General features: G+C 33.5%; 18 protein-coding genes across 42 annotated transcripts; 8 read left to right on the forward strand and 10 right to left on the reverse strand.

The window, feature by feature from the left end:
• Positions 1 to 5,850: 5,850 nt before the first annotated feature.
• Positions 5,851 to 48,333, reverse strand: LOC125050392 (band 4.1-like protein 4). Of its 9 annotated transcripts, none has more exons than XM_047650272.1 (23): positions 47,985 to 48,333; positions 37,978 to 38,087; positions 34,861 to 34,965; positions 33,929 to 34,050; positions 29,403 to 29,500; positions 21,773 to 21,893; positions 20,853 to 20,940; positions 20,464 to 20,616; positions 19,430 to 19,584; positions 18,623 to 18,720; positions 18,279 to 18,293; positions 17,787 to 17,865; positions 17,650 to 17,670; positions 15,986 to 16,174; positions 15,212 to 15,361; positions 13,385 to 13,457; positions 12,828 to 12,913; positions 11,711 to 11,893; positions 10,182 to 10,310; positions 9,028 to 9,261; positions 8,493 to 8,538; positions 7,166 to 7,338; positions 5,851 to 6,840 (listed from the first exon to the last, which is right to left on the reverse strand). In XM_047650272.1, the coding sequence occupies exons 1-23, from the start codon at positions 48,055 to 48,057 to the stop codon at positions 6,825 to 6,827; spliced, it is 2,517 nt and encodes an 838-aa protein (XP_047506228.1). In that variant the 5' UTR covers positions 48,058 to 48,333; the 3' UTR covers positions 5,851 to 6,824. The 9 variants fall into 9 exon arrangements, with proteins under 9 accessions (XP_047506228.1, XP_047506205.1, XP_047506213.1 ...); XM_047650249.1 differs by having other exon boundaries at positions 8,493 to 8,559; XM_047650257.1 differs by lacking the exon at positions 18,279 to 18,293 and having other exon boundaries at positions 8,493 to 8,559.
• Positions 48,334 to 56,983: 8,650 nt separating this feature from the next.
• LOC125053527 (regulating synaptic membrane exocytosis protein 1-like) lies at positions 56,984 to 72,786 on the forward strand. Of its 2 annotated transcripts, none has more exons than XM_047654909.1 (5): positions 56,984 to 57,220; positions 69,238 to 69,394; positions 69,561 to 70,372; positions 70,655 to 70,799; positions 71,835 to 72,786. In XM_047654909.1, exons 2-5 carry the CDS (start codon positions 69,241 to 69,243, stop codon positions 71,963 to 71,965), a joined length of 1,242 nt encoding a protein of 413 aa, XP_047510865.1. In that variant the 5' UTR covers positions 56,984 to 57,220; positions 69,238 to 69,240; the 3' UTR covers positions 71,966 to 72,786. The 2 variants fall into 2 exon arrangements, with proteins under 2 accessions (XP_047510865.1, XP_047510872.1); XM_047654916.1 differs by having other exon boundaries at positions 56,984 to 57,169.
• A 1,591-nt stretch (positions 72,787 to 74,377) lies between these two features.
• LOC125062644 lies at positions 74,378 to 104,283 on the reverse strand. Its single transcript, XM_047668731.1, has 8 exons — positions 104,100 to 104,283; positions 98,211 to 99,949; positions 84,913 to 84,977; positions 76,681 to 78,989; positions 76,260 to 76,385; positions 76,059 to 76,134; positions 75,610 to 75,780; positions 74,378 to 75,453 (listed from the first exon to the last, which is right to left on the reverse strand). Exons 2-8 carry the CDS (start codon positions 99,893 to 99,895, stop codon positions 75,284 to 75,286), a joined length of 4,602 nt encoding a protein of 1,533 aa, XP_047524687.1. The 5' UTR covers positions 99,896 to 99,949; positions 104,100 to 104,283; the 3' UTR covers positions 74,378 to 75,283.
• A 2,695-nt stretch (positions 104,284 to 106,978) lies between these two features.
• LOC125062781 (neuronal acetylcholine receptor subunit alpha-7) lies at positions 106,979 to 113,866 on the forward strand. Of its 2 annotated transcripts, none has more exons than XM_047668975.1 (11): positions 106,979 to 107,356; positions 108,164 to 108,303; positions 108,884 to 108,928; positions 109,162 to 109,271; positions 109,686 to 109,866; positions 109,939 to 110,014; positions 110,408 to 110,602; positions 110,958 to 111,154; positions 111,400 to 111,644; positions 111,884 to 111,986; positions 112,058 to 113,866. In XM_047668975.1, the coding sequence occupies exons 1-11, from the start codon at positions 107,278 to 107,280 to the stop codon at positions 112,208 to 112,210; spliced, it is 1,524 nt and encodes a 507-aa protein (XP_047524931.1). In that variant the 5' UTR covers positions 106,979 to 107,277; the 3' UTR covers positions 112,211 to 113,866. The 2 variants fall into 2 exon arrangements, with proteins under 2 accessions (XP_047524931.1, XP_047525012.1); XM_047669056.1 differs by having other exon boundaries at positions 111,400 to 111,611.
• Positions 113,867 to 115,141: 1,275 nt separating this feature from the next.
• Positions 115,142 to 121,106, forward strand: LOC125062721 (acetylcholine receptor subunit beta-like 1). Its single transcript, XM_047668850.1, has 9 exons — positions 115,142 to 115,270; positions 117,066 to 117,202; positions 117,656 to 117,810; positions 117,954 to 118,044; positions 118,139 to 118,486; positions 119,171 to 119,364; positions 119,788 to 119,946; positions 120,349 to 120,610; positions 120,849 to 121,106. Exons 1-9 carry the CDS (start codon positions 115,210 to 115,212, stop codon positions 121,011 to 121,013), a joined length of 1,572 nt encoding a protein of 523 aa, XP_047524806.1. The 5' UTR covers positions 115,142 to 115,209; the 3' UTR covers positions 121,014 to 121,106.
• Positions 121,107 to 122,662: 1,556 nt separating this feature from the next.
• Positions 122,663 to 130,361, reverse strand: LOC125062562 (DNA-directed RNA polymerase II subunit RPB1). The gene is made up of 7 exons (XM_047668604.1): positions 130,248 to 130,361; positions 129,757 to 130,026; positions 129,258 to 129,564; positions 128,526 to 128,817; positions 124,787 to 128,214; positions 124,359 to 124,550; positions 122,663 to 124,191 (listed from the first exon to the last, which is right to left on the reverse strand). The coding sequence occupies exons 1-7, from the start codon at positions 130,326 to 130,328 to the stop codon at positions 123,053 to 123,055; spliced, it is 5,709 nt and encodes a 1,902-aa protein (XP_047524560.1). The 5' UTR covers positions 130,329 to 130,361; the 3' UTR covers positions 122,663 to 123,052.
• A 1,145-nt stretch (positions 130,362 to 131,506) lies between these two features.
• LOC125063352 (cytochrome b-c1 complex subunit Rieske, mitochondrial-like) lies at positions 131,507 to 132,549 on the reverse strand. The gene has a single exon (XM_047669766.1). The coding sequence runs from the start codon at positions 132,472 to 132,474 to the stop codon at positions 131,674 to 131,676; it is 801 nt and encodes a 266-aa protein (XP_047525722.1). The 5' UTR covers positions 132,475 to 132,549; the 3' UTR covers positions 131,507 to 131,673.
• A 1,486-nt stretch (positions 132,550 to 134,035) lies between these two features.
• On the reverse strand, positions 134,036 to 137,844 carry LOC125063342 (potential E3 ubiquitin-protein ligase ariadne-2). The gene is made up of 8 exons (XM_047669755.1): positions 137,402 to 137,844; positions 137,038 to 137,284; positions 136,551 to 136,726; positions 136,172 to 136,357; positions 135,698 to 135,883; positions 135,488 to 135,604; positions 134,802 to 134,954; positions 134,036 to 134,332 (listed from the first exon to the last, which is right to left on the reverse strand). Exons 1-8 carry the CDS (start codon positions 137,621 to 137,623, stop codon positions 134,162 to 134,164), a joined length of 1,458 nt encoding a protein of 485 aa, XP_047525711.1. The 5' UTR covers positions 137,624 to 137,844; the 3' UTR covers positions 134,036 to 134,161.
• A 131-nt stretch (positions 137,845 to 137,975) lies between these two features.
• LOC125063322 (ATP-dependent 6-phosphofructokinase) lies at positions 137,976 to 149,465 on the forward strand. Of its 3 annotated transcripts, none has more exons than XM_047669728.1 (15): positions 137,976 to 138,087; positions 138,227 to 138,537; positions 138,645 to 138,849; positions 139,026 to 139,180; positions 139,429 to 139,537; positions 140,406 to 140,594; positions 141,873 to 142,016; positions 142,385 to 142,519; positions 142,784 to 142,947; positions 144,478 to 144,619; positions 144,899 to 145,081; positions 145,754 to 145,823; positions 146,612 to 146,836; positions 147,639 to 147,840; positions 148,403 to 149,465. In XM_047669728.1, the coding sequence occupies exons 2-15, from the start codon at positions 138,254 to 138,256 to the stop codon at positions 148,542 to 148,544; spliced, it is 2,349 nt and encodes a 782-aa protein (XP_047525684.1). In that variant the 5' UTR covers positions 137,976 to 138,087; positions 138,227 to 138,253; the 3' UTR covers positions 148,545 to 149,465. The 3 variants fall into 3 exon arrangements, with proteins under 3 accessions (XP_047525684.1, XP_047525698.1, XP_047525691.1); XM_047669742.1 differs by lacking the exon at positions 139,429 to 139,537 and adding an exon at positions 139,642 to 139,750; XM_047669735.1 differs by lacking the exon at positions 139,429 to 139,537 and adding an exon at positions 139,932 to 140,040.
• Positions 149,466 to 150,852: 1,387 nt separating this feature from the next.
• On the forward strand, positions 150,853 to 156,172 carry LOC125049588 (translocating chain-associated membrane protein 1). Its single transcript, XM_047648976.1, has 9 exons — positions 150,853 to 151,006; positions 151,104 to 151,256; positions 151,430 to 151,618; positions 151,737 to 151,890; positions 152,171 to 152,348; positions 153,723 to 153,838; positions 154,223 to 154,368; positions 154,649 to 154,763; positions 155,017 to 156,172. Exons 2-9 carry the CDS (start codon positions 151,125 to 151,127, stop codon positions 155,109 to 155,111), a joined length of 1,125 nt encoding a protein of 374 aa, XP_047504932.1. The 5' UTR covers positions 150,853 to 151,006; positions 151,104 to 151,124; the 3' UTR covers positions 155,112 to 156,172.
• Positions 156,173 to 158,288: 2,116 nt separating this feature from the next.
• Positions 158,289 to 163,421, forward strand: LOC125053266. 2 transcript variants are annotated; one of them, XM_047654548.1, is made up of 4 exons: positions 158,289 to 158,444; positions 159,767 to 159,922; positions 161,772 to 161,886; positions 163,153 to 163,421. In XM_047654548.1, exons 1-4 carry the CDS (start codon positions 158,390 to 158,392, stop codon positions 163,277 to 163,279), a joined length of 453 nt encoding a protein of 150 aa, XP_047510504.1. In that variant the 5' UTR covers positions 158,289 to 158,389; the 3' UTR covers positions 163,280 to 163,421. The 2 variants fall into 2 exon arrangements, with proteins under 2 accessions (XP_047510504.1, XP_047510513.1); XM_047654557.1 differs by lacking the exon at positions 163,153 to 163,421 and adding an exon at positions 162,344 to 162,532.
• Positions 163,422 to 169,842: 6,421 nt separating this feature from the next.
• On the reverse strand, positions 169,843 to 172,674 carry LOC125051129. The gene is made up of 2 exons (XM_047651292.1): positions 170,111 to 172,674; positions 169,843 to 170,036 (listed from the first exon to the last, which is right to left on the reverse strand). The coding sequence occupies exon 1, from the start codon at positions 171,921 to 171,923 to the stop codon at positions 170,277 to 170,279; it is 1,647 nt and encodes a 548-aa protein (XP_047507248.1). The 5' UTR covers positions 171,924 to 172,674; the 3' UTR covers positions 169,843 to 170,036; positions 170,111 to 170,276.
• A 4,203-nt stretch (positions 172,675 to 176,877) lies between these two features.
• Positions 176,878 to 180,869, reverse strand: LOC125063215. The gene is made up of 3 exons (XM_047669524.1): positions 180,727 to 180,869; positions 177,417 to 180,164; positions 176,878 to 177,058 (listed from the first exon to the last, which is right to left on the reverse strand). The coding sequence occupies exons 1-3, from the start codon at positions 180,821 to 180,823 to the stop codon at positions 177,045 to 177,047; spliced, it is 2,859 nt and encodes a 952-aa protein (XP_047525480.1). The 5' UTR covers positions 180,824 to 180,869; the 3' UTR covers positions 176,878 to 177,044.
• Positions 180,870 to 184,377: 3,508 nt separating this feature from the next.
• LOC125049702 (serrate RNA effector molecule homolog) lies at positions 184,378 to 195,302 on the reverse strand. Of its 5 annotated transcripts, none has more exons than XM_047649150.1 (16): positions 194,995 to 195,302; positions 194,530 to 194,781; positions 194,145 to 194,345; positions 193,447 to 193,513; positions 193,090 to 193,282; positions 192,727 to 192,821; positions 192,074 to 192,152; positions 191,501 to 191,820; positions 190,435 to 190,575; positions 189,839 to 190,033; positions 189,253 to 189,537; positions 188,648 to 188,761; positions 188,034 to 188,177; positions 187,608 to 187,747; positions 187,277 to 187,375; positions 184,378 to 184,568 (listed from the first exon to the last, which is right to left on the reverse strand). In XM_047649150.1, the coding sequence occupies exons 1-16, from the start codon at positions 195,132 to 195,134 to the stop codon at positions 184,490 to 184,492; spliced, it is 2,544 nt and encodes an 847-aa protein (XP_047505106.1). In that variant the 5' UTR covers positions 195,135 to 195,302; the 3' UTR covers positions 184,378 to 184,489. The 5 variants fall into 5 exon arrangements, with proteins under 5 accessions (XP_047505106.1, XP_047505083.1, XP_047505095.1 ...); XM_047649127.1 differs by having other exon boundaries at positions 192,074 to 192,233; positions 194,995 to 195,301; XM_047649139.1 differs by having other exon boundaries at positions 192,074 to 192,233; positions 194,145 to 194,330; positions 194,995 to 195,300.
• Positions 195,303 to 197,000: 1,698 nt separating this feature from the next.
• LOC125049449 lies at positions 197,001 to 203,722 on the reverse strand. 4 transcript variants are annotated; one of them, XM_047648878.1, is made up of 6 exons: positions 203,435 to 203,722; positions 199,786 to 199,946; positions 198,499 to 199,514; positions 198,147 to 198,347; positions 197,482 to 197,601; positions 197,001 to 197,396 (listed from the first exon to the last, which is right to left on the reverse strand). In XM_047648878.1, exons 3-6 carry the CDS (start codon positions 199,463 to 199,465, stop codon positions 197,167 to 197,169), a joined length of 1,518 nt encoding a protein of 505 aa, XP_047504834.1. In that variant the 5' UTR covers positions 199,466 to 199,514; positions 199,786 to 199,946; positions 203,435 to 203,722; the 3' UTR covers positions 197,001 to 197,166. The 4 variants fall into 4 exon arrangements, with proteins under 4 accessions (XP_047504834.1, XP_047504754.1, XP_047504986.1 ...); XM_047648798.1 differs by lacking the exon at positions 203,435 to 203,722 and adding an exon at positions 200,482 to 200,676; XM_047649030.1 differs by lacking the exons at positions 199,786 to 199,946; positions 203,435 to 203,722 and adding an exon at positions 200,482 to 200,676.
• On the forward strand, positions 200,767 to 221,762 carry LOC125049179 (sphingomyelin phosphodiesterase). Of its 5 annotated transcripts, none has more exons than XM_047648584.1 (13): positions 200,767 to 200,966; positions 210,336 to 210,423; positions 210,764 to 211,242; positions 211,464 to 211,695; positions 213,229 to 213,389; positions 215,275 to 215,447; positions 216,633 to 216,827; positions 217,932 to 218,185; positions 218,626 to 218,735; positions 219,194 to 219,378; positions 219,818 to 220,009; positions 221,007 to 221,058; positions 221,448 to 221,762. In XM_047648584.1, the coding sequence occupies exons 2-12, from the start codon at positions 210,357 to 210,359 to the stop codon at positions 221,026 to 221,028; spliced, it is 2,070 nt and encodes a 689-aa protein (XP_047504540.1). In that variant the 5' UTR covers positions 200,767 to 200,966; positions 210,336 to 210,356; the 3' UTR covers positions 221,029 to 221,058; positions 221,448 to 221,762. The 5 variants fall into 5 exon arrangements, with proteins under 5 accessions (XP_047504540.1, XP_047504626.1, XP_047504313.1 ...); XM_047648670.1 differs by having other exon boundaries at positions 219,818 to 220,000; XM_047648357.1 differs by lacking the exon at positions 221,007 to 221,058.
• A 372-nt stretch (positions 221,763 to 222,134) lies between these two features.
• LOC125049689 lies at positions 222,135 to 226,171 on the reverse strand. Its single transcript, XM_047649145.1, has 2 exons — positions 224,875 to 226,171; positions 222,135 to 224,493 (listed from the first exon to the last, which is right to left on the reverse strand). Exons 1-2 carry the CDS (start codon positions 225,907 to 225,909, stop codon positions 224,224 to 224,226), a joined length of 1,305 nt encoding a protein of 434 aa, XP_047505101.1. The 5' UTR covers positions 225,910 to 226,171; the 3' UTR covers positions 222,135 to 224,223.
• A 219-nt stretch (positions 226,172 to 226,390) lies between these two features.
• LOC125053249 (zinc finger protein 729-like) lies at positions 226,391 to 233,383 on the forward strand. Its single transcript, XM_047654512.1, has 11 exons — positions 226,391 to 226,661; positions 226,789 to 226,983; positions 227,143 to 227,170; positions 227,704 to 227,938; positions 228,554 to 228,778; positions 229,426 to 229,599; positions 229,909 to 230,112; positions 231,105 to 231,275; positions 231,626 to 231,815; positions 232,273 to 232,434; positions 233,234 to 233,383. Exons 1-11 carry the CDS (start codon positions 226,539 to 226,541, stop codon positions 233,288 to 233,290), a joined length of 1,764 nt encoding a protein of 587 aa, XP_047510468.1. The 5' UTR covers positions 226,391 to 226,538; the 3' UTR covers positions 233,291 to 233,383.
• The last annotated feature ends 2,144 nt before the right edge of the window (positions 233,384 to 235,527 follow it).

The raw sequence follows: 235,527 nt of genomic DNA on the forward strand, positions 1-235,527 counted from the left end.
AAACATCTAAATGGAAGTAGGACTTCGGTGAAAAATTTAAGCCGAAATGGATATATTGCTGACAAGCAAATGCTTCATTACGACATTTTCAGACCTAGTGTCTGCAGTACAACCTGCGAATAAATTGTTGCTGAGTCGGTCGATTATTCTCCACGTTTGGAATAAATATTCTATAGAATATGCTTTACATTTTTTATAATAATAAAAGTATTCGTTATACTGTTGGTTAACTTACAAGACACAAATATGAGCCAATTTTAAATTAAGCAGGCTGGTTAAGAGTGCGTTTAACAAAATCAAGATAAAATATATTTTAAATCGCCGCGTTTTCTTGTTTTACGAAATGTTTGTATGAACATAGTTGCAACCATGTCCTGCAAAATAATTTGCAATACTCATCACATCTTGAGATATTCCTAATAAAAACAGTCGCGCTACAACCCTTGTTCTTGGCTTCAGCTTTTTGAATCTGTTTCGTGATCATATTTTTTTGCCTGACACACCCGTTGACTTTTTGTACGAGCGTTAGTTGCGCACATAAACAGAAAGGACATAGGGTGTACAAGCGAGGTTCGAACGTACGACCTCAGGAATCGCTGCTACTAGAACAACACTGCTCACTGTTAATTAATGATAAAACGGACATTAAGCATAGTGAAATATCATCATTGATTGAGCAAGTAGGTATCAATCAACCTTGATGATGCAATAAATTATTATTTCAAAAGAAAACATAGCCACGATTTCCGCACTACGATAATCAACTTTACTAAATATAAATGCAAAATAATAATGTCTGTGGTTACGAGACTTCATACAAATACTCGTATATCAACTCCGTAGTAAACTACTTGTATCTTTCAAAATTTTGTACAAATAAACTAGGTAGACGGTTTTATATCAAAAGTCGCCACACATAAAATATATTGTGCAACATACAACGTTCAGGCGTGGCAAAGCGAGGGTTTCCCGTTTATTGAATCACGAGGGGTGTTCTGTTACGAGATAATTGGAGAACCGTATAAAGACATTAATAACAAAACAGTTATTACGAAGGATCGAGACATCCGCTTGTTATTTCTAAAACAAGAAAAAGTCGAACGGATGTATTAAGGAAAATCACTCTTGGATAGGTTTTAATCTATTTGTCCAATGCTCATGTCCAAAAATAGGTGTATTTCCGAACGATAAAGGAAAATTTTACTTCATTTTTCAGGCATTATCACTTGTCAAAAGAATCGCACTATATTTTTAATACATATATTTCAAACAAACATATATTTATAAAAATTTATGCACACTTTTCAGTGAAATTTTTAATATGCTTTCAAACAAAAAAAATTACCGTTCCCAGAAATGAAATCAAGCAACAGATGGCCCTATGCAAAGAAAATAAACTCTCATAAATTATATTTATAGTTTGTACCAGTTTTATTTAAACAATGTCCAATTATTCACGAAATACGAAGAATAGAAAATCGAAAACTGTCTTCACTTCTCTGATATAAAAAAACGGAACATCATTTATAAAGAATATTATTAATGTAGAAAGTTCTATTCGTAGCGTCGTAAGTCGAGCTCGAAGTCACCGGCTTACTTGAACTTCTCGAGTTATATGACAGGTTATCATGTAGAGTACTGAAACATTCGTAGACGTTCGTATGTAGTGTAACATTTCCTGAATGTTGGTACAAAGCTAAATCAGACGTTATTTCTGAAGACGAAGCCCTTAATCAACTAACGCCCTTTGATAACCGAGCTCCTTACAAGGTGACTTTATTCAATATTGTAGTGTGACATACATTTACGAGCGGCGTAATGTACCACGACATCGCCATAACATGTAATAGTAACTTACTTATTTTTCTTCAATATAATGGTATTCGAGAATTGGCACTAAGTATCCTCCCGCATATTTAAATCTGTTATTGACATATATCTACAGCTGTAGACAATTAGGTATGGTGCGATTAGTCATGTATAAAAGTTATATACTTACTACACTCTTCAAAATAAATACTTAAGCAAAAAATATTTACTACCCAGTTGATGCGAATTGTATTTAATATTCAAGTCAAAGAAAAGATTAATTGAATAAACTTTTTACAAAGAACTTTTAAAGTTTGTTAAAAAATTAAATAAGACCAAATAGGAAATTCAAATTTAAAATCGAAAGCAATTACATTGTGTAGGCAAAGGGTGTTAATTTGTTTGTTAAATTAATTTTGGCGTTGAAATATTTTATAAGGAAATCGCGTTCTAATTGGATTATAATTTTAGCAACCGTGCAATTTGGCATTAATTTTTTTTTTTATTTAAAAGGGCCTACTTTTGAAATGAGAGACTTAAATGAAAATAGACAAAATGGTTTTAAAGTCTATCAATTATCGTTTGTATTTATTGAATTGATTACTAAATATTATTAACTAGAAAGCCAACATTAATATTTACCATTTTGGATATTTTTTAATGTTTATTGGCCTCGATTGCTTATTGTTGACGCATAGTCTCTACAACCTGGGTAAGGTTTGATTTCCGGCGAAAATTAAATTGTATACGTTAATCACAGTTTTCTAACAAATCAAACTAAGAAAATTATCTATAATCTTTTTCATACTAATAATATTATATTTAAACCTTTCATTTACAACTATTGGAGTATTGCCATTCAAAGGCTCACATTGAAAGCGACATACATGTCGATCTTTTGTAATGAACAGTATGCATTGGACCGAATAGTTTCCGCATTCTATTAGCACTTTTGAATGTCATTGTCACTGTGCTAATTGCGACTATATTACGAGCTGTATTCAACGTTACAATTTGCATATATTGCGAATAATTGTGATTAATAAATTTGTGTTTTTAATAATAATTTGTTATAAATTACTACTTACTTAGTTTAGGCTTCATATAATTTAATCATATGTTTAATAATATTTATGTATGACACAGGTATTTCTTTATTTAAAAGGGTTCCCGAATCTTACACATTATAATGCATTGTTGTCAAATGAATAAACACATTTTTATTTTTATTTTATCTAATATCTGATATATTATCAAACGGGATGTTTGAAGTCGAAATTAATCAATAAGCAATATTAGTAGGAAAACCTGTTTCTGCTCTTGCTAATAAAAAAGACAATTTAAATATATAATTTATATTTATGAGCATAAAATTAAAAAGGAGTTAATGTTTCCGCCCTAACCATTTACCTATATGGGAATCGTTGAGTAACGAAAAGTGAACACGTGTAACAAGCAGTACAATAATTGTTCCACTTGTCGCGGGAGCAATATTTAAAATCTGCTAAGCACGAGAGCGATCTTGAAAAGGCAAGGTTGAGGCAAGTTGTAGAGGACCGGCCCTACGTCTCTGCCGCAGCGTCGAATTAATTTTTCCAGGCAGTTGACTTCGAATGTGTTTCCGGCTTGCCTCAACTCGAAAGCAAACTTTTCGTGTTTACATTACTTTAAATTCTTTCAACTCCAAGCTTTGCTCACGATACTTAGCATAGTATCATTTACAGAGTATATTTATTTCTTGTTTCGAAACGTTTTGCCTTTTCACTTAAGGAAAATTGCACTTCAAACACTTGTTAAAATTTTCCCCTTGTACATATTTGCGCTGTTAAAAAGATAGCAACGTTAACGTTCAGCCTAGCGATTTTTATTGCTGTTATTAGGCATAAGTTTGTACTTGCTAATATAAGTTTAAAAATCATTTTACGTGGAATTGCTTCACGCTTGCTGCTAAAGAGATTTTGCAGAATAGGCATCTTAAAGATTAGAGGCATACTTCTTCTCCTTGACACTAGAACATTTATACAACCTCCAAACGAGAACCTGATATTGTTTTTAATTAATAAAAACGAAGTTAAGTTATTTAAATTACAAAACATTTCTATTAGAAATTCCATTTTATTTTTAGTATTTAGTTCGAATTCGAGAATATCAAAACAAGGAAAATAAAATAAATATACGTTTTAATACGGACGACGTTTCGCTGTAGCAATAAATGCTAAATACCGGGGGCCATAAGCTCCCGCTTAAACATTATATATGATGTGCACTCAGCGAGATTACAGCTAAGGTGTCTTCTCTATAATGTTTAGAAATGTATTTTGAATAAATTATTTTTTACTGTTTCTCGTAATTAAATTACTTTTTCTCCTGAATCTCCAATGAGAATTCACCTGTATGTATGTATGTTACCGACTCCTTCGGACTAGATTTTGACCCACTTTTAACGGACAGATTTAATTCAAACTTTGCGCACCTGTTAAAGATCGATGACAATGCAATAATCTGAAAAAAATTAACTAAAAAAATAAATATAGTTTAAAAAACTAAAAAAGACTGGTACAAAAAATACTGGTATTATTGTGAAAAAGCGTGGGGCGCTCTGTGCCATATTTTTCGTCTATCGAGCAACCCACGCTTTTTCACAATAATACCAGTATTTTTGTTCATTACCATTTTCAGCCTAAATTAGGAATTATTTTTCACTTTTTAGTTTGATGTGCTTTAAGTGCGTGTTTTTTAGTTTTTTTAACCTATTTTTATTTTTACCGTTATTTCATAAGCTTATGTAGTAGACATATGTAGTAGTTTTTGTGCTTTCAAAAGAAAACAAATATTTTTAAGCTGTGAAACAAACCGAGACAATAATTTAAAAACACAATATTCAACCTTTCAAAAAATCCTGAATAGCAAATGTACATCTGACAAGACCAATTTTACTTAGTCTAGTTTGAATCTAATTTATGCTAAAATGATAACATGTACGTCTACGCCAACACGCAATTTCACTTTCCAATTTACGGGATTGCCTTGTCTGCACTCTGATTTTACGCCTTTCAATTAACCAGTAATCATACACGCCCCGGGAACCCTTTCATTAAACACTGGTAATGAGTTTTCACCCTTCGTCGAATAGTGGACATCGGAGCAGACGGGATGGCACCTTTTTCGACTTTTTCTCATGTCAGCCAATTGAGCTCGAACGGGAACATACAAGCTTTTTCAATACATGCATTCAGGACAGGCTAACTGGATTAAATCTCTCATCTTTTTATCTTTTATAACAAAATTTGTCTAGTTATTTGAATTTCACTGACAAGTCATATGATCCTAATGCAGTTTTATGTTTGGGAGCGTCGTGCATGTGATCTCACAAAAAAAATAATTTAATAGTACATATATATCAATTAATAATAATTCTTAGGGTACGATGAATATATTTTGATTTATAACTCACCTATATATTTTCTAAATAGGAAGGACGTGATTACAAAAAAAATATGCTTTTGTTTCATTTATTTTTATGAATTAAAACGTATTGCTATTTTTTAGTTTTTAGTGAAAACATCTTTGCCATAATTATTGATTGACATGTTCATACTATTATGTTTACAGCATAATAATAACTATCGTAAGTACTGAAGATAAAATGGGTCAATGTGTACTAACATAAACAAGGCATGAACTAATGTAGAATACATAACTGTCAAAGAATAAAACTTCAGTTCATGAAATCCTCATTAGTAGTAATAGTCCATCCGATATCTGCGACAGTTTAATTAATACGCTATACCTTTGTTGAATCGATAATCGCCTTCGATATTAACATTAATTAACAAGGAACTCTGATGAGGATTTATGTAGTTATTATACAATGCTAGTATATTAAATTCGCATTGTGACATTTATGATACCTTTGTAGGATAATGTGAAATTTTATTATGTAATTGAATTGATTTAGATTATTGCATATATAGGTTATTTATTGGAAAAATACCTTACTAAATTTCATTTTTCAAAGGATATGAAACAAAAAGTCGATGGTTTGTAAATAAGAATTTTAATATTGAACATCATGAATGTACATAAATTACGAACTGGAATTCAGGGATTGTAGAAATTTATAAATCAACTTCAGTCTTGTACAGTTCTAATTGACTGTTAATTAACATTTCGAAACAACAGCACGTGAATTCTTATAATGAGGCCGCATCGGGTACATAGCTGTATTATCGCGTGAAGTCAGACGCAAATAAATTAGGAGCAGTGGCCGATTACGATTTTCTCTCACGACTTTTTTAATTCTAAAACAGTATTTTCAATATTCGTGAAGTATGTTATTCTTAATTTAAAAATTAACACTGGCAGTGGAATATGAAATTATCTTGAATACTGGAGACATCGACTACGAGAAAAAATCGTTTTATAGCAGCCATTGATAACGACTGATAACCTACGCCTATACGTAACCTTTAAATCTACATAACAAATGTACACAATTACTTATACCATACTTAGTATATAAGTAGATGCTAGTAATACGTCTATACCCGTTATGGAATAAATAAGTTAGAAAAATATTACACGGAGTACATACAATACAGTTTTCTAAAACATTCATTGAAGCCATTGAATATATTATTTAGACCACCCACTTCTCTGATAAAAAATAACCGAGGATCGAACCCGGGATTCCGGTGTCCTGCGTACCAGTGCTAAGAGCATAAATACTTATAAAAACGAATAGTTCATAAAAATCTATACAGACTTAATTATTTTATTTACGAATATTATACTCAAATCCGCATACGTCTAGCGATTCTTTGGCACAAAAATATTTTATATCGTCCTACAAGTGGACAAATCCTTTTCCAGATAAAAGATTTTCAAAAGACATTGCTTTTTATTTTACAAATATAATTACATAGAAAACAACAACTGCGCTTTCGCTAGCGTAGTTTATAACTCTGTGCTCATTTCAGTTCCTTTGCCATCCGACGTCTCCCCCATCGCCAGATTCAGTTGCTCTGAAGCCTGTTAAGAAAGAAAAAATACACCTTCTTCTAAAAATCCTAGACAATTAGTGACACAAATTAACACAAACACAAATGGGTACAGTTAGTGGTTAGTTAATTGTTAGTTAAACCTTCACCGGCATGCGAATACCTGCAATCGGGGTGGGGCGAACGTGCAATCATTCCGCTACGATGCAACACAAAGATTTTGATGCGACTACGACTCTTAAGAATTTTAATGAAACGGCGAAAATTTTGGTAACAGATAGAACTAAGTAATATGATTTTTATTAAAAATATCAATAAGGTCGTAAGTCGCATCACCTGTACACAATTATACTTACTGTGTGCTTTCAATAAGGGGTTTAAGTATTATGTCGAGGGTGTTGTCGTGTCGTATATGCCTGGCGTGGGTCCGGGGCAAATTCGCGTTGCAGTCGCGAGATTCGCGCGAAGGCCGCATATAACGTCTCGCCAAGGAAGCGCTGTCGCCTATGTTGTTGTTGCTAGCGTGTTTCTGCCCAATCATACGACAAACTACCGATGCGTGCAATTTACACGCAGTGAAACGGAACACTTCATACGTACGTAATTATTGACGGAATGTTGTATATATCTTGAGTATAACTAACTTATTATTGGTCAAGCTATCGCAAACAAACCAATTCACAAATTTATGTTCCGTTTCACTGTCAAATTAGAAATATATATCAACTTACTTGTCAATGTGAAGTTGATTTTAAATATATATATGAAGAACCCAAAATTTTACCCAAAGGCATAGTGTTTCATCAATATTGCTTTCTTACAGAAATAAGATTAATATACCATAGACTTATTAAGCCCCATTTAAAGCAAGTTCAGCGGAGCGTGATTAAATTTAAAATTAAAATGATCAAGAGTGATGAAATAGAATTTACATTTTAAAATTCTTCTGATTGTTCATTACTGGAAATCTCCGATATTAAAAAGAAGTAATGAAATGGCCTTTATAACATAGCAGCAGCCTGTACAAAATTAACGTTTTAGTGGCCCAGAAACAGGAGCTGCGGTCACGGCAGCCCTCGTAATGTGTTTGAACTTATTATCTGATATATCTAAAAGTCAGTCACTTTTTTGTTCAAATTATTAACTTTTGACTATATGACATTTCTCACGTTGTTGTTATCGTTACAGAATTTTTATTTTACATCATAAATTATAATATTGAATTACTAAAGTGATCATATCCGGCTCGAAGGACCGTTTAGCATCAATAAATTATCAGCAAATATAAAGTAAGCTTAGACAGCTGGATAATGCATTCTAGGAAATCAGAAGTGTAGGATACACTGGGCAATGTACTACACTATTCAGCTGTCCATGAACAATGGCTTTTATTCGTTCTTTATTGATAATTTGCCTTCCATCTTATAAAACTAAAACATTTCTGACAGTTTATGGCATAATCGATATTATTGTACTTATTACGAGGGCCACCAATCGGTTAGAAAGCAAAGCACTCACGAAGAGAGAGAAGCCAGGGTGGGGGTGTACAGGCGTATGTCTCCTAGTGGCTGCGCTATCACTCGCCACGGAGACAAGTGAGCGCTGGGAGCCTGAAACCCTTCGGGGCGCAGCCGGTGGACGCCGCCACACCCCCACCCCCTCGCCAACCCACGCCCTACTCACAGGAGCCAGGGAAGCGCCCGCGCCGCATTTCGCGCTGTCTGAAGACCTAAGGGGAATAAAGCAAAGCCTGATCATAATGATCAGCAAATCTCGTCTTAAATAACTGGTAATAAGGGTCTTACCGAGAATCTAAATTAATGTTTTTGTCAAGGATGTGAATTTCTATGTCCCAAACCATTTTTATTATAAGCAAGAAGACAGATTTTTCATTTTCCAGAACGATCCAATTATTTATCGTTAAGTGACCAAGTCATCCTGGTCTATACTCAGAGGGCGATACAAACTAAGCAACTAAAAAATCTAAATAATTTCAGGGGATTATATTTATCCTCACACAAACATTACAAATCCATATAATGCATATATTATCCATTATATGGCACTAAAAATCGGCATAGACACGGGATGAGCGTGTAACAATCACCATTGGTTTTATAAATTTTCGCTACATTACACTTTAAACAGTATATTATGACTAGTTATTTATATATGATAGCTATCGTTTGATGCTTTTTGGGCTTATGAGTAATCTCACCTTTCGGAAGAATATGCGTAGTCCTGATCAGCTCCCAATCCGGAATCCGTGTGCTCGTGCGAGACTCGCGCGCTCCCAATCAATTCACCGCTCGAACTATTGCTATTACTGTTTGTGACTGGACTATAAGGGTTGTTATTTACTGGAGTAGTCACTGAGCCCTTGTACCCATTGTTTGAGAGGAAATCGTTGCCTGAACGAAGCGCTGGGTCATCGTAGCAAGGATAAATCCGCCTGGAACAATTTTTTATGGGTTTTCTAAAGAGTTGAGAATTCTGACATAAATGATTGCGGATTTCTTTTATATGTGCAATAAAATTAACCACTTAGTAGTCAGTTAGTTTAAATGTTTGGTCTAGACAAATAATCATCAAAAGATTATATAATCCATAACATTTCTACCGCAGCTAACAAAAAGAAACGTTTCTGAACAGAAATGAACGTACGTAGGTTCGATAGCAGTTTGTGATAAATTCTCTCTGAGTATCTGTCATGTCTCATTAAATTTACGAGACTGTCTACAATGTTACCTTTTATAAAGTTTATTTTATATAAAAATATTTGTTGGCTAAGACAAAGCCTTATCTTTGCTCATATTTAGAACTCTCGAGAGAACTTCATAACCTCGTACTGAAAATTTTCCATAAGACGGAAACTTTAAGGGTACGAGATGTTTGTTAATTATTGTTTACGGTTATTCGCACGATATCGCCAACGCAGAATAAAGTTAAAAAAGAAATTCGTTATTTATAGTGAATTTATTTTGTGTCGGCTAGCTATATTTAGTTACGACAGCAGACAGTAATAAATAACTTGATATTATTTAAAACAATCGTAGTCGCTATAAGTCGTAGATTTGTCTATGAAAAGAACATTTGACGTCTCTTTTTAAAACATAAAACCTTGTTTCGTATTTTTATAGCGCTCCCTAAATTCAGTGTTGTACACTCAATCCAAAGAAATAGATCTTACTATCAGATATAACAGTATACACACTCATTTGGTGTGTTTAAACGAAGGCACAGAACCGTAAGTCGTTCCAAGTTATCTTACAAGTTACAACAACGATAAAGTTGTATGTCATTAATGTCGTCAAAGATGAGTATCGTTTCAGAGGACAAAGCAATAAGAAGGGATAATAGGCAAAGTCGAACCTTCCATGTTTCTCGTTAGTCCTATGCGCGCTGAGAGTGCTTGAGACCGATCTGAGTGAGCCTTGATTGTGATTGTCGTGATCACTTTTGTGACCCTTCTCTCGCCTTGACAGAGATCCGTGCTCATTCCTGCGTAATAATAAATAAAAATAAATAATACAATTACTTTACTCTGATAGGTGATCGAGGGGCTGGTGCCGCAAGATTCAATATTGAAGAATGTTTGAAATTTTTAACACTGGTTTGATAATAGTACTACAATGACAACTCTGGAAAAGTAAAACAAATTGGAGAGCAATTAGTCTAACCGCGAACAAGTTGCTCGTCACGAACTGGATAAATATTTTGCAGGCACGTAGGTAGGTAAAATGCTGAAAATTGTGTGCCCAAAGCTCTTAATTCTTTTTAAACGATAAGTGTATGTATATGTCTCAAAAGTTCATAATTAGTTGATCGATTTTAAAAAAAGTAAGTCGTGTATCAAAAAAGTGTTTATTCATTATTAAAGTACACATTTTGGGAAATCATTTCTTAAAAATAATACCGTCCAAATGTAGACCTTCGCGTTCGCGGCACTCATTTAATCGAACAATAAAATTACTTATGACGGCTCGGCACGTGGACTCAGTGATGGCTGCCATTTCGTGACGGATATTTTCTTTCAATTGCGCCAGAGAAGTCGGCTTATTGGCGTAGACTTTAGATTTCAGATAATCCCATAAGAAAAAATCCATAGGGGTTAAATCAGGACTGAGCCAATTTATGTCACCTCTCCTGGAGATCAATTTGCCTGAGAAAATTTCACGATCTCGTGGCAGAGACGTATTGGATGTGTGTGACGTTGTTCCGTCCTGCTGGAACCATGTTCTTTGGTTATAGCCAGAAAAGTTTTAAAGGTTAGGCACCAAGAAGTCGTCTAACATTTTCACATAACGCTAAATAAATAAATGTAAATTTTCTTTTGAGACACCTTTTATATATACTTTTCGTGAGAAATCCAACTTACATTACAAATGCTAAAGTTTGGTGGAAGTTTGTTATTGATCTCGCCGCCTCACATTTAATGTGGATGAAATTTTACACAGATTAATATAGTGTGAACTAGTTATAATTGTTATATAGTAAATAGTTAATACGTGAGTTGTATAGTTAAGCGTAATATGTAACATTTTCGTGCATAATTTAGTACTTCGGGTATGTTCTTGAAATATCTTGAAAAATATTCTAAAATCTAATATAAATAACTGTAGAGTTTATATCTCGCGTAATTTCCTTCGTAGATATTAGTAACGAATAAATTGGTCAAAAATTTTAAAGGGTTAGTAAAGTACCATTCTAATCGTTCGTTCCATAAAAATCGATCCAATAGTTTTTGAGATTGTTTGTTACAAATTGTTGTTTTGTATAGTTAGTAGTAATAAGAGTAAATACTTGCCACATTGAGTTGATTTGCCGTAATGGCTAATTAAACAAATAAATAAGTTCTATTTTACAGTTTTTAATTAAATAAGTAAATACGGAAGACTTACGGCTTATGCTTAGAGGTAGTCCGGAGTTTAGTGTGACGAGCGTGGCTGGTTTGAACAACTGTGTACGGTATCTCTTTTAACTGCTCTTCAGTCATACCCGTAGTATCCACAAGGGAAAACTCTAAGTGCTGTTTCAACTCAGTCGGCAGCCATTTTTTTTCGTTTGGCGAACCGGACCGTGATCTACAGGGACATTAATACAATTAAGAGACGATTTTTTTTATAATTGAAGCATTTTGTATAAAATTAGGTGGCTGAGGATGATGGCCATACTTAACTGGTCTTTGAAGGACCCGTGATTTAACCTATTTTAATTATTTAAAAGAAATATTAGAGTTTTGAGTATTTATTTGATCTCCTGTTTATATAAAGTAATAAAATAAGCCATAAGCCAACTAAGTATTAGTTGATATTATTAAAAACAAAACGAAAATACATCGATTGTAAAACTATTTTAGTTTTAACCTTAAGTATGAATTTCTTATAATTAACAAAACCTAGTCCGAATTTTTCAAATAAAAAGCGCTAAAGTATTTTTAAAATGGCTCTGTTAAACTCTAGGTTTACTGCTAACGGTTTGTGGCAAAGCTATCAAAGAGGTTAGGACGCGTGCCAAGTTGGTTCGGGTTAAAAGTTAAAATGATACCAGTTTGAACAAACTTCCCGAGCTAGATATAGAGGGCCATTTTTTATAAAATAAATTTTTATTAAAGCTTCTTTATTGTAAGTAGTTCTTACTCTATTTCAGTTGACAGATGAAATATTATAATATATCTATAGTCTATATTAAATGAATTAGATTATAATATTTTAATAAATGCCGATGTTCGAGAATTTAATAAAAATAAAAATATCCACGTTTCTGCTATTAATTCAGAAGGTTAATAACTCACGAAACCAAGTCCTCCATATAGCCGACGCGTATTCTTTATAGCTTTTGCCTTATTGCTATTTTTAATTATCAAGGCGGTTATTATAAAATGGGATTGAATCATCATACTTAAAATTTAATCTTTATCTTTCCTTCACTATAAAGTTACCCAAACATAATAAAGAATAATATAATTGCATTGCATTTAACCATTTGAGACTTGTGTATGAGAATGTTAATATTTACCGATGTTTCCTGTGTCTTCGTGGTCTGTGCGATGATCGATGCGTTCCGATTTCCGGCTCCATTTGTGAACGACGAACGTTCGCAACCTGTGCAAATAAGTCTATGAATAAAAGTCAACTATGACTGTTGGCTTTTAAATTTCGGTAGCATATTCTGTGACAAATAGAAAAAATAGGGTATATTTGAATTTTGTTCGAATATCTATATGAAACAAACTTTTCGTGTAAATGTATGAATGTATACCTAGCAACATTATCCAAACAAAAGTGCAATAGATAGGATAAAAATAACGATACCAAAGTCTTTGCGTGTCTTATTTGTAATTATATTATTACAGACAAGAAAATCATTATAATTATCGAATATCTCCTCTACACACAATCCTAAAGAAAATATACTACGAAGCTTACGACTTATAAACAAATTAAATGACTAAACAGTCTCAAATAATTACCCATTTAATCCGACAATAACACTTAAAGCTGAGCACGAAATAAATAATAAAGATAATCTGCATCATAAAGTTAATTAAAAGGGCAATCAAGCAGTGCACTTACTTGCACTCCAGCGCCCGCCGTCTGTCTTAATACTTCCTTCCATTGTGATTCCGAGTCGACTAGCTCGTACCCTCTGAAAGAAATTAAGCCATTAATAACCCGCAATGACCAGTTCTTTAAGATATAGATTGAAGTGCTTTAACAAATGAAGCGAAAGGTACTTTAGTAGCCATTTTTTATTCAAGATATGGCTTCCACGAATTTTCCAGTGTATTTTAGACGCGTTTTGCTTGTCAAAGGTTCTGATTTCATGAAAAATAATATCCATTGGACAGTTCTTAAAGATATAAATTGAAGTGTTTCAACGAATGAAGCGAACGGTTCTAGTAGCCGTTTTTATTTAGGAATTGACGACGTTTTATATTTTATACGAGTTTCCTTATGCAAAGTATTTATGGAGAATAGTATTCACAAAGCGAGGAGTTGAAATTCACTTTTGAAAAACGAAGCGACGGTCAGGACTATTTTGATTTTGGATTCTCAGGGAACTCTGTCGACAATTTTCTATTCTAATTTTAAAAACATATTTGTAGTCTTATCAGTGTAATATTTCAATTATCTAATATTATAGTTGGTTAACGCTTCTAAAATATTTATAAAAAAACGAAATTTCACACTGAATAGAAAAATTTTAATTTTTTAAAATCATTTTTCGTTAACGGCAGCATATTAAACTCGAAAGTTTTAGCGTTTGATTCCGGGTGAGACGAATTGTTTTGAAAACAAAATCTGATTACGTAGTACTAAAGATTAGTGGGATGTTTTTTCTCCATATCTAATTCGGCTGTTAAAGGACTTCTCTTAATATTGATTGCCTCATACTTTCAGAGATCTCTTATAAAAACTTTAGATATTGACTTCAAATTACACACATGAATAAGAAATAGAAAATCATATTACGCAACCATCTTATGGTTAAAATTACAAAAAGATTCGCAATTTTATAATAATTTAAAAGAAAGATATTGCTTGGAAAGGTTTTTAACGAGTTTATTATTTATAGAGATTAGTGGATTTGACACTTCAACCGTTGTCGACCCGCGAAGAATGAAAATATTTTTCATATATTCTATTTACACCATTCATACATTTTTTTAATTAAATTATTAGACAGCTAAAACACGGTATAAACTACGCATATACTACCTATTCATAACTTTCGGACACTCATGTGATTATTCTATTATTTGTACTGAATAAAATTGATTTTTAAATAGGAACCTTATGCCCGCTGTCCCCACTATAATATAATCTATACTAATATTATAAAGAGGAAAGGTTTGATTTTTTGTTTGTTTGAAATGAATAGGCTCCGAAACTACTGGACCGATTTTAAAAATTCTTTCACCGTTGGCAAGGTACACTATTCCCGAGTGACAAAGGCTCATTTTCAAAAAAAATAGGGATGCTTACTAAAACTTGAATAAACTAACCCAAGGTGTAAAAAAATAAACAAAAAACTTCCTTCAATCGTGTGCGCTGCGAAAACTATTAATGATAGAACAAAATGATGTATTACTTTTTTTAGGACACATCACTACCTATAAAAATTGTCTTGACCTTTTTTTTTTTTATTAAAACGCCACCGCTAGAAAAGACTCTTTATTCGTACCTAGGTATTGATCCTTATCAAAATAATTACCAACGTTTCACATAAGCTAATTAATGGCATAACCACCAAAAAAGCATGGTGGATTGGTGTTCTCTTGCCTTTTCTCTTGAATAGTTTACTACTAGGTAATATAACAAAAATCTTAGCCACAGCAACGCTTGGCCGAGTCTACTAGTTATTTTGTATATAATTAAAGAACTTTGTGAAATACTCACTTGGATTCAGGCTGTGGTTCATCCCGCTCTGAAGCTGAGTCGTGCTTATGACGTGACCGGTGACGTCGATGTTTTCGCCCGGACCGGCCGGAGCCGCGCGACAATTCACTTTCCGCGTCTGATTGCTGACGCCGCGATCTATGTCTGTGTCTAGAGGTTTTTTTTATTTATCAATATTCGACGTCTCTATTGCATATTAATTCACGTTTATATCCGCTTAAAAAGTTTTTTGCAATAGTTAATGACAATATTATTAATCAATATACATAATATAATTCCACATGCCTACAATCTTCTAAGAATTTTGGTTCTTGAAACGACTTTGGTTTGGAAATGAAATAAAAATATCGAGATTATTTTCTAAAAATAATTGTATAAATTGTTATGGCAGTAAAATTCCGAAATTAATCTTACTAAAATATTGCGCTGTTAACATTTTCTTTATTATTCAATGTTAACAGCGCAAGAGATTGAATATAAAAAGCTTTACGTTGGTTGAGTAAGGGATGTCTTCCAATAAATAAATTCTAGTAAAGTTGTTTTGTTATAGTCTTAAGTATCTAACAGAGGGATTATTTAGCGATATAGAAAACCTAAAGCCTCTATAAGGGCAAAGGATAACATCGTAGCACTGGCATGACTTAGACCCAAATACCCACAGAAGCAGGCTTAGTACTGATCACCTACTCAATAATATAAGGAAAGAAATCAAATTTATCTGAAAGCGAAGTTTTAAAACTTGATTTTTTTTAAAACTTTTAAGAAGAAACGTACTTCCGATTAGACCTCGAATCATTTGAGCTCTGTGAATCAACGGACGCAGATCTGTGTCTGGGTGCAGGCGGTGGTCTGTGGGCTGTTGGTGAAGCGGAATATAAACCACGACGCGCCGGTGCTGACCGCGTTGATCGCGGCGATCCACCCGTTGTATGTATGGGTTCACAGTTTGCTTCGCCGTTGATGCTATAAAATATACTACGCTAAGATCTTATTTAATGAATTAGTAGATCTATTCCTAACAGGAATACTATAAGCTTGATGATTGATCCTGCATATGGGTAATTAAAAATGCTTCACAACTCCACGTTTGCAACGAAAATAGTATTTTGAAAAGCCGAAATGGTAAACATAAATTGATTTTATTATTAAAAGAGAGAAAAATAAAAGTGAATAAGTGAAGACAAAGGATGTAAATGGGCGGTATTAATGCTAAAAGCAGTTTTTTTTTTCAGACAACCCAAACATAAATAATGTAAAATTTAAAAAAATTGTATGGATACTTCTCACTAATACTAAGCAAAAGTGTGTAATAAATGGTTGTTTGATACTTTTTCACAAAAATTACTGAACAGTTTTTAATGACACTTTACAATAAGCTCATACATCAGAATAAGTGGTAAAATTTCCTCTTTGCGAACCATTCTTGCAAATACTGCAAGCGTTACACGATGGTGATATATATCTCATAAATCTAACAAATATAGTTATAGTTAAATATTACGATTGTAAATAACTAAAAAAAATATTATTTGTAAGTGTAACACTATGAATGTATAAGAGAAATATACAAGTGCATTTACAGTCTCTACCGTGGTTTTGACGCCAAATAAAATATGTATCAAAAATGTGTATAAAAATGTTAGTTTTTCTCGCCAGTGTTTTTTAGTATTATCGATTTAGTAATGTTATCAATAAAATATATGTATTTTTACACACTTGACATACTACCATGAAAATGCAGTCGACGTCTGTAAAAGGCTTTAGTTTTATACAGTATCCAGGTGCTCGTATGTTCCGAATGAATGCGAGTTCGCTTCAAATGAAAAGTGCCACTTAACTAACGTAGAAGGCAATTTTTAAACCCAATATTTGATGTCCGGTGGTTTGTTGCCTACTCTATCAGACTGACAAAAACAAAAATGTTGATTTCCTTCAGTTTCCCTATTCCTCACTAGTTATTCTGCTGTTACGTTTTTAAACAACAAAAGATTTTTATAGAAATAAAATTAGTTATCAACACAAATTTATTTGTGATTATATTATAAAATATTTCAACATCTTGAAATTCGAGCGGCTTCCATGAATCTAGGAGTCTAGCTATTTTATTTTTTCATCACAAGGATAGCGACTTGAACTTAAATATAACTTAAATATGTATGTAATTTCAGATTCAGTTATTATTAGTCTTTATCTAATTATTAGGTTAGTTTAACCTTGATCGTCTATGTGTTTTTGTTTTGTCGCAATGCTTACTGATTACTTAGCATTTCTTATTGATAGAATATGTCGTATAGTGTAATGGTTCTTTATAAACAGAAAACTTGGATTAAAAAGAGTGGCGAAAAGTATCTTGCTAGTTAACCTAGCCCGTACGCCCTTAATTTGGGAACTGGTAGTAAATGTAAATTTACTATATGAATAAATGAAATATGATTTACCTTGAGCACTTAATGATAATCCTGTAGTAGCATACAATTCAAGAAAATTATAGTAAATTAAAGACGCAGCAAAAATAGCATGATCAAAGATGTAAGGAAATTAAAAAAATATTAGCTTAATTAATTTGAATACTTACGAGTTGGGACGATGCACTGAGGTAGGTTGTTTCATTTCAGGGGGGCAATCTTTTATTCTTAAGTCTTCTAACTTTGGAACTGAAAAGGTTTAGGTACCAATTAATATACAATTTCATATATGAAATATTGAATGTGTTTTTGCGTTGACCCTTACACTATAGAGATTTATTCGTTGTCAAGATTTATTAACTTGTTTTTGTGTTTAAGACGCTTGATAAATGTTTCATACTAGATTCTAAATGTTAAATAGCGTGAAAGAACAAACAAATGTTTATTTTTCTAGAAAATTATATTTTCTCGTGTAAGAATGTCACTAGAAGTGCTGCTGTTAGCTTAGAAGACTTATCAATACAACGAACAATTTTATTGCGTATTCTGTTAAGCTTTTTATCGTTTTATTAGTATTTTTTGTAATATATATTTTATTTAAAGTATCGTTTCTTACAAGTCGGTATTATTGACGTAATTCTTATAATTATATTAATACATACCTATAACCATGCAAGCTGAATAAAAAAATGATACATTATTTTCGTAGCACAATTATTATATATCTTAGAATAAGTTTAGTATGTTTTATTAATAATCCTACTAGGATTAAGAATAGGAGCAAGCCGTCTTATCCTTTCTGTTACTAATTCATTTATAACAAAGGCTGAAATTTAGATAACTCGCAAAACACGTTCGACGATCACTAGAAATGATTTGTATTGTTATATTTGTAACAAATAAACTCAAAAACTACCGGACCAATTCCAAATTAAATTAATTTATTCCATTTATAGTATTTATGTATGACTTATTTTATTCATATTTTTAATGGAATTATTCTTACTGTCATGCAGAGATGTATATGAAGCATGCCGGATGTATCGCCTGGAGGGAGTCCGCGTGAAGTTAGGCGGTGGTCGGGGCCGAGCTCCGCGCCCGCTACTACAAAGATAAGCTTGTTGAAAGCCAGTAAACATCGTTTGCCTTATAATTCGGTTTTGTTCCTCTAGCCTATTTATAACAGGATATTTAAAAGAGGCCATAGCTATTTTCCTGTATGAAAAGTATTACGTAAAGTAGATTGGAAAACTGTGGAATACATATTAAGCGATACTGAATAAGCGTTTTCGTCGAACTTGTATACTTGCATTTATACATTTTGTTAACACTTGCTTGACGAAATCTGCACGTCTTTGGTACAAAGAACGCGTCACACAGAAAAGTCTGACCACCGACTTGTCAAAAGATTATTATTAATGTCACAGGCGCAGAAATGTCTCCTTCATCGACGTTTCATACAACTTGCCTCGAGTTTAGAAAACGTGAGTAAAACAAACCCCTTCAGTCATAAATAAAAGTTGATATATACAGAAGATTCTATAAGATTTACCATCTCAATTTTTAGTATTAAAATACGAACAACTTTTATGAATAAAAAAATAGTTTAAGTAGAAATCTTCAAACAATAAATGTTTGTGAAATATAATCAGTCTGCGTTATGTCTGAAAAATAAAGTGTGCTATTGCATAATATAACAAAGCTTCTAATTTTATCAAAATACATTAAACCATTTTAACACGACTACAATTTTTTATTTACATTTTAATGTTTATGATTTTTGAAAAAGTGATGTATTTGAATAATATTATACCTATTTCTCAATCTGGATCCCAATGTGAATATATCCGCGGAAGCCGGCGACGATTGTTGAAGGCGGAAGAAGTTATGGTGATCAGAACAACAACGCCATAAGTGCCTGCATGCTGCTCTCGTGGGAGATTCGAAACCGTAGGTAGATGTGTCATTCTAGAACCAAAACGATTTAAAACGATTCTGTTACACCACGGTATTCGTTAATTCTAATACTAGAAAAAAGTAGGAAACGCAGACAAATGCCATAATGCTATGTAAGGTCATTGTCATTTCGACGATGTCATTTCAGTTTGATCATACGTTTATTTTTTCGGCTTATAGTCATCGTCTAATCCAAATTTCAGGCATTTAGAATTTATTTCAGAATTTAAATAGCTAAAAGAAAATACAACGCCCATAAAAAGTCACGTATCATTACAATTTTAATAGATAAATTTAAAGAGCGACGACAATTTTATAAATAAAATTCTCCGGCTTTGATCAATGTTCTGTCAGAGAATAAATTTAAAAGCAATTTCAAGTTCATTCCCCTATTTTTATACACTTCAAAGGCGTATACAAATAAGGGTGGGTTATCACTTCACTCGACAGTGCGGTAAATGGCACGCTTAGTTCTCTGACTTATCTGTAATTGCCTGCTACGAATGTCTTAAGAAAACGTAGGCCACGTCTTTTGACTGACGTCTTATCAGATAGAGAAACGGGTCAAGCTTTCAATTCACACAATGTTTATTTTACCAAATCTACTATTGACATGTTACACCTGATTTAAGTACTTTCTAACATTAATCACATAAAAAATCGCGGAGAAATTTCTTTATGTTTTAATAATAAAAAAGTCTATATTTCTTAAGGAAAATCGCAGCAAAGCTTGCTCATTGATTAGTGCAGAAGTCGGCATAGTTATAAACTGTTCTGTACCTATGTATCATGGAACAAAGTTATGTTTCTGGACAGCTTAATTAGACTATAGGACCCTGAAGTTTGATAGCAGATAATATATACTTGTAATTAATGCAATATCTCACTCACGTTTTTGTCAGCGACGCGTATCATAAAGTATCGTCCTTTGTAGTAAAGTTTGGAAACTCGCGGCCAATAATAAGTGGCAACTGTATGCTTTCCTCGTAGAAGCAACAGGCCACTTGGCGCCAGTCCCAAAAAGTACTCCACGCTGTCTTCGCCCTGCATTAAATAGATCGTTAAAAGAATAACAGTGTTGAAATATGGTGGCAGAAAGCCATTTTTGTGTACTCATATTACGAGTCATTAAATACCCCATTCCTTATTTAAACAGACATTGATGTTTTTAATTTTAATTACATAAATTCGATTTTCAAATTAAAATCGATGGAGCCAAAGACTCCGGGAACAGACAATTTACCTTCATCGTAATTAAGGAGAATACGAAATATATTTACCAAGACAGGGTGGAGATCAACACCGTACATATCTAGCCATTTCACTTTGTCCAAATAGCTTAGCTCAGCCTGCGCGGGGGAAATACCACTGTAAAAATCGCATATATTTTCATTGTTGCTTTAGTATCATTATGACAACTAACTTAATATTTATAAAAAAAAAATATTATAATAATTTTACACATCCAGACTAAGCACTGTTTTATTAATTGGCAAGCACAAACCTATTTCTCTTTAAAAAAAAATACTTGGATATATTGCACTACGGACTTTGCTTGTTGTATATGCTTTAACAGAATCATTATTACTACAATATTTTTTCGTAGCTCTCTATAAGGGTGGGTTATAATTAACTTAGTCGAGTTTACTTAGACCTCACCTTCTCTATAGGAGTTACATATTAATATCTCTCAATTTTTACCAAGTCGAACCAGTTATAAACTACATATGGCGTGCAACGTAAATTCAGAACACATTTGTGTCGTAATTTAAAATAACAAACCATTTATCAAGAAATGCATTGGGTGGCGCATTTAAACGATAGATAAACGCAATTTGCATGTAATTGTGGCTTTGCGATGCCAAATGCTTGCCGCGAGGCGGCATGGCGGATGCAGCTATGCTGGTCTTTTTTACTAATAAATCTATCTATAATATGATAAATTAGAATCTATCGATACTCTTTTATTATGTTTGCAATTGACGTTATGAACTGTTATTCCATTTACATTTATAGAACAAACAATAATTTTAAACTCTTTTTTATTTATTTATAAGTAATCTAAAATCTACACATATACACATTATAAACGAAAACACTTAGACAATATACAACACAGTTACATTGTTAATCGAATTATACGAAATATAGAAGAGATTTTGTATCGCAGACGTCTAATTTTCAATATTTATAAACTTACTTCAGTGTCCTATGTATGTCGGCAGCTCGTCCTTCAAGTTCAGGGGTTTGATGCGCTAAGAATCGGAACTCGGAAACATACCCTGGACCATGTCTTCTTGGCTCATAATCTCCTAGTTCAGCTGTAATAAAAATAATAATCGTTTAAATATGCTGAAAAATTACAACGTCTTAGCGTAAGGGGATCCCTTATGATATCATAAAGTTCCCAAAGGATTTAGATATATTTAAAAAATCTTGGTTTATCTTTTAGAGAACAAAACACTGACCACATCAATAGATCGCTATATTAATGCATTTTTCTGATTCAGAATAGCAAATCCATTATGAAATAGGTATCTCTTATAGTAGTAGGTACCGTCATTATTCTAAGAGCTGGCTTGACGTATCTGTATTTAGGCCATGTGGAATAAGCCTCATCTCTAATGTGGACAATGCGAAGGTTATATGGTAGGTTCATACATTCGTGTGTACAATGACAACTTTAATCCCCTATAGTAAAACCGTTTAAAGCTCAAGTTGTAAATATATTTAATGCATGTGATTTTATTCTAATGGAGTAATTAAATGATGATTCGTGGGTAATAAAACCAGGAATAATAAAAAAACTTAATTAATAAGTAATACACGACGTAACGAATTCAGCTCTAAATTGTACTATTAATTTATCTTTGTGCTATAATTTGTTGTTACGGCAGAGGTTAAATTAGTAAAGAAAGAATCATTTTTAAAGTTTCAACACTCAGAAACGTTTGTAAAGGATAAGGATTTACGAATGTTCTTCGTAACCTGAATCAAAACTAAGTCGTACGTTTGATTATACGAGTATCACTATAACGAACCGTACTAAATCGTAATTAATTTACTTAAGTAGGGAGAATTGCCGTCCTAAATAAATACACACAATGTAATCTTATCCCAGACGATATAAGAAGCTTAATAGTGAAAGCTAACGTGTTGTATTTTCTCGATACTATAGGGAAGTGGATCACTAAGCTACTTGTGAGGGAAAACGGCGGATGTAAAGAGAAAAGAACTGCCATGTTTGGGAGACTAGAAAAAACTAAGGGCGTGAGTGATGCTGACACTTATTTCCCGTCGTTTATCTTTTTTTTCAGCTTCGGAAGTCGCATCTGGTGAATTTGTGAAAAAGATTCTTCCGTAACTTATGACGTTACAAATTATTTTTGATACGATACGTTTCCACATTCGTGGCGAATTTGTACCTACATAAAAAGTGTGTTTATATATTTTTCTTAATCATTACGGCGATTTCATTAATAAGACTTAAATTCACCCATATACGAACTTAGACTTGAATATTAAGTTGCTATTATTTACAATAAACAACACGACTTTCTAAATTAATTATCCCAAAAAAACCTTTGACATTTTAAGAATGTGAGAATAAAGTAGGTTATTTTTATCGCAATATTTAAGATGTAACTTGTTTTATTACGGGGTGGACGGGGAGCATAAATTTAAAGCGACTATATTTAAACACTCGTGCAACCGCTTACACTCTTAAGCCGCGTATCGACTACGCGCTCCAAGAGGGCGAACATTGGCGCGCGCTCAAGCCGCGCGCAATGGATACCACTTTGGAACGCGCGCCAATGTGTTCGTTGGAGCGCCCGAACGCGGAGCGGTCCGTTCCGACGGGTGTCGGTTTTTTACCACGCATCAATCGTGGCGCGCGCGCCAGTTGGGACGGAAATATCGTATTTTTTTGTGTTTGTTGCGCTCCCAATTATGGATAACCAAAGTTGCCGTAAATTAATACAACTGTATGGTACAAAAGAACTACTGTAGCAAAAGTTCTTCGTATCATAATAAATCGCTTAGAAAAGATGCTTGGAGAAAAATCAGTAGTGAAATGGGAGTCCCTATGCCGGAATTAAAAAAAAAATGACTGTGCTCCTATTATCGTACAGAAGAGAAAAATTTAGAGTATCTAAAAGCCAAGCTGACTGGCTTCCATGATGAAGGGTCGAACACTGGAACAGTTGCCACGCGCGCCAGGCGCGCTTAGTTGATATACTTCAAATATTTGGAACGCGTTTCACGGAAGGCACTCTCGGAGCGGTCATTCATGGCGCGCGCGCCAGGAGCGCGTAATCGATACCCAGCTTTAAGGTAGAACAATACAAATTCGACATTTCATTTTATTCACTCATTCTCACTTCATTTATTAAATTTGAAAGACTGTAATTGTGTGAGCTTAAATCCTATAACTACGATTCCACATCGTTCCCGTAACGTAAATATAAGAATGTTACAAAAATGCCGTTTACCGTGGCCATTAACTAACAGCTAGTTTTTATACATGTATACTTCTTTACCGTCAAATTAACGGCGTTTCTTGTTACTTATACAATAATTATGTGTCCTTAACATTTATTTAAATACCATCCTAAGAACATATGTTATTTTGTATATTTTATACTCGTAGTAATTCAAAACTTTTAACGCTCGATTGAATGCTCTTTCAACGACCATCGCGTGGTGTCATTTACTTAAATATCTGCGCAATTGCGCGTGATGTTGATTAATTTGAACTGTTACGAAAGGGCCATTGTCTACAATAATTACCAAACTGAGAACAACGTCTGGAACAGGTCCCCTAGATCGATGTTCCCTGACAAATAGCACTTTGTTGTTTTATATTATGGTGTAATGCTTGTGGAAAAATCGATACGGCTTAAGCTACATAGGGTAGAACTTCGACCGAATAATACTTAGTAAATTTGCAATGACGTCATCCTGAAACCTAATTACAAAGTTATTCCGACTCGTAAAGGCCGATTTACATTATCTTAGTGTTTAGGAGAGTGCTTTAGGATAGGACTTTAGTTGAAACATGTAAACGCTACTTGCTTTAGTAAACGCTACGCTAAAGAACTTGCCTTTCAAGTTGTACTAAAGCACTCTCCTAAACACTAAGATAATGTAAATCGGCCTTTAGGTTATATAAAACTTCTTGACCTTAGCTACTAGGCTAGCTAAAGTTATTGAGTTGTATGTGCGAACGAGAACATGAGCGAATCACGTGTTGGGTGCAAGAAATTGCAACCCTACTGTTTGTAAGGCGATGTCAATGTTATGGAAGATGGTTGCTGTAGAAGGCTGTCACGTCTCTTGGTAGAATGCTTACGCGACCCCAAGTTGACGTGATTGATGGCAGGGGTATAGTGGGTAGTGTTTTTAGAGCGAGTCACACACTTTGTGCTGAAACGCATTCCCCTCAATATAAAAAAAGGCTAGCTAAAGTAGCCTTCGAGCCGGTCAGTCAGTGGTTTTACTGGTTGAGGATTCTGCCCTCGGAGGAAGAGGAGCACCTACCTTTCTCCATATTGGTACATTGGTGACCCCAACGTGATTTATCAGCCTTCATAATTATTCGTTCTCATTTTGAATATAAAGAGTAGCAAAACCACTTAGGGTTATATTAAAATTTAAGGCGCATTTAATATCAACGTTGCTTTAACTAATAAGGTTTTTTCAATGAGATAGTTATTTGTTTTTTTAACTATACCCTAGATACAACAAACAAAGTTTATAAAAAATTCAGTCATAATTTTATTCATCACATTACCACTATAAATCTATTATAAAAAGAGTATAATAATGATAATGGGTAGTAAAAATAATTAAAATAGTATAATTATTGCAGTAACATAGAACGTTGCACTTACAAAGTAGTTTAGGGTGGGGTCGTATCTCTTGGGAGCTGAAGCTGGGACATTTGCTGATGCGAATGAGATTAGATGCAAACGATGTACGCTGAGGGCTCGTTTACCTTTTGAATAACCCATTCCTATTACGCTGTCGCTTGGCTTAATAGCAACATATAGACAACGTTATAAAACTTAATCTAAAAAGTCTATTTGAATTTTAGAAATGTAATACGAAATGAAATTGAAAAAGAAATCAAAATGTACCAAAAATTGCTATTTTCTTTGACATTAATATTATTAATTAATTCGACAAAGATCAAGAAAAGCTAAAAATTCTCTTACATAACAATATAGGGAGAGATTTAATTATGCTCCCGTATAATTCATACATAAATATTAATGGAAATATTCGAGTCAAGACGTAATTAACTGTCTTCTGGTACCATCAAAGGTCTTTGTTAATAAACAGAGCAAGTAAAAAGTAAGTTAGCATTGCTTATGTTAAGATGAAATAAATAAATTATTAATATTTTGAAAATATGGATAAGTGATCCTCATTGTTATTTTATACTACCTCTACGCCCTTATTATATAGAACCTGGATTAAAGTTAGTACGGTATTTGTTGCCATGGTTACCATTCGTTATTAGGAAAAAACATCGTAACCATGGTAACAAAGAGGGTACTAACTTTAATCCACGTTTTATAATAAGGGCGTTGGGGCAGCAACGTTTTCTTCAAACCGAGAGTTTTTTTATATTTTGTTGCGTTTAATAAACGTAATTTAAGCATCTAAAATATGTACATAAAAGTAACAGCTATACTAACTATAGGTCGATGAAGGATTTTTAAAAATTATATATATCATAATAAAACATAAACCAATAAACGTGGTACAAACTACAAACTTAATTCCCATTTCCCGCGCATTCCACATTTTTGTTATTTGTCGTACCGCATTTGACAACTGAACACTGGTGTGGTCGTGATACCTATTTTCAGCCAGTTATTTTACTTTTTGATTTTGTTATATTAATTATAAATTATTTTATAGACATATAATAATGATACTTACTATAGTAACCATTGTCTATGGTAAAATACAGGCTATATATATATATATATATAAGAAAGTGACTGAGAATGACTAAAGAACAGATAGTTAATGAGTTTATGTTTAGCCATTTTAATTATTTCAAGGCACTACCGCGGCCGGCGCAATGAATTACGTAGAAATAAGCATTCTGTCTTATCGCAATATGCAGCGAGGGAAAACATTTCTAACGAACAGCGTCCGTCAGAAGCATCGAACGAGTTTCAATAGTATTCGCCTAACAAAAGGTTTCATTGAACTCGTAATGAGACAATTTTATAGAGAAAATCAATATTTTTGTTAATTCAAATTCCGGTAATTTTACTATTGATGGCTAATTTAATACTGTGTGGTTTTAAATAGCGTATATTTGTGGTCTTTCATAAATTCTGCGATATTTAAAACTAGTTTGTTTAGTTAATATACTTTCTTGTCATGTACTTGTATGGAAATTGTATTTCTTAATTTAATTTAGTACACTTATACTGTTGAAGTTGACAAATGAGAATTATACAGAATTCAATTGATTTGAATATGTAAAATAAAATTGAAAATGGAATAAATAAGGGAATTGAATGTTCGATAATTTTATTCCAAATTAAATTAAATTTTCTGATTTCAGACATAATGTTTTAATTAATTGTATTTATTTGTTGTAAATAGTTAGCCTAACCCAATCAAATAAAATTCTGTTTTTAGCAACGCATTTCCTTATACGACAATTTCCCATTTATTACAATATAAATTGTCTTATACTGTTTTGTACGAATAAGCTAACAAATTTAACAGAGCCAAAACCATAACGCAAAATGTTTGTGAACAAAGTTTAGTTGGTTGAGCCTAGTTCTCAGAGCGTGGTTTGTAAAAACATTCGGGGTTTGACAGGAATAGCTTACACAAGAGACTGTCGTCTGCCAGTCACGATATTTTTGCGGACTTTGTTGATTTTAAATATGCCAATCGAATAACAACCAAAACAAATTTTACGTTCAGTACAGGCCTTAACAGATGTGTGTTAAAAAATGCCGCTTTAGCATTTAACCTTTAATTATGATTACTTTAAGGCCTCCTGTACTCCTTCGTCACTTCTAGGCCGTGACCAAGGTCCTCGTTACTTATAGGTATTCTCATTAGTCAAATATACGACGTATTACTATGTAATTTGAATAAAGCATTTAAGCCTATGCTTAGAGTAAGTACACACTAACAGTAACATATCTCGGATATTTTCCTTTTTTAAATATTAAGTAACCTCTAATCGTGCTCTGTTAAAAGTTATGCTTTGTTAGGTGACGACATTGCTGCTTTCGCTAAATAATTTATAGCATAATATGCCAGTTAATTCAATGCCCTAAAATTAGCTAAGACATCTATTAGCAATATTATTTATTACTAATATAGTAGCGACATGTTATGGCGTCTTACATACACTATTTTGTACAACAATTTTACGTTACCAGTATCATTTTAACTTTTTGATGTTCGATTTATTATCACCTGCCTGTGTTGAGAATAAGTGTGCCCACGGGAAATCAAGGGCATTACTTTTTATTGTGTACTGGATTGTCAAAACAATTTCCCTTTTTTAAATTCTCCTTACCCCATTACCTGTTATTTGTTACATACGCTTGGCGTTAGGCCAACTGAACAATGCTTTCATCCACAGCCTATTTACAATAGGAACTGCTTAATATGCTCCTCAAGTTATCACCACCGTAAAATATCTGTACTTATACCTGACAGATTGTTATCGGAGTGACTACGTGGGACCCATGTAGGGACTATGAATAAAGGGCCATAAATAGAATATCGATATAAAATTATGAGTTTGTACTTCAGGTGATTTTAAATTTGAATAACATAATTATAATTGAAGTGCTCATAGCTGTGATAGCGTAAATGAGCGAGATCATCAGTTTGTTTTTTCGTGAGTTGATCACTGTTGTTTGTACGGTGAAATAAAACATCGTGAGGAAATCGGCTTAAGCCCAAAAATCGTCACGAGTCAGTTACTGGCTACTACTCGCTTATGAAAAAAAATTATCAATAAAGCCAACTCATAAGTATCTCATCATATCTGCCTCATAGCTCGTCGAATCACACATTAACGTATTAAATTAAGTGAAAAAATGTTAAGTGATTCGTTTTTCAGTCAAAGTTACGAGTATATGTTATCAGTCGTTAAGTATCCACGCGTAAAGTCTCCAAAAAAGTCATACCTAACTGGTTAGCGTATATTCGACCTACTAGCCTCCAAGTCCTGTTGATTCACATATGAATTAAATAAAAATATAATAGACTTATAGCCCAAAGGTACTTTTCAATAGATCAGTCCGAAAATATATTTAATAGTCGGTTTGAAAGTATTTCATACATATTAATAGTTTAAGTTTTGCATTAATTTACATTAATTATGGTTATTTGAAAGTTTATATATTATGATTCAATCAAGTTTTGATGTTTTATGTAAATTTGTTCGTGATTATCAAATAGATTAATATTATTGAGACATTCAATATATTTTATCTTCTACGTTTACATATCGAAATGTGACTGTTATGTTTGATAAAAATATTAGGTATATTTATTTTGACTAAAATAAATATGAACATGTATCATTTCCATTAACTCTCCTTTAACATTATTAAAATATTTTTTTGTATGTTTAATTAAAATATCTAATTGTCTGTTTAACAATCTGCTCAGACTAAAAAAATTAAGAATATTTAATTTTTCTATAACAAAGGATTATATTGTTAGACAAGTTTCCATTGCACTTTATCACAAATATATTTGTTAAACAAGTTATTTTTACGCAGTATAATTTTCGAGACTTGAAATGAAAATAGTAAGCTACTTACATTGCAAGACATAGGCTGCAAGCTCAGCCGCGAGGTCAAAATTGACAGGCAGCCGACCACGCAGAACATCTTGCTTTAGTTGCAGAAACAACTGGTACCTGGAAACAATGAATTCCTTTTTCATCTATTTATAAAATTTCCCTTCCCATGCTTCAATGACCAGCGTAACCAGCTTGACATCACGGAGACACAAAAGAACAAAGCCTTTGAGCTAGTGTAATCTTGCCATAAGTATAGTGTTAAGTGGATGCTGGGGATAAGTGCCAGTGAACATTGTGACATTGTAGATAATAGTTTAAGAATTCTAATGTTAAGAGTATTAAAATTTAATAGAAAAACCAGTGGCACTGCAGCCTTTTAGGTCCTGAACAAAAAATCTCAGATAGAAACCAATCTCAGATTTTTTATTTCGTGATTATTCGTGTTTTCACAGGCGTATTCATATTTAATAGGCAAGTAAGTGACAAAGTGCCAATTTGAGCTTTATAGTAATAATAATTAAATATGAAAAGAAAAGAAAGAAGAAGAAATTGATTAAGCAGTGTAGCTTTGCTGCTGGCAGTATTTTCTCGCTGTATTGCAATACTTATTCGTTGAGCGAGGAAAGCACTGGCTCTGGTCACCGGTATTACCAGGCGCTTAAATATTTAATAGAGCACTAGGTTTGGCAAGATATAGTTTTAAATTAGTTGAGATGTAATAATAAATACTAAAGCGGCGCAAAAAGTAAAAGTATTTACATTTATAACATTTCAAATATGCCTCATTAAGGCAGTCGTGTTCTTTATGGTAAATTACATGTTTCAGCTTGCAAATTAGTGTATACAATGTTTACACTAATTTGCAAGCTACAGTAGTTACAATAAAGGCTAATTAAATTAATATCAATGGTACCAGAATATGCTCTGAGTAAAGACTGAGCTAAAACGTCTAAAATAGTCCAGAAATTAATATGAAAAACTACGGTTTTACTTTGTAATAAATAAAAATCTAAAAGTTAAGTACAATATATAATATAGACGTGTTAATGTATTATAAGTCAAACAACATAAATTACTCTCACGGAATCGGGTTCTATATTATAAATCAATTTACATCTTCAATAGTAAATAATAATAGAACTATTATTCGTATATTCTATATAGAATGATTTGTAGATACTTATAAGAAAGATAACGACAATATTTTTTGACAGAGTTTTCAATCTGACAGAATATTTTAAGAGATACGAAACCATTAATATTTCTTCAGCCAAAGTAGTCTTAATGAAAGCGTCGTTGAGCGCCCTTAGAAGGAAATTAAATATTAAAAGACCATCAAGTTAAGATTTTCAAAGATATTAAATTGCGGCTTTATTTAACTTAAGGGTAGACAGTTTTTGTGGAGGCCTGACATGGCTTAGCGCATGTCAGCGAAATAATAAAACAACTACATCGGTATTTTAAAAATTCCCCTTGAATTTCTTTAACTCTTATAACAAAGTAAATGGAGACATAATTTGCATATATAAGGAAGCCCCCATCCAATTAAAATTGTTTATGAAAGACGTAGGACTATTATATTGAATGTAGCTAAGTTCCAAGTACTCTAATGCTGGCCTGCTCTATTCAACTATTCATTTTATCATAGTAACGTGTTTACGACCTCACCGGGCTTACTGAGAGCGCTCTTAGGATTTATTTGTTACTTCCCCCTATTTTAACTTCATGCTATATAATATATTTTCTTATTTATTAAGTAAGTAAACACCAAAACCCACTAAGGGGTATAACCTTGGTGCCTGAAGGGCTATACCACAGTACACATTAAAATTCATAATAAACTAAAGAGTTAAAAGAAATACAATAAAAAATAATAATAACGAATTTTTAACCGTATTAAACCGTGACATTAAATTGTGTTTATAACTTATAACTATACTGGGACAGATTTTAATAGGACGCTTAAAAATGCAATAGTAAAAACAATTTTTTAAACGGATACATAAATAATACGGCGGAAGAAAATAGATATTAGTATTTTGATAAGTCGTACTAGTTTCAATTTGACTAAACTTTTAAAATGTGTATACAGCAATTATTACACGTGTTTAATCTATTGAGAGGTTATTTTCTTAATAGAGCTATTTTTAAAGCTACGATGCTCTCAAATTGAAGTTTATATAATATGTTTATGCAATTAAAGCACTTCTTTATTAACATATAATTTAAGTCAATCCAGTTCTCACAATAAACCTTCGAATTAAAAACTTTAATAAAGGGGCTGTAACTTAAAAATTTACTTCGACCTGACAAAGGGAGAAAGTGCTTTGTAAACGCGAATAGGATTTTACTAACTTTCAAGACATCTTCTGTGAGGGGTTGATAGTCTTTCACAAACTTTGTTTATTTCTTATTATTTTAATTAACGATGTCTGCGACGACGCTGAAATTAGATGTACAAAATCAATAGATAATTTGTGAGGTAGACAATTTTAATTAATAATCATAATTCACGCATTTAGTTTAGCTCCGTTAGCTCCGCATTGAACAATAAATATACAGGTATCTTTTTAAACCAAAAATTATTTTTATTTGTGTGTGTTATAATATAATGTTTAGCAAAACCTGTACGGAAAAATACATGCTTATGCATATTTATGTAATTAAAATATTGAATAGTAAATCGAAGTTCATCGTGACAACTGATATGTATGTTTAAAATTATGTCAAATAGTTGTAAATTTATAATAATACATAACTTTAATCCGGTAAAAAGCATTTTTCTTTTAACTGATATGTGTTAAGAATTGTTTAAGTTGTTATTAACCGAGAAGTTGACAGTTCTCAAGCTGAAAGGCTAATACAAAATCTGTGTTTAAGAGTTTTCTTAGGCTTTAGTTCGTCAAATATTTTTTATATATAAAAATGCGACCTTTATTAGCATTGAATTTTGTAATACAATATCGAATAAAAGCCTCTGGCGAGCCTTACAACTCGGTAAAAACGCGAGTCGTTCGTTTAAAAATACAAAAAAACTTTTGTGTATTTTATATGTAACACGGAGGGTTTTTATTACACATGTCTCGGACAGTAACGGACAGAGCGAGCACTTCCTAGCCATAACTGTTACAGTTTCAAGGGTAGTTACTGCTGAGTGGACAGTTACACGTACAGGGCACATGTGGTTTATTATCACTTATAGCCGCAACCCATGCTTTTCGTGTTGGCAAAATAACATTGATAAAGTTTTCTTTATTATGACATTTTTAAAACAAAAATATCATCAAGATACTTTAGTCCTTCAAGAAAAGACGGTACCAATTCTTAAAAGGCCGGCATCGCACTCGCGAGCCCTCTTAACATCAGATGAGCCTCCTGCCCGTTTGCCCCCCGTTCTATAAAAAAAAGATCCTTGAAGAAAATATACATGTTACGGAAGTTACCGCCTTAACCACGATTTCGGGTTGTGCATTATTTATTTAGCATTTATTCCGATAGAAGTATATATTTTAAGGTGGATGACAACAATATACATATAATTTATAACTCGATTGCATTTTTTAATAATTATGTTTCATAATTTTACCTTGTAACGAAGATTGTAAAGTTGTATAAAGTTTTTACATTTTAATGAAAAATTTAAAACATTGAAAAACTTCGACTCTTAAACCTTTTACAGTACTTAATCTGAAGTCCTTCATAAGTCACAACCGTGGAAATGTCGTTAGGTAAGATGTTTCATATAAAAGTAAATATTAATTAACTCCGTAAAATTACGAGAGACACTTAAGACGACGAATAAACGTAGATTTTTTATATCTTGCTCATACATACTAGTATTATTTAGTAGTTATGTTCTGTGTTTGTCTTCTATTTAAATTTTTACGTCTTAGTTGTCGAGAAGAAACTGCTTTTAGCAGTAAGACCGCCATTCTCATCCATTGACATTATTATAATTATTGTATTCTGATATCATTTTCCACATACATATTGGCAATTAAAATTGGCAGGGTATTTTGTCAGTTCTTCTCGTCCGTCCAACTCCCTTAACATCAATGGGCGGTTATGGTCTCTTCTATTACTAACAATTAGATACAAAGATAGATTATTCAGTTGAATTTATATAGGTACGCTGTCGCAAATGACAATAGGCATTAAAAAAATATCACATACATCTAATTATTTTTTTTTTTTTTTTTGACCACAAAATTAGGACAAACACATGATATACATTGACATACATACAAAAATATCAAAAGCGGTGCTGTCCCTATAACATGTGGACACGACCAGCGAAATCAAGTAGATACAAAAAACAGTGTTAAATACAAAAAAGCATAAAAATTAAAAATGCAAACTATAAAAAAAATTAAACTATTTGAACCAAGAAAATTCATTATCGGTACTCTGTCCTAATTCTACTCTTAGCTGAGGCCAGAGAACCGTGAAAATGTCTGAATGTATTTATATTAATGTATAAATATTATTATATGCATGGTCATGGCGCATGACCTTTGCATAGATATGTATAAGTTCGATATATACCTCGTTATCTCCTCTAAGAGTTTGCATGGATCCGTTGCATAGAACTTGACTCCGAAGTAGAAGGTGTGAGTATCCGACCCACGCAGTTGACGCCGTAGTCGTTTTCCGGCATCCAGCCAGTGCTAAAAAAATAACTAATTAACTAATATAATGCACCCAACACTTAAAATGTTTATAACGTACGAGAATCGATATTAATAATTCGTAATACAAAAATAATATATAGTTGATCAGTGCATCGTACCCACAAGTCACGAGGGTCGAATTACAATAAATTACTTAAGTATTTTGTAGTCAATACAAAAAAATACTTTTAGAGAATGGACAACTAACTTAAAATTTTCAAGTACATCTATCTTAATACATATCATAAAAATGAAAGAATCATGACGTGTTTGTAACGGTTGAACTAAAAAAAATCTGGATTGATTGCGAAAGTTATTTTACCATGCTTTATTAGTCGTACTAACATAGGCTATTTATTTCCAAAATATTTTAAATTTTACTAGCCGGCTTTGCACGGCTGGATATTTATGTAATAATTAGACATATGGTATCGCCGATTTTTTTTGTAGATAGTGATGTATTCTATTTTCATATCTGACATAAATATCTACAATATAAAGTGATGTCCATACATCAGTTTGGTCTATTCTCAATATTTTCCGCAGCGTACGCGATGCGATATATAGGTATTTTCAATGGTATTTATTGAAAAAAAAAATGTTTTCATACTGATATCGATATTTTTTAAGTGTTCTATGACCTATATTCATTAGGGATAATGTAGGATCCTAATGGTGAAATAATTTTTTAAATCAGTCAGATTTGTAGCTAATTCAATGCAAACAAAAAAACAAATAAACAATCAAATGTCTGGTAGTATTATACTGGTAGTAAAATTATAAACAAGATGTTTAAAACAAGCTTACCGTTTGGTTATCTTGGTCAACGTAGCGAAGTCCGAAATAAGCCGTCTCCAAAAGGTCGAGATGTCTAAAGACAACATCCAACAACGCTTGGCCCGTACTATTGTCCTGAAAACAAAACCAGTATTAGTATCATTTTATAGAAACTGTTTGCCGAGCTCAAACAATCGCTTTGAAGAAACTTTTGAAGGAAAAAGATGTGTTATTTACTCATTCATTTTGTTTAGAAATCCGTTAACATTTCTATTATTTATCTCTGTATATAACAATACAATGTTCATCATTCGTTTTGATACCTAATCAAAACAAATGAAAAAATATACACATTTAAATTAATAGTGTTTCTTGAAACGTATTCAAACTAATTAAATGTATAACGGTTGACTAGCAATAATATATAAAGATATTACAGTACACGGCTGTTGACTAATACATATTTGTTTTATAATTAAATATAAATATAATTAATAATAATGAAAACACCACTTAAATAAAACTTTAAACGTACAAAAGAGTAGTAGCGAATAAATTAGTTTAACCGTGGAAAGGCACGCAATAAGAAAAAATCAGTTCGAAATCGATCTCCCACGGTTCAGCTATCTCCAATTATCATTTCTCGATACCGAGCTTTCCACAATTAAGCTAATTCGCACGCGATCCCAGGACCTGTAAGACCAGTAGTGATGCGATGTTGAATATAATGATGGGGCACAATCAACTCTCACGCGCTTCAACACGGGATGATGGCTTATTATATTATAATACTTAAGAAATCGACCTCTTAATTTCCTGTGACAACGTATCATCTTAATCTCAGACTTCCTGTAACTTATCTCTTTAGATAATATTACGCAGAGCACGAACGATATGGTGTTTAAAATTGTATGGCACTAAAACGAACGCAGCTTTATCACTCAAAATTCAATTACAAATGTCATGGTGTTTATTTTATTATTCTGTCCACAAAAGTAAAATATTTGCCGTAACAAATTAAATCAAATACGACTAAGCGGTTAGTTTCGATATAACACAAACGGCATATATCAACATTCGGTTATTCTGCGTCAGTTTGTGGGATAATTGCGAAACAGTTCGTAGAGTTGAATAATAAATGATTTAATAACAGAGCGCGTTTGCTCCGAGCGGGTATGTTCAGTTAAAAAAACAAGTAACGATTTGAAAATCTGACGGTAGACATGGTAGGTTCTGTATTGTGCACGCGATGTGCCTCGGGCCACGCGCACTATCTACACAAAACGACACTGTTTGTCGACAGCAACATTTAATTTTAAACTCTGCCAATATATAGCAACTCTACTATGTCCATGTAGCATTTTAAACTACGAGTACATTTCCAAAATACGCAATCGATTAAATAGCATCGATACAATGACCCTATAAATTACTCATATCGCCCCCAAGCCACCCAAATACTTTCCTAAACTCCCTTTCATCCCCACAAAATTACGGTTTTTGAAGTAATCATAATTGTACTTTAATCAACCTTTGTACAACTAAACGGAAATGATTTACTCTTGAAAATTCATAAAAACGTGGAGAATTAAGTAATTACCCATCAATTAGACTCCGGGGAAATATTTTCCAAGTCATTGTTTAAAGAAATTACCAGGGTAATTGTCTTCGTCGCTGTGAACGCCTTCAATATAACAGGCACATCTAGATTCTAGGCAGTAGACCGTGAAATGTTGTCGTCTCAATTTGCTCCCGTGACAATACACTCCGCAGTGACCCCGCAATTTCTACGCTTAGCTTTGCTCGTAAATTACTGTGCGCACTAAGATTTATTTGAACGAGAGTTTTCAGTTTAGTAATAGGAAGAGTAAACAGCAATCAATAAGTTTTGTTATATAGAAACTATCATTTATATGAATCGTTTGTAAGAGAAAACTTGTCGTGTTTGTGATAAACGCTCCTTTTTAGATAAGGAAACTGAGAAAAGGACGGTGATTTATCTAAAATAACCATACAATTTAACGGAAACGTCGAACTCGTCGTCGGCACTTCGTCCAAATTGGACGATTTTAGCGCAATATATTATCGGCTTCTGTATTTGTTTCGCGAACAACTTACAAGTTTTTACCATTACGCGAAAAGATTTTCCTCTATGATAACATTAAAAAAATTGCTGAATTATTCGTTTGTTTTCAGAACTGTTAACTATTTCAACTGGATTACAATAAACTTGTTAATTTTTTGGGAAACTATATACTATACTATACAGGAGTAATTACGCTAACAATATCCAGTTTAATTCTATACTAATAATAAATATTTTTGCATTAAAAAATATTTTATTAAGGAAGCTTAGTTTAACCTTATGCAATCAAGTTGTATGCGTTTGTATATTTCCTTAGTATTAATTTACAGTGCAATAACAGTTCAAAATCAACCATGTTTATGCAAGGAGTATGTTTTAAGTAGAATGTAAATGTTGCCACGTGGGGAGGACAAGCAGTCCGTACTCGACACCCGCGATCCACTCTCACATTCACCACGCGACGACAATGCGAGCCAAATAGAATTTAATATTCATAGAGACGTACGATTCAGTGAATTCATCGCTCGCACCTTGGACCCTGGCCCCGCATATAAAAGACCTTTCCTGAGCTCCCGGGTGTACTTCAAATAATTCGCCTCAGAATAGCTGCACTTCAAAAGTGATGGAATAGAAATGGAGAAAAAATCTATGCGTTGTTTCATGATACGGCGAAATTGAAAATACCGCCGGCGTCCCAAAGGGCGACCGTGAGCTTCAAATAATCTTTTCTTTTTATGGAACACGTATTAGCCTTAAGAAAATATTAATACATATTTCAACTTTAATTTTACGAATTTCACCTTGCTGTATCATATTTGTGAAATAAATGAATCATAGGTAGGTACATAGCATACATGCACATGACAGAAGGCTAAATGGGTGATTTATTTGTATTAAAAATGGAATAGTAGTGGAAACGTGACTGCCCCATCTGTACTAAGGACGTTTGGAACTTATTAAACCATTGTAGACAGTCTACATTGAAATAGTTAAAACAAATGACGATCAGTATACCTTTATAGCAAACACTTAAAAATATATTTATCATTATGTAATTTTACCTGCATTTCATGAAGTAATTCTCTTTCGTCGAGAAAAACAACGCGACAAGCCAGAGTTCGCGGCGCAGGGCACAGACAATCCATCATTTTTCTAGCTTGGGCCGCCTCAACTGAAACAAAGAAAAGCCAAATTAAAGTTAAATTTTAAAGACAATAGATTATTCTGCTTTATACAAGACAATGACTCTTATAAACGAAGCTTCAAGCAATTATTATGTTTAATTAGTATCTAATAATTATGTTTTTAAACAAATAGCTCTAAGCTGCAGCATAATAATTACCTACTATTATTTTTATATTAAAATAGGTTTGCATATTTTGGCACAAATTTCCCTGCTTAACACAGAAATTCCTTGTTAATGTTGTTTATCTTGTATTACAGGTATTCTAAAATATGAACGTATACATTTTCTCTCTCAAAGCTAAAGTTGTTTGAAGGCAATTACGGAGTTATTTGCAGCGAGACTCAATAGTAAAATCACCAAAGGGTTGGTCGAAACCAAATATATCCTCGTTAAAAGTTAGTCCAGGGAAACGCGAGTGCCGCTTTCTGTTTTAACAGTTTTATTTTAATTAGTAGCAGCACCCTCTCTAATAGGCGGATTTGATTTTTCAAGCTCATGTTAGCATACAATTTTATTAGTGAGTATTGATGGACGCATATTGTGACTACCGAACGCCAGACTTTCCGCCGCTTAATTGAACTTTCCCTTTCATCCTGCACGTTAATAAAAAGTACCTGGTTCTATCGGATTATGCTTTTAAATCTCGTTTTGTGTACAGAGGAAAAAGTATCTAATTATTCAATCCCGGAGTGTAATGAGTTATGAACTACACGTACAAACAAATAACATTAAAACACGGTGAAAACTATATTATAGTGCAAGACGAAACTTCTAACAACGGAGCAAACTGAGAAGTTGGAAACAAACAACAAAGACGGCAATAGGAGCTATTAATCCGAGCGATCTTGCGAGAGATTAAAGCCTCAATTGCCCAACATAACTTGAACCTGCACGTTCCAAAATATTTTCAAACAAAACTACGGTAAGAATTAGTACGAGTAGCGTTCATTGATATAAATTACAACTAATTTTACTAACACTATGATGATCCCATGACAATAATTTAATCGGTGCGTTATTGCTACCAAAAGATTGAGGTGTTTTTTTTAATTTCTTTTTAATTATAATAATACGCTGCCTCCTGCCGGTGTGCAGAAAAAGTTCCTTTTTCAATCTCTTAAATTTTTACTGAAAACGATACAATATATTAATTAGAATAAACTAGTTCACGAATGTTACGCGTCTCGCGAGATACCCCGGCTCCTAATATTTTTATTTACAATATGCATGGGCGAGCCGGGGCGCATTTCCTTGCGAGACCCGTTCTTTGATTTAAGATTGAGGTGTTTAACAGATAGTTTAAAAATTATAAATACCTACTATGAATTTGCCTTTCATTCGCTTAAAGGCATAATAGGCTTTATTCTTTATAATAAATTTGTACTCGTATTGTCGAATTTAAAGCTTAATGATTCAATTGCAACGTTCCAATTCTTAAATCCCTCTATTTGGCAGATAACTTAGCTATCAAAGTTGCAAGCCAACTGCAATATTTAGTTCATAAATTTTATTTAAACTAATAAAATCTACATTCGAATTCTTTAGCAGACACTGTTTATCTTAAATCTTGCAATATGTGTGTATACTAAAAAACAATGTATAAAACTACTTCAGAACTTTACCCTAATGTAAGTTTTGCTTGGATATATTTTATATTTTATATAATTAAGTCATAAAGTTCATGCCAAAAGCTAGTACACAACTATGTGAATGCACTTTTAGCGAAAGAACAATTGTGTTGGGACCACATCAGAACACATCGCTACAATTTTCTTTGTTTAATAATTCCTCCATTTAATGGTACTGTTGGGAACTCCATTGTATGTAACAATAAAAGTAATTTCCTTGCGTTATAACAGGTATCATAACACTTATATGGCTTATGTATTCAAGCAAAAGGCATTTTTTTAGAGTAGGTATTTACAATTCTTGGAATTTGGTTGTTTTTAAAAATAAAACTTTGCATTCAAATAAAATGTTAATAAAACGTTAAAATTCGTGGCGCGTTCCTTCTTGTTATTTGGCAGGCTGAGTGGGTGGCATAAATACATTTAACTTTAATAAAATACTCTAGATAAAATAATGTAATGGATTCATGCTTCGTGTTGAATGTATTCTTGTATGAAACTTTTATTAACTTTTATTTCACACGACGGGATATTTATTTTTAAATATTTTAGAATTAAATAAAGTATATGCTACTCGCGAAAACAATTTTTTAAAATCGGTGTATATGTTTTATATGTCATCCGCTTCTTAAAGCACTTTGCCGCGCATCACGTTTTTGTCTAACCAGCGGCCAGAGGTATTTCCGATACAGATACGACGTAGCTAACAAGTGGCTTTCAAGGAAAGAGCGTACACCCTTTGTGGGCCCTAGAAGGCCGGCAATACACTCACCCGCAAGCGTCTTGGCGTATTTTTTTCTAAGCCAGCTCCTTTTCAGAAAAAAATATTCGCCACTAAAATTCTATAAGCGACAAATCCAAATACAAACAAAGGTGCTTTAAAATAAATTAACGAAACACCAATCCAGAGTATCCTAATCCCAAAATGTACAAAAAAAAGATCAAATTTCCGAGTGATTTAATTAAAATCTTTTAAAATGTTGGATCCATAATGCGTGCCAAATTTATAAATCAATACTTTAATTAAGAAAATCCGAAACTGCCTGTGTAATTTCAAATCAATTATCTGCTCTGATTTCTCAGGAAATAGGTTGTAACATTTCCAAGGCAAACAGTATGAATATGATCCTGTGTACTCATATAACAATATATAACTTCATATCGACATATGTTAACGGTATACATGTGTCCATTTTATCTTAGGTTAAGATTGGTCTTTGATGATGATAGTAAATTATTTTAATCTCCTCTATTAAGCTCTAATCAATTTACACTGCAAACTGGTGTTAGGTAATGGCATTGGTGTATGTCTCCTTTATATTTTTAAATTTGGATATAGTTTTAAACAGTACCGTACAAGGAACACTACCAAGGGACCAAGTATGTACACACTTTTGACAATGTTAGTATGTCACAAAACTTACGAATAGCGGCCTCTACGTACACACCGAATATAATAGAAGATTCAAAATAGTAATATGATGTTAGCAAAGTTAGGTGCGACGGGCGAAGCGGACGCCACTGCATGCCGTCACGCGTCTGCCTTGTGCATATTGATGTCCAGAGACACACAGTTTTATACCATACCCAAAGGAGTAATAGTTCATAGTGTATGCAAATGTACAACACGGCATCATTGCATCTTTGTGAATTTGTGTGGGTGATATTTCAGGACTTATCAATTCTACTCTAGTTCATCTAGGCGTGATCCCATAGCTTAGCGATCTGTAGTCAAATGTATAAATACAGACTATTATTATATAATAAATCAGTATAAATTAAGAAAATTTTATCACATACTCTCAAATGAGACTTAAACCTAAAATAAGCTCATAGTGAAATTCTAAATTATTGTTAGAGAAAGCACATCCGAATGCTATTGAATATGTGTTTATGTGATAGAATGATCAATGGACGAGCTGGTATATACAATATACATATAGCTATTATACCAATTCAAATGTAGATTGTAGATATCTATGAGGGGATAGAGTCAATGTCCAATGACATACGTTTGAATAACAGATCGTGAATTCATTTATTCTACCGTCAATTTGTTGATAAAACGGTATGATGAATTGAAAACATTTTCACTACTAAAACTAAATACAGATAAGTCCAATCTCTATAAAAGCTTTTCATACGAGTTCCATATTTCCAACACTTTTACTAAATTAGTTATATATTCCAAAAACAAAAGATACACAAAACGCTTGGCTACGCAGTTTCAAAGACAAAGCTTAGGAGCGAGTCATAATTGAGCAACTTAATAAAGAGTTGTGCGGAATGAATAATTTATCTAAAAAGTAATTTTGCGCACGAAATTTTCTGTTAAAACAGAAATTGAACTGCCTACATATTAAGTCAAATGACCTGACTCGAATTTTATGTGGCAATAAGTTACACGCAATGTGTGCAGGGACATAGGTGGTGATGTTTCACGTTAGGGAATAAATTGATCTGAGAGGCCATATCTCGGCGGACGTCGCTCGTAAACCTCCACTCGACCTAGCACTTTTCGCGCTTCCAATAAACTTGCTTTACCGTCAAACCTGAGTCAATTAGGTTTTCAGGTGTTTTATAGGCTATAAAGCAAATTAATTAATGCAGCTTCAACGTTTTATTTCAATAGTGCTATTCAAGAAACAATAGCTATATTCAAATAAATAGTGAACTATTATTACTATACTAAAATAAGCAGATGCCCGCGACTAAAACTAAATTAAAATAGAATATAATATTTTCAATATTCCGTAAATAGCGATCACCAGTACATTTTCGTTAGGTATTATTTGATAAAGTTGCCTCAAAGAAGCCCGAACTACAAGACAATGTCACCGCCTGTTAGTTGGACAAACGCGTGGTGGTACGTGGTCCACGGCTCTAGGATTGATATATTTTGGTCAGAATAATCTAAGGTAAACAGATGGAGTAATATTTCGGCCATGTACATATTTCAACAAGATTCTTTTCATCATTATGAGAACTGAAAATTGGCAATGGCCATACCAAATTTAACTTCATCTTATCTTATTGGGTAAATATTAGGAGGCTCGTAATATTTCTCGAACTATTGTATTAAGATAAAGAAACAAATGGAACAACAAATATCGAAGGTATCCTTGAAATAAAGTTAACAAATGACTTGAACTCAAGTGCTTGCTTGGAAAGGAGCCAGAAGCACGAATTGCTTACGAATGATATAACGACATACGTTGCTAGAGCAAATTGTTCACAGTTCTTGGGAATTTTAAAAACTAGCAAATACATATGTATTTTCTTTTCTGTTTAATGTGTATGTATGAATTCGATAAATATTTACAATACCTATTAAATGTTACAAATATGTAGCAATTGTTTTTTTATAGTGACCTATATAGTATATATTGCTAATCAATAGAAGCAGAATGACCAGCGCTGTGGAACATTCTGCTCCTCAGCATAATGCTGAGCCAGGGCCAATTACAGCCACAGCACACACGCATTACATTCTTGAAACGAACCGTATGGGAGAAGGAAAAAAAAGTTATATATATATCTCTCATAATATCTTTTTATTTAATTATTTATCTTTGATTATTGTTATTTTGTGTGTTTATGTGTGTGTGTTTTTGTTTGTAATAAATTATATGTCTAATGATCTTCAATTTTATTTAATTTAAATACAATTTATTTTTAACTCTACATAAAGTTGTGGCTATCGATATCATTTTATGATAATTTGTCAAAAATATGACTCACAAAATGCGGCCAGAGTCGCCAGCGTGCTCGGGCATATAATAAACGAATCGTGTGAATCAGAACCTAACTACTATTTTGACTTTGACTGGAGTCGTTTTTTGCCGCTGACTTACATTATTACAAGTAATTACTTGACTCACAAATTACGGCAGGTAGCCCGCGGCGATCCCGCTCTCGAAACAATCGGTGAGCCGAGTGAAGGCCCATACACTGTCCACGCCCACAGTTTAAAATTCTTAAAACTGGCATGGGAATTAACTAGTTCGCCGCACTGATTATTACAGTGTCTACACTAATAAGCGGACCAAGATGAAAATAGATTACCCTATAATGACTGTGCTCTGTGATTTCACAATTTGAGGTGAATATACAGGTAGTTAACAAAACTTAAACCACATTTGCTTGCCAACAAACAAAATACAATCCGAGTATTCAGCGGTCTCCCCTCACAGCTTTGTAAAGTACCTAGTAACGAAGAACCCTACAGATTACAGAGCCCCAGCGCTCATGCACTCACTTTGTGTAATAAGGCCCTTCGCTCTAAATGTTTCAAATTAAACGCGATCGTCGCAAATTCTAACTTTCAACAATGAAACATCTTCGTTTTGTAGCTTGGCGTTTCGGGAACCCGCATATCGAGAGGCTAAATGAAATATCAACGGAACTTTGAGGATCTCACCGTCTGAAGTGGTGTACCTACCGTGAAGCAGATGGAACGATATTAGTTCGATTTCTATTGAAAGTTGTGACCGCAATGTTCCTGACGGCCTCTCAGCGGCAAGTAGAACGCGCTTATGCGTGCTCGTTCACAATAATTACTCTTTATTTCCTTTTATGTATACTGAAAGCATTTGTTTTGGTGTATAGGCCTTTTCATAACTACTTATTTCAGAAACAGAAATGAAAGTTTTCATAAACTTCTATTGTTTCTTGTAAAGGGTTTTTAAATAGGTCACAACCTGGATTTACAACAGAAAAATATTACTTTTAATTTTAAGTACAAATAGCACGTTCAACAATGTGTTACATATAATATATGTTACCAGTATTTTCAGTTAATATATTAATATTATTTTACACATTTTTGTTACAGCGTATTTTTGAACTTAAAGTAACTCTAAATAATAGACGACAAGAAATGTTTAAGGACTCTTTTTTGCTGTTATAATAACGCATTAAAATCGTATGAGTTTTATTTTGATGGGTGCAAAATGTTTGCATATAAATTACCAATAAACAAATAGTAGTAATATAGATTAAAGACAATTCACAAAAATACCAAAAAAAATATTTTATTTTCTAACAAAGTTTATGCCAAATTAGATACTTACGTTATTTTTAGTCAAATAAAGAAAGAATACTTGTAAAGACCGCCCACTTTATTCCTATCAAACAGATAGCTTATTACAACTAGTACAGTAATATATTCTGAAAGTTATTTTCAATATACGTAAGCTCTAGTCTAGTCTTTGTAGCTATACCTCGTTATAAATTTGGAGCGAAGCGGACACAATTGAATCTGCTAATCGGAAATGGGCATTGTCCAACGTTAGATGGTACCTTTGTAGTAAATGCATGACAATCACGTCGCGCCCACGTTCAGCTTCGATTCACAACATATATGTAACTGAAGTTATGTTTATATTTTGAGGCTAGGATATGTTAACGTAAAATTGTAAACACCGTTAGATTGTAATCTATCTCGCGAGATTATAAACTGTCGAAAGATTGTGAACCTCAGCGTACAGCTTACAATTTAACGTATTATTATTCGGTAGATTGTACTACACTAACTTAGTTATCATTCAAACTTCTTTGGTCAATTACAGATTAATTTTAGTTCCCAACAATTTTATATAACTACCGAATAATAATACGTTAATTTGTAAGCAGTTCGTTAAGGTTCACAATCTTTCGACAGTTTACAATCTCGCGAGATAGATTACAATCTAACGGTTTTTACAATTTTACGGTGACAGATACATAGCTTCAAAATATAAAAATAGACACAGCGTACATATTATAAAAAGGTCATTTAAACTAAAAACCGTGTCCGTATTGAAGATAACGCAGTAATTATAAATTAGAAAATACTCCTTAACATAAAGATATTTCTTATTGGATAGGTATATAAATATAATTTATTAGTGTTACTCGCTATGAGACGTTTCTGATTATGTCTAATATACAAATGAAGTGCTTTATGCAGGAATAGATGTAATTGAAATGTCCACCTTACATCACTACAATTTAAAGAACTAACAACTCTGTACTACCTTTAATTAAGATTTCATTTTCTGTGCACCATTCAACCGAATCCGCGCAACAAGTTTATTTTCCTTTATTTCTAGTATAAAAATAAACCTTTATAGACCCTAGACGAGAACACAAGACGATATTGAATTATGCAAATATTAACAGGTTTATTTATTTCCCCTAATTTATTCAAGACACCATCAAAGCGTCAATAAGACGCTAAAATATGCGCATTTTTTCTTCCTTTTAATTTGTCCTATAAAGCCGTATTTCATAGATGAAATCTGGATAAGGGAGTCGAAGTGGAATCTCGAGTACGTGGTTCCTTTAGTGGAATGCGATTAACAAATCGCAACGAGGACAAGAGGACTCTTGACCTGGCAAACCTCCAAAGTCGCGGTCCTCTAAAAGTAATTCATACTGTTATTAAATGGTCCCAATGTAATTACTTACGCTGTAAAAACTTAAATAACCATATTAATGAAACAGCCATAAGTTCAATTAAAAATTTACCAACAGTACCGTGATACGTGGATATAAAATAAGAAATGTGAAACAATTCTCATTTCCCCTCTGTAATTGAGTTTCTTTGATTGAATTTAAATATTTTTCCGAGACGTTTGAATGGTAATGGAAAACGCATAGTAATAAACGGACTCGACAGTATTTTTATACTTTTCTGTGTATTAAGAAATTAATTTTATACGAAACACATAATTGAATTATGAAATCCTCCTGAAATAAGTTTAGCCAAGAAAATAATCACAATTTGTAACGTAGAGAAATTCTAGGGAGTCATTTCTATTTTATATTTATATTCTTACTTAAATAATCCATACAAATACAACACTGTTATTTTGGCTGATTTTGATTAATTTAAGCTGTCAGGCTAAAATAAAGTCTTCAACATACTCGATGTTGTCATCCCTATAAACATATGACTTATTACAGAGACGCTATTCTATTAAGTCAGCCTTCTAACATGTAACAACGTATAAAAAGGTTTATTGCATATAGGCATACAATATAGCTTCTAAAAAGTACCAGATAAATAGCTATAAGGAAAAACTCGGTGATAACTAGTTGCTAGGGCTATAATTGCTTAGAAACGCTATTATTTAAAAATTCGATAGACAGTAACTGATTCATTTTGGTACATGTCAATCTCGTTTTGATCGTGAAATTGATCACAAAGTGACCATATTTTGTTAAAATTGTTATATTTCACGGTATGGCCAGATATATATTGTTATGTGATCTTTTAATAAATTTTCGAGTAGAACCTTGCTGGAGTATTTATGACATGTAAGTAAATAAGCAGTGCAGGGATAAAAATACATATACGTATTTAATAAATAAAATCCTACAACAGCTGCAATATATATTTTAGGAGATTACAAGTTAGAACATATATTAGTTAAGTTATCATTTATTTTATTTTTTATTCGTTATTATTTTCATTAAATTATCCGGGCGTTTGCCTGTATTCCAGTTAATGAAAACTGTTAAATTCCCCTTTTTAATTGAAGTTGACTTCAAACTTTTTTTTTGTTTCTCAATGACGCCTGGACCGAATAGGAAAATTCTTTTTTGTTTGCAAGTGCTTTTTTTCCAGATAGGTCCAGTATTCTGGAGTAATCGAGGAACTTGTTATTAATTGACAAAGCCTGGCTGGCCTTTTCATGATATTCCGTAATAATGTAGATATTAATTAGACCAAAATAGGCCGTTTTTTGTTAAATGATACATATGTATTTATTTAAGTTAAAACTCTAGTGAGGCGGGAGGCCCAACAAAATAGATTAATTAGAATTGAAATCACGATTACCGATTGATACTTGAATACACTTGAACTTTGATAACTAAGCACACAACCAAACTACTTAGGTATTCCTAATGGATACTTCACTAAAGGTCATCAAACTAGGAACATTATTTGTCTAAAAAGTCTAAGTGGAGTTCATGGATAATTTACAGTGGGTCAATTGAAGAATTAGATAATTGTCAAAGTGAGAAATTAATGCAAGAACTTCGTGACCGGCCTGCCATACCGGCCATTCAACTCTAAGGCCTCGTGCGATGACCAGGCTCTGCTGCTCACAACAATTGTCAGAACAAACATTTGATGAAACTAAGCCCTCCTCATAATTCCCCCGCGCTCTGATTCACACACAAATTACCCGTTACAATATAAAAAAAGCTTAGCCCCAGCTATGCTATTGTTAAGTATTCTCTATCCCAACAAACATAGAAGTACTTACAAATTCCAAAGGTCTATCCAGTCTCCACACTAATATCCATACGCGGGCCCGTTTATGACAATTTCGCATTCAAATCGTACTTGTGGACATGACTCGCGGAGCCGGTATTTTCTGTGCACTTTCACGGTACTTTCAAGAAACTTTTTAACATGAAGATTTTAGTAAAGTCACTTATCAACCGGTTTGTCCATGTTTACTAGTTTCTCGATGAATACCAAGTTTATAAACAAAAGGTGGAATCGCGTATACGACTAACGATGAGGGTGTGACGTGCCACCTGTCACCACGACGTACAAATATTCACTGCCGCCGGCCGCGGCCGCCTCGCTCGAGCAATGAGCGGATGGCGGGACTTTATGATGGCGGGGCCGGTCACCGGAGGCAAGCCGATCCTGCATTTACTCCGGCCTCCCGCGTTCATATCTCGATACGTTGCTTTATTTTCAAAAATGTACATCGCTATCTTATTTATTTTTCTTGTTATCTCTTATAAAAAATTTCGCGACATAATGTATTCAAAATGCAAATAAAAAAAGTATTGTAGTAGTAACTACCAATTACAGTTTTAAGAATTTAATAATTTTTAAAGCGCCATCTACAGTTCATTTAAAAACAAAAACCTAACGAATAGTGCCACCTATTTTCAAACAACAGAACTACGTTGAAAAAGTGCAGGGAGGCAAAACAATCGTAGGCTCTACATCCTAATGTTAGAAAATCTTTGTCTACAACTTTTTAAATAGTCTCACTAGAGTGCGCTAAACCACTTTACGGTATTTTGCATTAATTACGTAGTTTGATGTAGAACTTGGCAAATTCTGACGTCCGGAGAGTGCTTAATCAAATGCTACTTCGCAATACATTCTTCAAAAAATTTAATTTTGTAAAATGAACATAAGTATGTCCTTCTCTAGGCTATATAGAGCTCTGATTGTAGGAATTAGAATTGTTCTTTTATTTTTTTAGGTACTAGCAAACTCGGCGAACTCCGTTTCGCCACCAGATAGCTTCGTTTTATGTAACATTTCGTTTGGTGATCCCGCTTTTCTGTTGAGACCTTTCCAACGAATGCAAAATCGTGGAAATCGGTTCGTGCGTTCTGGAGTTATAGCGTCAGGAAGGAAAACCCGACTTATTTTTATATAGTAGATAATGAAAATCTTGTCTTTCAGTCCGCTTCCTTTTTATAGTTCCTTCAACTTTTTTGCTCTTAATCTATGAGCATGATAGCAACATAAATATATAAACAAGAGTTTAGAACGGTGGGACTTCTTTCGCGTTCTTAATACCTAGTTTTTTACATTTTCCCTTGGATAAGTAGTTTTTGATCAACGCGAGCGCTGCCTGCCGTGCTTACCTTTATATGCAACAATAGGCGCTACATGGGCTTAGTGATTACTTGATTATTCACTAGTAATAAAATATATATAGAGGTACAAAATAAGAAACATTAAAGGTGTAGTGATGTAGATTACGAGATAATTGAGATTATAATATCTTATACAAATAGATTTAAAAATTTCAATAAACGCGTAAGTTGCCAGTTTTAACTAGGTATGTTCATTTATGATTATAATATTACGATATTATCAATTACTTATGTTTTATTGTGGTTCGCTTCGTCATCAATTGATCATTGTTATTCTATTGAGAGTCCTTAGGGCAACTCACTTTATGAGTCATACTCAGACGTGATGACATGTCAAGTACATTTTAGGATTCACCATTTGTAACTGCAACTTATGTGAATTTAGGCCACATTTGTCATATGTATGTAATTAAAATGAATGAACATATTTTTTTTATGTATATAAAACTATTTACCTATAATAATATTATAAAAAGGGAAGACTTGTATTTTTCCATGTTCGTAACGTAAATGTCCGTGACGACATAACGTAACGTAACGTCAAGTTACTGCATCGATTTAAAAAAAAATCATCGAACATTAGATTGGTACAATCTATTTTTTTTTACAATTGGAATTGGAATCGCTAATGGAGTGCGGTCAGCATTGCCTGTGCACCAGAGTAAGCAAAAGCCCGGCCATTCCGAGTCATCTACATCCTAGTCGTCCGCCCTGGGACCTGCTGCAGCCACGCTCTCGCATGCCCACTACATAGAGCTGCAGCTAAGCTGTGGATGCAGGAAAAGAGGCGAATATTCCCTTCATCCACAGCTTAGCCTTTCTGTCTTACAACAGAATCTACTAAGTAAGTCGAAGTCTTCGTCAACCGCTGTCTTCGCCATATTCTGGGTATCTACTGGCCGAGATCTCCAACGATAAATTTTGGGAGCGTTGCCTAAAAATCCCGATTAACTCAACCAAGTGATAAAGTGCATAGGCCATACACTCCGAAGGGATTCCAATCATATCGCTTTATTGGAACCAGCTGGGAAGGCAGAACTTGGGCGGCGGCATAATCTACCTTACCGTACCTTAATCTACCTCCTACCTTGTATCGTGTAATTTAAAAACTATAATGTGAGTTTGGCGTGAGTAATTAAATTTTAATGTTATGTTTAGTTAGTCCATCCATCTACTGTTAAATACCGTTTTACGAGTCTATATAATCTGTATAAAAGAAGTAGGTAGTAGGTTCGTCCGATACTAAGTGAATCCGGCAGAAAACCTGATATTAAAAAAATTATATGTTCTTTTCCTACGTTTCAGAGAACTTACATGAAAATTAAGGTGAAGCCATCAACTAAATAACGTAAATGTTTTTAAGGCATACTTTCATATATGAAATGTCAAGCTATTTCCACCGGTAATTTATTATTCTCATCTTAACGTTTGGCAAGAAGCTTACGCAACATTTAATGCATGTTTGTTCATAAAAGAAACAATGGAAGGTACAATCGTTTCTGGTCCAAAAACTTTTGCTCTAGATGTATTTTACGACAAACGAGCTGTTACATTGTTTATTTATGAAACGTTTATACGCATTTTACTGTAACTACACACTAAAGAATTTTTAGTCATATTCCTACGCATATTTTATCACATCATCCTGAGGCTAGAATGTGGAATCTGCTGCAGGGTTCGAACGATCTGAAAGATTGTCTATTATCAATTGACTCTTAGGTTATATTTAAATTTTTTATCTATGTTAACTTATGAATTATATCGTAAGCATTATTGAGGTGATACATTGGTTCTATTTTTTGTAATTTGTTTAATTTTTTATGCGTGGCCTTATTGGTGCGGCTGAAAATAGATATTTTCAAAGAGGCACGAGTATTACTGAACAGAACATTAAAACCGAAACGTTCATTTTAAAATTTCTTGTAATCTTGTTGAGATATCAAGAGTATCAAGTCTACAAATTTTCACATGAGGCTATCAGCTATCGGATGCGGGCTCTCGAGCGTATTATAACGGCTATATGACACTTGATGTAAAATTAGTCATTCACGTAGAAACTGGCTGATTCCCATGTAATTTTATATTGTTGAAGATGCCGCTCCTAATGTTAGAATTCCTCACGCATGCTAATCAAAATATTTATTTGAAGCCAAACCTATAACGAGCAACCTGCCTGCTTCCTGAGCAACAATAATAAATGTAGGCGTAACAACTAAGTATTGGCATTTGAAAATATCGTAGTGTTGGTTCAAAGAAAATACAACACGTACGAAGTAAAAATATAGCTACAAAAAGCTTTTCGGCTGTGACACATTGTAGAGATCATGATTTTTTTTACAAAATTTATACACACTTATTTATACATATTCGCGTTTATAAAGGAATATAAAGCATATAGATACTATATAGCCCTCATTTTGCTGTACATTTCTTTTAATTATGCATGGAATGAGGTAGGTACCTTCTTCCCACTTCCCACGTTCCGTGGCATGTTACCATACTTACTGATAATGGAAAACAGTTGTTACTTTTTCACTACGCATAAATAGTTTTATTTTACATAACGTAATAATGGTCTTTGTTCAAGGTACTGCCTTAGTTTTATTGTTAGTCGTCATTATTTTTTATTCTAATAGACCTATATGATTTTGTTGAATGTATTTATTCCCTTTGTACATTAAAGCTTGGTAAACTTTTTTTTAAATACATATAAGCAATTATGTAATTTTCTTCATAAAATAAAATCTTGATGAATTGTAATAAATCATTATTGCTTGAAAACGTATGTATTTTCTTTGCGAATTGTGGGCTTAAACCAGGGGTTATATTTATTGTAAGAAAAGTAAGTATACTAAGGTCAATGAACAGCTCTCTGGTAATTAGCGACATCCAAAGATGACCTGAATTAAGAGCGATATCATTCAGATCTAAGAGATAATGTGGTGCTATAGGGCGTGGGAATGTCTTTTAAGCATTGCATTTTTTCAAGTATTTTAATTATTCAAGCTGTTTTTAATTCCTACTCTAGTTAATGATAACACCTGTATTAATTAGTTCGATTAGATATTCATTAATATTCTACTAACGTAAAACGTAGGCACGTATTTTAACTGTCATTGCTATACAATTACATTAAGTAGTTGTATGAATATCGAGAAGGTTTATAAGTATGTATACAATTAAATGTACATTTGAAGTTTCAATCAGCATAAACTGTTTAATCATTGTAGCAAATAGAAAATAACAAAAGTCAGGCAGCATGAAGGTCTTGCGGTGACCTTGAATTGGAGGCGCTCCTTAGTAATAATGTTTACAATAAGCATTATATAATAGTATTACATACTCCAATCGGCATATTGTTCTGTTCATTGAAACTAAGTAAGAGCTATAATAAGCATTTTTCTTGTTCCTTTTTTAGGGTTACTAATTTGACAGATTGTGTTGTACTTATACATAGGCCTATATTAATACCTATTCCTAAGGCAAGGGATAATTCCGGCTATACTTCAATGGATTTATTGTATGTGTACATGCAGATACATGCAGAATTTATTGTATGTGTACATGAATTTCGCGAAGGAAATTATTATCAATCCCTAGATTTTGAGCTCCAAATTATTAAGATGCTTCAATAATACGTGTGCAGTATCAGTAGTAATTTAATTGTGAATTCATAATACAGTAAGAATCCACACTCAAAACTGTACAAATAATGTCTCAAATGTCATTTGTGTAACATTCCTTGAGAGGCGATGGGCTTGTCATGATTCTAAGAACGGCTTGAACTAAGAAATGTTTGTGCATCCTTTGTTACAATACGAGTGCAGGAATAATGAGCCCTTTGACAACAAATGAAAAGTCGGAAGAGCAAGGAGCAAATGACACGGTATATTGAACCAACCTCTAACTCCGTAGAAAAAAAAACCACTCAGGGAAATTAATATGATCATAACTTCTATTACACAATGATAATCGTGAAAAATTATCTAAACTTCTTAATTATTGGAATAAAAATACGGTACATTTATACTAATATTATAAAGCTAAAGAGTTTTGTTTGGTTAAACACGCTATTCTCAGGAACTACTAATCATAATAACCTTAGTTTTGTTGGATACAAATTAACGGTATGTAATTTATGTATAAGGAATTTTTTACGCCAACTACAATACACTAACGGACCAACTTACACTGCAACTTTAACAGTAAACTTAATCTTTTAAATTAGTTAAGATAAAATTAACCTTTATTCACTGAAAATTTACAAGGAAAAAGATAATTAATAAAACCTAATATAAGGGATGTATTTCAAAGATATTTATTTGTTTTTAAAATATATATATTGTTATTTTTAACTAAAAACTTATATATTGTTAATAATTAATTGAAGATTTTTTAATTTTATTAATTTCAATAAAAATTACCAACTTTTAATAATACATAGCGTTATTAGGTAGGTATAGTCCTAATAACGCTATGTAGGATAAATGAAAAAAAATACATATGCCGAATTCGTGACTTATCTTTTACATAATTTAGGTTTGATAAATAAATAATACCTAATGCTTTACTAAACATATCATGCGTTCACGCTTGGTCGTGATCTAAAACCACTACCAATTTCAAAATACAGCCTGTTTTAAAAGGATCTACAAAGTACTCTACGTCCGCGTCGTTATATTAAAAGTACCAGAAGCAAAGTGCAAAAAGATGTTTCTTATAAATATAAGACCACTAATCACTTGTTATTAAGGTATTTGATGCAATTGTTAATTTTTCCTAAAAATGGTAACCATGCCAACGTAACTTACTTGTAACTTTCGTACACGTTTTATTTTTTGTGTTTTGTTTATTTACTCAGCTAAAACGAGCTCGGGACTATGCGATATTGAGGAATCTACATACTAACTAATAATACTACTTACTTATTTAACCTTCCAACTATCAACATCATTCGGTCGGTGAAGCAAACATAATCAAGCAGAAAAAGGTAATAATCTAATTACAATTTCTTTTAAAAACTTTACTTCTTAGAACGCTGATACGAACCATTGTATTCTTATCAATTTGCAAAAAGGCACGGTAAAATGAATACGATAACACAATATTTTTCACATAAATTAAATAAGTTATTGGAATTTCTATTCAATGCCAGTATGATCCCATTTAATAAACTGGTCTGGACAGCAATTAAGAACTGTTTAACTCAGTGTCTGTTTTCTCTTTTTACAACTTGAAGGAAAAACATTTTGTGTATTGGGTATTTTGATGATAAGTTTGACATTCGTGGTGCGTTATCTTCTAACTTAGCAATTATTTTGTGCTGTTAATCGTAGTCATTCTAGAATTATATTCATGTTTAGTATTATTGAGTGACAGTTAAGCCATTGACATAAATAACTATAGCAATTAAGTTATATATTTAGAAATAAAAATATAAAATATTCATACGTATACATGTGGTCACATACATGACAAGTATATACATTGCGTGTACAAAATGCAAACAGAAACATAAAATAAAGCTATAGACAAACAATAAATCCTCATAAACTATCTCGAGGGATCTCCTAACATCCTGTATAGTAGGTGTAGCTTGTTTAATAATTTGGAGTCGTGCACGTGCCCTCCCCGCACGCAGGAAGCACGCGCCGCTAGTGACCGCCGCTATCCCCTCCATAAAACCACAGACAACCTAAATAAACTTTGTTTTATGCACTGGAAGGATAACTAAAACCTATACATATGTTGATTTAAATTAAGGTGTTAAATATATTTAATGCTAAACTTTTGCATAAGTATTATATCTTTGATCTATAAATATTACAGCTAAAATAGTCGTAGTAGAAAATTTTATTCGGTGTCTGTGGTGTATTATATTTTACTGGATACTTTGTTTGTACATTGTATTTTTCTAAGTGAACAGTCCACATCCGAACGACATTACGACTTAACGAGCAATCTGCTCGTCATAAATTTATGTATATTTAGCAAATTAAGTAAGTTACTGCATACATTTTGTATGTATACAATGTACCCGATGTAAATTATAATATATTTTTTAGCATATCTTATAAGATATGCTATATTTCTGTGCCAAATTTATCTAATGAAATAAAAGCTTAGGTAGCTGTGGAATGGACTCACTAAATATCCTAAAACGCAATAATTTACGTCAAAATGTTAATGACAGCCTTGTCGACGACGCATTCCCGGCGCCAGACTGCGGTATATTCCTCTATATTGTATAGGACCTTGAGGGCTTTCGTCTGACTTATTGTGCACAAAATCAATACCTCATTTACATAGGAACAAAGAAAGAAATATCTCTTTACCAGACCACTTAACCACGTTTCCTTGATAGATTACAGTCGTTACTGGAATTATTAAACTGAATTATGACTTGGTTGTTTTATCTCCCATAACAGTATGTGCCAGGTGCCTATTACTAAACTATAAACCGTTTACAAAGAAACGTTAAAAGTATTATTCTATAGTACTTGTTTGGAATATACTGATAAAATAAAATTGTATTGTAGATAATAAAGGATCTAAATAAGATAAGATGTCGTCTGACAATTACAAGTTAAAGATATATTTGAAACTAAATACATATTCAAATTTTCGAAGTTTCTATTTTTATTTAAATACTTCTTCGAAACATGCCTTGTATTAGACCGCCCGCGGATTAATTAGTAACAGTGCGTATAACCTGAATTTCCCGTTCGATTACCGGCGAAACAATAATTACTATTGATCACCTAATTCCACATGATCACATGAACAATGTTCGATACAAAAATGGTATTTAGCCTAGTAACTGTCGTCGCCGCTAAGACTAATTTCGCAAATTGATTTATAATTCCACATAATGTTTAAATTGAAATAACGAATCTATAATTTTTGGTTCAAACAAGTATACTTTCCACTTGACCGAAGAAACCCGCCTATGTCAAGTGTTTATACTTAAATCAGGTTTTTATGAATGTGTTACGGCTGTTAAGAATCATTCATTGGATATGGTTGAATGGTTTCGGTTGAAAGGACCCCTGGGTGTCGTGCAGGTAGATAATGCCGCGGTACATTTCTTCACCCTCTCAAGGCATAGACAAGGCGTGTACCTGTTTTGCTAGCTATAAAAAGATTTTGATGCTTGTGAATATGCCAATAGGAAACAATTGTTTTTTTATGAAAACGTTATCCCAGCTTCTATAAATTCCAGGCGACAGGTATATTGCGAATTGCCCAACTTTATATTTAACCACGACTTAAATAACTCGTGAAAAGTATTTACTAAATAATACTTTAAATGTAGGACAATAAATTATTTTCTATAAGTGTTAATTGTATAACGGGGGTGTCGAACCCTTCTAATAGAAAGACGAACGACTTTCTTTATTACCAATAAACATATTAGAACTGCTAATTTACATTCATTTAATTTATTTTCTATTGTACCACTATAGTCTTAAACTACTTATAAACCATCAGCACACATTTTCTAGCTCTATAATAGACAACAGTATAGAAATAAATACAATAATTACTGTTTGACTAGACCTTTATTCGTAATCCACAGATAAACTCAACGTCAGACAGCGCGGGCTTATTGTAGTTTGAGGTTACGACTGAAGTTTCATGTTTGATGTTAGTGTTATTTCAACGGTCGTGTATAACGAACGTGTTGACGTCACGGCCGTTATATTTTAATTTTATATTATTTCGTTACTGAGATCAATTTTAAGTGCAACAGTGAATTTATACAACAAATTTTAAATGAATTATGAGTGTATTTAAACCTTTTTAAATGTGGTCAGTACGTTAAAACCTTTTAATTGTCTTTGGACTTAATATTTTTAGTGGGTAAGTTTGAATCATTTTAATGAAATTTTTCGAATTAGAAAATTAGTGCCAGGAAATATTTGAGTATTTCAAAATATATTTACAAATTTTCGTTAACACTAGTAATATTTTGAAATTATAAATATTGAGTTTTATTTTACGCAACTCAATTTTTTTTCACGCAGATCGTGAATATAGAGCACTTAAATACGTCTTACTTCACCAAGCTATTTACATGTTACATATATATAGCTTTGTCTGCTTTTACATATAAATAAAAATTGTATACATTTATAGTGTAACTCAATGATAAATGATTCATTTCTAAGGTTATATATTCCATCATCAAATCATTAACTTTAATTAATTATTAAATATGGGTTTTTTTAAAGAAATATCAAAACATATTCTGCATATTTTGACGCTTAACGAAAAAGTAATTTCCTGTATTAAATCAGCTGGAATACTGATAAGTAAATGTTTTAAAAAACCTCGTTTGAACGTTCAACAAGCGCTAGGGCCCAGTCCCCTTGCAATCTGCCCTAACTACACTCCGCTACACAATTATCAAATTTATGTAATAAAACTCCTAAATCTATGACTTGAAGGATCAAATTTCCACGAATGTCTCGATCGAAGTATCGTAGGACCACCATCGCAGTGCATTGAAGTTACACCCTCGTTTTATTGCCTATACGGTATGCATATTGTGGATAGCGCCTTACCAATCCATTAGAAGATTAATCCAACGTATTGTTATTAATTCATTGTTGTGTAAATTAAGCATGTTATAAAACCACTTTTTATAACGCTATCTGTCGCTCTATTGAGATTTATTTCAGTTTTATAATGAACAGCTGTGCGAGTAGTGTTGGGACAGCTGTTATGTAAGAACTAGTAATTGTAAAGTAATGAAACATTCTAAGAATCAAATAAGGGAATTAAATCCTATAAACTGACAATGGTATAAATAACTTTTTAGTTACTTTTTTAAATTCTATTTGGTTTTTATAGAGGTTGTAATTTACTCCAATCAAAACAAGAATTTTATATACAATTTTTAGCAGAAGCAGAAATGGAAGTTTAAGGTCATTAGCGCGGATCCAAACACGATTTTCCTTTTATAGGAAACGAGTGTGGGATACGAATTAATAAACGGTCTCCATTACTCCGTCAGACATTTTATATATTAAAGCTGATTATTTTTATATTACAAGGACTTGGCCTAAACTGGTAATCGATAGTTATTGATTTTTATATCATACATTTATTATGTTCTCTGTAATTCAAATGTTATTTAGGAGTTTACTATTACTTTTTCATTATAATACTGTGGGGTTCAATAAAGGTGAACAATTTTTTTACTGATAGTGCATCTTTAAAATCACAAATTTTTAAATTAAATTACCTCGCTTGAACCAAGTTAAAGCGAGTCCTTTAAATATAACTACTATTGACTTATTCTTTAACAAACAAGTTTTAAATTATCCTCGTAATTTTTCAAGAATGCTAACAATATGATTAAACGACTTGGCAACATGTAAAACAATTACTAACAATAAAATCATGTTAAATGCAAAGCCTAAGAAATGCAAGTTTCATTTAAGAAACTCTCTATTAGTCTTGAAATGTTATTAAGTAGCACTTTTAAGTATTTAGTCGTATATAACACATTAAAGCCGTGTATATCTTTGTATAGTTATATTCTCCTTGATCTATAACAAATGCCAATTCTACTTTTGGCAGGATACCTTTCACCTTTAACAAGTCACGACAATTATTCGAAAACATAGTTCATAGCTATTGGTAAAATTTTGATTAAAATAATGTTGATAATCGGATGATTCCAGAAGGGATTCCCTAATGTCCCCCTCCAAAAATTGTCACTAAGGTTATATTCCTTAAGACCACGTTGAATTATAACGTCCAACTAAGCTTCATATCTCGATCAAAATAAACTTTAAAAGGCTTAGCTAAGTCGTAACAAAACACGATAAACGAATCATGACATGCTTGTCGCTATAGTTATAGGTACGTGTACGTAGGGAGTTCAATTTACAAATTACAATGCTGACGTGTACGAACAATACCATCGTTATGTAACGGTTTAGTATATTACTGCGCACTAGCAGCTATTTATAAACAGAATAGAAAGATAAGTTCAGTTCTATTATCTTTGACTTCAAATATCTGACGACAAAGCATTTTGTATGCTTCATATATTTCAGTTTTTAATTAACAAAGAATATAAAGGATAAAAATATGAAGGATATATTTATTCCATTATTTCCATAAATAATATAGTTGAGCCCGAAGTACGTTTTAAGTTTCTGAGGTGAAAGGAAGTAACTTAACCTAGCAACCCTAGTAGGAAATTATTATGGCGTAGCAAAGATATTAGGTTCGGTAGTAATTAAGTATTTGACTAAGAGAGAAAAATAATAATTTCTATCCTAAAATAAACTATATTAACACATAGATAACTATTGACAATGTTGGCCTTGTGGTTTCTGCGTGCGACTCTTATCCCTGAGGTCATAGGTTCGATCACTGGACTTTCTATGTGGGCATTCAACAATTCCTCGTACGGTAAAAATCATTCTGAGGAAACTAGTATACCTTAGACCCAAAACGGTCGACGGAATGTGTAAGGCACAAGAGACTTATCACCTACGTGCCTATTAGAAAAGAGAAATGATCTTGAAAAAGGTGACCAGTCCTAAGAAGCTTGTACCGCCACTGGATTTTTTAAATATCTTATAGATAAAATATGATCTTTTAAATATTCGTTCCGTCACTTATTTTGAATAGTCTTTGCTCCTAATTATATATTTGTGACAGGTTCTTAAGGATATTGATTAGCGAATTTTAACTTTTGCGTCACATTCATTGAGTAATTAAGTGTTTATTCGTTATTAGATCTTTATTTAATTAATAGTATTGTTATTTTGTATTTCTGAGACGTAATAAAGGATAAACAATATTTTCCTGCTGATATTAATTATGCGTCACGAAAATGTTGAATGAGTTAATACATTACGTTTAATTACTCATTTACACCGTTACTACCTTCACTAAACCTCATTTTCAGAGAGGATCAAATAAGTTCTAATACAATAAGTTTTTACACTACGTCTCTACTCTAAATCATACCCTTACACACTATTGTCTTGGTTAAAAGTGCAACTCTCAACCCAAAGTCCCTCCGTTTGAATTCAGGCTATGCACCAATGGATATATCCTTTTGTGTGTGCCAGTTAGCTCATTACATAGAAGAAAAACTTCGCCAGGAAACTGTCATAGACGCAAAAATCTATGAGGTGTGAACAGGCACAGAAGCTACATATCTATACTTTACAAAACATTATTAATGAAACAAAATCAGTAAGGTATGTAGTTCATGCCCTATTAGGGTATGGGAGTTGTACTAGAACATAAAACTCACTATAGTAATTTATATTCACTCAAACTTGAAAGTGCTTAAGATCCTCAATAAATATTTATAGGAAAAAAAATTACGATCTTGTAGATACTCTGTTTAACCAATTAACATGAAATCAATTCGAAACGTTATACTATCAACCTAGATTTTATGTCACGATTTAGCTTGCAATAAAAACAAGGCTATGTTAAAAATATTAATTTTCCTTTTTTCTTCTGTCCTCAATTACATATTATTGTATATATTTATAAGGGAGTTAAACTGAAATGTGTTGCAAACATATTTATTTTTAAGAAACAATATTTAGAGTTTGCTATTTCAGTTGTACTTTTATCCTATTTCTTTTATAATCAATTAAAAATGACACATACATAGACAAACAAAACTAGTGTATTTTCCACAGACTAACAAGCAATACTAGTGAACATTTATAAAAACAAAATAGACAATGAATAATCTAATTTAAGAAATATAATTATTTCTTTACATATTTACGCGATTATTAATATATTCAAAAATATTTTTCAGGCACTGCGGATTTCCTTACTTTAAAAATCTTGAATAAATATGTCATTGTATCTTGAAACATTAAACGGGGTTAATGATTACTAGCATTAACCCCGTTTAAGCAGGTTTTAATACGGAGGTTTTTTTTTCAAGCTTTACTGGCTTTAGGTAAGCAATATATTCAAAAATTATCTGCTGTTTTCAATTAATAGAATTTTCAAACTCCAAGACACTGCAATCATTTTATCAAATTTTATCATTAAACTTAGCAGTTATTTATTGTAAATTTATATTACACGGTACTATAACTGTTTAATAAGAAAATAACGGCCATCACTTGCCATCAATCACAAATCCAGCGCACGCAGTTTTCACTTCAGAAATACAAAGACGAAACTGAATAACAAAGAGTGGGAAGCAATTTCCCAGATTTCTTTCTATCTTAGATCTAGGTCATTCATTATGGGAAGACTAGAGCTGATTGAACACTATTGTAAAGAACGTTGTACCGTGGTAATAAACCGTATGGCCTACTAAACATTACTTGCGATAAGTTTATCTAAGACCGGTTTTTTAAATACACATATTTCGCTTCTTATCGCCATTAAAAGAAACAATTGTTCTTGGTTTGTAGAATATTAAAACGATTAAAATACGATAACCCTAAAGACAGTTATCTAATTCACGAAATGGTAAACCTTGGCTTGTAGATAAATAGCTTCTTACAACAAAATGATATAATAGACAAAGAAATACTCAACACTATAAAAGCCTATATCCTGTCATCCCAGCGTAAACAAAATAATCGGCAAAACGATGACTAAAAATAGTACCATGTTTGATGCCATAATAAAGACGTTTTGTCCATCATTTATATTAAGACCTAATTTATAAGGCCAATACAAAAACTTGAGTGAAAACACAGACTGATTATAAAACGTGTGAAGACCGTTCGTATAGGACAATTACACCGGTATCAAACATGGTAACAACATTAATTCACGTTTTTGTGAAAGGATAGCACTGTATTTTTTATTACAAGCTATCGAGTAACGTTACTGTCTTCAAAAGTATAGTTATAGTTCGAGTAAAATGAGAAAAACAGATATTATTTATTTATCCCTATTACTTTTGTCAACAACAACAGAATAAAGTAGTATTATAACGAAACTCACAACATACAAACTTGGACTCTTGAATATAGCGCATGACTTCCACATACTGTGTAAAGCCCCGAATAAATGACAGATTAAAGTTAATGAAGGAATTATGAAGTGAGTAGTTGGTCCAAGGTCTCAGTGAGGTAACAATACAAATACGAGTAACATTCCCAAGGGCCCAGTACCACTATTGCTGTCACTATGCATAAATCTCAGTTACATTAATAAACGTGGGCGCAGCAAAACACGAACTCATACGATATTATGACAAATACCTAAGTTATACTTTTGTTTTGAAAACAATACACCCGGTTCTGGAAGCTTCTATGTTCCATAATATAGTTTATTCGATAATTCAGACTCGTGATTGATTTATAAATTTGTATTGAAGTCATGATTTTGTTGATGAATGATTTTCGAATGTGCTGATCAATGAAAATCAAGATTAATTTTGAGATAGATATTAATGTAAAATATTATTTTGAAATGTAAAAATTAAAAAATACAACGGCTGTTGTTTCAATTATGGACTTTGCGAAGTTTTGAAACTTACAAAGTTTGAGTATTACTCATGCCCTTACGTTAGTTATAATTGAAACACTAACGAAGGAAACACGAGCACTTAAATAATTTCACACGTTTCAATGCAGAGGCAATGAACTTTTATACCGGAATCTTTAATTTGCATTCAATTCAGAATATAGAAAGAAAATAAATTTTTGTTTTGTAAAAATGTATGAAATAATATATTAAAACGTTAATATTATCAAAAGTCTTCCAATAGTAATGGAGCAAACTAGTCTATTGCAATGACTGTGAGCCTCGGTTGATCAACACTTTAATCGTGGCAGGTATAATTATTTCGGGAATTAAAAATAAAATACAATATAACTACATAATATTCATTAAAAACATACAAGTATAGGAATGTTTAAGAAAGTAACAATATATTTTAGCAAGTTCACAGAATCGTGTTAATATCGTGGGTGGGTGTGATGAAATCATTATGTAGGTGTTTATTTAAAAATCCAAGTCAAAAATCACATTTGTGAAAATAAATATCGGTAACCCTAGGTTAGATGAGGCAGATCCAAATTTCATTTTATACAACTATCTTAAACGCATCTAGTACAAGGATATTTAACATAAAAACTAAGACTCATAAATAAAAGCATAGATGTATTTGTATACTATTTGTTATGGCCAGCGGTTTACCGGATAACCTTAATTACTTATAGGAGAATAAGAAGAATCAATAATAGGAATAAGAATGAATAACTAGTCATTTCAAATTTAGAATACGGTCACAGACTTGCAATCGACTTTGCAAATGTACGTCTGTTGCATAGACCATAAACAAACCGGAAGAGCAGTGACCAGCATCATCCGAATTCGGCACACAACGGGACGCGACGGCAAATTAACTTCACTTTCCCACCTGACCGCTAACTGGACTCTTCTTTAAACGATCGTAATTCATTTTGCATATTTATTTGGATATTTTTTAGATTAACAGTGTTTTTGTGCCAATTTAATTATCACTAAGCAATGTTACAGCACACAACAACAATTTTAACAAAAGTTAAAACTTTTATTATATAACCTAATAACACGATCAGATCAATAAAACATATTATACAAGTGGTAGCAATCAAAATAACGGTACAAGTTTAAAACATCTTCTAAACCTTTTCTGACCTAGCTTTATATAACTTTAAACCTTATCCAAGATTCTACCAACATACATCAGTCTCATAATGTATTACGAAAGATTACCGTTTGAAAAGGTTAGAACGTTGTAATGAAGCCGCGCTCTTATAACCTACAGGTAATTTGTCTGAACTTTATAATTTGGTCGTACCTTGATATTATATTATAGCCTTTCTTATGGCTACTCAGCACAAACACAATTTTTTCTAAAGAAAATAAAAAAAAGGATATAATTTTTCCACATTCTAATGATACTTCGCCTCGCAATGTTACGATTTACATTGGTAAAAGAGTTTTTGTAAATCGGAGCCATAATTGTTTATAGTTTATACGAGTATATTGGAAACAAAAGTCTTATTTCTTTATATGGTTGTGGATTGTTTTCATTTATTAATAATTTTGTATGGTGTAATTTCACGATCCTGTCAGCGCTCGTGGCTTATGGGTATCCTTGTAACTCGGCTTGTACTTTGGTGAACCTATAATTTATCATCTGTCCCCCTTTGTTATTGGACCCCAGAGAGGACTATCAGTAACAGAGATCACCCCGGATATATTATTGCCCTATGGCGACTGGAATTTAATTATGTCTGGATAAATAAATTGCCATAACATTTTTTATATTTAGACTACAGTATAGATAGATACTTTAATATTTATTGAAAGTCTTGGAGGGTTGGCGATCATCATGACTACTTTGAATTTGGATGCCACAATTCTGAACAATGTCCTTCCAATTACCAATTCTGAGCTTTGGCCGTACCGTTCTCGAAGAATCTTACCATGGCGTCTGCGGCCAAGTTGTCACCTATCTGCCACTGCCTTGTATGATTAGTTGAAGAAGCTAGTATTTTTGGTGTTAGGTAGATAAAACGTGATTAATATGTCCAACAAATCTTGTCTATACTGTTAAAAGTTATCTTAGAAATCCTAGATTTCATCTTTAGGTGTATCCAAAACTATTATATATATATATATATATATATATATATATATATATATGTATAATTAATACCTACACGATGAATTGCTTGTAAATTAGCATAACAACTCTAGTCAATTCAAGTAACTTTTGCCAATTATGGAAAACATGTGAAGCTATGAATATATAAAACAATGGTACAGTATTTTTTATAAGTGTCTTGCGAAGCGTTGTATTATCGTAATTATATCTCTTTTTTTAATAATTGTATGTTTTGCCAGTATGAGTTTCACTAGACACTCTTCTGTTTTATATGCGAACTAACCAGCGAGACACTTTCTTGTCATAAATTGAGAATATTAACAGCATAACATTGAATAGCTATTGAAAGCGTTGTTTAAAGCCTGAAATATTTATAAGAAATATTCGTCTTTATCACTTTCTTGCGCTTTACAAATAAATAACGTGATCAAACATTTATTAACTATTGTTCTTATTTTATGGATTTAACTCTACCTGTAATATTACTAAAAAGAAATACTATTTATCTTCCTTACATAAATCTAATTTTATATTTGTATGAGTGGACGACCGCGGCGACCGGATATCCGCGACTGGTCGGTACATTCGGGTGCACATGTCTGTTCACTATATAGTCGTAAAAGTAGCTATTAAAATGTATGTTATCTATTTTATGCTGTATTAAGTTAAGTATTTAATAACGGTCCTACATTATTGAGGCCACGGATAGATTAGAACTATATTAGCCTAGTTTTTTAATCATTCAAAATTTGGCGTACGAACGCCGCGAAGTCTATTTCATAATAATTACGGCTACAAGGCTTTATGGAGAAAGTCCTGGGTTCGATCCGAAACAATGTATTTTTTGTCGGTTTCAAACTACGTGACATGAAAAGGATATTAAAAAAGGAGTCTGTGTTAGTGCCCCATTCACGATTTATACACATTATTTTATACTATTTATATGAGCACATATCCAAAACTTCGGAATGAATACAATAATTACAGTTAAAAGCTGTACTGCACTGAACTACAATTATATTTTATTATTAACCTTGTGTTTTTCATAGTTATATATTGGTCTAATAGGTTTTACCAATAATTAAGTACTTACAATTCATTGATTCAAGCTCTTCGTCGATCAATATATTAGGGTTTGTGGCTACAAATAGCAACATTCTATTTTTATTATTGGTGTCTAAATAGGCCTGATTTTTATTCATACAATTTGAACCGTTACCAACGCGGCATAGCCTAAACAATTATTACTTTCTTTACACAGTAGGATGGTAATCTCGCTCCATAGGTAATTAGGTAGCTATTTCAACGCTTTCACAGATTCGCTTAGAAATGGTATAAATTCATATTTAAGGGTCAAGTGAGAAATAATAAATTCCCATATGTAATCTAAAAAAATGGTTGCTACTTAACACTTGTTGTTGTTGTTTACTTTAAAGTAACATTCTATCAACATTTTTAAATTCTCTCTCAAGTCTCAAGTTGATATTTTTTTTTTTACCAACTGACTCAATGTAAAGTAATTTTGATAAAGAAGAATCTTTAAATCCATTTCTTTGTTGATAAAGAGTAGTGAGAGAAAGAGCGAACGAACGAAGGGAACGACCTGGGCGCAAAGAATGAATACGCGTTAAAAATTTTAATAAACCTGAACATCGATGTTTTTGCTTTCAACATCGATGATCATCGAGCATCCCTAGCCGTGGGGCTAGGGATGCTCGGTCTAAAGATAGTTGGTTTTCCTCACGATGGATCACTTTACGATGATCTCTTTTTTGAGCTTTTCTGTATATGTATGCTTAGTAGGGGTTCAAATTTTGGAATTTCTCAATTTTAGAAAATCTTGTCAGGACATCTTTTAACTGTTTTTTATGGCCCTTAGTAGGAACGTAAAATGTAAGACGAAACAATGGTCGGTTCCGATAGATTGTAATTGGTCAACACCATCTAGTCTTATAACAAACACCACGAAACGTTTGTACAATCAAACTAGAATTTATTCATATAGGTAACACAAAGTACTGTTATAAAAGTCTGGAAAAAATTAATGCTTATAAATTTACATTTATTTTCGCCCTTCGGACGAGTAGACGCGCGCTAACTCGCTTTAAATGCCGATTTACATTATCTTAGTGTTTAGGAGAGTGCTTTAGTACAACTTGAAAGGCAAGTTCTTTAGCGTAGCGTTTACATGTTTCAACTAAAGTACTATCCTAAAGCACTCTCCTAAACACTAAGATAATGTAAATCGGCCTTTACACAACCAACTAGGAGCTACGGCCTCGCCATGGACCACTAATGTAGATGGATAGGCCCTACACACGCCATGTTAATTGGACACACACAGCACTGGTCATCTGTAACTGCTAATAGCAATCATCGTTGCGAGTCCGACTTCAATGTTGCGATCCTAAAGTTGAGACCTCAGCAACACGAATATCGAAAGTCGACACACACAGCACTGGTCATCTGTAACTGCTAATAGCAATCATCGTTGCGAGTCCGACTTCAATGTTGCGATCCTAAAGTTGAGACATCAGCAACACGAATATAATGAGAACTAAATAACGTCGGGATTGCTGTCGTATACTTAGATAACATTTGCGGACAATTTCCTTACTATAAAAAGTTTTCTCGAGACCTGATTGAAGCTGCAAAGCAGTCGCGCGTATCTTGCCACTACTAATATTTATAATCCTTTCGAGACACTAGCATAATATAGTACTTAACTGTAGTTTTTAGGTCAATCCCAATAAGGCTGGCATTAAGACTTACCGGACGTAGATATTTACGCGACCTAAACCCACTCTATGTGGGTGTTATATGGTGGTCAGTTTTTATGCAACTTTATTTCTACAGCACACCAAACAAATCTTTATACTTTTAGTCGCAAGACACATTATTGTTTTTACGATAGACGGCTTTTCCAGTTTCAAACGTGTTGTTTTGACACTAAAACGCATTTAAACAAACAAAGCTTTGGTGTTGTCTATGAGATGAACATAACCTCTATTTATACGTTCCTTATATGTTCAAACGGTTATATTTAGCGATGCGTAGCTCCGACTATTAAATCATTAAACTCGGGCAATGCTCACATAATTAATGCGTAAGAGAAATGGCCTTATATGATGTTATAAGTTTGTATAATTGTCGGTGAGTATATTAGCCACTATTGTTAGATACGCAGTAGTTGTTTTTAGGAATTAATATATTAAAACTACATGCGTTCCTCCGGATCTAGTTATGTTTAACAAACAAACAAACAAAGTAAAACAGTACAATTAAAATAATTAAATAATAAGAAGGGAAACGAGGCTTTTGAGCGATCTGTTCCAGGCAACCACTGTAAATTACGTAAATATATTGAAACTTACCAATTTAGTGACAACAATTGTTGATATAGTCTGTTCGGAAAGAGAACCGTCGTGAGATTTGAGGTCGCAGCAGTGGTTAATTACTTTTTTGTATGCACAGTTACGCCATTATAGTTCTATAGCTATCATATTGATACTTTATATGAAAACAATAAAAGTGTATATTTTGGTGAATAAATGAAAGGACGCGTAGCAAATTAGTATTGTATTAGTTCTACGCCACGCCAATTCTCTGTCCGCATAGACTCAAGCATACTTTAAAATATAATAAAACATTATTGTTTATATGTTTACCTCATTGAACTCTTTAATTTACATTTACCTAATGTTTCCATTAATTAATCTCGTGGGATTTATATATACATGTACTTCATGATATAAGCCTTGTAACAGTTATTATAACAACCCACGTCAGTGATTATTTACGATACCTTCAAAGAATTAATAATAAACCTTAGGATTAAATTTTATATTAAGTAATAATAAGTCTCTCTTATGAGCTTCATGTTCGAAGTCACCATCGAAATTTATTGGGATTTAATCAAAAATAATATAGAGCAATGTTGGCCTAATAGCATCAACGTGCGACTCTCATCCCTGGGGTCGTAGGTTCTATACTCGGCCGTGTACCCATGAACTTTCTGTCTATGTGCGAATTTAACACTCGCTCGTATGGGGAATGAAAACATCGTGAGGAAACCGGCATGTCTAAGACCTAAAAAGTCGACGTTGTGTCGGGCACAGCAGTTTGATCACCTACTTGCCTATTAGAAATGATCACGGAACAGATACAGATTTCTGAGGCCCAGACCTAAGAGGTGGTAGGGTTATTGGTATATATATAAAATATTGGTTCTAAATTGTCATAAATGGCTTTTCAGAAAATGGGCGCACCAGCTTGGGGTACTCGCGGAGGCGGTGATAGGCCTCGCCTGCTGCGTATGACCCCACTAAGACATAGCTTCGCAGCACCCGCTACGCCGCCTGCGCAACCACCTCGTACTCACGACTATGCGTCTGATGCTGATACCAAAAAAGGTATAGTTCAAGGTTCTAGTAAGGCGGAAGTTTGAAACAAAATATCTGTCTGCCAGTTTAATAATAATATCTACGATCTATGTACCTATGTACCTATATTTAACTATTGTAATTTTTATATAAAATTCGGGCCTTTTGATAATTTAAGTACTTTCAAATGTTTCAGAAGAAAGCTGGAATGCTAATTTATCACAGCGATGGCGGAAGCTAAGACGAAGATGCTCACGGCTGCGACCTGGTTCAGGAACCCGTGAACCCAGCCCCGTTCGTCGTTCCCCATCGCCACCCTGTCCTCCACCACACTGTTCGCCTGCTCCAGCATCAAAACTTTCCTTCAGGCATCGAGGCAAAGTTTACACTACAGCTTCTCTTCGCGTCACTAGTGGAGCACCAGATATTCTCAGAGCACTTGGAAAATTAGGCGGAGGGTTGAGAAGAAGGGCTCTATCAGCACACGATGTCTTAACACCGCCACAACAACAACCTTCAACTTTCTATGTTCCTAGTCCTACAGCTATTCGAAATCCCCCTTCACCATCACCAACCAGACAAACCTCTAGCGTTCGAAGACGATGCAGCTCTCCCAATATATATAGAACAAAGAATGGCAGAGACCGAGCTCCTATAAATCAAGAAGATGAAAGCAGAGATGTGGTAGACTATTCATATGGTTTAGAACGTAGAAATAATAGTAGAAATGGGCGAAGTAGACCGTACAGTGAAAACGTTGAGATACCTATTTATAAAAATGGATACGACCGATTGGCTAGTGATACTGAAAGGTTATGGGAAGAACCGTACAGATTGCCCAGAGTGCAAATGCGACAGGATCCAATCCAGCAATTAAGGAATGGTGTTTCCGAGTTGCGTGTCAGTTCAACGCCTCGGTCTGCAAAACCTCCTGTGGCGTCACCTACCTCTCAGAAAACCTCTAAACGACCCCCAATTCCTGAACCTCGAGACACACACACTTTTGAGGTATTTATTTGTTTTTCAATTGATATTACAAGTAATCTTTGTTAAATATACCATACGTATTCATTAATAGACCAACAAAACAACATCGGTGTAAATTAGTAATTTAGTCGTATAGTAAAATTAGTTTAATTTCTTATCATTCAGTTTCCCTAATTATAATAATTTAAAATAAGATAAACTCCCATCTTAAATTACCTGTCAGAAGTATCCTTCTATAAGACTGAGTGTAGATTAATTATTTACAGTAAATCAACATAAAAGGATATTATTGTACATTTCCAGGTGCGTTTCACAAAGTCTGCTGGTGGCAAGGGGCTTGGTTTTAGTATCGTGGGAGGAAAGGATTCACCTCGAGGAGACATGGGCATTTTTGTGAAAACAATATTCAACAACGGCCAAGCCGCGGAGTCCGGTTTACTTCGAGAAGGTAACGAAATTTCACTTAAAATTATTCATATCCGAAAGTGTCAAACCAGTTGTCAGAACTGGATTCTACAATTTTCACACTCGAAATTTTACACAAGAAAATTATTTTGTATTGATCACTTATTAAGGGCCATCTCGCTAAATAAATCTTGTAGCTTATGTTTATTGAGAATTTATATTCATATATTTCAATAAAGGGTAAAGAGTAATTTAGATGATATATGCCTCGTATACGTGCAGACAAAGAGTTCATAGTCTCCTTACATAATGCAAAAGCTATTATGGGTTATTGTGTAACGTGCACATTCCTCACTGTCGGTTAATAACAGCTGCATTTCACTGCCCTCTGAATTCACTTTAAACCACCTGCCTACATAATTTTTTAACTTTATATAAAGGAATAATTCGACATTTTGAACTATACGTTACCATATACGGAGTATTACGAAGTTGTTCATGTCGTGGCTATTATGAAATTAGTTGTTGATTGTTAATACACTATTTAAAAATACGTACATACATATCGTACGTACCTATTTTGTATTACGGTACGGTTTGAGTACGGTAATGGTTGTCGAATATATAGAAATCGAAACCTTATATTTGAAGCTTCAAAATATCAACGACATAAGAGAGACTTATTTTGGTGTTTTTTTACGAGCCATTGATTTCTCAAATAATTACACACACTAGAAATCTTTCACTGAACTAATTAATTATATATCTGCTGTACAAGTGTCTTTGTAATAGTTGAGCAGAGAGGTTTTTAATTAAAATAATAATTTTATCATATAATGTTGATTAATTACTCTCAAAAAAAAGTTTTTGATAATAAACATATCTATAAATGAGTACAAATGTGTAAATAAAAAAATACGATAAGAAAAGAGTAATGGAATCTGTACGTCTGTTGGTATTTTCATCTATAGATTTAGCTTAGTTCTGAACAATTCATTCAATAAATATCCAAAATCTCGATTATCCTACCCCTAACTCTTTCCACTAAGATAAACAATCGACTTTCTCCATATTCCAGGTGACGAAATCCTGTCCGTAAACGGCCGAGGGACTGCTGGTTTGACGCACGGCGAGGCCATACGGTTATTTAAGGATGTCAGAGCAGGCCCGGTCCTCCTTCGCGTAGTAAGAAGAGCTCCGGCCCGCTGACTGCCCTGCGCCTGCTGTGGCGAAGAGCCACTCCAGGCGCCTCACTATGTCCCTGATTATTCTACTATTTAGATGTTATAATGCTATTATTTTTAATACGACACGGTGTTAATTGGACACTTGTTGTGAAGTGATGACGCCGACCATGGACAATTTCACTGCCAGTAGGTGAATGCTATCGCGAATGCGTTCCGGCTTTTTAATAATCATGATTGAATTGAAGCTACATTCAGTCAACTAAAGTTTTGTCTTAGAAAGTAAATAGCTGCAAAGTATTTGAAGTTTTATGAAGAGTGGAGTGTATATTATCAGAATAAAAGTGATTTATTTTTTAAACTCTTTAACCTTTCATTGTAACATCTACAAGTCTGATATAACGCGGCCCAATTCATACAAATAACTCCGATATTTTAATTTAATATAAAGACATCTATTTCCATTATCCATATTTCAGTTTTTAAGTAACTTTACTTTATAAGTAAATGATCTTTTTAAATTAGTGCTATAAATAAATTTTAAATAACTGATGGGTTCGACACATTTATTGCTAATAATAACTGAAAGGCGTACGAGAGTAAATAATTATATATATATAACTTGAATGAACTCATACAATATATAATATTTTAATCGAGTCGATTGTTAAGGTGTAAAATAAATAGTGTATATAAATAAAATACTTACAGATTAAATTATTAGAATAGCGAAACTTATGAAATATTTGTATAAAATAAAAGTACAAAACCTAATATAAAAAATATATGTAAAAGTTTTTATATTGTGTCATTGGTACATACGCATTCTATTTAATTGAATACCTACATATTTATTATATAAAATTATTTAAAATTTAATTTCTTTTGTAATTCAGTCCCTATTTTGTTGTCTGTATGATAAACATGAATAATGATAATTATTTGGGTTAACTCACTAAATAATAACTAAGTTGTTCCATTGATACAGCGTTTGCATTATACAATAAATACCACGAAAGTAAATAGAAAATTCTTATATATTATTATCTAATAAAAATGTATAAAGGGATTCGTTTCCTGACTTAAATGCTTTTGTTTTGCTATTTGAGTCTGTGATAATTATTATAAAGCCAAATTTAAATATTAGGTATAAACTGCTAATTACAATTGTAATTTTAAATAACTAATTCAGATTTGGGGACAGCATTGCTACCGTAGCTGTACCATAAATTTGACAAGTATTAAACGAGTGACCACTGAAGTCACATTTTTATAAAAAAAAAAATTATGAAAACTATTTTTGGTTTCGAAGGTTAAAAATGTACTTGTATACGTATATGCTTGAATTATTTTGTAGCATACAGATAAGGCTTTTACTAAAACAATTATAGTCTGCAGACCAAATTGTAATATATAAGTGAAGCTTTGTACACTTGTGAACAGCGCCTGATTAACTTTTATATATCATATGTATTTTTGATAACATTATGGTATAAAATATATTTTTCCTTTGATGAAATACGGACAAATGTGAAAGTGTTTTTTTTATGTTAAATCTAAACTTTTTTCATGTTATTTTTACTTAAATATTTCAAAATTAAACACGGAATAAAATTTCAATAAAAAAATGGAATGTCAATAATAATAACACATGCACGATTTCACGGCAATGTTTAGTGGGATGACTGAACAAGAAGAATTGGAACGTAAGGATTTACGTTCCGATTCTTCTAAAAGTTATATATTGCCAAGATCATAATACCTATTTGAATTGTTAACTTGTATAAACTATTTATTTTTCAGTACATTACTCGCTCAATACTTCCTAACTAATATCACAATATATCTTCATGTGAGGAGTAACTGACCTCGAGTGTACAAAGTTTTGTCACCTAGTGAGCAAAGATTATAGATATAGCTATTTATTATTACTAAGAAATAATTTATAATAAATGCCTTTATTAAATTGCACAACTAACATATTTTTGCATTTTGTATACCTAATATAAAAATAAGTATCGTAATATATGACAACGAATAAAGAGAAATATATAAAATTAAGTGTTTTACTGGGAACTAAATGATGATAATTGAATAGTATATTAATCTACATATTAAGCTAGTTTATAAAGGTTCTAATATTTTGAATATACTATAGGTATTCTTTCAACAAGTATATGAAAAATGTATTAACTATCCATAAACATTAATGCCGCGCCTACTGAAAAAACATCCTGACTTAAGATGTTGCTTCAATTATTGGCACCACTATAATATTGAATAGGTAGAGTATATAAATATGATATATGAATAGCCAATGACAAAGAAGCGAATGTGTCCTCCAATATAACATTCTGGGCCTACATTTACTTTATTATCCTAAAATTAAGATCTGTGTAGAAATCTTTATCAACCAAAAATGTTAATGAAAACAAAATGATTTTTAAGAAAAATTTATTATAAAAATAGCACTAATTTCAAGGTATAATTTAGGGACTATAAATATTATGCGGTTACACTTTCAGTGTTTTAACGACATTAGTAAAATATACAAGTTAGAAAAATAGGAAATGTAACATCTATTTACATGATTTCATAAAGTATTAGAAAAATAACTAACAAGATAACATTATTATTCAAAGTTAGGAATGGCAAGGCATATGTTAACTGGTATTCAAAAATTAATAAAAAAAGCAAAGTTACTATTGCTAATTAATAATGTAACATTCGTAAACATAAAAAATAATGTGTTCTACATTAATAAGGAGTGAAAAGTTGTTTATAATCAATTAATGCAAATTTTAATATCTGGCAATAGGAATTTTGATTCCAATGGCACGCCCTTAATACAAATACATATCGTATAATTCCTAGATCATACTTACAGCTACTTTACTTCAAGACTAGTATTTTAAATAATAAATAAACGTTTGAATAATTCAATTCAATTACAGTCTTCGGGTTTAACTAGGATACGTTTAAAACGCAATCTGCTTCCACGGAATAGACAATCTTTCACAGACCATAGAGATTAATAAGGTTTCAGCACAAACCAAATTCTACAGAAATTTTCATCTGAACTAATTAACCAGTGGCCAAAATCTAACAACAACAGTATAATTCTTTTAAAAGGTCCGATTGCTATAAGAATAGCAATGCTAAACTTGCATGTTAAAAAAATAAAAATCTTTTATGATATGTTCTTATTTTCTTACCGCAAAATTCAAGCATTCAATATGAGACCACGCCATAGTATAGAGATTTATACCCCTGACTGTGATTGATGCAATATTAAGTTAAGAGCCACTGGACTTAAGAGAGTCCTTGTTTATCTGGATTCCAGCTAGTTATTGGAATTTATGGGGTTTTTCAATACTAAAGCAACTTGTCCAGCAGGAAGAGCTTTTAACGCCGCCCACGCTTGCGTACGTGTGAATCCTTCGAACGATTGTCCTCCCGCCGAGAGAAGTTCAGCACCAACCAATACACGACCGCTTTGAGCTGCAGCGCCACCTGTGATTCAGATATAAAGTAAATAAAAGACAGCATGATTTAATTTCTGGGGGCTACTGTAGACTAATATATGTTGCCTATTGAACAATGTTAATAATAATTTCAATGATAATCTTACTTAGATCAAATCGATTGAAATGCAATAACGATGTTTACCTGCAAATAGTTTCTTAACAGTAAGTGGTTTGTCTCCATTAGGCGAGTCCCTCCCACCATCAAGTCCAAATCCTAAACCAGCGCCACCACCGGCTTTTTCTAAAAGGACAGTAACTACTGATGCATTGGTTTTCTTGTCTTCCTTGACACTGGTTTTGCCTTTCGACTCCGCTGTAAAAAAGTAATACGTTTCCTTTATATTTAATAATATTTAAAAATTTGATGATTGTAATGCTATCAGATTGGGAGAAATTAAAGGCTATTAGCATGGAAGAGTAAAAAAGAACTTCCAACCGGTCTTTCGACCCCATCAATCTGTCTTGCGAAGTAAAGTAGTCTTCTCTTCTATATACCTAAAATGGTTATGCCAAGCGACTTAGCCCGCCATTTTAGAACTCGGACGAAATAAAAAGTAAGCATCTTCTTCAAAAATGAATGTATAAACATACCTTTGTCAGAGCCGCAATTCTTAGAGATTCCGTTTATTTCATTTTCAATTTCGATTATGACCTCAGAGCGTTGCTCCTGTAAATAAACGATAAACCCTCAAAAATCATAAATGGTTACATACAGGTGCATATACTATATATATATAAGAGTAGTTCCAAATTTCACTGAAAAACGTATTTAGTATTAAACTAATATTTTACCTTTAAAATCGACACCGACTGCGCATGTGTAAGGCCTGTCATTGGGCAGCCGTTAATACTTTTAATTTTTGTTCCCTTTTTAATTCCTGCCTTGGCTGCAATACTGTCTGATAAGACACGATGGACCTACAAAAGATATCATATTATCATCAATATTACTTCTTTTTAGCTCAGTTAAGTTGCCATCCACTTTTTAAATACGAAAATGAGGGTATTACTGCAACTATAAAAGAAATTATACGATATATAATTACTGGAAGGTCTCAATCACCCTTCAACCTTTCGTAGTCAGTCAGTATGATCTTTAGAAATCATAGAAGATAAAATGTTTTGAAGTTCAACGTTAGGAGTTTATTATGTAATAATATTTACTTTATTTAAAAAAAATGTGTTAAATTGAATTAAGGTAATAACTACTCACCGTAACATCTTTTGCCTCACAATCTGTACCTCCAGCTAATATAAGACCTACGCCTGCACCATTTTCTTTTATGAGATGAATTATCTGAGTTTCAATTTTACCAATATCTTTACATTCGTGTTGTTGCGTATCATTCTTAGTCAACTGAGGTGATGTAATTTTAAGATTTAATGGTGTTGTAGATTTTACATTGATTCTACTTTTTAAATCTTTCTGACCTTGTATACTAGTATTAATATTTTCTTCATTTTTCACGAATCTATAATTATGATTATTTACTGTTGTCCCTTGATAAACCTTGCTGTTTTCGGAAGTCGTCTTCTTACTTATCCTACTATAATCATCCAGTCCAGCTTTATTAATCTCCGTCATTATTTTGTCTTTAATGACTTGTGGAACTTCATCATTTCTATCAGTTTCAACAGGTACACCATTTTGTTTTGTTTTATTATTTGCTGACAAATTTCGTTTTAATCTAGAGTTCTTAAAATCAGATTTTCTTTGCCGAATAGTTATTTCACTTTCAGAGTCGGAGTCACTTTCAACAACAATTTTGTTCCGTCGCCTGCTGTCGCCTTTATTCGTTATGGCACTCACATTGGATGGGAGCGTAGAAAGGCGTTCAGGCGGTCTAGAAATTGGGCTAGGAGATCTGTCATGAGACTCATGCGAGAATTTAGTTTCAATTACCGGCGAGTTAAGCTTTGCATCTCTTCCACTCCTACATTTTGCAGAAGCGAGGATATTCCTTCTATTTATTGTATCGACATTATAAGTTTTTGAAACTCTTCTCTTGTCTGAGTCTGCCACAGAACTTTCTAAAGAACTACAACTCGCCTGCGATCCGGATGTTGCACCAGATCCAGCTGAAGAACTGAGAGATACATTTGTTTCTGATGATACTGAACGGCAGACCTTCCGTTTAATGTATTCGTCGGCATTTTTATCAATGTGGATTGGTTTTGCTAAAAAGTCGGACTTAACGTAAGTAGCATAGTGTAAAATTTTTGGTGACATGCGAGAGCTGTCAGATTCCACATGGTCTAAGTGCTGCATAGGCGATGAAGCTGAAGATCGATAGCTGGATTGAGTGGAACTCATCGCTGAATCATTATCACTGTCAATCACCTCAGTTGTAGTACAAATTTTAACTTCAACGTTTTTAAAGTTGTGTATATTATTAAAATTATGTTTATCATATTGCTTATATACAAGTGGAGAATTAATGTAATGGGTTCTGGACATCTCTGAAGAAGCCCTTAAGGGCTTGTGCAAACTTTGAACAGCGTTAATTTTATTTATAGTTTCCACTTTTTCAGCAAATTTCCGTTCTGGCGTTGATTCTTTAGATAAGCACGATGTCGGTGTATAGACTTGCAATGACTTCCTTTTAAAAGCAGGCGAATACTTGGGGAGATTATTAGGCAAGAAATTTGTTTTCCATTTACTATTATTGAAAGTTAATGCTCTAACATTGCTGACCTTATTTTCAGTCTTAACTTCTGGTTTTATAGATTTTTGTAGGAATATTTTTGATAAGTTGTCTTTGACTTTTATTTCAGGTAAATCTATAATGGGTGCTTGCATTTCAGGTATAACTAAACCTCGTAACTTCGACATAGATTTTTTCCGTTGTTCTATTAAATACTCTAAGTTTGACTTGTGCGATCCCGAATGTTTGGAACTATTATCTTCACTAATACTGCGCCCATGGAAAACAGGTCTTGTGAATGTGGCCTCTGAAGCTAAAGTATTGGTACTGCCATAGAATAATGGTTTCTGTAATACTTCTTTTTGAATAAATTTTATAGGTTTAGTTTCTATTATTGTATTTTCACCACCACCTAAAACCTCAGGTCGCTCCGTGTGTCTTTTATACGTCCGTGGTGTATCATCAAGGTTATCCTGTGATTTCGTCAGTCGCCTATCTAACGACGATATTTCTGTATAGTTTTTGACACAAGGTGTAACACTTTTTCTTATAGTAGACTGAGATCTAACCGGCAAAGTGCCACATTTGTCTATGCGATCGGAGGATATTGCAAGATCTGATGAAAACATCGCTATTTTATCCTTTACACTGGCTTCGCTTCTCGCATCTTGAGTTCTAGATGTATATGAGAACCGTGGGCGAGTGGTCGGCCAGTTTGAGGGCAAGCGTGGGGGTAATCTAGTGGGTAAATCTGGTATCTTCTCAATCGCATCAGAAGGCGTTTCCACACCATCAGGAGGCTGTCGAGGACACATCGGTAACGGTGCCTCGTCATTTGAAAGGCTTTTGTCTTCAGCATCGCTGCGATTTAGGCGCTCTGAAACATGCATTTTACATAATTAAAAAAAAATATATATAAAAGGTTATTTGTAACATAAGGATATAAAAAAAACATCTTTATGATTAAAATATATTCATAAAATTTAGTTTATGTTCATATTAAAATAAAAAAATATTATAATTTTGAAGGACGGATAAAAATATTGACAAGTTACTCTACCGCTCTTCATGACGACGACGAAGTCTGCCGCATTTACAAAAAATACTAAACAATTGCTGCACTGCTTACAGTAATACTAAATTTTATTTTTTATGTTAGACAGTTTTATTTGATGATTTAAAGCCAAATCATCAATTGTCCTTGGCTTGATATGTTTACGCAAAAGTCAATATCAGAAATGTTGAGAAAACATGATTCACTATCCTATTACAGTTGACCATTGACCAATATCGTGCCTACTGTCTTTGCACTAAGTGATGCGTCATTTATTTACCTAACCATTACAAAATATATAGATGATGCACCTATAAATGATCAAATAATAGACGTAATGACCATCAAATCAACCATCAAATTATACATGCGTTCAAAATCATTGTTTGATGTAAATTACGTTAGCATAGTTAACGATACCTTCCTTTTCTTCCTTAATTGGGTTAAGTTTCAGATGCCGAATATTAACAACAGTGTAGGTCTTCGTATGAAATATTAATATCTTTTTAGTATACATTTATCACACTGACTTGATATAGCAATACTTTAACGCAAACTGAGCGTAGGTTTTGACTATATGGCACACTTTAAACTATTTGCACAACTGTTTTAAATGTTTTACTAATATTAATATAATTACAATAATTTTCGTTTAACTTAATAAAGGCATTGAATTCATTTGCACAGTTGCAATTTCAAAATACTTTCGATTACGCCTTACAAATTATATTCACGTGTAAAGTAGAGAAATTAAATAAATTGAATATAAATAAAATATCAAAAAAATCAATCTAGGAACGGAAACATAAATAAGTTTTATCGAGATGCTTATAAAGCATTTGTTTTGTTGTCGGGTGAATGTTGCTTTTAACCAACTTTCAACAAAGGATGGTCGTACGTTAGCTTTTTACCATAGGAGTATAATTTATAGTCTATAAACTGACTAAAAAAAGATAAATTTTACGATAAATTTTCCATTTTTCAGTTTAAAAGACAGATTTTTTTTTCTATTTAGCATAAAGCATATCAAAATATGTCACGGTAAAATCTTGTTCCCACTTCATATTATTTTAACATTAATTGGTCCATAACATACTCTTTGTAACTTTTTAACTAACAAGCCTAAAACCGGTTAAGTGGTGAATTTTTTTTTGTAATCAGCTAAATGTTTTGAAAAGACTAAAAACTATCTTTTTATTTATATTATTAAAATAAAATAAAAATAAAAATAATATAAACTATGTCTTTATTTATATTTTATTTAAATAATATAAATAAAAAGATAGTTTTTAGTTTTCTAGAGTATCATTATTATCATTAAGAGTTACGACATAGAAGGAAGAATTCCGATTGTACAATTTAGAATAATATTGAAAGATAGCGTACAAAGCCTTCCCCAAAACTTTTGTTTTATTGTTCTCTTTAGCAAGGCAGTTCTACTTGTAAGCTATATGTACAAAGAAATCTGGATTTTAGAGAAGGTCAGTGTCAGCCAAATCTTTAAAATTTTTTGGTATCCACCAATACAGAGAATTGGATCACCATGATATACTTAGATATTTCTTTTATCTGTTACTAATCGTATTCTCTTTAAGCCAGAAATTAATTAATTGTAATAAAATTGTAAATTATTGAATATGATTACTTTTCTTATATTCTATATTATTATGTACCATTTTTGCTAATTTATTACGTAATTGGCTTAGATTTAATTCATTAATAAATACTAAATTTATTTTAGATACAATTTTTAAAAAAAAATGTTAATATTTATACGAAAACCGATTTCGAATAAAGTACCCTACAAATAATTATTCTTTAATCTCTAACTAGTTATGAATTATTTCTATAATGAGTTGATACATTTCCAATAAGTATTTTGCTTGAATCTTTAAAGATATACCAACCAAGTAAAGACATGGAGCGCCTCGGAAGCCTCCTTGTGTCCAACATTGTGTAACTTTAATGTCCTGAATTAAAATCAAATTACATCAATTCATAACACTGCACTTTCGTTTATAAAACCAGTTTTCTGTTCACGTTCATTCACAAACTTACTTTCATCGCTTTGGGAAAAAAAATCCGAAAACAATGTGTGAAAAACAAAGGATCGAAAAGCGAGACTCAGCCGAGGAAGATCGAATATGGAATGCGGAACACTTCCATTTCAGTCCGAAATAACAGTTATTTAACATAGGGCTGCGTGTGCGCTTGCGGCTTGCGCGTATGAAGGCTAAATCGGCGTACGCGGTACCGCCGCGGCGGAACGCGATGCACTAAGTCGCCAGTTTGCCACGGACTTGCAGAATTTTGCAGCGTCGCCGCCCTTGACGGGGGCGTTGCTCCGAACCAGGGACGGACACGTCTCCCCGCACCCTCCGCAACACTAGTCACCACTTACAGGACCTCACTGCTAACTCTCCATAGTCTAATCCACTTCACCCATAATACAAACTCTACTGTAGCAATAACCGAAGAATCCGGAAAAAAAATTCAACTTCTTTTTAAGTTCGTTTCTATACGTTAACGTGGAGCTGTGAGCTATTTTCATAATTAAATGCGAAGGAACGTGTAGCTTAGCAAGTGGTCAAGCCGGCTTTGTTCTAGTATCGATTTAAGTGGACCTAAGCATCGATCACTAAATCTTTCTATATTTAGAGGAAGGCGGAGGGCGGCGACCGAGCGTAGACGGCGCCCGCGCACTACAGATGTCAGGGTCGCGACGCCCTGCGCCATGCTCTACTTCCGTTTATACGTTTTTATTCTTAAGCATTAAAAAGAAGCTAAAATAGGTTTGAAACCTATTCAACTCTTACAAAGCTGATTATCTTCTTAAGTCTCTTTTAAAATACTAGCTATGAGCAATTAAGGTTAACTTTATTATAATTTCATCCTTCGTTACGTTTTATTCGTCTACAGTAATTTAGTTGCTAAAGTTAAGCTCATCGTAAGGAATGACGTAGCTTTACACGGAATGCGGAAGTTAACTTATTACAAAATCTTTGTAATTTGTTTAGGACCAATTTGCAACAGCAATACAATTATACAATCAAAGATTGACCCAAGTTAATCAGCTCCGAGTATTGCATAAAAATGCAATAAAAGCTTCGTTTTTATGTTGGCACGAAGCCTATAGCAGGTAAGTTGTTTATCCATTAAAATGAATTTGGCAAGCTTTCATTTAATTCCCTCACGGTCCGCTGCATACAAGTTAAGCGGAGGCAACTGAGAGAATGCGCAAAGATGACGTCGTCCGGAGGCTGGAATGCCGCTGGACCCTCTCCTCCCTCGCGACTCGCAATCTGAACCGCTCCGACGTGTTTGCTAACTTGTTTGCACATTTTTTTACATTCCCCTCTTGCCATTAAATACTTTTTAATATGTATTTATAATATCATAAAGTGCGTGCAGCCTGTACGCGTGGGAATTCGTTCTTAATACTCAATGGAAGTGAAAGATGCAATAAAAAGATTGCCGGCCCAAAAGCTATCATCTCATCTGATCGCGTGGTTGATTGATACTTGAATCAATTAATTAATGACCTTTAGCAAGATCAGCGCTTGAAAGATCTAATAGATGATCCGGGCATCTTGAATATTGAATAATCATCAGTTTCATCGATTATTTAAATAATAGACTAAGATTGAGACTATGAGAGTAAAAGAAAGTTCAATCGATTTCACTTTCAAACTAAATTAACTTTCTCCAATGACATGTCTTACATAATATTTCTAAGATAAAACAAGCCATAATCGCAACATTTGTAACTAAAGGTCGTTAAGTTAAAATATAAATCACTTTCATTGTACTTTAAATAATGCCGACATATACTTTATATTTTAAGAAAGAATTCAAGTAGTATGACTTTAGATTTTAGGGGAAAAAATTTGTGGTTATTCGACGTTCACAATTTTGAAATCTTAAGGTGGGAACTGACCAACGTTACGAGGTGTAATGTAACATGTAATGTAATGTTACACAGCGAGCATTCGTGCAGTCAGTACGTCGTGTTACGTCGTGTTTCCCCGTAACACGACGTACTGAATGGACGAATGTTCGCTGTGTAACATTACATTACATGTTACATTACATGTTACATTACACCTCGTAACGTTGGTCAGTTCCCACCTTTACAGTTTCTGTTAAATATTGAACGGAATGCGTAACATTATGGTTTCTTAATAGTCCGAGTAACACCGAGGCGTCGTTCTGAAGTAAACAGCTCAATATATTAAAATAACCAAACAGATAGACAGCCTCCTTGTACAGTGAAAGAACAGCCAATCACTTTCAATCATAAAATGTCAATCTGAAATTGCATTTTGCGGCATGCAAAATGTTGAACAATGAATTCTGAGGCAGGTCGCGGTCGTAACATTATTGGTCGTGCAGCGGACAGCAGGAATTCAGTTCGCCTTACTTTCCACAAGATTCTTTGTGTTGAAGGAAGTTTAAAATATTTTATTAACAAAAACATCGAATTCCTCAACGATTACGTAATCGTTTCGTGAAGGCAAGCAAATTACTTAAATATTTTAAATGTAGTTTTATATACAAATTATTAGGCTATACTACTTTATAATAAAAATATGCTTCATTAATAGATAAAAGTCAATAATTAATGATTTAATTTGCTCAGTGTAAGTTCTGAAGTAGGTAATTTTCTTACAATTTACTTATTTAGCTATAAATGTAAGATGCTTTTACTTTAGTAATTTTTATTAACAAAACCAATTAAAAAAAGCATCAATTCATTGCAACGGAAGGAAATTAAAGGAATTGCCAAGCTTTATTCAAAGGAAGTTAAGTAAAGGTCACACCATGTGTTGGCAATGAACAGGTGCCTCGAAACAAACGTTGCAAGGTGCCCTTTTGAAAAAAGATAGCGATAAAACATTTCTAACGAACGTTTTTAAAATTTCTGAATACCTGAATTTAGATATTAAATATATTTTAACTATTAAACTTGAATACTACTTAAATAATGTACATATTTATTATTATTATACATAGTATAATAATTTGGTAGATATTGGTATATTATACACAAGTATAAAATAAAACATTAGTTTAATTGTTAAAACATGACGGTATACAACCGTTTATTGATATAATGATTATTATGTACCATTTATCACCAACATTTGATAAGAAATTTATTATTATTTAATAAAGCTTGTTATTATCAAGCGTACCTAAAGTATTGTTTCCAATTTCAATGTAGGTAATCATCCTTCATTAAAAAACCGTTTGCATAAATTATTTAAAATGATAAGTCTTGAAATCATCTTAAAAACTAAATCTTTAAACTCTTAAAAATGTACTTTTTCGTCTCTTTCGCTCTCAGCGCAAACACAATGTGTCAGAAAGAGACAAACGAGTACTTTAGGTGAACTAAACTAAACTAGGTATAACTATATTATTTTTATGAGTAAAAGAGGTTAGATAGCACTATATTAAGTATTTAGTCGAACATACGGTAAAACAAGTAACATTAAATACAATATTTTTATTGTTTACATAAAAACCACGCACGTATTCAAAAACGTAATTCAAGTTAATCTTCTATACAAGTGCTTTATAAAGCACTGCCGAAGTTAAAGAATTATATTTACAAGTGTGATTAAAGGTTATGTGAAAGGTTAGATCGCGAAACTAGTTTTACGTTTAACATTCTGGAATATTAGAACCGCGATTCGAAATACGAATACATGCGCAAGATAATTAATATAGAACCTTTACTCACCATTCCAATAATTTTTGTCGAATGATGACTTTCGTTTAGGTGAATCGTTGTCAGGTCGTTGTTTCCTGAAAAAATAAGAAACAAATTAGTCATAAAAGTTATCGTTGCATGTTTACAATTCGATTTCCCATAACGACATTTATTTTACAAACTACGAGTTAACAAGATAATGTTCGAGTACAACCATTATTTTATTGACCTAATTTTTTACCGAGAAAAATGTCCTGAAGATCATTTGTTTCAACGACGTTTCTTACTAACTAACTAGGTAATCGAGCTTCTATGGACTTACCAACATTTTGTATTCTGAGTGAAAACTTTGGAGTAAATGCAATAAATAAACCAAGTATGGTTAAATAAGCGAAAGGGGAGGTTATGTCCCAATAAATAACCGTTTTATTTGATAGGATATATATGATAGTAAGATTTTAAAACAGGGATTTGTTTATAATATTATTATTAACAACTTAGCACGTGCCTTTTAATAACATGTTATCGTCACGTTCTTACCCAGAAGCTGGCTTCATCGAATTAATTATGGGAATGTATAATCCTCCTTTTACGGTATTAACCAATATATAATATATATATATACATACTTCTTTCTATCCGAAAAGATACATAATGGCTAATTGGTTAATATCTAGTATGTAAATCAATAAACGTAATTAAAAAATCAAGTTTACATTATTAATTTAAAATGTAAATAAAAAGAATGAGCGCAATTTAAAATGTCAGGGTCCATCGCTGTCAGGGACTACCTGAATGCCAAAAGACTGCAGTCACCGAAGCACTAAACCAAAAGTTTGAAATGGCTTTTATAATAACTCATATGAGATGGTATAAAAAATGATGCCTGAATTTGTCGGGCTATGGGATCGTCCATTAATCACGTGAGGCTTAAAGGAAGGGGGTTGGGGAAAATATTATGTACAGTGAGATATATCAACCCAGAACCTTAATGTCTGTCTGATAGCGGCAGTTTTTTTTGCTTTAGATTGATCTGTTTTCTTGAGTTAATTTAACACAAAGTAAAAAATCCATAGAGGCACAGCTGTAAGTCGAACACACAAATTCACAACCCTCATTTGTTATGTTTAACTAAGATTTTTAAGGGATTCACCAAAATTACAACCGATAATCTTATTTTTTTTTACTTTAAATAAAAATATAACCATATGCGTTGAATTGTAAAACTTCTCCTTAGTTTTCTGAAAAAAAAAAATCAAATGAAATTGAAAGTGCTATTTAACAATATGCATCATCATTGAACGACCCCTACATTCTATTCTTACATAATATACCGAAGGTTGTTTATATTTTTCTCCGAAAGCTAACAGCTAACTATCATTTAAATCTATATACAAGCTCAGAAGTAATACAACTTCAAAAACGAAACTTAGCGCTAAGTGTGGTCAAAAACGTATTGGATTTTGACAAACGGAAGACATAGTTCGTACTAAGTCTCGTTTCTGAATCTCACCCTAAGATATAGCGTAGAAAATGTTCCTTAAGTAAAAGCAATTGAACCTTTTAGCTATTAATACTATAGCTTAACGCTAGATGGCACTATAATCAAACAGTTTTTAATAGAAGCTTATTGATTCTATTAAATATACATTTTGATATTTACTATCTATAACTATTTAAGCAATCGCAATATTATAGGATACAAAACCTTTTTGACCAATTTTACAAAAAGCCCAAAGAACGTAGCTTAAATATAATTTAATGTGTAGGTGAGTTTTTTTATGAACTACATATTAATTTGTAGAATCATTTATATAAAAACTCCCTGACGATATTTAAAAAAAGAGTCGTATATTTAAAATCATCAGCCTTTCACTTTTGTGATCTGGTGGCCACCAACAGTATAAAACATAAAAAACAAAATCCAGGAAGTTCGATTTATTTTCATTTGCTACGTGTTTTGAGTTATGTTACTGTCAAACGTGGCCTTAGCCACGTCACCAGACGAAAAACAATGGCAGTAAAAAAACAAAATGACCTGTACTAGAACTAGACTGAACTAATAAAAAATGTGACCAACTTCCTGGTAAAACTAACCTTAACTATACTACCAATTTATACGTATTTTCGTCTAAAAAGTATTTTCTCGATACAAGTGAATGTAAGTAATAATAAAGTATAAATATACAATAATATAGTCTATATAAAATTATCAAGTGTTAAACACTTTCCGAAAGTAAGCTAAGTGTGTCCTAGGTTAACCACATCGTGATACCTCCCCTCTCCTCTTCACCACAGTGGTGCTGCACCTCTCAAGCGCATACTCTGCGTTCACCGGAAAACCTTCACGCTACAATATTTCGTCGCAAACAGACGAATCAAACCAACTTAATAAAAAGAAATTAATTTATAGGCGGCTTATTTAATTTTATATAATTTTTACTCTTTATGCCAGTGGTTAAGTTGCAGTTTTTCTGTCTTAGGATTGATTCCTGGCGTTAAACATTAATAATTCCGGCTTGAAAAGAAATTGGCTACAAAATAGTAAGTATAAGTAGTAGTAAGTAAATATTTCTTCCCATTGCCCCATATTCGAATTTCAGGACTTCACAGCTATCCTAATTGTAAGCAAATAATATCGGAAGTATTAAGTAACTTTCTATAAATCCTATTTCCTTCATTTTCCTACTCCTTATACACTGTATACTCGTAGTATATAATTACCACTAAATAGATTACACCAGACAAAGTCGTGGGCAGTAGGCAGTCATTCATATATTATTAATAAAAATAATTGCACTTGTTGAGCGTTACAAATACATTTTGAATTCTCTGTATAACATTTTAATACGGTGGAATGCGAGTAGTTCGCCATGAACCCAGAGCTTTAAATATCTATGCTCTTAATCGAAAGCAAGTTACGTCTTACATTGCGTTTCAAATGATAATCAAGCCTCTCGACCATATCGAATATCTTAAAGTAATAAAATTAATCTTGCGCAGCGCTCATGCTAAGCATGCGCAAGCATTTTGAAGTCCTCGATGCAAAAAGGTGGAAATGTCTTTATCTAGAGAATAATCTATTCTGCTTTATATAAATGAATCTTCTAGTAATTATATGAATCCCCACCGTTACAAGTATTCATAAACAAATCTACACACTCGGCGAAAACTTGTCTTCTATAGTTTTATATGAGAAAAATCTTTTAATCTGTAAAAAATAGCAAAGGCAAAGGAAAATACAATTAATCATCACCTTTTTAATAATATCTAAAAATGTATATTATACATAAAGTGTTACTTGAAAATGATTTTAAGTCTATTTGGTTAAATGTTAGATAGAATGAAAATAAATCAAATCTTAATCAAAATAATTTTAATCGTGTTCCACGAGGTGTCAAACCAATCTACGGCCGTAGCCGTATAAGTAAAAACCAATCCGTAGGGACCGTGTAAAGTAACCCATTGCAAATTGCATGATCATAATTTTAATAAGATTTAAGTTGACATTTATCCACAGGCCTTTTTCTTTGTTTGGTCAATAAGGAAACATATCAATAATAATTTATCAAGATTAAACTTTAATACGGCAACATATTATCCTCGCAGTTTCTTTTTTATTGTTGTTGCAATTGTATCACAATTAATAACAAAACTGAAATATACTATTTTTATTTGGCCAATGTTTGCCTAGACAACCTGAGATTGTTCGCAAAATTCCGGCTGTACACCAATAGGTTTTCTTTCTACGAGCGTTTCTTTAACTTGCTCGTATGGAGATTATTATCGTGAGGATTACCTCATTAAAGGCAGTACATTGTGAGTAAGTAAGGAATACATTGGTACTCAGATCCAAAAATCTAAAAAATTATCTAACACTGTTCGACTAATAGTTTACAACTGCGAATTATCAAAGAAACACATGAACTCTATAGCTAATATAAAAATCAAATACATATTATAAATATCATGTTATTCATAAGTGAAACAATACTTATGTGAAACAATACTTATAACACATAATTAAGAAAACTATAGTTTATACTTGCTTATGATATTTACTTTTTACTTATTTCAATTTACTTACATAACAAAAATAATAAAATCTTCCGCTGTAAATTTTACACCAATAAGATCAAGAGACAACATGTATAGCGGATTTTTCCCCTAAAAATGTTAGCTAAGAATCCATGATTTTATACCAAAATGACAAAACATATTGTCGAACACTTCGTTCATATTTCGCACGATTATACACGATTTAATAGACTGATTATATCTGTAAATTGCCTTCTTGGGACAAACCGGAATCCACAGTCCAGTCCATGTAGATAACATTGAGCTTTGCAACCTTCCCTTTTAGTCCATGATATAAATAAACTTGGCTTGTTTTTTCAATTTATGTTTTAATTAAGCCAAGCTTATTATCCTAAGCACATCGATAATAACTTGATGCGTTTAAATTGAACTCGATATTCGATATTAAGTTTTAAACTCACGTTTTAAAATAATTAACCGAACTTATGTCGTATTTGAATTACGTAAAACCCTTATTTAGATAATAAATACCTATTATACAATGTAAAAGTTACCAAAAATTTACGCATTTGATTGATCTTTAATTGAGCAATAAACCAATAAACAATTTCATTCATTGTTAAAAAATAGTTCAGTCTAAGATTAGCCACGGATTTAGCGGAGGGTAACCCACAATAGAGACATTAATAATAAACTAATATATACTTCTAAATCCGGCATTAGGTTAAGAAATAGTAAAATAAAATAAAAAATAATAAAATATGTTTATTTTGGAATATAAAATACAGGTATCACCTATTCCACGTCATTTGTATAGGTAGTCATCCCTACTCATCGGCAAAGAAGACAGAGGGTGTAGGCGAACTTATAAGCTTAACTATGTATAACATAATAACTTGTATTTAATATTGTGCAAGAACAACACATTTTAATAGAACTGTATTAAAGTATATTTAATGATTACTTGTACATTTTCCTAACTTTTTATTCCTATCCTGGTAGGTAGGTATTCTGTTATCAATAACAATTATTACAGCCAGCGCTCCTATTTTCTCACAAGCGCTCATCAATTATTGAATAGATTTGTCATTAGTATGTTACATGATATTTTTTCCAACTATAAATGTATAATTTACAGCTTCATGAGAGGCCGGGAATAAGGTACAAACTGCATAGACCAGTGCAGTACCGTTAGAACATTTCTCAGAAGCTTCATTACCTATAAGACTTATCTGAAGGACCGCCGCAAAAAATATATTCGCTCCCACACTGCACTTCGCCAATGTACGGTAAAGGTCAACTTATCTTGAATATACCTTTATACTGAAAATACACTTTCACATGCTTATAAGAAATAGTTATACTTATTTAACTATTAGTTAATAATGTGTTTGTTTGATTGAATGCTTTATGCTGATAAAGCATTCAATCAAACAAACACAAACAGCTTTATGAAGATAATATCGTTCGTTCGTTATAAAGTTTCCTAGTCCTCTAATTATTTCCCTAATATTTTTATTTGTCTCAGTTTAGAGACAATAATAATAATAATTTATTGCAAGAATATGGTACAAAAATGTGTCAGGTGGTACAATCATAAGTTCGCATATTCTGCCACACACAATGGCGGGCAAATTTGTATTTAAAGGAATTTTACATTTACATTATTAGTCATATGAATTGGTCAGTTTTTATATTATTTGTATCATTATATTATTGTACATATCATATCATACGTTATTAAATTTATGTTCTAAACTTATGTTCCTTGTGGTCTTAAACGCACCTTACCTTAGGCTGTAAACAATATTTATTACTACAACTACTTTTTAGGTCTGGGCCTCACATTTCTGTATCTGTTTTATGATCATTTGTCATTAGACAAAATTAAGGCAAGTAGGTGATCAGCCTTCTGTGCCTGATACGCCGTCGACGTTTTCTGTCTAAGGCGAGCCGGTTTCCTCACGATGTTTTCCTTGACCGTTCAACCGAACTTTAAATGCGCTCATAGAAAGAAAGTCAATTGGTCCACAGCCGGAGATCGAACCTAAGACCTCAGGGACGAGAGTCGTACGCTGAAGCCACTAGGCCAACTCTGCTACCTCTTTAATATTAAACTCCAGTCTTAAATAATTAAAACTTTGCACATACAAGGCTTAACTAGCCCATAAAAGAATTTGTTAAATAAAAAGTAACCTGATACCTAATTTTGGTCAGTATGCAGTTTAACATCGGTATTTGCTATTTAGTGCAAATTGCAAGTGTCTTACGCAAACGGATGACCTTATATAGCAACGATTGAAATTCAAAACACTTTGGTAATTCACTGCTTATACTCTGCATTTATTTTAATAAGACACTAAATATCCGTTCGCTGCCAAATGCCTATTATTAAATAAAATTTCAGAATTTTTAAATTTTGCAGCTTCTGTGGAATTCCTGTTTAATATAGTCAATAACGAATTTTTGGGTTGATTAGGTATTGTTTAATCGCCCGTTATAGTGAACTGAAGCCAACCAAACAGGTCCCTGTTCTAATTAGTTGATACACACTAACGTGTAAATTAGAAAACTATTTGTCTTCACTTAGTTTAAAAGTATGCAAATAGAATAGTTGACTTTCATAAGCGTCACATCAAATGCGTTAATAAGTTAATGGAACACGCCTGTGAAGTGGGCCGAATGTCGTGTGCGAATGTCATCGATCATCAATCAGCTTGGGCTATGCGAACAAGGTAATTAACATGTTAATATATAATTTACTTATGTCGCAATAGGTTAATGCTGTTATTCGAAAGGTCAATGTTTGTAAAATAGTTTTAGGTACTCCAGAGACGAGAGCGCTCACCGCTTCCGCCTCTTACTCAAGGAATTCACCGAGATCAAGCTGGATTGCGGATATGTAGCCGCATTACTGCAATTTCGCAAGCTTTCCCAGCATATTGTATTTAATTGCTCTGCATTAAAAAAATCTTTCATCTTGTATTCGATCTCCGATTGTATCGTAGGTGCCGAAATGTTAGTGGAACATTGATTGTATCGTGATCGATGCGCATAAATTTTAACATAGGAGAAAGTATGCACGTTAATAACAGTATTAGATGTATTGGATGTCGGAGACAAGGTCCGCGATGCAGGGCCAATCGGCGCTGGCGCAACGTACCGTTAGCGGTCAACTCCACATACCGCCGCCGCGATCGAATCATTTAACCGGAGATAATCTTCAAATCATGTCGTATTTATTATCAGTATTATATGACACTACATTATAAACCTTGTCATCATTAGTTTAAAACTATTCGTTTTTAAGAATCTACTTGGAAAATAAATTTGAGTTTGAATACTTCTTCTTTAAAATTAAAATAAACTGAGCAAATGAAGTGATTCACAGCAAAATAAATGCAAATGATGCCGCATATTATCTTTGTAGTTTGTACAAACATTTCTTATCAGACGCCGTAAGTAGCATGCAACTAGTTCAATGACCGACGGTATTTAGAATTTACAATTGATCACAACCTGCCCATTGTCCTAGAAATACATACTTGTGTAAGCAAATTCTTGGCAAACTGTCGCGATCCCAAACGCTTTCCATACGTTGACAGAATATTCCGATAATAATGTTGGGATCTCCTGAGCGAGAGTAGAATGAGGTATATAAGCTATTAACCTCGAATAACATCGATGCGTCTTACGACTCGCGCTGAGAAACAAAAAGCTACACAATTATTATTATAATTTATGCCGTGTATAGGTTAATTCTGGGACAACACCATTCTCTAACGATCAATTACATTGAGACTTTAAAACTGATATCGTAATGCCCCATATTCATCACGTTTTCTCTTACAAATTTGAGAATGTGGGACGCAATCATGATGCGGACGTTACTTGATTATCTCGAACATTAAGTACTTGAAGACCACAATACAGCCAATTTACATAGCAAGTTGTTGCAAAATATTGTGGTTCATCTTTATAAATAAGTGAATGTGAGAAGATATTTTGTGTTACTCAATTATTAGTATGGATTTATTAATTTACGCAACTTGACTTAACCTACATTTTATTAGGCCAACATATTAGGTGGCGAGTATATTAGAGGAGTCCAAAACAGTCCTTATTTAATTTTACGGAGGGAAAATAGTGTCTCCTCGTTTTCGACGGTTCTCCTATTTCGACAGCATTTCAAAATTCACGGTTACATTCAAAGAATATTTTAATGGAACTTCGATTCGTTTTAGTCTCGACTCTTGATATTTGAATCGAATATTGAATATGAAATATCTTACAGATTTGAAGACCTTCGGGTTTTTATTGAGTTCAATATAATATTTGACTGCCAAGTTGTATATTAGTGACGACTGAAATGTGAATTTTGCGGAAATATAATATTTGCTTTAATAGGGCTAAAACAAGCTTAGAAATTTTACTTCGTCGAATATTAGAAAATAGACTTTTACCTAATAAAGGACTTCGAGACAATTAACAGCTAATTCATATTTCATTTCTTGAATACTTAATGCATTAATTACACGGTATATTACTTATATGAAAACGCCTATTTTGTGTGTATATTTTGTTATACTCAATTTACAAAATTAATTATTGTAATATGATATATAATCCCATTTTTAATGTTTCAAAAACATAAAATGACAAACTAAAAATGGAACTACATATATGAATTTGCAATAATATCGTATACTGCTATTGAGTGAGCTGGGTCACTTGGGTAACATAGTGGCAATTAGAAATGGTGAATATTGGCTGCTCGAGCGTTCGGCGTTCTACAAAGCGTTCTTTTAAAAAACTTAGATATATTGTAGTTTATGAAATTGTGTTTTAAACCAAATTGTGAAATTATTTACTTTACGCTGACAATAAAAGTTCTTGCCTTTTTAGATGCTTTGGTAAAAATGGTTAACAGTAAAATATATGTTAAATATGTTTTTAACTATCGCTAACTAACTTTAAACATGTTAGCGCAAATGATTGATGGGATTACATATAATGCAGTACATACAATACACGAAAAAGGAATAAAAAATACAGATTATTATTTCATTAGTTTAATGGCGAGTCTGAGTTTTCAAAGCTATGCAGTCTTTTATTTTTTTTAATTACACTCACTCTCACACAAGATTCTCATATTACTCGTTTGTAATTTCAAAATTTCACAAACAAATTCTTTTTGAGTTGGACTTTCTAGGAATGCTATGTCTATCTATAGAACTTAAAACATCACATAACGCAGGTGAAAACTCGGAACACAGGTAGTCGTAAAAAACCAAATCTCCAATTGATCAGCAAATAGATTTGATACTGTCAAAACAAGAAACACGTCATTAAACATATCAACTCATATTTCAATTGCGTGCGACCTGATTAAAGCCTGTCTATACATTTCATTAGAATAATTAGTTACACGACATTTAATGATTGGCAAAATTTGCAATACCAACGGACTGATGTTATCAATATAAAGTAGAATAGATACTACGTCAAAGGATTTAAGTTGTTACTTTGTTGGAAAAATCGAAGTGCGTTGATAGTTTATTCGCCTTTTCATATAAGTATTTATTATGATGCATGGGCAGAAGATTTGTGCTTTTACGACTAAAACTTTTGGTAATATTAATTTTTATTTTGAAAATGTTTTGATTTACTAATTTTAATAGAGGACTGAAGTTATTGTGACTTAAACATAATAAAAAGTAACTGACTCTGAAATCAATATACCTATGAAATTGGTTTTTGTTTCGTCAATAATCTTTTATTGCGCAAAATTTTAAGTCAATTTTCTTGTTATTACTTCTATTTTATATAGATTAACTTAGTGTAATCATTTAGTTTATTTCTCTAGCAAATTTGTTAAAAAAGAAGAATAATAAAATCAAATTCCTAATATTGTACCAAATTGGTACCTACATATATACTATCAAAGAAGATTTCACAAGATAGGGGTCAAAGCTAGCTCATCGGCGAAACGAGCTTTTTAAATCAGATAAATGTGAAAATTTCTGATAGGAAAAGTACACAGTGTAAAACGAATTGGATTTTATACGGGTAGGTACCTATATAAGTATTCACTCGTAATTTTCACATCAGATTAATCTCATGTCTTTAAAGCTAAATCATCATCAATTCTGTGTAGTTTTCGTTATGAAATATTTAACATCTTCAATATTAACGTAGTAAACTTTTACATAACTACTCAATTGTACCTGCTACTAACAGATCTTGTCATAATTGGTGTATACTTTAGTAAAATATAACTTTTATAAGACACATATTAAAGACGTGTATCTTCATGACAGAAAATAGCTTGTTTTTGTAAATAAAAACATTTATGGAATTTAATAAAATCTACATTATAAAAGACGCCAGTTTGCAAGTGGTTAAGTATCTTTGTTTTGTATTTATACAATTTTATAGTTATTTACTAATATAAATAATAGATTAAAAAATACTAGGATAACGTTATTTTTAACTTACGACACATATATCCCTAAAATATTGCTTGCATTCCTCAGCATGTTAAGGTCGTTGCGGTCATGATGTCAATCATCTTACGAACTACGAAGATTCACAATAGTAAATCAAAACAAACCAGTTAACCTACCTTCTAACGGTTCTCAATCGAGATGCTATCAATACATTTTTATTTTAATGGTTTCTCTTTCTTGTTTAGATTAACATTTGTTTCTATTTTTGTTCGAACAACATTCATTTCTTTAGTTTTAACTACGCTCACTTTTTCTTGATTAGGTTGCAGTACTTGCTTTTTAGTCTAAAAAAATATCGATAAGTGTGTTTGCTGTTTCCTGTTAATAAAACTTTTACAAAATATAACAAGAAAAACATATTTTCGTATTAGATATTAAAAGAGAAAAGCTTAACAAAGTAGATAGTTACAAAGCAGATCTTAAGTAACGGAATAGCAAAACATCCCAGACCTAGGAAATTCGCAATATTGTAAGTACATTGATGCTATTATCTTTTCAAAGGGGTTCTATTCACGAGTTTAAAGCTCGTGATATCGGCATAGTGCTATGTAGTGCCTATACATGTCGGCGGGCACACAATGGCTGGGTGCACAAGGCTGCATTTTCAGGGTGAGCGGTGCCGGAGTGCAGTTGCCCGTTACCCCCCTCCCTCGCCATTGTACTAGTTTGTATGAAAATACAGAAAAAACTTTTCATGTGTGTCACCACTCCGAATAAAATTTTCTTTTCTTTCTTTACAATCTGTTCATAGCAACTAGTGTCATTGTTACCAATTCCATAAACGATCTAACTTCTATCTACAGCAAAAGAGCTATTCTGTACATGTAAACAATTCCCGCTTAATAAATTCCATTACAATATTTATTTTATACATAAGGTTTTCGGGTTAGGATACTACTAACTGTGGTCATTTTCTCATGTTTAAAAACAAGGCATCTATAAGATACAAGGTACAACGAGTAAAAAAGTAAGTTATTAAATAGATCACTATTTATAAAAATAAAGAAGAGTATACACAAGCTTCATCAGAAGTACCATAGAATTTAATAGAACTGATGATTAACAAATTTGATACAGCCGACAGAAGGAGTAGCTATATTTCTTGCAATAAAAAGCGAATACCAAAACTTTGTCTGTAGTCATATCTGGAAGTAAGTCGAAATAAATCTAAGCTCGAATTAAACGAAAGAGCAATGATAATTTAACTTTTAAGAATATATATATCAATGCTATATTTATAACACATCCGACCATGGACCTTATAAAGTTAGACTTACTCTACTTAATATGCATACCAACAATGATAAAATGATTACGGTCCTCAATGACGTGCACAAACGATAACAATATTATATACATACATAAGTTTAGATCGTAACCGCCCACAATATCAAATACCGACAAATCAGTTCATAATTAGCATTTAAACGAGTCCCCCTGTCAAGCTGATGTAAAATTAATCTAGGCGCAGTCTGAATCTACACCCTTATTTGCATTCTCTATAAAAGTTAAGCTATTTGCATATATGTATTTCCATTAAAAACATATGTGTAAGTCTAGTTTACCGTAACGATAACTAGGTGGTTTTGGTTACAAAATCTGAGTTCAAGACCCATGGAATCAAATGTAAAACATGTGTTTAAAAGAAAACTGAATTGCAATTTTTTATTTCAACCATGATTTTTTTTCATTTCAAGCTTTATTAAATATTCTTATATTTTTTTCGTATATTAAATAGGAAATTTGTTTGTTTCAACCGCGGTAAAGCTTATCTACTGATTTTTATTTCACAAATAAATATAAAACCAGTAAATAACGGACGTTTAAATTACTGAGAGATAATTGCTAAAGTGAAAATATACTTTCTTTTGCATTGACTAGTAAACTGGTTGAAAATTTCCCCTTAAGAAATGCAATGCAATATATAATATTGTAAAGTATGTATTCGCTCTCAAATCAGTCGTGAAGCAGTTATTTTATGATTTGGCTTTCTGATAAACAATAAACTACAACCCTACCACCTTTCCAGAATGCCAAATCATAAAATGAGTGCTTCACGACTGATTTGAGAGCCACCGCCGATGCGAAAACCGCTGTGTGAGTTCGAAAAGTGAGTTACAGAATCGCAGGGCTGTTCTTCTTCGATTTGTCACAAAACATAACGTAACACTGAGGAATCGAATTGAGGACCTGCGCCCGTACTCCTACTGTAGCTGTCTGTAACGCTTTAGTAATTAACAGAGTACTACCTACTGGCAAAACTAAAACCAAGCCGCGATCGCCGTACACTAGTACTGAGTATCCAAATCAGTGAAGTTGGTAAACGACCGAATTGCAGTTACTTGACATATTATGAATGGGTCAAGCCAGTCACAATCACCATATTTTACGACTAACGAGGAAGCGAAACTAATAACGGATACGTATAACAAATCTCTTGACCGCATACCAATGCAATGGAATGCTATTGTTTAGTAAAAGAGCAAATGTATTAAGCATTTACCTCACATGCTCAGTAATTATTAATAATCGATAATTAAAGTAACCTTACATCAAAATTTAAACGTGTGATGTTTATGATGTTAATGAACTATGCATAATTTTATATGGCGTAATATACTATTATTAGAATAGTAGTTAGTTATTTAAATAATTGAAATGCATACATACTTAAACAACAAAAATTTCTGTTAAAATAAAATTAGATTAAATTATGTGATTCTACGACATTATGATATTATTACTCTATATTAATCACGAATTAATACAATAAGTACTTACGCATTGTCAGTGACATCGGAAGATTCATCCAGTTCCCCTATAGTGTCGAGGGAAGCACCGGAACCATCTTCTCGTGGGTCAACGGGTGGCGGGGGCGGCGCCGTAGTGGGTCTTATACAGGTTTGAGTTTCATTTGAACTCTCTACGAATTGGTTTTTTGGCACGAAATCAATTAAACGAGGTAGTATTTCAGGAACTGCAGGTACCTCCACTTTATCCGCAGTTTTATTATTCATTTCAGCCTCCGAGCGTTGAAGCCATGTTTCAATGCAATTTTTCTTTGTAGGTGTTAAAAGCTGATCGACTATTGGATTTGGAGGCGGTTCTGGAATCGGAATTGGTTTACGTTTCCTTTCGCTTGCAGACCGTTCCACTTTTGTATTACGAGGCATGGGCTTGGGCTTTTCTTGAACACTGTCTTGTTTATTTGAGACCGTTTCCTTCTTTTCGGCTTTAGGCATAATATTTTCATCTACAGTGTTATTATTATTTTTGTCACTTTGCAGTTTTTTATTACTGATTAAATTATTATCTTCGGAAACTTGTAAATTAGTAGATGCCACTGTTTTAATTTTTAAGTTATTGGAAACTAAAGATTTATCTAATATCATACAATTCTCATTTATATCTGTTTTCTGTTCTTTTAACTTTTTAATTGACATATCTTTTAAAATATTATCATCGATATTCTCAATGCTATTTAAAACTTTCTGTATATCAATTGATTTTGGTTGCATAATAGGTGTTGACGGGATACTATTTTCAACAGAATTTGCCATTGACCCTAATCTATCAATAACTGTTGATATTGAACTTCCCGTATCGTCTGATTCTGCATCAGCTAAAGCTAAGCAACGCTCCCATTCGTTGGATAACAAATCAATATAAACTTCAGCTTCTGGGGGAAATGCTTTGCCATCTGATAGGCGACGAGCCAGGCGTCGCACCTCTTCGGGAGATCCTTTCTTTAAACAGGCAAGGCTTTCTTTGTTTTGTCTAAAAAGATGACTATCGAATGAAGATTTACGAGATAATTTTGTAACATTCGTATTTTGGCTGCTTGTTAAATTTTCAGTTTTAGTCGGTTGCTCTACATTAATAAGAGCGTTTTGCTCACCAACAGTGGGTAAAGTAGTTTTGTCTTTAAAAGAATTTTTCTTGCCTAATTTCCGTGGAGGAACAGGTGGAGGTAAAGATGTTGGCCTTGTTATTTCATTTACCAGAGCTGTCGTAATTGGAGCTTCTTTTTCGTTTAACATTTTAATATCCATTTTATCACTTGATTCAAAATGACGAACGAGCAAAGTCAACTTTTCATCTGAATCTTTAAGCCGACGTACACAATCAATTCTGGTAAGTTCGGAAACTGAAACGCCATCTATAGCCAGTATTTCATCGCCAGGTAAGAGTTTACCCCATGGGGTGGTCGCGTTCGCTGCCGGGCTGTCATCAGCACATGATTGAACGAGTAACCGCCTTACATTCTCAGCAGCAGCTGATCCACCTTCAAATTTAAGACCCAGGCCAAGCCGAGCGCCTCTTGGTCTCTGGACAGTTATTTCTGCAGCGCCACCCGCCGCCCCAACTGTGAGAACAGTAACAAAACTTGGATCCAGTACTGGAGGCTTAATTTCGCCTACTGGTACTATTGTAATAAATTCCTCTTCCGCTGCACTTGTCTCCATACCGCGTCCGACGCGCCGTAACCTTTTAATATAGGCCCAGCTTTAAGTCCCAATCTGAAAAAAATAACATTCTTACAATTCATATAATTTATTTTGGCAAACCACGGATAAATAAACTGATTTTATTTATTATACTAGGAAGTACATTAAACGTCAATTTATAGCACATTATTTAAATATCTTACAATATTAACTTCTATGTAACTCTAGGGCTGGGTAAAATTATATTAGTCTTTATTGTTATGGTCTCACTCACTCACGATAAAAGAAAACTTTCGATTGACTTGAAAGTATTACAAGCGTCAATGAACCAACAGCCACATCATTGGTGACGGAGATGTGGGTCAGTAGTATCGAAGCCAATTGCAGATGTGGTTAGCCAGGTTTGCGGAGATCGGCCACGTAGGTTAGAGCCAGACCAAGGGCTATCACCACTCTTTGTTATTATACACACTAGAATTCATAATTTTACAAAGTCATATGGTTACGATTAACTACTCAAGTTTCCGTTAGATAATTAGTTATTTTATCTTGAAATTTAAGTCACGCTACATACACATGTTAATGTGCGTTACAGAAATTAATTAGGTATAATTTTGACTACAAAATAAAGGAAGTTTTATTTCTACATACAGGATAGAGTGTGTTAAACTTCTGTCGATAAACGACTTCCCATATAGTTCAAGTTAAGATTGAAAATAATTCTAAAGCTATTTATACGGTTCAACAATCATTTAAAACCAATTCACGCAAAGGAGTATTGCACTTCACAAACGACCTCGGCATGTATTCGCCAAAATGAGAATGTTGAATCAGTGCATACATATGATTTTACCGAATAAACAAAGAAAATATGCGCGTACCAAAAATTACATGAAACAGCTGACTACAACCAATTACAACGAAATATGTCATAACATCATCAACATTAAATTAATCAAGAAACGTTATTCGATAGAACTCGACGCCATCAAACCGTTACGTGTTAATGTCACGACTTTTATACATAATTTTGACTTCATTGATGATAATGTTAACATTTATGAATATTTATGCATTGCTAGACTATTGTTCTACTGAGAAATATGATAGTTTCACAGTTAGTAAACAACTGGGCTAAAACAGTTCAAATCTTAATTTGAAGGTTGGACAATATGTATTCAAACACATGCAGAACTTCAGGCACGATACTTTTTATCAAGTGTTTATGTGTATTTAGTGTGAAATGATGTAATTTTCTCTTGGCCTTAGATTAAATGAGAGTAGGTGCATTGCAGTACAGCATTTAAATAAAAACATATTATAAGAGATAGAATATTATACTATCGTTTTAACACCATCATTACTTTAGTGAATATTTTTGTATGTTTTGGTTTTAAAAAATTTATTTACTATATCTAGTATCTACTGATTGATTTATATTTATATATATTATGTTAACATAGATACCTACTTGAGATAAGCCATTATCGTTCATTACATATTTATTCAGTTAAACAATGCTACCTTAACATACACGAATGCACACGCGTGTTTATATAACACTTTTTATACTCTTTAATAGAAAGTTTATTTTTTAAGATTGCCAATTACGTTTCGTTTAAAATCTGTAAGACCAGGAAATAAATATTTTTAAATGTAATAAAAATTCATGTATTATATAACAACCAAGCATTTATACAATTTCTTCGATACTACGAGCATATGTAAAAAATCTCATTTAGTACTCAAAATGCGAGAATTTACTAAAAACAAAAACAAAAGTACAAGGTTAATCTCCTTTCACATCTTCAAGTGTTTTCCTGTGCCATTCAGATGCGACCCGCGAAAACATTACAACATCCGTTATTATGTAAAATATTATAAATGTTTTCTAAACATTTTGCAATTTAATATTGGCTTTCGAACCTGTGACTCCAATGGCACGCGACATTTACATAGTAGCTCGGCGGGTTTAGTGCCACACCAATCCAATTATAATGTTCAATTTATAAATATAGCATTTTATGTAAAACTACTAACCGTCTGGAACCGATTAAAATAAATTTATTAATTTAATCATAAAAATACGCCTAAAGTTTTTGTCGAGAGGTGGAAAAACTATTATTATAAATAAACGTATTTTTTATATAAAACCACTAAAATAGGGAAAAAATACGTTCATTTATGTATAGATAAGGTTTCTTAGAAAGGCCTACAACCTTGGAATTACAAAGATTTTCACTAATTAAAATTATCTAGAAACTAGAACTTTTTCTGTCGTTTGTGTGACATGTTTATCAGTTATACAGTCTTTACGTGAAAAGGTAAAAACTAAAATGAAAGGTAAAACATAAAAATAATTCATTGGGAAGATTGAACTGCACGATTTATAAAGGTTTTAAGGCAACGATTGCCTAGTAATAAAAATCACATCGGAACTATACCAGAGTACGTAAATTGTTTCCTAACACATGTAGTTCAAATGAAGCGATATAAAAAAATGATTTCAACAATGCAAAGTGCGTTGCTACTATTATTTTATTAGGTCTTATTAAGATTTTATTTGTATTTTTTGAGACATTCTAAAACAGATCTTAAAATCCTGACATGTTAGATATGTTTGACTTGAAGTTACAATAATTTTCACCTCCAAATTATGCGGTGTTGATTACAAGTCGCAAAAAATATAGCAAATGAGTCTTTTGCCCTGAATATCATTATACATACATACATGAAAGATCTCCGTTAAAAACGGGTTGTTAGTTTTTGCCAATTTATTTGCATATTAAATACTTTTATTAACTGTTACCAAATTGGTTCCCACACTAATATTATAAATGTTAGCATTATAAGTATGAGTTTTGATTTTATAGATCAATTTATATACATAGCATGACTTATTCATTCAATATAATCTACTATTATGAGACACAATATGAGTAATATCAATCACGACTGTCGCTATATTTTATAAAATTGTAATTATCTAGTGACGCAGTTTATAAATGTTAATAATATTAATACTTCGGCTAGTCAGTCAACAATTATTTAAACTTAAGTTAGATTGTTTTCGTTGGACTATCGAAAAGATTTTTGTTTGTTGATAATTTTACTCATCTATGATATTAATTCGAAGGGTTTATCCCGTTTGCTTAGCTAAATAGAAGTGTTTAGTTTATATATAATTTTAAATTCGTTTACTTAAACGCCTTTTGATCTTATACAAATCAATTATATACACCTTGCAATAAGTTCAAGATTCCTAGTATTTAAGTTTGGTAGATTAAACCACGAATGACCAGCCGATGGGCGTCATTCGCATGACATCAGACATTTGTTACGGTCACGTTGCAAAGCTGAGTTGAGGTGAACATCCTACTGTCTCAGACTGAGATCTATTTCCAAATTCAATAACAGAAACTCGTTTTCATCTACAATAGAGACTCGTTATTGATTTACAGTTATGCAGAAATAATGTCTCTGTTTTGTGATTTGCCTATTACTATTTGTTTTTAGTATTCCATATTTTATACGTAATGGTATGGGTTGTTAGTAAATAACGATTATATTTTACTAGCAATAATTTTTACTTATAGGTAATACTTTGTTTATTTCTACAGTAAAATAAAATCAACGATACTGTGAATTTAAGATAAAAGAAAAAAATACTTAACAAAAATAACTGATTGTCGTGGTTGAAACGTCACGAAATATAGAGAATATTGTAGCTAATAGCTAATTAGACAGTCATAAAAAAAATAAAAACGGAAAATTTGCGTAATATAACTAATAAAACTAAACAAACTGAATATTAATCAGAGATGATTTCATCGCAAGATTTATACAAGGGAAACAGCAATTATGACCGCAAAATTCAACTAAATAATGTTACTTAATATTTACAGTATTTTGTTACTAATATCATAGAGTTCTCTAAATTATATCCCGACTAATCTATATAAAACGTTGTTTTTAAAAAGAAGTTGTTCATAATTTCAAACAATATATTGGGCGGGCGGAAAAGAAAATTCAAGCAATACGAGCGGGCACAGAGGGCGCGTAGAACGCGTGAAAAACCTGGACCCGGGATCGTAGCAACCCGCGTAGCTTACCGCCCTTCCCCCCCTTAGCCTATTAAACGCACGCGGTGCTCATTTCGATCCCACCCGCTTCCCGCGCGGACTTGTCCCATATATCTAACACTCATTTTCCTTCTACTCACCACAACGGTATTCGTGTTAATTTATCTTCAAACAAATCACGCTTTCATTCACGTTAGTCACTTATAGTGAGTTCACAACTCAAACATTTTAGCGTCGCGTTACGAAAATGGAAATAAAAGATGAATGGTGTAGCGCGGCGCGGCGGTGCGGCTCGGTTCGCACACGGGACAGCGAACAAGCGCGCGAGTGCGTGCGCGCCGGCGGAGGCAGCGGTGGGGTCGACCGGTCGACCAAGCTCTCACCGACCGCCCTGCAACGTTTGCTATAATCGCACTTGACACGGTCTCGTGTTCTTAAAGAAAGTTTCGCATTTCTATGTCACCCGTTCGCGGAACACGCGGAAAGCAGGACTTAGATCGGTCTCCTATTCAAACAGATATTTCGTTTCGACTGACGACTGTTAGCTCGGAGAAGCCAGCTCAGATTCTAATTAGATTAGATTATTCCATAATTCTTACCTACTTGGCTTCGTAGATCAACGCTGCCTTTCTGAGTGGTGTAAGAATACACATCTTAATAATATTAACTCTCAGGTCGTTAAGGATTTCTTTATTTCGCAATAAAATTTACGTTCTGGTACTAATTTGACAATTTTACCACATCGGCTTGAATCTAACCATAAAGTAATTTTCCCTTATACGAGTAGTACGTAAGTAAATAGATGGTACCCGTATATGATTCACTAATTTTTTATCAAAATCTTATACATCCATAGCAGTATCTACATTGGCTAGAATATCTTATATGAATTTGCTTTTTACCAAAGTATATAATTCATCAAAGAAGTAAAATGAATTAGCAAGTCAATTTAGGTCAAAATTTTCAGACCAGTGGCAATGGAAAGTCATTAATATGTAATTTACGAACGGCTCTTATAATACTTTATTCCCATTTTACCATTTCATTTTTATTTTAGTTTTATTCTTTGACTCACCTCAGCTTATACAAAATAAACGTTTTATTTTGTGACCCGTGTTTTAATAATACACTGATAAAGCTGGAGTACCATTTCACAAATTAAATTTCGTCCTTTGATAAATTTTCTCGGTTTATGGAAGACCTCCTGTAATAAGTTAAACTTGAGTTATTTTACGTTATAATGTAAGTACTGTGCATTATTAGAAGATAATAAATATATAATAATAATCAAACACGTAATAGATAATAAATATCAAACACGTTCCCATTCTTGAATCTTCAATTTCCTCCTAGAACTTGTTACTATGGTTATTGCGTTATGGAGTAATCTACTGGCATGCATTGATGTTCAGTTGCAATTCAGCGTGTAATGTGCAATTTGTCGCTGGTCATTCCACGGTCACGCGATTATATGATTCGTTGACTTCTTAACTTATACTCTATCGAATTCAAAGAATTCTTCGATTCAAGATTTTTTTTGAAATTATAAATTGGACACTCTTTTCATTCAGCTGATAACAGCTTTAATTCTATTCATCTGCTAAGAGCACATACTTTTATTTGAAAAATAAAGATGCGGGCTGAGCTATTCAAAATATAGTTGTAATATACCAAAATACATTTTAATTACTGTTCTTTGATCAGCCCACGTCTTCTCTCAAAGCCGCTCTATATTCATTGTCTCTGCCAACGCTACGTGGAGGCATCCAACGCATCCCATAGTCTCCAATACTCAGCTTACCCGTAATTTAACTTTTAACCTTTACATTGCTGCCATTTTATCTATGAAAGAAATATTCTCTGATTTAAGCTAAACGTTTCTACTCTGAATAAAGTTAACTTAATACTTTTAAAAAGTTTAGAAAAATATTATTCATAACAAAATATCATATCCATTCCGATGAAATACATAATATTGAAGGTGTATGCCAAATACGTATAAGGTATGTCCTAGGGCCTAGGTCATCTGATTGTGTAGTAATGTGACATTATATTATATTTTAATTTTATTATTTATACAATTAATAGAAATATTTCATTTAGACCTATTAAATAAAAAAACCTTCTAAGGGTGTTCTATTTTGGCTTTTGGGAGACTCCTATTCCTCATTCAGATGTTATTAAAAATCCATTATTGTTCGTTCCATTCTTAACATATAATGCAGTTACGCCAGTCAAGTTAACTAGAGCCAAGTCGCTATAAAGGGCTTCTTTATTCTTTTATGTAAAACGACATCGCCTTATGACACTTACTCGGAGACTTATTAAATTATAGATAAAACATACATTACCGTATTTATTTGTACTAATTTAAAATTATACTTCCCCTATTCGGGATTGCAGAAATTCAAAATCTGACGAGAAATGTAAAATTTTCTGAAGTCAACGTAGTGATGCTGGCTAGGATGCAGTATAGGGTGAGGCTTGCGGGGTGTGGGAAGAAGAGGGCAGGGGGTGACGGCAGTGCGGGTGGGAGACGGCCAGGCCGCGGCCCTCATTGATCGGGAGCCGCGCAGCATCCCCGCAGCCCGCATCCTCGACTCGACACAACCACAAATTCCTACACTCTAAATTTGAATTGTTAGAACTCCAAGTTTAAGCACCCGATCGTTTCATATGCATACGGGTAAGTAAGCGCAGGGTAAACTTCGAAGACTACTCTGGATATATTTTTTGGGTACTTCCTTAAATTATGAAAGGAGCATACTATCACGGAAATTATTTGGAATTTACATGAAACACAAAGTATTTTAAATTTCGCATTAAACTCCGCTGCATCCAAAGCTCAAAAGCCTGGGACATAAAAATTACAAAGGCTCTAAAATTAGCATAATTAAAATGTTTGGAGAAGCGGTGTCGGTCGTTGCGTCGTGTCGCTGGCTGGTCGGGGCGGGCGGGCGGAGGGGCGGGCGGAGCGACGCTCTTGAATGGGCGGCGGTGCGGCGGCGCAGCGCGGCCTTTCGAGCGCCAGTCCGCACACCGGCGGCTCCGCTGCCCCACGGTCGGCCGCCTGCTCCACACAACAATGCTCAAAATCACAACATAACTGAACAGACCCAGCAGTGACGTAGCCGGCGATGCTCGAGAATCGGACGGCACGCGTGGCCGTCGGCGAGCGGTGCTAGATAGAGTTTGATTTATGAAAGCCGTAGGAGAATTAACTTTAAGGTGATCGTACTAGCATCGGTATAAAGGCGTGTGTGCGGATGGCGCGACGAGGCGGCGCGGCAGCGCGGAGCGCGGGCTCGCGGCGCTGACATGACCGGCGGGGCGCGCCGCGCGCTGCCGGCGGCGCCCGGCGCCCTGCTGCTGCTGCTGGCGCTGCTCTGGCCGCTAGGTGAGCTTGACATCACACCTTTTACCATACACCCCGTGAACAGTATACTACCTCGGCATACTTTTATTACTATTCTGAACAGTCCTAATTAGATATATGTCATTGATTGCGATAAGAAGAGGAGATGTGTTAAAAACTAACTTTTACAAAGATTAAAAACACTCATCCGCTTAAAATTATACAAATAAGACGAATTTACTTTCACAAGGCACATATAAAAATACTTACATTAAAAACCATGAAATCCGTTCATGCCATCTTCTTTTCTGTTCAATATTATATTTTCTTATCAGTTTTAATGTATACACGCTACTCAGAAACCTTTACTCAAGACCAAAAATTTACAAATTTTTTTGCAATATGTTTCAATATATTGGGCATCTACATAAATCTTCAATATTTAATAAAACCTCCTTCAGCGTTAGATTCAACGGATACCTCGTTATGTGAACCAAATGACATAATTGATTACAAGCGTAACATCTGCAATGCATTGCTGCAATTATTTTAATACTAACCATACGTTATATAATGATGTAACAAAAAATAATTAACGTCGTCGTCTTGATACATTTATTCTTGGAAAATATTATCCAGTGTCATAGTCATTCCTCATCATTCTTCGAATGAAAAATAATGGTCTCTATGTTTAGGTCTTAGCCGCATTCCTTCGTCAGTCACTACTAATAAGTCCCAAAGACTTATTTAATTTCGCCATCGCGACCGTTATATCCCTTACATGGAATAATACTCGTCTCCTGTCTCCTAGACTCTTGTATAAAATATAATAACTGAATGATATTTTAGGGGTGTTCGGTGGATACCACGAAAAGCGGCTACTGCATCATCTCCTGGACCACTATAACGTGTTGGAGCGACCTGTGGTCAATGAAAGCGATCCTCTCCAACTGTCTTTTGGCCTTACACTCATGCAGATCATTGACGTGGTATGTATTTTAATTAATTCATTTTTACACTGAAAAATATTGATAAATTACAAAATACATTAATACATTAATGTTTCTATAAGCTATATTTTCCAATATGATTTATTGGTGATGTATTGGATGACTGATAAAAACGAAGGCTGTCCTGAAGTAACCCTTAACTTGACTACAAGTAACAACATCGTCCAGGGTTCAAGAAGAGGAAAAATAAAAAACATATACACGTAATATTATGGTATATTTTAGGCAGTTCTAGATTTTGTAAAATATTTATTCTTTATGTTAAATAGGATTATTTTACGGGGTTAAGGTAATAAATTAATTATTCTCAACCACAGTGCTTCACCTGTATTAAGACTTGCCAGAAGTTATTATAATGGACAAATGATTGCGCATTATCAAATCAATCTATTGTCTTTAATAATAATTATACGAAAACGTAATTTTCGGTAACTTCATTTATGGTCAGAACAAACGTTAGTTTATTGCGTTAAAAACCTCGTAGTCAGTCAACCGTCACAAGGTGCAACTGCCATTAAAGAATATTCTGCTAAGTTTTGCAATAACATTTTGTTTGCAGGATGAAAAAAACCAATTATTAATCACCAACATTTGGCTAAAACTCGTAAGTATTTTTTTAAATAAAACCCATTTAAATAAACTGAATTAGATTAAAACGCATACGATTATCAAAGTAAATACATATTTATAAGACGATCACATTAAATCATTATTACACTTGTATAAATGTATAATGAATATTGGTTCTCGTTTTAATCTACATAAATCTAATAGAATATAAATCATTTATTAAATTATTCGATAATATAGACTATAACATATAGGATTTTTCAATAGGAATGGAATGATATGAACGTGAGGTGGAATACTTCTGATTTTGGAGGTGTCAAAGATTTAAGAGTTCCGCCACACAGATTATGGAAACCAGACGTCCTTATGTACAATAGGTATGGACCCTGTGCTAAATAAATATTTTTTTAAATTATTAGTAATTCCTTACATATCATAATTTTGGATGAAATAAAACATATTCAATAATTCCTTAGTTTCTAATGATTAAACCTCGTTCCTCTTGTTAATGATTAAACAAATAATTGTTATGTTACTCTATGATTACCACCTTCATATAACGACTGCTAACATACAAACAAAGTTCAAGCTGATATATGCTTGATAATACAAAGTCGAAATTAGTGCCACTTATCATAGCAAACGTATACGAAGTGAGAGAACACACATCCAAGGAATAACAGCCTACTATTTATAAGGATAAATCAATACCGTGTATAACTCATACTTTACATTACCTGCTAGAATCAATGCATTTTCTAAGTATTTACGCAAACCTTGTTTCAAAACAGTGCCGATGAAGGTTTCGACAGCACATATCCGACCAATGTTGTAGTACGAAACAATGGATCATGCCTCTACGTTCCGCCGGGTATTTTTAAGAGTACGTGTAAGATTGACATCACCTGGTTTCCTTTTGATGATCAGCGTTGCGAAATGAAGTTCGGGAGCTGGACGTACGATGGTTATCAAGTATGTACATTAAGAAGCAAATTACATATTATGTTAAATATAAATCAGAAGTAAAACAATTATTTATTTTAGTTGGATCTGCAGCTACAAGACGAAGCGGGGGGTGATATCAGCAGTTTTGTTACAAACGGAGAGTGGGAACTTATAGGTGGGTTAAAACTGAAATTATTATTAATAGGCCAATAAATACAATTATTACACGAAATTTGACTGTCTTTCTTTTGTTCTCTTAATCACAACAGACACAGACCATTACTAACATTATAACATTAGCTTGTGTGAATTCTCACTCCTTTCATAGAACCTTAATAAGTATTTTTAGACTATTTTAAGCACTAATTTACCTTTTTCATCATAATATTACCGTAATATGACAAAAAGAGACAAATGCATACTTTAGTTAAAACAGCGTAATAAAACTGATTTATTATTTAATAAATAAGGGGCTATCTTTGACCACTACTACAATTACAGTATGCAGGTACCACAAGCTTGAATAAATCTTAAAATTGTGTAATCATTCGATTAATATTTCTGACAGGGGTACCAGGTAAAAGAAATGAGATCTATTACAACTGCTGTCCGGAACCATACATCGATATAACCTTCGCTGTAGTTATACGGCGGAAAACGCTTTACTACTTTTTCAACTTAATCGTTCCGTGCGTACTAATCGCCTCTATGGCTTTACTGGGTTTCACCTTACCACCTGACTCCGGGGAAAAGCTGTCATTAGGTATGTATAGTGTCCGGCAAATTAGTTAACTAGTATCATTAGATACGCCAATGTCGTTTTGATATATTTTTTCCACTGAAGAGGTCAAGTAACTAATCCCAGTACGCAAAATCACGGCACGTAATCGACACATATAATTATAATTAACAATTACATCTACCGTTCCATTGTTTTATTTATTTAGATTTGAGGTTTAAAGGACCTTACGATTATCCAGATTAAAAAAACCAATATACTTTGTTAAGATTTAATACCGTAACCCGTAAATATTCTTTGTTATTATAATTAACTTTTAATTATTTTTTATATTTTATCCGTACTGAGAAATAGTGAATTCACATACTTATCTACACAGGTGTGACAATTCTGTTGTCTCTTACCGTGTTCCTGAACATGGTAGCAGAGACAATGCCAGCCACGTCGGACGCAGTCCCACTTTTGGGCACCTACTTTAACTGCATCATGTTCATGGTGGCTTCTTCTGTGGTCTCTACTATACTTATATTGAACTACCATCACCGGCATGCCGACACGCATGAAATGAGCGATTGGGTTCGTTTATTTAATTTTGTAAATATGCTAGTGTAAAATGTCTCCAAAATTGTTTCTAACGATTCTTTCTTTAATCTACTATTTATATGCATAGTAAAGTGATACAGATTTTAGTAAAAATATATATCTATATATATATATCGACTTATTACTTGTCCCTTTAACCATATTATTGTAGGGTTATAAATTTCACAAAATTTGAATAACTTACACAGCAACGGTAAGGAAGTAATTTTTATAACCAGATTCGCTGCGTGTTCCTATACTGGCTGCCGTGGATCTTGCGCATGTCTCGGCCCGGATCGGCAACCACGCCGCCACCGGCCCGCGCTCCACCTCCGCCGGACCTGGAACTACGAGAGCGATCCTCTAAATCGCTCCTTGCTAACGTCCTCGACATCGATGACGACTTCCGGCACGCGCATGCGCAGCAGCCGCCCTGCTGCCGATACTACAGGTCCCTCGACGATCTACACGAACACTACTCGCCGTAAATAGCACGGTTTTTAAAACCCCAGCCTCGAACGTTCCGCAGTCACCCGGCCCTAACAGCTAAATTACATCAGAGATCATTAGAAATATCGTCTTCATTTCTTCTGCTCGGGTCTTGGGTCTTTTCTGTATCATTATCAGCATAAGTCCCGTAGTGCCCTACGTTCCTTGGACCAGTAGTTTTTTTTACTCTACATTCGTAACGAGTATCTGTTTTAAAAAGATTGCATCTTTCAGGAGCGGAGAAGAAAACGGGGCAGGTCTTGCTGCACATAGCTGCTTTGGTGTCGACTATGAGCTCTCCCTTATACTTAAGGAGCTTCGAGTCATCACAGACCAGGTACGTCTAATCTCATATTATTAGGAAGCGGTCACAATTGACACAATAATAACCTGAACAATTTGTTTAAGATGCGCAAAGACGACGAGGACGCGGACATTTCGCGCGACTGGAAATTTGCCGCCATGGTCGTGGACAGACTGTGCCTTATTATCTTTACCCTGTTCACAATCATCGCCACGCTAGCCGTGCTGCTGTCCGCACCGCACATCATGGTGTCGTAGCGACCCGCCCGCCTGCGTCTGCGCATGCGTAACGTTCTGTGATACCGCGAATATATGTTAAGTTGTGATGTGCGAATCGGTGCGGGCGCCGATGCCGCGGCGTGGAAGTTGCCGCCGCCTGCCTTGCCGCCCGCGCCTCTCTAGTCTTAAGTAACCGCTGACTGCCATCCCTACGCATTAATACTGAAACTGCCTGTTCATTCTCTTCTTCTTTTATCTTCTTCGACGCCTGTTCCTTACCCTTTTCATAAATACGGACATCTTGTAACGCATCAACTTATTACATATGTTCTTCCGATAAATCAGCGTAAAAACGTTATTTCCCCAATCCAAAATTATGAGTGGTTTTCTGACCAATCGACTGATTCGATTACGTGGCAGTTATTATCATATCTGGCGCGAAGCAGCGACCAGGCTTTTAGGATTCCACGCTAGAATAGTCGCCATTACAGGAGATCACAATTTGTGACTGTGATCGTAACGGAAAATTGTAGCACAAAAATGTCTTCCTTCATACCTTTTACGATCTGTCACGTTAATGTATTACATTGTTAGAGATCCTTCTTGAAACTATGTACAGTTTAGTGGTCGGGCAGACGATATCGGCCCAATTGTTTCTTTCTCGTTCGATTCCGTGAATCGTGGTTATGGTCCCTAACTTTATTTTCGGACATATTTGTGTCAGTAGCTAGTATAGAACTTTACAAACAATGTTGTTTCAATTGGTACAGGTTGTGATACGCCTCGTTGTGAACGGGATGATAATATTGTTATAAATAATAAAATATCCAAAGCTATAGCTTATTAAAACGCTCGTTAAAATTGTGTAGTTAATGAAATCATTATTTTATTAAAATCGTACTCGGTCTTTCGAAACAATGTTATACAATTACAATACATGATATCACGTTTGTACCTATGTAAAGTAATTTTTTCGATACAATCGTAAGTAATGTTAACTTTTTGAAGTTTCGGTCAAAATATTATTATGTAAAGTTATAGCCATTGTTTCCACGACGTCGAATCAAACTCCATTTAAAATCATTCATTATCCAGACGTTGAAATGCAATAATTAAACTTAATTATAACTTGGGATCATCTTGTGACGGTGCCTGATAATGGTGATAGACGTTTAGATGACTTCAATAATCGTTATTACGTGCATATGTTATCCGTTTTCATATACTCATTCCCTATCCATTTACCTGCCGTCATTCCCTTAAATGATTTGATTCATAAACGTGGAAAACATACGCCCTTTCTGAAAAGGAAAACGTAACGTGTTGACAGGAGCTGCTCGGATACATAATCGTGCGATGTTGTACCCTCGCAGAGCTCCTCCTATGTTTTCCTGGTCTGAAACAAATGCTGCACAATTCATAGCCGTTCCTTTGGAAGTTGCGGAGCGAATATGAATAAATGCAGATGTTTTCCATCGTTCCCTTGTTATTTTTGTTAACCAATGCGATCATCACAGTTGTGTATCAAACTGTTCGGATCCGCGCATTATTTTGTTTACAAGAAAGCTGTCTTTGAAAAAATGTAATGTGCGGTTTCTCGGCGGTATTGGGGCGACGTTCGTCTCCATAAATTGTTCAATTGTTAGGGTTAATACTCTGAATTGCACTTTGTTTATTAAATATAAACGAAATAAATTTAGTTTGTTTTATTTAGAATTTTTCTACGCAAAGTTCTTCTCTTTTCAACTTATTATATTTTTGTAATAGCGGATATAATAGAGGAATTGTAATATAATAAAGAATGCCGAAATGAATAGCCATGACCTATATTCCTTAATCGCCTGGGAGCAGGCTCTGTAGCTGAAGACAATCGATGCGTTCCCTAGGGACAACAGCACATGCGCAGAGGTCCTCTTGGAAACACCAACACAATACTGCAGATACTTTTCCCATAAAAAATAAAAAAGCATTTTATAAGAGGCTAGGAAAAATGATTTACTCTTGCTTGAACGTTTAAGTAGAAAAATATCTGCATTGCTCACGATTATTATAAATTAATATTTTGTTGTTTTACAATAACAGCAATAATAATATTATTATACGTATACTCACACTATTAAACATTAGAAAAAAGCTTCACGGTTCAACTCATACTGAGTTAAGCTTAAGGAATATTATGAACAGTATACATGTATATTCTTTTTAAGAAAACATCATATAACTGTAAACCAAAATTAGTTGTGGCTGTTTAATGGAAATTTAAAGATATCTACTTACCCTGTGCCTGGTATTAAGAAAGATGTAAGTATAAAATGGTCCTAAGTATACGTAGCGTTTACGCAATAATTTAGAAAATCCCAGAAGTTATTAAACAGTACAAAAAGTATAAAATATTATTTCATTCCACGGAATTCATTTAAATATAACTTTAAAATTATAACTATACTCTACTTATGTACACAGAAATAATTTTGAATTACCCAATAAAAACACTAAAGTCACGATGATATATTTTTTTAGTGAATACATTTCATTTTGTTATCATAAAATACCATATAATATATATCTATTATGGAAGTTCACCTTCCTCTCCAATATTTGATTGAAATGAATTAAGACGTGGAAACCAAACGTGAAGGAACTAAGTTAAGATAAGCTAACAGTCAACTAAAGAAAGTAAGGTGACGAGGAGAAATGATTATAAGCATTAATACGTGAAGGTTTTGGACTACTACTAAACTATAATATATAACTAATGGAATATGTTTGTGATTTGTATTAACTAGCTTCATTAGCTAGGTATATAAAATTAACATTAGTGGAAATTTAAATGCAAAAATCAGCGTATAAGAAATCATCAGTTGATATTTGTTAAGTTATATTTCCGTCTACTGGTCATCGGATATATTTTAACAAGCAGCCTCTTTAGGTTAGGAGATAAAGTAAGGTTGTTATACGGCGCAGGGCGTGCGAAGTGCGTGTCGGTAAAGGCGGCGATTCGCGATTCCGGCGTACGGCAGTGGCCGCCGCCCGCCGACATGACGGCTGCCTCGCGCGCCCCGCTACTCGTTTTAGCGTTGCTTACCGCACTATATACAGGTAAATACATATATTTATATCTATACTCATAAGGCAATACTTATTAAATATCCAAAAGCCATTAACGCGTCGAGAATGACGACGAAACCCTACAATTAAATCACCGTGATTTTTTATTAATTTGTCAAATTAATGACAATAAATATATTGGTAAATAGCATATGTAATTATAGGTTATAATAAATATGTAATTGATATATTTAATCTAAATAAAAAAGGTGAAAAAAGAGAAAGAGGTTATGATGCTTTCAATTTAAAAATAGTAAGAATATGTGACAACATAATTAACTATTTCTTCCGATTGCTAAATCTCATAATTACATCATAAGCGGAATAGAAATGATAAATGGAATTTTATACCTATATAAAAGCTTACATGTTGAGTTCATAGAGTTTATCTTGCGTTTTGCTCATTATTGATCTGCTCCCGTTGCAGCATCAAGAGGAACGAATGTTATGAAATTTTAATACGTATTTACTTCATATAGAACTTTAGTACGTTTCTGTTTTATACACATCATTCTAAAGAAGTTACCTGACAAAAACATGATCTAACCAAAACGCAATCAATAAACAGCTGTCTAGGTAATAAATTAATACAGACATATGTACATTAATATGTTAATTTTGTTAGGTAAAGCTAAATAAGCAGTGCATAGACAATAACGAACAGGTTATTACACTTAAAAAACATGTGATTCCATATGTCCTGACTTAAGTTATAGGCACAAACTTTATTAACCTATGTAGTCTACATACATTGCGTTCCGTTTTATATTATAATTACTTAAATAAGTGACTATAGGTACACTAAAGAGGACATCATGATAATAATCCAACTGCCCTCTTAGTATTACGGAAATATTTAAATAAAGAATTACACGAAGGCTTCTTTGAATGAGGACAAGATCGACTGTTTGGACTCATTATTAATATTTCTTTCGACACCTTTACTGTTTATGGAGGATTCAACTGGTGTTGTAGAGCCACGTATGGAAATCTAAAGTGATACCCAGACTTATCCTTGTTTAGACTTAATTGGATTCAATATAATATACAATGACTAGGTAACCACTAAGTAGGTGCTTAGAATAACTTGACTTAACGTTTTATAAGTATATACATTTACACAGATTGAATAAAAGGACGGCATTTAATTTCTACTACATTTTCTAGTCATACAGTAAATAATTGTAATTGTCTTAAAATGTGCAAAAATCGTATTCTGACTTCTGATATATATGTATAGTATTAATAAATTTTGCAAACAGTATCACTTTTTGCATTATCTTACCGGCATTTCACGTATTTTATGAGAATAAGAACTTGAGATAATTTTATGAATATAGAATGTTGATAGATTTTTGAAAACTGAAAACTGTATATTATATTTTATCCTTTTTACATAAAATTTATGTAACATTTTATTTGCGTTATGCTTTCGAAATTACAAGGATTTTAAGAAACATGTCGGGCAAAATTTTTTTTCAATAAATAATTCTTGTACGACCGTTTAAACTATGTATTTTTTAAATTTAATATGTACTTTTTACAACTCTACGTGGAATTGTAATCTCTAATTTATTGCACATTTCCGGTTTATATATTTATTTTAAATGTAGTTACTACAGTAATTTCAATAAAAAAAAGGGTTAAATATCATGGCATCAAAGTCACCTCAATTAACACAGATGTGTTTGGAAATCTAAAACAATCCAAAAATTATTTCGTTGTTTAAGAGTAAAGGGTACATATTGCTATGATAATTGTTTATACATTCGATAATTTTTTACAGGATGGTGTTCGGAAGACGAGGAGAGGTTAGTCCGGGATCTATTCCGTGGCTACAACAAACTGATCCGACCAGTCCAGAACATGACACAAAAAGTAGACGTTCGGTTTGGCCTTGCCTTTGTTCAACTCATCAATGTTGTGAGTAAAAAATAAAAGCTTCCCACGTTGATCCCACGTTATTCAAGTTTTGATGTTTATGCAATTATGACGGAGCTTTAAGCACCAGGTTGTTGAAGTAAACAACTTTTTAGTACATCTACTTGTATGTACCACCTGTGTGGAATTAAATGGGTCATTTAAAATGTTTCTTTATAACTATTAAAAAGTATAACATACAGTTTCTGAGAATAAATTAATTTTATTTGTTAAACAAAGTTCACCCAAATATATTAGTTAATACAAACTTCGTTTTATTATAAATATATAACTACTATACATATATGTTATTGGTTAAATTCGCGCGACATAACGTGCCTTTGCAATTATGGTCACAGGAGTATAAAATAAAAAGGTTCTTACAGTTTTAATAAGAGTATGTTCATATGTATAATATATACGTTATTGGTCCATTTATGATTAATTTTTTCGTAGAACGAGAAAAACCAGATCATGAAATCGAATGTATGGCTTAGACTTGTGTGGATGGACTACCAATTAATGTGGGATGAGGCTGACTACGGTGGTATCGGAGTACTGCGGCTACCCCCTGACAAAGTTTGGAAACCGGATATTGTGCTGTTTAACAAGTAAAGAGTTTAATAATAATTATACACGTTAATAAGCTTAACTATTTATACATATATTATTTCTCGGGTAGTGAGTCTACATTCATTTTTATTGACTGCATCAACGGACAGTGAGAGAGAGTTACAATTACATTTTGTTATAGTGCCGACGGTAACTACGAAGTGCGCTACAAATCTAACGTCTTGATTTATCCTAATGGCGAGGTTCTATGGGTGCCTCCTGCCATCTATCAGGTCAGTTACGAAACGTGATTCCCATATAATTTTCAGTATTATTCTTTAATTGAAATGAATTATTTTATTGAATCCTTGGAATATGTTTTTTCAGAGTTCATGTACAATTGACGTTACATACTTCCCGTTCGACCAACAAACTTGTATTATGAAATTTGGTTCTTGGACGTTCAATGGCGATCAAGTATCTTTAGCACTGTATAATAATAAAAACTTCGTTGATTTGTCTGATTACTGGAAATCAGGGACATGGGACATAATAGAAGTGCCCGCCTACTTAAATATTTACGAAGGCAACAGTCCGACAGAGACCGACATTACCTTTTACATAATAATAAGAAGGAAGACGCTTTTTTATACAGTCAACTTGATATTGCCGACGGTATTAATTTCATTCCTTTGTGTGTTGGTATTTTATTTGCCCGCTGAAGCTGGAGAGAAGGTTAGTTATTTCTTTTAATATTTTTGTTTTTATGTAAAAAACCTCCACTGGATTAAAACTCTTAGGATAACTATACAAAGATATACTTCTTTTTGTTTATTAAAAGTATGATTTCTATGACTAATAAAAATTATAATTTTCAAATTCAGTAAAATAATTAATAGGCATCGCACGATTTTGTAATAATAGCCAAACAAGGATTAATAAACGTCAATAAGAAATATATTTTTGTAGAAGCATTCTTATATTTAAGCTTACCTACTGCATTTCACTGCGTTCTGTGAGTGTCGTGAAGTTTTTAGGGAAGATAAAGGCCTAATTAGCCTAATTATACCTTAAATTTGAGAGTCAATATTAAAATTTCTAAAAATCGCATAATTTTAAAGTGGATAGGTACATACTGTATTAATTTCCTCTATAGAATTTTGTAAGAAGAAGCATATTTGACGGCTAGAAGACAACGCTACTATATAACATTGTTTTGGTAACAAAACTAAAAAGTACTAAAATATGTATAAAATATTATACTCTATAGTTTCATTTCAAGTCAACATTTACTAATCCGACTTTCATAAAGCAAATACACCAAAACCACCATTCGTTAGTGGCAATAACAGCTGATGTTGTTTTACAAAAATGGACTTACAATTCCACGTCACTTCAAAAGTACTTTCAAACTTACAGGTTACATTGGGTATAAGCATTCTGCTGTCGCTTGTGGTGTTTCTACTTCTGGTGTCAAAAATTTTACCACCGACGTCTTTGGTGTTACCGCTTATTGCGAAGTACCTACTGTTCACATTCATCATGAATACTGTCAGTATTTTAGTCACAGTGATTATTATTAATTGGAATTTCCGAGGGCCGAGGACGCACAGGTAAACTTTTATTAATCATCATACTAATTAATATGACATAATCAGGACTAAAATTAAATTAATAAATTTTGCATTCGGTAATTAATTAAGTTTTAGGTTCTTTTATCCAATAAATAAATATTTTAATAAGTTTGGAAACAAAAAATGGTAATTTATTTCCCAATGCTTCCTGAAAGCGGTAGGTATCAATTTGAAATTTCATATCTAAGATGAACAATTCCAGAGATTAAATAATTGGAACATGAGATAGTTTTGTGACAGACTCAGGCTACGGCTATGGATAAGACATATTTTCTACTACAATCCGTAAGCACTATCAACTAAAAGCTTTGTCTAGCATTAAACGACTATAGATAAAGTTCTAATTTTGTCAAAATATAAAAAGCAAAAACTTTAATCTTGTCAATTAATCTTGCCTTGCAGAATGCCGCTTTGGATTCGGAGCGTTTTTCTTAACTATTTACCAACGTTGTTAATAATGCGTCGTCCTCGTAAGACTCGTCTTCGGTGGATGATGGAAATGCCAGGAATGGGTGCACCGCCCCATGCTGCTGCTACTCATGACTTGCCTAAACACATTAGGTAATAAATTCAAAAGGATATATTTACGTTTGCTACTCAACAGCAACGAGCATTTGAGTGAATTGCTCAAAAAATTATTATTGTATATGCAATATTATCTATTAGCCTATAAAGAATAACGTTCAGTTAACCAGACGATTCTTCATGTGGTTCTAAGACGCTGCATTTCTGGAATTTTTTTCTTTTTAGGCTGCGTGCCTAAAATATATACCTACAATGTTATTAAACTTGATTATTAATTATTAGATTTTATAAGGTCAACAATCAACCATTCAACAGAGCTAGACTGTGAAAAACATTCTCAAATCCCCTTCAAAAACTTATCTGATTGTACCATTTATATAGGTATATTTAGTATGGCAATGGCCACTTAGGCAATTATAACTGGTTGGTGATTTGCAGTGCTATCGGGGCTAAACAAAGCAAAATGGAAGCTATGGAACTCTCCGATTTGCATCATCCCAATTGCAAGATCAGTCGAGCAGCTGGTGGAGGAGAAGTCGGGGCTTTGGGAGGCTTAGGAGCACTTGGTGGCCTCGGACTAGGAGAAAGAAGAGAATCCGAAAGCTCTGATTCACTACTCTTGTCTCCCGAAGCCGCAAAAGCTACTGAAGCAGTGGAATTCATTGCAGAACATCTACGCAATGAAGATCTTTATATTCAGGTAATCAATCAGTAGGATGCTTTTAAAATAAACCTTTGCTATATTAAATCATATTGATAATAATTAAATGTAATTTATGCCAGACAATGTTCGAAGCAATAGACTACTTAATAATGAAGTAAATTATTGAAAAGTGATAATTAGAAAATTTTCTGGGTTTTTCCCAAGCGAATTATTAATTAAAAATTTCTTCCCACGTTGTATAAGTAAATTACTTATCGTTTAATTTGCATTACAGACCCGCGAAGACTGGAAGTATGTCGCAATGGTGATTGATAGGCTTCAACTCTACATATTTTTCTTAGTTACCACAGCTGGTACTGTCGGTATTCTAATGGATGCGCCACATATCTTCGAGTATGTCGATCAAGACCGCATTATTGAAATCTATAGAGGAAAGTAAATCATATGCTTCCAAAATCACGTGAATTAATCCTTTTAAATTGTTATTTCTGATAATTTAAGCAAACTTTAGTATGGCTAAAATATTAATACAAAGGTAATGTTGTAAAGATACTTTAGGCACCTTCTAAATAACTTGAATTAGAGCTATACAGTGTCTTTAATATATTATTTGTTGTTTATTATGATTATCTTTTAGTAGCTGTCTATAAAATGTATGTCTATTGCCTTTACGTAATGCAATTTCTTATTGGTTAAAGAATTTTCGAAAAAAGAATTCGGAAAAATTGATTACTTCTCACAAACTCACAAAATTATAAACCTTCTTTATAATAGTAGTTTAATTAAATTAATCAGTTAATTGTTATAGTATGTTATATTCAGTATTATATATTTATTAGCAAGTAGGGTATCTCTAATTACCACATCCTAGTTATTTACATAGGTATAAATCGCTACTAATTGTACCTATAAGTATAGGTTTAGTACCTATCAAAGTTTATTATATAATATATTATAATAACCTACACACGTAGATTAAAACGTAACAGATAGAATTATAAAAGGCTGTGTTCGTTTTATTAAAAATCAAAATATGAAATAAATTGACAACTTTGTGTAAATTTTTATATCGTCTAGAATATTATTAAGACAAACAAGTATTATATTCTTACTGATTCTGTGGTGGCGATTTTTTGATACAGATAAGACTGTAATAACCAGAAATTCTATTATCATTTGAAATACACGAAAAAAGGTTTTAAAATTGGGGCGCTGATAAAAAAACGGTTGAAATAGTCTGTTGTAAATAGTTTTTTTTTAAATCATAGTTTCATAAATCGCTACAAATAATTACACAAAAAGGTACGATCAGAAAACTTAAGTCTTTGCTGCTTATGTGCAAAATTTACATAATATCCAGTATTCAATAATTAAATAGAAGTAAGAATATTTCGTTAATAGTGTGCTTTTTTTACGTAGACGTGTTACATTAATAACTAACTTGTTGTATAGTGCCTAAGTTGATTAATTGTCTTCCTTGTAGAAATTCTAATGTATTTAGCTGATTTTCGGAAACTTTGTCCTAGTTTATAGGTATATCTTTAGGAATTAATTAGCTTTACTTGCCTATATTACCCTACATTACCTTTATGTACTTATTTAGAAATATTACCACTTTATGAATAAATATTACGTATAAGATTCTAAAACTAGAGTTTGCCTGTGTCCAATGTTTTTTAAAGGAATACCATCACGTGCCCCAAAGTCTATAATCCAAACTAGTCCAAAATATACAAGTGCGTACATTATGTAGGTTTTTGACTAGCCAATTAGGCAATTAAAATAAATGATTAAAAGTAACTTATCTATTGTTTTATTCATAATCGATATCAGTCATAGGGCAATACAAAGTATAACTTTAAGAATTTAGAATAGAATACTTTTAAAAACGAAATGTTAAAATTTAAAAGTATTATTAGGTACATTTAATTACTTCTATGAAAAAAATATATAGAGATCAGTTTCAGACTTCGTTCCATATGTACTAAATGGATTATATAAAAATACCAGTGCAATAATTATATGAATGCAAAAAAACTTTACTGTGGCTGAATATTTAAAATAGTAAAAAAAACATTGTTAGCTTATTTAAAACATACTTTATTTGATCTACACAATACCTAGAGTGTATTGCCTAAATTAATTAAAATAAGTAATCATAAACATACATTTTATTTTGCCAAAAAGTGTGTGCGACACCGATTTATCACCTACGCATTTAGCTTTAAATCTTTTAGATGTTACAAGAAAATCAAGAAACGGGTAATTCTTCCCAACAGTTTTCTATTGGAATCTTAATATTGAAGGTGTTGGTCTTATTAAATTAGCAATATAAACAATTTGCATTTTTCTTTAGTTAATTATAAACATGTATTATAAATCTTAAATTCAAACGACTATTCAGTCCTTATATATAAAAATGTGTGTAATTTTTCCATCCCATATTCTTTATAAAAAAGTGTCTTAACATTATACAATTCAATCATCATCTTCTTCATAATTAGGTGAAGTAGGTGTATAAGTAGGGGATGTAGGAGAAGTTGGAGAATAAGTTGATGGTCCACCGGAAGCAGGAGAATAGGCCGGTGATGATGGCGAATAATTATTTGAGGTTGGCGTGAATGTTGGCGATGTTGGGGAATATTTAGAGGAGGACGGAGAATATCCAGGAGATGAATAGTTTGGTGAAGACGGTGAGTAATTTGGTGAGGATGGTGAATAATTCGAGCTTCCGGAATGTTGCGGGGACGAAGGAGAGTACGCCGGGCTAGGTGAATATTGCGGGCTTGTTGGAGAGTACTGAAGACTGTTTGGCGAATATCTAGGACTACCTCCTGATACCGATGGCGATGTCGGCGAATACTTTGGAGATGTCGAAAAATATTTGGGTGATGAAGGCGAGTAATTGCGTGATGTCGGTGAGTAGTTATTAGGTGAGGTCGGAGAATAAGAATGATTTGTGGGTGAATAGGCTGGTGATGTGGGCGTGTAATTTGGTGATGACGAGGAATAACTGTGTGCCCCGGAAGTGTACACTGGACTATTCGGAGAATATCTCGGAGAAGTCGGCGAGTAGCCCGGAGAAGTCGGCGAGTAAGCTGGACTCGGCGAATAAGACGGACTCGTCGGAGAATAGTTTGAGCTTGTTGGTGAGTAGCTCGGTGAAGTTGGCGAATAACTAGGAGAGGTTGGGGAATATGCCGGGCTAGTAGGTGAGTAACTCGGGGACGTAGGGGAATAGCTCGGCGAAGTAGGTGAATATGATGGGGATGTGGGCGAATAGCCAGGGGAGGTTGGTGAATAGCTTGGAGAAGTTGGGGTGTAAATAGGAGAGGTTGGGGAATAGTTAGGTGAGGTTGGAGAGTAGGACGGGCTTGTGGGTGAGTAGTGTGGGGAAGTTGGGATGAGACTGGGGGACGGAGCAGCATAGACAGGACTTGTGGGAGAGTACGACGGAGAAACGCCGGCTGGCGAAGCGTAAGGTGACAACGGGGCTCCAGGAGAACCGGGAGAGCCGGGCTGTGGCGACCAAGCGCTGCTATACGAAGGAGACATTCCCGAAGCGTCTGATGCACCTGATGGTGAGAATGATGGACCCGGAGTCATACTGCTACCCACTGAAACGATACATAATATTTGAGAGATGACAATATTATGGTATTGTATTGAAAATTTTGAAAGACAAGCATTAGCAATAATAAATAACACACAAGAGCACTAAAAATAGTTAATATTTTAATCTCACAGCTAAAGTTGTAATAGTTATTTTTTTTATTAAACTTACCTGGTCCAGGAGACCAAACACTGCTACCATAGCCAGGAGTATTCTGGTTCGACCAAGGAGTCATAAGCGGAGTCATGGATGGTGTGCCGACTCCGAAGTACATTCCGCCACCTACTCCCAGGCCTACGCCCAAACCACCCATTTCCATGCCGTGCTTACATTTTTCAGCATCCAGTAGTAAATCAAAACATCCTGAAAATTATTATATAACAATATTTTTTTTAATTATTATGTTGAAGATTAATTAAATACTAATATAATAATTATCTTATCATATTCTTTTGTTTCAACTTTATTGTGGGTAACTTGCACATGATGCTTTAATAAATATTTAATTTAATTCTTTTTTTAATGAAAAAAATATTTCGGTTAGCACATGTTGCCAAGATTGTAATTAAATAAATGCAGTTACTTAATTTTGCGCTAACCTGTTCCCATTCTAGGAAGTTGTCCCATGATAATATTCTCAGAGACGCCTCTCATAGGATCTACTTCAGCGTGGCTCGCGGCGTCGAGCAATACGTCTACAGTTTCTTCGAAGGAACATCTCATCAACGCGCCAGTGTCTTGCCTGTTAATGCCGTGACGAGTAATGGCCATAAGGTGACCTTTAGCAGTCATTACGTCACAAAGCAAAGCCAAGTGACGGTAGTTTACATATAGACCATAGAACTGCAATACAGCATTCATTTCTTTTTCAACAGATTTTCGTACCGCCTCGATACCTAAAACTTGGAATATCTCACAGATATCGTTACTAAAGGTTCTTATCGGGTCTACATCTCGCTCGGAAAGTACTTTCATCAAAGATGTTCCATCCGTTTCCAAAAGCCACTCTGCAATTGCCTTGAATTCTCCTTGTTCCGTAATAACTATACGTTTCTTAGCTTCAGTTTGAGGCAAATGCATATAAACTTTGGCTATCGCTTCAATACCTTGTAAAGTCATGTCAGACAACATATTTGCTTCAATACATCTTAGGAACATATCATCTTCCATCTTATCAACAGTTTCCTCGTCATTGTCTTGGAATTTACTCTCTTCATTGTTCATAATTCTTATACGAAGAACCAATTTTTCGGCATTATCGTCGTTGAATATACAGTTAAGATCATCTCCAAAGCCTGCATTGATTTTTTCTGCAATTTGTTCCATAGTAAGCTTCTTGTCAGTCATTCTCTTACGGTCCAGCTCAATACGCAACAGCCATGGAGATATTTTGGTGGGATCAAAGTCAGGCATTTCATAGTAAACATTGACGAACTCTTGATCTTCACCAATAACAGTATTCTGTGGGTCGGGATCGTAGTATATAGCAGTGTTTGCCGTTACTTTACGTAAAGTTGTGTGTTCCAAACGACACAAAACGTTTTTAGCTTTTTCTGCATCTCGAGCAGCTCCACCAGTTAGAAATACAGTGAGAGAGGGAGCTTTAGGCTTCTTGGATATATTTATAATTTCTTTTAGACGAGGCACACCGAGAGTTACATTTTTGGAGGAGACTCCAGCAAAGTGGAAGGTGTTCAATGTCATCTGAGTAGCTGGTTCTCCCAGAGATTGAGCAGCTAGGGCTCCTACCATTTCACCTGGGTTTGCTTGAGCTTGTTGAAAACGAGTTTCGATTTCTCCTATCAACCACTCGAAAGCTTCTGTTGAGAGCCGATAATCTTCTGATACAAGCTTAGCGCACAAAGTTGACCTCACAAGGCATTGGAAGAGTAAGGTCGCATTTTCATTGGCTTGTTTCGAAAGGCGATCCTCTCCAGCCACAATAACACATTTCTTTAATAAATCTCTTACAGATTGAATAACTTTTATTGGACTTAAATCAGTAGTCGATCTCTTATTAATATGGAAAATTTTTTGCACATTCCAAATCATTCTCTTGAAGTTACAGGGTAACACAACTTTTGATTCTCCGCTTGGGAAAATTTCTCGCAACACCGATCTGTCCTTTCCTAGTTGATCCCACTCGCTTTCTAAATCTCCAATAACATATCCAGATTCTGTTAGTTCTTTAATGATATCCTCATTGAAGATTCTCTTCAAGTATCTTTCATTTGTGGGATCAAACTTAAACTTCTTTTCAAAAGCTTTATTTGATAGCTTAATTGTTGGTAGGTTTTGGAACTCGACAGTTTCTCCCGCTAAACCATCTTCTCCATAACGTAACTGGATAAGTTGACCAACAGAGTTTCTAACAGTGCCATCATAATTAACCATAACAGACTCCATAGCCTTTATGAGACGTCGTTGAATATATCCTGTTTCAGCAGTTTTTACAGCAGTATCAATAAGACCTTCACGACCTCCCATAGCGTGGAAGTAAAACTCCGAAGGTGTCAAACCAGCAAGATAAGAGTTTTCTACAAATCCCCTAGATTCGGGACCATAATCGTCCTTAATGAAATGCGGCAATGTCCTTTTACGGAAACCGAATGGAATACGTTTACCTTCCACATTCTGTTGACCCACACAAGCGATAACCTGAGAAATGTTAATGTTAGATCCTTTTGAACCGGAGACCACCATAGCTTTCAGATTGTTGTATTCAGTGAGAGATTTTTTAGCTGAACCTCCAGTTTTGTCACGAGCGTCATTTAATATACGATTTACTTGATTTTCGAAGGTTTGCCTCAGGGTATTACCGGGGGTCGGCTCCAATTCCATATTGTGGGCTTTCTGTATAACCTCTATTACATCATCTTTGGCTTTCACGATAGTATTTTTAATTTCTTGATATGTTTGCGGGTCAGCAATAGTATCTCCAATACCAATCGAGTGACCTTCTAGAAGGAGCCAGTTGTTAATTACAGTTTGAATATTACCATAAAACCGTCCTGCCGTTTCGTGTCCTAATTCCAACATACAAATATGCAGAAGTGATCCAGCCGAGGCACCGAGTGATTTTTTACACAATATACCCATTAATAGTTCTCCATGGTCTACAATAACTTTTGTGTCTCCGGGTGATATCCATTTATAGGGGCCATCATCTTCTTCATCAGGATGTGTAGAATGTGTTCTAATCATATTCACATTACCAGGAATGATCAGGGTAAATATTTGTTTGCCAGTCCAGAGGGGTGTCGGCTTCAGGATGCAAGGTTGGGGAATTTTGCCATCCCATGTAGGCAAAAACATAAGAAGATTCATTACCTGTTCTTTAGTCAGAAACACATCTCGTTTAGTCATTTTTCTAACAGCTGTGAGCGTGTCCTGTACAATACCCATGACAGGTTTATTTGCTTGAGGAGTTATGATCTGCCTGGGTGTAATATGAATGTTTTCAACTTCGGCCCGTGTCTCCATTGACTGCGGGACATGCAAATTCATTTCATCACCATCAAAATCGGCGTTGTATGGTGAAGTACAACTCAAATTCATACGGAATGTTGACCATGGTAACACTTTAACTCTGTGACCCATCATACTCATTTTGTGAAGTGTCGGCTGCCTATTAAATATAACTAAATCGTCGTCACGCAAATGACGTTCAACTTTATAACCATACTGTAAATGAAGGTCAGAAGGTTTGGGATGGAACCTCAAATCAATACGTTCTCCATTGTCACGAACTATATATTTTGCACCAGGATATTGCGCGTTACCTCTCCTTACTAATTCCTGCATCCTATCAATGTTAAATGGCGTCACTAGTTCCGGGAATGTCAAATTTTGAGCTATAGACCTTGGAACCCCTACTTGATCAATGCGAAGATTGGGATCCGGTGTAATGACAGTTCTGGCTGAAAAATCTACACGCTTCCCCATAAGATTTCCTCTGATTCTCCCCTCTTTTCCTTTAAGTCGAGCTTTAATGGCTTTAAGTGGCTTTCCAGATTTCTGCATAGCTCTGTAAACAATAAGCACCAATTTATATAACTACCAATATGTTATTCAAAAAATACCAAAAACTTTTTTATTATATATAGCCTGGTATATCCTGCAGACAAAAGTATGTTATTTAAATTGCTATCATTTTAACCAAGTCTTTTTATAAAAGAGTTAAATAAATAAATATTTGTTTATAATTTTATATAAAACTTCCTATGCATCAACTGACTAATGACCTTAGCACCAAGAGACTGCCACTTCAAGATGACAGATAACTTTGTGTGTACTATTCGAGTAATATTAATCACAACACAAGGCTCCGGAACTTACTTTGGCATGCCAGGCATATCATTATCTACAAATGTGGCAACATGGAACTGTAACATCCTAATATTGTCAGCTAAAACATGAGCAGCAGCGCCAGTTTGTTCATTCCTCATCAGTTCATTATTTGCTTTAATAATATCAGCCAGTTTATGGGTCAAATCATCTTGATTTTTGGCAGACCCAAACATGACAACCGCAGGTCTAACAGACAATGGTGGTACAGGTAAAACTGTTACTATCATCCAATCGGGTCTAGCAAACTTTGGATCCATACCCAGTATAAAGGACTCTTCATCTGTAACAAACAATAAATAAAATAGTAAATTTATAAATATGCCTTACAACTACAAAATAATCTAACCATACTCTTTGTATGCATAGTAAGCATTTTTATCATGTTAAAGTCAAAGTTCTTTCACTATATAAAATCTACACTATTCCAGAGTAATATTTATTATTATTTGTTAATTCTCATTTCCTTTCCATTTTGTTTATAATTAAAGGTATTAGGTTAATTACTCTAGTAATAAAGTGTCATTAAATAATATATCATTAAAAGAAATTCCATTATCCATAAGTTTGCTGTTATAATAATTAGTAGTTTATATGTAATGTACACAATCCATACACACATAGTTACTTAGTTATTTCTAGTCTAAAATGAGAAAATTATAATGTAGACCATAAATTCATTACCATATTATCATAACTGTAAGCAGAGCCACTGGTACTCACCTGTTATTTGTTTCAATATTTCCCAGACCCGTTCTGCAGTTATAATTATTTTTTTCTCTTGAGTATCTTCATTTGCATGTTTCCATTCAGCTGTGAGGTCTAGACCTTGCCGTCTGATTGAAGGCTGATAGTGACCACAACCACCATGACCAGAGCCTTTTTTACCCTCTTCACCTTCTTTGCCAATATCCATATCTTCACCACCTTCACAAATATTTTTTCCTTTACATAAGTCATAAACATAAGTCAATCGTTTACGTGGTTGCCCTTTAGATTTCATTACTACTTCTTTTATTTTGGGATTTGTCTGAAAAGTCCAAATGAGATATTATTAATTATTAGTATTTATTTTATACTTTGCTATATAGTACCAAACTTAAATAATTAGGTAGACAACAGCTCCTCTTATTGCTGATAAGCAATCTATTGTTAATTAATAGCTGCTTATTTGTTACGGTTAACCATAAAAAATAAAAAATTAAGTAAAAATATTTCTCACCGGACTGACAAGAAGTTTGGAACAGTAAAAACAGACACATCTCAAAATTTTTATGGTTTTTGTGATGAATCCTATGTGGAATACTGGCTTAGCCAAATCTATATGCCCAAAATGACCAGGACACTCAGTCATATTTCCCGCACAAGTCTGACATCTAGATGTTCTATCGATCACCCCTTGTCGTGGGTCCATAAGACCTCCAAGCTTTGGTCGTCCACCCTCCATTGTTTCTGGGAAGCGTATGCCCCCTTCCGTGACAGACATACGACGCTGTAAATATAGGGCTTTCATATTAATTCATCATTATACGTATTTTGCATTCAACTATGATAATACAAAATCATTATAAATATACTACGTTGTCTGACATTATGGTGTGTGACTATGGATTATGGTGCAATAAGGAAAACGACGCATGAGGAAAGATTTTACGAAAAGATATTAAATAAGCTTAATTCTAAACCTATAATTTTTAGTTTTCACAAACTTACAATTTCATCTGGGGATAATATACCAAACTGCACTCGTTTTACTTGGCGCACAGGCGCCTTCGAATCAGTCGTAGTCGCCATTTTGACGATAACTAAATAAACATAGACGATAGTATCGTATAATATAAACCAAGGCCATAGAGTATAGATAATGCAGAGTACATTATTTAATAATAAACAATAAAAAAATTATATAATCGTCAATCTAAAATCAATATAGTGTTTACTTATGTGTGTTTATAACACTATATTGATTTCCTCCTCCTTTCGAAGACACTCTTCTTAAACCAACAGCTAATATATATTAGCTAAGTCGAATTGATTTAAAAATACTTCAGTGGGCTAGTCCCGGGTGGAGTTTCGTATTCTGCCTCACCGACCTATGAAGAAAATCAGCTGTAGGTCCGCAAAAACTCCTTCGAACACTCCCCATGGTAAATGAGGTAGAAGATGACCCGACTTCACATCTCTACGTAACGCCAAGGGATCAAGCCGCTCGGAAAGTGATTAATCGTCGACGATTCGAATTGCTCTTCGTTTGATACGATCAAGTGGTACTGGGGAGTTCTCGCCAAAAGGTGAGAACAGTACTCTGTACTGTGAAGTACGAATTTGCGCATCATAGGGTGTGCATAATCGTAGGCGAGAATTTAGTATGTAAACATTTTGATACGATAATGCTATGGCGATTATTGCTGGCGATAGTCGCCTACGATTTTTTTTTAATATAATAGAGGGGCAAACGAGCTTGCGGGACGACCAAAAAATTAAAATTGAAAATTTCTCGCTCCAAAACGTGCGAGAAACTATCCCCATCCAAATGGGCCTTAATTCGCATAGAGCATTCGTTGTTGTATCCTACGAATGCAGCATGTTGCTGCCGCGCACCTTGCACGCCGTTTGGTCACGCCCATAGAGTTGCAAAGCGGTGGCCTGGTGTAAAGTATCGTTTCGCCTTGCTGAGGTCACCAAGCTTCTAGAGACGTCAACGCCCAGTACCCCGATGCTGTCTGTGATTTTAAGGAGAGTGTCGTCGAAGAGATGAGTAGCGACAAAGGATGTTTTGTCGCTTAGATTTAGTCCATCTCAGACTGAGACTTCACATAGCAGAGTTTTGACTTCAGACACAAATTTGTACCACTACTGATCGACAAATACCTGCACGGTAAGTGTAAAGAGTGACCCAGTTATGTCATCCGCATAGCAATGTATGTTGTTAAGTGGCAACATATAATTAATGTGAAAATGTGTATATGAGTACCATATTATTGTTCATGTTTTATGACGTTTATTGTATCTATAAGTAAATAATAAAACGTACACAATGAATGCCCAACAAATAGATGCCATTGCTACAATAATTATTTCCACTACCACTTTAAATTATTTTCTCACACTAATTAAACAATTTCAATGTATCCTTGAACTACTCTCCGACTATTATCAGATTGTCGGATAGAAACCTATGAGAAGGTACTTCTAAATTAGTAGGTGCTGGGCCTTTTCGAGCTCGACCTGCATTATCATAATGACTTCCATGGCAGGGACAGTAAAACCCTCCAACGTAATCACCAGAGTTAGGAATAGGAATACATCCTAAATGTGTGCATATCCCTATAACTACCAACCACTCTTGCTTTATCATTCGTTGTTCTGGTGTTTCGGGATCTTTAAGTAAAGAGAATGAAGTGTTGGCCTCAATACTTATTTCATTACTAGTCCTGTGTTTAATAAATAATGGCTTTCCTCGCCATTTGTATGAAGAACACATTCCTGGAGCAATGCCTGATATATCCACTTCTATAGAAGCAAGAGCAAGGACGTCAGCTGGGGCAGACATGGATGTAAGAAAATGAGTCAGTTCGCTTTTTAAACCGTACATTGCACACATCGACCCAACAAATCCAATTAAATTTGTGATACCTTGTTTTGAATACCCCGAATTCCAAGACGTTCTATTGATGTCTTTAAACTGATCTTTTCTATAGTAATCAAAATTTGGAAAATCTGTGTCGCGATGGAGTCGTGGATAATCCTTTTTAAAGCGAACCTGCGAGTATTGATTCAGAATTGTCGCTGGATTTTTAGGACATGTTTTTAAATAATGATTTCGATATCGTTTATCATGACTTAACGACAAAGTAGGAATAAGTTGCCGGCAGCACGAGGTAAGCCAGACCTTAACAATGCCGTAACGCAGCAAACACCGAGTTGATAATAAAATCATTTTATTGTGGTTATTACAGCCGTTAGTAACAAAATTATATTATTTTACGAAAATATAAAGAAGATTTTTAGGTAGATTGACATATTTGATATTAATGATCCCTTCAAAAATGTCAGTTCCAAATACAAAATTGAATGGTACATATTCTATTGTCTTTTGTTAAGAAATCTTTAGGGCTTTGTTCGTTACTTTTTCAGTCACAGATTTTATTTCTGCAATTTTTGACAAATGCGATGTGCATTACTAATTACATATACAATATACATTTACTAATTCTAATAATGTAAACTATGGGTAGCATGTCGAAATACGTCGCCTGAATTTGATGATACTGATTATATAGGTGTCTCGGGGGACCTTGATTGGAAGCCCTACTCGCTTTAGGCCACAGCTGCTTCACGACAACGCTAGACCACACACTGCACAACATAAAAAATAAAATAAAAAAGCCTTTTTATTTCTTGCAAAAGAACAGAGTAAACTTAATACTATTTTTAAGAAAGTAAATTAAACAATTATTATTATTATTTTTTTTCCTAATTTTTCCTATCTATTTCCCAATTATTATTTTGCAAGAACCCTTCCCCAGGTGTAGGCCTCCTCCAGGGATCTCCATGTATCTCGATTCTGGATGAGCTCCAGCATCCAGCTCGAGCCAGCCGTTTGAGCAATGTCGGCCGCCCATCTCGTGAGCGGTCTTCCTCTGTTTCGTTTCCCAATGGGGCTACCCCACCTGGTCACCCTTATGGTCCATCGATCGTCAGAGAGTCTTGCTACATGGCCTGCCCATCTCCATTTAAGCTTTAGAGCATAGTTTAGGGCATCAGTAACTTTAGTAACGCTTCTTATTTTTGAGTGTCTTATTTTATAAATTTTTCTAATGTTAAGCATGCTCCGTTCTAGGCCCCTTTGACAAGTTCTGATTTTTCTTTTTATCTTCTCTGTATATTTCCAAGTCTGGCAAGCATATGTTAGACATGGCAAGAGACAGCTTGACACAACATACTGCTACCTAATTAGAGAAGCTTCAATTGGAAAGTCGACATCGTGGGTCGGTCAAAACCGCCTTCAACGATTTTATTGATTCCCGTTCGAATGGTTTTCTTAGTAAAGGGATCAATGAACTACTACTATAAGATGGCAAAAGTACATAGATAGCAATGATACGTACTTTGATTAATTAAATATATTCTATTTAAAAAATCTACTTTTTGTTCCTCCTATAAAACAATTCTGTTCTGAAGGAGCAGTAGCAGTTTGCTTTATTCAAAGAATTTTTAAAGAAGGGAGAAAAAAATTATGTATCCTGGTCCTATTTTACATTAATTATTACATAATATAACTTAATATTATCTATGCTTAACGCGAGTACTACACATTTGAATAAAACTTCAACAGATATACATAAAAGCGAACTAATTACTTTATGACCTGCATTTTTTCCTTATTTGCGAGTACTTCCCTACCTACTTATATATTTTGCGTAGATATTCTGTATCGTTTGCGACCTGTTCGTACCCGACACTCGGTATATACAAAATGAAATAAATCAAAGTCTAAATAAGCTGTAAATTATCTATTTATTGCAAAACCACTTTAATAAATATACTTTGGCAAAACAAAGATCTAGCATTTAATATAATACAAATGTGCCTTGCTGTATTCAGTTTTAGAAGTTAGTGATAAATTACACTTTGCTACTAGAGGCATTGTTTATATTTATATCTAGGAAGTCCTTGAGCAATGTTGTACGTCTTTTTTCCGCGATATCCATTTGATTTTCCAAGTCACCCCTATCCGTGGTTTCCGCCCTTTCTACTTTCCAAGAGAGGTTTTCGATTTCTGCTTCTAACTGCGCCTGTTAATAGATTTTTTTTTAATTTACACTTTGTTGCAAGAAATGCAGTACAATTAAAATAATTAAATAAAAAAGAGCGCAACTGGCAGCCTTATCTTCTAGGCAACCACTGTGAAGAAAAAAGTTAAATTATACAAGGTGAGCGCAAGAAGTGCAAAAGTACATAAGATATACAATCACATAAGACATGGAACAAAACAAAGAAAGTAAAACAGATATAGATAGGCAATAAAAAGGACACATTATATATAGTTTAACATACTTAGTTTATTACTATCAAACCGGATTAGGTAGGATCTCCCATCACAAAGGGGGGTCTCAACAACTGGTTAAATTTAATGATTGCTCATATGTAACTCCTTTGTATGTATGTTCATCGTTAAAAGTATTGTACTCATTGATGTAGATGTAGGTCTAAACATACAAACTAAGTTTAACAATATGTCCTTCAAAAAGTCATTACTAGTACCTGCTGATATTCAAAGAGCTCCTTCCTTGGTCCGTTATCCATATAATAGGCGAACGGATATGTATACTGTAAAGTATAACGACACCGCTTCAATAGCTTGGCTGAATCCCATAAATACTGCCAATCTATCCATGTCCCTTCTCCAGCCATGACCTAAAATACGAAAGAATTTACTTAAAAGCTATACAACAAATCTGTTATGAAAAGTATCTGTTTGCTTTTTTAAATAAATTTTAAAGAATGGAGAAAACACTATGTATTCTAGTTTCCAGATCTTATTTTACATTCATTATTGTATACATAATATAACTTAATATTATCTTTGCTTAACGCGAGTACAACGCATTTGACTAAAACTGCAACAGATATAAAAGCTAATTAATTACTTTATACCTGCACATCAGAGTCGACACGACTATATTTCAGTAAATATACAAAACTTCGCGGTATAAATAAAAATAAAAAATACACTCAAGGTTAAAAACATCATAACAAAACTTTTACGGTTTACCCTTTCAAAGATTTCAAAAGATTGTGTTTAACTGGGTATTTTTATAGTTTGAATTGAATTGTTTTATTTCAAAGAGACGTGATTAAAATCGGCGACGGATTAGACTTACTGTATATTTAATTTGGTCTTTGTCCGACAAGTCTCAAAATATTATGGCAATAAATAGCGATCTTACCTTTTGGTTAATACGACTTTTTAAACATGCTAATGTTTGCTCCTCTAGTTTAAGAGACCGTGCATGATTCTCCCACCGCTCATAATAATGAAGATATTTTTTTAATGCTTCTCTAGCCTGTAAATACATGTTATATTAGTAAGTATTCAATCAGCGTTCTAAGCCTTTTGTTTATCAGAGAGAATTTCTAACCCAATTGTCGTTTATTACCTGTGCATGTTGACTGTCACTAGCCAAATTTGGGTCTTCTTTATAACGACTGCACTCATAGTATTCGGAGCCATGGTTCTTCCAGTCACCCAAACAAACCCAACAGAAGTCATGACGGCATGACCCACACTGCATGTGATTGCAGCCACCATTTTTCTCAATACATATTTGACATTTAGGACAATCCTGTTAAAAAATTGTATCTTTATTAACGGACAGTACTTAAAATAACATTATTTTTTAGAGAGGTAACAAATAACAATACATAGTAGACTTAACAAATATGTTAAAAATAACAATATGTCAAGACATGTGTGTAAAATATCAATGTAACATCCACATTAGTTCTTAAGGGTAAATTTAAAATTATGGTATCTTACATTAAATACATATTTTAAATGAATTATTGTGTTTTAAAACTTCTTGTCAAAGAATTTCAAGTAATAAGTTCCTATGTAAATTATCTTTCAATACCTTTGTATTAGCACTTATATAGTTTGCAGTCTCAGAGTCATCAGCACATTTAGTAAGCCAGAGACGTATTGTAATGCAGTCTGTTGGGGCATGATGAGGTGCCCCGCAAGAGAAACAAGTCAACAATTCACAACCTTGACATTCTACACGGCGTGCGCCTTCGCGTACCCACGCTCGAAATAACCACTGAAAAATTATTAACACATCAATCTTTCTTTTGTAACAAAAATAAACTAAACCTAATAAATTATCTAGTTTATTTGAAGAAAATATAAATCTTACGTAGGACCCAACAATATTTTGGTTTAGACAAACAAAATTCTTTTTTATATATTTAAGTGGGTTCAAAACTAATGATAACTTTGATGAACTTAAATACCTGACAATTAGGACCAGGGCAAAATCTCAATTGAGGGTGAGATTTCACATGATCCTTGAACATAAACTGTTGATATCTATCTCTTACAGATGGTTTAGTGACATGGGATAAAACAAAATCCTCAGGAGCTCTCACTTCACACTCAGGAGCCATGCATTGGATAGTATTAGATACACCTGGTAAAAAATATTATTTATTAAAATATATATTCTGTAGCTGCAAACTATTTTTTTTACTTTATATTTTTATCTAGATTTACCTATCTGCTATCAGTTGTATTTAAGGTAAATATGCCCTAAAAAATCTATTATACTTTTAGCCAAGAATAACTAGACCTTTAGATGACAATGTTTAGTACTCACAAAATTTATATTTTGTGTATGAGAAATTTTCAGGACTTCAGTAGGACTCTCATGGAGGCAAGCGCTAGATGGAGAGGTGAAATTAAGTATATCCAATATTACAAATAACTGCTTAGTAAAATCACCTTGCATAATTTGGACTTCAAAGTGCATCGCCCAACAATCATTGCAAAAATAATGTCCACAAGCCAATGCACTAAATTTTTGCATAAGATTTGTGTCAGCACATACTGCACAATGTGAACCATTTGAGTTCCCCGGTGCAGACGGTACACAGGATTTTACACGGCTAAAGATTAGTACTTCATTAGCATTTTCTTTATACTTATTTATAATCTCTTGTGCATTCCATTCATATGCATGCAGAATCACCTGTAAATTTGATAAGAAACTACTTCAGGTATATTGCTTATATATAATACAGCTTAAATAAAAAATAATAACAAAATATTTTGTAAGTAATAGAAGAATAAGATTTACTGCGTCTACCTTAGCGAGTGAAGGCGTTATTTGAAGGCTATTACTGAGTAATTCAATAGACTCATTCAGTAGCTTTTCAACTTCTTCAACTCTTAAGCAGGAGAACAAAAAATATTCAGGATCAGTTTTACTCTGATCAACGGTGTCCATATCACAGTCATCTACCTCACCATAGTAATCATACTCATCACCATCATTATCTGAATACTCCATATCCGATTCCGCAGACATTTTGTAGTATTAAGTTTTGTATCACCAAAAAAGAAACAATAAATGCACCATCGATTATATAATAAAAGTTGATAAATTATTACAAATGCACAGTAAATAAAAATAAAGCTTAGATTTCTATATTTTTCTATCTTTCATTTTTGCACTTTATATTTTATTTTTTCCAATGTAGAGTTCTACGGCGCTAATCGCTATTCGTAGCATATCGTTTTATAGTCAATTGTCGTTTGACTTGACATTGATATTTGACTTATTTAATTTGATAATTTTTAGATGACAATGACAGCATGTCGTCGGTTGTTTTTTAATCTATGCAATTTATATTCTACGTAAAAATACATATGTATATTTCAATGTCAATTCAATTTTACGAAATGTCAAAGAAAGGTCACCTTGATGAAGTTCACCTTCTGCGATTTTCAAATTTGTTAGTTCTTTGAAAGAAATTTCTTTTAGACAAATTGGTGCGTAAAATCTATTTTATAAATTAACGTAAACACAAATTATTCTGTGTGATTGTAACTAAATACTTTTGTAATAAACTGGTTATATCTTCTTCATACATTTCGTAATAAATATAAAAACAATAATGTTCTGTTTTAGGTGTTTAGAAAGTTTTGTAACTTAAAAATGGATAGTTCAAAGACGCAGCGATTTATAGAGCGAGGCTCTCACAAAGGGAAGGGTCTCGCAGTATTTACGAGTGGCGGTGACTCTCAGGGTATGAATGCAGCTGTACGCTCCGTGGTTAGGATGGGCATCTACTTGGGATGTAAAGTTTACTTTATCCGTGAGGGATATCAGGGTATGGTAGACGGCGGTGATAATATAGAGGAAGCTAACTGGTCGTCTGTTAGTTCTATTATTCACAAGGGTGGTACTATTATTGGTTCAGCTCGCTGCATGGATTTCGTGTAAGTTATTTTAAATTATAGCTGTTGGCGTTATCCAAATATGTTGTAAGTTTGAAACAAAGCTATAAATCTGTTGCAAAATTATAACAATGGTGATTTCTTTTTAGGCAAAAAGAAGGTCGCCTTAAAGCTGCTTGCAACTTGGTTACTCGAGGTATTACAAACTTAGTTGTTATTGGTGGGGATGGCTCTCTTACTGGAGCTAACCTCTTTCGTCAGGAGTGGTCTGACTTGTTAGATGAGCTTTTGGCGAATAACAGGATTACTAAAGATCAAAGAGAAAAATATAAATACTTGCATATTGCTGGACTGGTATGTTTAATTCAAAACTGTTGTTCTGATCTTAAACTGTTTATTAACATATATGAATTTTTTTATACAAACAAATCTCAAAAATTGTGGTCACCTACTAAAAATTTTGTTGGAATTCTTTATTTCATTCACAGTTTTTACATAATACATTCTCATAAAACTAACTTTTATTTAAGGTGGGCTCCATTGATAATGATTTTTGTGGCACAGACATGACAATTGGTACAGATTCTGCCTTACATCGCATTATTGAAGCAATTGATGCAATTGTTAGTACAGCTTACTCCCATCAAAGGACTTTTATTATGGAAGTTATGGGTCGCCACTGTGGGTATGTTTCAAAATAATTTTGATGTAATTGTAAAGGAAATATTATTAATGCAGTGTTTTTAATGGTTGCCATGGTGAGAAATCATTTATTTTGGATTTGACTATAAGGGCTTAGTGCAGTAAATAATAAAAATATTAGCTTTATGTTCACTGTCAAACCATACACATAAGACTGCATCAGAGCCAATTCAAACATAGTCTTATCTGATAACATTGAATGGTTAAGGTATAATAAACATTTTTTGATAGATATCTTGCTCTGGTCACCGCCTTGTCATCGGAAGCAGATTTTGTGTTTATACCGGAAGCACCACCTGCAGTTGATTGGAGAGATAAACTTTGTTATAAGTTAGAGCAGGCAAGGGTTTAAATGATAATCCTGAATGCCCTCTTGTTCCTATCCTATGTATTGCTCATTTGCTAGTTGTTTCCTCTTGAATGATAACAAACATCCCTTTTTAGTTTTCTTGCAGTGTACACAGCACTATGCACGGATGCTACTTATAGTTTTATTTGTGAAGACCCAGCGCCCCTCAATTGGGACAAAAAGATGTGTGCAAAAATAAAAGAGGCAAGAAATAAAATCTTGTTTATGGGAGCAGGATCATAAGTTTCATTTCATCAATGAATTGGCTCTTTGTGGTGTTTAAATTCTAATGTGTATGTTAAAATCTTGCAAAAATCTAAATTTACAAATCTTTCACTGGGGATTATATGCATGATCCATTACGGTCGGGTGCTGCTTGTTGCAGTTATCTGGCTCTAGTTGCCGCTCTGGCGAGCGAGGCTGACCAAGTGTTCATACCTGAAGACCCTGTTCCCTATAATTGGGTTGAGAAACTTTGCAAAAGATTGCAACAGGTATGACCTTAATTGAGTGGCACTGTTCGAGTTAACAAACCTTGTATTAACTGTGTTGCAGTAAGTTGAATTAAAATCAAACTGCTGACTCTAATTTATAATTTTCCTTCATGAACATCTAAAAACTATCTTAACTTCTCTTCTTAGCAGTTATTGCCTTATTTTTCTTGCATCCCTCTTGCACTTGATACAGAATTAATTTACATTTTGCTTTTTTGTTATCTATGCATGAGAGCTTGGTATTGAGGTTCGGGAAAATCTTAATTATTCATTACAACCTTATCACGGTGTTTTCAAACTATCATGGTTTTTGAAATACATACGAAAGTATTAAGATATTGTATTAAATTCAGCTTTTTAAATAGGAACGTAAGTCTGGTCAGCGTTTGAACATCATAATAGTGGCAGAAGGTGCTATTGACAGAGAAGGCAAGCCGATTACGGCAGAGCTGGTGAAGAAGGTTGTAGTGGACAATCTTCAGCAAGACACCAGAATAACTGTTCTAGGACATGTCCAAAGAGGAGGTTCACCCTCAGCATTTGACAGAATATTGGTAAGAATTTTGGCGTTAAACTTATTTAAAGTAGGCGGCGATTTAAGAGCATTTACTCGAAATTGTAACTTGAATATACACAGTAATTCCCTTATTAAACATATATCCTTTAATAAAATGTGGACACTTAATATTCTATTTTTTACATCATTATATATATAGTGTACTTATTTTTAAAAAAGATCGTTCTAGTATACTACAATTTAAAGGAACTATATGTGCATGACCTGGGTCACGTATACACCGAGATCGTGTGATACGTGATGTAGGAAGCACCTTATTGAAGAGTCAATGACCTCTGACTTGTCTGACTACTCTGTCCACTTTATATATGGTATTTGACAACTGCTTACTTAACGTACCCATTGTAATGACTTGGGTTAATGTGTAATTTCTTATTTATAAACTATGAATGAAAGTCGCCCTCGGATCTTTTTTTATCAAATAATTTTCGCGGTTTTTTATCAATAATTGGTTCTGATTTAAATTCATATAGAAATAATGTTTGTCGAAGTTGAAGTGATAATTAATATAGTAAATGCATTAACATTACACAATTAAATAGCGTTTTTACCACATTATATGTGTCAACCATGTGACTATAGAAGCTGAAGCAAATGAACGAGAGCTACTTGAAACAAATTCTGACGACATAGTATGAAAACATACACCTTGAACTTGTATGAACTTTTTGCGTTTACAGAGATAATATGATATGATAGATGATTAAACTATAAATGTTGATTGGTCATCAACATCCTTTACCTTATCCTTAGTTCAACATTTCAGTTCACTTTTTCCGATAAATCAATTATTTGCTTAAGGGAGCGTTCAAGTATTACGTCACGCAATTTTTGGAGATTAATGCCCCCCCCCCCCATGTAACGCGCCATAACGGTTTTCTGTACCCAAGTATAGTAAAACGTTTCTTGACCGCCTAGTGACTCTTTATACCTAAAAGTTACCATTATGAGGTGTAAAGTACTGGAAAGTCGAAAATAATATTAACAATAACGCGTAATTCAATCCCCGCCCCGCATCGTATTATAAAAGTACCCCCTCCCCCTCCCTCCCAAAATTCTTTACGTAATACTTGAACGCTCCCTAACCTTATTTTCATTCTTGGATTACCAAGTAATTGATGCTACTGTTCATGAGCTATAAGACTAATTATAAAATATAATTATTCATATAAAAAATAAGCTAAATGTCTGCCCACACGCCCGGTGAGTTTTCATGACTTTACTCAATTTGTATTAAATAATAATATCCCCCTAGGGATGTCGTATGGGTGCCGAGGCAGTTATGGCTTTGATGGAAGCGACCCCAGAAACAGAGCCATGTGTTGTATCTCTGGATGGCAACCAAGCTGTCCGACTACCGCTCATGGAATGCGTGAGGCGTACTAAAGCCGTTTCCCAGGTAAATTTCTTTCTTTTTTTTTTTAGTTTTTCTCTTTAACTAGGGTTGCCTGGAAGAGATCGCTTATTAGCGATAAGGCCGCCCGTTGCATCCCTTATATTTTTTTTGTGTTGTGTTTCATTCTTTGTTTTTTGCAACGAAGTGTAAATAAATAAAAATAAATAAATAAATCTTTGGATATTTCTTTGTTCGTGTAGAATATATAATAATGCGTTAGTTTTTATTTTGATATAACTTCTAATTGCTAAATAAATAAACAAACAAACTGAAAGTGACTGTTTTTGCTCTATGTAATGGCTGTTTAAATACAAAACTTATTTCATAAAATATAGGTAAGACTTACCAATTAAAATATCTTTACATTTTAGGCAATGACAGATAAAAATTGGGAGCTAGCCGTGCAACTACGCGGGCGTAGTTTCGCACGTAACCTGGAGACTTACAAAATGTTGACTCGTTTGAAGCCACCTAAGGCAGCTTTTGACGAATCTGGAAAGCCTTCGGTAACTACTTTTCATCGTTCTCTATTGATCTGTAACTTCGGTTGTTCTGGGAAAACGAAAGCTAAACGACGGCAAAGAAGGGTCCATTCGCCATCAATGCATAAACAATAATCTCGATAGTTAATTGTATAATAATTAAAAAAAAAATCTATAAAAGTCAGTAAAGTAAATAAAAAAAAGCCTGACGTGGCGAACCTAGGCCTATTTGTCTAATATTTACGAGGGCCATTTTTACCAGTAACAAACTTTGTATACTGCTTTCAGGAAGGTTTGACTTTTGCGGTGATGCACGTAGGTGCGCCCGCTTGCGGTATGAACGCGGCCGTGCGCTCCTTCGTACGTAATTGCATCTACCGTGGTGATACTGTGCTGGGCATACACGACGGTGTGGAAGGATTCATTAGCGGCAATATCGTCAAGATGGATTGGTAAGTATATAGTTACATGATATGTTAATGGAATGTATATATTCAATTTCTTGTGTTTTAGTTTTACTTAAATGTGAATATTGTTTGGCAAAGGCCAAAACCTATTAATTTCTATTATGCAGGACTAACTTCGCATAGCTGGACATTTTGTATATTTATCGTATGTTACTCAGGATCGAGTATCAGGATATTGGTAAAAGTATTTTTGAAATCGGTCCAGTACTTTTGAGTTTATTCGTTACAAACATATACAAAATATATATCTTGTTTAAAATTTTAGTATAGATGATGTACAAAGACATTTATGCACCACGGACCTAATGAGAGACTAAGTGCGGAAACTGAGTCCACCAACCATACCATGTGCAAAAGACATTTGTTAAACAAAAAAGACAGACTGGAGTTGAGTCTCTTTGATATTTGTCTACACCCGTCTTACATGTTGAGAGCCAGTTTGAATTTGTAGTAGTAGAGTTTGAATTGGAGATTTAAGCCAAATTAGGCCTTAAAAAGCTGATTAACCAAATAAACTAATAAATTAACAAATGTTCCGTTATGTGTAAATGGAGTTGCTAAATCATTATGGCCCTAATCTCATCAACACGTGATTTAACTTGTCAACCTTACCACAGAAATGATGCAGTTAAACTTGTGTCTGAAGTCGAAACTCTTCTACGTGGAGTCTCGGACTGGGGTAGACTAAATCTAGTCCAATTTAACCCCAAGAAGACACAAGTATGCGCGTTTTCCGCTAAAAAAACTCCCTTTGTCGCTACTCCCCTCTTTGAAGACACTCTCCTTAAAGCCTCAGCTAGCATCGGAATACTGGGCGTTGACATATCGAATAACGTTCAGTTTCGCGGTCATCTGGAAGGAAAGGCTAAATTAGCCTCTAAAAAGCTTGGTGTGCTCAGCAAGGCGAGATGGTACTTCACTCCGGGCCACCGCTTGCAACTATATAAAGCGCAAATTCGTCCCCATATGGAGTACTGCTCTCACCTCTGGACGGGAGCTCCCCAGTACCAGATCCTTCCACTTGACCGTATTCAACGAAGAGCGGTTCGAATCGTCGACGACCAGTCACATCTTCTACCGCATTTACCATGGAGAGTGTTCAGAGGAGTTGTTCGGTCTAATACCTGCAGCTGAGTTTCATCATCGGACGTCAAGGCAAAATACAAAATACCATCCGTATCACCTCGACGACCGTCGTTCCACAACAGAGCGTTTTCTAAGGCAGTTTTTGCCGCGCACCACCACTATGAGGAACCAGCTGCCCACAGAAGTATTTCCGAACCAATTCGACTTAGGGTCCTTCAAGAAAAGAGCGTACCAATTCTTGAAAGGCCGGCAACGCACTTGCGAGCCTTCTGGCATTGTGATTGTCCATGGACGGCGGTATCACTTAACATCAGGTGAGCCTCCTGCCCGTTTGCCTCCTATTACATAAAAAAAAAAACGCCTTTTTGAGGTGTAAAGAAGAACTACAGAAGAAGAAAAACAGATTTCTTGAACTCATGTATGTAATAGGTCTGATGTAACCGGTTGGGTCGGCCAGGGTGGTGCGTTTTTGGGAACGAAACGTACTCTTCCAGGAGACAAGAAAGGGGAAATCGCAGCGCGCATAGAACAATTTAATATTCAAGGATTACTCATCATTGGAGGTTTTGAGGTAATGGCAATGGAGGGACATTTTTAATTTAAGCTTTATTTAAAAGTGATAATTTATCATTCATATTTAACCCTTTAGTATTGTAATTTTTAAATAAATCAATATTTATAATAGTTTAAAAACAACATACAAATGTACCAAAATAAACAGTTGACTACATATATGGTACACATCTTATAGGTGCATGCCAAAAGCCTCTATACATATATTATTACTTTAAGTATACATATAAAAATCTTTTCTTAAAAATATATTTTTTTAATTAAAATATTATTTCAGGCATACCAAGCTGGTCTAGAAATGTACGAGTCGCGTACTCAGTATCCTGAGTTCCGTATTCCACTAGTTGTGATTCCAGCCACGATCAGTAACAATGTACCTGGAACTGATTTTTCACTGGGAACTGACACCGCTCTTAATGAAATCACTGAGATCTGTGATAGGATCCGCCAATCGGCTCAGGTAACTTAATCTAACCAACTAGCTCTAGCTTTCATTTCGGAATGACTCATTTGATTCCAATGTATATGTCGCAGTAAAGTACTTAAATCAGAGAGTTAATTGAATCTCTAGACATTTAATTAAATATCGATATTCAATCAACTCGCTAAAGTTCCGTTAGACAAGTGACTGATTGAAACGTTTAACGAGTTTCCTAAACGTTCCTATACAACAAGACGCATTTCAACTTTGGTAGGGATTCAAGTAGAGATTCAATTAACTCTCTGATTTTACTAATTTCGCAGATATATATAGAATCAGAAATAAAAATATACTTGGAATTATAAAAACATTGTATTCTTTAACATTTTGACTGAATCAGGTCTTTAGAGCAGAAATTATATATTACAAATGACTGAGACAAATAGTAAATGTTGGAGATAATTTTCAAGTAGCTTATTGATACTTCATTAAAGATAAATGTACAGTACAGAGAAGTAAAATTTAAAGTTATCTTTAACTAAGAATTCCGAAGAAAAAAATAAAAAAACATTTATTTGATTAAATGTGGACCCATACTATCCCAGAGTGACTATACAGACAGAACAAAACAAAAATGATAATTATTATAATAAAAAATAAAATTAATAAAAAAATCGATTTCGAATGTAATATGTAAATATAATTTTTTAGGGAACAAAACGTCGAGTGTTCATCGTGGAAACTATGGGAGGATATTGTGGCTACTTGGCGACTTTAGCTGGTAAGTCAATTTCGCAGTCGGTGGTACAATTCAATCAAAAGCCGTAGTCTGAGTCGTGAATTATATATATACATGTAAAAAAAAGTTACTCCGCCATGATTTTAAATCAGAAATGGTTATATCAGATTATTTATTAGTGAGAATCTTCACAAATGCTATTTTAAATTCTGTTTAGTCCTTCAAAAATTCAAATTATGCATAATTTCAAGAAGCCAAAACGAGATTTTGTGTCACGTGACTGAAGTATTTTCATTAAATGAATTATTATTTACAAGATATTTTATCGATAACCCTTTACTTTCCATACTGTCAAATAATCTATTGGGCATACAATTTTCTATATGAGTTTCGCTTGACGTCGTTTGAGTGGTCACGGTGGTGTAATGGTTGCAGCTCCTTACAAACCTTATGTAAAATAAAAAACTTGGCGATTAAAAACAGTGGCGGAGAGTTTATTGCCAGTTCTTCTCTTCCGTTCTACGCCCTTGAATTGAGAACTGGCAGTAAATGTAAAATAAGAAGCATTTAATGTATATTTATTTTACGTTACTTTGACGTTGGTTACCTATATGAATAAATGATTTTTGACTTTTGATGGGGGATTAAGAAACTGTCCCCATAGCAAGCAGATTTGGGATTTTAGTTGCCCTCACGGACCGACCCCATAGTCCCCTCGTCTGTATTTTTTTTTATTGAAACAAACTGCAACTTGTTTTAGTAATGATGATAATTTATGAATGAAATACCCTCATTATATTAAAACAGTAATAAATTAAATTAAAATTTAGGTCTCGCTGGCGGCGCGGACGCAGCTTACATCTACGAAGAGAAATTCTCTATTAAAGATTTGCAGCAAGACTTGTACCATATGGCGTCCAAAATGACTGGTGGAATTCAACGCGGCCTTATACTTAGAAACGAAAAGGCCAATGAGAACTATAACACAGACTTCATGTATCGCCTTTACTCTGAAGAGGGCAAGGGACTTTTCACTGCTAGAATGAATGTATTGGGTAAGTCATCATATTTATTTAGGATTTGGAATGTAACAACATTTTAAAGATAACTTATAATTTTTAGCATATAATTTATATTGTTTTTATAACAATACTAGTAGACTCGGCCAAGCGTTGCTGTGGCTAAGATTTTTGTTATATTACATAGTAGTAAACTATTCAAGAGAAACGGCAGGAGAGCACCAATCCACCATGCTTTTATGGTGGTTATGCCATTAAATTGTAGCTTATGTGAAACGTTGGTAATTATTTTGATAAGGATCAATACCTAGGTACGAATAAAGAGCCTTTTCTAGCGGTGGTATTTTAATAAAAGGATGCTTATTGTGACATAACTATAAAATATAGAGACATGCTGTCGTGACATTTTTAGATAGAGATATAGATAGTGATGTGTCCTGAAAAATTGTAATACATCATTTTGTTCTATCATTAATAGTTTTCGCAGCGCACACGATTGAAGGAAGTTTTTTGTTAATTTTTTACACCTTGGGTTAGATTATTCAAGTTTTAGTAAGCATTCCTAATTTTTTTGAAAATAAAACATAGCCTATGTCACTCGAGAATAGTGTAGCTTGCCAACGGTGAAAGAATCTTTGAAATCGGTCCAGTAGTTTCGGAGCCTATTCATTTCAAACAAACAAAAAAATCAAACCTTTCCTCTTTATAATATTAGAATAGATATCTTTCATGTATATAAAAAATTCTTCCAATTTTTGAAATTTCTAAATAATTGAAATTATTTTTTATTTAACGATATTACACATGACATATATTTAAACAATAAACATATTCGCAGGCCATATGCAGCAAGGAGGTTCCCCGACGCCATTCGACCGTAATATGGGAACCAAAATGGCCGCCAAGTGTCTCCACTGGCTCGTAGAGACAGTACAAAAGGGACCCAATAATACCGCAGAAACAGCCTGTCTTCTCGGAGTCGTCAAACGGCAATACAAGTTCACACCCCTTGAAGAGCTTAAGTTACAGACTAACTTCGCGTACGTATAGACTTTCTATAATGTTCCGCTAAATACTAATTATTATAGTATAATAATTGTTTTACTCTGAAACAAATTTAAAAATCTCCGTCACCCTACCATCTAAACCAACTGTTATATAACTGAACCACAAACAAGTGAAAATATCACTATAAAAGTAAATTATAATTGTATTTGTTTCAGCGTTGTAAAGGTTCACTGCTTTTTTAAATATTTGTTTATCCGAGTGGCACTGCGATAACGTTACGCTGCGAGTATCATGTATAAGACCACAGACTCGCACATGCTTAGTAGGATTTTGCCATAGCCATAATTGAAATAAAAAAAAAACAGATATTTCTTGAGTTACCTAAAAAATAGTATGTACCTAAAAAATATAAATAAGTTAAAATGAACAAGCTTATTAATATTTAGAATCTACCCAGCAGTATTATATATGGCTTACAAAAAAATGTGCTCAAAACTAGTATTTGATTCCATCTTAAACTTTTTGTTTGAGTTTGTAAGTCATGACACAATTGATTAACGAAACGTACATTTCATAGATTTTTTGTATTTACAGTCAAAGGGTGCCAAAACAACAATGGTGGATGAAACTCCGTCCACTGCTTCGTATTTTGGCCAAACACGATTCGACCTACGAAGAGGAAGGAATGTACATGACAGTCGAACAGGGAGAACTCGATTCTGAAAGTGTTATTTAAACTTCTAGTCAAAAGTATTATTTTAGCTTTATACTTTTTATGTAGAAAGACATACTCGTATTATATTGTCATTAATAAGTGTGGTATTCCTAAACAGTAAGAAACAATAAGTTTAACAAAATACAAAACAAAAATTTGACGTTAGGCAGAATTGTCACTAATATACAATTTGACATCGTTTTTGCACCAGATTTTGAAAGTAATACACAAAGTAAAAAGTTTAATGAAAATGTTCTGAAATTCATTCTGTTAATCAATGGCAAATATATGTTTTTAAAACAGCAACACGAAAAGGACAAATTTATATTTTTATTCTCATACAATGTATATGTATGAATAAATTAAATTTTGATATATTAAATTCAAATCAAATATTATATTTTGATGGTATATAACTTAGTTGTAGCAGTTAGATGTGCATTGTTATACTGAATATTGCCAATATTAAACACTTAAAATATAGAATTACAAAATAGCTATCTATTTTTTAAATACAGCTTTTTAAATTTAATATACAAGTTACTTTGTATCTTGTAAATTGTGTCATATATTTTTTGAGATTACATATTTAAGTGATTGATTTTTAGCTATTTTTTATTGTAAACAAATATATTTTGTTGTTCCTAAGATATATTTTTGGTAAGTCGTCTCTGAGTAGGAAAACTTAGGTAATTTTTTATAGGTTATTTATTATCACTTTATTTGTAGAAGTAAAATATTGTATTTAATACTTACAATTATTTTAGGAGCTGAGCAGTTGACTATAAAAGAAAAGCTATTCTAAACTTGTTTTATATTGGTGTACCACAATTGTTTGTACGATTTATCTTGTTTAAATTTTAAGCAACATAATTAATTTGAAAAACATCATATTTCGTGTTTAAATCAATGTAATAAATATACGCAGTAATCGTTGCTTAATTGCTGTTTTATTTTTTAGCTTTCCTGTGATTTAAAAGTATATTTCATTTATCATGGCCCCAGTCTTCCGTACTGACGTTTAAAACGATATACGAGTATATTGTAAATATGACATTTTTTATGCAATTTTAGGTTGAATTAGTACTATTTTTTTAGATTTAGTTTATATTTTCATAATACAGGGGACAAACAGCAGGAGGCTCATCTAATATGAAGTGATACATGCACGCCGCCGCCGCATTTTTATTATTAATGAACATGAAGTATATTAGTTACTAGCTGTCCAGGCAAACGTTGTTTTGCTATGTACTTATATTATTTCTAGGAAACAGTTTTTAGTTCAATAAAAATAACTATCTACTAATAAATAAAATTAAAAATAGGGGTTGATGTTGTTATAGCAGCAGCAGCGGGTGACAGATCTCGTTCTTTAATTTGACAGAAGACACTTGACGTTGCCACATGAAAATCACTTTTTTTATTTTTGTTTTATGCCATGAGATTCCGGTAGACCTAACACCAATTATATGAATCTATGACAAGACGTTAAGGTCTTTGGCTGCAAAAATGCATACAAGAAATATAATAAAATTCGCGGGTTCAACTCAATACTTAACATTTTTTTTATGGCTCTGGCACGATTTGTGCATTAGCCAGCGTCAAGTATAGGATTTTTTATAATTCGTGCTTGCCTTTAGAAATTCGACCGTGTCCTCCATGTACGGTTTAGGCACTCGCTCGGTACCGCACAACCCTCCCAAAGGCTGAGAACAAATTTAAATTAATTTAAAAACTTGCCCTCGAACCCGGTACCCCTCACCTAGCTGCCACTTAATAAGACCGCTAGGCTATGAGGCCCCTTAACATTATAAACATAAGAGATGCTTGCTTTTCAAGTTGATCCAAAGAAAATTAAATGTAATTGGGTGACCATTTACTTTTACCTGTGGAATAATCTTTTTGAAGTGAAACTTCTAATGCGACTTTCAATAAGGTTGCATTAAACGTTTAACGCCAGGAGAGGGGGAATAGAAAGAGAGAGTGAGAGTGAATGCTTCCTATTTTCATTTCCGCATTACGAAGTTTCACTTTTCACGCGGGGATCGCTGCGTGGAGTCCGCACTATTTTTTTTATTTGTGACCATAATGATTGAGTGCATATAAATTGTGGAAACAAGAAAAGAACATTTTATTTTTAGGTACAGTTAAAATTTGAAAATAATGTACTTACAAAACTAAACTATGTTATTGGTTTTGGTTTACATAAAGAATAATAAAATGACCTTTCTCGAAGTACATAAATTATTATGAGAGTTGACGTATATACAGAACAGATACACAGACAATTCTATCTACATTCTTTATCTACATCTACATAATCTTATTTTTATTGCTAGTCTATAGTCTGAATCTGACTGCGTAGCCAAGTGAAAGTGATACGTCTACAGTCACGTCATTCGTCAAACGTCAGTGATCGGTCTAAATCTGTCAGAAACAGGATTGGGAAACAGTTTTTGGTGTCGAGTATTTAGTGTTTTACGGTATAAATTTTCATTTAAATATTTAGTAAAGCTTAAACATATGCATCTAAATTGTTAAATATACAGAACTAATATTAAATACATTATTATTTTTCAGAATTAGGTTATCACCGGAAAAATGGTTAAACCCGTAATTGGGAGAAAAACTAACAAAAACCCACCAATTTTAAGCCATGAATTTGTTATACAGAACCATGCTGATATAGTATCATGTGTTGTTATGGTATTCCTGGTCGGGCTTATGGTACAGGTACGTGATATAAAGTTTGCCACGTAAGCTTTACGGTACTTTCGCTGGTTGTTGTTTTGCATTTTGAGGCCATCATTTTCATTAATTCTATCTGTGTATACAAAGATATAAGAGTAACAGTGGTAGTTAAGAAGGTAATTTCACCACTTTCACTTTTTCTGACTCTGTTTCAGTCTACAAGCCCAATAGCAGGTCTCTTCATTAGTTTACACCATAATGTCAGTGGTGTAGAACCAACCAGAGAAGCTCCCAAAGGAGAACCATTTTTATATGAATCGGGATGGAAAGATGGATGTGCAGTTTTCTTTTATTCACTTGTTTGCATTGTAATGCATGCAATAATACAAGAATACTTTTTGGATGTAAGTAATTTCATTTTTACATTATCAAACATGTGACTAACATGGCCTTGATTAACTTAATTAGATACCTTTTTATTTCACTTGTATAATTGAAATATAAATTGGTTTTTTTTTTTAGAAAATATCAAAAAAATTTCATTTGTCAAAATCTAGACTGAGTGCACTAAATGAATCTGGACAGTTGGTTGTATTCCAATTGATGACTCTAGTATGGGGTGGTGATGCTATCTTAAGAGAAGGATTCCTCTTTAACATCCCTCAGTTATGGGATGGTGGGTATTATTATTTATGTACATATTATTACCATATGGCAGTTTCGTTTTAAGTATCAAACATAGGGACAGAGAAAATTTTGCTGTCTCCATTTCTTACGTGGTTTGTTATACTATGAATCTATATATTAGGTCATTAACTTTTAAAAAATATCTATTTTTTTTTTCCTAATGGTTTTGGTTTTCAAGTAAATAACAACACCATTTATGATGAACTAGGCATGTTTCTTCTGTACATGCTAGAAGTGTAGATATATTTAAAATATCAATAATTTTTTAGGATATCCTAATCACCCAATGACATTTTTGCTGAAGCTGTGGTGGGTTGTCCAAGCTGCATACTGGATCCACACCATTCCTGAATTGTACTTCCAGAGAGTGAAAAAAGATGAGTGGGCAGGTCGCATCAGACAAGCATTTGTTGCCTTTACATTTGTTGCATTGGCTTACTCTTTCAAGTGAGTGCAATTTGTACTGTTATTGTCTAATACTAATAGTCTATACTAATCACAATGAAAAAGTTTTTTACTTAAGGAAGGTTTATAGTTGACACTTTCAATAAGACAATTGTTTTGATCTTTACCTAGGTTAACTTTGTTAACTGCAATATGAATACAGACATTAGGCAATTTAAAACAATCGATGGCTGCACCAGATGTTGTGTTAAAGAAAATTTAAGAGAAAGATTAATATTTTAGGTCCATACATATTATGAAATTGACGTTTTGTATGGGAGAAACAAAAAGTAGATTTTTTTTATTATATTTAATTAATCAAAGTATATACCATTGCTATCTATGCACTTTTGCCATCTTAAAGGTAGTTAATTGATCCCTTCAATAAAAATTAGGACGGGAATGAATAAAATCTTTGAAGGCGGTTTCGACTGGCCCATCAGAGTTGAATTTTTTACCTTGCAAGAAGTTATACAAATTTTGAAAAAAATGGTAATCGCTTGGATCAAGGTCTGGGGAGTACGGTGGATGTCTTAGACTTTCCAATTGAAGCTTGTCTAATTTGGTAGCAGCCTGTTGTGCAGTGTGTGGTCTGGCGTTGTCGTGAAGCACCAGTGGCCTAGAGCGACTGACCAGCCATGGTTGTTTTGCAGCTAGCTTTTTCATCATGGTTTGCAGTTACTGACAATAGACATCTGCCGTAATCGTCTGGCTAGATTTTAGAAAGTTACAGTGTACTACCCCGGTACTAGTCCACCAAACGCTCACAAATAACTTTTTCGGAGTCAATTTACGCTTTGGGCACGATTTGGCTGGGTTCAGCCATTGCGGTGAGTGCTTCCAATTATCGTACAGGATCCACTTTTTATCACAGGTAGTGATTCGATTTAAAATCCCTTCATTTTTGTACCGGTTGAGTAATGTAACGCAGCAGTCGACGCGCGTTTTTCTGCAGCACTGGTGCCACGGTGGAACTCGTACTCGTAAATATCGCGATACTTCATGTTTTCCATGCACTTAAAAAGCATGAACGAATGCTGTAAAATTTTGAATTTGGAATTCCTAACCAAAGAGGAGATATTTGAGGTCAAAGTGGCCAGTACGACAAAACGCTAATTTCATATGTAAGGACTTAATATGAATATATTTGTTATTCAAATTAACACATGGTGTGATTTAGTTAATCTTAATATTCACCCTTAGTTAATCTATGCTTCGGAGCTAACTTAAACTAAATGGGTCATACTCTTCCATTGTTTGTTTCACTAGCCAGATGTGATTTACTACTATAGTCTGCATTCACACTTTCAATCATGTGGGATGTGAGTACGCTCCCGCCTAAATTTAATAAAAAAAGTTAAAATAATTGCCTTTCAGGTTCCAACGTGTTGGAGTTGCCCTGATAGTTCTACATTCGCTTGCTGAGTTTATTGCTCACTCCTACCGCCTCAATACCATTCTCAGGGGTGAACGAGAGGACTATTTAGACAAGTGTAAGTATAAGAACCAAACATTGCATGTTTTGAGATCAATTGTTGAATTGACCTCTGTAGTGTCGCAAACTCATTTCTGTATCTTTTTCATTGCTAATGTTTTATAGGGAGATAGGTGATTGGCCCCTTTTGTCAAACTGTAAACAATTTTTGTTGTTCATTGTTAACAATTCGCTAATAATGTCATGATATCAAATAAACCATGGTGGTATAATTTATATGGTATATACATAGGGTCGAGTTTTTTATCTGTAACTAACATTAACCAAGAAATTAATATAAAAACAGACAAACCTGTTTGTGAACGTAGCAAGTATTAAAATTATTAACTGTAGTGTAAAATATATGTTCAGGTTATATATAGTTTTTGTGAATTCCATTTAGTTTTGGGACTAGTCAACGGCGCAGTGTTCGTATCAGTAAGACTGTGCTCGTTGGTACTTGGCGTGCTTACTTTCTACTTTGGACTAGCTGGAGCAGCGCCGCTTCTCGTACGTGTGGCAGCACTTTCCATTCTTGTCTCTTTCCAGGTGAGTTTCTCAATTAAAGTAGTTGATAAATCTGATTTGTAAGTAGTTCAATTATAGAAGCCTGTTTTACTTTTTTGTATTTCATAGTATTAAACTAAAATCCACGTAGACTATTGATGCTCGCTGATAAATCCGATTTTGCCAAGGAACATGACATTCAAAAATCTCCATTTGTCCTCTATGACTCCAGATTGATTCTTATTATAAACGAAACAGAAATAATTGGTTATCAACAATAATATTGTACTTATTACTACTACTAACGAATTCTGTTGAATAGGTATACCTGATGTTCAACTTCATCTCTGAAACGATGAAGCAACGCCAAGAAGCGCGCCAATTGGCTCAGAGCAAACCCAAGAAGGAGAGGAAAGAGAAGCCCAAAAAGGAAAAAGGTATTATAAAAGTCGATTTAGCTACCCGTTAAAAAGTTACTCTTAATAAGAATCAAAAGTTACAAAAAAGTTAAAGTTATAAATTTACTCTTAATAAGAATCAAAAATTACAAAAAAGTTAAAGTTAAAAATTTACTCTTAATAAGAATAATCAATTTGTAGTATTTCTCTATGTTATATGTTATAAGCTACATACATATAAAAAAACTCTAATAGTCTTATTAGATATAATAATGTTGTTTGTTAATTACAGTAAAGAAAGTCCAAAATGAAGAATCTGATCTTCCCGAAGTTGATCAAAACACCAACAAGACATTGCGGCAACGTCCAATTGCCGTCAAGAAGTAAACATCACTTGAAATCGATGTGAGCACCTTATTTATGACAAATTTGTTTTATACTATATTTTATTAATGTTAAATATTTTAAATTATATACTTGCTCACGTCGCTGAATTGGTTGTATTTCCAAGCTGGCCCTAGTAACTACACAATATTTGTATGGTGCAATATTAATGGCAATTTTTGTTAAAAATTAAAAACTCGGGCCGGCCATGTCTAAGCACAAATTTAGCATTTCTGTTAATTCCATTATATGTATGACGAAACAAAGTTATTATTTGAGATTCTATGCATGACAATGCCCAATTGTGAATGTCTCGACTTACAATCTTAAAACATCATTCATTATGTATAGAGGATACAGGGTTGTAAAAATATCTCTTAAATTGTAAAACAAACTAAATAGGTTAAAATTGCAGTTTAATAACATAAGTGACAAAAAACAATGTTCTTTACCAACGTGAGTATTTTTTCAAAGATTTCGTACAGTTGATGGGCCTTTTTTACCGATCTGTCTCTAACCCGATAGAATGTCAGAAATTCTTCTGTTCCAAAGAAAAATTACACTTCTTGTTAACAATTTAACAGACTTAGAGATCGTAAGCCAAAGGACGAGATGACAACGAAATTTAAATCAATTTGTAAAATAATGCCACTTATGTTTTTAACGTGCGTAACGTTGTTTATAAAATATTGATAAGTATACCTAATACGAGAAATTCCATTGAATGATTTTGCATGTTTTATCGAATTCCAATAAATTTTTTAAAATTATTTATATTTTATTTTTTATAATATTTTTATATGACTTTCGTATTTTTGTAACGATACCTCCTCTACAGTGCTTCAAAGGTTGTCCGGTGCTGTTTTAATACACTATTTTTACATTGAAATAATAATAGTTTCAGCTGTAAGTTATTTTGGACTGTGAGAATCTATTCGTGACTGTTTTGATTAGATTAAATGTTAATAAATTCTTCCTAAAACGTGCTCATGACTTTATTTTTCAAGAGTAATTGTCAATTTTAAATGCTTGTTTTATTTCAAAATAAATTTTTGGATACTTAACTCGTTGTTTATTTTAGAAACCTTAAGCCTAATAATTTATTAAAACACTGGGCAAAATTTAGCTCATCTCAATAGAAACTTGTTTCATAAAACCATAAGCATTTTCTCTTTCTTTAAAAGTTATCAATCAAAGCAGCATTACTTTGTAAAGATACAAATAGAAACTCTACGCTTACTGTGAGATATTATATTTCTTTCCTTGTGATTTAATCTGAATGGTGATCTAATGAATACCAGTTATTCGTCTGCATCGGTTTCACTAATCAATATTATTTATCTTTATAGGTAATACAAATGAATTTACAATTGATTGGCTGAAACTTTGAGAGATTGGTCTCCTAAAGTTATATAATAGCAGCGGTTTTGAGTTTTGACATAAAAGCTTTATCGCGCTTATAGGTTAAGTCATTATTAAAATGTTAAATGCACATCCAAGGCAGACTATTGCTACAGCATATTAATTTTCTTAACTGCGGTTAGGCCCACTTTAGAGCATGCGCGGAGGTATGTAAGGGCCAGCTGCGTTTTGGTTATGATTGCTTCCATTCCGGCCGAGCAACGCTGAGCTGTAAAGCTAACTTAATGCCAACAGTGAGATTCCATACAAAAGCATACACATATTTTGATTGTGGTGAAGTGATCAACTAAAATGATCACTTCACGAGACTATTGACTATTTGGTTTAATTGTATGATATATAACAGAATCTACAGAAATTATTGTATACATTAAGCGGGTCCAACCAACCCCAATATATGAAATAAGATAAAGGAATGTATGAAATAAGAACACATACTTTTTAAAAGTAGCTAAACTATGTGTACAAAACTACCTACCACGGATCCCAATGGTTCGGACGTATTACAGCTTGCAATACTAAATTGTTACTAATATAGTAATACGGTGTAAAACTAAATTAATAACAATTGCTTTAGTCGGAACGAAATTAAAAAAAACACTATAATTAAGTATAAATAATATCTGACCAAACATATACTTCAAAATTGTAGCTGTGTCGGCCACAAACAGCTAAAAAAACTGTGTTCCATAAATCTACCTTGTAATCCATAAAACGATAAAAACGATTTCACCTTACAACTGAGTTTTTACTTGTCCAAAATTAGTATTATTATTCACCTTTAGCCGTACTTACTGAGATTAACACACGTCACAATAAAACAAAGGAGAGTTCCCTTAGGTAGATGACATCAGACTGTATTTTTATTGACTAATTATTGTGAAATATTATGTACGTCTATCAAAAATACAATAACCACTTCAAAGTCTTATGTGACATTTAAGGTCTGACGTCGATGTGGTTCTTCGACTAACGCTGAAGAGCTGCGTTGCTTCACTCACCTATCCTGCTGGCTGCTCACCAACTAAATAAAATAGGAAAAGAAAATATGCCCTCGATAATGTTATATATTAAACCAAGATCACATTTTATAACATGTTCCCTGGCAATTAAAGTAGAAAGGACAATTTCAGCAAGGTTTAATATTATTATCATGATTACTAGTATTGATATTTACTAGTATTGATATTTACTAGTATTGATATTTACTTGTGTATTTCCTCTGGTAAATCTTTTGATTGAACTATACTGACAGACAAACAGATTTTTAGTATTACGTTTTATGTTGTTTCTTCGTAAAGAAACAAAGGCAAATTAAATAACTCAAGGTGGAATTATGGTTATGTACTCGTAAGCGATATTTTATAATTAATATTTTTGTATTTTAAATTCATGTAATTTAAATTTGAATTTTACAAGCTTTTAATATGATTTGACTCTTACATTACTAATGAGACTTTGGTAACATTTGCTGCTTTTCCCTGTAATGAGAGGCTACTTTTATCGCCACTCAGAAACTCGAGCAACAATGTCAACCTTCAAGGATAATATAAAAAAATATACAAAAACATTATCTACTTATAAAGAAAATTACAGTTAGATAGACCTTTTAAATAGCGGCCAATAAATACGAACATCTAATTATAACAGCTTCAATAGAATTTGAAAACGGCAGCTTCGATTTTTTTGTTCTAATTTGACAGGTTCCATTTGAGGCAGCTTTTTGCTAGCGTAACCGTTAGGCATTGAAAGCTTAGATGCGATCAGGCGCGAAGTAGTAAATACATATAAAACGGTTGTGGTCTGAGACGAGCCAGTTTCCAACCGCTGTCGGTGAAGGTACGACGTTAGCCTGAATAATGCAAACCGTCACATTACTTTTGTTCGCGGTCGTCTTGACCGTGGCTCTTGCAGGTTAGTGCCCTCATGTTTTTGTCGCTGAGTAGAGCTTGCTTGTGCTTACCCCTTAAATCATTTAATATTTCCGATGCCTGCTATAACAATACGTTGACTCATTTTCACCGGCTAATTGTCCAACTATTACAAATCTATATTTCACGGGGTTTCATTCGTGCTAATCTACGATATGCTACGCAGACATTGCAATTACATTAAAATAATTCCTAGCCGCTATAGATTTGTATTTTTCGTTTAGAAACCAATATATCTTATGGCAAAAATATCTTCCAATACGAAGAACTTTTTTAAAAATCGAACTATAGATTATTATTATCATGTACATATTTAGTTAATACACGATGTATTTAGTTGCTGACAAAATAAGTCTTAAGTATCATGTTTAGGAAAAACATACAATTGAAACACGAAGGAATATTTCTCACAATCATGCAAAGTAAATAACTTTATTTTATTAATTTTTTTAGCCAGCTGACAAAGTAACTTACGAAAAAAAAAGTCATCCAACCAACAACTTTTGAAAGCTTATTTATTTATTTGTTTGTTTTGTATGACGGCGTTTTATATACATATAAATGTACTTTGTGCAATTTATGAGTCGATATTTAATTTTTTACATGAGTAATTAATAATCACGAATTTATTTAAAGTCCATTTAATTTTAAGTCACGACACGGAAGATACGACGATTGCTGATGATCTCAGTTTTTAATAAGCCTAACTTATCCTTGGCCATGCATATTCTTTTCTATGGATATTCAATGATTTTTTGAAAAGGTCAGTTTAATTATAGAATTATATAATACGAACCTAAAATGATAAAATATATTTTTTTAATTTTTTTTCAAATTTTTTTTTCTATATTACTAACAGAAAAAAATATTTGAAATACGCAACTACCTTTCGTACATTACTTATTTTAATATGGCCGATAGTTCATGTTATACATACATATCAAATCTGTATAACAACAGTGTACTCCTAATATTTATACACATTGTAATTAAAGTGTAGCCTATGTCATTACATTATTAAGTATTCTTACATACTAAGTACAAGTATATTGGAGGCTACTTAATAAATATTAGGCAAGTTTCTTTTAGGTCTACAGCGTAAACAAGATATTTATATATAATAAATATTATTCTCATGATCAAGTTGATCCTATTGAATAGTAATATCCTAAAAAAATCAACTTAAATGTATATACTCCACTAACGGTTACCCACAATGGACTGACCCGCAAAGCGCTTTTACTATACATTCTCTTAGTTATGGTGTAAAGAGCCAGAACACTGCAAATTCAATTTACATTCCAGAGGGTCAATACTACGTCCCGCGAGCCTACTACACAATAGATGCAGAGGGTCATCAGTCGGCGTCGGTGCCTATGCGCAGGCTTCGACGCTCCCTGAATCCTTATTCGAATCCATACGGAGGAGCGAATGCCAATGCGAACGCTGAAGCAAATGCCTGTAAGTATTTCACGAAATTTAAAAATAAAAAGCCAGTTTAAAAGCCAATTTTAAAAGCAAACTCGTAAATTGGAATTCCAATATATTTTACGTAAACAGTTTAAATAAATGGCGAGCTAAATACTTTTTTCCCATGATATTGTGGACTTCGCTAAATAAAAATAAATCGTAACGTAAACCAGCCGGAAAAAAACCATAAAGCCGGAAAGCAATAATAAAAAAGCAATAAGTAATTAAAGGATGTTGAGATTCGCGAAACCTTACAAAAATGAAAGTAATTCAGTTCAATAAACACGGTTATGGTATTTTACGAAAAATTAACAGAGGTTCATACATTTCATATATTTACTCAGTTGCGTTGTCCAAACAATTACTGTTAGTTGACCACACACAAAATACCTGTGGTAACTAAACTAACTTTAAATAGTTATTTGTTTATGGGTACACTCTTTAAATTAGAAACAACGGAAATTACTACATGATTCACAAAAACAGGATTTTCTCGTGGATTGCAATGACTCAATTTCCGACCATTCTCATGTATTTTTGTGGTATTAAAGCGTTGTCACGATTTTTTAATCAACAATATACGGTTGAGCTGGTCTTCGTTTCCTGTACCATGAGTTTTTCTTTATACGCTTAAAGTCAATTATGTGCTAATTACACACTTGAATTTCGCTTTTTGTTTACAAATTAACATCAATTACCTTTTAGGATAGTGTTTATGTCTTAAGCGACCTGAAGAAATGAACCTTACTTACGTCATTTAAATTCCTATAACGGCATATAGTTGTTAAAATTTAAATCAAAAGCGGACGTTGGTAATCAATTTGCAGAATTTACTTTCAACCCATAATAAACAAGTACCTTCTTCGTGACCACGCACTGGCTGTTCGATACCATCATCACCCCGAAGTTTACAAATAAAGTCCTTTAAAAAACCGACATCATCTTGACAGTCTAATTTTAAATGGTCCATTATTAAAAAGTTATGTACAGAAAGCCAGAGAGGGTAGATGTCACGAGACAATCAATTTATTCTTGGAATTTTCCGTATTAAAACAAAACAGTATGCAAGTTAATGTACTTAACAGAATTTTCTTAAAATGTAAATAAGTCTAATATATGCATGCCCTAGTTTGGTATTAACATTACACCTTATGTAGTGAATGAAATTAAGTGTAACAGTATATTTGAACGTGCAAGTCTGGTTCGATTGCCGTCGGCATCGAGTTATAACGGTTCTTAGCACTACTTATTGGGTCAATTGTACCTATATCTATAACATCTTACATTATAACATACTTAAGATAATTAATCAATCAACATTAATTTTTTAACTGTAATTATTATCTACAACTTTTTTGCATTGTATATTATTACTGTTATTTTATTATACCACGGAAGAGTAGTCATCCACAAGTCACAACACAGGAATGTCTTAGTTTGGGACCAGCGTCCCTTTAAGAATAAATACGGTTAAATTAATAAAACAATATTGAAGTTTTTTCTACCAAATATTTGTATATATATTGTTCACTAACACAAAATTCTTGTTAAATAAACCAATTGTTGAATTTTGTGATAAATTGGTAAGTGCTTTTAGTATGAAAATATAACTATTTATAGCACTTTCAGTCATTTGCTAGCATACATAACTAATTGAGTACACAATAAAGGGAAATAATATTTAGGTTTAACTATAATTGTATCCATTTTCCGAACCGAAACCGAGTAGACGAAAACAAAGAACTTTCATTGTTAACTAAAGTCGATTGTTTTGTTGTTAAATGTCTATCAGTACTAAAAATAAGCTCAAGTTTTTTTGATAAATAAATTTGTATCACAGGGGGTGCCAATGCTAATGCAAATGCCCAGGCCAACGCACAGGCAGGCGCAGGTTCTGGGGGCTGGGGTCTCCCCATTGGAGCTGGCTACGGCGCTGCAAATCCTAACGCATTAAGGTAATTATGCTTCATATTCTTAAAAAATAAGCAGCCAGGAGAATTTTTAAAACTCAAAAATCCATATCAGAAAAATTGGGTTTAGTTTCTACAGCGATAATTTTACAAAACAAATGAAGTAAAAATAGTGTTTATATAAAAAATGTAACTATAATAACTCACAAAGAACAAATCTCTTTATATCCTTTATTTTAATAGTTCCTTTGTATTATTGATTCACATTTTGTGCATCGTTTAATAAGGGACCGCTAATTAAGCCCGCTCATATTTAATATGTCCAATGAATTATAAGGTGATTTATCTTATATTCCCATATACGATTACCCATACATAGAACAAAATATGTGTATGTGTGTTCTTCTGTGAAGCCTACCTATAAATAAAACTATAATTGGTAGCCTGCACTATTTAATTTTTCTTTCCTTTGTATTTAAAATTTTCCTATTGTATGTTTTAGGCACTAACTGAAAAGCAACATGCGACATCGCAAACTAACAACTTGGTGACGGCTCATTCATCCACTGCGCGAATTTTCCATCAGTTGCACGACACGCCGATCGTGCAATCACCGTGTAACTGCCGGAAGATACCTTTTCTTGTATTAAAATAGTAATTACTTTATGTTTAATAAAAAAATACTTATGTATGTTTTTCTTTCTTAAACCCATTATTATTTATTAATTTAATGTAATATAATAGAGAACTTAACTTATAATATAAGAGATAAAAAAAGCATTTAAATTAAATTTAGAAAGTCAACCAACCGTTAAACTTGTGACTAACTACATGCTAAAGCTATTACATTGCTCACTCATTCATTTCTAAAGTCAAATGACGCTTCTATCAAAATCGATATTATAACCAGGCGTTATACCATTCGATTTCATTAAACACTCATTGTTAATGTTGTTCATTTATTTTCTAATTACGCATCCAAATGACCTACCCCTAAAGTTTAGGGTTTAGGGCTTAAACTCAGACATCGTAGTTCGTACACAGATTTTCTTCAAAGAATGAGTCCTATCTGAAATATTTTTATTTAGAATAGTTTACTCCGTTTTTTATCCATTACAAAATTTAAACAGAGAACAAAATTGGTTTATATTATTCTGTATATTCAAAGTAGTTAGGAAATTGCTTTCAACATGCAAATGCAAATGAAAACTTACACGTTGCTTGAAAATGTTTGAAGGCGTTAATAAAAAAGATTACAACAAAAAGCTATTTTTCAATCTATTTCATTGCTCAAGACATTTCGTATTCCAGCTATGGTGAGACCCGACGCCAGTCAGGTCCAGTTACCGGAAGTCGATCAGTCAGCGCGGGATCGTCTGTAGGTATTGACTCTTCCGGCAGAGGATTTTACGACCAATATACTTCAGTTGGTAATTAAAGCCAATGGTAATTAATACTATTATCATTTCAAATCACTGAAAGTTCCTCTTTATTCTAATTTTATTTAAATATTAATATTACGTCAGTTTGGGTGAATGAGACCTAATGGGTAAGGTATAAAAATAAAATATTAATACATATAAAGCATTTTATTCATACAAATTCATTGAAATAAATAATCAAAACCTTATGTTTTAAGCCTAAAGTTTAAGTAACGTAATAGCGAACTATGGGAATTTATATAAAATATTTATTTTATGTTCGTTATTCCTTAAATAATGTTTTAATACTGCTTAAAACTGCTACATCGTTCGAGCACAAAATAAAACCGAAAATAACATTAAATTACCCGTAATAAAGATGTAGCTACTACAATTAATGGTTAGGTAAAACCAAGCGATTTAGTGGTTTACTATATTGGTATCCAGGTTGAGGTGCAGGCTGTGGCACCGGCTGTGGCAAGGGCTGAGGTGCGATGGGAACATTTGGTGGTGTTATTATGACAGCGTCATCAGTAAAACCAATATCTCGAGCAAAAGGAACAAATTGCGGAACATTCTGAGTGTAAAACTGTGGAACGAATCTAGTCGGTGCGCCGTACACAGGTGCAGGACTTGGGACACCATATTCCGCTTGAATCCTTCCAAACCTATTACGTAGAAATGGAAATTTATCGGTTATTTTACTCCACCAATCGTTTCCACCGACCTGGTTACTTCCTCCATTTCCCCAGAATATACGTTGAGAAGGTTCTAACAAAAGATTCGGGCTGACTTCTACGCTGTATGGATCATTTGGTCCAGTGTTATAGGGTGACTCCCTCTGCACATAATAGCCTAATGTACTTCCTGAAATATAAAATTAGTAATAAAAACTAGTTACTAAACGTTACGTTTAAGTACGTAGAATAAAGTAACATTTTGAACAGAATGCGAATGAATTTGCAAAACACTAAACTGCTTAAGTGCAATCCGATGTTGTGCCCTTCCGTCGCAAGCTTTTGTTGTTGTTACTACATATATGCAATACTTTAGTATTTCGCTAAACCAACATATCAATAATTTGGTATTATAAATATAAATAAACCCACCTGCGACACAGCAGATTAAAAATGCGATCGATGCATTCATTTTCGTATGGGTTACTAAAGCACAACTGCGTATTAATGTTACTCGTCTTTGCCTTTATACCACCACTATTTGCAGCCAAAAGAAGACCTTGAAGAAAAATTCTCGTAACCCAATATTGAAAGTATGAGGTAATGGCGAGGCTCACCCAGCGGCGGATGGCATGGAGTGGACAATGGGCGCGATAACTAGGTGACTCGTGCTTCGCGTACACAGGCTGAACAGCTTTTTCGGCATCATGTAATATTATATAAACAAATTTTAACATACGTTACAGTGACATTTATCATCTGCTTTTCACAATCAATAAATAATCCGATCTGAAATTAAATCACACCCACGTAATTACGTAGCGCGGACCAAAATTAAATTATTTAGCCTTAATCTGACAATGAAACCTTGGTATTAAAGATAATGTATTTTAAAGTCACCTTAATATACTTTTGGAGCACTTATCCATACCATTATGAGACGGTACTTATAATAAATCTTACTCATTTTGGTTTAACTTACTTACTGTCCTCTTTTTTTTTACGGTTCGGTACATGCACATAAATATACGAAAAGCTTTAATCTTAACTCCGAAATGCGGTGGTACTTAATAACATTTATCAACGCAACGTAGGCTACGATCTTAGTAAAATAGATTTAGCTCGATATAGGGAACATCATGTATACAATAGCGAATCGTGAAAAATGCACTTGAAAACGTGCCCGTTTACCTAACATAATCGGCATTATTCATAAGATAACGAGTGTTTGTCTTCGATGGTTGACACGGCATTGTCGTCCATAGAACAGCAGTTTGCAAGACATTGCTCAATAGAGCTCTGAGTACAAGAACAGACTTGATAAATAGATATTGAAAAATGGTCGATGTTTCCATATATGCTCGGAAATAAGATAATATATTATCAAATATGTGAATCACGGCTACTATCCCTTAAAACAAATACTAAGGAATAGCCAAGCCTTGATTGTATTTGAATAATGATAGTAAGATAATGTCGCTCTAGTTTTACGTTTTCGTTCATTCGATCTGTATCAGTTTGGTTCACTAGTGTATTTTTTGGTTTGAAAATATTCAGAAAAAAAAACTAGAAACTTCCATTTGAATCAATCTGAGATCTGATTAAGCTTTAGCAATTCTTAACATCCTAAACAATATTCAACAACGCTAGCTAGAATCTCTGGCTAGGATTATATTTGAAAGCCTTTTCTACTTTTAGTAATTTAAATGGAATAACACATAAATACGACTTAAGATTCTGTAAGGAAAGCAAGTAACAAAAATTGTCACGGTAAGTCTTTTCTATTTTGTGGCATTTTATCTCTCGATCTAGCTTATAGTTAATCAATCCGTGTTACGTAGCTTTGTCAGTGGGTCAAAATACTTGTGCGTGTGTCCGTTGACATTGACAAAGCTTTAATTTTTATGAAATATTGGAGATAAAGTATATTTGTCTTTCGCTATTTCAAAAAAAATTATGTAATAGGTAGCTTCTTCAATCCGTAATACCGCTTCTTCATATTTGTAACGATCTTGTGTGAACTTCGTATCTTCATTCCCAAAAAACAGGTTATTTTTTTTTGTTTCCTTTAATATTAACAAGGCTGGCTGGCTGGTCACAAATTCTTGTGTATTATGTAGGTACATATACAATGCGAAAGTACGAGCAAGTACCGATGTGATAGAGCTTAAAAAACAAATGGCGCTACAGCCCTTGGTCTTCCTTATAAATTTCTGTATATCTGATTAATTGATCTTTTTTTTATTTCTAGTAGGTAAGTTCGTGATCAGCCGGCATGCCAGTTTCCTCTGTTTTTGCCTTATCGTACCAGCGAGTTTTTAATACGCACATAATAAGAATCCGTTAGTGCACAGCCGTGATTCGAACCTACGATTTTAGGTACGAGAGTCGCACGCCCAATCAACTAGAGAAATATAATAAATTTTAATGCTTACCATAATCCCGTCAGTCTGGTATTTCACACATATGGTTAAAAACTTATTAAGCTATTTTAGTCAAAATTTGAATATATTATGTTCAATCTAAGGAATTACGGGTTTGTTTTATCTTTTATTCCGGAAAAAATTTATTAATAGTAAACAATAATTATAGGCCCAATGTTGTATAAAACGAAAGTAGCTCGTTGAGCTTGGTTTAGATTGGAAATAACCCAGGTTTAATACCTAGGGTTAGGGTAGGGTTAGGGTAGAAGGACTCCTTTTTCCGCAATTAGACTCGTGGTTGGTCCGTTGTGCGTACGAGTCCTGGCTAATTTAGCCAGCCTAGCTCCTTCCAGAAGCACAGAAGTCTCCTGGGCACTTCACAGGCTTCCCGGAGCGACCTCACCGTTCCGAGGATTTTTTCACGTTGATTAGCCACAGCCTCGCATTCCAGGACTACGTGGGTGACTGTTTCTTCTGCGCTGAAACAGCCTCTGCACAGGGGGCTGTCTGTCGCGCCTAGGATAAAAAGATGTTTATTTAGGAGGCAATGACCCGTTATTGTCCCTATCATTATTTTAAGGTTGGTTCTATTTAAGTTAAGTAGTCGCTTTGTCAGTTGCGGGTTTACTGCTGGCAGAGCCACTTTGGACTGTCTGCAGGCCGCACCATGCGACCATCGTTGTTGCTGGAGGTCAGCGGATCTCTGGCGGATCCAGGTTCGCACCAGCGAGAAGGGCAGAGGAAGGAGCGGATACGGGCCAGCAGGCATCATTCCGGAGCCTCTTCTCGCAAGCTCGTCCGCAGCATCATTGCCGAGAGATCCACTGTGTCCCTTTATCCACTGTAAGGTAACCCTATTGGTTCGGGTTATAGCCTCCAGTGCTTCATGACACTCCAGTATTAGTTTGCTGTTGGTTTTTTTGTTTCCGAGCGCCATCAGCACGGATGCACTGTCGGATACGAATTTAATGCAAAAGTCGTTAATCCCTAGCCGCTGCACGGCTCTGGCTGCTTCGGTTAAGGCGACACATTCACATTGAAAGATCGTGCTCTGTGTGCCCAAGGGTAGGTGTATGTTGATGTTGAGATCAAGAGAGAATATGCCAGCGCCTGAGCCAGACCCTGTTTTGGATCCATCTGTGTATATACGTAGCTCATTCACGGTCGACCGGTCATGTTCCTCTTCTCTCAGTTGTATATGATATTTCCTGTTAAATATTAGTTGGTTAGTGATTCTATCACAGGGCGCAGCAATAAGAGGTTGATACTCTGTTGCCCTGTTGAGAATCACTGTGTGTGTACTGTAGTGATTTTTTCCCCATAGATCCAGTACCATAAGCCTGATAGCAGCCAGGGCTGCCTCCTGCTGTATGTGTAGGTCCAGGGGTAAGATCTGCAGGGCCATCTCCATTGCTGCGGTTGGTGTTGTTTTCATGCAACCGCTAGCAGCGGACAAAGCAAGCCTCTGGAAGCGTCCGAGTTTGGTAATTGCCGTTTGAAGTTCTGTTCTGGGCCACCAAACAAGGGCTCCATAGGCAAGCATTGGCCTAATTATGGCAGTGTATATCCATAATGTTATCTTAGGCGATAGGCCCCATTTCACGCCTAGCATCTTTTTGCATTGATAAAAGGCGATCGTTGCTTTGTTTAGTTTGTGTTCTAGATGTTTGTTCCAGAGCAGTTTACTGTCCAAAATCACACCTAGGTACTTGATTTCATTCTTGAGAATGAGTTCAGTGTTGAAGAGTTTCGGAAGTTTGTACGGTCCAAGAACTCTTCGGTTGGTAAAAAGTATTAGTTCTGTTTTTGATGGGTTGACAGATAACTCGTGCTCATTGCACCATCTCTCAATCACTTTGAAAGCTCGTCTCATGAGGTCGCATAAGGTGCTTTCAAAGTTCCCAGATATCAAGATTGCTATGTCATCAGCATATCCCACAGTGAAGAGATTGTCAGCGTTGAGTTTTGTGATTAGTTCATTAACCACAAGGTTCCACAGTAGCGGCGATAGAACACCTCCCTGCGGACATCCTCTGCTGACAATGCCTCGTGTTGTGGAGTTTACCGTGAACTGTATAGCTCGTTGTTTTAGCATGTTGTTTACCCATTCTATAAGGGTTGATGGTACTCCACATGACCTTAGTGCTCTGGTTATACTCGTGAAGTTTGTTTTGTCAAAAGCACCTTCGATGTCAATGAATGCACCAAGGGTTGACTGCTTTAACTTCAGGGAGTTGCCAATGCGAGACACGACGCTGTGGAGTGATGAGTCCGTTGATTTGCCCGAACTGTAGGCATGTTGATTAGGGTGTAGGAATTTGGATAGCGATACCCGGCTGCGTATCTCCAGGTCCCCCAGCCTCTCCATCGTTTTTAAGAAAAATGAAGTAAGGCTAATAGGCCTGAAGGACTTCGCTTGGGTATAGTCCTCTTTACCCGGTTTTGGGATGAATATGATTTTTACTTCTCTCCATTTCAAGGGTATGTATCGGTGGGCTATACAGGCTCGGAAGACAGAGACAAGATAGTCTACTATTAGGTTCCCACTCCATCTTAGTAGACCTGGGAAGATGCCGTCCAAACCAGCCGCTTTGAATGGAAGGAAGGAGTTGATTGCCCACGTTACTTTTTCATTAGTGATTATTTTGTGAGCTACTTGCCAGTCTGAGCTGTCGGTGGCTCTCTCCGAGTATGGTTGCCAAGCCTGTTCGTTGGCAATTATGCAACCCGGAAAGTGTGTTGCCAGTAGTAGTTCACATGTTTCTGAATCAGTTTTTGTAAATGAATTGTCAGGTTTTTTAAGACAACCGATCGAGTGATTGGGCTCTCTGGAGAGGCATGATTTCACCCTGGTTGCCTGGTTGTTGGTTTCAATACTGGTGCAGAAGTGTCTCCAACACTCCAGCTTCCTAGTACGTAAAAGTTTTTTGAATCGCCTTCTCGCGACCGTGTACTTGTCCCAGTCGGTGGGTAACCGTGTGTTCACTGCTCTATTGAACAGCTTCCTGACCTTCCGTCGGTGTCTCTCCAGTTCGGGGCACCACCAGTTATGTCTCCCTCCCCATCTTGGTATGGTAAGGGGACACGACCGTTCATAGCTTGTCAGGAGTAGGGACGTTAGGTTGTTTACATGTTTGTCTATGTCTTGTATATTTATGGTGGTTGGTATCGATAGTTTGTCTACCTCGGAGCTGATAAGTCTATGAAATTTTACCAAATCGGTTCTCCGTGGTATACGTCTAGGTTGAGGTTTAGGTAGCTCCCCTTTGATTGCAAAGCGGATCCACCTATGATCAGAGCATGATAACTCGTTGGATACGTGCCAGTCCTGTATGTGATCTGACAGACCAGCAGTTACCATTGTTAAATCAATAATAGTTTGCGAACGCGCGTTGATAAAAGTTGGTTTTGAGCCATTGTTTGCCAAGATAAGGTTATTGCTAAGTATAAAATTAAGCATGTCCTCACCTCGAGTGTTGGTACTAGCGTTACCCCATAACGTGTGGTGCGCATTGGAGTCCGCCGCGATGATTAGCTCCAGTTTCTCCCTCTCACAGTAGTCAGCCAGAAGGCCGAGTTCTGGAGTGGGCACGTCCTCGTCACCTGGTAAGTAGGCGGACGCCAGGACGACGTCTGGTTGATTGTTTCTGTGTAACCTAATAGCTGTAAGGTTCCTTGAACAGAGTTCGTTTATTAGAAATGCTGGTACATGTTTAGGCAAGATTATGCAAGTTCTAGGGTTACTTACGGAGGTATCCAGTAAAAGTTTACCACCGGTGCTGCCCAGGCCACATATCTTGCCATTCCTGATCCACGGCTCTTGGATCGCGGCGATGGTCTTCGGATTGGTCTCCAGCAGTCTGCGTAGGGAAGCCGACGCTGTCTGACTGTGCTGGAGGTTAGCCTGGATGAGGTCAGTTCGGCGATGGGGAGGAGCGCAGACAGCTGTCGCTGAATTCACTCCCCCCGGTCTCCTGAAACAACTCATCATCCGAAGTTAGTTGCACCGGTGACGGTGGATGTGTAGCTACCTCCATAGGGGCGTGTGTCCCGGTGACCGAAGCCGCCCCCGTCAGAGACGTGGACGGCCCCGACCCCGACGACGCCACCCCCGATGTGCTGGTAGTTGTTGGTGGGGCGTTGGCCACCTGCGAGGGTTCATCTCTATCCAGGATGCGGATATAGATGTTCCCCATCAGGTAGTATAAACGCCGATTGCGCTCTTTGATTTTAGGGATCTCAAACTCTGGCACACGAAAGAAGAGGGACACGCCTGTCGGGTCCTGAGTTCTTCGTTCGTGTGTCAGGGTCCATGATCTGATGTTGAGGTGGCGGTTTTGCCTCGTGATCAGTTTCCTCAGTGTTTCCGTGTTGCCACTGTAGTCTGGTACATGTAGCAGACACGGAATCCTATTCGGAATCGCCGATTGAGGCCGAACCACCAGCCTGGTGTCAGGTATTGGATTTGTGATGACATCACAAGTCCCGGTCAGCCAACCCAGAGTGTAAGTGTCCTCGCACCAAGTTTTGAGGACACCATCCGAGAAATGGGCCTTACCCCGGAACCTGATGTCGTTGGGCTCGGTAGTTAGGGTAGCATCAAGATCCGCCAGGAGCTCGTCTTGAATTTTACCCTCGATTTGTAGGCGGATGTTATCCGCCTGTTCTTGTGTCATATCCACGAAGGGCTCAGTCATCACGGCAACACAAAGCTCGTTAGTTTTGTATGACGCTGCCGCTTCCGCGTAACTGGCCGAGGCCCCTGCCACCGTCTGAGGTTTGTTGGGTTTGACCCTTTTACTTTCCCCAGTCGGTGTTACGGTTTCCTCTGGCCGGTCGCGCTTCTGGCCCTTCGTGGCTTGGTTGGTTTTGGAACTCTTAAGTCCCTTGCCGCACCCAGAGCAGCTAGGCACGGGCGCAGCAGTGGATCTTTTAGGCTTCGGTGTCCTTTTCCCGCCTCTCTCAACTGTGGTTACAGCGGGGGCAGTTCCAGGTTTCACAGGAGGCCTCGGAGCGCCGGTGACCAGCTTCTGCTGTTCCGGCGCCCTTAAGGCTCTCCTGTGCCGTCGCCTTTTGGAGTTGCTTACGACCATTTTGAAAGTCGGCTCCTGAATTGCGGTCTTCAGGGCCGACATATCCATGGTCGTGGTTATTGCACTGGACGTGCCCACCGTCGCAGCCTCGGTCTGCCGCATCGCTCTTGCCGCGGAAGCCCCCCCTTCAGACGCAGACAGTGCTGTATCATCGTCCGGGGTTGCCATCTTTGGCTCGACCGACGCAGCCAACCTGGCCGCAGCAGTGGTCACATCCTTGTGCGGTTGTATAAGGGATTCCATCGGATTGGGTACGGGCCGGAGTGCAGCCCGGATTGGTGCAACCCCAGCCGCTGCCCTCTCCTTTGGGGTCCCGGACGCTGCCCGTGAGGGTGCATCCATGTGTGTGACAGGGGCATCAGAGAATCGCGCCACTGGTGACTTGCACCGCGACGCGTCCAAAGACGCAACCCTGGGTTTGTTGGTGTTTGTGTTTGTTCTGTTAAGTTTGTTTGCCTCTTTATCCATGAGGTGATATGGTTGAATTCACCTTTGGAGCTCTCCACCCGCCACGGAGCCCTCACGTCGGGGACGTCCCTTGCTCAGCAAGCGACGTCAGAGCTACTCCTCCGGTATAGAGCCGGCACGTAGGGAGGCAGACGCATCTGCACGCAGCAAGGAAGTACGGAGCTGTTCACGCCACGAGACTATGACGCAACTCACCCCGAGTCCCGTACCGCGCCGACGGCCCCCCCCCCACATCCCGACTCTCGCTCGGCAGCCCGCTTATGGGATGCCACAGCCGGTTGACCGTGGTTAGCTAAACCCCGGCCTCCCGTGTGAGGAGAAATCCAGACCAAAGAGGTGTGTTGTGTGCAGCGCACAACTGTTCCGGCGCACTACTCCACTCAACCCCCAGGATTCCTTCATCCTCCCGTACGGGTTCCCGCGCACGGCACAAACACGCGGGAGGTCATTTACTGTCCACCGTCCTTCCTGTTTGGACGATGAACTCGCAAGGACATGACCTCTCCATCCCTGCAATAGTTCGCTTGGCGGTTTTAGTTACGTCTAATACATAGGGTATTAGACCAAGAACAGGGTCGGCAACCTCGAGAAGGCTAGTCCACCAAACTTGCTTTGAGGGGATCATAGCGACTTGCGCTACCCCCAAAAGCCACGCCTCCCTACCCATCAGAAGGATGTGGTAGGGTGGGTTTGCACCTATGCTACCATGCAAGCATGTCGTACTGGGAACCGTAGAAGCATAGACCCAAACCCCCCCCAAACCTGTAAACCAATATTTGTTTCGATTTGAAAGACAGAGAAACAAAAATGGTTAGTAAAACAGGCCAAGATATCTCCCCCTTGGAATAACGGGATTTTTGTTTTTCTTATTGTACATACTAATAGATAACAGGTACGTATGAGTACAATGTAATTACGTTATAGGTAAACAAAGCTGGTTCTTCCAACCACTGCCAATTATTATATTTATAAGATGTACGTTTTATCTCCTTAAATGAACGTAATCGCGAACGATTAAACAATGCCTGTAGAAATTTCGGTCACAATATATTACGTAAAAATATTTAACCTATAAGGTATGCACGCAAGAAGAAATCAATCAGAAGACATACATAAACTTTCGGCGACAGACGATTTAAGCTTTGGTATTTCCAATTAAAAATACGACATTATTTTTTCCATATACTTTTTTAAAGGTATATATTATTTATGTTTACATGTATTAAAATTACTTTTATATCAAACTCGATTTATTTGTATCATGGATTCGTCAAATCTTGTATAATATTTTTGTTTATTGTAACAGAGTACCTACACAGTCATTCGTTTAAATATGTTGAAAAAATTTGAGGAAAAATTTCCAAATACATCTATGGAAAGATATATAAAATATAAATTTAAAGATGAGAGGTTTATTTATTGTCTGTGGACGGTTACATCATTTCACAAAGAATAATTTATTCAAATGTTCTGTAACATTGAACAATAGAAGACTGCGTGCGTTATAACAGATATACGATCAACTAGTGATTTATGTCCTGATTAGTGTATATTCCTTGTTTATATCCTAACACTAAGTGCTACAATAATTATATTAAATTACACATAATAGTCCTTTAACATAAGTCTTACATAGTCTAACCGAGAACGTTTAAGGATGTTATTTAAATTTTGTATCAATGCTAGTTAATTGGTTAATAAGCTAGTTTTTCAATTTTAGTAACTACTGAATGACAAAAAATATTCCGTTAAAAAAACGGAGGTCGATTCAAGCTTGGGAAAACATTTAAACTCGATCCGTATAATAATTATTCTTTATTTGCAAGAATATGATGTACAAAATATGAGAGTACAATCTGATGTTGGCGTACGCAAATTTGTCATTTGTAGTGACAAATCTCCCGGTCTATTATACTTATTTTTTAATTAATTATAATTATATTTTGGTCCATAATATAATTACTAACATAGGTATAGGTAATTAAGAGTTTAGAGCGATTCTTAATAACAGTTTATGAAGCACATATAATAATTATTAAGATATTAAAGCTAGTGTCTGCCCTATTCTGCCTTGAACTAAGAAGGGCAGAGACTATGTGCGTTTTCCAATTACAGAGCATTATGCGACTCAGTGCCGCACAATGCCGCATAATGCTGAAGCTTAATTGGAACGTGAATTAGTTTTCAAATGCATCAGCAGAGTGCGCTAAGTCAGTGTTGACAAAAAAAATGGTCTGAATAGAGTTAGCAACCTCATTAATGTATAAATAATATGGTAAACAATAATAATTGGTTGAAAACTTTTTAAGCTTACTTTAAAAATCAAATTATTTCATTAACATTTTTTTACTGAAATAAGAGAAAACCTTTAAAGAATATAAGGTAATAATAATACAAGCTAAATAAACAGTAAAATATTAAGTTTCATGTAAGAAGTTTACATCATTTACGTTTTGAGTTAATTTTTTTAATGACTTCTAAAAAAATTATATACTTTTTCAAAACCATTGCAATGTTTACAAAAGTATAATCCTGTAAAATAAATTTGTTTACAGATCCGAATTTTAAAATAAAATTGTATTCATATTTTAAATGTGGAATATAAAAAAAAGTAACTATTTATACCTTCATCCATGCTTCATCCATACTTATATTTTTTTTTTACAGTTTGAAATAACTTTAATTATTTTTAAAATCTACGACGAAACGAAAGCCTTACAAATTTTTCAACAATAAATAATATTTACTAACGAAAATTTCGATAAAATATGCCAACTTAAAGAAAAACACTGGTCGATTTTCTGTCACTGTGTTGGTATTGATTGCGAGAAGCACGCGAGAGCATTCGTTTTGAGAGTGCTCAATTGTGCGAAGCGTTGCTGTGGTTGGAACATTCAACGTTGAGCATTATGCCGCATAATGCGCTCTAGTGCTGTAATTGGAAAACGCACTATATTTCGTAGCTTTCGATGTAATTTATGATGAAATTATTAAAGCTGTACAAAATGTTTTAATAATTACTAATTATGAAAATTAGTAATTACATAGACATAGATCTTTCAGAATTTTCTTAGACATCTGCTAGACCTTTAGTCACGTCAAAAATTCAAGTAGGTACTTTAAAGAAATATTACTCAGCTGATAAATCAATAAATCTTATCATCGATCAATAAAAATTAGCTATATCGTCTTTCAAAAGCCTTACAAAAATTTAAAGCAATAGATTGTTTAAATTTTGAAATTTGTTTAAGTTTAAGTCAATTTAGGGACGATTTTGATTACTTACAGCGTACGTGGTTTGATTAATTTTGACGGCCTTATTTTAAATCTACAGTAAGACGAATAGATTGCAAGCTTATGATCTTATTCTTATATTTTCATTAACTTATTCGTGATTATAATACACGAGAAATATTCAGAGAAATATTCACACATTGCCTATTAGTATGAGATCCCGATATACAACGACCTTCACCGAGATGCTTATTTAATGAAACGCATTTTATTTTTAATTTAATATGTCAATAAATATAATCCATATGGGTTGCCAAGCAAATTTCAGTCCAGAGTATGTTTAATTAATATTTTAAAAAAAATATTTTTTTATAATTTGCATGTAGTAATTTTTTTTAATTTTTTTCAATCAATATTTTTAATCAGGGTAGTATTATATATGTATCACTATAACTTTCTTTTTTACTAAAGATGTATATATACTTTAGTGTCACATAAAAAATATACACATAAATAATAATTAATTGATTAAAAACAACCTAACGTTTGCATATACTATGGGCTTCATACTTTCGATTGGTATAGAATTTATCTAAAAATCATACCGGTGAAATGTTTAAAAAAAATTTTTTTTTAATATTAATTAAAATACTCTGGACTGAAATTTGCTAGGCAACCCATATGGATTATATTTATTGACATATTAAATTAAATATAAAATACGTTTCATTAAATAAGCACCTCGGTGAAGGTCGTTGTATATCGGGATCTTAGACCATATTGTCCCATTGACACAGATGACAGGCATTCTTTGGACGAATATAAAAGCAGATTCGAGTATGTGGGAACAAATCGAATATCTAATCATTACAAGATGGTGGGGATGTGCTGGGTCACGACACTAAACTGGAGAAGTTTAAAAAAATTAAAAATATTTTGTAAAATATTGTATTTTTATGTTTGGTTATACTGGACAGTAGAAGAAAATATTATTAGTTCAATTTATATTGAAATTTAAACTAATCACAAATACTGTGCATATTGACAAATTACGAGATGTATACAAAAGCTGTATATGAGAATTAGCGATATTTTATTTCTTACAGGTTTAACACGTTATCGACAATATCGCTAGACTTCAGTTTTATGTCACGATGATGATAGGATAGTTCGTATAATTTTGTATTTCGACCATTATCGTTGGCTCCCACCATTGTGTTTTATTCTTATGGTTAATTTATTTAGTATGACTCTTTAATCACACATGACTTGAATCTATAACCTGGTTAAAATTCATCATTTCCCTGATTTGGGATGCAGTCGGTCAAGATAAGTTCATAAATCAAGTCAAGTCAAGATAAGAATAATTCTTCAAGTGATCTCTATAAATTGTATCTTCATTTACATATTAACATTGACATTGTATGTGCTAGAATGACAACGCGGATACAATCTGAATGAGGCGTGAGCCGTGAGGCGGATATGACATCATTTTTTTGTAAATAGTGCTTAATATAATCAAACTATTAGAAAATAATTAAATGTTGCTTTGTTTGGTAGAATATTTATAAAGATTTTAAGATTTTAATTTTGTCTCTGATTTCGAAGTTTGGTTTATCAAAGCTAGACTTTTTACCGTAAAACGTATTAATTTAAAATTTGAATGAACATTCTGCTTCAACACATTTATATTAAAATTTTTAAATAATGAAATAAGATGCCAAATAGTAAAGTCATTTATTAAAATACAAAATCTAAATATACTATTTACTTTCTAATTTATTTTAAAGTTCTATTAGCTATCTCACATAATATATTATAATCACAAAAACTGCAAATTCGATATGACTCCCGGTGACGTAATGCATGTATTTCTGATTCAGTCTTTTATTTCCATGCACCTGAAATGTAGAATAAATATCAATTGAAATTAAAGAAAATAAAGAAAAATACTAAGTCAAGGCTAAAAATTGTAATTTTACTTCTGTGTGTTGTAAATAATAATAAATAAATAAATCGTTTATTTGCCAAGATAGTGGTACAATTAGATCGATCAACAAGAAAAACAAACAACCATAACTTCTTTTGTAGTTTCGGGGTGGTTTTGCCTCAGAAATTAAATTACACTTTGGACACATACAATTAAAATACACCGGTATCCAATCAAGTTCAATCAATTGTAATTTGTAATAAGTAATGTTTTCTTATTTCATAACATTTATGCTAGTGAGGTTTATACAATTTAAATTTAAAGCTCACCTCCTTTAACTGAAGCTCCCGCTGAAGCATGAGCACTAGCAGTTGCAATACTGCTTCCATGAGCGTTATAACCAGCAACGCTCTTTGCTGAAGCAGTTGAACTTGCGTTATTAAGGGTATGTTGTACTCCATTACCGCTCTGCCCTAAAGCAGCGCTCTGATCTTGACCGGCTCCATTCGACGAGCACCCCGTATTGCAGCCTCCGGAATGACTGTAACTCCCTGTCCCAGCAGATGCAGATGCTGCTGCATTTGCATGATTGCCACCAACACCATTAGAATGAGGCTGTATGTGACTTGGACCAAGGTTTCCAAAACCATTTCCATGTTTACCTAAGACATTTCCAGTTTGGTCTGGTTTGCCTTCATCAAAAGGTTTAAAAAGGCCAGGTGGACCGCCAAAGGACCCAGAAAAAGGTGCAGCATTTGCGTTAGCGTCGGCTGCAGCATAAGCCCCGGCCGCGGCGTGAGATGTACCGAGCGCTCCAGATAATCCGTTCTGAGGGCCTTGACTAGGGTTACAATTACCTGATGAGCAATCCACTTTTGGTTTAGTTGGCGGTAACATAAATTCATTTGGCTTCAATAAGCCCGCTGGCCCGCCAAATCCACCAGTGTAGGGACGTTTATTTTCATCGGATGGAATTTTCACAACACTAGGCACAAATAGTCCTGGTTTGTTAAAATTATTTGTATTAAGAGGTTGTTCTCCTGACGTAGATGGTTGGTTTGAATGAGCCGGCAAGGATTGAATAGAACTAGGTCCTATTGAAGTTTGAGCTGGTGAAAAGGTATTTTGAGGAGCATTATGATATGCATCAGAAGGATTAATAAATATGCTACTGGTAGGTTTATCATTATTATTGGCACTCAGGATACCAACTGGGCCACCGAATCCCCCAGAATATATTTTATTTCCTTTATTTGACAACAAAACTTCGGAGTCTATTTTTGATGGATTAAATTTTTCTATTATGGTACTTTCTGGAGAAGTAGGTTTAATTTTAGGACTGTTTTCGTAACCAAAATGGGGTTGGCAGTTTGGCGTCGTACAACCAATTTGATTAGTTGACGGAATTTGAGGGAAATTTGATGGTTGTATATTTGAGTTAATATCAAATGGCCTGTTTGAAATAGGGTGGCTTGGTTGAGGAGCGTTGGCGCAATTACCGTAAGCACAAATGAGATCGCCATCGGAGCCGGAAGGACTATTTATTTCAGAGTTTGAAGGCCTTCTATTAGGATACGAAGGGCTTGATGGGAAGGCGCCATAACTACTTGCATCTCCGGGGAAAAAAGAGTGTCCTGAAGAAGGGATTCCATGAGAAGGATTAACTTCAGATTTTGAAGGAGTACTTATACTTGTATCGAAGAAATTTCCAGTAGGCTTCGTAATAGGATTTGGATTCAAAAGTACTGGTTGATGAACAGGCTTCTTTATTCCGCTCTCAGCAGGGTAGGTAGCAGAATTGATAGTAGGGTGATGTAAATTATCAATATTTGAAAGTTGAGGTCCAGTGGTTTGATGAGAAGGAATGTTGTCATATCTTTCTGCTCCAGTTTTATCGTTAGAGCCGGCTGGTCTGTTAGGGTAGTAAGACGAATTTAACTCAAAGCTTGGTATATTGCCTGATCCTGTAGGAACATTTGGCGTGTAAGAGGGGCCGGGAGTAGTTACAGAATTAACTAGCTTATTGGGCCCAGATGATTGTTGATCTTGGGTATATTGCGGTGTATTGGCATCATCATAAGGTTTTGGAACATTAGCGTTTAAAACTGGTTTATTAATAATATGTCCGGGCTCAATGTGTGATCCTGCAGATTCGCCTTGATAAGAAGGATTATTACAATCTTTAGAATTGCACAGTGCAGCTTCGCCTAATGAATCTTTAGGCAATTGAAGGGTGGTCGATGGTTTATTAGCATTCAAAGATTGTAAGGTTTTTTCGTCGTAATTATGATTTTCAACATGAATAGCATCCTGACAATTGCCCGATGTACAAATAGGAATTTCTTTTTCGACGTTTGTTTGTGGTCCCAAAATAGGAACATTATAGCTTGATGGTTTTCGTTGGTTAGAAGAAGCACTTAATTTACAGTCATGAGTAGCACATGCTTGTTCTTGATACGACGTTTCTGATGATGTTTGTATGTTTAAATTTTTATTGTTGCTATCGTGCTGATTTAGAGGAAGAAAAGCAACGCACGCGGGTCCTTGACAATCTCCAACTTTGTCATTTTCATTATTTACTTGTTTATCAAAAGGAACAATAGGCGAGCTTTGTTTTAATCCACTGTTTATATCTAATTTGTGATCTCCTTTTTTGGATTCCGAAGATGAATTTCCCGTAGATTCCACACTGTTTCCATTTGCATTAGTATTTATCCCCCCACACTGACTGCTAGTGCACTTCTTGACAGAATTTCCGAAGCAATTAGGTCCATGGCAAGGCTGATCAACGGGAACATTTGCGACAGCTCCAGCTGTGGCAGATGCACCGGCAAAATTATGTCCCCCGAATACACCGTTATTACTGGATCCATGACTAGACGGCCCGAAATCATTCTTTACTCCATTTTGACAATTTCCTTCACATCCAATTTTTTTTCCAAAACCAGTAACTTGTCCGGCGCCTGCACCACTATAACTGAAGGAACTAGAGCTTGAGCTTGCACTTGCACTTGATGATGCGAAACTTGATGATGATGACTGCGAGAAACTGCCGGTGCTACTAGCGCTTGCTACAGCTGAAAATAATAGATGTTAGTTTTTTTTAAGACATATTTTATCGAAGTAATTAATGAGAAATTGTAGTAAAAAAGTAGCAGCAGTAGCTTACTACTGCGTAGCTTACAAGTAGTTTTTTACTGCGATTTAGGTATGCTGTGTACTATTAAAAATATAATTACCTACTGTAAATAGAATATAAAATAAATAAGTTTAGACAATAAAGTAGATTATATTAAATTCATAAATAAAATTTGGAGCTCTAAAGATTTGTTGTTGTCGCCACGATGACTTAATAATAACACTTATTTTAAATTACAATAACACAGGACAAAAGATAAAATAAAATAAGATAAAAGATGCCAATGACTTATATAAAAATAATATTATATTTAAAAGTAATCATACATGGTTTATGACGAATGAATCTATATGGACTTTAATAGTGTTATTCTTAGATACCTATACTATTTTTATGCATGCAACATAATCTTATCATATTTTTTGTTAAATATTATATAGTTATAGTGATTATTTCATTTAATATAGACGTTGATAACACAAAACAAAAATTTACTGCACCTCTTGCAACAGCTCCACTATTCGCGCTATATCCATAGGGCGACGCAGTCACCAAGCTCAAGGTTAGCACTAAACACACCGACACCGAGAGCTCCATTGTAATGAAGCTTTACGAGTATAATGTTGTTATTATGATACTGGCTGGCTTTATAAAGCGATACACAAATCGTAACATAGGTATAACAAAACCTGTTGGCGTTTACTGCGAATTTGAACTTGTATCAGAGCTAAATGTCTCGCATATTATATAAAAAGCAGTGCGGTCTGCATGATAATAAATTACTCACGCAATATTATTTTCCTGGAGGAGATGGGTATTTACACGTTAGCGCTTTAATTAAAGTTTAGTTTGTGTGTATTAGTGCAAGTTTTTAAAATACATTTTGTTCTTTAAAAATTAAAAAGAAACAAAATAAACTCAAAAATGTACTATAAAGTATCAAATTTAATTTTCTGTTACTTACTAGTAATTTGTCTACTCAGCATTTCCGCCCTACAGGGATATAGATGATCTTTTATTTACTTCGACAAAACCAAAATCACGTTAACTTGTATAAAATAAAGAAATTCATAACAAACATAATTGATCTGATGTTGGTCGATGTTTTACCGCTTCCCAGATTCTCCTGTTTTCCTGTCACGTTATGTTATACATTTTGACAACATTTTAAATGGGTGACCTGACGGTTGTTGTATAGGTATAGCGTATTAGTATAAATCGACCGATTATACCAATGGACCATGACGCGTATTCAGTGTTAGCAAAACACAATATATTATCTATAGGTATGCAAAAAACTTATATATTGGTATGTCAATGACTTAGGCAAACGAAACTCACACATTCCTTATGGTAAAAAACGTCAATGTATATACGTAGATTATGAAACTAGGGGATAGAATTATTGTCATATCTACGTATTATTTACAATTGGGTAATACCGTCATTCCATTTTGCTCCACCCGATCCTGGGCCTGGACATTACTTTGGACACAACCCTGTCTTGGCAGCCCCAAATTAACGAACTGAGCAGAAGAATCTTTTCTTCTTTTCACGCGCCATATAGGTTACAATTTTTTTTGACTATCTCTACTAAATTTACTCTCCTACTCTCTTGATTACGCTGATGTGTGTTATCCAGATTTAACTGAATTGCAGCTTGATAAGTTGGAGCGTTTACAAAATGAATGCATCTGATTCATGATTGGATTTCGTAAATTTGACCCATATTTCGGAGTTCCGAAGAAAGCTCAATTGGCCACCCATTCGGTTGCGGCGGCGCAAGATGCACATTTTATAACTTCTCTATAATGTTCTTTTTAATATGTACTAAAACTCCTAGTTTACTTAAAGTTAAATTTTATGATCCTCTCCGGCGGTAGTTTTGATTTGCGTTCCCTTGACAATCTAATTCTTGAAACCCCTACTTATACAACTGAGTTCTATCACTCCTCTTTTACTGTGCAAAGTATCCTTCTTTTTAATCATTTATCTTCTACTCGTAATTGGCTACTTATATATATTAATTGTGACTCATTAATTATATTATTTTACATTTTACTTTATTCTAGTTATAGTTAGTGTCACATATTAAATTATGTTCTTTTTTGTTAATTTTTTATGCGCTTCTTGTACTTTACCCTCCGTAGGTGGTTCTTTTTTTATTCTTCCATAGTATGGTTGCCTGGAAGAAATCGCTTGTTAGCGATAAGACTGCCCGTTGCCTAATAACTTATGTAACCTGCTTTTTTTATATGTATGTTTTTGTATAAGGTAACGAAGTGTAAATAAATAAATAATAATTAAATACTCTCCAGTTACGTCTATATATTTTATTAAATTGTATAATTTTTGCATCAAGTGATGATTATTACTGAGATATAATAAAATTAATGTCTGTAATAGAAATAGTCCATGTTCTTTTCCCGGTTCAAAAAAACAAAAATTATTAGCGTTGACTGAGAAGTGAAATTACATAAATATTGCATGGACAAAAATAATAGGACTTTTTATGACGAATCTTATTATAATCGAGGCATAAAAGCTTAGAAATGAATATAAAAGCCCTTAATTTTAAAATTGATACAGCGCAAACCTTTAACTTGTGCAGCCTTAAAATGTGCCTAGCGTAAAATCCTATTTCGATCAATTCGAAACAAACAACCATCTTGCAAAAGTTAATAATTACTTACTTATTCGAAGTATTTTCGTCTAAAATACTAAGTAAACATCTTCATGACGTTAACGTATGGCATGTCGTGAAACCGCAGAACTTATTAATGATAATGTGGTTGTAAATTGAATAAATAATTTTCCCAATTAGAATAAATTTAATTGCCTTGTGATTTTGAGTGCTGAATGCTGAAGAAATCCTCTCTGCAGCCATATTCTCCAACTAGAATCCATTGAGAAAATAGCCGAGTATAGACTTAGTTTTGAAACGCAGTAATAGTTTTAAAAACCTACTCGAGAGTTATAAAATTATTGATTATAAGCACAAAACTAATCTAATTACCCTTATAAGTATATCCAATAATGAGGCATTTTAAGTTAGTTCCAGCCATGGAAACGGAGAAACGGTTACGCTGAGCTACTTACTTTATTCTGCTTTTTCTAATCATCGCGACGTGATCATAATAAATGTCAACCCTGTTATTAAATTATAAAAGATGCTGACATCCGGGACTAAACATGTCTTCACATTCCATACTATATTTGTATATTGTTTACTTAAATGGTACAGAAATAACCACTATTACTTCTAGTTACATCTTAGTACGGCAATAACTTACAATATATAATAATAGTACCTTTTAAGTATCAGTACTTACTCATGGGTAATAACTATGATTACGTGTAAGCGGAACATAACTTATGTTATTCAGAGGTCAAAATATCAATAATACTTACTGCAAATCCGGATACATTTTACTAAAAATCGCCAAGGCCACCCTAAAGGTTCGGATTCTGTTCAAAAAATGACTTCACCATTCGATCGTTTAGATAATAATTTACATGACACAAAATCGGATTTTCCCCAACACCGTATCAGTTCGACGAACTATTCAAGGATTATTCGTGATTGTATTCATTTTAATAGAAAGGACTTCATAGATATAGTAAAATAATTTATATCTGCCATCATAAATTGATATTTTAAAAATAACTTATGTGGAGAATTGTTTTAAAAAAAAATTAAATTTTTACGTTTACGCATGATTGATAACAATGATTATAAGGACCATAAAGGCACATATGACGTCTCTGCAAATTTAGATTATAGGTATGAAAGAACAAAACGTCATCATACTGTGTAAAAACTTAAGTGTTGCCTATCGGAGCAAGACACTTTGTTACTAAACGCAACTAATAGCCATTTAAGATTTAAATTTCTGAAGGTTGACCCTGCGATGATACGGACCTTATTTTAAGTTTAGATGTGCATGTGACCTATAAGATAAGAGTGACTTATGGTCCAGTTTTAAAGCAAAAATTTAATGACATTAAATATCCTTAAAAAGCACTTCATTTAGTAGTTGTTTAATATTATTAACAAGTGCAATCTAATATCGTGAATAAAGCGGTTTGACTTAAATAAGAATTTTAGAATTGATGCCAAGCGCTCGCGAAGGGTAAATAAAATACCAAGATGTCAAATTAATTTTTATGACTAAGCAAACGTTTCATAGACTAAATCTATATACATTTCAACACTCTAACTACGTTAAAATTACTTAATAACTCCAAAGCTGCTTGTCCGAATTATATGAACTCGTCGGGTTCTCTTGGGGCGTCCAAATCTCTGTAGTGAATTACTGGACGAAGGTCGACGCCGCCGCCCCTTTAAAAATTAATTACCTATGAGCATTTGAAAACGCTCTTTTTCGCTTTGCACCTCAAAAGACAAGAAAATCAACAGTTTTATACTTTATAAGGTCTATATAAATTGATAGCAAAGTGACTGTTGATACGGTGTATGGCATTTTAAGAGCAGAACGAAGAGTATTTTTGGGTCTACTTCATTCATTCATTTATTCTCTACAAACCAAGCTTGCTGCACAAAGCATATGACTTTAGAAAACATTATATTTAAGGCGCTAGTTGTCATGCGAAATGTGCCACTATGAGACAATTTTTTGGCAGCGTTAATCTTAGCTTCCCGGTCGACTAAGGAGAGGTGCGAGGTGTAAATAAAAATGAGAATATTTCGGACACTTTATTGTAAAGTTAATATACATTTACATAGAGATGTGACAAATATACATATCAATATTATTCACAATATACGAGTCAAAAAATTTCTTTAAATAAAATTGTAGAATGATGATGTTCACACAAGATTGTAATGTATAATTGATATATTTTTAGTTTTTCAGAATATGTCACCACTGTCCGGGAAGTCAAGATCGTTGTATGCAATAATAGGCCGGGAACGATCCACATTTTCCCTGTAATTTATCGTTGCAACTCACAAACTTGGTTCATACATATTATGGAAATTAAACATGCTAAAAAGATTAAAAGGTCCAAAATATAGGTGTCGTGTCCCAAAAGATCAATTCTGACAATCCGGCCACGACCTATACACGTTTAACAATAACCATGTGAACTAAGTTTTCAATTCAATAAGAGCAAGAAGTTTACAGTTAATTTTCGGTTGAATATTAATTAAAACAATATAATATTCACTGATATTATGATTGATAGGAATTTTTAGATCCTGCTTAGGGGGATGTTTACAGAATATTTTAAATACACGAAACAAAATGCTATAGCTATATGTCTCTCTGTCTATATTGACATTCGGAGGGCTATTAACTAAAACTTATTTTGTCAAATGGAACTATATAGTTAACCATTTATATTATAAACCAATTATATTTAAAGAATGTACAAGGCCTATTTTTTCATAAAATTAATAGATTCTTTGTAATGTTTTCAAATTTAAATATTCAAGATTTTCAAATTGTTCACACGGTTATTGTTATATATTATATGTATTAAATATTAAAGCAAGGCTAATAAATAAAAAATAATATATACGAAACAATACATTTGTAAATGCTAAGGTCAGGTTGTTACATTATTCAGTGCTATTACGCATACGAATTGTAAATAGATATAAATGAATCATAGCATTTCTCAGGCCTTTGTTAACAATATATTATAATATATGTATATTTGAAAACTATAATTAAATAAACTAAGAAACCTCCACCGTAATTTAGACAAATTGATTGAACTAATAGCGAGACAACTTCATCCAAAACAAATAAAAAACCCTATATTTTTTTAATATACAGAAGTTATAAAATATATTTCGTCATTAAAATGACCATCTAAGTCGTGTTTCTTTGTTAATAATTGCTATTCTAGAAATATAAAATGTTATTGACTGTTTCGTTAACATTTTCATCCTAGTAATTTCTTCCTAAAACCTATCATTTAAGTTTCTTAAGTAAACATTTCTTTTTATATTAAAATAATGTATGTTACATAGGGGCATAAGAATTTTATAAAGGCCGAGGTGGGGCATAGCACAAAAAAGGTTTGGAAACACTTATCTAAGGTAAATGTATAGTTCCCATAGGTTATCAAGAAGAGATTGTATTTTTACTAAGGGCAGATTCGACCAATGAGAGCTTTATCGCAAAAGAACTTTTCAATGTGTTGTTTTTAGATTAATTTGTTTCAATAAAATAGAGAAGCCACTTCCGATTGTGGTCAAGTGTTCGCAGATGAACGACATGTAACCCAACTGGGATAGGTGTGACCATTGAACTAGCGGAATTTTACCGGCCTAAAACATTAACTCCATTAAATTTGGAAATATAACATTTTATTTTTATTCCATATCATTACTATTAACCGACAACGTATTGTATCTTTAATATTATTTCGATATTGTATGTCTATTGATATAAGGGACATAAAATGTAACATATAGCATAATAAATTTATTAAGATTGTTATATTTCTTTGTAGTTGCTCTTATTTTTGTAAAGCTTGATCTACAAACATCTTGATAGATGAATGGTTATATTTGAGTATTAAATAAATAAGTAATAATAATTTCTAGTATTACAAGCTAACCTGGCAAATGTTGTTTTGTCATGTTTATTATTTCTAGCATAATTTTTTTTAGTTCAATAAAAATAACTATCTACAATAATAAAAAATAGGGGTTGATCGTAGAGGGGTGAAAATTAGGGGTGGTATGTTTTTTTGTATGCTGTATCATAAAAAAATAAAACATAAATTTTTGGGATGGACACCCCTTATAACTTAAGGGTTTGAAATATAGATAGTAGCCGATTCTCAGACCTACTGAATATGCATATAAAATTTGATAAAAGTCGGTCAAGCCGTTTCGGAGGAGTATAGGAACGAACATTGTGACACGAGAATTTTATATATTAGATGGATTACAAAAATAAGGTCGTATCCGCCCTTAGTGTACACACGCAAACGTAACTGTCTACATGAAAATCTTACCTACATATGTACATGCCGATACTAATAATACAATATAATATGGGTATACGTTACCTGGGTCGCGAGAAACGTGGATGCCTGGGCGCATAAGGCGCGGGTGGCGCCCACCCGCCCCAACCCCAACCACGAGCTGCCGCTCCCCCACCGCCATAACTAAGATATAACAATATGGTTAAAAATATTCTGACCTAATGCGCAGTCTTATCTTAAGTTAAGAAGAAAGGCCATAATTAGAGCTGCAGTATTGACAGCTTTACGTGGGAGGCACGCGGATGTTTTAACACTTACCCCCTTTTTCACCAAAGGGCTACCGTCGTTGTTCTTATAAAGATCGGAGCGATTTCACTATGCGTTAATTATTTTCAATGTTGAAGTATGAACTTACGGCGCAGGTGGTGGGGCGTGGTGCGCAGGGTGTGGTGGAGCGTGGTGCGAGGGACGGGTCGCTGGCTCCGGCTGCTGCGGACGGCGGACGTCGCGCACGTATGCGTTGAAGTAGGATACTTCGCGACGGACTTCATCCACCTATAAATTCAATTAATAAAAAAAGAACTCGACCACTGGCAAGAAATCAAGCAAAAAGTTTGGGCCAAAAGACTTGTATCCAGGTTACGTAAATAAATTTAAAAATAAAAAGATAACATAAACTTTTATTTTTACAATAAAAAATATTTAAAAAAAAATCTTACATACTCCTGTTGCAACGCGCCTATTTAATTCATGACGACACTTTACTAGACGCTTTGTGACGTCATCAATTGCTATTAGGAATATGAATAAATTCCTAATAGCAATTAGCGACTATTTTTACCTTCTCTCCATGCTTGTTGAATATATGTTTTCTAATGAAGTCCGGGCCCTTGAATTTCTTCCCACTGAGAGGGCACAACCATTTATCCACATCCAACTCTTGAGTATTCGCTTGAATAAACTTCTCAACTTCAGCCTCAGAATCCTGAAATAATCAAGACTTAACACATTTCTCCATCTGATTTATTTATCAATAAAGTAAAAACTCGAAAAAAATCCTAGGCCTATATACATAAACCACTAAACCAAGACAGTAATACAATAATATTACATCAGAAATCTCTATAAAAGCAATTTATATATATTTAACTTTATTACAGCATTAGCTATACATTTAACTTTATTGTTATGACAATACAACAAAACATCTATATGCAAGTACATTCATTATTCATATGAAAAATATTTCATTACAACTAATTAATGTGGGCTATATTAAGTTGTAATGAAATATTTAAAACCATAAAAGAGAAAGTAATTAAGTCTATTAAGATTATATGTAGATTATTACATACATTTTCAGTCACTAATGCCTCTATATACCTGGCCCGGAATGGGTAGTAATATAATATAATATATTATATATTTATAAATTATATAGTTCGAGGATATTACCTTAATTCCAAGTTTTTGCAACTCATCATCGGGTAAAGGTTTGACATCTTGCAAGAAAGCGGACATTTTACTTTCAAATGTCTTAATATAGTCTTGAATTTCTTGCTGCGTTGGCTGTAGGGCATAAAAGGTTATCTCAATACCTAATGTTTAAATGTGAAACATGATTTGTATTGAAAGAAAACAAGTATAATGATGTGAAGTGTCAGAAACTTATGTAAGATATTTTAACCACTATACTAGTGGCTCTACAAACTATGTCTTGACCTCTGATAAAAGCATCTGTTTTAAGTTATTTTAATAGGCAAGAGGGGATCCTACTGTGTTTAACGATGTTTTCCATACGAGCAAGTGATAATTGCGCTAATAGAAAGAGAAGTCTACAGCCATGATTAGATCGCACTACCTTAGGGTCACACGCATTAGTCAACACTGCCCTATTACCTAACTCAATTAAGTATTTTATCACGTCAGACTAGATTTTTATAACTAGACACAGATACGAAATAGTTTAGTTTCTATGGGGCATAATTTTCTATAAGGCAATACTTGTTTGGCATCAAGTAGATTAATTCTTTGGTTTTTAAATTATTTAATCTATTTACCTTATTAATAGGTGGTCCAGACCTCGCATGCATTATCCCACAGCGGTTAGGCATTTCATCCTCATATGGGTATTCACAGTGGTTATAATAATCCACCGAGTGAACAATACGTAGATATAAGACTAGCCGGTCAAGAACGCGCATCAATTCTGGGTCCACCTCCTGCCCATTTGTCTCAGTTGTCGCTTCTAGACCTAACAACTCCTCTTCCTCGGTTGATGCTTCTTCAATCAAATGCTCTGTTATATTGTGCAAGACTGGATTGTTGGAGTTGAAGTTTATGCTCTGAAATTTAATTTTGTTATATTTATAGAAATATAAGAATGTTCAATTCATTCATTTTTGTATTGACTCAATGGCCGTACTTCATAAAAAAATATGCATCAAATTAATCACGGAGTCCTTAGGTGTATCTTTTGTAAGTGGCTTAAAAATTACACTCAACTATATTTTCGTACAATATTGAATGAATTTTATTTCATTTTAAGTTAGAAACAGTTCAACTAAAGTTTTATTTACAGACAATATCAGAGTATTTTTTTGTGAAAATTAATATTTTCTTAATGTATTGTGAAATAGATCTTACTTGTTCACCCGAGTTATTCTCTTCACTGGACTCATTCCCCCATAGCGAAGTCCGTGTGTCCAACAGGTGCGCAAGTCTCGCTGCGAGTCGCGCGTCTGCACGCATTACTACACGTTCTATCGTCACACCGCTCACGGGACGGATGCGACGTTGCAAGTCCCGGTTCACTATTGCGCCCAATTCACATTCACGCAACTACAAATATAGTTTTGATATTATTACTACCTAGATTGAAATATATTTATGAAAATGGGTTTGAAACATACATTTATTTAAAGATAACACTTCTATTAATCTCAACATTCTACATTTATATATTTTAAGATTCAAATACCTTTATGAATGCAGCGGTAAGAATATAAATATAGAGATAATATGAAACAATATCACCTAATCGCTTTTTTATTAAATTGGCGCTATGATTTTAACAGGGAATTAAAATTGCTTGAATAGATATTAAATTATTATTGCATCACACTTTGAAAACTCTAAACAAATTTTACAACGTGATACCATAATAAAATATCGACGCAAGTGATGTAACCAAACAAAATTCTTAAATGAATCAAAGACAGCTAAAATAAAAAACGTGTTACCCTTATATTGTTGAGGTTCCAACAAATGTCTTTAATGTTGACCTCGCGGCGGAAAGTGACCCAACCTCGACGGAACCAACGCCGCTCGGGCAATGGATCAGCTAGCGCCACACGCAGAAATCCACCGTAACGTTTACACATCTGCAATACAACATATTAAGATATAGATACGAGACTTAGGACTAAGTCTGACTTAATCCACGTTCTGTCAGGTAGTTCTGTCACGTTTCTGAACAAACTAAGTAGTTTCCAATAGTTGTAGTCTTAGTATACACAATACGTAGAATCGATAAGTTAACATATTGGTAAACTTGAACAGCGCTCGTTGGGTCGACTATACTCTGATTTTTAATTCCGTAAAATTCTGACAGTTATCATTTTTTGACATGTCAGAGATTGCAAACCTTTTTGGCCGGGCACATTTTTCAATTTCAATACGAGTCTGAACAGCTGAGTCTATTTACATACATTTTATTAAATGCGGTGCTCCACATTAAAAGTGGTTTAACGGCGAGTGGTAATTACGTTCCTTTTCATCACAAACAGTAAAAAACGCACAAGTAAATATTACATTTTTTTTTTAAAGTTTACTAAACCTGGTCAAATTTGTCCCTTTTTCGTGGAGAACATTTTTAGTAGCAATACTTATGAAATGTCAGAATTCTACGGAATGAAAAATCAGAGTATAGTTAACGTATTGGTAAACTTGAACAGCGCTCGGTGGGTGTATTAAGGACTAAATAGATCAATTAATATGTAAAAGAGGCAGAATAATCTCAAATAAATAAAACTAATAACAACTGTCACGTATACATAATACGTAAATTAACTATAATAACGCAACGTTACGTCTTGCATCTATAAAATTTTTAAACTACTATATATTCTAAGTGTTCATATTTTTGGTTTAAAATGATGATAATATGTATTATTATTGTGTAAAAAATTATATTCTCAAAATATATGCACTCTTTTTTTTGTTACGACCCTTTTTTTTTAGTTAGCATTTCGTCAATTTATTAATATAGTAGAAAAATGTATGTGATTTAGAAGAAAGAATACTCACAGCTTCAACCTCCGCTTTGGTAATGGTTGGCGCCAAGTTTCTCAAGAAAATCGACGTTGTTTTATGCAAAGCTCGTACTTCTTTCTTTTCAGGTCCGACTTCATTCGCTTCTTCAGATTTATCATCTTCTTTATCCTTGCGAGAGTCTGTTTCCGTCTTTTCAACTGGAGACTTGGACCTACTCTTTGCTTTGGGCGATTTTACTGGGCTTTTAGACTTAGATTTCGACTTGGATTTGCGACGAGTAGACTCCCCTTCATCTTCGGAGCTTGACGACGAAGAACCTGAAGATGACGAGCTCGATGATGAGCCAGGAGGTGCTATAGAAATAAATCAGATTTTTAACAGTAACATCTCAACATAAACATGCACTAAAAATGTAATGCAAGATTTCAACAAACTGACTAATTCTCTTTTTTTGAAGTCGGTTAAATTTTTGATGGCTGCATTACTTACTTGTAAGTTTTGTATGATTATTGAAGTAAGTTGAGTGAAGATTTAATAGACACTGAAATAAATTCCTAAATATTTCCTGTTACAAATTAAAATGTTGATAAAAGTGAGAACACTTACGTGGTTCCTTTTCAGGCACTTCTTGGCCCGGCTCAGTCCCTGGTGGAGTATTGTAACGCGAGAATAATTTCGCCTGCTCCTGCAATTGCTTCAAATGAGGATCAATCTCCATAGTCAAAGGAGCTGTTGGCTTAGGGGACTCAGGATCTGATTTCTTATCCTGAAAGTAACTCTTTCTAAACTAGCCTATCTTTGGATTCTTTATTTAAAATTTCATTAGTAAATGTTACACACTAGTTTTTGTATTACTTTTAAATAGAATTTGTAATTTAAATTTGTTCTCGGCCTTTGGGAGGGTTGTGGGGTACCGGGCGAGTGCCTAAAACCGCACATGTAGGACACGGTCGAATTCCTAAAGACTAGCACGAATTATAAAAAATCCTATACTTGACGCTGGCTAATGCACAAATCGTGCAAGAGCCATAAAAAAAAGAAAAAAAATAGGACAACTTTAATATAAATGCAGAACTAAAAAAAAAAACTTCTCACTTAGTGTAAGTGTTCATAACTAAGCATATATATTGCATTAAATTATTTATCTATATAACCTACCTCTATTTACTATTATTCTATAAGTTATATGCACAGGTATTGCAAGTGCATCCATTAGTCTAATTAAAGATATATTTGTTAAAAATAAAATAAATAGGAACCTTATCAATCTCCTCTTTCTCTTTGTCTTCTTTTTCATCCTTCACCTTAACGGCATCAACATCTATTACTACAGCTTTTTCAGGTTCTGCTTTGTCTGAAATAATTAAAATATACTTGTTGCTAAGTTTTCAGAACTTAAATGAAAATTAATAAATTGTAATGTGGTCTTTGTACTTATATTTTAGGTATATTTAACAATGCCATATTTAATACAACTTGCTTTGAGGGTCATCATGCATACAACCATGTTCTTTGTAAATATTTATTAAAAGAAGTTGATTGTAATGGGTAGGACAGTTTCAACCAATCAAATATAGATAAAATAAAATCACAAGAGATTTTGTTAAAAGTTTTAGTCGTACCTTGTTTTTCATTGGTAGCATTCTCAGATGGAGCTGGCTCATCTAATATTTTCAAATCTTCTTCTGTTCCTCCTTCTAGTTTAATAACAACAGTGTCAAGCAGTCTTATCAGTTTATCTGACTTGTCAACATCCACAGACACTTTATCAAGTTCACCTTGCTCTAATAACTCCAGAAACACATTAAGGCGATTCTATAAATACAAACAATCAATTTAATTCAAAATTTAAACTAAAAGTAATAAAATAATAAAAGTTTATTTATACTTTTACAGTATATGCCGTGAAGAAAAAATGTTTTGGGCTTTTTCTTCATGACACAGCGGAAGAAAAAATTACTAAAAGAGTAGGAACAAACCTTAAGTGCAGCCAATTGTTCCTCTTTACGCTTTACAGACTCCTCGGGATGGTATTTAATCTTGAACCTATTAAACAAATAAAAATTAACAATAATGCAGGATCATAACATCGAACAAAATTACCAACATTGATACAATGCTGTTATGTTACGATGTTACAAGTGAATACCTACTTCCTTAAACCTGTGAATAGTGAAAACTAAAATGAAAAGTTAAAAATCTCAATCTCACCTGTTCCACACGTGTGGAATCATTTCCCTACCCCTAACAATAACGGAACCTGTAGCATTGCGCGCTACAGGTCAACGCGATATTAACTAGCTACACACATTTTAATTTATTATAGTTGGAATATTTTCGTAACGACGTCCAGTAATTCCACATGCGCTGTAGACTGTAGGGAAAAAAGTTAAAATTAACAATTGCATATTTAAAAGGTTCCATGCATAACAGAATGTTGTAACTGAATAAATCTTAAGGTTACGGATATGTTAGCATTATTGCATAGAACCTTTAATAGGCATAAACATGAAAATACCTATCACAATATTTTTACGGAGTAAATTGGAATGAATTGTAAATCAATTTAAAGCTTAGTCTGATGTTTACAGTCCTCTGTTGGTCTACAGCCAGATGTATTTTTTTTTTAAATTTTCTTAATATTAAGTATATAATTGATGTTGCTTAAAATGCTTACCACTCCTCATCCTTATGAGCAACAAAGAACTCATTAAGTTGCTGTCTTCGGAAGTCTAGCTTGTATTCATTATACTTTGTAATAGCATCATCAACGGTTATTGAATCATCTTGTGCTGCAAGGAATGCCTTGAAAGACATCATCGTGCTTGGACCGTCAGTTGGACCAGTTGGTAATACAGCGTCCCTAATATCATAATTGCTGTACATATTAAAACATTATTAATTACTTATTTTATAGTGTAATCAATGGTAAGGTTAATCAATAAATTAAACCTGATGTGAAAGGCTGTTAATTTAGTCAATTTTTGCAATTGTTTATGTAATGGCAGGTAAATGGATTGATTGGGTTTTAGTGACAAGAAAAAATATGTAACAAAATTAACCTAGCAGGGACAGGAGGCATGGGTTGTCCATATCCTTGGTGTGCTGGGTGTGGACCAAAATGATCATGAGCCCAGCCATAAGAGCCATAGGAATCATGAGGCATTCCACCATATCTTCTATCATCAACAGGCCATTCCGGTCTTAATCTCTTATTGGGTGGGCCTTCTCCTCTTACTGGAGAATACCCTCTACTGGCGCTGCCACCTCCTCTATAGTCTCTATAGTCCGGGCCTGACCTACCTCCTCGAGACCTAAAATAAGGACATGTTTGAAGATTATAAGATAAGAGGACAGATATGACATTTAACATGTTGTACCTTACAACCAGTGATGTTCTTTTAACAGCTTTAGAATGCTGGTTTGTAATCTTGGAAGGATCAAAGGATTGGGACTGGGATCTGGAATAAATTATTTTAGCATGGAAATAGTATGTAAGAAGACCTTAGAGAAAATTGAGAATGTACCTCTCAGACCATTCTTCACGGCCACGACTACGTTCTTCTCTTCTGTCGCTGCTACGGTAGCTACTGCCTTCAGCTGCTCCTCTTTCGCCACGAAATTTATCGCGTCTTTTCCGATCATATTCGTCATCACTATCTGCCATACTTAATTAAAAAAAGCAATTTGGTAAAAATAGAGGATTGGGACTTTAGGATTATGGAATTCAATCGAAAATGCGTTATTTAAAAAACGCACTACACAGTGCAATAATTGCAATACTACAATTTTCGAGAAGCCTAAACTCTAAAGCCAGCACGACCGACGACGTCCGACTAAACAGGGTTGCCAACTCCTACAAAATGTTCCCCCGGGGGGCTGGGACCAACTTCAAATACCCCTAAATGTCGATCAAAAACCCCTAAAGTTTTTGTTGGGCACTTGGTTTAAGAGGTAATTTCAAATATGAATTAAAAATAGTTGTTGTATTTATGTGAGTACATTTTACATATTTATATAGGTTAATCAATGACCGAATAATATTAATGATAATAACAATGAGATAAAACGATTCTTATTTCTTCTTTCTTCGAATTCATTTTTCTTAACGTATCTTGGCAGACAATTTTTTGCGATTTCATCAATTTCTTTTCATACATTATTTTTAAAGCTTTTTGTACTTTTTCTATTGTATCTGTTCTGTTACAGTTAAACGAGACAGAATTAAAATAAAAAACGAATTGCTTCAATGTGATTTTTTCCTTCTAATACAATTTTATTACATGCCATTGGGATAAGTTGTTGATATTTTTTAAATCGTACATATTGACGTTAAATGATTTGATCATACTGTCAGAAGGAACAAATTTGACACATTAAATTATGGTTTTTCGATATATAAGCTGTAACCATGCTTGAAGTTTATATTTGGTTTAGTTTGTTGATTGTATTCGAAGCTTAATATTAATTTTATAGAATTGTGTGTTTGTAGAGAAAAAAAATGTTGAATAAAGTACCCCCTAAATAAATGTACCCCCTAAAAAAACCCTGGACATCATGATTACCCCTAAATTTGGGGGGAAATTCCCAAGTTAGCAACACTGCAACTAAAGAATATAAAAAATACTAATCTGTGCCCTGTGGTGCGTCCGACGACGAACCACAGATACCCATAAATTAGACGAGTTTAGCTGCAGACACAAGTATAGATTCTAAACACAAATTCACATTGTGTGAATGTGTTCACACATATATTATGTAGTAACCTATATATAAATTAAAGTACTATTAAGAAATCTATGATTATAAGTCTCAAGGGAATATACAAATTAAGTACACTACTTTTTTTATTTTGAATGTGTGGCTATCATAGACGAATATCCGTGAGACATCTTGTGTCTATTACTCTTAGATATAGACTAAAGAATTAGTTGAGTGTTTTACACGCTAAGTATTCCCGCCAAATGCAAGCTGTTTATTTTTTACACTCTCGCTTAAACTGCAATTGACATTTGACAATAAGAAAGAAAGGTTCTGAGGTTATCATTTTCATCGCTATCTGAGTACCATACGGAAACTGAGATTAATGTCAGTCTTAACGTCAAAAATGTTACTTAGTAACATGGAATTTTGAATATTTTTTTTATTTATACATAGATATGGATCGAAGCTTTCCTTTGAAATTTATATATAATAAGAGGCTAATTATTAGTTTCTAGTATAATTACTAGTTTCTAGTATTTCATGCTATTTATAGTAATTAAGCTCTTACGCGTTTTAACAAATAGATAGAAAAATCTAATCCATTAAATGTTATTTATTATTTAAGAATAAATGGATTGGATAAAATATTTTAAATATTTAAAATAAAAACTTTCTACCGTAACAGATTCTTTTGTGTAATTTTAGTTATGTTGTTTTTTATTGTAATGTATTCTACCGTGAAAAGAATAAAGATTCTCTCATTATCTCTCACGTATAACTTAAGTTGCTTCCTATTTTTGTTTTGGGAGTGAAACATTAAAAGATTACATTGTAAGAAATATGTGACTTTATTTAAAAATTATATTATGTGATGTGTAAAAATAAATCCTTGAACTGCAATTCATTTTCTTATACACTAGGTGGGTTTGTAGAGTCAATAAGTGCATAACTAGAAATTGGTCAAACAATTTAGGCAGTTCATAGTAAATATTATTTTAAGAGCACTGTATTTCGTCTGTATTATCGCCACAATCGTCACGATTATTGCATCGTAACTCCAATGAGACACAGCGTTGATTAACGCATTTCAATTCATGAGCACCACAAGCCGCGTCACAGCCATGGGGCTCGTCACTTCCATCTGCACAATCGGCGAAACCATCACAAAATCGTGATGATACTATGCACTGGCCATTGTTGCATGGGAACTGATCATCAGAACATGCTGTAAAGATATATATTTTTAGAATGCACGCGTGTATAGTCAAAACTTAAAATAACAAGCAAAATCTTTAATACAAATTACATACCCATAGTGCAGTTGACTTCATCAAAACCGTCCCAACAATCAATCACGCCATCACAAAGTTTTTTATTTGGGAAACAAGATAAAGAATGTCCACAGCGAAACTGTTTCGTTAAATCACATTCTGTGGATAAAAATATATATTTATTTCTTTTTCATTTTACCTTAATACTTATGCAGCTCCTGCAACATGATTTTAATGTATATTTTAACGTGATTCACCATAATTTCAGAATATAGTTAGTGAATTAACTTAAAATTAGTTAAAAAATATCATCTCCAAGGTATTGAAATCCCAAAATAATATTTATCCAAAATTATATTTAATTATGTGTAAGAATATAACGGAAAATATTCCAAATCGCGCCACCAGGGATTTTGAGGCTGATTTTTTTTTACAGTCGCGTTATGATCTGTAAATATCATAACTAGTATTGTTATGATGGCGCATAATTTTTTTTGGTAAAAAAAAAACAATTTTCAAAGTATTTGGAATTGATTCTCCTGTATTCACACAAGCATAAGTGCTGTGGCCATCTGTATTTGCGCCGGAGCTGTCCAAAAAAAAAATGTTTTTTGGACAGTTAGAAACTACACAGTTTGGAGAAAAAGTATAAATACAAATAACGCCTATAGCAAAGTTTACAAATCATCAAAATAAGTAATTACCACATTGTTTTTCATCAGATCGATCATAGCATTGTATGATGCCGTCACAGCGAGCCCCAACTGACACGCATAATCCGTTGCGGCAACGCCAATCTTGAGGTGAACAGGTTTCCAATGATAAAAGACGGCAAACTCGTATGCCGCGTTCCTTATCCACTAGTTGACATGCCTCTGTTTCTAGAGCGCATAGACCACCGCAACCTAATAAAAAATAAACCTCCTTATCTAATATTATAATTCAAATATCTTCTGAAGAAGATAATTACAGAACTATTACTACCAGAAAAAATATAATTAAACCGATTTAACTCCTTAAACAGTGTGCTGTTAAAAATTAGTTTTGTTAAATTACCTGTAGGGTCTTGAATGTCAGTCGCTATTTTGCACATTGATGTCCCACTTTCTTCCTCCAACATACACACTTCATTACTTTGGCACGCACAAAACTTTTGCGATAAATCCCTATTGATTATTTCTTTTGGCAATTCCCTTATCGGTTTTATTTTCGGATAGGTTTTTATATTTTTACGAATTTTTGCTATAGCTTCGTTTACAATTAGTTCCGTAGTTGATAGTAATTTATCCGTCGTCGATTCTATGACATCAATGTTGGTCGTCGGGTTTGAGTGAATATCAATAATAGCTGAGGATGTTTCATTCACATCCACATTTACACTTGGCACTACGGTTGTGCTATTCTGGGCACGTATGAAACTAGGAGTAGAAAAATTAACCAAAACCAAACATATCACGACTACAGCCACAATCATTACACTTATTGAGCAAGCTTTAAGTTGAGTCCTCTTCTCCGTCAGACTTTCAGTTGACGCAAAATTAAGTATAGACCTGAGACCTTTGAGGCTTTTTCTTAGTCTACGCCTGTCTAAATTACTATTTGGAGAATTGTATGTGGAACAAGTATATTTTTGGCGGAAGCTGCTATCGACCTGTCTTGAAATCGAAGGAATGTTTCGAGCATCATCGTGTTCTTCTTCAATTATAGCAAAATGTTCGTGTAAACTAACTTCAATATTTTTAATAGCATTTTGATTGCATTTCGGAGTTGAATGGTTTCGGGGCAAAAAATTTGGATCAACGCACGGTGATGTTATTTCGTAATTTCTTATTTTTCCTCTACAGGTGTAACAATTGGATATTGCCCTGTTTTCAATAAACGGTGTTTTTATTATCTGCCTTCTTAATTCACTATTGGTCCAAAGTTGTGAATTGTAGAGAATTTTCCAATCTGTAGAAAAATCATCTGCTCCATGATCAGTTTGTACTGTGTCTTGGTTTGAATTACTATTTGATAATGTCATATTATTACTTATGATCACATATTAATAGATGTCATCTCCGTAACATTATCTGCAAAATACATATCATGTTATTAAATAAAATCTATTAAATATCTCGAAAGTCTGTTATTAATATAGAATAATTTAATTATTTATATTATAAGATAAACAATAATGCGTCAAGTAGATACCAAGTAATCAGTACACTAAACACTTCCAAGTACAATTCTAGGTCATTACTTGATTGTATATTTAGAGTTAGTTAATATTACCCAAATTAATATAAACAATGAAAACAGTCAGCAAAATGTTAACCAGGATATATTTAATATAATACTCACATGTTTTTCAATGTACGTATAGTATTTATTGTACGACTTTACGCATGTAAGAATTGAGGTACTATAAAATTGTATAGCTGGGCTGCCATGTATCGGACTACCGTTGCCTGTGACAACGTCTAAACAACTTTGACTCCAGCACCCTGACTAGTGAGCTTGCACTGTAATGTAGTAAGTTTAAAAAGAGACAAATATTTTGTCATAAGCCATGTTGAAAAGAGACGTAACAAGGGGTAGGCAGTGTGTGGTACACAGGTGTTCACTGAAGAGTATTATCGTTATGTTTTTATGTATGCAACTGAATGACCATCTGTCCTCATTGCCACCCTCAATTGCACTTATAATAAGAACGCCATAGCGACAAGGTATTTAGGGTAAGGGCTTAACTTCATCGCACCACGGGCAGTGTCAATTACGATCATTAATTATCGAAACTTTATACGATCTTTTAATTTCTTGGGCTTTGGCTTAAATTACGTTAATTATATATTCTTAATTTAGTTAGTTTAGACAGGGTCTCCTAAGTATCTTTTTTACAACACTTAGTATTTAACTTGTCTTTTTAGTCAGAAATTGTATCATCACGTTAACTTTTCACCAAAAAACCAGCGACCAAAAACTACATATTTATAACTGATGCTACCTATTGTTTATACTCATATAATTATATTGAGTTTTAATGTTTGTTATATTAACCTTGACGTATAAGCGCCTCAGTTGCAATCATATAATTGGATCCTACATATATCATGACAATATTTTATAATCACATTTCCGTGGAACATATTGATATTTCGCGTTTTACGGATATTGGAGCCTGCGGGGTTGCGTATCGCGACTGCAATACAAGTGCAAGTGCAATACGCAGCATCGCGGTTGCAGCGGAGTCCGTCACAGCAGCGGTGCGACTGGTAGCTAGAGGCTATAGCCTCGCTGCGGGCTTCGGTCCACAGAAGCCACAACTCTCACTGCGCGCGCCGAGAACGGTTGTAGCTCGCTATTATACACGCGACTTCAATAATTCAGTATTCTGCCACAGAGCAATCCACATGCGCGTTTCAATCAGTGTAGTTTCTCTAGAAAATATTATGTGAATGCGACAAACTTCGCAAATTGGTGAAGTGTGTGAAAGTGTCGCGAATAAATTCTTGATGAGATCCGATTATTTTTTATAACTAAAGGTAAGTTGAGATTTAATAAAACGCGTAAGACACGAACCATAGACAGTTTTAGAACCGATTCTTAATGGATTTTACTGTTGGAGATTGAAGTTCTAAGCAGTGGGTCAACAAAACCGTGATGGCCCACTTCTGGTTTACGCGACATTCAATGTAAGCTATTAGGCATACCTAACGTTTCATTGCTCGACATTCCGTTGACGCGTATAAGAAAAAAATAAAGACCCAGGTACACAACAAATAAAATAATTGACTGAGGAGAAACAACTTTTCCTGAAAAGTAAATTTTGCGTGATCAATTTCACACGCTGTATTTTTGTCTCGATGTCATCGCATCGCTCTACACGTAACGAAATTATAATTTGGCGTTTGTTACTTAAACAATTTTTTCATAACAATTTTAAGGTCTTCTTGTTTACACGCGAAATTATTTTTGGATACGTTACTGTCGAACTGACCAGCCTTTAAAACTATAGTACAAATGCGTTAATTAAGTTATTTCATTGCATTATTCTTTTTTATGACTCACTTAATAATATAAATATTTAATAAGTCATAAGATAAATTCCCTTATTAAGATACAAAGTTAAATATTTAATAAGTCACGAGATAAATTCCCTTATTAAGATACAATGTTTTATTAGAATAGTTAATATATCTAGGGAAATCCATTTCCTGAGCAGCGATCAAATTGTCTGTATCTTGAAAACGGCTTTGTTCAATTTTTATTAATAATTTCGATTTTCCTTATTAAAATTGACTACCAAAATAAATGTAGCTCGGTAAATTTTCCTCTTTTAATCGTTTGTACATTAAGCATGTGAAGTCTGCATTGTATTTATAAGTAGAATTACTTTTAGTTTGACGTGTACTCGTATTTTTGTATAATAACCTATTTTTTTAAATATTTTCAAGTTTTTCCTGCAGAAAAGAATATTCCTTCAGGAACAAACACGGCATCTCATTATCCAATTTTTAACGCTGAAAATTCTAAAAACTATGTCATCCTTTAACAGTCATAGTTCTACCTACTTTCTTTAGCTATCCAAAGCAGGTTAACGGTTAAATTGGATGACAATAGAATCACAAGTGGACATTGTTTTTAATATGTATTGAAATCACATGCTGAATGTGCTCTGCATAACATTCTACATAAGACCTAACAATACTTGTAAATTGGGAAAACATGGAATATTCTTTTACAACTTAACCAAAAACTGCACAATCTAGTCGGAGTATATTATAAGTGCTATAAAATCTTTTTACGGTATATAAAGGCCTCTGTTTAGTCTTATAATATAGTGCAATACAAAACACGTTTATGCAATGCAATAACGAACAGTGGTCCATATAAATGTGTCTTTAATAAGCTACTTTATTATGTCACGATGAATGGCGAAAGTATGGCGGAGGTCAAGCGACACTTGTGAGAACCGTACAATGACACAGTAGCCTGATGAAATAGATAAGTGCTGATTAATAGACTATAGCTTTGAAGAAGGTTCAACTAATTAAAATATATTATATATTCATAGGTTTGAAACCGTTTCTCGAAATATGTAGATAAATCCTTATTCCTCAAAAAATTTAAGACTTAGTAAGAAAAGATCACTCGCCCTTGAGTAAGTATTCTTTGTTTTATCTGATTGAAATTAATGGAAAAAGGTACTTTTGTCTTTAATAAGTTAATAGAAATAGCTGCAAAAAAACACGTGATTCACGCGAAAACAAGGCAAAGGGATGAATAATGCACACGCATGAGGAATCAATTAAACTAATAATTGCTCAAACATGCAAGCATCTCGAACTAGTTCAATGTCAGCAGGCAGTCCTTTATTTACTTTACAGTTGTGTAATTTCCGATTTAATCTCTTTCTATCTTAAACAATTGTATATTGAATATTTACAAAATATCAAATAACAAATTTATTGGTACATTTTTTTCATAAAAAGTTTAATTACAAGTTTTCTTAATAACTGTTAATATTCATTTTATGAGGCATATTTTTATTAAATATGTTATACTTTTTATTAATCTTCTATTAAATTTACCGATTTAATTGAGCTGTATTCTTTGTATCAGTAACTAGGTTATCCAATTCTTTTTAATTATGATCTAATAACTCTAATTAGGTATTTGTCAAGAAATAAAGTCAAGTCCATCACGCGATCTAATGACGTCTTAGATAAAGATTATAAAAACAATTGTCTTTGTCAATATGTCAAGATTTAGGTTACAGTTATTATCGTTGTGGACACGGAGGTCAACATTGTTTTTTACTATATTAACTGGAGATGGTTGCAGTAATATTAATCCACTACCAACCGCCGATATTACTTGTCGTGTCAGCATATAACAAGTTTATTCTTTTACTATTCACGACGTCTAAATATTAGTTTTGTGCTTTAATTGTTATGAAATAGGTGAGTGACAATTACGATTTATTTAAAGTTTATTTGAAACAACTTACCTTCTATAAATGGCCAATCCAATAATTATTTTGCAAACCTTTGCACAAATCGTGAATTTTTATTTTTATATGTGGATGGTCCTATTATTCCTAATCGTTCGCTTACACGTCTTTGTTTATGACACAGGCTGAAACAGTATAAGCAATAGGTGCCGCGGACATTGAATGGCAAATGAGAAAAACTTCGCACGTTCACTGTCCAATAACGTTCCTTAATAAGATCAGTGATCACATTATGATATGTAGGTGACAATTAAATGTTACTTCGGTGTTTGAAATTAGCTTGATTTTTATTGCACCGTTATTTATGATGTATTTAAAAATAGTATATGATAATAAAGAGAAAATAATAAAAGCACTTACCTACCTAAAATTAACGTAACAGTTATTTATGTAAGAACATTAAATATTTAAATTTGGTTTTATTTTTTATGTAACGTTCACATGAAAATTTTATATATTACATACAAATCTTAACGTACTTTATAATCTCAGTGTCTATAGTTATTAAAAAATTGAGTCAGTAAATGTTAGAAAAAATCAAGCTAGGTATCTAAAATTATTTTTAATAATATGTGAAATATTAACAAGATTCAGATTTATTCTGAAGTTAATAAAGAGTTTCTTATGTTAGGGTTGATAAACTATGTGTCGACTGTGAAAAACTTTCGCGTCTATAAGTGTGAATATATCACAAATAACGTGTTTGCTGCTTAAAAGTGAAACATGAGAAAAGTAAAAACTAATAATCGACGTGGTCAGTGTTCAAAATATGTTTTGTGGAAGCTGCTAACGAATATAATAGAAGTGCATTCCTTTGAGAATGTAATGCTGTACAATAGGAAATCTGTATGGAGAAAGTGAGTTCGATGAACTAAACGAAAGTATGTATCTGCAGGAACAAAAGGAAGTCAGGATTGCATTTAAAATATGCTTTTTGCATCATGAAAGTATGTTTTTTACTTACTTTTGGATTAAAACTCACATATATGTTTTAAACAGATCATTCAACAGTATTTTTAATATCGATTATTTGTTTAGTTACTAGTATAGCGTACTTCCTCGACCATATAATGAGCAGTAAATATCTAATTCATACGGCCGTGAATATTCCAAACACATTCATCGTTTTATACAATATTATAATACTAATAATATCTTAATAAAATAATTACAATATAATGTAGATACTTTTTATATTATCTTCTTCTTACCATCGACGTTTGTGCTTTTATGAACGACATTAAGACAAGTAAAAAAATTCAATTGACTCAACTTAATTACTTAGAAAGAATACTCAATTAACGTTCCTAACAACCTACAATTTAATTTAAATCAATCTAAGTACTTTTTAATTAAGTTTTTTTGTTAAGTTACTCATTACATATACTCGTAATACTACTACTCTCTCTCTTTTTATAAATCGGTGCTGCGATGAAAATATTGAGCTCAGTCCAAATTAAACTGATTTGGTTATCATATGCAATGAGTTCCAAAATATAACACATATATTTTACACTTGTTTATAAAGAGCTTTCTCTACAAGCTTAATATGAATCACTTTGCAACCACGGAGTACAGATTTCGTGACCGCAATGGGTAATTCAAAATGTCTAGTCTGCAATTTGTAATTTGCTTATACATATCTTCAACATCTCGTGTTCCTATTTAAGTAATAAAAAAATTAACACTTTTACGGTTTTCGTAATACCTACTTGTTTTCGTCAATTATTTCAAATATATAGTTTAATATCAAGGGATGATCATTTAACGAGTAACGTTGACAACTGAGAAATTTATAAATTTTTATAACATTATTATCAATATATTAAGTTCATTATCACACACTTAAAAGTACAATGACTAGAAAATAACAACGATAAGTGGGATTATGTATTAGATAGTAGAAAAGTAAACCAGTGCTAGAAGTGGGCTAAAGTAAAAACTATCATGTATTTTCTCTTGTAATACCAGTATACAGAGAATTACATGTACATATATATAAATAAAAAATCTATTTTTTTCTCTTCATTATAATTAAGATACTACCTACGACAGTTATTTTTCTTCTATTCGTAAATATACTTGTCGAGAGAGAGAGAAAGAGAAACTGCGCCTTTTAGGCTGTTGCTGCTCCCGAAAAAAAATATTTTATCTCGACGTAATGCATAAATTAGACCTATTTCTAGTACATTTCAAAATCAATATAACAATGTAGGATAAAATTATCTGCCTTGCGATTCTGTAACTCACTTTTCGAACTCACACAGCGGTTTTCGCAGCGGTTGTCGCGCTCAAATCAGTCGTGAAGCAGTCATTATATAATTTGGCATTTTGATAAGGAAGGAGCTTGTAGTTTATTGTTTATCAGATAAATAATAAAAGTTACAGAATCGCAAGGCAGTTTTCCAAGGTAGTCCCAAATTAGAACCAAACATAGTGTCTTCGCGAACGCTAAGGAAACTGTTAACTACAGTTACCTTAACGTTCGCCAAATAAATTTAGTCGTTTTTATATTTTAAATAAAAGATGGCGGATTTCCACACAAACTACGTCCTTTGTGTTCTTACTTCTATTGTTGATTGAAATTTTAAATATATTTTTTTTATTGATATACTTTCTATTCATTCATTTAGGCTCCACGTTTATCAAATCAGGAGAAGGTATTATATATTTTAATAATTATAATTGTACGTATTTAACCGAACGTTAACAAACGGTATTATTATAAAAAACAATAAGAGTTATGTACCGCTACATGCATTGTAACTGTTCACAGCGCTACAATCTATGCGATCTCTTATAAATATACACGAGTATTATATAACCATAAAATTTAGATTTGGTGAACTTAAACAAGTAGCCAAGTTTGGTGAGTGAATGAAAGTAGTCGAGGCAAAGCGCGGTACTGGAATGGATTTTTCAAGATCTAAAATTGATTTGGTATGTGTTAAAAAGTGTAAATTAACTTTATACTGGTACAAATTATTATCTCGGTAATTAAACTTTACTGGTCGATTCCTGTACCAGGAATCTTTAGCCTATTAAAGTTAGGTTTAAAAACAACAAATTAAATAGAAGATTTAGTATAGGTACTCATACAGCTACGAACCATAGATTAAAATCTATCTTGAGTAACAAACAAAAAACGAAAATCTATTAACTAGTATCAAAGATAACTAAAACACCAGACGTGTTTAGGCTATCGTTATCGCCATCCAAATTATCATAAGCCATACTATGAAATTTCGAAAAATGTTTAAGTGGCTATATGTTGCACCGTCAATAAAATTAATTATTGCTTCTAAAACAGAAAATAATTTTGGTCGTGTGAACAAATGAAATTATTATTTATCTACATGTTTCTACAGGAAGGAATCGTTAAAATATCACATTTCAAGTTACTCTTTAATTATTTCAATAAATATATGCATAATACAACCTAGATATTAGCTAAGTACTGCTAGGTATAAAATTACACCAAGTATACAGCTACTGTGTTACAAAAAATTAAAGAAATATGTTGCCTTTATTGACAGATCCGCATTAAAATGACACGTTATAAATGCGGAAATGCAATTAATATACGTTGTATCATTTTATCTTACTTAAACAATTTAACAAACTATACCTGAAACTACACAATCTATTTACATGCATTACAGTAATTTTCCTTTTATCTACAAGATTCAAAGTTTTCACATAACACTTTATTTACATGAAAGAAAATACTAGGAGTTTTCAATAAAAAGGGAAAACGAGTGACGCAATTGCCTTTTATTTGATGTTATTTGATTTTATTCGATGTAGTCACATTTTATGCTATGTACCTATGTCTTTTTATAAAGCTATAATTCCCTTTTTGTAAAAAATCGTGTACCGCGGCTATTGCGTCATCTTGAAATGTATGGCCCTTGAGAATTGAGATGTTCCTTGAACCGTGGAAATAGGTAAAAATCATTAGAAACTATCTTCGGTGAATATGGAGGATGTTTCATCAATTCGAAGCCAGCTTCTTGAATAGCAGCCATCGCAACTTTGGACTCGTTCGCGGGGGTCTTGGTGAAACAAAACAACTTTATCGAGTTTGCCACGCCGCTGTTTGCGTATTTCATCTGGCACATTTGTTCTTTGTTCTACCTATGAAAAAAAGTCCCCGTAATAGGCTCTCAGTAAAGGTATGCGATCATTATTACTACTACCCCTTGGCTGTCCTAGAAAAAAACAGCCCATGATCTCACCGGCGGATGGAATCGCCGTAAACTTCTTCGAAGTTGGAGTTGTCGGTCTCTCCCAAGTCATGGACTGTTTTTTCGTATCCGGGTCAAATTGGTGAAGCAATGTTTCAAAACCAAAAATCAGAAAAGATATTGTTGTATCAAACCCAAACAGCATTGTGAAATCTCTGAATGGATTCTGAGCACCCAGAGCGCTGTCACTTTTTTCATACCCAAATGTTTGTGTATAATCGAAATCTTTATTTCTTCAGCTATAAAACATACAGTAACAGGACAATGTTTTGCACTATTTTAATCGTATGTTCAGTTACTACTGATGTAAGGCGTCCAGTGCGGGGGTCGCCGTTAAAGAGAATCTACCTCGGTTTTACTCAGAACACCAAAGCGCAACCGTAGAATATAGAGGAGCATGAACCTCTAATATTACTCTCAAGTCTTGATTTTACCAGCTTATAGTAAAAAATTTCAATCAAAAAAAACAAAAGAGAATTTATTCCTCTATTATTAGATTACTATATCTAATGTCTTTGTTATGAGTGCCGGTGTTTTTTTTTCTTTAAAAGGAGAATGTTTCGCATTATCACTAATTATTAAACGCTACTCATATTCAAAAACAGGAAAACGTTGTATACTATATGCCGTTCTTGTACTAAAAAAAACCGATCCGATATTCTTAAATAAAATTAGACTAGATCCTATAAGAATACTTGTAACGAATTATACAATAAGAAAACCTAATCTAATACAGAAATATCGAGCCTCGATAAATATAGCCTATACATAAGTAAATATACTTATTTACAAAGTTGCCACAATAACTTAGTGATTGTAACGTGCACACAATTAAAAAAGGAGAAAGTATGTGAAAAAATTCATTGCAAAAATTACTTTATTTATGACTAATATATTAAGATTTTGTACAATCACGCCATACGACAAGAATCGAGTCTCGAATGTGTTAAATTAATTATAGGAAAGATATCTAACAGTGAACATCCATTATTACATTTTATTTTTAATCACACGTCGCAATATCAATTTGCAAATAAGTTATTGTGTGCGCTTCAGTGCAAAACGTGCGATACCGGCGTCACTTTCTTTCCAGCAAAGTCAATGAAGCAAGGAGAAAGTGGCGACCTCCACGTCCGTATTATAAAATGCTGACTCACAGACTTACGAAAATCGCCAACTGTTGCATGATGCCTCATCTGCTTACATATTGTTATACACTTTCTTTTAACGCACGGTTCGAATACCATGAAAAATTCCACTTGGAAATAGGATTGATTTTCGATCGTTGTTGCAAAACATAGGCATATAACATGTAAAATTTAATGTAAATATGTTATAACGATTAGTTAGCCCAACTACACTTAATCTTCATTGTAGACACGTTTTTCGTATAAGCCAAAATGTTTCCATGTATTTCCAGAAACAAATTAAAATCGGAAGAAGTTATGTATAACAAAACGATATACATATCTGTTTATTATATTTTTACGACCAATTTTTACAAATATATTCGGATTTGTTGCCTTCATTATACGCATAGAAAGATTTCATTGTGTTCACTTTTGAATGCTGTAAACAGATAATTACCATCCCACATCATTCTTTACCTTATTATATTCAGAACATACGGTTTAAAATCTAAATTATGGTCATGTACCCATGACATGATTGCGTTAGTGCGGGTTACATTGTGTTTATGAAATATTTGTCTAATGGTTTTAAAAAAATTCTGCAATATGATAAATAAATTTGCCATACTATTATGCTCTTTACAAATCATATTTATATGTGAAGCTTCTGATCCACTAAAGTATTAAGCTATTTCTCTAATACTATTTAAGAATGTAAATCTTTCCACAACGACGAATATATTTGTGTAAATTTATATGCCAAGTAAGTGATTTATTAATTAAATCTAGCCTCAGATGAATTTAGAAACATTTTTAATTAATCTTACCAATCTTTAGCGAAAAACTTTTCATAAAAACCAGTAGTAGGTACAGCCTGCGTTGCGTATTCAATGGGGTACCACAACTTACCGATATATTTTACAATAACTAAATAATAATATGTTGTTTATAGAGATGTCGGCGAGGTCATTGAACTAGTAATTCTATCGTCCTGTTTTCCTTATAAGGAATATTCATGATTTTGAGGCCATAAAAATCTATCAGTTATTATATTTTATGACATAATCCGTTGGCCTACTTTCTCTTAGATTATAGTGGGAAAAGGATTTTTACGAGACATTTTATTGCGGTTAGCGATTACAATAAACTATGAGTTAATACAAAAAGTTTATTTACAACCAGATACTAAATTAAATATATCAGAAAAACTATAAGTTAAAAAACACATTTACCGAGTTACACTATTGTCGATATAAATTATTTCTTTAGAAAACCCCAAGATGATCATTCCACAATATTTTAGTACATCCACATAGTGCTACGTCGTACATTAGACGACCTCGATTTTTAAAGAGGTGTCAAATGTCAAATTAGCTGCGAAAAGTTATATAATCCGGCGGCTGCTTTTTCTTCACTTAATTCTCATAGAAGAATATCTATTTAATAACGAATTAAACTATTTTTTTTTTAACTATTAGACACATATGCTCTTTCATAAAACAAATAACAATTTGTTTACAGATTTCCTCTACGCCCCTAGTCATGGTTATTAGATTACCATGGCTTCTTCAAGCAGTAACTCTCGGCCTCACAATAATCTTAGTATCAGGCAAGTTAATATTTATAATGCTTCCTATTTTTATTACATAAAGTATTTAGGTACATAGAAAACAATCGAACATCAACATTATTTACTTACCATATGATTTACCACATTCTTAATTGGATTAAATAGCCTTATAAGGTATTTGATGTTAAATATTTTTTCACTTATTACTAATGAAAATACTAGGTACTACTAATTTCTGTCACTATTTCATTAATTTATTTTTGAAGCAGATATTCTCTTTGCAGTTAAATAGTTTCTTAGCATATTCATTACGTAGCCAACTTCTCTGGGAATAATATCAATTATAGGTATATTACATTAATGTTTTTTTTCGTCACAGGTAATCCATTATTTTTACAAACAGGCAGAAATATAAAACCAGTTATCAAATGGAGTCAACCAATGGACACCTGGAACTGGACAGAGGAACCTCGCAATGACGAAGCTTTATTTTCGCCATCTAACTTCACCCACAAACTACCTCCTACAGCCAATGAAACGGAACTCATAGCACACATGGCCGCCTTAAAGCGAAATTATTCTCGACTCCTTTGGGATAGTGATAAGAGCAGTAATCTGCCGCTCTTCGTCGATAAAGCGCTCAAGCTGCTCAACTTAAAACAAGTTTATTACGAAGTGGAACATTCTGTTATGTCAAAGGTTTCATGCACAGCGTGTAAGGCGGGGGCAGGCCTGTTACAACATTATATGCGGCTCGGTAAAAGTAAAGAGGAAATAAATAAGATGATTTATAAATTTTGCGTCTCGCTGAATATCCAATCAGCCAGAGTCTGCGATGGAATTACGCGACTATTTGGGGTATTTATATATACATAAAAAGATATTTAATCGTATTAATTGTACAGGATAAAACATTTATTCTTTTTTGATATTACTCTGCTCACTTATATTTTGCTGTATGTTTCCAAATTACTAAATAGAGTTTTTAAAGAGTTTTCATAAGATTGACTTTGCTTTGATATAATTGCTTGGTAAATTTGACGCTTTTTTCACTTTATAATAACAAGAATATTTTTCAGAGTGAGGTTATATACGTCCTAAAGCGAGTGACATATGGCCCAGACGAAATATGTAGTTTCGTGATTGGTGATGCTTGTGGCGATGTTTATAACCCGTACCATGAATGGGAAGTAGCTTTCCCGCCAGTGCCAAAGCCGCCGAGACATGATTTAGAAGCGCCTATAGAGAAAGCTCCATCGTTTAAAGTACTGCAAATATCTGACACTCATTTCGACCCGTACTACGCTGAAGGTAACCCTTTGTAGATAGCACTGAATACACGACCTCAGTCAGGGCCGCGCCGACCCCCGGCAGCGCCTGTGTGCGAATCCCATGAAGTGCCTCCTTTTTTTTATAGGGGGCAAACGAGCCTGAGCGACGGACAAAAATGGCAGTCATCGCAGCCCATAGACATTTTCAGCGGGTGTGTTGCAGGCCTTTGAGGGAACTATTTATATTTTTCGGCCTATTTTTTACGAATCTTCAAGTTTCAATATATTTTTTATTATTTTTTTTAAATTACCGAAAGAAAAAATTTTTTTAGTTTAATATCCCTACTTAAATATTATTTTTTTAAATAGGTAAAACGTCCGCTTGCCAATTGCCGTGAAAAATAAAACGCGAATTAAATTGTTACATAGTTTATTTACGATGTTATATCTAACCGTTTTTAAGGTCAGATTTATGATATATCTTTGTAATAAATGCCATCTTTTAGTAGAGGACGAAAAATATTTATATAATTGCACAATATTAAAAAATCCAGTCGTGTATGAGATTGGCGTCGTTTACTATTAAATTTAAACTATGGCTAGCGCACGGTACATAAAAAGCGCGGAGATTAGATCCCGCAATATTCTTACCGCGGATATTTGAGCCATTATCATAGCCTTGTCCCCTTGTGAAGTTGTTTATGTCCAAATTAATGTCATTTAGTTTTTCTATTATAAATGACCTTACTCCAGCGCCAGTTGTATCTATGATTGACAGAAAGCTAGGAAATGCTCTCTTATTTCCAACTTTCTAGTTTCCATGTTAAAGTTGACAAATATTATTATCATACTAATTTGCTCTTCGTGTGAAACGTCAGGAGTACAATCCAGTATTATTGAAAAATATTTATTAATTAGACATAAATTTAAAATAAAATGTTGAATTTGGTTACCGAGTATAAAAATTAGTTCATTTTGGATTCTATCAAGGTATGTCGGCATATTATTGAAATCATAAGACATAAACACACTCAATCACGGCGCAGCGGCCTTTCTTTTGATTCGCTAAGCTCTGAGTAATTAATGTAAACTAAAACCCAAAGCGTAAAATGAAACTTCAATTGTACGTAAGAATATTGTAGTATAAATAATTTCGGTGGCGGCGCCCTTATTGTCTTAGCGCCTGTGTGCATCGCACACTTCGCACACATGGGCGGCGCGGCCCTGACCTCAGTCCGTTATCACTTATCAGTATATGATTTTAGAACTAATATAATCATTAACTAAATTATACGAAGGAAAAGATACAAGTCAATATGATATTCAGTTGCTAAACGAGTATATATAAAGCGAAAAAAGGACGCATTCCACCGAATAATTTATACTTGTTTGTCTAATTTAGAGAGTTGTACATCGGACTTCCGCCCCGATTGCATAGTTAGAAACGCACAATGCGTATAATTGGAGGTCCTGGGTTTGATTCCCAAACAAGCTATTTCGTATCCACACAGGCTAACATGAAAAGGCGTCTTCTGTATCAACACCAATATTTTACTAGTGTTTTCTTGTTCAGGTTCAAACGCAGAATGCAACGAGCCCTTATGCTGTAGAGCGTCAAATGGACCTGCCTTAACCCCTGGTGGGGGCGCTGGCCGTTGGGGGGATTACCGGAAATGCGATACTCCGAAACGCACCATTGACCACATGTTGAAGCATATAGCCGATACGCATACCGTAAGGCATTTAACATAATTAAATGTAATGCGATAGTTATCGTTTGCCGTACAAAATATAAAACCAAAAAAAAGTGGCGCTACAACCTTTTAGGTGTGCGCCTCAGATTTATGTATTTGTTTCGTGATCATATGTTTTTTTCTAATAGGCAAGTAAGGTCAAAGTCCTTTGTGCCTCTAACACGCCGTCGACTTTTTACGTCTAAGGTCGGTTTACTCAGAATGTTTTCCTTTAGCGTACAAGCGAGAGTTAAATGCGCACATAGATAGAACGTCCATTGGTACACAACCGGGGTTCGAACCTGTAGGATGAGCGTCATGATCTCAGGGATAAGAGTCAAACGCTGCCCTCCGGAGATGAAAATAAATTTGAAACTAGTTATTGTACTTTTTCTTACAAGTTTCTCACACTGTAAATGTATAAAATAGCTTAATATATTAATTAGTTTTATTTAGTAAATTGTAGGTTAATCTTATTATTAATGAGACATATCTTAAACTGTATAGGTATATATTATTTTACAGGATTAAAATCGCGCCCAAATGTGTATTTTACAATTATAAAGTTCTGCCCAGGCCCCAGCATGTCTTTGCTCTGACTATATAAGTTCGTATAAAAATAGAAACATAAAAATTGTACCTCTTTTAAGTATATCTAAACAATATATTGAAACAAATAACAAAAACCGTGAGTCTTCTTTCTATAGAGTTTGGGGAAATTGGACAAGAGTCTCAATAGAATATTGATAATAAAGCGCCTAGGCACTTAGCCAGTCTCGCGAGAGCATGGCTGGTCATTTAAAAAGTTTTTAATTTTTCTTGACAACTAAGACTATCCTTTGTCGTAAATATCCTTTGTCGACTATAGTTTCCCCGTACTGGACTATCTAAAGTTAGTAATTATTCTTTTTTGGGGAAAGGGATACTCTTCTTTAATAAAATCCCAGAGGCTCTTTTATCTCTGCCTTTCAATAAATTTAAGAAATGTATTAAAGAAAAGCTGTGTAAAAAGGCTTACTATAAAGTCAACGATTATCTAGTTGATAAAAGGGCCTGGGACTAGTGCTAGACAGGCTACCTCTAATTAATTTTCGATATTTGTTTTAAAATAAGTGTTGTTTGATGATTTGATATTTTAAAAGAGTACCGAGAGTTTTTTACGCCGGCTTTTTCTCTCGGCCTACACCCTCTGTCTTTGCCGATGAGTAGGGATGCCTACAAATTCAAATTTAATGACGTGGAACGTAGGCATGTGTAAGTGATACATGTATCTTATGTTCCATAATAAACATATTTTTTATTTTAAAGGTTCAGCTGGTTTGACATACGTAGTGGTGCGCGGTAAAAAGCACCACTAACTAAGCTAGCCACGTTGACTTAAGTAAATTTGCATTTCTAAATAGTTGAACACACGATGAAGCTTGTCTATAAGCTGATAACGTACGTCATGTAGAACGTGCAAGGTTAATTAATGACATCCTAGGTCAAAGTATCTATTTATTGTTGTTAGAAGGAATACGATTCTTTTTTTTTACAGTAATATAACTGAGAATATGTTTTATAACAATTATTTGTATAAAGTTCTCTATAAAACAATAGACATCAATATAGTTCTCACATAAAACTGCATAGTTCTTAAGTACGTTTCTACTTATGTTACTGGCCATCATAGAATGACCACATCAGTTCCCCAATTTCAATTTTACGGATAGTCACCATTAATATATTAACATTTCCATCAAATGATACATAAAAACGTAAACTATAGAGTTCACGCTCACAAGGTATCAATCACTCACTCACTTGGATTTATTGGGCCATTGTCCGTAAAATTGATATGGGAGCTGGTAATAACGTTTGAGTTAGCTACTTAATATTTCTTGCAGGACATTGATTACATACTATGGACTGGGGACCTGCCACCGCACGATGTATGGAATCAGACGAAGGAAGAAAATCTTAAAGTCCTTCAGGAAACAGTCGCCCAAATGTCAGATATGTTCCCTGGTGTACCGATTTTTCCAGCCCTTGGTAATCACGAGTCATCGCCAGTGAACAGGTAATTATTATATAATACTAGCTGACCCGATAAACGTTGGTTTGCCATGTACATATATACTATTTCTAAGAAACATTGTTTTAGTTCAATAAAAATAACTATCTGCTATAATAAAAAATAGGGGTTGATCGTAGAGGGGTGAAAATTAAACAATTTTTTTCTTCTAAAAATTTAAAAAAAAAATGTTTTGGGGTAGACACCCCTTATCACTTAAGGGTTTGAAAGATAGATAGTAGCCTTACTGAACATGCATAAAAATTTCGTAAGAATCGGTCGAGCCGTTTCGGAGTATGGGAACGAACATTGTGCCACGAGAATTTTATATATATAGAGATTTCTTTCATATTTTGTTATTCAAATTTTAACGTGAACTTTTTGTATTATTGTCTTATTGCATCTTTGTTTATACTTTCACTTAATAAGATTGTATGGAAGGATTACAAAACAGGTCGAAGATTCTCTGTTCTCTAATCTATTATTAGACTAACATTTATCAAATTGTAAACCTTTGCATTGAAAGTATAAAGATGAAATTTGTTTTGGGATTTTACGGGTTTCTTATAATAGTATAAGATCCCGCTATACAACGACCTTCACCGAGATGCTTATTTAATAAAACTTATTTTATATTTAATTTAATATGTCAATAAATATAATCCATATGGGTTGCCTAGCAAATTTCAGTCCAGAGTATGTTTAATTAATATTTAAAAAAATTTTTTTTTATAATTTGCATGTAGTAAATTTTTTGAACTTTTTTTAATCAGGGTAGTATTATATATGTATCACTATAACCTTCTTTTATACTAAAGATGTATATATACTTTAGTGTCACATAAAAAATATACACATAAATAATTAATTCATTAAAAACAACCTAACGTTTGCATATTCTATGGGCTTCATACTTTCGATTGCTATAGAATTTATCTAATAATCATACCGGTGAAATGTTAAAATTTTTTTTTTTTTTTAATTAATTAAAAATACTCGACTGAAATTTGCTAGGCAACCCATATGGATTATATTTATTGACATATTAAATTATATATAAAATAAGTTTCATTAAATAAGCATCTCGGTGAAGGTCGTTGTATAGCGGGATCTTAGACCATAAAGAATACCTTCTTGGAAGAAAAATCAATCACCAAATCATTGTAATTAAAAACATCTAAATTCTTCCAGTTTCCCGCCACCATACATATCATCACCGGAGTCTAACATAGGCTGGTTGTATAATGAGCTAGATGCGCAATGGCGGAGGTGGTTACCCGCTGGCGTCTCTCACACTATTAGACGTGGTGCCTTTTACTCGGTCCTTGTAAGACCTGGATTCCGCATTATATCTCTCAATATGAATTATTGTAATAATAAGAACTGGTAAGTACAATAATGATAGAACCCAAAACGATTGATGGTATCTCAATAGTGCCTACTGCTTAATCATATTTGTTTGCTACCGAAGACGTAACAAAACATCTACTTAAAGGGTTAGTTATAAAGAAAAGTTAAAACAATGTTATATAAGTGGGGCATACTGAAGCGATTCCAGTATCTGATTACCAAGTAGTTTTCTAGCCACAAAATCAGTTTTTCTATAAAATTCAGGAAATAAATAAATTATTATGTTCAATACAAATAGTACTAAAGTAAAGATCTTTTGTCTTTGTTAGTGCCCAGTTTTCTCTTATCGTCAGGGGTTTGCTTGACCTCCATTGCCCGGTGTCGTATAGAATATTAAAAAATTATATAGTATATTTTGTTTAATTGTAATGAAATAAATTTGTAGTAAAAGTTAAAGTGAAGTGAAGTAAAGAAGGTGAAGTTAAGTAAAAGTTAAAGTAACGGAGAGACTCCCATTTCCGTGGGAACCTTGTAACAATAAGTGCGAAATAATAGCTAATCGAGTAAAAATGTCATCTTAAGCCATTTACCACTTTGTATTCGTAAACGGAAGCTGTTTTTATTGACTATAAATGGAAATTGAACGCGTTGTAGTAACGCATTATGAAAATATATTTGTAGCATTTATTGCATTTATGACACTTATACTTGAATCTACTAAATGCCGTCAAGGCGTTACTTAAAATTGATAAGGTTAACATTTTTGCACAAGTAGTGCAGATATATCGTTGAGTAGATATATCGGTCTTTTGCATTTAAAAAAAATCTGAACTATTTCGACTTACGGTTAATAAAAGATTATTATTAAGGCTAAAATCTATGAACGTAATTACGTATACGTAATCTGGCAATATGGGTATATCAGTTACTATTAGATAAGCTTGCTGCCCGTTTGTCCCGTATTCATAAAATAAAGTAATGTATGATTTCGCTGGATTATCAAAGGCCTTGGGTGGAATACACCATAATCGCTTTGTGGTTAGAATAATATGTACTACAAGATAAAGCTCACGCAGACTCCGAGATCAAAATCCGAGTATCTGTTTTGTCGATTTTGCATCTTCAATTTTGATATTTAAGGTGGCTGCTATTAAACAGTACGGATCCTGCGACGGAATTACAATGGTTAATATACGAACTTCAGTCAGCTGAATTCAGTGGCGAAAAAGTTCATATAATTGGCCACATTCCACCGGGACATTCGGACTGCCTGAAAGTGTGGAGTAGGAACTATTACGCTATAATTAATAGATACGAATCCACGATAACCGCACAATTCTTTGGACATACCCATTTTGACGAGTTTGAGGTTTTCTACGATCCGAATGATTTAGGTAAGTGAAGAACGAGATTTATCTTCTGCAGTACCGATTATTTTTAAATTAAATCCAGCCTTGCAATCTGCAAATAGAAATTACTTTTATTATTTATAAATTATGTCTATTAGGTTAAGACACATGACTCCTTTGGTATTAAAAACGTGGCAGTTTAAATACGTGAGTCAACTATGGTTCGCACTAAGTAAACCTTCAGCTAATTTGTGTCTTACATTAATTGTTTTTCTTAAAATAAAGGGAGAAAACGACACCTCCTAAACAATACTGATTGGGAAAATTTTAATATCTAATTTATTTGAAACATAATCGAGATTTCAACAAGATTTAATATAATAATACAAGTGCGTGATCAACGGAATGAAGGCAGTCAAATTATATTCAATAATAACTTTTGAGAAAGTTGTTTTTTTTTTCTAATAAAAAATTTGTTCTTTCAGGCAGAGCCACAAGTATAGCGTACGTCGGGCCATCCGTATCGCCATATTATGATTTAAACTTAGGATATCGAATATACTATGTTGACGGGGACCATGACGCTACAACAAGGGTATATTTTATAAAAAATATTTTATTTCAAGGTCATACTTTATGAATTCTCTCTGATCATAATTCTTAACAAGTTTTTAACTTCTTAAAAATCTAAACATTTTTTTTTCTCCGGATATAGAACTCTTTAGTTAAGTACTATGTATTACTATTTATAATTCATTATAAAAACAAAAAACCAGCCTTGGATATAATTCGTCCTAAAACACAACGAGATTTGTCTGTACTATTCTCTATCTACAAATTGCTGTAGGTACTAAAACCAGTGGCACTTCAACTAAAGATTTTCTTTTTTGTTTCTTGATCAGATTTTTTCAAAAGAATGAAGAAGAAGATAGATACATAAAAAGAAATGTCCATTGACGCGCTTCAAGTTATAATAATAATATAATGTATTTATGCCGTTACGAAATTGTATTAAAATATGTAAATCACGCACAACTTTCATTTATTTTTTAGCTGGTGGTTGACCATGAAACATGGATTATGAATTTAAAAGAAGCAAATTTGTTTGGATATCCCATTTGGTATAAATTGTATTCAGCTCGGTCTGCGTACATGATGTCTGCGCTACGACCCGAGGACTGGGACAGATTCATAGACAATATGACTGAGAAGGAAGACTTATTTAATTTATATCATAAGTAAGTAGCGAAATCTAGCAGAGAGAATGAGATTTTGTGTTAATCCCGTATTGCAATATGATAATAATGTATTGCTATATAATATAGTTTTATTGTTATTTATCATTAGCTTTTGAAAATCAGCCTTAAGTTTGATTTACGTCCTAAACTGTCATTTGAATAAAAAAAAATGTGCTCCTTCGAAACGAAACGAATAACTTAAGTTAAGAAAACAAGCGCGTAAACTCTAAGCTAAGTTCAGGTTTTTTTTTAAATTGAATGGTCCCAGAGTAACGGTTATTGAATTAACACAGACTTAATTATAAAATAGCTCTTTTTTACGTAAAGAATATTGAAACTACTTATGTTTGTTATTTTCTTTATATAGTACAATAAAAAGAATTCCTAGTTAATTATTTCAAGAGACTTGCGCCAGAGAGTACATATTAATGTATTCCAGGCATTACTGGAAAAACAGTCCGCGTCGAGGCATATGTGATGGGGAATGTCGAAAGCGGTTGATATGCGACGCACGCTCCGGCCGTTCCCATGACAGACGCGCGTTGTGCGTTAACATAGAAGCAAGAATAGATGGAGCCTCTCCGACTCCCCAGACATGGCGCGCCTGGTTCTACAATGGCCTGTCCGTCTCGTGAGTTGTTATGCACTTCGACTCATTCGCTTTTATCGTATTGCTTTATCGATCTGTACATATTTTGCACCTAGTATAAGTTGCTGGTGGTACTTATTTTAGGTTACAGATGAGCGTTCATTCTGATTGACTACTACGTCAAATCATCTGTGGCCCAAAAAGGCGCTATTTGAAGTTACTGCACCTAGTAATGGTTTTTGTAAATACACTTAGGCACAAAGTATAAAAACAATTCACAAATTAGGTGGCTGACAGCCGAACTAAGTATTTTTTTTAGCTTCTCTTGGAGACGGCTGGAAACAAAAGCCGGTAATCAGATGTGACTTACAGATTGCTTGTTACGTAATTAATTAAAATTTAGGGGAGTTATTAGTTTGCGAGCAGTGTTTGCTGCAGCGTGCGACTCTTATCCCTGAGGTCATAGTTTCGATCCCCGGCTGTGCACCAATGGACTTTCTATTTCATTTAACATTCGCTCGAACGGTGAAGGAAAACATCGTGAGGAAACCGGCTTGCCTTAGACCCAAAAAGTCGACGGTGTGTGTCATGCACAGGAGGCTGATTACCTACTTGCCTAAAAAGGTTGTACCACTGATTTTTTTTTGATTAGTTTGCGACCTCATGAGGCTATTCATACTCTGAGACTTTCAATATTTAGCTTTTGTACCAGGCGTTAAAACGCGAAGACAAAGACGTTGCACGTGTTTAATACTGTCTCCGAAACAAGCGACGTCTTTTGTTCACAGAGAATTCATAAACATTTCATATTGTAACAATACATTGACATAGATACAATCGAAATAGGCATTTCGTTTTCGTATTTTTCCTTAAATTGAATTGCACCATTCTTTAATTATATAATATACATAAAATGATAATTCAGGGAACTCTAAGACAGTAAAAAAGTGTATCCTTATGACCTTCTAAGTGCAACACAATCGGGACACGAGGGTGGTTATATAATCTCTATTTACTAATAAACTTTTCTATCTCACAGACCAAGTGTAGAGCAAGTTTAGCGGTGGTGGTTTTCAGATGCAATATACGAGGTTGGTTTGATTGCTTAATCCTTAGCCTTAATCTCAGGAGTGTTTTTCTATAAAAAATATGATTTTATTTGAGAAATAAAAGTAAGTTATACAAATTTAATTTTACTGCATAACTAAATGGTTGACGGTGGCACTCAAGCACAGGTGGCGGTAGGTAGAAATATTAAGTTAATTAAATGCTTGTACTATGCAGTTGTAATTTGTATATAAGCTATGCCATTTCAATTCTAGCTAATAATTTTATGTAAATTTCAAATTATTTATGATCAATAGAATTTCAATGTTTCTTACTTGAACTTACGAACTCCCGACATAATAACTTGACGTATTACGTTCTTGGCGTTGATATTACACCATACGTATTTTATTGTTATGTGATTTTTTTTCAGAATGTCGATGCTCATGCAAATACCTCAAGTGGCCTACCAGATACCAAAATTTGTGATGGGGCTCGGTTAATAATAAACATACAAGTCAATTGTAACCACCGGACACATTTCTTTAATAACAAATATTTATACTATTTAAAGGTCCGCCGACCAACTTTTACAGCTTTAAAATTTTGGTGCCTTTCTGAGGTATATTTTATATTAGTATATAAATGCCATCTCTTACCGGTGGTCACATTTTAGTAATAGTTTAGTATTCTAAGCGTCTATTTGTACATATCGTCTGTAAATGTTGTAATTAAATTTTTGTTTTTATATGTGGTTTTACTTAGTAAAATGAAAACAAACACCATTTTTATACTTTTATTAAGAAAGAGAGCATTTCAAGTAAATCATTCATAAATCACATTAAAACAATATTTACATTAATCACTACAAATACTAGGGCAACAAAGTATACGTAGACTTCCTACTGAATCAAGATAAAATTATTAGAGAAATCAATCAAAATATCAAATTAAAACTAAACCTAATCATTAAAATGAAAGAATTATTTACAAATAAATAAGATAATGTTTACTTTTTAAAGTAATTAATCATTGTCTCGCCTGTGAAGACGGGATTCGTAAAACCTTATAGATGTCACAATTATTGTATTGTACAAACAAAAAGAAAGAAAAAATTTGGCAAAATTCAACATAATGTACATAAGTGAAGCTTCTTGCACAATTGGTAATAAATAATTCTTTCTGTGGTAAAAAATTACATTTCTATAGCTGAGCCTGGGTATGCTATCGAGTCAAGGTGAGGTTCTACTAGGTCTAGGCCTTTTCGAGTGTCAAATATTCATCACCAATCAAATAAAATATGGCTGCTAGATATAAATTAATGTTGTGTAACTAGTAGGTAAATCTCGTATATTTTAAAGCGATTGATAATTAAATATTTGTATTAAAACCGAATACATGAACAAAAACCTCTCAACTGTTTAACCCTAGTGGTATTACTATTAACACTGGGATTACGATTAGCACAATTGACTAACTAGGATATATTATATTACATTACCATTACAAATACTTCAAAATTAAAGACTATGACTATCAATTGTGCAGGTGTTATGTAGGTATATATATAAAGTTTCGTAAGGCCTCCAAAACCTGTTTCTCAGATCGCTTAATTAGATCAAAAAGAATTCAATATTCAATGACGGTTGGATAAATATTTAAAACTTTCAGACAAAGAAAATTATTGTTCTGATACGATTAAATCTAATCCGAAATAATTTTTATCTTTCTCTGAAGATCGCTATAATCAAGATTCCTCCCAAATGTTCATAAAAAAACTTTACACAATGGGATATTAATAAGTTTACAGGCATTTAATTATAACATGAGAAATTAAATACTAAAAAACCGTTAGCGTCTTACTTCGTACGCGTTTAATTTCGAGCAAGAAAGGGACCTCTTAACGGTAAACTGTAGAACCGGCGACACCAATTCAATTATACAAATATTTTCGAAATAATAATTATAGTTTAACGTATTTAAATGCACTGTGCACCAAATTCTAACTAAGAATGTATGCTAATAATTGTGTCATTGAGTATTTTAAAAATTGTGTGTGATGTCCAATTAAAATGACTAATTATTTGATGTGATTAGGTGTATTATGTTTAATACAGAATATAAGTTATGGCTATTTTAAATTGATAAGACTAGAAAAGAGTATTTTATAAGAATGTTAATAAAATTAAAAAGGCTTTTTGTTGTAAAAATTACAATGGCTACGGGAAACGTAGCGAATAATGTATCTGCATTTATTAATATAATGTCATGGAAATCATAAGTAATTCAATCTATCAAGACGTAATAGTAAATTGTCTTAACTAAGTTGTAACATAGAACACCTCCACATAAAAAAAATCACATTTTAAAGTAAAGGAGTGATGTTTTTAAACCAATTGAAGCAAATTAAAAACTTATTCTAATGAGTATGCTACATAACTAAAATGGCGAAAACAGTCTCAGGGTATTTAGGTCTGACTGTATCAAGGCAACTATAAAACAAAATTTCTTCTATCTTCAGGTCGTATTAAAAATGGTGAGTTACTAAAACATTGAGGAATTTTAAGCAATTTTATTTTATATTTTGCCTTAGTTGGTAATAATTATATTACCAGTTTACTAGTTTTAATGTGTTGAGAATTTTAAATATTTTAATATGTTAAAATAGTTGATGGAATATCACAGGAACACTTGTACATTGTCAGCTAGTGGTTTGAACTAGTCTTAAATGCTTTTGAGACAAACAAAACATATTGCTAATTGGAATAACCATAAAAATCCTAATACTAATTTATTTACAAAACTTAAAACTAACCATTTATGGCAAATCTATCAGTCTGTCATTAAATTAACTTCAAATTTTAAAACTAGTAAAATGTATTCTTTTGTAAAGCACAAATGTATCATTTGCTTTACTTGCTATCTTAGATGTTGGTCCCAAAAATTACAATAAAACAAAACCGTCATGGTATCCTACATAGACCATTCAAATGCAGCCATTTTAAAACATTAAAGTAAATTATGAGGTAAATAAAATGCCGTTATATCCTAATTCAATAAAAATGGCACTAAATCAGACCCTAGATAACTCTATGTACTTCAAAAAAAAACCCTAATCTCTTAAAAATGATTTTGTAAATCAACAATCTTTGGACATGGAATGCAATGATAATAACAAATCACTGGGATACTTCATATTTATACTTAAGTCACAACAGCCGCCTCAGATTTTTTCGGCTCTTCTTGGTTCCGATAGCATAAGTATTTTTCTTCCGTTTAGAAGGGCTGGGGCCATCCAAATCATATTTAAAGCATTTCTTACCTGGATGTCTGTCACATTTACAGAACTTACAATACTGGTAAGAACAAGTTACACTTGTACATTCCACCCATTCTTCTCCAGAGCTTTCTTCCGTTACCTTGGCAGGTTGATGGCATCTCACACAAGACAGTTGTTTTCGTAGATCCAGTGATGCAGCCTGTAAATATGCATAATAAATTAGAACAAAAAAGAAACATTTATTCAGCCACGTCAAATAACACTCCACTTCACATGCCTAGCTCTAAATTTAGTTATTAACTTACTAACAATTGTCAGAGAAATAATATAAACATTAAAAGAAATTAAACTGTAGTATGCAGCATATTATATGATAATAAAGAAGTAAAGAATACAACATATGCTTCATGATTTAGTGCAACTAAAACAGGTTAGTAAAACTACCAACAGTAATTCTCTGTATCCATCATTAAAACTGCTGTCTGACTGAAACTGAGATGTAACTTAAGGTCTATTTTCACTACAAATGTATTACTATAATAGTTCCATGAACTTTACAGTGTGCATTTAAACACCTTACCTTTGTAAATCTCTTGAACTTAATAGTCCTTGGTGTATCTGGTGGACTAACTGGTCGAGTTTTTGAAACTATAATATTATTTGTTTCTGAAAGTGGCTTTTTCTGGTGTGATCCAAGAATTTTTGGTGCAACATCTCTGTTTTCTACATTCTCCTCTACATTTTTGAGAAATGTTCTGTACTCCAACAGTTTACTTGTTTTACTTATATTTTCCCAGACTGTTAGCCACAATGGGCTAACTAAGGTAAAATTAAAAATGTCCTCATTAGATAAGTAACTAAATATCTTCATTAATGGAGGTCTCATATTCACCTTCTCATACAACATTTTAATAATATCAATTTTCTGTTCAGGTCTAAATTGAATAGATTTCACTGCCTTTGACTTAGTGACTTTAGTCACAGGTTGCAATCCTTTGGCTTCACATGAGAGTGAATGGATAGCAAAGTTTAACTTCTTTGCTGGTCTCTTCAAGCTTGTTGGACTGTTTAAGTGACAATTTGTTCTACAAGTTTTCTTTATTGGAGTGGATGGAAAAGTATGAACTTTTTCATGAAGGTTGTAAAATTCATGTATATCATCTGTGTGACCTAAGCTCTTAGATGCTTTTGGTTTAGTATCATTGAATTTTAGTTTTCTCAAGCCACCAGCTATTAAGGTTGTTGGAGTAGGTATGGAATTATATGGGATATCAATGTTCTCTAACTCATCAGGAAACGGCCTCTTAATGCCTCTTCGACCTTTAGGAGAATCTTTAAAAGAATCATTATTTCTTATACAAGCTGAAATGTTGGCATGTGATACAAGGTCATCGGGAGATATATTGAAATAGTCTACCTGATAAGGACTTCTGAAGCATATCCGTCCTTTAATAAAAGTGGAGTTGATACTATCGTTCGATACTTCGGAGCATTCTAGTGAGCCAGGGGTAAAAGATGTATGATAGCCACTATCCTCACTTTTCCAGTAACTACTGCTGTTATTGTAAGATATTCTAGGTGACAGGGGCTCAACAAGTTCTGGATGAATATCCATCTTTTTAATTCAACATTTAATCCCCTATGGCTTGGTCTCCTATTAGTTATGTCTGGTAAACATAATTGTTCTTTTAAGCATTTGTTAATATAAATTTACCTTCATTTTGTAAACCACAACTTGCAACATTTAATTGTCTTAATCGTTTAAATTTACAGAACTTAGGAAAATAATATACCATGAAGCTTTGTATTTACGTTAGACTTGTAATCGTTTAAAGTTTTGGAAGCCATTATTTTGTGAAACAGATTACAAAGTTAACAAAAAGCGCCAGATAAAACCACAGCGTATTATCAAAAAAAAACGTTTATGGATAAACAGACTACTAACATTTATTTATAATTTAAAACATTTCCTCTATTTTCATATTATAATCTATGCTCATTGCTGACAGGTGTCAACTGTCAGTCGTATGATTAATGATATCTGTTTCTGAATTTGGTACTCTTCAAAGTTTGTTGTGAATTTATTATTTTTAAATTTATCATTAGTTTTTTTTTACTTTGGTTATATTTATAATTTAGGTGTAAATATAACATTATTTTATAATGAAATGCTTCGTTCATATTATGAGCTAAGCTTTTATTTAAGCTAAGAATTAAGATTCGAGATTTCGACATTCGATAACCATGGCTATAGATGTAAAAAAAATATGTCGCCTCTGTGCGAATAAGGATCATGTTTTAAAAGATTTAAACGAAGAAAATAATAAAAATATACTGAAAATTATACAAGAATTCATACAAATAACCGTAAGTAATGTTATAAAATTAAAATGGATATATTTTTTTAGCTCACACAGAAGTTGTTTCTTGCTAAGATCAGAAATAAATTCATTATTACGTTACTTATTTTTGAATAAATAATTCCTTTACTTAGATATCTGAAGATGACACACTACCTACAAAAATTTGTCTAAATTGTGAAGAAAAAATGATATCATTTCAATTATTTGTTTTGGAATGTTATAAAGTTCAAGAAAATTTACAAAATATGTGTGCAAGGGAAGATGAAAAGCTTGAACTTAAGATAAATGATGATTTAAATTATAGAATAACTGAAATTAAATCAGAGGTAAGTAAAAAAAAAATTAAATTTTTAACTATCCTACAATATATTTTTTAATTTATCTTACAATTGTTATATTGTTTTCGTTAATATTTTAAAAACAATTAGCCTTTATAGATTTGAAAAACCTTAACAACTCTATAACAAACATACAATATTTTCCAGGTTAAAGTTGAAATGGATGAAATAGTAGGTAAGCTTTTCTTGTTTTGTTAAAAATAATAATCATTACTTACAATTATAAATAAAATCATTTTCTGTGGGAATCTTCTCAATACATTTTAACATATATACAGATAAATGTTTCTAGTGTGAAACTTACTCAAAATTTAAAACACATAAATAAATGTTTGAAGTCTTCAAATTTATTGGGCAACTTGTCTCTTTTCTAAATTATAGTTTTTTGTTTTATAAATTATAGGTTTCATAGCTAGATGACTGGTAATTAAACCAGTTAATTGGAGACAATTCACTTCTCTGCTTCTAACTGCACTTAATGCTATTGTCTCACAAGTAACTCTATGTCTTATAAACATCAAACAAGCATTGTTTTTATTATGAAAAATATATTTTTACTAGGGGTATTTAAACAGGCATGTTATTATAATCCGTGGAATAAGTAAATGGATAGTGGAACTAAATAATAAAAAGTTACCTATTGTCATATATACAAATATTGCTTTAACTCTTTATTTTAAATAGTTCACAAATAAAAAAATATTACAGCCACTCTTAATAATGAAGCAACCTACTCTGATGTTGATGATGACAATATGGACTATGATAATGACAACAATGAATGTGATAGTGATACTAGTGATGGTGTTACACTTGCATCTTTAAAGGAAACCAAGGTTAAGCAAGCTTCAGGTATCAAACCAAGAGAAATGACTGATAAAGATAGGGAAGAACTAGAAAAACTTCTTAAGGATCCAAGAGCCAAACTGAAGAATTTTGTTAAGTAAGTGTCTTAGTTGGTGACTCACTAAGTATTTGAGATTATATTATTTGAGAAGTATTTTCTGTTATGTGGAACAGAAGTTGTTTCTACCCTAGTGCTAATGGCTCCGGCAAATCATAGAATGGAGCTCAGTATAGAATGCAGGTCCATTACAAAACCATTAACAACAATAAGGGTCTGTTTCACAATGTACGGATAAGTTCTACATAAGTTTCAAATTAGCTATTTATTACTTATTGCTAGGATAAACACTATTGTTGCGTTTCACGACTGTCAGATAGCGCTATTCGTCACATAAAGTCCATCATAAGTTTGAGTCCGATGAAGTGTCAAAAAGCACAATTTATCTTCCAAATAATTTATGTGTTGCATAGCTATTTGGTACTTTATCCATACATTGTGAAACAGACCCTAAGAATATCCTAAGTTTTTCTCTTACATTACTTTTATATTATAAGAGTTAAATTACATTTATACAGTTACTAATAAATTTTGCTATGGCCATTGTAGGAACCAATATAAACATGTATTATGTGAAGCTAATTATTTCATTATTTAAATTTTAATATACATATTGTAAAGATTCAATTATTTTGTAAGATAACATACTTCCAGAATGTCTTGTGCAGAGTGTCCGAAACGTGTGCACTCATGGGAATCGTTGCGTAGTCACTATTATACTGTTCACCAGAAAAAAGTGTATACATTTTGTATATGTGGCTTTGTCCTGACTTCAAAGAGTGCCATCTACAGGCACGTAGCTGAACATAAATCTCGACCACGACGAGGTTCAAGGAAATCCGCCAATCGGAATTCAATTAAAGTCACAGATCTAATTAGGTTTGTCCAAAGATTTAATATTTACAAAAGAAAAGGTTTTATTGTTTAGAGATACATTAGACAGATCTTACAGGATATTTTTTTTTCAATTTTCCTTTTGTTTGACTTGGGTGACAAAATACGTGAAAGTTAAAAAAAGTTTATACATGCATTGAGAGTGCTTACGCAAACTAATATAATTGTGGTGCTAAGCATTATTTAATTTATTTACAAAAGTGTATACAGTGTATAAGCCTTGTAATTTAACCTAATTGCATAAAGTTTCAAAAATATACTTGAAATCTTATGAAAATTTACTTTTAAAAGTATCTTAGATACATAAAGTTGAAATGGAAAATATTTTATCACCATCATCTATCCATCACCACCCGGAAACTTTTAAAACAAGATGTCTTTAATACTTTGTTGCATACACTACAACAGATTATGACCTAATGAATTAAAATATTTTATGAACAAAAATAAAGCATTTTTAAATTTACCTGATAATGATTTTCAGATAATATATTTTAAGCTCTTCTAAAGTTTTTTTCCTAAACATGATATTATATTATTGTCTTTAATGTACGCAAATATAACATAAATACCTGCTTCAATGCTTTTAGCAATAATAATTATTTAAATGTATAGAAAACATCATGTTACAGGTTTAATTGTGAAGAATGTAATTTAGACTTTTCTAGTTGGTATAAGTTAAATACACATTGTATGTGGAAGCATAAAGCGACACCTATAGTGCATTGTAGTTGTGGCATTTCACTTAATTCAAGAACAGTTATGTACAAACATATTCAGGACCACAAGAGTCCAGATGCATTACAGTAAGTATTTTATTTATTAACAAATATTCCATCATATTCAAACAAAACTACTTCTAATCTCGTGAATGGATTTAAATGTCTGTGGTCTACACTCTTCCAAAAGATGTATCCTTGAATCACATAACACTTCCTTTTTTAGCGAAACATACATAACATAGAAATGATCGTGATATATGTTTCATTGACTATGTGTTTTTTTTTGTTCTTTAAGCGTCTTCCTAAAAACGGTTAATTTTGAATGATTCATTTTTTTTATATAAATGAGGTTATATTTAACTTTTGTTTGACGAAAATAATAAAATATTTTAGCTGTGACCAATGTCCAAAAACAGCGAAAACAATGGAGGAACTTCAAAGACATAAGTTAAGGCATATACCGAAGTCCGAAAGAACATTCCCGTGTTCTTCATGTGATAAAGTGTTTACGTCAAAAGATCTAGTCAAATCCCATGAAAGATCACATGTACCGATAGAGCAGAGGAAAATATATGAATGTGATGTTTGTAATGAGAAGTAAGTATCATGTTTTTATTATATAAGTAGACGATGATGTAAGATGATTGATATTATTTATTATTTATGTCAAAACTTATACAAAATTTTTAATCAGACGAAAGAGATCGGGCTCATACTACAGCTATAAAACACACATTTTGAAATAAATATATGACAACCAAGTGTCATTTTTTTATTTCTACAAAAGACAAAAGACATCGAATATTTCCGAGCTAGGAACAGTGTTTATGGGAAATTTAGTTCAATTGTAGTACCTAGTAATCGTTTTTAGTATGTTTCTTTATTAATTATATTTCCCACCATTTAAAACTTCCCTGAACTTCCACAAATATTTCAAGATCATAATCAGCTAAAACAGGCAAGTCATTCTAGAGTTTTAGCGAGACAAACGAACATCGTTTATATACATATATAGATAGATAAATATACGATAGCTCTACAACCCTATTAACATAGATTTTGGCCGTAGATTGCATTCGTTTCATTGATATTTTTTTTAAAGAAGTGATCACTGCTTTGTGTGTCTGACACATGTCACACACATGTCATATATTTTTGAGTTTTAAGACATACCAGTTTCCTCACGATGTTTGCTTTCACAATAGGAGTAAGTGTTAATTGTGCGCATAGAAATAATAATAAATAGTAAAATTTTGGATTTGAGAGATGCCGGTTTACTCACGATGTTTTCCTAAACCGAACAGCGAATATTAGATGCGCACTGAGCAGTCCATTGATGTAAAGCCGGGAATCGAATCGATCAGGGATGAGTGACGCACGCTGAACCCACTAGGCAAACACTGCTCATTTATATCATTACACTTTTAAATAAATCTTCTTTAACAAATACAAACACTAATTCAAATTATTTACATCAATCGACATTTCATTTCAGCAAACGTGGTCAGCGAGAGACTCGAGACGTCGAGTTGCGTAATGTAATCAAATTTCCTTGAGGTTTTGTTTATGTTTATCAAATTTGTTTACAGATTCACCACTCGTTCATCGGCAGTATCTCACAAGCGTATAGTCCATGAGAAGATAAAGAGCTATGTATGCGATCAGTGTGGATATGCGTGTGGTACTAATGGTGAATTGAGGCAACACCGCGCCATACATAGTGACGATAAACCTTACACATGTCGGAAGTGTTCTAAAGCGTAAGTTAACTTGTCATTTTTTAAAATATATAGTGCCAATTTTAAAGCTTTATTGAATACTATTATATTATAAGTGCTTATCAATAGGAAATGGATATGAAATCATGAAAAAAATAGCATCTTAAATAAATAAATATTTTTCTTATTATAAAACCCGTAATTGTCTGAAAGTTAGTCACGCACTCGGTTATTACAAGATAACAAAGAACAGCTTCTTCAGCTTTAGCTCGAACTCAGGGTGGTCCTGGTCCGACTCGGAAGAAATAATTACAGAACAACAATTAGTTATCACTTAGGTACTTCACATTCATATCGGCGTCATTTAAAATATTTTTTAATTAAATTTACAGCTTCAAAACGTACTCGAATTTAAAGACACATATGGACACACACGAAGAGACATCGTATGTATGCTTCGTATGCAGTCGCGTACTTAACAGTCGACGGACGCTAAGGAAACATCTCCTAGTCCACGATGAGAAGTGTTCGCATGTCTGCAACTATTGCAATAAGGCGTTCAAACGACGACAGACTTTGAAGGTATGTTTGTATTTAGAAATATTTGTTTGACAAACAGAAAATATTTTTATTGATTGATACATAATTAACACAGACAGATATTGTGTTTCGTGGAAATGTATCCATCTCAATGCTTGGGCGTTAATTTTTTTTTAAATGTTACTCGTTCACCCACGATCGTGTTACTCCTGACATTTTTGGCATATAACAATTAATATAACTTCGTTCAGTATAAAGTGAGGGCATGTCTTCTTAAATCGCCATGTGTCAGGCACAAAACGCAAATTTTCTTAAATAAAACGGCTATTGAAACATAATTATTTTTGTTAATCTGTAAACCCGCCTCATTAATTTTAGTTAATACTTTAACATCATAGTTTTTAAAAACCAGACAAGACTATACTCCCGTGTTCCTTTGATATAGATAAACGCTTCAATAAATAATAAATTTCAGTAAATTATTGTTCTTTGATAACAGGTACACCTAGCAATGCATACGGGCGATAAGCCTCTATCGTGCAAATGGTGCGACGAGCGGTTCGCGTACGCGTCTACGTTACGTTCGCATCGCTTGCGTGCACACCCTGACAAAATGACAGTTCAAATGAATGACTGCTACTCCGTACAGCAAGCATCTCAGGTATTTATGAATTTTCTATATATTGTTATGTTATTATTACTGTTATATTTTCATCCTTGAATTAAGTATTTATTCATGCTCTACATTACTGCTTACTTAGATTTTTCTTAATTTTGAAATTGTCATCTAATGGGAGTCATACAGGCAGCCCTCGGGAATCTCTACCATTATATAATTTTACTTATCTATAGTCATATTAATATATTAAAGAACGAAAGGTCGGAAACGTCAGCTTCGTATGGCTTTAAATTTGTTATTGTAATACTTGTAAATCACAATATAAATATGGGGTTATAAATTTTCATTCCGATATAACAGCATGTTAATTGGAAAAGAATTTCGGCCGGTCAGGATAGGATTTAATTTTTTTTAATCGTGAAAAACTTTTAATAGTCATTCTTACCTTTACAAGTTAGGTGCTCCAAAAAATATTGACCTGTGCTCTGATTTTTAATTCCGTAGAATTCTGACAGCTATAATTTTTTGACATGACAGTGATGGCAAACCTTTTGGCCGGGCACATTTTTCAATTTCAATACGAGTCTGATTATCTGAGCCTACACATACATTTTATTGTTAGTAAATGTATCCATTTTATTAAGTGCGGTGCTCCACATTAAAAGTGGTTTAACGGCGAGTGGTAATTACGTTCCTTTTCATCACAAACAGTGAAGAACGTACAAGTAAAGATACTTTTTTCCTTTCCCCATATTGTTAAATTTCCGTCACTACTATTTACTACTAACTAATTCTGATTATACCTAAATAAAATAATAAAACTTGTGTACTTTTGTTTCAGGAATATCACAAAACCGATGCGACTACTTTAAATGTTCCGAAGAGCGATTTACAGTAATTATGTAGATTTATATGTCAAGTATCAGTATTTCTTTTAAATAACAGATATGTCAATAATGATTATACAGTGAATAAATTATTTACATGAAAATATTATCTTTTAATGATGGAAAATGCAAAATCAAAGTATAAATTAGACCTCGTAGGAATCCTTGGCTTTCATCTAACCTAGAACCTTTTTAATTTCTTCGAAGTCACTTCCTTGTTTGGTTTCTTATATAAGAAATGCGTCATCATTGAGTATCTACTGTCACTGGAAATTAATTTTGTAATTTTCCAAAGAAACTTTAGCTTGTACTACCCTAGAGTTGGACAGTTAGTACCGTGTTTGTTGCCATGCTTTTTATATGGCAATAACTGTAATTCAATGCGTTTTTTATAAGATGGCCGCAATTATTTTAATATAGACGTAAAATATAAGAATATCCCAAATAAAAAAAATTAAGCAAGAAATTTTTTATATAAATTTTGCCCGTGTTTAGTGGGATATTTTATTTTACTTAACTCAGATTGAATTATTGATTTAATAAATACTGAAATGGGATGTAGGAACCATTTTAATTAAACTAATTATTAACATTATGAACAGTTAACGATGCATTTTCTTATAAATGTCAGGTATAAGAATTGTATAGTACAATAAATATACGTTAGCTCCAGTAAACACACGTTTTTCCCTTACGCCACAATTTCCTTTTCAGAATACACATCTATTCATGTCGACCATTCGTTGGATACTCATTGTTATGTCACTGACACATTTTTCCAAGCGGTTCCAATTCTTAAGCAAATACATATATACTAAGAGAGTAAAGTTGTTTATATTGAATTATTTTTAGTCGGTATAAAATAAAAAGAAACAAGTGAGCATCTACTGTGCTGCTACAACGCTTCCTTTTGGCTTCAAATATCTGTACCTGTTTCCTTAGTAATTTTTTTAATAGGCAAGTAGATGATCCCTCTGTTGATGTTCGTGTTATGCTGGTTTCCTTACAAAGAAGTGGAACTGTTTAAAAACTAATAAATAGGTATTTGTGTGTGAAATGTAGTGTCAGATATAACTCGCAAGTCATTCTGTTCACATATATAGATGCAGATCCGAACAAAAATTAGTTAACCACTTCACTGCCAATGCGCAATGTGACACAAATGAAGAGATAAATATGACGAGAATAATATTATCGAGTCGAGTCTATGTCGAGGTCTTTTGAGACATTAAACTTTTATTCTTGTCCGTCAAATGACAAAAGGACCCAAGCAGTGGAAGTACTTTTAGTTCTATAGAAAGCAGATTCCATTTAAACTTCTCTTTAAAAAATAGACAAGAATTCGAACCAGTTAAAATCCGAAATTAAACAGAATCAGATCTTTCTAACACACATAGTGAATTAAAAAAACGGGAAGTAATATACAAAATCTAGATATAATATAATGAAATGGTAACGAAATGTAAATTAAGTGACCAGCCTTACCTCTAAGTAAATATACAATTTCCAGGATTTACGACTATCAACCCGTACATTCTAATGAAAATAATTTGGAATAAAAAATAACTTAACTTAAATTCACCAATTACAAATTTCTCGAATCTGTTTCTATTTGGCAAATAATTTAATCACTATTTCCAATTGTTACTCGAGGGAGCGGTTACGGTGGTACCTCCATCGTACTTGTTTGTAATACATATTGTTTAAAATAAAACAATTATTTGACAAGATTCATTTCTAAATGGTAACGTTATTATATTTTCTATAATGCAATAGCATTTTTAGAATTATGTTAGTTTACGTGACGTAATCTGAGATATTTTTAATATTCTTCATATCGTTTCATTGAATCGAAAGCGTTGATTTATAGCAATAAAGCGGGCTTAAATCGGGATTTTCGAGGGAGAGATACTGAATTTTTCGAATATTGGTGTCGATCTATTGGGAAATAAAAGTTGCCAGTTAAGAGATTGGCAGCCAGCCAAACCCAAATCCCTCACCCCACCCTCTTACGAAATAAATTACGCTCCACGAATATTGTATTCGATGCAAATATTGCTGAAAGTCGGTTATTAACATAATTACTATAATTATTATTAACAGTGGCGGGTAATATGACAATAAAGTAATTAATGAAAGCATACTGTTTTCTTTACGAAACTACTATCCAAAATATTCGCTTCGATATGGTAAATTTGTTTTCTATTCAAAATGTCATGTATCATCATACTAAAATTACAACAAATTG

This window comes from Pieris napi, chromosome 1 (assembly GCF_905475465.1).
Source record: "Pieris napi chromosome 1, ilPieNapi1.2, whole genome shotgun sequence".
In the NCBI taxonomy this organism is placed as follows: domain Eukaryota; kingdom Metazoa; phylum Arthropoda; class Insecta; order Lepidoptera; family Pieridae; genus Pieris; species Pieris napi.

Bases quoted from the DNA above. Each gene is read 5' to 3' on its own strand.
- LOC125063342 (XM_047669755.1), bottom strand. From the start codon at position 137,623: ATGTCTGCGGAATCGGATATGGAGTATTCAGATAATGATGGTGATGAG. The intron at 135,884-136,171 runs GTATTGAAAGAT...ATTTTTTAACAG, and splicing joins ATATAAGTGCTAATACAAAG to GATTGTCCTAAATGTCAAAT. The intron at 134,955-135,487 runs GTAAGATCGCTA...TTCGTATTTTAG, and splicing joins AAAGTCGTATTAACCAAAAG to GTCATGGCTGGAGAAGGGAC.
- LOC125049449 (XM_047648878.1), bottom strand. From the start codon at position 199,465: ATGACATTATCAAATAGTAATTCAAACCAAGACACAGTACAAACTGAT. The intron at 198,348-198,498 runs GTAATTTAACAA...ATTTTTTATTAG, and splicing joins TGACATTCAAGACCCTACAG to GTTGCGGTGGTCTATGCGCT. The intron at 197,397-197,481 runs GTATGTAATTTG...ATATCTTTACAG, and splicing joins TGAAGTCAACTGCACTATGG to CATGTTCTGATGATCAGTTC.
- LOC125049689 (XM_047649145.1), bottom strand. From the start codon at position 225,909: ATGGATATTCATCCAGAACTTGTTGAGCCCCTGTCACCTAGAATATCT. The intron at 224,494-224,874 runs GTAAGGTGTTTA...GCATATTTACAG, and splicing joins AGTTCAAGAGATTTACAAAG to GCTGCATCACTGGATCTACG.
- LOC125062562 (XM_047668604.1), bottom strand. From the start codon at position 130,328: ATGGCGACTACGACTGATTCGAAGGCGCCTGTGCGCCAAGTAAAACGA. The intron at 130,027-130,247 runs GTAAGTTTGTGA...CTATATTTACAG, and splicing joins TATTATCCCCAGATGAAATT to CGTCGTATGTCTGTCACGGA. The intron at 128,215-128,525 runs GTAAGTTCCGGA...TATTGTTTACAG, and splicing joins GATATGCCTGGCATGCCAAA to AGCTATGCAGAAATCTGGAA.
- LOC125050392 (XM_047650235.1), bottom strand. From the start codon at position 48,057: ATGCGAAATTGTCATAAACGGGCCCGCGTATGGATATTAGTGTGGAGA. The intron at 16,175-17,786 runs GTAAGTATTCAA...TATATTTTATAG, and splicing joins TCAGTGCATCGTCCCAACTC to CATCAACGGCGAAGCAAACT. The intron at 11,894-12,827 runs GTAAATATTAAC...ATGTCCCTGTAG, and splicing joins CGAAGACACAGGAAACATCG to ATCACGGTCCGGTTCGCCAA.
- LOC125063215 (XM_047669524.1), bottom strand. From the start codon at position 180,823: ATGGAGCTCTCGGTGTCGGTGTGTTTAGTGCTAACCTTGAGCTTGGTG. The intron at 180,165-180,726 runs GTGCAGTAAATT...TATTATTTTCAG, and splicing joins TAGTGGAGCTGTTGCAAGAG to CTGTAGCAAGCGCTAGTAGC.
- LOC125062721 (XM_047668850.1), top strand. From the start codon at position 115,210: ATGACGGCTGCCTCGCGCGCCCCGCTACTCGTTTTAGCGTTGCTTACC. The intron at 117,203-117,655 runs GTGAGTAAAAAA...ATTTTTTCGTAG, and splicing joins TTGTTCAACTCATCAATGTT to AACGAGAAAAACCAGATCAT. The intron at 120,611-120,848 runs GTAATCAATCAG...TTTGCATTACAG, and splicing joins ATGAAGATCTTTATATTCAG to ACCCGCGAAGACTGGAAGTA.
- LOC125049179 (XM_047648357.1), top strand. From the start codon at position 210,357: ATGGTTATTAGATTACCATGGCTTCTTCAAGCAGTAACTCTCGGCCTC. The intron at 218,186-218,625 runs GTAAGTGAAGAA...TTGTTCTTTCAG, and splicing joins CTACGATCCGAATGATTTAG to GCAGAGCCACAAGTATAGCG. The intron at 219,379-219,817 runs GTAAGTAGCGAA...AATGTATTCCAG, and splicing joins TTATTTAATTTATATCATAA to GCATTACTGGAAAAACAGTC.
- LOC125062644 (XM_047668731.1), bottom strand. From the start codon at position 99,895: ATGGAGACAAGTGCAGCGGAAGAGGAATTTATTACAATAGTACCAGTA. The intron at 78,990-84,912 runs GTGAGTAAAGGT...TGCATGTTTCAG, and splicing joins CGACAAAAATTATTGGAATG to AGCGCCTAAATCGCAGCGAT. The intron at 75,454-75,609 runs GTAAACATCGTT...TCTGAATCACAG, and splicing joins TGTTAAGAAACTATTTGCAG to GTGGCGCTGCAGCTCAAAGC.
- LOC125049588 (XM_047648976.1), top strand. From the start codon at position 151,125: ATGGTTAAACCCGTAATTGGGAGAAAAACTAACAAAAACCCACCAATT. The intron at 151,891-152,170 runs GTGGGTATTATT...ATAATTTTTTAG, and splicing joins CATCCCTCAGTTATGGGATG to GATATCCTAATCACCCAATG. The intron at 154,369-154,648 runs GTGAGTTTCTCA...TCTGTTGAATAG, and splicing joins CCATTCTTGTCTCTTTCCAG to GTATACCTGATGTTCAACTT.
- LOC125053249 (XM_047654512.1), top strand. From the start codon at position 226,539: ATGGCTATAGATGTAAAAAAAATATGTCGCCTCTGTGCGAATAAGGAT. The intron at 227,939-228,553 runs GTAAGTGTCTTA...ACATACTTCCAG, and splicing joins AAACTGAAGAATTTTGTTAA to AATGTCTTGTGCAGAGTGTC. The intron at 230,113-231,104 runs GTAAGTATCATG...ATTTGTTTACAG, and splicing joins TGTGATGTTTGTAATGAGAA to ATTCACCACTCGTTCATCGG.
- LOC125062781 (XM_047668975.1), top strand. From the start codon at position 107,278: ATGACCGGCGGGGCGCGCCGCGCGCTGCCGGCGGCGCCCGGCGCCCTG. The intron at 108,304-108,883 runs GTATGTATTTTA...TTTTGTTTGCAG, and splicing joins TCATGCAGATCATTGACGTG to GATGAAAAAAACCAATTATT. The intron at 110,015-110,407 runs GTGGGTTAAAAC...TATTTCTGACAG, and splicing joins CGGAGAGTGGGAACTTATAG to GGGTACCAGGTAAAAGAAAT.
- LOC125053266 (XM_047654548.1), top strand. From the start codon at position 158,390: ATGCAAACCGTCACATTACTTTTGTTCGCGGTCGTCTTGACCGTGGCT. The intron at 158,445-159,766 runs GTTAGTGCCCTC...TTTACATTCCAG, and splicing joins CTTGACCGTGGCTCTTGCAG to AGGGTCAATACTACGTCCCG. The intron at 161,887-163,152 runs GTAATTATGCTT...TTCGTATTCCAG, and splicing joins GCAAATCCTAACGCATTAAG to CTATGGTGAGACCCGACGCC.
- LOC125063322 (XM_047669728.1), top strand. From the start codon at position 138,254: ATGGATAGTTCAAAGACGCAGCGATTTATAGAGCGAGGCTCTCACAAA. The intron at 140,595-141,872 runs GTAAGAATTTTG...ATATCCCCCTAG, and splicing joins CAGCATTTGACAGAATATTG to GGATGTCGTATGGGTGCCGA. The intron at 146,837-147,638 runs GTAAGTCATCAT...ACATATTCGCAG, and splicing joins TGCTAGAATGAATGTATTGG to GCCATATGCAGCAAGGAGGT.
- LOC125063352 (XM_047669766.1), bottom strand. From the start codon at position 132,474: ATGATTTTATTATCAACTCGGTGTTTGCTGCGTTACGGCATTGTTAAG.
- LOC125049702 (XM_047649127.1), bottom strand. From the start codon at position 195,134: ATGGCAGATAGTGATGACGAATATGATCGGAAAAGACGCGATAAATTT. The intron at 192,822-193,089 runs GTACGACTAAAA...TAATTATTTCAG, and splicing joins TGCTACCAATGAAAAACAAG to ACAAAGCAGAACCTGAAAAA. The intron at 187,376-187,607 runs GTAAGTTCATAC...GTTATATCTTAG, and splicing joins CACGCCCCACCACCTGCGCC to TTATGGCGGTGGGGGAGCGG.
- LOC125053527 (XM_047654909.1), top strand. From the start codon at position 69,241: ATGGGCGCACCAGCTTGGGGTACTCGCGGAGGCGGTGATAGGCCTCGC. The intron at 69,395-69,560 runs GTATAGTTCAAG...CAAATGTTTCAG, and splicing joins TGATGCTGATACCAAAAAAG to AAGAAAGCTGGAATGCTAAT. The intron at 70,800-71,834 runs GTAACGAAATTT...TCCATATTCCAG, and splicing joins GTCCGGTTTACTTCGAGAAG to GTGACGAAATCCTGTCCGTA.
- LOC125051129 (XM_047651292.1), bottom strand. From the start codon at position 171,923: ATGGATAAAGAGGCAAACAAACTTAACAGAACAAACACAAACACCAAC.